Source organism: Monomorium pharaonis, chromosome 10 (genome assembly GCF_013373865.1).
Source record: "Monomorium pharaonis isolate MP-MQ-018 chromosome 10, ASM1337386v2, whole genome shotgun sequence".
Lineage (NCBI taxonomy): Eukaryota > Metazoa > Arthropoda > Insecta > Hymenoptera > Formicidae > Monomorium > Monomorium pharaonis.
This window is the reverse complement of record NC_050476.1, coordinates 15,911,606-16,185,712: the sequence shown is the minus strand read 5'-3', so window position 1 is coordinate 16,185,712 and position 274,107 is coordinate 15,911,606. Positions and strand designations below refer to the sequence as shown.

At 36.1% G+C, this 274,107-nt stretch overlaps 9 protein-coding genes and 1 long non-coding RNA gene across 16 annotated transcripts; 6 read left to right on the top strand and 4 right to left on the bottom strand.

Annotated features, from left to right (window-relative positions):
• Positions 1-840: 840 nt before the first annotated feature.
• Positions 841-21,422, bottom strand: LOC118647708 (alpha-methylacyl-CoA racemase-like). Of its 3 annotated transcripts, XM_036293101.1 has the most exons (8): positions 21,169-21,422; positions 7,128-7,287; positions 3,071-3,158; positions 2,750-2,863; positions 2,439-2,577; positions 2,123-2,266; positions 1,747-1,993; positions 841-1,671 (listed from the first exon to the last, which is right to left on the bottom strand). In XM_036293101.1, exons 4-8 carry the CDS (start codon positions 2,855-2,857, stop codon positions 1,134-1,136), a joined length of 1,176 nt encoding a protein of 391 aa, XP_036148994.1. In that variant the 5' UTR covers positions 2,858-2,863; positions 3,071-3,158; positions 7,128-7,287; positions 21,169-21,422; the 3' UTR covers positions 841-1,133. The 3 variants fall into 3 exon arrangements, with proteins under 3 accessions (XP_036148994.1, XP_036148993.1, XP_036148995.1); XM_036293100.1 differs by lacking the exon at positions 3,071-3,158 and having other exon boundaries at positions 842-1,671; XM_036293102.1 differs by lacking the exons at positions 3,071-3,158; positions 7,128-7,287; positions 21,169-21,422 and adding an exon at positions 4,895-5,032 and having other exon boundaries at positions 842-1,671.
• LOC105839324 lies at positions 20,092-24,348 on the top strand. Its single transcript, XR_004964744.1, has 5 exons — positions 20,092-20,314; positions 23,033-23,183; positions 23,711-23,807; positions 23,889-24,096; positions 24,175-24,348. It is a non-coding gene; the product is annotated as an uncharacterized LOC105839324 (long non-coding RNA).
• On the bottom strand, positions 24,122-28,807 carry LOC118647712 (cytochrome P450 6k1-like). The gene is made up of 6 exons (XM_036293111.1): positions 28,620-28,807; positions 27,880-28,411; positions 27,135-27,503; positions 26,770-26,954; positions 26,325-26,616; positions 24,122-25,812 (listed from the first exon to the last, which is right to left on the bottom strand). The coding sequence occupies exons 2-6, from the start codon at positions 28,397-28,399 to the stop codon at positions 25,634-25,636; spliced, it is 1,545 nt and encodes a 514-aa protein (XP_036149004.1). The 5' UTR covers positions 28,400-28,411; positions 28,620-28,807; the 3' UTR covers positions 24,122-25,633.
• Positions 28,808-30,058: 1,251 nt separating this feature from the next.
• Positions 30,059-34,741, top strand: LOC118647602 (cytochrome P450 6k1-like). Its single transcript, XM_036292798.1, has 6 exons — positions 30,059-30,245; positions 30,454-30,985; positions 31,362-31,730; positions 31,911-32,095; positions 32,249-32,540; positions 33,053-34,741. Exons 2-6 carry the CDS (start codon positions 30,466-30,468, stop codon positions 33,229-33,231), a joined length of 1,545 nt encoding a protein of 514 aa, XP_036148691.1. The 5' UTR covers positions 30,059-30,245; positions 30,454-30,465; the 3' UTR covers positions 33,232-34,741.
• Positions 34,742-39,475: 4,734 nt separating this feature from the next.
• On the top strand, positions 39,476-61,525 carry LOC105834407 (protein RRP5 homolog). Of its 2 annotated transcripts, XM_036292796.1 has the most exons (6): positions 39,481-39,722; positions 39,944-40,006; positions 40,368-40,929; positions 46,073-49,297; positions 52,493-52,658; positions 56,359-61,525. In XM_036292796.1, exons 2-6 carry the CDS (start codon positions 39,944-39,946, stop codon positions 56,513-56,515), a joined length of 4,173 nt encoding a protein of 1,390 aa, XP_036148689.1. In that variant the 5' UTR covers positions 39,481-39,722; the 3' UTR covers positions 56,516-61,525. The 2 variants fall into 2 exon arrangements, with proteins under 2 accessions (XP_036148690.1, XP_036148689.1); XM_036292797.1 differs by lacking the exons at positions 52,493-52,658; positions 56,359-61,525 and adding an exon at positions 50,377-50,589 and having other exon boundaries at positions 39,476-39,722.
• On the bottom strand, positions 61,088-61,524 carry LOC105833426. Its single transcript, XM_012675163.1, has 2 exons — positions 61,295-61,524; positions 61,088-61,250 (listed from the first exon to the last, which is right to left on the bottom strand). Exons 1-2 carry the CDS (start codon positions 61,522-61,524, stop codon positions 61,088-61,090), a joined length of 393 nt encoding a protein of 130 aa, XP_012530617.1.
• Positions 61,526-67,702: 6,177 nt separating the features above from the next.
• LOC105833428 (ribonuclease H2 subunit A) lies at positions 67,703-73,453 on the top strand. Its single transcript, XM_012675165.3, has 2 exons — positions 67,703-68,285; positions 72,333-73,453. The coding sequence occupies exons 1-2, from the start codon at positions 68,130-68,132 to the stop codon at positions 73,179-73,181; spliced, it is 1,005 nt and encodes a 334-aa protein (XP_012530619.1). The 5' UTR covers positions 67,703-68,129; the 3' UTR covers positions 73,182-73,453.
• Positions 73,454-77,012: 3,559 nt separating this feature from the next.
• LOC105833427 lies at positions 77,013-244,006 on the bottom strand. 2 transcript variants are annotated; one of them, XM_028193774.2, is made up of 6 exons: positions 243,328-244,006; positions 96,207-96,406; positions 86,775-86,910; positions 83,226-83,365; positions 78,557-78,818; positions 77,013-77,445 (listed from the first exon to the last, which is right to left on the bottom strand). In XM_028193774.2, the coding sequence occupies exons 1-6, from the start codon at positions 243,389-243,391 to the stop codon at positions 77,378-77,380; spliced, it is 870 nt and encodes a 289-aa protein (XP_028049575.1). In that variant the 5' UTR covers positions 243,392-244,006; the 3' UTR covers positions 77,013-77,377. The 2 variants fall into 2 exon arrangements, with proteins under 2 accessions (XP_028049575.1, XP_012530618.1); XM_012675164.3 differs by having other exon boundaries at positions 96,201-96,406; positions 243,328-244,001.
• On the top strand, positions 142,957-151,324 carry LOC118647786. The gene is made up of 2 exons (XM_036293297.1): positions 142,957-145,623; positions 145,988-151,324. The coding sequence occupies exon 1, from the start codon at positions 143,888-143,890 to the stop codon at positions 145,619-145,621; it is 1,734 nt and encodes a 577-aa protein (XP_036149190.1). The 5' UTR covers positions 142,957-143,887; the 3' UTR covers positions 145,622-145,623; positions 145,988-151,324.
• A 121-nt stretch (positions 244,007-244,127) lies between the features above and the next one.
• On the top strand, positions 244,128-256,108 carry LOC114255256. Of its 3 annotated transcripts, none has more exons than XR_004964924.1 (2): positions 244,128-244,448; positions 255,532-256,108. XR_004964924.1 is itself a non-coding variant. In XM_028193523.2 (2 exons), the coding sequence occupies exons 1-2, from the start codon at positions 244,231-244,233 to the stop codon at positions 248,957-248,959; spliced, it is 309 nt and encodes a 102-aa protein (XP_028049324.1). In that variant the 5' UTR covers positions 244,128-244,230; the 3' UTR covers positions 248,960-249,612. The 3 variants fall into 3 exon arrangements, 1 of the variants encoding a protein (XP_028049324.1); XR_004964923.1 differs by lacking the exon at positions 255,532-256,108 and adding an exon at positions 248,869-249,612 and having other exon boundaries at positions 244,128-247,036; XM_028193523.2 differs by lacking the exon at positions 255,532-256,108 and adding an exon at positions 248,869-249,612.
• Positions 256,109-274,107: the final 17,999 nt, after the last annotated feature.

Below are 274,107 nucleotides of genomic sequence, written 5' to 3'. Positions count from 1 at the left end.
ATAATATGTATTTATATATAATAATATATATAAATTTCTTAATAATCAATTTATATTACTTAACCTTACACGGGAAAATTAATGAAATATGCCTAAACCTTTTTTTTAAATATATTGTGTTTTAATATTCATTTTGTTCACGATTATTAAATATCAATAACTACAAATAAAAAAATATATATATTGTATTCTTGCATTTACAATCAAAATAAACCGCCATCGAAAACGTCATATCCGATATCCGGTTTTACCCCAAGACGGTACATCTACGAATCTCTGTTATAGTATCTCTAGCCGCTATAAAATGTGTTCACTAGGCAGAAAATAATTTATATACTTTTATATAATTCTGATATAATTCTACAAATTTATATATATTATACTTTTATATGAAACATTTTTTATTGAGAAAGAATTATTCATATGTAATTATATATATTGAGAAAGAATTATTCATATGTAATTATATATAATTAAATATAATTATGTATAATTATATGTAATTATATATAATTGTAAATAAGCAATTTTTTTCCCGGCAAAAATTTTTTTATACAAGAGTTATATGTATAACTCTATAAAATTATATCAAAATTATATAAAATTACATAAAAATATGTAAAATTAAATAAAAATATACAATGTAAAATTTTGCATGGACATTTTTGATACATAATTCTACAGATTTTTACATACTTTTACATGAAAAATTTTTGATCGGGTAATTTCCCACTCAACAATGTAATTGTAATATAACACGTGTGTTATATTATATTACAATTATATTATTGAGTGAGAAATTACAACTAATAAGCACGTTACATGTAACATTGTGTTTGTTGGGTATATTATTAAAACAAACCTGTTATATCTAAATTAGCCCAGATAGCCACAAATGTATGTATGAGCACAAATTGTTCTCATGTTGTTAATAATTTAAAGATGTTAACATCTTGCTACGCATTTACGTCGTCCCTTGTGCTGTTATTTGCTAGCATTCGACACTGATCTTAAGTAATGCTAGCATAATGTTTGAAACGTGTAAAGAATTTTATTTCTGACATCGAATGCTAACAAACAACAGCACAAGGGACGACATAAATGCGTAGCAAGATGCTAATATTATATCTTTATTATATCATACTGGTTATGTGGGTAGTATGTTTAAAAAGTTTAGAGTTGTGTTGCACTTGATAAACAATTTCGTTTGACAATAGATCGTTAATTTCATTAGACTGAAATTTCAATTCAGTTAAGATTTGTACGGTGTTTTCACCCGCTCGTAGGTTTTTATCAGTTTCATGAGAAATGCCAGGTGTACGAGATAAACGAGGAGCAGGATTTGGAATTATGTCGTCTCCTGTAATCGTAAATGTCTGCCTCTGCTTGTTGTGAAGATGCAACGTGGCGTCTTTCAAACTTAACATCGGTGTCACGCATGCATCAGTACCATCAAATATAGTGCACCATTCCGCTTGAGTCTTTGTTTTGAAGATTTCCGTAATTTTGCGGCGATTTTCTTCAAAATTGTCGAATTGCGGTACATCGTTGCTTGAAAGACCAAGTTTCTCTAGGAAAATTTTGTAGAACTGTGGTTCTATCGCTCCAACACACATGTAATATTTATCCTTCGTTTCATATGTTTCATAAAAATGTGTTCCTGTATCCAACCTGTGGAAAGAGTAATTAAAAAATTTTCTACAGAAGAAAAATCAAAAGCTCGTGTTTTTGAAAAAATGCACTTACATATTTCTGCCACGTGGATTTTCCCATATACCCATTTTCTGGGATCTGAATAACCAGGATCCTAAGTATGCTGATCCTTCTACCATTGATGCATCTACTATCTGTCCTACATTACTTTTAGTTCGTTCATACAACGCTAAAATTATTCCAAGAGCGCACATTAAACTACCACCACCAAAACCTGCAGCAAGATTATTGATGGGTGGTGTAGGTTTCTCATTATATCGGCCAAGTAAAGACAGTAAACCTATATTAACAATTTATACATATGTTATGTATGTGTACACACACACACACATACACACACACACACGCACGCACGCACGCACGCACGCACGCACGCACGCACGCACGCACGCACGCACGCACACATTACCTGATAAACCTAAATAATTGATGTCATGACCAGCCATATCTGCGTAAGAGCCATTTTGACCATATCCAGTCAATCTAGCATATATCAGTCTTTTATTTGTAGCCATAAGTTCTTTTGGACCAATTTTTAATTTTTCCATGACTCCTATTAATTATAGATTTGTACAAATTAAAAAATTTTATTTTTTATTAATTATATTCTTTATTAATACTGATTTTTTAAATATTATACATTAAAGTTTAAGATTAGAAATCTTTCTCATTAAATTAACAACTGTTATTTAAATTCAACACTAATATATATCTTATATACATACCTCTCCTATATGTATCAATAATAACATCACTTTCATCACTTAATTTTTTGAAAATATTAATACCCTTTTCAGATTTTAAATTTAATGCTATTGACCTCTTTCCATTGCCCAAACAATCTTTGAACATCTGTCCTTTAATCTGTAATAATGAAAGATCATTAAAATAAAATTGTTAATAAAACTTTAATTTAAAATTATACTTTTATATCATATGGTAAATATTAATTAGTAAATATTAATAATAAAATAAATAATTTCTGCTATTATTTACATAAATTTTAGTACAATATTCTAATTCATTTCTTAATTACCTTATCTACTCTGATAACAGATGCCCCAAAATCTGCCAAAATCATTCCACAGAAAGATCCAGGAGCTAGCCCAGCTAGTTCTAAAACTTTGATTCCTTTTAGAGCCATCTGCTTCTATATGATAACAAAATGTCAATTTTATTTAGAAAATATGAATTTTATATTTATAATATCAAATAATTCTTCTTTTAACTTCTCCTATAAAAATAATATTATAATAATAAAAATATGAATTTTACCTGAATACAAATCTAATTGAATTTTATAATATAACATTGCAATATTCAATTAAATTTATACTCAATAAAATTTATATTTTACCTCTTAGGGAGAATGCACATTTTGGCAGAAAAGCAGAAAGCAGAAAAGCAGAAGACCAATCAGAACTCGCGTTGGTAGTCGACAGTTTCTGAAACAGAAAAGCAGAGTGCATTGTTTGCTACCATTATAAATTCTGATTGGCTTCTGCTTTTCTGTTTTCTGCCTTTCTGCCAAGGTGTGAATTCTCCCTTAGTTTGCTCTCGTAATCTTTGCACAGTAATCAGACCGGTGTGAAGCCAGCTGTCGGCTTAACACTTTCAATAAGTTGGAAAACGCTATTCGATTGCTAGTCGTTTGCTAATTTTTGCATGTTTTTTTATTTTGTTTGCTAATAATTATTTTTTGTAAAAAATTTAAATTAAAATTTGGACAAGTCCCCAGATAGCCACAAATGTATGTATGAGCACAAATTGTTCTCATGTTGCTAATATAAAGATGTTGCATCTTGCTACGCATTTACGTCGTCCCTTGTGCTGTTATTTGCTAGCATTCGACACTGATCTTAAGTAATGCTAACATATATGCTAGCAAAATGACGCAAACTTTGCGCGAAGTTTGCCGCAAACTCGAGCAAACCTTTGCAGCAAAATTACGACAAGGTGTGTCCGCATTAAGCTTAGCTTTTGCTGGCAAGACTTGTTGTAAATAGTATGACGCATATTTTATGCAAATAACAAGATAAAATTTGCTAGTAAAGCATAACAACAAATTTGCAGCAAGAACAAGGCAAACCTTGCTGTACGCAATATGATAGCAAATTTGTGGCAAGAATAGAGCAAACCTTGCTGTACATAGCATGATAGCAAATTTGTGGCAAAAACAAGGCAAACCTTGCCATGCACAATATGATAGCAAATTTGTGGCAAAAACAGGACAAATTTTGTCGAAATTAAGGTCAACAAAAATGAAATATTGGACTGATTAGTCCAATATCATATGTGAACGATGTAATCATACTTGGTTCTCTGTTCTCGACGAGCCCCTTTTATTAATCCAGTAGGTAAATCTTTTTCACGAGAAATGCGTCATCTCGAGATAGATATTAGTATATAAAGTCACCCAGAAATAAAGTTTAAAACCCGATAATCTAACCCTGTTATTTGCATAAAATATGCGTCATACTATTTGCGACAAGCCTTGCCAGCAAAAACTAAGCTGTTTACGGACACACCTAGCTTGTCGCAATTTTGTTGCGAAAGTATGCTCGGCAAGTTTTATTTTGTTCTTGCTACTAATTTGCCGTTCTTCTATGCTTAACAAGATTTCCTGTTTTTGCCATAAATTGTCATGTCGTGTAGCAAGGTTTGCTCTGTTATTTGCTTAAATTTTGCATTTTATCGTGTCGGAGCAAATCTTGTAATTTTGCTACGTAATTTATGTACAAGTCTTTCTTTGTTATTTGCAGCATCGTGTGATGAAAACTTTTGCCGTAAATTTGCTTGGAACTTTTAGAAGACAAAGCAACAGAGAATTACTTGTCATAAAATTGTTGTGAAAATTGAAACAATCCTTGCTGTAAAGCTTTCACGATATGTGATTTTAACAGGCCTGGCTAGCTGGGGTTAGACCGACAGCTGGCTTTCTACAGGTCTTGTTTGTGCTATGATTTTTCCAAATTGCATCTGTAGTAATCTGTAGGTGGCACACCTGTACGAGTGTTTACAAACAGAAAGAAAAGGTTATTTTATGTCGCATATGGCTCGTTTCAAAATATGCTGTAATTTACAATATATTATACGTAATGTATCACTATAGATTGGAGCGTATTAGAGGGAGTAAGTTTATTCCGGAGTAGAACCGAATTAGTGATACATTAGCTTTTACCTTTTTACGAACATTGACCCATGTGCGTTGGGACACTCTATCTGTATATATAATCCCAGATAGCACAAAATATTATTAAGGCACTATAAAAGTGAGTATTCTCACGTCCGCCATTTTTCTTCAAACTAGTCAAGTAACTAGCATGATGTTTTATATACATATATATAGAACTGAGTAATATGTATGAAACTAAGAATGTAAAAAGATGAAGTCAATATGTAAAATTAAAGATGTAAAAAAATGAATTTAATAATACGTTTGCACAGTTACAGTTAAAGAGTGAAACTAAAATGTCATGGGCATGTGAAGGGTAAATACGATACTATATGGATTTATTGATACTATTATTCAGGGTTGGGAAGTAACGCGTTACTTGTAACGCCGTTACCGTTTTCGTTACATTTTTTTGGTAACGCTCGTTACTTTTTTATGTCTGTAACGGTAACGGTAACGTCGTTACATTTTTACAGTAACGGTAACGAATTCAGCCGTTACTTTTATCGTTACTTTAGTTCCCTATATCTTTTATATCTGTTCAATAGATCGCGTACTGGTCGCGCGCATTATTCTTAATGGATAATTAATTCTTAATTGGATAAAAATATTCCGATATAGGGCGCTGGAAGTCAATGCCACATGAGAATGCCCTGTTGAAATATCTTGTTAATGCGATGCGTAAACCTTTTATTTTGAGATTTAAAAGACTGTAGATAGTCGTCTTCAATACGCAAATACATACAATATGTATAACCTATCTGCTAGATTATAGGTTACGTGCAATAAATGCAATTATAAAATATTTATTTCCATATTTTATAATATATATTTTAAATATATGTTTGAAAAATATTCTCTACCTTATATAGGCTGCATTCCGATAGTCACTGCTAGTATTAAAAGTCTAAAAGTCTATAGTATATGTATATGAAACTGAACTATAGATTTTCAATACTGGTAATGAATATTAGAATGCTTATATAACATTAATTTTTAAAAACAAAGTTTATTAATAATTTTTGACAAAATGACATTTGTGAATTACAATATAAATTCTTATAAAGATAAGTATATTAAAAAAATAAAGATATTAATATAAAAAATTAGAATAATTATTAATTGAGTTTAATATAAAAAAGCTTGCTATATATTAGAAACTAGTTTAAAGTTTTAAGTTTTGATTATATTGATTATTAAATAATGTAATTTTATAATTTAACATTTTACTTTAGCATTTCAAAAAAGTAACGAAAAAAGTAACGAATCGTTACTTTCTAAGTAACGGTAACGCGTTACTTTTTAAAATAAGTAACGAGTAACGGTAACGAGTTACTTTTTACAAAAAGTAACGGTAACGGTAACGCGTTACTTTTTTAAGGTAACGTTCCTAACCCTGCTATTATTGTATATTGAATTTAAATTTTCTGTATTCTTTTGTAAATTCTTTTGTAAGCTATATGTAATACTATGCATATTTTTGGACACTTTTATATAAGAAAAGATATTTCTGCGAACTGCAGTTATTCATGAATATATGTAGTTAAGTTATAAAATATTAAATTAATTTAATAATTAAAAGCAAAGTGTGTTTTATTAGTCATTTCATCAGTGTGTTTCTTCTGATAATTTTTAATTTTTTGCATTGATTCTATGTGCAGATGCAGTTAAATTACGATTTTCCGATAGTTTAGTAATGGCATTTTATAATTAATATTTATACGTGCAATTTCTCTTTTGTAATATCTATTGTGATATGAAATAAAGAATGATGTAATGTGATGCGATAAAGAATACACGAAACTATTGTACAATTGATATAGTACAAATAAAAGTATAACTGACACTAAAATATAGAATTATAATATATTTTTGTATTTATTTTGTTCCTGCTTATATTTAATATAACTTAATTTTAATTTTAAATTTATTTTTGTGTAGAGTTTAGTCAAAGTGATGTCAAAATGCCGTCAAATTGATAAAAAGACATGATGTTAAAATGACATCAAAATGACGTCTGTTTGACGATTCCGATATCAAAATCTACTTAAAGTATGGGACGTTTTGCAGTCAAAAAGCCATCATATTGATATCATTTTGACATTACTTTGACATCGTGCTTTTTATCAATTTGATAGCATTTTGACATCACTTTGACTAACACTAAGTCCGATACAAAAGGAGATTTCAGGCGAAAAGGCGAACTCAACTGAAATCACTTTATAATGGCTCTGAATACCTGTGGTCGAGACTATTTATGGAAATCGGCAAGAATTAGCTGCTGGGGCCGTTGTATCTGTGCTGTATGAGATCTGCCGAACGATTGATGTGTGTCCAGAACCGACGCCTCCATGGCCCTTAGCAATTGCGTCTTGTTTCCCCACTCGAGTCCTCGCTACCTAAGGAGAAATAAAAGATCGGATAAACGTCTATTAGACGTCGGAGCCATCTACATCTAAAAGAAAGTCTAGAAATATCTGATTTAGATGTAACGTGATTTGGTGTTATTGTGTTCGTTCAAAACCTTACAATAACAGTCTTTATACAATAACAATAAATTATTAATAAAAAATTATTTTAAGCTGCAAGTCATTTCTCGACGTCTAATAAACATCTAATAGACGTCTGTGAATGATAATAATTTTGAAGGGACGTCGCATTACTTTTTAAATAATTAATGCGATTTTGTTACCAGACAACACACAATATTTATAAAATATTTACAAAATATTTATGATTCTATCAAAAAACCTTAAAAATGTAAAAAAGATACGCCAAGTACATAAACGCGTGCTTTCCAAAATAAATTTGAGATCAATACAGTTAGCCAAGTATATTTAAAAAAAGACTTAAAGAAGTTTAATAAACATCTATTTAAAAATTGCTTAAACGGGCTTGATGATTAAATGATTAAATGATTAAAATCAACCAACGGGATTATAATGAAGCAAAAACTTGACGTGCCCGGCTCGTATTTTTTCTGAATTTCCGAGGCTCTATGTGGTCTATGTTATTAATATTAATAAATGTATATACAAGAATGTAATTAATGTGACTTGGATATTGTTTTACTATTTGTCAGTTTTTGCTTTATTATTATTGATAATCCCATTTTTTAAATAATTTTTGAATAGAACCATTTTTTAATGCATTTATATATTTGACATATCTTTTTTAACTTTGTGAAGTTTTTCATAGATTATTTTTTATTATTTGATTCGTACAAATAATTTTTATATCGTATAACATTAATGAGTCATTGCATTTTAACGAGCCAGGCACGCCAAGTTTTTGCTAATCCCGTTGGTTGATTTTAATCATTTAATTATTTAATCATCAAGCCCGTTTAAGCAATTTTTAAATGGATGTTTATTAAACTTCTTTAAGTCTTTTTTTAAATATACTTGGCTAACTGTATTGATCTCAAATTTATTTTGGAAAGCACGCGTTTATGTACTTGGCGTATCTTTTTTACCTTTTTAAGGTTTTTTGATGGGATTTCACTCCTTTTTGTATAAATTAAAGAATTACTTCTTTTTTTAATTACATTAAGTTTCATTATACATACTATTAAATGTGTTAATTTAATATGTATGCCTTTATCTTTATACCTATAACTTCGTTTTTATTACATTATTTTTCCATGTCTCTGTTCTCATCTTCCGAGTAACTTATAATATGAATTTCTAATTTATAACTGCCATCCGTGATGGAGTCACATCTTTAAATATTAAAAGTATTATGTTCTTTCTTTAAAATATTAAAAGATTTATAATTTGAAATTAAGTTTTTTTTTTACAAAAATAATTTATTTTAGAAAAATTAAAAAATCTAGAATTTTCAAATATGTTTTCATGTATTTAGTACACCACTTAATCTTTTTGTATTTGGTGTTTCACATTCTCAAGATTAAAGTTTGACATTATTGGTGGTCTAATTTGTTTTCCGTTTTAATTTAGAATCTGCAAATATTGTAATGTAAACATTTATATTTTTTTGTCACTTTTAAGACGTTATTTTCCATGGCTAAACTTTTTCTGAAGCTTCGTTTTGGAATTATGTTTGTAAATAATTAGTCCATTAATGCCTGATATAATGGGCAGGTACGGCTTTTTTTGTACTATACTGACGTTTGTTATTTTTATCATATTCTTTGCTTTCTATTAAATATCTAACTATTCTAATTATATAACTCTAATTATTGAATTTTATGTAAACTTTTTTTAAAGGTAATGCGTCTTAAAATTTATTTTTGACTATAATATTTCCTGAACATCACTGATTTAAGTGATGTTCAGGAAATATTATATCCAAAAAACGTTTTCTTTTCCAATTATTAAACTTTATTTAATATTTTTTAAAAGGATATGCGTCTTCAAATTCATTTAAGATTATAATATTTCATGAACATCGCTGGTTTTCAAAAAAACGTCTTCTTTTTGATTATACATTATCTATTGATTATACATTTGATATACATTAAAATTTAAAGAACTACATATATTTAATATTATTCTTTTTCTTAACTTTGTAATAACAACATTTTATAACAAGCAAAAATAGTAATATGTATATAAAGTTGCAAAAAAAGATAATCTTAAATTATATGGAAAAAAACATGTAATGTAAAAGTATTTAATAATTATTTTTTCCTCGTGTTTATTTTAATTTATATATAAATATATATTATTAAATATGTGTGGATATTAATAGTCGCCACTTATACATATATTTTATATGTATATTATACATCACATATTTGCATTAACAAGTATCTTTACCGTAGGTATAGTTTGAACATTCAGAGGCTTGTAATTGTATTATTTTTATATTAATAATATAATATTTTTTACATTTAATATATATATTACGTATATTATTTGTCTATGTTATTATTATTTTATTTTTTAATTTTTAAAATTTTTTCGCATACCAATATTTATCATTTACATTACATATATTTATATATATATATATATATATATATATATATAATACATATATGATTGTAATTATATTATTGTGCTAATTTTATACATATTTGCATTAACAAATATCTTTAGCTTGCATATTCAGAAGCTTGTAATTTTATTAATTTTTAATATTACAATATTTTTGACATTTACATGTATATCATGTATTTGTTTATGTTATATATTTATTTCATTTTTATTAACTTATTAGATTTTTTCACGTTTATTATTTTCACAATATTTACCATTTACATTACAAAATAGTTTTTTTAATATTTTGGTTTTATAAAATTGTAGGCATATTGTGAAGCCCCTTGAAGGACAAACCGGCTTTGCATGTATGTGTGCATGTATTGTAAATCTGTGGAAAATAAGTGATGAACTTTTTCGTACAAGAGATCTCGAGATTTCAGAATTATCAAGTTTATTATATTTTTTTCGCGTATCATATTCGCGTACAATATTCACCACTTACATTACAAAATAATTTTATGTTAGTTTTATAAAATTGTATGTGGGCACATTGTGAAGCCCCTTTGTGGACAAACTGACTTTGCGTGTGTGTGTACATACATGTGAATCTGGAAAATAAATCAAGTGAGCTTTTTCGCGCAAGAGATTACGAGATCTCAGAAATGAGTGTACCAATTTTAATCGAAGTGGTCGCAATCAAAAGTTCACATCAATATAGTCGTCGAACGCCTTATATAATACGTATACAAAATCTAAAATAAAATAAGATAATTTTTCTTTGGCTACTATACATTCTTTTTTTAACTTACATTATTAACATATAAATTTGGTTTTATGAACAAAGATTGCCTTAGATATCAACCAAAAATTTTGTTTCACACAATTTATAATTTGATAATAAATGAAACGTTGTATGATACCTAACTAATAAATCTGGCCAGTAAGATCGATTAATCAATATATTTGTTGTATTCATTTACTGGCGAAGAAAACGATCGTTAACATTTATTTATAATTTGGTTTACTAAATCTAATTTTTATGTTAATGTTATAAAAAATACCAACTAAATGTTTTTTTGCGTCAACTGATGCATTTGTTTGCCCATATACAAACAAGAGATTTAGTCGATTCAATCAAATTTTGTTTTTTTTAAACCAAATAAATTTCTCAGTGTAATGCGTCGTATATCTATTGAACCACGTGCCGCGCGCGTGAAGCAAGAAGAATAGTGAAAGTTACTAGACTTAAAAGTCATTGAACTTCTAAAAATACGTATCTCTCATATCAAGGACGTGAAATATTTTTCTTTCTTATTAGAATTGCGTGTATATTCAAAATAAGTACAAACCATGTTTTTCATTAAAATGGGTGTGTAGTAAGAAAACCAATATTAGCATCGTAGAAAACCGATGACTTCGACTAGATTACCCTACCACGCAAATTATTTTGAAATGTTTTTAAGAGCAGATAATGTAATATTTTTAAACATTATAATTATAGTAAAACATATATAATTTTTAACATTTTACTAAAATATCTTTTATAATATTATAAAAAATAAAGAAATACATTTTTTAATGTAAAATGTTATAAAGTCTCATCATAATAATGTTGTATTGTATATATAATAACTTGCTTATCGGACAATTTTTTTTTCGGATTTCTTTCTAAAAAGTTAAAGTAGCCTTTCCTTAAAAAAAATTATCTTGGCTTCTAAGCAACCTAGGACAATGTTCTTTTTTTTTAATTTAAAGAAGAATCGCATCTTTCAAATGCATTTTACCCCATTTTGTTAGCGTTAATATTGTAAAAGTTATTTAATTGTTAATTAGGCTTACTTTTTACACGTTTATTTGAGGCACTTAATTATATTGCACACATTTCGTAATACCGATATATCGATTCTGCAACTTTTTAAGAAGAAAAAAAAACTTTGATTTGTGCATGATCTCAAAAATGAAGAAATTAAATTTCAGTGGAGTGCGTTTTGGATAAACAATTAACATTACTCAAAAAGTTATTAATATTTTTTGATAAAATTTGGTACACTTTTATATCGTAATAAAAGCTGTTAGTAATATTTGTAATAAAATAAGTAATAAAAGCTTAGTCTTAAGTATTTGAATAAACGTTTTCTGTCATTGTTCGCTCTCTCTCTCTCTGTAGTAAGTTTAGAGTCTAGTGAATCTGTTTATCTTTCCGCTGTCCGCCTGAATTCCTATCAATCTAAGTATTACGGTAAAAGTTCCGGTCGTCTACTACGCAGTTTCCTATAGTGCGCGGTATCGGTCTTTAATCGTTCTCGTGGTGTTTGACGTGGTGTAATCATAGAACTTATACTAATGGAAGGGGAATAGCATATATTATCTGTATGCCGAAACTGTATCCAACATTTGTGCGACAAGAATAGATAGAACATGATTTGACATGAAATGAGACAGAACTAGTTTTCTACTTCTTGGACGAGTTCTTTTCCCCCTTCCATTAGTATAAGTTCTATGGGCGTAACACGCTCATTCCCAACGCTTTTCCTGACAATATCATAAATCTACAATAAAAGGGAATTAAACCCCCTCATCCCCATCTTTTAAATTTCCCCTTGCAAATTGCAATAAATAATAATTAATGTAGTATTATTGTGCAGTTTAATACCGAAATCACTTTTTGGGATATATATATACATATAAAAGTGTTCGCACATTATCCGTAAGATTCCCATTCCGAATTAGTGTTATACCTTCTATTCATTTGACACATTTCTTAATTTGTTAAATAACGTTAGTACTTTGTACTTTTTGTTGATGCTTTTGTTGAGATTTTGAATCGCAGTCTAGATGAATATTAAAAAAAAATTTTGCAAAAATTCCAACGTACATGTACTATTTGCAGGATATTCCATATTGAAAATGTAATAAACGGAAATAGTTAATACTAAAAGAGATTTAACGCGGAGCTCCGATGGCGAGCGGATGTGCGGGGGAAACTTGTCGGCGCGCGGGGGCATGACGTCACGCGGATCGGGGGGTCTCGCGGAGCGGGGATTGCTGACGCAAAATTTTCGGGTCCGTGACCTGTGAGCCTTAGAGGGGGAATCGGGTCCGCACCCGCCGCCGCCGCCGCCGCCGCCCGCCAAGCAGTATTTTTCGGTTAATTTTCCGACTATGATAGATAATGAATATTTATTAAAATGTTGTCAAGATCTTTATTTACATTTGGAAGGAGATTTAAACGGAATTGAAATTTTTGAAGAGATTATATAAGATGTTCCGATCAATAACACAAGCCAATTATTCGGCTCTAGATGCGATAAAATACATTATAAAAAACAATCTTTCGGAAGCATACCCAAATTTATTAATTGCGTTACAAATAATGTTAACGCCAGTAACCGTGGCTTCAGCTGAACATAGTTTCTCGCGGTTGAAACTAATAAAAAATTATCTTCGATCATCAACAAGCCAGGACCAATTTACATCTCTGGCTATTCTTTCAATAGATAGCGAAGTAGCAAACTTAATCAATTTTGATGACGTAATCAGAGATTTTGCAACGAAAAAAGCGAGACAAATTATGTAATATTTATCTTACAAAAAATATATGTAACATCCTTTGTACTTACAATAAATAATTCCTTACTGTAAAATTTAAGTATAGAATTTGAATGTGTATTCTGGCCCCGCAAAATTTTTGAACCAGACCCCGCAAAAGGTCACGCCGGCCCTGTTGACGATATATTCTTTCTTTTTCTTAAATATCTTATTTACAGTATCATACAATTCTAACTTTGTTTCTTATTGAATTGTATCGTACTGTTAAATCCTTGATGAAAACATTGATAAAAATTCGTAAATTTATTCGTAAAATCATTATCGTAAATTCACGATTGATTCTCAAATTGATAGTTTTTTTTTATTCGTCTATTATAATATTTGCCACATCGAGTTCTTTCATCGTTATCTTTTTTCTCTTACACGATATATTCATAAATATTTCTTCATATTTAATCAAAATGATGCAACAATGGAACAAACTTTTCTAACAGAAAATGCAAAAACGATAGAAAATGATATTATTTCTTTAAATTTGTTCTTTTTGATTTAGATAAGTGATGGTTTATAAAATACAAATCAATTAGATTCTCGGGTTTCTATTTTAAATAAATCACTGAAAATCTATCGTAACTAATAATGCAATTAACGATAGAAGAAACTCTAAGTTTTCTATCGTCATGAAAGAAAACTCTTCGTTGTATTGACAATACGTGATGTTGAACGTTAATCTCTAAGCATAATTATCGTAGAAGACGCATCGCGCATAATCTACCCAGACAGCACCAGATATCGTACGAATATTATACTCTCATACGTAATGTACTGTGATCATACCGAATATACGTAAAACATTCATATAACGTCTCAGTAGAATGTCATTTTGATATATCCTCAAGATAAACTTAGAATATAGCGACTGAACTTCGCAACTCCTACTGAATATACTGAGATTATATCTAATATACTCAAAACATCCGTAAAATATCCTATGATATATCTCATGTATATCTATCACATATTTCCAAAATATCTGCGTAATATCGAAAGTGAATCATGTCAACGCTATATCTATGATCTGTAACGTTACGCATTTTCGTCTGCCGTGTGATGCAGACACGTGGTGAAGTGTAGGATGTGAACGTGCGAACACGAACTCACGGACAACGTGGTTTTCTCAGGAATTACGCCCAGATAATTCTGGTATGCACATAAGATATAATATAGTAACGTAAACTATAATAATATATATATATATATATATACATATATTATTTAGGTTATAACCTACAATTATCTGAGCATAATTTCCCAAAGCACTCCAGCGTATTCAACAGATATTACGCTTCATTTCTCGCGATAGCTTCCTGATGTGCGAAATGATTAATTCCTCTTCTTATTTCTTCTTGCTAATTCTGTATGTTTAATTCCTTGTTCCTTATTCCTCTCACTATGCATGAGCCCATATAATGTGAACATACTGTAGACATATAATTGTGAATATACTGAAGATATACTTTAGACATACGTATAACATTCTTAAGATATATTCGGTATATTCTCATAAACTGCCAGCGAAATTCTATGGGATAAGGCAACGCGGACATAGTACGTTATGAGTATATACTCGCCATATCACAGACGTATCTCTAATATTATACGAATATTGCAATATACTTTCGCAATATCCTATTATCGTTCTCATAATCTACATGTGCTGTCTGGGTATTGTTGCGCGCGTACTGCACGCGTCGCCCAGCCGCGCGAGTCAGTTGGTTGTTATAAGTGATGCGCACAATAATAAACGGACACAGTAATAAACGGACACAGTAACAGACGGACACAGTAACAAACGGACACAATAACAAACCGACACAGTAATAAACGGACGCAGTAATAAACGGACACAGTAACAAACGGACACAGTAATAAACGGACACAGACCAAATGCACACACTGCACATGCGCACGGACCAAATGCACACACGGAAAGTCGCAAACCCATGTGATGCAATGAATGCTTTGCACGCCCATACACACACACACACACACACACGGGGGAGGTGCAAGGGGGGCCTTTGGCCCCTCTCCCGCACCTACCCCATCCAAGTCGCTAACCTATGTGGACTTTACTCTGCTTGCAATGTACACAGATTGCATTTGGCCCGTGCGCATGTGCAGTGTGCGCATTTGGTCTGTGTCCGTTTATTACTGTGTCCGTTTGTTACTGGGTCCGTTTATTACTGTGTCCGTTTTGCACTGTGTCCGTTTGTTACTGTGTCCGTTTGTTACTGTGTCCGTTTATTACTGTGTCCGTTTGTTACTGTGTCCGTTTGTTACTGTGTCCGTTTGTTACTGTGTCCGTTTCACTCAGCCTGCTGTATCCGTTTATTACTGTGCGCATCTGGGACGCTCCCGCAACGACTGCCTCGGGTGTCACTCTGCTCTCCGTTTTATAGTCGCAAATTCGGAAAAACAGGATACCGACAAAGAATAATGCGCAGTTCGGAACTTTCTTTGTAGCGGCCCACTAAGAGACCGCGGTCGCCAACGCGCTGCTAAGATCCTGGGGCTCCATTCTTGAATTCATTTGCAAGAGAAACGTATTCGCAAATTCTGTTCTTACAGAAAAGTTGAAAATTTATTGGCTATCGTATGGCTTTTAACCAATAAACTTGCAACTTTTCTGTTAGAGCGGGTATTTGCGCATACGTTTTCTTGCGAATGAATTCAAGAATCGAGCCCCTGCCGCCAAATGCGTTTGCCGTCGCGACGCATTACTATGATCCTACCGCTAAACGGATCGCCGTCGCGACATACTCTTATGATCCTACCGCCAATGGATTACCGCCGCGATATGGACACATCAAACGAAAACGCACGGCCAATTGTCTTAAAACTAATTTTCCTACAATAATACGTCATATCGTGTTAAATTTTTGCTATATTTTTGCGATTACTTGTGACGACAGCTTAGTGCTCGATTTCTGCTATGTTTTTGCCATCAACAACCGATAAAGCAGATCGCGTTCTATATCTGCTGCGTTTTCGCCGGCATGCATGACAGCAGGCTGTGCTCGATTTCTGCTGCATTTTTGCTGTCAGTACTTCATGTGACACATCGTGCTGTATCTTTGCCGCGTTTCTGGTGTCGCAGCGTGATAGTATTTCATGCTTTGTTTTTGCTGTCTTTCTGCGTTTAGAGTTTAATTTGTCAGATTGTGTTTGATATTTACTACGAATTTGCTGTCATGTTATGGTAGCAGATAATATTCGATTTTTGCTGCATTTCTATCAATATTTTATGTTGATAATCTGTGCTGTTAGAAACTAAGCTTAATGAGGAAGCAGCAGATTGAAATCTGCTGCGATATAATGCTCGAGTTTGCTGGCATATTGCCGGCAAGCTGCTAGCATTTTGCTTGCTGGGCTTTTCTTAAAAAAACATTTATCACATAGGAAACGTTTACCATATAAAATGAAGTCTTCTATTTTTCATACTATAAATAGAAATATGAACAATGAAGAATGATCAAGTGCTGTTGAGAAATTAATGCGTAATAATTACGCCGTAATCGATTAGATGTTGGCTATACAATTGATGATTATTGAAATTCATAGTGCAAACATGAACACACTATTTTTAAGTTGTTAAATAAGTTAAAAGTTAAAATTATCCACGCTGTTTGTCCTATTTGACATTTCATAACGTCATATTTATAATTGCAAATCAAATGAGAAGATGAGATTATTGGAGACTTTACCTTTGGTAATGAAGGAATTGTATCAAATGTTTAAAATACTGCATATATGTTTGATTGTATTGTAAAAGCTCTTCAATTCGTGGAATTGCTTTGAGAATCTATCGCGGTGTCCGGTCAACATATCCGGGAGCACGCCATGAAGCTTAAGGGGATCCGGGAGTGACAGAGTTACCGACATTTTTTTGGGAACTTGGATTTTCGAATTGGAGTAACAGAATGCAAAATCCTTTTACAGGATTAAAGTACGCACAAAAATGAAGGGGGCGACGTACGATTTGTTCCGATAAATAAAAAAAAATTGTTATTTATTAGTCACCTAACGACAATGGCTTAGTTTACATCGTCAAAACCTTAGTACACGTATTAAGTTTGGTGCGCACCAAAGCCTTAGTACGGGCGCGTTTACATCGAATGTACTAAGCATGTACTGTGAAAAATATAATACAAATTTAATTCATGTTGATGTCTCCTACTAAGGCATTTTCACACCGGTTTTTAGATTTTAGCACTGAGGTTATGCTCAATTGCTAAATTCTCTCTAAAATGCGTTTTATGCGTTTACATCGACATTTGTATCACTTGGTACGCGTATCAGTTTAGTACGATACTCCTACTTGATACGCTCGTACCAAATTGATCCGGCAGCGTTTACATCGTGCGTACTAAATATTTAGTACGAATTTGATACGAATATGGTACCTGATACGCGTATCAAATGCACGATGTAAACTAAGCCAATATTTGCTTCATACAAAAAATCTATAGTTTATATGTATAAAATAATCACGTCGCCCCCTAGAAAAAACTCTCAGGAATAATATCGTGCAATTAGAAATAAGATTAGAATCCTAGAAAAAAAGATTCGCATTCCGCAAATTGGAAAATGAAAAAACGAAAATTTGGGTTATGTACACGTAAAAAGTCGATAAGTAGAGCAATATGAAAAAAATTTTTTTCGTTTTCAATATAAAATCCAATTTATAGATTAATATTAATATGTGTACTTTAATTTTGGAAAAGGATTTCTAAATCTATACAAGAAATACATATAAAATCTCATTAATGATGTGCACGAATGACTCTACCTTATCGACCTCGATCAAATTTCAAAGGCACTCCTGGATCCCCTTAAACAGGATTTTCACGCCACAATTGTACAGGGGCTCGATTCTTGAATTCATTCGCAAGAAAACGTATGCGCAAATACCTGCTCTAACAGAAAAGTTGCAAGTTTATTGGTTAAAAGCCATACGATAGCCAATCAATTTTCAACTTTTTTGTAAGAACAGAATTTGCGAATACGTTTCTCTTGCAAATGAATTCAAGAATCGAGCCCCAGGTGCGAAGAGCTCAACGAAGTTAGCCCCCCCCACTTTGACTTTTCTTAATTTTCTTTTTACCAATCGATTGGTCGTCGCTTGGTGATGTTTGGTACCGTATTCAAAACGTTTGGTGGTTCCTCGTTTTTTCAGGAAATCAAAAATACATTTTACGCGACTGACCAATCAGGAAGCTCGTTTAAAGGCAAACATTGGGTCTGTTCACATTGCTTCCAACGCCCGGATATATATTTATCTCGTTTCAAGTGTACAAACATTTTTGAGGATTTCAAGCAACGCGAACAAACCTATTAATTACTATCATAACATTAATTACTATCTCAACATTGCGTTAAATAACATCAACACCCGATTCGAGCGCGTTGTCCTAAAGGCCATTACACATAAAATTCCGGACAACACAATACTTGATTGGGATTGGTCCATTTTCTTACAATGTAACTACACCTTAGTTGCACATCGGCGTAATAAGGCGATTTTTGGTGATCGTTTGGTACATGTAACATGTCACATCGACGAAATGTAGCGACACGAACACTCTCCGCGGCCATGTGCGCATGCTCTACGGTCATACGTACATGCTTTGCGGCCATATACGCATTCTCGGTGGTCATGTGTGCATGAAATAAAGGCGCGAATTCAAAATGTATGTGTATCTGTAATGATTCCTTTGTATTTTAATGGTATATTAAATGCCCAAATTCAAGCAGTTTTTACATATGGTTTCTAGTAACTATATAATATATTATGATACAAATGCATACAAAAATGCGTGAAAGTATAAAGATCTTGTTAATTTTTTGCATGGAAAGTCGCAAACCCATGTGGTGCAGAGAATGCTTTGCACACACACACACACACACACACACACACACACACACACACACACACACACACACACACACACACACACACACACACACACACACACACACACGGGGGGGGGGGGTGCAAGGGGGGCCTTCGGCCTCCCCTCCCGCACCCACCCCGTCCAAGTCGCTAACCCATGTGGACTTTACTTTGCTTGCAATATACATAGGTTGCCAATGTACATTGCAAGCAAAGTAAAGTCCACATGGGTTAGCGACTTGGACGGGGTGGATGCGGGAGGGGGGGCCGAAGGCCCCCCATGCACCCCCCCCGTGTGTGTGTGTGTGTGCAAAGCATTCTCTGCACTACATGGGTTTGCGACTTTCCATGCAAAAGATTAACAAAATCTTCATACTTCCATGCACTTTCATATGCATTTGTATCATAATATATTATATTGTTACTAGAAACCATATGTAGAAACTGCTTGAATTTGGGTACTTAATATACCATTAAAATACAAGGGAATCATTAATTAATAGGTTTGTTCGCTTTGCTTAAAATCCTCAAAAATGTTTGTACTTGAAACGAGATAAATATGTATCCGGGCGTTGGAAGCAATGTGAACAGACCCAATGTTTGCTTTTAAACGAGCTTCCTGATTGGTCAGTCGCGTAAAATGTATTTTTGATTTCCTGAAAAAACGAAGAACCACCAAACGTTTTGAATACGGTACCAAACATCACCAAGCGACGACCAATCAATTGAAAAAAAAAAAATTAAGAAAAGTCAAAATGGGGGGGCTAACAGAAAAATTAAAATTTGTTTTTGATTTCCTGCAAAAACGAGGAACCACCAAACGTTTGGAATACGGTACCAAACACTACCAAACGACCACCAAACGATTGGTAAAAAAAAAAAAAATTAAGAAAAGTCAAAGTGGGGGGCTAACAGAAGAACCAAAATTTGTTTTTGATTTCCTGAAAAAACGAGAAACCACCAAATGTTTGGAATACGGTACCAAACACTACCAAACAACCACCAAACGATTGGTAAAAAGAAAATTAAGAAAAGTCAAAGTGGGGGGGCTAACTTCGTTGAGCTGGTGCGAAGCGTCCTGGATACATGGAAACAAAAGCGCGAGTCGGCATTGACCACACAATTGGTCTTTCTTTTTCGCTGCACTGCTGCACTGGTGCAACAAGTTAGAATGAGAAAAAATATATTTGTCTCACTTTAACTTATTGCATCAGTGCAGCTAAAAAGAACAGGGGCTCGATTCTTGAATTCATTCGCAAGAGAAACGTATTCGCAAATTCTGTTCTTACAGAAAAGTTGGAAATTTATTGGCTATCGTATGACTTTTAACCAATAAACTTGCAACTTTTCTGTTAGAGCGGGTATTTGCGCATACGTTTTCTTGCGAATGAATTCAAGAATCGAGCCCCAGGGGCTCTATTCTTGAATTCATTCGCAAGAGAAACTTCTGATCTTACAGAAAAGTTGGAAATTTATTGGCTATCGTATGGCTATTAACCAATAAACTTGCAACTTTTCTGTTAGAGCGAGTACTTGCGTATACGTTTCTCTTGCGAATGGATTCAAGAATCGAGCCCCAGGTCAAATGTCATCGAGCAGGCAACTGGCACCCAGCACCTAACCAAACAAATTTTATCTTTTAAATTGACGGGAAATTTAATAGTATTGATCTTAGAAGCATCTTATTCTAAGTTTACTTCTTCCCGTAAATAATTTATATCAACAATAATAATACTCAATGTATGTGTACGTGCAGTGCATGTGCGTGTAGGATGCATTATATAGGTATATATAGGATATACATAAACGAAAATATGAATAAATTTACTTACGGAAAGAGGTCGAATCTTGCTGCAAACTTAATAAACAGTATCCCACGTGTATTTTTCCACGAATATTTTAGGAATATCTAAACAAGGTTAGCTGGGAAGTTATTTCCAGTACAGCCCGTCCACACACGTAATATGTGCGAGAATTAAAAAATTGTGTTGGATTAATAGTCCAGCGAAATTAGACTTTTTTGGGGAAAAAATTGGTAACTCAGGTTTGACTGTGCGTAAAGCACAATTAGCCCGGATCTACAATAGGTGTAGTAAGCCTTATGCCATAAGAAATTATAATCGAGTATGAGAAGAATAAACAAATATAATTGGTTAACTCCTTAGGGCTTTAGGCTTACTATATTGTAGATCTGGGGCTCGATTCTTGAATTCATTCGCAAGAAAACGTATGCGCAAATACCCGCTCTAACAGAAAAGTTGCAAGTTTATTGGTTGAAAGTCATACGATAGCCAATAAATTTTCAACTTTTCTGTAAGAACAGAATTTGCGAATACGTTTTTCTTGCGAATAAATTCAAGAATCGTGGCCCTGGCCTTATGCCCAGTCTACAATGAGTCGTTGGTCGTTGGTCGTAAGAAATTTAACCAATTATGTTCGGTTATTCTTCTCTAAGATCAACGGTGATTGGTTAAATTTCTTACGACCAACGACCAACGACTCATTGTAGACTGGGCAGTAATGTGCGTACATTAAGACAGATACGTTTGCCACTCGCAAAAAGCTGGGGATTATTGCAAAATTACGGGTTAAAGTGAACAAGAAGCAGTTTTTTGCTTGCGTCTTGTAAATTAAAAACGGAATCGAAAAAAGTTTTGAATAAAAGTTGTAGGTATTAAGTAGATCTACAATAATAAATTTGGTTCATTAAGATCGGTCAATTAGTTTGGTTGTAAAATAGAAAAAATCATGAAAAATGGCCATTTTTTTAATTGTTAATAACTTTCTTAAAAATTAACTCAAGCATTTAAAATTGTAAGAAAATATAGCTTTTATAACAATAAAAAAGTGTACCAAATTTTATCAAAAAATATTAACAACTTTTTGAGTAATATCAATTGTTTATTCAAAACGTGCTTCACTAAAATTTAATTTCTACATTTTTGAGAATATGCACAAACCTGAACCAAAGTTTTTTCTCTTCTTAAAAAGTTGCAATATGATATATCGGTATTGCTAAATGTGTGCAATTCAATTAAGTGCCTCAAATAAACGTGTAAAAAATAAGCCTAATTAACAATTAAATCACTTTTAAAATATTAACGCTATCAAAATGGAATAAAATGTATTTAAAAGGTGCGATTTTTCTTTAAATTTTCAAAAAAAAAACATTGTTTTAGCTTGCTTAAAAGCTGAGATAATTTTTTTCTTTTTTTAAATCACTGTTGCTACAGTTATAAATATTAAGAGCTGAAATTTTGACAGCGTCTTATTAAATAGTTAAAGTAACCTTTCCCAAAAGTTCGAAGCGATTCATGAAGATAGACCACTGCAAACGTGTTAACAATAGCAGTATTACTTGAGGGCGGCGGCCGACGGTGCCGCGCGCACGCGAGCGCCGTCAGTTGACGCGCGGCCAGGCGCGCGCGTACAAAATAGATCTGGTGCGTTCAAATTACTTCAATCGATATCTCGGAAACTAAGCGGTCTAGAAAGACGATTTTTTTTTAAACTGGGCTATCTCGACGAGACAAGATTAATGAGTATAACTATTTTTTTATATCTTCTCAAATAAACGTAATAAATAATTTTTTATATAATGACTAATCTACAAGATAATTATGTTATATTTCTCGTATATTATTTTAAAAGCCACCTAACTTTTTAATACAAACCGAGTTAATGTTACACCGATAGTGGTACTTCCGCCGAAGGCATCTATTGATTCCGAGACTGCCATTGATAATCTTATCGATACATCTAATACAGGATCGTCATTAACAGGCGATCAGTTGGATTTTGTGAATACACGAAATGACTCTACATCACCTGATACTCTTGCACAAAGGTATAAGATTTAACTATTTTATATGTTTTATGTTACCTTCTGTTTTATTCTTCTTAATTGAGAAATAACGAAAATAATTTCTGTATATTTTTTACAAATACATGTTCTTTCAGAGACAGCTTTATTGATCGCTCATTTGTATCAAGAAAATGTTCTTCAAAGACAAGAAGTAAATAATTTGTTAATGGACCATCAACAAATAAATTGCAGATTTTAGAAATTGTGTTCTAGAATTGGAATCGACTTTTTCTATTAAAGTCAGCATTTATTATATAAATTTTTTTAATTTGATTTTGTTGCGTGAATGTAAATTATGCGAATATTCTAGAGTAACAAAATTGTAACGGAAAAACAAACGTTTTAGAAGTTAATGAAGGAAAACATAATTATATTAGCGAAAATTGAAGAAATTGAAAGTTTGTGAGATTTTAATTTACAATTTTTTTATATAATTACATTGCGTTTATATTAAAAATGCATACTTTTAAATTATTAGTGATGATTTTGCTTTTGCTAATTTTTTTAAGGAAAAAAGTGAAGTCTTGGGGAAAAATTCAAAAAATTGAAGGATGGTTACTTGAAGCTGAGAGAAGGGCATATCAGAATCTGCATATAATCCGAAAAGTACGTATTTGAGATATCGGCAATAAAAAAGATTGTCTACCGCGACTATCATTTTATTTACGACATTATTATGTACGAAAGAAAGCTGAACTAGAAAAAGAATTGGGACGAATAAAGATATTACGAGAGCAATCTGAACGTCGGAAATTGAAGGCGAAAAAGCGATTACAGGACTTGCTTCAAGGACAATAAGTTGTCGTCGGAACAATAAGTACAGAGAGTAGCGCAAGCGCGCGAGGATTTGGAGAATGTTGGAAAGAAACTCGATACTGTTCAAACTGAAAATTTGGTGAGTAAAGATTTTTAATCAATGGTTTAATTTCCTGAATTATTTTATTACACTGACAAAAAATGCATTACATTCTAGGCGTTGATTGCAAAAATGGATTTTATTACATCTGAGAAAACAGTTTTGGAAGGATTCGAGATCTCCATATTTACTGATACAAAGGCAGGAACTGGATTTACGAATAGCAAATTTGGAAGCTGATGTTTGTTTGATTTACTATGTGAGTAATAATGTAATTGAATAAATATGTTTACTCAAATTAGTTCAGACGGAATTATATAGATCATTTGTTTCAGTGAATGCTATATCGGAGGCGGATTCTATCTTGCAACACGTGAGATGCATACGACCGATAATCCAGCACTAACTTGCATACCCAATTATCTAGGAAGTTTATTGGCGCCGACAGACAAATCGTTAGATGATTTAGAGGAATCATACAACATAAATCATAGACACTCATAAATGTTCATTTTAGTTTCTCTTTCTTTACGCACAAGTTTGTCCTTTGTTCTGATAAGCCAATTTTCTATTACATTGTGTGTTGAATATTTAAGGTTTGCTGGGCTTTAACGTTTCTGACAATAATTTCACAATAAACCAGATGATAGACCATAATATAGTGTTGTGCTTAAGTTTTGCTTCTGCTGCTGTTACTGGTAATCCGGTAGACCGCTCAGGTTATTATATTTATTATATATGGCGATGCAGACGGCGTGAAGCGCCAGAGAACATTATGACGTCTTAAAGACGTCTAAAAAACGTCTTATATTTTTATAAAACGTCTTATAAAACTATCAGAAAGACGTCTTTTAGACGTCTTTAAGACGTTTTATGACCCGATTTACCTATATAGTATATATTTACCTGATATACGAAGAGCTAAAGGAAGAAGAACAAAAATACAGTTAATGCTCGTGGGCGAATTACTAATATAATATTATAACGTTATTTTGTAAATGAGAATAAGTGAATGAAAATGGATATACATATATAGCTGTATATGTACATACATATATCATCGCATCAGCATATGACCGGCTGCTCTCGTGCCTGCCTCCTATATATATATTTACAATGTCGAGATGAATAAAGAAAAAACTATCATTCTGCCGATGACCAAAAAATATTTGACAAAAATTCCCCTTTATATATTTTTTGTAACTATAGCAAAATATATTTTAAATTTTATGTTGGTAAGTAGTCGTAAGTTATATGTATTATCCTAAAGTCGAGTTTAAGAGTTGAATTGATATTTTGTTACTCCTGCAACAATCTAGATACATGTTGGAATAAGAATTGAAGTCTTTCGTGTTGAAATAGCGCATTTCGCTATACCTGTGCATCGAAAATGGTCCTTTTCTCACTTGTCAATTCACAAGAATCACTTCGACGCACATGTGACAAAAAATATATTTCTTATTATGTTATTATGTTATTAATACAGATTAGTCCGCTAATGTTAATATATTAAACATTTTATATCTTTTTTTAGTATATATAAAAAATATTAAAAAGTTAATATATTTTTCTTATTTTAATCAACAGTATTAACTTTTCGCAAGGTGAGATACATTACGCCATTTAATGGGGTTGTCGTGGATATTAACGGTTCAATTTTTATTGGTATCAGAGTTTTTTCGCACGGTGTCACTTCACACTCATTTAAGAGTTTAGTGAGTATTAGTTTTATCAGTAAATGTCCGAAGCGATTTCCTGAAAAATATACATAATATAATATAAATATAATAATATAATATAATATATTTATTAATCTAAAAAAACAAATTTGAAAAAAAAATACTGATTTTATTTTGCAACTTTATAATTAAAGCCATCAATGCTATAACTAAAAAGTCTATCATCAGACTGAAAAAGTTTTGAATAAAAGTTTAGAATGATACTATGGCAATACAACATTAATTTAATTGCATCAATATTAATTAATTCCTTACATTGCAATTTATTTTTAATGATTATTCATTTCATTATTCATTTCATAATTTATGCATGAAACAACATTCTTGATACTCTATGTTACTTATATTAATTTGTGTTTTTAAAGTCAATTTTATAAAGTTAAATATTAATGACATGACTTTATAACGTACTTAGATGTAAAAATCTAAATTTGTACAAATTGGAAATATGGTTTCAAATTTTCGTTCTAATTTCGTATGCAATATCAATCTTTAGCTGATATGACAATTAAAATCGATTTTCTTCACCTATACACGCGTGTGGACCTCCTCCAAATGGAAAGTAAACACATGACGGTATATTGCGTTTGTTCTCCTCACTAAATCGTTCCGGATCGAATTTTTCAGGATCGGGGAAATATTGCGGATCATAATGTAGGCCAAGCATCGGGATGTAAACCGGTGTACCCTTCTCAAGTACGAGATTAGAATTCGGTATTTTGTAAGTTTGCATTGCTTTGCGATTTAAAAATCCCAACGGTGGATACTTTCTTAAAGCTTCTGCTATCACCATATCCATATATGGTAATGACGATATGAGCTAGTAAAATATAGTTTTTTAATACATTAATTTGTCAAATTTTAAAATTTATTCAGGAATAAAATCAGAAGTATTCGGCAAAAATATCAATCAATAATCTTTATGAAGCGCTTGTCATAGAAATCATTTGACAAAAGTGGCTAATTTGTTTACCATATCGTATGTGACATTTCCATCGGAATTGTTAAGCGCCTCGTGTATTTCTTCTCTCAGTTTACTTTGAATGTCGGGTTGCAACGCGAGTTCATACAACGCGAAAGCAGCCGGCACTGCGGAACTATCGAAACCAGCTGTAAAGAAACTAGCTGCTTGTGCCATGAGATCATCCCCATCGAATTCTAAAATTTAACTCATCTATAAAATCTCATCTGTTGGTGGTTTTTGTATTTGCTGACTAAAGTCGGTTAGCGTAATTATTTCTCAGATATTTTGTTAGTTACCCTAATTTTGTTATCGCAAGCCATTATATAACACATTTTTATTTAATCTCATATATAAAGTATAATTATTTCGCTTACTGAAGCCCTCAATTTCTTCATCACTATTGTTCTTCTTGAGCTCGATCAAAATATCGATAAGATCGTATCTCCTCTCGCCAGAATTCATACGTCTAGTGATTGTCTCCCAGAAAAGTTTACGCAAATACATGGTAGTATCCTTACCGAACATTGTTAGTTTAAACAGACGAACTAGATTTGGAAGAAAGAAAAATCCGAGTATCGCCCAGCCACGTATATAATTAGTTTGAAGTATCATCTTGCCATATTTGCGGAAATCAGTGTTCGGATCTTTGAACGCGTTCACATCAAGCCCGAAAGCAGTGCTACTGATTATATCCATAGTTAATTTAGAGCTTATATCCTTCACGTCTATTATTAATCCTTTACCTGTTGACAATATCATTAATTAAAATTAAATCTGTTTAGCTGTAGACTGATTCTCGCGTCCACACTGCTCTAAGTAAACATCTACAATACGACATTATAAATTTAACAAAATTGTAATATATTTTAAAATTTTACACAGTTAAATTCATAATGTATCCAATGTACTAATTTGAGACTTTTAAATTATTTTTATGTCGCTATTGTGCTCATGTTTTGTTATGCTATCCAATATGCCGTTAATTTAACTAAAACAATAAGTTAAATAATTGAACTAGAGAAATGTGTACTTTTAACTCAAATTTAGTTATTTTCTTTATTATATTCTTCATTAAAAGAAATTTTTTTATTTCATGAATTATTGAAATCTTCAACTTACCATCCAATTTCAGCGAATTGAGATATTCATCTAAGTGTTTCCCACATTCTAACATTAGGCCAAACATTTTTTTCATTCTACCCGATGTAAAGAATGGCGTCAATTTCGTTCTCACAATTTTCCAAGCTGGATTTTTGATACGGAAGAGATTGGCATAACCCATACGATCATTCGGATCAGACGAGGCGTATCGATCGAAGAAGGTATTAAAGTCTTTTATCATAACGCTCTTAATAATTTCAGGATCGCGAAGGAGTAAGAAAGGCTTATCGAAAATATAGAAACCTAGATAAGCTTCACTCTTCGCTTGGTCGTAGAGCTCTTTTAGATAATATGATGGGGCTTTCTTTAGAAGTAGACATTCCATAAAATTGCCCACGAAAGGTGTTGGTTTTATTTGGAAAACACCTCGTTTTTCCCAGTATTTAAAATTACGGGTCATGTAAAGGTAGACGATTATAAACAGAATTGTTAGAATTATTATTCCATCTAGGCTCCAGTAGTTCGTTATGAGCGCCATTTTGCAGATTTTCTTGTATTTGGAAATGGAAAAAAATTATATTAACAAAATAATTACACCATCACTATAACACGTTGTAGACTCGTATTGATCGCGAAAAGTTTTGTACTTAAAGTTTAATTTTTATATGCGACTAATTTCAGATTTAATTTATTTCTATGTGAAAATACGCGTTGAAATCAAATTAATTAATTCGAATATAGTTATAATTAACAACTACCTTTATTACAATTACTGTAAGTTTATTGATGTTGTTTATAAAGAAAAAAGTAACATGTGCATCCTAAAGATGAGTTCACAGCAAATATTGTTTTTGCACTACTATATTCACAATTCATGCGAAATGTGATTTACTCGAAGTCTAAAGTTACACTGCGCAGTTCTCATGTAACAAGCATACAATAATTTTGGGTGTTCGTTTCCCACTCTCTTAAATGTGAGTTAGCAATTGCTTGCCCCACTTTATAAGAAGATAAATAGTTTTTAAAAGACATGAGTCATTCATCTAGTCTCAGATAGCCAAATCTGCCGAGAGCACGAACTAAAAAATTTTGACACATATTATGCTGGCAAAAGTTGACAGCAAGCAATTACAGTTTGCCGTTTCAACTAACATTAACAGAAACACGACAAAAATCGAGTAGACTTTGCGTCACAATGTGCCCCCAAAAATGCAGCAAAAGTACAACAAATTTAACGATATTAACGAAACAAAAATCAGACATTGTGTGTTGACACAATATATCACTAAAAATTAAGTAAAAAAACAGATATGTTATGATGTCACATTAAATTAATAAAATGTAGCTAGAAATTTGACATATTTGCTATCACGCTCCGATACCAGAAACGCGGCAAAGATACAGCACGACGTATCACACGAAGTATTGATGACATAATATATCACTAAAAATTAAGTAAAAAAACAGATATGTCATAATGTCATATTAAATTAATAAAATGTAACTAGAAATTTGACATATTTGCTATCACGCTGCGATACCAGAAACGCGGCGAAGATACAGCACGACGTATCACATGAAGTATCTTCGCCGCGTTTCTGGTATCGCAGCGTGATAGCAAATATGTCAAATTTCTAGTTACATTTTATTAATTTAATATGACATTATGACATATCTGTTTTTTTACTTAATTTTTAGTGATATATTATGTCATCAATACTTCGTGTGATACGTCGTGCTGTATCTTTGCCGCGTTTCTGGTATCGGAGCGTGATAGCAAATATGTCAAATTTCTAGCTACATTTTATTAATTTAATGTGACATCATAACATATCTGTTTTTTTACTTAATTTTTAGTGATATATTGTGTCAACACACAATGTCTGATTTTTGTTTCGTTAATATCGTTAAATTTGTTGTACTTTTGCTGCATTTTTGGGGGCACATTGTGACGCAAAGTCTACTCGATTTTTGTCGTGTTTCTGTTAATGTTAGTTGAAACGGCAAACTGTAATTGCTTGCTGTCAACTTTTGCCAGCATAATATGTGTCAAAATTTTTTAGTTCGTGCTCTCGGCAGATTTGGCTATCTGAGACTAGATGAATGACTCATGTCTTTTAAAAACTATTTATCTTCTTATAAAGTGGGGCAAGCAATTGCTAACTCACATTTAAGAGAGTGGGAAACGAACACCCAAAATTATTGTATGCTTGTTACATGAGAACTGCGCAGTGTAACTTTAGACTTCGAGTAAATCACATTTCGCATGAATTGTGAATATAGTAGTGCAAAAACAATATTTGCTGTGAACTCATCTTTAGGATGCACATGTTACTTTTTTCTTTATAAACAACATCAATAAACTTACAGTAATTGTAATAAAGGTAGTTGTTAATTATAACTATATTCGAATTAATTAATTTGATTTCAACGCGTATTTTCACATAGAAATAAATTAAATCTGAAATTAGTCGCATATAAAAATTAAACTTTAAGTACAAAACTTTTCGCGATCAATACGAGTCTACAACGTGTTATAGTGATGGTGTAATTATTTTGTTAATATAATTTTTTTCCATTTCCAAATACAAGAAAATCTGCAAAATGGCGCTCATAACGAACTACTGGAGCCTAGATGGAATAATAATTCTAACAATTCTGTTTATAATCGTCTACCTTTACATGACCCGTAATTTTAAATACTGGGAAAAACGAGGTGTTTTCCAAATAAAACCAACACCTTTCGTGGGCAATTTTATGGAATGTCTACTTCTAAAGAAAGCCCCATCATATTATCTAAAAGAGCTCTACGACCAAGCGAAGAGTGAAGCTTATCTAGGTTTCTATATTTTCGATAAGCCTTTCTTACTCCTTCGCGATCCTGAAATTATTAAGAGCGTTATGATAAAAGACTTTAATACCTTCTTCGATCGATACGCCTCGTCTGATCCGAATGATCGTATGGGTTATGCCAATCTCTTCCGTATCAAAAATCCAGCTTGGAAAATTGTGAGAACGAAATTGACGCCATTCTTTACATCGGGTAGAATGAAAAAAATGTTTGGCCTAATGTTAGAATGTGGGAAACACTTAGATGAATATCTCAATTCGCTGAAATTGGATGGTAAGTTGAAGATTTCAATAATTCATGAAATAAAAAAATTTCTTTTAATGAAGAATATAATAAAGAAAATAACTAAATTTGAGTTAAAAGTACACATTTCTCTAGTTCAATTATTTAACTTATTGTTTTAGTTAAATTAACGGCATATTGGATAGCATAACAAAACATGAGCACAATAGCGACATAAAAATAATTTAAAAGTCTCAAATTAGTACATTGGATACATTATGAATTTAACTGTGTAAAATTTTAAAATATATTACAATTTTGTTAAATTTATAATGTCGTATTGTAGATGTTTACTTAGAGCAGTGTGGACGCGAGAATCAGTCTACAGCTAAACAGATTTAATTTTAATTAATGATATTGTCAACAGGTAAAGGATTAATAATAGACGTGAAGGATATAAGCTCTAAATTAACTATGGATATAATCAGTAGCACTGCTTTCGGGCTTGATGTGAACGCGTTCAAAGATCCGAACACTGATTTCCGCAAATATGGCAAGATGATACTTCAAACTAATTATATACGTGGCTGGGCGATACTCGGATTTTTCTTTCTTCCAAATCTAGTTCGTCTGTTTAAACTAACAATGTTCGGTAAGGATACTACCATGTATTTGCGTAAACTTTTCTGGGAGACAATCACTAGACGTATGAATTCTGGCGAGAGGAGATACGATCTTATCGATATTTTGATCGAGCTCAAGAAGAACAATAGTGATGAAGAAATTGAGGGCTTCAGTAAGCGAAATAATTATACTTTATATATGAGATTAAATAAAAATGTGTTATATAATGGCTTGCGATAACAAAATTAGGGTAACTAACAAAATATCTGAGAAATAATTACGCTAACCGACTTTAGTCAGCAAATACAAAAACCACCAACAGATGAGATTTTATAGATGAGTTAAATTTTAGAATTCGATGGGGATGATCTCATGGCACAAGCAGCTAGTTTCTTTACAGCTGGTTTCGATAGTTCCGCAGTGCCGGCTGCTTTCGCGTTGTATGAACTCGCGTTGCAACCCGACATTCAAAGTAAACTGAGAGAAGAAATACACGAGGCGCTTAACAATTCCGATGGAAATGTCACATACGATATGGTAAACAAATTAGCCACTTTTGTCAAATGATTTCTATGACAAGCGCTTCATAAAGATTATTGATTGATATTTTTGCCGAATACTTCTGATTTTATTCCTGAATAAATTTTAAAATTTGACAAATTAATGTATTAAAAAACTATATTTTACTAGCTCATATCGTCATTACCATATATGGATATGGTGATAGCAGAAGCTTTAAGAAAGTATCCACCGTTGGGATTTTTAAATCGCAAAGCAATGCAAACTTACAAAATACCGAATTCTAATCTCGTACTTGAGAAGGGTACACCGGTTTACATCCCGATGCTTGGCCTACATTATGATCCGCAATATTTCCCCGATCCTGAAAAATTCGATCCGGAACGATTTAGTGAGGAGAACAAACGCAATATACCGTCATGTGTTTACTTTCCATTTGGAGGAGGTCCACACGCGTGTATAGGTGAAGAAAATCGATTTTAATTGTCATATCAGCTAAAGATTGATATTGCATACGAAATTAGAACGAAAATTTGAAACCATATTTCCAATTTGTACAAATTTAGATTTTTACATCTAAGTACGTTATAAAGTCATGTCATTAATATTTAACTTTATAAAATTGACTTTAAAAACACAAATTAATATAAGTAACATAGAGTATCAAGAATGTTGTTTCATGCATAAATTATGAAATGAATAATGAAATGAATAATCATTAAAAATAAATTGCAATGTAAGGAATTAATTAATATTGATGCAATTAAATTAATGTTGTATTGCCATAGTATCATTCTAAACTTTTATTCAAAACTTTTTCAGTCTGATGATAGACTTTTTAGTTATAGCATTGATGGCTTTAATTATAAAGTTGCAAAATAAAATCAGTATTTTTTTTTCAAATTTGTTTTTTTAGATTAATAAATATATTATATTATATTATTATATTTATATTATATTATGTATATTTTTCAGGAAATCGCTTCGGACATTTACTGATAAAACTAATACTCACTAAACTCTTAAATGAGTGTGAAGTGACACCGTGCGAAAAAACTCTGATACCAATAAAAATTGAACCGTTAATATCCACGACAACCCCATTAAATGGCGTAATGTATCTCACCTTGCGAAAAGTTAATACTGTTGATTAAAATAAGAAAAATATATTAACTTTTTAATATTTTTTATATATACTAAAAAAAGATATAAAATGTTTAATATATTAACATTAGCGGACTAATCTGTATTAATAACATAATAACATAATAAGAAATATATTTTTTGTCACATGTGCGTCGAAGTGATTCTTGTGAATTGACAAGTGAGAAAAGGACCATTTTCGATGCACAGGTATAGCGAAATGCGCTATTTCAACACGAAAGACTTCAATTCTTATTCCAACATGTATCTAGATTGTTGCAGGAGTAACAAAATATCAATTCAACTCTTAAACTCGACTTTAGGATAATACATATAACTTACGACTACTTACCAACATAAAATTTAAAATATATTTTGCTATAGTTACAAAAAATATATAAAGGGGAATTTTTGTCAAATATTTTTTGGTCATCGGCAGAATGATAGTTTTTTCTTTATTCATCTCGACATTGTAAATATATATATATAGGAGGCAGCCACGAGAGCAGCCGGTCATATGCTGATGCGATGATATATGTATGTACATATACAGCTATATATGTATATCCATTTTCATTCACTTATTCTCATTTACAAAATAACGTTATAATATCATATTAGTAACTCGCCGACGAGCTTTAACTGTATTTTTGTTCTTCTTCCTTTAGCTCTTCGTATATCAGGTGAATATATACTAGGTAAATCGGATCATAAGACGTCTTAAAGACATCTAAAAGACGTCTTTCTGATAGTTTTATAAGACGTTTTATAAAAATATAAGACGTTTTTTAGACGTCTTTAAGACGTCATAATGTTCTCTGGCGCTTCACGCCGACTGCATCGCCATATATAATAAATATAATAATCTGAGCGGTCTACCGGATTACCAGTAACAGCAGCAGAAGCAAAACTTAAGCACAACACTATATTATGGTCTATCGTCTGGTTTATTGTGAAATTATTGTCAGAAACGTTAAAGCCCAGCAAACCTTAAATATTCAACACACAATGTAATAGAAAATTGGCTTATCAGAACAAAGGACAAACTTGTGCGTAAAGAAAGAGAAACTAAAATGAACATTTATGAGTGTCTATGATTTATGTTGTATGATTCCTCTAAATCATCTAACGATTTGTCTGTCGGCGCCAATAAACTTCCTAGATAATTGGGTATGCAAGTTAGTGTTGGATTATCGGTCGTATGCATCTCACGTGTTGCAAGATAGAATCCGCCTCCGATATAGCATTCACTGAAACACATGATCTATATAATTCCGTCTGAACTAATTTGAGTAAACATATTTATTCAATTACATTATTACTCACATAGTAAATCAAACAAACGTCGGCTTCCAAATTTGCTATTCGTAAATGCAGTTCCTGCCTTTGTATCAGTAATTATGGAGATCTCGAATCCTTCCAAAACTGTTTTCTCAGATGTAATAAAATCCATTTTTGCAATCAACGCCTAGAATGTAATGCATTTTTTGTCAGTGTAATAAAATAATTCAGGAAATTAAACCATTGATTAAAAATCTTTACTCACCAAATTTTCAGTTTGAACAGTATCGAGTTTCTTTCCAACATTCTCCAAATCCTCGCGCGCTTGCGCTACTCTCTGTACTTATTGTTCCGACGACAACTTATTGTCCTTGAAGCAAGTCCTGTAATCGCTTTTTCGCCTTCAATTTCCGACGTTCAGATTGCTCTCGTAATATCTTTATTCGTCCCAATTCTTTTTCTAGTTCAGCTTTCTTTCGTACATAATAATGTCGTAAATAAAATGATAGTCGCGGTAGACAATCTTTTTTATTGCCGATATCTCAAATACGTACTTTTCGGATTATATGCAGATTCTGATATGCCCTTCTCTCAGCTTCAAGTAACCATCCTTCAATTTTTTGAATTTTTCCCCAAGACTTCACTTTTTTCCTTAAAAAAATTAGCAAAAGCAAAATCATCACTAATAATTTAAAAGTATGCATTTTTAATATAAACGCAATGTAATTATATAAAAAAATTGTAAATTAAAATCTCACAAACTTTCAATTTCTTCAACTTTCGCTAATATAATTATGTTTTCCTTCATTAACTTCTAAAACGTTTGTTTTTCCGTTACAATTTTGTTACTCTAGAATATTCGCATAATTTACATTCACGCAACAAAATCAAATTAAAAAAATTTATATAATAAATGCTGACTTTAATAGAAAAAGTCGATTCCAATTCTAGAACACAATTTCTAAAATCTGCAATTTATTTGTTGATGGTCCATTAACAAATTATTTACTTCTTGTCTTTGAAGAACATTTTCTTGATACAAATGAGCGATCAATAAAGCTGTCTCTGAAAGAACATGTATTTATAAAAAAATATACAGAAATTATTTTAGTTATTTCTCAATTAAGAAAAATAAAACAGAAGGTAACATGAAACATATAAAATAGTTAAATCTTATACCTTTGTGCAAGAGTATCAGGTGATATAGAGTCATTTCGTGTATTCACAAAATCCAATTGATCGCCTACTGTTAATGACGATCCTGTATTAGATGTATCGATAAGATTATCTATGGCAGTCTCGGAATCAATAGATGCCTTCGGCGGAAGTACCACTATCGGTGTAACATTAACTCGGTTTGTATTAAAAAGTTAGGTGGCTTCTAAAATAATATGCGAGAAATATAACATAATTATTTTGTAGATTAGTCATTATATAAAAAATTATTTATTACGTTTATTTGAGAAGATATGAAAAAATAGTTATACTCATTAATCTTGTCTCGTCGAGATAGCCCAGTTTAAAAAAAAATCGTCTTTCTAGACCGCTTAGTTTCCGAGATATCGACGATTGAAGTAATTTGAACGCACCAGGGGCTCGATTCTTGAATTTATTCGCAAGAGAAACGTATTCGGAAATTCTGTTCTTACAGAAAAGTTAGAAATTTATTGGCTATCGTATGGCTATTAACCAATAAACTTACAACTTTCTGTTAGAGCGAGTATTTGCATATACGTTTCTCTTGCGAATGATTTCAAGAATCGGGCTCCAGATCTATTTTGTACGCGCGCGCCTGGCTGCGCGTCAACTGACGGCGCTCGCGCGCGCGCGGCACCATCGGCCGCCGCTCTCAAGTAATACTGCTTTTGTTAACACGTTTGCAGTGGTCTATCTTAATGAATCGCTTCGAACTTTTGGGAAAGGTTACTTTAACTATTTAATAAGACGCTGTCAAAATTTCAGCTCTTAATATTTATAACTGTAGCAACAGTGATTTAAAAAAAGAAAAAAATTATCTCAGCTTCTAAGCAAGCTAAAACAATGTTTTTTTTTGAAAATTTAAAGAAAAATTGCACCTTTTAAATGCATTTTATTCCATTTTGATAGCGTTAATATTTTAAAAGTGATTTAATTGTTAATTAGGCTTATTTTTTACACGTTTATTTGAGGCACTTAATTGCATTGCACACATTTAGCAATACCGATATATCATATTGCAACTTTTTAAGAAGAGAAAAAACTTTGGTTCAGGTTTGTGCATGCTCTCAAAAATGTAGAAATTAAATTTTAGTGGAGCACGTTTTGAATAAACAATTGATATTACTCAAAAAGTTGTTAATATTTTTTGATAAAATTTGGTACACTTTTTTATTGTTATAAAAGCTATATTTTCTTACAATTTTAAATGCTTTAGTTAATTTTTAAGAAAGTTATTAACAATTTAAAAAATGGCCATTTTTCATGATTTTTTCTATTTTACAACCAAACTAATTGACCGATCTTAATGAACCAAATTTATTATTGTAGATCTACTTAATACCTATAACTTTTATTCAAAACTTTTTTTGATTCCGTTTTTAATTTACGAGACGCAAGCAAAAAGCTGCTTTTTGCTCACTTCAACTCGTAATTTTGCAATAATCCCCAACTTTTTGCGAGTGGCAAACGTATCTGTCCTAATGTACGCACATTAAAGCCAGATCTACAATAGGTGTAGTAAGCCTTAAGCCCTAAGGAGTTAACCAATTATATTTGTTTATTCTTCTCATACTCGATTATAATTGGTCAATTTCTTATGGCATAAGGCTTACTACACCTATTGTAGCCCTTACGGAAAAAACACTCTAATTTTGAGAGTTTACACTCAAAATTGAGTGTTAATACTCGATTTTGGAAGTTTACTCCCAAATTTAGGTGTATACGCTCAAACCTTGAGTATTTACACTAAAGATTGAGTGTTAATTTATACTCGAACATTGAGTGTGTATGTACACCCAATGATTGAGTGTTCATATTAAAGTTTGGATTTAAATATTGAATATTTGAAAGTATACTCTCAACATTCGGATATGACACTCAATAAATGAGTATACTTCCAATATAAAGTGTGAACACTGAAACGTACACTCAACATCTATCGGTTGAAGGTATACACTTAATATTGAGTGTGCACTTTCAAACATTGGATTAGAAAATGTTAAATAACAACAAAAGCAAGAAAAGCAAGTTCAACCGAGATTTAAATTAATCTGCATTGGTAGAAATGGACATAAAACGAATATCTAAAATAAACATTCAACTATAAAGTGTTTAGCAGGCTTTGAATATTAATTTGAGTATTACTTTCAACTTGGATGTTTGCCATCTAATTAAGTGTTAATTTCAGTGTTATTCTTAAATTTAGGATTAACATTGAAATTAACACTCAATTAGATGGCGAACATTCAAGTTGAGAGTAACAACACTCTAATTAAAAATAAATTAAAGAGCGAACACTCAAATTGAGTGTTTACACTGAATTGAGTGTTTACCCTTTGTCCCAAATTATACTCAACTTGAGTATTTTTTTAAGTGTTATTTTCAGTGTTTTTTTTGTAAGGGATGCAATGTACATATGTTTATTAATATTATTATTACATTTAATTTACATTATATAATTTTATAAATTTGATGATATTTAATTTACATATATATTACGAATTATATATTTCATATTTATATACTTAAATTTAAATGTGGCGTTTTCAACTGACTACAGAGAGTTAGGCTGAAATCACATGGTGCGGAATAGAGTTGCAGAATAGAACGTGCGTCAGAAGCAGCCAATCAGAGCTTTGCCACATAAGAATGCGTTGATGCGGCAAAGCTCTGATTGGTTGCTTCTATGACGCACGTTCTATTCCGCAGCTCTATTCCGCACCAGGTGATTTCGGCCTTAGGCCGGATCTACAATAGATGTAGTAAGCCTTAAGCCATAAGGAATTAACCAATTATATTCGAGTATTATTTTCATATTCAATTATAATTGGTTAATTCTTAGGCCGGAATTCATAGTCGAATCTTATTCAAGTTCCAGCTTAAGCACGATCTTGAGACGTCAATGCTGTTATTTCATTGGTTAAGTAAGTCTCAAGTCGGCTCAAAGCTAGACTTAAGACAATGCTTGAGCTTAAGATCGATCTATGAATCCCTAAAGACCTATAATCAAAGATTCGCCAATGGCGAACCCAATTTTGATTGGTCACTTGAGTCACATGGTTTATCCGCCATTGCGTACCCACGCTGGGCGAGGAAGAGGGGAGAGTGCTCTGTGTTGAGCAGTATAGGTTAAAGGAATATGTGTCAGAAATTATAAGGTAATTCAATCTCTGCACTCTCGAGGGTCACTATATTTTGACGATACACTCAGGAAGAACAAGAAAAATTAAATTTGCATCTGTTATATGGCTGCGTACAACTTGGAGCAAGCTCGCATTGTTTACTATCTCCACTACTCCAGACCCAGCCCCCATCCAGTCTCCGTATGGGTACAAGATGGTGGATAGCAGTCATGGTGGGAGGCCATTGGCGCATCTTTGATTATAGGTCTTTATGAATCCCATCCTTAGGGCCACCGCACAAACTCTTCCATAACGCGTTACGTTACGTTAAGTACTCCATACGAACCTAAGTTGTACTTAAAATTTAACTTAAATCAACGCACAAAGAAATCCTTAACGTAAGAACTTAGGAACTTACGTTAAAAGTTTCTTTGTGCGTTGATGTAAGTTTAATTTTAAGTACGAACTTAGATTTATGGAGCACTTAACGTAACGTAACGTGTTACGAAAAAGCTTGTGCGGTGGCCCTTAATGGCATAAGCCCGGATCTACAATAGTGTAGTAAGCCTTATGCCATAAAGAATTAACCAGTTATATTTGATTATTCTTCTCATATTCGATTATAATTGGTCAATTTCTTATAACATAAGGCTTACTACACCTATTGTAGATCCGGCCTAAGGCTTACTACACCTATTGTAGATCCGGCCTTATAGTATCTCTAGTCATATCTAACTATTTTATTATTCGAAGATGATCATGTACGCGCTTGCAGTGGCTTGCACATGGTCTTTGATGGTCTCACATGGCCTGCACATGCCTTGATGCCTGTTGATGCCTACACATTCTTGTACACTTGTGGTGTTAAGTTCTCGTATCGATATTAATTATTTTGAATTAAGGTAACATGATTTATGTGAATTAAGACGTAGAATATGTAATTTGGCAATAAAACATTCGTAAAAATGTTCGAAATCTATAATTAATAAATTAGCAACTCAAGATTAGATTACAACTGAAGTAGTTGTTAATATTCTTATAATGTTATATTTAGAAATCGGTTACAATTTAATTTTAATAATTTTTTTGTAATAAATGTGTAAGTGTTTTTAAACATTTTCAGATGACGCTGGAAAGTTTTCCTCGAGGAGGAAAGAAACCTGAAATTAAGAGATCTGCAGATGTAGTAAGTATATACGATTTCATTTTTTATTTCTTCTGAAAGAGAACTAAATCTATCTTAGCTAGAGTATACATTTTAAAAGAAAATTGAGGAAAGTATAACATTTTATGTAAAAAATATTTTGCATTATTTTTTAATGTATACTACAAATTTTTTAATGCTATTTTATGTTTTGTTTGATGTTATAAATGGTTCAAAGCAAAGATTTTTTGTCGTAATTGGTAAGTCAAAGTGCTTTGAAGTATTTGTAGCATTTAAAATTTTTGTTTGTGTATTCAATATATTATTGATATCCAATTTTATATACAAGAATTTATCTAGATTATTATATAGATATAACTAATAATAATATTTTTTATCTCAGCCATTTGAGGAGAAACTTAAACCTAAAAGGCGTAAAATCCAGATGAAGAAAAAAATTGATTGTGTGATTGTACAAGAAACAAATCTTATTACTACTACTGCAGACCGATTGTCAAAAATGATGTTATGTGAAGGACTAGTACTCCATGGTCGAGTTTCTGAAGTGTCGGAATATGAATTGTTGGTATCATTGCCAGGTGGATTTTTAGGACGTGTACAAGCCACAGATCTTAGCCAGGCATACACAAATCTGTTACAAGATATAATTGACACAAGAGCCGTCCAGTCAAATGAATACAAGCCCTTGCCAGATTTGTTTAAATCTGGTGATTATGTAACATGCTATGTAAAGGGTATAAATGTTAAAGATAAATGGTTTTGTACCTTATCTATGGAGCCACAATTGATAAATCAGAATGTTCACAGTAATTACCTTGCAAAAGATACAAAGGTAACTTGCACTGTTAAAAGTATAGAGGATTATGGTTATGTAGTTGACACAGGCATAGCTAATGTTAGAGCATTTATATCTACTGAGGATGTTGATAAAGGAAACCAATACTGTAAGTATAGCTAATTTTGCTTATGTAATAAGTAGTAGTTTCACACAAACGTTGAAACAACATTTTGAAAAAGGGAAATGACATTGTTGCAAATCAATATTTTAAAATGTAAATTTAACATTACGAAAACATGGTAAACATGTTCAATGTTCAATGTTTATTGAATATCTCCCAGCCATTAGAATTCAACATTCAGGAACATTAAATATTGATTCAATATTTATTTAATGTATATATAATGTAGATTTTATATATAATATTAAATTTTATATTTAAAAGAACATTGAATTGAAACAAGTGTGTAAAATTAGTTTTTAAATTGGAAAAAATCTTTTTTAACAATTAATATTTTATCTAAATTTTATTTATTTGATTCTCTTATCTTTCTAAAATTTACTCTCTGTGTGTGTGTGTGTGTAATTAAAGTTTAGAACATTACAAAAACCAATTTTAAATAATAAAAATTAATATTTTTTAAATTTAGGTTTTTTCCACAATTTAGAAACATGATTTATCTACATCGTTATTTAATATTTTATAGTGTAAAAGTTATTTCAATATTAAATTTTATGAAAGAAATAATCTTTTACTTTTGTATAATTAGAGTTAATTTTATTAACAAGTTTAGTTATGTATAACATTTTTTATTCAATCTTTTTATTATAACACATTTCATATAGGTAATATGTATAAATTTAAATTGACTAACTATTGACATCAAAATAATTTTTGACAACTTGCTGAAAAAATATAAATTAATATTTTTTAGAATTCCATATGCTAAAAAATGTATACTAAATGTATACTAAAAAATGTATATGTAATAATACTTTTTATTTAATAAAAAATATTTTTTATTTTTTAAAAGTTAATTTATTTAATGCTGTTTCAACGTTCTCGTAACATTAAGAATCAATATAAAGAAAAATTGGTAATTATTTACAATAGGTACTTTTCCGAATTTTGATATTTTTTATAACTTTCTTGGTAAACAGCTTTGTTGTGACTCCGACAACGATATAATCAATCGGGAGAGCCGAAAAATATGTAACCTAATTTTTTGAGCTATATTTTCGAAATAATTTGGTAATTATTTACATTGGCGATTCCTCACCGATTGTGGTGACCTTCAAATATGTTGTCAAGGTCATCATTCTGAACAACTTCTCCTTTACCTGTTACCGCCGCTCGGCCTTAGTTTTTTAGTTATACACAAAAAATTATTAACACAAAAGTTTAATAAATACCATACTTTTTTTAACTTGCACTAGAATGTTTTAGTAATACTTAAAGAGAGCTCATTCCTCACCGCACAAAACGAACGAATCTGGCAGAAAAAAGCGTTGCTCTACCCCGCAAAGGGAGATATTAACAGTTAAAATTGACGAAAAAGTTTAATAATTATTATTATTCTTAAAATTTAAAGCAAAGGGTTATGTAAAGAACGCGTGGGCCGGGGTGGGGCTCCGCTCTTTTCCTGCACCCCTTCTCCGTAATTTTTCCTAACCTAACCCAAACATTTTGAAGTCACTATTTGGTTAATGCAAAAACATTGGAAACGAATAGCGTGGAAAGTCATAAATCTATGTGATACTGTACAAGTGTGGACGTTGTTTACTTTACGTTTCATAAATACGATACAGTACCTTACGTAAAGTAAACGACATCCACGCTTGTACTATATATACCACATAGATTTGCGACTTTCCACGCTGTACGTTTCCATGATGTTTTTCCATTAACCAAATAGCTTTAAAATGTTTGGGTTAGGTTAGGTTAGGTTAGGTTAGGTTAGAAAAAATTACGGGGAGGGAGTGCAGGGCTCCGCCCCCCCCTACCTACGCATTCTCTGCTGTACCAGACGGGTAGAAGTCGTGTGTGTCGTTATACGAATACGTCGAACATACGAAAAAGTATTTAAAAAAAATGGCCAAAAAATTAGTAGGTTATATATTTTTTGGGCTCCCCCAATTGATTATCGTTGTCGGAGTCACAACAAAGCTGTTTACCAAGAAAGTTATGAAAAAATATCAAAATTCGGAAAAGTATTGTAAATAATTACTGAAAAATCAATATAGATTCTATATTAAAAATATTCTCACTATACACTATATTGTATTACATCTATTTTCAAAATAATGAAAAAGTTAGATTATTTTATAATTTTTTGCATTGTAATCCCTTGTTGCAAAATGTGTTATATTCTTTTTTACATACATAAACAGTTTTTATATAATTTATGTAACATGTTTGGTATCATTATGTTTTTGAGACTTGTGTATGTATGTAAATAACATAATCCTCTGCCTACACCCTGAGTTATGTAGCCCAAGCTGATTTTGAAATACTTGCTACTTAAAAGTATTTAGCAAGGGCATGGGGGCATTGGGCCTGGGGAAGGGGGCGAGGGGAGTTAGAGATTCTACTTATCGACTTAGACTGACTTAGAGCATGGACTGCGCCATCCCTATATTATTTATATGCGAAACTAGGTTCAGAAAAAAAAAAGTGAGAGCAATGGCCGCCAATTAGCTCTGTCTTCGTTTTTTTATGACTAGAAAAAGACAGAATTGATCGACAATTTGTACTGTCCTTCCACAGTTGAACTCACTTTTGATTCGTTTTACGCAGTTTATACTTTATGTTGATGATTCTACCAGCTCTAACTCCCCCTTCCCCCAGTCTCAACGCCCCTTTGCTAAATACTTTTAAGTAGCGAGCATTTTTAAATGTGTGCAGGAATTAGAAGAAAAACATTGTGTAGGCAGAGGGTTAAGGTGATGCTAAAGCTGTCCTGTTTTATAGATTATTTTGATTATTTTTAATTTATTAATCTTTTAATTGTACTTATAGAATTAAAAATCCTTTTTCACAATTAAAGTACAAACGGTAACATAATGCGCACGTAAGAATTTTATATAAAAAAACAAAAATTTTAATTAGTATATATTAAACTTTTTTTCGTTTTTTGTATAAAATTCTTACGTGCGCATTATGTTACTGCCTGTACTTTAATTGTGGAAAAGAAATTTTAATTCTGTAAATACAATTAAAAGATTAGTGAATTGAAAATAATCAAAATAATCGGTAAAACAGGGGACAGCTTTAGGATCCCCTTAAATATACAATTATTATACATATATCTATTTGTCTTATTAATATATATGTAAAATTTTATTATTAAAATCAGAATTAAATTTTACAAGATTAAAAAAAATTGTTCAGATTTAGTTCAATTATTATATATTTTTTGCAATAGATTTTGTACTTCAAATTCCAGATGCAAAAAGCCATGTTATGTCATTAATTACGTGTTAATTTCGTTGATACAGAATTAGTAACTTTAGAGCTGATTTTTGAGGCGGTACCTATTATCATCTTTACTATTGAAATCAAAAACTTAAAAAATTTTTACATATTAAAATTGAGACAGTTTCAATAAACTTACACCTGCCGCGGCCGGGGTCTCTCGGCTGACAGGGCTCTAGATCTTTACTTAAAATAATTTGATTAAATTTAATGTTTATTTAATATTATTTCAAATAAAATTTTGGGCGCCAATCAGTTTTACAGAACTGATAATCACGAGATAATTACGAGGAAAATTAAGGACGAGACTCACAAGGCGGGTTCCGTTGGCGGACCCGGGAGATAATTGATTTGCAAGATTACATGAAATTAGACAGAGATATGAGTTTATTTAACTTACAAAGTTACGGCTCTGAATTGCAATTTTGAATTGCATTGGTTCGCTCCCATCGACATCACTTCAAGATATCAAATTACAACTAGTTTTATATTCGCTCGTATTTTACAATAGCTCCTCACGTACCGACGACTCGCCGCTTCGACAGACGGAAGGGAAGTGTTCCCTTCCCCTGTGCCGGCTTACAGCATGGCTCGGCTTCTTTCGGGGCTCCACAATCGATGAGAGTCGATACAGATCGATACAACCTGTCGATGTTTTTGGCGCGTCGCGTAACGTTTAGATTTACAATTACAATTTACATTTAGGGCCATCGACACCAGGGCAAAACAATTAGAGCATAGAGTTCTCAGCAACCCCCGAGGAGCAAAATCGAGCATTGACGTCGAGGGAAATTTTCTCTTCTTTTTTTTGTCACAAAATATACATAAATAAACTATAGTTAATTTTTTTAATTTGATGATTATATTAAATCTGCGTTTTAATTTTCTCTAATTTTTACTTTAGGTTTGTGCTTAAAAGCCATAACTCAACAATACTCAAAAAGCCATATACTAAAATTTAGTCAAATATGTTTAGCAGAAAAGTTTATGCAACAAAGGGTAAAAATAATGCAAAAAATTGATGACAATTTTTATCTGGATCAAAAATTAATTTTAATAAGAAATGTGCTTTAGTGGAAATTAAAAAATATGATTTTTTAATGTAAATATTTTCAGTATTTAACATGAGAACTATTCTTTTTATTTGAACTTTTTAAACAGTTGAGAATAGTTTATTTTTCTTCTTTAATAGGGAAGAAAAAGGAAGAAAGATAAACCATGTATTTAGAAGTTTAACTAAAAAGAACAGGTCTATAATTTGAACAATTAATTTAAAAAATTTAAAAAATAATTTTTTTACAGAACAACTAAGCTTAGAATTGTAATAAAAATTATGTATAAATTGTCCTCAATATTTAAACAAAAATACTTGAGTACTTACACAAAAAATTTGATATTTTTATCAATTTTTAACAGCTTAAGTGCCACATAGCGTAGTCATGCTGTTCGACGCACGTCCTCTAACTTCAGTATAAAATTTTCATTAAAATGAAACAAGCAATCACTGTTTAGTATTTTTTGAGATCATATTAAACAAGTCCTATCATACTGAATGACATTTAATAAGATTTTTGCAATAACCTGGCACTCAAACAGTTAAATTTTAATATTATAACAATAAAAAATAACAGTAAATAAAGTATGTTTAATAAAAATAGAATGTTACAAAGAATTTTTAAAGAATGTGTGTAATTTATTCAAAATATAAATATAAACATTTTGTACAAATGGGTGTAATGTAATTTTAACATTCAATTACTATGTCTCAACAAAATCTATATGAGATTGTTATATATATTTATCATGTAGTCTGTTAATATTATGAATTATGTAGTTCCAGGCCATCAACTTTTATGCGCTATAAAAGAAATAAAAACGGTAGATAATATGTCGGTTATCAAATTGTCAACTATAAGGAAGAAGATCGACAATGCTATTGGACATGACATAACATCTTTAGATGTTTTAACACCAGGGACAAAATTGCTACTTTGTATAACAAAGGTGCTTTCCAATGGTGTACAAGTTACATTTGGAAAAAATAATGTCGGATATATAAATCGAATTTATTTGGACAACTCTTTATCCACATATGTAGAAAATATGGAAATAACTGGCACGCTATTATATATATTGCCGACTGTGAAATTAGCATACTTTAGTTCATTAACCGATGCATCTGAAAAGGAGAAGTTGCGCGTAGGTGATATTATAAACAAGGCTAAGGTTCTATATAGGGAGTCCAGTGGAATAATTCTTAAGTTATCTAAATCTGGACTACGTGGGTATATGTCTTTGCGAAGAATTAATGTTCCATTTACTAAAGTTTCGACCGAGTTTAAGGAAGGTTCTATACACAAATGTAGAATACTTGCATATAGCTGGATGGATCACTTTTATATCTGCACGATGGAAGAAGATATTTTGAAAGAAAAATATTTTTCACCTTTTGATCTTAATATTGGTGATATTCTCACTGTGACGATTATGCATATCGAAACTACTCGTGGCTTTATGCATGTGCAAGTGGGAAAGATCTGGGGATATGTCCCAACAGAACATGTATCTGATAGTGGCTTGAGCGCTTTGCATAAACTGAAAATCGGAGATAACGTCCAGGCGAGGGTCTTAGATATTGATAATAAGAACCAAATAAAATTTACGCTGAAGCAATCATTGGTAAAGAGTGAGCTGCCAGTTTTACATGATTTTGATAAAGTCGAATGCGGATTAAAATATCACGGCACGATTGCCATGATAAACAGGAATGGCTTATTGGTGAGATTTTATGGAAAGTTAAAGGGATGGGTTCCACGCACTACGTTAGACAAAGAAACGTATAATATGAATTGGAACTTTTCCATCGGCCAGACGGTTATAGTGTGCGTTGAATCGATAGAAAAAGACAAATATAAAATGAAATTAAGAGTTATTACTGAAAATGAGAAACAGCAAGCTGTTAGCTTTTTAATTGGCGAAACGATTGAAGGGACAGTGACGGAATCGTCTGTCAAAGGAGTATACTTGAAGATACAGAAAAAAGACAACGAAAACATTGTGACAGGTTTCTTGCCGGCAGGTCACATGGCGCCGTGCATCGAGATTGGCAGCTTGCTGGCATCAAGGTGTACTCCCGGAGACATAATTTCGGCTTTTGTGTTTGCTACAAAACCAACTATGATACTGTCGCGCACTTTTGTGACGCCGAAGAAATACAGAAGCTTCGACTCGTTAAAAATTGGCGATTGTATTCCATGCACGATCCGAGACAAATTGCAGACTGGTGTGACGGTCGTTCTGCCAATTGAAGATTACTCTAAATTCGGATTTGTATCGTATAAGAATGTTAGCAGTTTTGAACAGCTATACACAAATCAGATACTGTTTGTTAAAATTACAGCTATCAACGCACGAGAGAAGCAATTGTCTCTAACGATGTCATTGAAGGACGTGTGGGAGAGTCCGTCTGAGTACGAGATGAAGATGATGGCGGCAGTGGACGTCCTGAGTTTGTATCTCAGTAAATTGTTGGAACTAATGAAGAACACGTTTTATGAGAACAGGCCGATTTCGTCGGTAATTTTGGGTCAAAAGGTTACTGGTATTGTCAAAAAAATAACTGATCACGGTTTAGTGCTTCAGTTAGATAATCAATTGATGGGGACGGTACGCAAAGATCATTGTTTCGGCGATCCTCAGTTAGGGGATAAAGTGTTTGGTACCATCCTGTGGAAAAATTACGTCCACGAGCTCGTTGACGTGTCGTTGTTACCAAAAATAATAAATGGCATTAGTTCGAAACAGAAAACGCTACCAGAACTGCCTACTGGAGTTGCGTTAAGAGCGGAGATCTTGATGATTACCAAGTGGTTGATACTTGTTCTTGTGAAACGGAACGGCACAGGATATCTGGCAGCATTGCCTGTCCGCCGACACGTGAACGACAGTTCTCCTGATCTGACGCCTTACAAGGTCCACGCTAAGATTCGATTGTACGTTATAACGAGAAGAGATGAGACTATCGTCCCGATTTGTATGCTAAAGTCTGCATTTGAAACTCCAAAGGACAAAATTGTACAGAAATTGCTTCCTACCAAAAATAAACAATCAAAGGACAAAATTGTAAAGGAACTGTCTCCTACCAAGAATAAACAATTAAAGAGAAATAAGTCTGAGCCGCACAATGTTGATCTTGTAGACCTATCTACAAAGAAAGCAAAAGAAGTGTCAAAGAAAGTCTTGAATGAAAGAGCAAATGAGAAGAATAAAAATAAAGTCAAAGAGAAGAATAGAATAAAAGATATAGATGAAAATTCGGAATTGGACGAAGATACCGTCGATGAGAGTGAAACGGAGGCGAATGAATCAGTGGCACGATTACGCATACCAGAATGTGGGTTTTCTTGGGATAAAGAAAAATTGCCCGTTTCTGCTAATGCTGTCACATCTAGTGACGACGAGGAGCCTGAAGAAGAATCCAAAGGAAAGAAGAAAAAGCTGAGTGCAGCCGAGCGGCGAGAGCAAGAGCGACAGAAGGAACGCGAAATCCGTCAACGGGAGGAAGCTTTAGCTAGTAATCAAGCACCCAATTCAGTTGATCAGTTCGACAGATTAGTCTTATCGAGTCCTGATAGCTCATTAGTATGGCTGCAGTACATAGCATATCATTTGCAGGCTACAGAGATTGACAAAGCGCGAGCGGTTGCGAGACGAGCTATTAAAACGATTAATTTTAGAGAGGAGAACGAACGATTAAACATATGGAACGCGTGGCTTAATTTGGAATCCAGATACGGCACTATCGAGTCCCTGAATGATGTCTTTCAGGAAGCTGTAAGGACGAACGATGCGTATAAAGTGTATATGCACATGCTGACTGTACAGGCAGACGCTGGTAGAAAAATAGAACTTGAGAAATTGATCAATACCGTGATAGGCAAGTTCAAACAGGATTCCCAAACGTGGATAGACTGCGGTGCTGCGTTGCTGAAAATTGGCATGAAAGAAAAATCACGGCAAATTATGCAACGAGCATTGCAATCCTTGCCCGCGTCTCAACGTAAGTACACATATCGCTTTTTTCAGAGTTGTTAGATCAGAAAAAGTGGGGAAAAAGTTAGGGAAATAAAAAATGGTCAGTGAAAACTGACACAATTGGGAGAATTAAGTAATTTATTTATCTAAGATAAGATTAAATTTATAATACGTCAATTTTACATTTTTAAACTTTTTAAAAAATTATTACAGATATATTACAGATATTTTTAAAATACAAAATTAAAAAAAAATTATTTATATTACATTTAAAAGTAATACAAAAAATTTGGTGGCAATTTTCTACCTGAATCACAAATTATTTCAATAAGGAATATTATATAAATGTACCTTAATGAAAATGTAATTATATAATAATATAAATCTGATTTTTTACATAAATTTTTGTATTGATATTAACTTTTATTGTGATGTATTAATCAAAATGTAGAGAATTGCCTCTTATGTGATTTAAAATAATCAGAATGAAATAAACGAGCAAAGATATTAAACTTAAATTTATTATTACACCTCTGTCGAGTTGGCCACCCCACCATGCAAAAATAAAAAAATGAATAACACAAAATTATAAGCTATTTATAAGCTCTTGCATGCCACAAGTTAAAATTTTTGAGCTTATTCTGAGTAGGAATTTAACATTTTTTGTGAAGAAAATTAAGATATTGAATCATTGCGAGAGAATTATGAGCTTTTAAGCTGATATAGTTGCAATTATTAAGCTCATCTCTCCCCCAAACAACGCTCTGCAACTCGAAAAAATGTCAGAAAAAATGAAACCTATTAAGAATTATGTTAAGAATGTAGTATACAAAATTTCAAAGATTAACTCTTACAATGCATACAATTCCGATCTTTGAGTTTATTATAACCCTTTTATAATAAGATCATCTCAAAATCTCCCAAGCACAAGAGAGGATTGTACTTAAAATCACGCAGACTATTCATTTCACAACTAAATATCGTTTGTCCATTTACGAGCTCGTAGAATACGTACGTTTCAATTTTTGAGCTGCAATGTAGTTTTATGTCTTAAACGTATCACTTAAGAGAAGTCATTAATCTAAGATCGTCTGTAACCCGCAGTTCTGATCCAAAAACAATAGGACACTTTATTGTTATTTGCCATAGAAGAGATAATTCCTGGATACAATACGATGATTTAAAGAAGTTACTGTATCATCAAATTTCAATGGAAATTTACAATTATTATTATATACCATTTAATGTATAGTATACCAAAGAATTACATTATATAAAAGTTTATTACATTTATTATATAAAAGTTTATGTTATACAATACTGTTTAAATAAAATATGGTCTTAATAATTGTGTTTAAAATAAAGTAATTTTCTATTGAAAAAGAACATTTTATTTTAAATAAAAATTAAAATTACATGCAATAAATTGTATAGATAAATGAATTTATGCACTGAGTAAAAAATATTGTTAGTTTCACAAAATTTTCTAACTAAATTAAAATTTTGTCAGTTCAAGAATTTATGTATTTAACTTAAATGCACAAATTTCAGTTCAAGTATTTAAATAGTTAATTGAAATATACATACAAGGTGCCGTTACGACTCGCTTATGCGTCCCTATGTTGAGAATCGCTCACGTGCTTCAGTATGAAACTACAAAGACAAAAAAAGAAGCTAAAAAGTTTCTGTTTTTAACGTTACCAACAGAATCACGACGAGGCAGGAATTCGGTTCCGTTTTTTTATTTTTATAAGTTTTTGCAATTTTGTATATTTTTATATTTTTTAATAATTCTTATATTTTGAAAATTTTATATATAATTTTATTTTTTTGTTTTAACATTAACATAAGATGGTAATATATTTTATATTATATTTTTAAGTAATACATACAGTTTGTAAAAAATGAAAATTAAAAGAAAATATATGAAAAAATAATAGAAATAATAGAAATAATAGAAATTTTAAAAAACAAGAAAAACAATTAAAAAATTGATTTCTGGCCTTAACGTTTGCGAATATTTCTGTAACATCTTTTTAATCAAAATTGTTAGCTATTTCACTTTCGATTAATAAAAGTGCTAAATCATATAGTCGCTTTTGTGTCATTGTACCTCTAAAATAATTTTTTATTAAGTTTAATTTTGAAAAAATTAATTTTAATTTTAAAAAAGTTGCCTCGCCAGTTGCCGATAGTCATCCTCCAAATTTTGCATCCCTTTAAATCCTATGCTGGAATATATAATGCGTACTGCCTCGTAACGCCCCCGCATATATATCTAGTGTGACTTCTATGACCCCTTAATATTGCTTATTTTTGAAATTAACAAGTTTATAATACAAATTATTTGAAATTGTGTGTGAAATTTGTTAGGAATATTCTAAATTATTAAAAAGGAGAAGAGTTAAAATATGGATAGACGAAAAACGTGAGAAAAAAAATAGTTTGATAACATAAAAAACTTAGAAATCAAAGAATCCCAGATAGCCAAATAAAGGCAATGTGTTGTTATTTTGCTGTCACTTATTCCCTATTAATTTTATCAAACTAAAGCCAAGGTGTTTCTTCAAACTGTCTGTTGTTCTGACATCATGTAAAATTCTACATTAGAATTCAACAAACTGACGGCAAGTTGTCAATATGCATGCACAATTGCTGTCAATGTGACAAATTTATTATTTCTCAATGCATGCACTTATAATTATATAAACTCATGAAGGTCATTTGCTCTCCTAATGTTAACTTTGTTCCACGTTAAATTACAACGACAGCAAATTGTGGGCAAGTTCACAACATACATGCAGTACATTAATTTGCCCGATATGCTTAATCTCGCTTGGCTATCTGGGATGTAGTTATATCACAAATTTATGACAAAATTCAAGAAATTGCAGAAGTAGATGAAAAGATAAATGCACTTTGTAAAAACAAGATTAAAGTTTTTTTTATTAATTAATAATATTTTAAAAATACTTTAAAAGTTAGCTTTTATTTTTTATTATTAAAAAATTTTATATTTTTTGTTTAAAATTAATATGTATACATTTAAAATTTATATTTTTTTTCTTTGTTTTTATTTAATGCTTTTTTCAAGCTTCAGTTAGGGAATTTTTCTAAAAAATAATTAACAAAAGTCAAATTTTCTTTCTATTTATTAATAATTTTACTTTTTGAAATTTTATTATTATAATTTTTTATATTTAAAATTATGTATTTACAGATGTAAACGTATTGGTAAGATTTGCGCATTTGGAGAACAAACATGGAGACACAGAACGCGCGCAAACATTATTTGAGAATATCCTAAGTTCTTATCCAAAACGTGTTGATGTGTGGTCGTGTTATGTGGACTGCTTGATAAAGTCTGAAAACATTGATTTAGCCAGGTATATATATTTATAATTTTATTACAAATGAATCGGTTATTTGACAAATTAAAGAAAAAATTACAATTTTACAGAATTAAAAACCTATCTAGTTTTTATTCATCACTCAATTACAGTGGTATAAATAATTAAAAACATATAAGAGAAATATTTTACAATTAGTAAGAAAATTAATTTTGAAAATGTTGACTTTATATTATTATTTTTATTTATACATATAAAACATTATACATATAAAACGGAATTTTTAACTATTTTTTATTTTTAAAAATATCCGTGAATTCTGAATTTGATTGGCTAACGGATAGCCGCGGGATTCAGGGTTTGTGCGGTAGACTGGTTGAGTGATGAGACAGTGATTTCTATAACTAATGACAATGATTTCTATAACTAATGACAATGATTTATTAATAATAGCAGAGAGAAACCTGAGAGCGGCCACCGCGGCCTTTTTCGTGCGACCGATATTTGACTAGCATCAGCGCCAAACGTGGATGTAAAGTCTGTTTTACATTAATCGCAAGCAGCTAGTTGCGACTTGCGACATCCAATAGGCGCTTAGTTTCTAGTTAAAGCTCGACATTTATTGGGTGTTGCAAATTACAACTGGCGACTGCAATTAATGTAGAACGGGCTTTACATCCACGTTTGGCGCTGATGCTAGTCAAATATTGGTCGCACGAAAAAAGCCACGGTGGCCGCTCTCAGGTTCCTCTCTGATAATAGTAAACGTACCTAATTAAGCCTTCGGCACACGATACGATTTTTCATGCTATATCGCATACGAGGCATCTTAATATGTGTTCTGATTGGCTCGGATGATTCACCAATCGTAAGCCAATGAGGATACGTAGTAAGACGCCTCGTATGCGATCTAGCATGAAAAATCGTATCGTGTGCCGAAGACTTTAGTTAGATCTAGCATGAAAAATTGTATTGTGTGCCGAAGGCTTAATACGAACAATGATTCCTATAATATTTACACGTATATCGCCTCGTCTTGCGAGGTACGCAAAGGTACGCAGTGTTCGTGGGTGTCGCGACGCGCGTGCGCGCGGAGCCGTCTGGGGCTGGGGGTCACGCGACGCTCGGGTTGATTACGGCAGTGCGCCGCCGCGCCGGTAGGTCGGTACGCGGATTGGCGGTAGCGGTCGATCGCAGTGGATGCGGCGCTCGGGTTAGCGGCGGCGGTACGCCGGTACGGTCGCGACTGCGTGGTGCGACGCGGCGTTTGAGTTGGCTGCGGTGGTTGGATGCGGCGCTCGGATTGGCGGACACGGTGCGTAGCTGCGCAATGCGGCGTGGGGCCTCGTGCTCGATCAGCTGTTTGTGTCATGGGCTGTCCCGGTGATCGCTTCCTCGAGGGTGGTCGTACGCGAAGCCGGTGGCCTTCACTACGGGGTCCCTGGTGACGGCGTCGAGATTTGGCCATTGAGTGCGCGAGTCAGGAGTCGGGGTGCGGAACGTGGCGGTGTGCTGCCGCTTAGTGCACGGCTGGGGAGGCACTTGCAATCAGTGCGTGTTAGGTTAGGTTAGGTTAGGTTAGGTTAGGATCGCGGGTGAGGTTCGGCGTTCAATACACGCGCTAAGAGGCCTGGCTCAGTCCACCAGGAGGAATGGTCTGTTCACTGCACAGACCGGGGAGAAATGCCTTTCCGTTGTCAATGGAGGGCTTATATATCCTCCACTTGGTGACGCGGGGGGCAAAAAAGAACGGAGGAGGGGTACCACACTAGGTAGGGTGTAACGGCCCGACACTTGCTTGTGCCTCCGGAGGCAGTGGTAGACGGCTCGTTATAAAAACTATGCTCTTTAATTGTGAAATTCTGTAAATGATGACATTTTTTTAAGGACGTTATACAAGAATAAGTTACGTTTTAAGGAGATGCTGGACTGTCTCTCAAACTTGATCGAGGCCGATAACGTAGAGTCATTCGTGCACATCATTAATGAGATTTTGTATATATTTCTTTCATAGATTTGGAAATTCTTTTCTAGAATTAAAGTACACATATTAATATCAATCTGTGAATTGGATTTTATATCGAGAACAAAAAATTTTTTTTTATATCACTCTATTTATCGACTTCTTCCGAATCCGCATTCACACACGTGAAATTTTCATAGAAATTTTTCTCTTATATCAAAAGCTTCGGCTGTTCTGAAAGCACATTATTATTCTTTCCTATAGTGACAAACCCTGCATAATAGTTATTTTGTACATAAAGAGTCTTTAAAACTTAGTGTTGTGGATGAAAGTTACGAGACGACTGCACAAAAGTATAATTTTTTAATTTTTTCTTGTTTTTTTAAGGAAAATTGTATCTAGCAGAGTTTGTTATTGTCTATACTTTAATTCTGGAGAAGAATTTACAATTCTATGAAATCAATTAAGAGCCAAGTGAAAAAGAAAATAATTAGTGTTCAATCGGTAAAACAGACGACTCCAGCATTCCCTTAAGACGATGCTGAACAGGTCTGTTTTACCGATTAAACCGCGATTATAGTTCTTGCGAAAATTCTCTTTGTTGATTACACAGAATTAAAAATCCTTCTCCAGAATTATAGTATAGACAATAACGGAGTGCGCTGCACACAAATTTATATGAAAAACGAACAAAAGTTAGGAAATTACATGTATGTGATCGACTTCTGTGTGGTCGACTTATGACAACATTTGCTGCACATAAAAGTTTAGACTTTGTACGTACAAAACAAGCGTGCCTCACACGTTGCATTACAAGAAAGAACAATTCTATGCTTTTGGAAATGAGCCTAAACGCTTCAGTATAATAGATTTGTCTCTATGAAAATCTTGTATGTATATGTGTGAGTACGGATTCGGAAGAAGTCGATAAGTAGAGTAATATGAAAAAAATTTTTTTCGTTCTCGATATAAAATCCAATTCACAGATTGATAAATAAGTGTACTTTAATTCTGGAAAAAAATTTTTTAATCTGTAAAGAAAATATATACGAAATCTCATTAATGATGTGCATGAATAACTCTACATTATCGACCTCGATCAAGTTCGAGCAGCAGTCCAGCATCCTCTTAAGAAAAATATTCAATTTTATTGTTGAAAAAAAATTCGCAATTTACAAAAAAAGTTTGTAACATTGAATTTCAATATATTAAAGTGATTTATTATTGAGTGTATTACAGAATATATTACAACATAATCATCGATTTAATTCTTATCTGAATAATAGTTTTGTAGACTTGGTATTCAGAAAAAGAGCCAACTAACATGGTTATTAAATGAAATATTTATCTTCCCTAATTTTAATTCTTTTAATATTTTAATTTTGGCAAAAGTGACTTATGTTGTTTTTAAATAATCTATTTGAGTATATTATGCAACATTCTGTATTATAGGTAAGAGAAAATTTAAGGAGTGACTTTATATAATAAAATAAGAAAATCAAGAATAATAATTGATTGAATAATAATAATACAATAATACAAAAATGTTTAAATATTAATAGCAAATGTTTAAGAATGTAAATAAATAAATATTAATAATTAAAAACGTTACTTTTTAATTTTAATTTTATTATTCTTGATTTTTTCTTGTTCTATAATTTAGAATTATTTCTTAAATTGTCTCTCTTTATCTATTGCCGAATATCCTGTAGTATGCTTATTTCACAGATTTGAGTTTGTTATATAATAAATTTTATATTTGCTTATTTGCAGGAAAGTTTTAGAACGGGCATGCGTTCAAACACTTCCACCAAGGAAAATGAAAACTCTTTTTACAAAATTTATAAATTTTGAGGAAAAATATGGTACATCCGAGGCTACAGAGCGCGTACGACAAATGGCTGCAGATTATGTGGAGAAACACGTATAAGTAATGCTTTTGTTTTTTTTAATAAATAAATATTATCAATTTGACATATGTAGAGTGTCTCGAATTTAAATGTCAAAATTTCGAGAACATGTGAAGAATTGTGATAAACAAAATTTTTTAAAAAATGTGTAGTAAAAGCTCCACATTGCCACAGTCTTATGGGTTTGCACCGTAATATTGACTGAAATTGTGGCACTGCGAAATAATCTCACTCTATCGACATAAAGAAAGGGGGAAGGGGAAGGGGCGAGCGAGCGGCGTACACGGCGTTAGCAAGCTGCGTGGGGATAATGTGCGGTAGCGCGGTAGCACGTATATTACGTACAAGTGGGAGGATAGATTTTCTTTTTAATGAGACAATGGAGAAGGCATTGAGGGGAAACGCAATAAATTGGAAAGTGGCAATACGAAGCTTTCATTGTACTTATTTTTACTTTGTTTTGAACAAAAATTTCAAAAGGGTTTTTAGTTCTTATTTATTTTTTAATCTATTTACACTAAGTATGTACATAATTTTTTGATTAATAATTTTTTCTTTTAAATGGAAATAAATGGAATATTTTATCTATTCACATTATTTTGGTAAAAATGAATTCTAGTAGGAATAAATAGCAAGTTCTATAATGGGAACTTGAGGGAGCGGGAGTTATGACGTTTCGCAGGTGAATGATTGGCGATTATTTTTTTAACGAAAAGCTACTTGTTAAAGCTTTTTATTCAGGCGCTGTATACATATTGAATCGGTGCTGTATACATAAATATTGGCGACTTTGGCATTACAATATGCAGAGAGTATAAAGGGTGACTCGCGTATTGTGGAAGGTATCTTTTTTCCTATTGCGGGTTTCCTCTCTCCCTTCCTCTTTTCCTTAGTCTTTTTGACGATCGTCAAAAAGCGCTGATATCTCAGCTGCTGTACAATGATTTTTTTTTATTATAATTAGTATCTACTGGGTTTTGAAGTCACTGTTTACATACCTGTCTAAATGATTTATCAAAATGAGTCTAAATCGGCTTCTTTAAACATGCTGATTATAAATCTATTGATTAAGTGATAAAATCTAAGATGGTGGATTTAAAATAGCCGATCCAAATTATTTATGTCTAAGTAAAATTAAATAATTCACTTACTTTATAGGAAAAAAGAATCAAAATGTTGAATTTTTTAAATTAGAAAAGCCTAAAATCCATCATTTAGAATTGTTCTTTGGCATATAAAATAATGCATTTATTTTATCGGTTGTATAAGGATTAAGTTAAACCAACGGCATACAATACTTGTTTTCGTGCTGGATTGCTTGCTGTATGGAAATACTCTGTTCTGATTGGTGCATTTCTGAAGATGGATGAAAATGCACTAATCAGAACAGTATTTCCATCCAGTAACCAATCTTGTGCGAAAACAAGTATTGTGTGCCACTAGCTTTATACGTAGTTTTTTTTTTTTTAGAAACAGTTTATTTGTGTATTAGTCACAGACATGTATGTATAAGTCAATGTACCGCATATATTATTGAGATGTCTTATAGTATTTCTTTGATTGAACCGGTAATACGCGCGGTAACGATGCCTGGGAGGATTCGACCTGTGAGTCATCACGTGTCTGTAGGATAATGGCGACGGTTCCGCTAGAAACTCGCGGGAGGGAGCGGAAGCCTCCGACACAGGAGTCCTGCACTATGATTGCAGGCGGACGTCTTTCTTGCGCGAGTAATTCTCTAAACTGCGCGAACTGTTGTTGCTGCAGTTGTTGCTGTAGTTGCATAAAGAGCTGCTGCTGACGCAACATTTCTTGTTGGCTCCGCGCCATTGAGGTCATTGATGAGAGCAAATCTCTGAGCACCTTCGTCATTATATGGCGGTTCTTCAGTGGAGTAACCTGCCCGGTTCTTTGTTCCAAATTGTCCTGCGATGCCTCGCTTCTCTCAGAGGGTTCGGCGGGAACTCTCTTAAAGCGGGCGAGCGCCTCTATAATGACGGTCCTTTTTTTCGCTATGATAAAGCCGTTTCAGCGCCTTTTTTTTCAACTGCTCTGTCGAGAGCTTTTCGAGCTTTGTTCGTTTCATTTCGATTCAGCACTACTCCGACTTTCCACTCAAGAGCTCCAATATGCGGGCACGTGGTCAACGATCTGTGATGCACTCGCATTTCGCGCACAGCTATTGCTCTATTTATGTACTAAATCTTCACGCGCGTTTCTAGTTTTGTCTTGCTCTCGTGATAGAGCTATTGCCCTATTTCGAGTGTCCGTTTTCGATCGTCGCTATGAAATGAATGCCGACAGTGATCGTCGAAATTTTCTTAGTGATGCGATCCGTACTCAAGCATTCTCAAATTTTTCATTAGCAGGCAGCGATGAAACGTTCCGTTTTTTGTTTTTAGGCAGTTTTTATTTTTTTTTTTTTTTTTTTTTTGTTGGACGGCTTGGGGTGTTGCTCTAACAAAAAGAAAAGCGAAAAGAAGTAACATCTCGGGCCGATACGTGACGATATCTAGAGACTGCAGTCTGGAGTCACTACATCTACGCATGTAGGTGTATGTATCAACGCTTGCATGAACGCGTTCACGCATGTTTGCGCGTGTTGTTCATGACTATATTAATAGTTAATTTGAATTTAGAATTGTAAGTTGTTTTGAAATATTTTGTGATATATCAAGTTTAATGTATGTAAACACATAATTTTATGTGTTGGATTACATGAGCAAACAAATATTATGCAATATTTTTATTAGTTTACTAATATCTAGATTAAGCTTTTGAGCTCCCAGCTTTGCCTCTTAGTTTTGTTACTTTTTCTTTGTAAATATCTCTTATATCTATATTTTTTGCCTTTTTAACAATTTCTGGCATTGTTGGAATTTTTGGTGTCACAATATTCCTGAATGTAGTAGGACTATATGTCTTTAAATATTCTACGGATGCAACAGCCACGTTGGGAAAATTAACCGCATTAAGAGTACCGTCAATTGGTTTTAGGATTCTGTGATATGACCAGAAAGTCCTATGTTCATCTTTTTTCTGCTTGATTATCTTTATGAATCTAGAAATCTCTACTAGAACTATAGGCTCAGAATGGGCTAGGGCTCTTGAGATGATGTTATAAAGCCTATCATGGCTTTTATAATGGCCATTGCAGAATGTGCAAGTAGAACACAAGCAGTTGAGAATTTAGGATATGTTTAATTAAAGCAAAAATAAACGACGGTTTTTTGAAGTTTGGGGACCAACTTAAAGATTTCTTTTATTGTCAAGAAGTCATCTTGGATTATTAGTCGTCCAATATTTATTGATTGTAGCTGATTTTTTGTTATTTATTCTTAGGCCTAGATATTTGAGGGAACTGGAGGCGGGAACAGGAATGTCCTCAACTAAAATATTAAAATTATAGATGTGACTTACATATTTATAAAACGCCATGATATTAAATTTATTGGCAGCGACTATTACATCTAAGCGCTTAATTTCCGCACAAATCAATCTGACTGCTAATTTATCTTATAAATAGTTGTGGCAAAGTTTTTCCAGAAAGGTTTGTTTTTGCAGTTTTAATTTGATGACCCCCGTTTCCACAATTAAAACATTGTCCTCTTTTGGGCAACGCTGTATAGCATTGCCCAAGGCAAAACATCTCGAACACTTTAGAGATTATTTGAGGAATTTAACACGGGCGATCGCCCATCCAATTTTAATTTTTTTTTTTTCAACCATTTTGATTGTACTAGTTAGAGGACGCTTTCCCTATATGGTAGATAATCCGTTTCTTATGATTCTAAGGGGCTTTATCTTGATGTTTATGGGGTGGCAGTTTCCCTCTGATACTATTTTCTCAATTATTTCGAAGGAGCTTATTTGTCGTATCCGTATATTCGGATTTCAGCACTTCTAATTTGTTTATTGATCGTGACCCTATCTTCCGCCAGCGTTCTTTTTAAGCATTTTGCAAGTTTGTACGCCTTTTCTTTATTGTCAGCGCCAGCAATATTATGACGATGCCGCCAGTAGCGGTTTTTTTAATTCTCGTGTCTCTTGTGCCTAGTTAATCGAGAGAGACTTTCTCTCTCGCTTTTTTGTAAATATTGTGTTATCCTTGCTGTTAAAGATAATGGTAGAAGATTTAAGTATTTTTTTCTTAGGAAGATTTGGCTTATTTACTGCAAGTAAACTTAACCTTTTTTTTGTTTGCGAGTTTTTTTATTTCCACCATATTCTCCAACTTACTCGTTTCCTTAATCTATACCTTATGAAACTTTAGTATGTGCTGAGCATTATCTTTGATGAAGTCATAATATGCATACACTGGAGTTCCAATTTGCCAATTCTTTTCAGAAATTTATTAAAACATTCGTGGTCAGTCACGATTTATGTCAATCTAAATGTTAATGTTTCTACGCATGTTTTTCGATACCATTCTTCTAGAACAGGCAAAAACGCCTCTCGAATCCTCCTGCCGGACGCACCCGGACCCAATTGCTTCAGGTGAAGTCTTTATGCTTCAAGAGCTGTCCGTTTCCTTTTGTCTTATAAATTGTTTAGTTTGCGGAGTTAAAATTTTATTATTTTTTCTAGCCATCTTAAATCTTAGATATGTAGCTTAATGCTTTTTTGAGCAAATCCATCGGCAACATTTTTGCTATAAACATGGAGACCTCATTGGATAAAGTCCTGTAGGACATAAGGACTCTATGGGCTATACGCCTTTGCATTCTCCTGAACTTTGTTTTAACGTTTTTATTCCTGTATATTTGGTGTACCCATATTGGTGATCCGTACATTATAACCGAGTGAGCGACTTTAGCGTATAAGCGCCTATATCGTCTATCCAGTCTCCCCCCCTCCCAAGATTCGGTATGATTCTCGATAACGAGAGTGCCATTCTCTCGACCCTGGGTATGACCATCTGCAAGCGTTCTCCAAAATCCCATTTGCTATCGATGATCACGCTCAGGTACTTAATGGATTTTCTGACTTGTATAAATCTGCCTTCCATTTGAACGTGGAGTTCCGGCATGTTGTTTATATTCTTCTCAAACAGAATTATATTCGTTTTGTCGAATTTATTTGGCTCTGGGAATGAGGTGATTCAGATCGTCCCTCGTGTTATTAGTAACAAAGCGCCATCGGCAAATCCTATTATATTAGTTCCGTCCGGCAGGAACATCCACAGCACCCTGTCGTACGCCATATTTCACAAGATTAGACCTAAAACGGAGCCCTGGGGAATCTCACGAACGACATTCCTGTATACTATTTTGTTGTTATAATTTATATACTGTCACATCCTGGAAGACAGACCTGCCTATTCCCATACCTCGGTCGCGTGAGATAGGGGCGCTCTTTGTTCTTTTGAGGCTACCTGCTGGTCCGGCAATACTTCGGGATGCTGAGAGCAAGGATCGAAATTGGAGGATTAGTATCTTTATACGAATAAAGATTTGTCGGTTACGAAATTATAAACTTTATTTAATTATTTCTTTGATTATAATATGTAACGATAATGATTTTATCTTTTTGTTTAAGGAGATGAGCTAGGGAGGGGGAGAGCTAATGAATGAATATACTGCTCGAACTCCGATTGGTTGAGTTCGAACAGTACATTCATTCGGGCAAGTTCTCAACTGGAATATTATCCATAAGATCAAAATCTAAGGGTGGTAATAATCCGGATTAATCGCGGCGTTTCTTAAATCTGAGACAGTTGCTCTCGTTATCGACCTCGCCCTTTTGAGAAAACATAATCCACAAGATGCTGAGTTAAAATACAAAATATCAGAGGCGATTAGTTTAGGCTTCTCATTTAAATTCACGTGGTGCCCCGCACATAAAGGCATAGGTGATAAAGAAAAAGTAGATAGGGCGGCAAAAGATGCTGCGTTAATGGGGAGTTCCGTAGAGAATCGGGTTACCTTCAAGGAAATTATATCGTTTCTGAGACCAAACTATCTCCTTAGATGAACAACACATAGAGAAAATCAACATAGGTACCGGATCATATTACATGAATAACTTTACTATAAATATTTTTATTACTACTGCAAAACTTAAACACTTCAAAAACTTAAATTGTCGTCAACATACAACAATTCTCAATTAGTAGTGAGCTACGCATACACAAATGAGACTAAAACAAAATTTAGTTTACGTGAGTTACCTGAATGTGAATGCGGCTTTCCAATAAAAAATGTCAATCACTTGTTCCGGACTTGCCCAAATTTAATATTGAAATGCAATATCTTAAGGGACAACTTATTAAGACTCAAATGTGCTGCCCTCTTTTTAATTGAAAATATATCAATTTTAGATAAAAATATAGCCAAAACAATTATCAAGTTTATAAAGAATTGCAACCTTAATTTATAAAAAAAGAGCAATAATAAAAAAAAAATAAAAAAAAGAAATTATAAGACCTGACCAATTAAATTAAATGAATCAACTCACCCAAAAACAGAAGTGGAGTGGCCTTGGATCAGGTAGGTTGACCTGTCTGGAAAAGACTTAAACGACCTCGATTATTCTATCAAATAATTTATCTCATAAATTTCATAAATCTTAAATGGAAGCCCATCACTGGAATTATTATTTAAAAAGTAATATGAACGAACTAAGTGTACACATATTAGTTTATATATAAGAAAAAAAAGAAGTGAGAAAACTAATAAAAGTTTTGTTGAGATTGTCAAATGAATCGTCCCGTAGGTAATAAGAGTGCCCAAAGATCGTCTTCACATCGCAACCAAAAGTATCCCAAGAAAGAAAAAAGAGGATGTAGTAGCCCAACAGCTGCAGATTCACAATTTTAAAAGTGTGGTATTTTGTCTCTGGAGGGACGGCAATCCAAAGGGTAAAGAAGAAGACCTCGTCCCTCAGAGCGGCACTCAGGTACTCGAGTCTGAAGCACCTAAGCGTCGCCCAATCCAGCGAGCGCTGGATCGGTTGAGCGTTATCCGATAGACCCAAGACGAGCGGTGCGCTCTTATCAATATCGTTAACGAGGGCGAGAATCCTCTCCCTGATTTTCAGATATCGAGTGAACCGCAGACGGTTGCGCCGTCCAGAGCCTGACGATTCTGCTGGTTCAGCTACATGAGGAGGAAGGGAGGTGTTTACTTATGATAGGTTAAATGAGTATGATTTTATGAGGGTCTTATCCTGTTTTTGCGACCAATTGATGAGATGAATAAAATAAAAGGAATGGGTGTTAAGAGGCACCTGAAGGGACAAAGAAAAGTAAAGCGTTAGCCGATGCTATTAAATGATACCAGGGATAATGGATGCCGTTAGTTCTAATTTAATAGAATGGTTTAGCCTCTTGTTAAATCCGTCCCATTTTCTTTCAGGTTTTAATTTAATTGTTCCTCGTGACCATTATCTAGGAAAAGGAAAGATGAGCTAGAGGTCTGGATAACTTATTTATGCTAGTTTTTACGCATTTTGCTTTTAGATTTTCAGCTTGTAGCGGATGCGTCTTTACTAGTGTTCTTCAGTTATTAATTGCGAAATTGAGGACTGAGATTTTGAGCGTACACGTGGCAAGTCTTGCATTCGGAAGTCACCTCATTGTACTGGTTAGACCGATGAGAATGGTTACTCTATCTTTATTTTGTCAATTCAATGAAAGGCAGTCTAGAAAAATTGCCTCAAAATAGTGAAGAGATCTATACTAGGCTAGGCTTACTGCCATCGGTTTTTTCAGCGTTAGGCGGATACGTCTTGCTAGTTCTTCGCAGTTATTCGCAGAACTGTGAATCGTTCTTATCAAAGAGGAAAAATAGTAAGCTAAGGTACGCTCCTTATGTTTGATTTCTTCAGTGTATAGGCGGGAGCGTCTTATTATTTTTAATAGTTTTCACTTGAAACGGAACTGCGAACAGCGTCTAATAAGGGTACAACAGGTAGCAAGTCTCGTTTTTAGACGTTACCTGGTACTGCGATTATCTTGCACAGGACCAAGCAGTCGTATGCTTGATGAATCACATTTAGAATTAAGTAGAAGAAGAGGAGAGGGGAGGAGTAGCTTGACGAAATAAGATTATCCTTTTGATTCTTTGATCTATTACTCGCGGGTATTTATCTCAATTTATATATATACATATTGTCACGAGTTTTTCCTTTGCGCGGGGAAAAGTTGCGAGCAAAAACAAAGAGAGACCGACCCGACGATAAAACACCGCAGACCGGAACGGCCCATGTGCCTGATTTCTTGCGCGCAAATTTCGGCTGCGCATGAACGACCGGATTGGGCGCCAAACGTGCTCGGCGGCACGTCAATTTACAAAAATTCGCCGCAGGCAGCCTCAACTTGCACGCGAAAAACGACTAGCTCATCTAACGGCAGAGGGGCAGGATCTAGGAAAGGGGCATACGCCACAGGAAAGCGCGGAACGCGATAGAAAATCAAATGTCGACAAGGCAAAGAATAATAACAAAAATAACATTTATTATTTAATAAGAAAGGAAAGTGAGCAAAGAATTAACAGGACGCGAAAGACCGTCACACGCGCCGAACGACACTTGCGCACGTGAACGGCTCGACGATTTCGATAATCCCGCAGCGCGCGAGCACGATCTTTCTCACGCGCAACACACCTTGCTTTAGTTAGTATTATTGATTTACGACGTAGAAAATTTCCTTGCGCTGTGAATAATTTTTATTTTTACAGATAATTAAAGTTATCAATATAAAAAAACGGCGTCAGCAATAGTACCTTTTAAGTAATGTGGAGAACTATTGACAAAATTGCAATTTTTACATTATATTATTGCTAAATGTATATATATACATGTATACATACAAAGATATTTATAAATGTAAACATAATATCAATAACTTTAATTATCAGTAAAGATAAAAATTATTTACAGCGCAAAGAAATTTTTAATCACGCGGATGGGTCCGGGTATATCTGTCAAAGGACGCTCCTGAGACACAGCGTCAGGCGCGCGATCGGCGGCTCGGCCGTCGAGCCTAAAACGGTACAGCAGGCGGTGCTTCGGGAATTTGCTCGAAATGTGCAACTAATTCCGAGCACTGAAGTAAATAATTACCCAATTTTCGATATACGCGTGTAGTTTCTTACGCATTGACGTAAAATTTACATTATATTATTGACGTAAAATTTACGCCAATGCGTAAAAAAGTACATGCGTATATCGAAAATTGGGTAATTATTTACTAAGTAAATGGTGGCTCTGTATAAGTAAATTTTACTTATACGGAGCCACCCCCTATTTCAATGTCCTTCACATATGTTATCAGGGACATGACTCTGAGTAACTTTTCCTTATAACTTAATCGTCGATTGTTGTTTGTTAAAGAGTTATTAACAAAAAAGTTTGAAAAATATCCATGTAAAATAGAACACATGCATACGCGCGCGCGCGCGCGCGCGCACACACACACACACACACACACACACACACACACACACACACACACACACACACACACACACACACACACACACACACACACACACGAGTGTAAGTGGGGGAGCCTTTGACCTCTTATTTCTGCACCCACACGTTGATAAGGGTGCTTTGTACAAATACGCAAAAGTACAGTACTTTGTTGAGAAATAACTGTCACACAAAATTTCCACACAAAATTTGGTGTGGACAGAGAATGTATTCTCAGAAAACGTGGCTTCGCTCCTCCCCCTGCACCCCCTTCTCGTAATTTTTCCTAACTCTAACCCACCAATTTTACGTCTCTATTTGGTTAATGTGAAAACATTGGAAACGAACAGCGTGGAAAGTCGCAAATCCATGTGGTAGAAGCGTGGACGTCGTTTACTTTACATTCAAGTTTATTAATATTATAGTAAAAGTGCCGAATGGATTTGCTTCGTGTAGAAAGTCAATGAAAGGGCAAAAATCAAGAAAAATGGTGCGTTCGAATATTCAATTTTTAAATTGTATTTGATTAAACGACGTCTACGCTTGTACTGTACCATATGGATTTGCGACTTTCCACGCTGTTCGTTTTCAATGTTTTCACATTAACCAAATAACGACGTAAAATTGGTGGGTTTGAGTTAGGAAAAATTACGGAAAAGAGGTGCACGGGGGCGGAGCCCCTTCCCCGCTCACGCGTTTTCTGAGAATATATTCTTTCCGCACAAAATTTTGTGTGGAAATTTTGTGTGACATAGTTATTTCTCAATAAAATACCGTACTTTTGCGCATTTTTGTATAGGGCACCCTTACCAACGGAGTGTATATCACCCTTAGGGCTGCTTATAGGCCTACAGCTCTATGCATATGCAGGTTATGCCAGGTTTTGTGTGTGATGGCCTTTAAGGCCCCCGCACAGACTTCTGCATAACACGAAATGCATAAGAGACCAACCAAAATCTTTATTTCTTGTCTGGAAAGGGAAATAAACGACGCTGATTGATTGATACTCTTATGCATCATACACTATGCGTTATGCATAAGAGAATTAACCAATCAGAGGTCTTTATTTTTATCCTGGGGAGGGAAATAGACGACTCTGATTGATTCTCATATGCATTATGCATTTCATGTTATGCAGAAATCTGTGCGGGAGCCCTTAGGGCTATCACACACAAAATGACATAAGCTGCATAAGCATAACATAAGACCGTTAAACCAATTAATTCCTAACATAAAGTTGCCATATTGATATACATAAGATGTTTATTGGCCTAGAGCTCTTATGCTATGCATATGAAAGTTATGGCATTGTGTGTGTGATGGCCCCATAGACCTTGAGACCTCGACCGAGCAATCTCCATCTAAACGTATTTCAAAAATGGTTGGGAAAAAAAAGAGCAAGCGTGAAGACGGCCATATTTCTTTCTCTTTTTGGTTAGTATTAAGGATATCACACAAGGTGCGTTCTTAAATTCGCAACGGATGCAGCCAGATACACCAGAATGTCATTCCATCTTTGTTACTTACGGAAAGTTGAATAAAGATAGAATGACACTCCAGTGCATCCGTTGCAAATTTAAAAACGCACCCACAATGCCAGGCAACAGGCAATTGGAATAGGAAATAAAGAAAGAAAGAAAGAAAGATCCTTTCTCTCTTTCTCTCATTATTTCTGTTCCTATTGCCTGTTGCCTGGCATTGTGTTTAGGCCCTTACGGCGTTAAAAGTACGGGGTTAGAAAGAGTAATGCTAAAACTCCATGTCTGCGGTGAGCTCCGGTAAACGCATGCGGTGACCAATCAGCAACTAGGCGCAGGTCGGGTTCCAGCAAGTCACAGCAAGCACTTGAATTCTGATTGGTCACCGCACGCGTTTGCCGGAGCTCACCGCATACATGGAGTCTTAGCATTAGAAAGTGCCCGTCTTCGCGTCCTCTCCTCTCTCTTCTTTCGATCACTTTTATCGTGATCATTTTCACCATAGATGGCTCGATTCAAGTCTCAAGGTCTATGGATGGCCCTTAAAGTCAGTGGTTTATAGGGAAGTTAGCACTTTAATGTTTACTGGTTCCAATTACTGGTTGGGGTATTTTGTACTTTTGCAACAACATTGGCGAGCGCCAAAGCTACCGGCCGTTGGCGGGCGCCAAAGGGAATGTATTTTAGCTTAGGTTAGGATGACTTGTTTTGATTAAAGTTCTTACACTATAAAATTGTAAAAATGAATGAGAAAAATGAAAACGCTATGAAAAATGGCAGTCGAGAGGAGAAGAAAGATTTATGCAACGAAGCAGTTAATGGGATTGTCTGTCGAGAGGATTTACATTTATTTTTTGGACATAGCGATCATAGTGTCAATAAGGTTCACTTTTCGGCGGTAAATACGTTTATATTTTCATATGAATAAAATGAAATGAGAGACTATTGATGAAATACGTACTTCTATTTATATCTGACAACCGCGGATATTCCTACTGAAAAAAAATTACGTTACGAAATCACATAACGAAATTAAGTAACAAATCACGTATTTAATGACGATCAAACACGTAACAAAATGTTTCAAATTGTTATCTGATTTTAATAATTATGTGATTTGAAAAATTACACGATTTAAAAAAAAAGTATGTAATTTTGAAGAAGTATATTGAAAAATGTCATTTCGAAGAGTCACATAATGTTTTGGAAATTATGATTTTGTCCATAAAAAATGGTAAGTAAATTAAATTCTTTACTATTTTTTTGTGGACAAAATCATAATTCTCAAAACATTATGTGACTTTTCGAAATGACATTTTTTAAAATCATATAATTGTTTAAATTACGTGCTTTTTAAAAATCAAGTAACAATTTGAAACATTTTGTTACGTGTTTGGTCGTCATTAATTACGCTACTTATTACGTAATTTTGTTATGTAATTTTGTGACATGATTTTTTTCAGTAATGTATCTTTGAATATAAACATGAATATATTTTGCTCATTTGTACAATTACAATAATTAACCCTCTATTTGCAATCTGTATTTTTTTGGAGAAAGAAAAACTTAAATTTTATTTTTTATAAGAAAAATGTTAATATTTCATTTAAAGAATTAAGCCTTCAGCATACGATACGATTTTTCATGCTAGATCGCATAGGAGGCGTCTTACTACATATCCTCATTGGCTTACGATTGGTGACATAATCATCTGAGTTAATCAGGACACGTATTAAGATGCCTCGTATGCGATCTAGCATGAAAAATCGTATCGTGTGCCGAAAGCTTTAATTGATGATATAATTTAAGGATGTTTAAAATCTTAAATTTTTTTGTATGTTTTGAAATCTTAAAATAGTAAAACTGGGCTGCATAAAAATGACTCAGAGTACAGACAAAAGAAAAATATGTAGATGGAGAGTTAATTATATTTGTATTTTTACAATTTATTTTTTTATGTATAATTTTGTTTTATATATAGAATATATACATGTTAATATTTTGTTTTATAAATATTTTGCAATATTTTTTTAAATATTGAAACACCAGATATCATATTTTAAAGCTATATGTCATATTTCAAAGTATTACCAAGAATATTAAAAGAATAATTTTGGAAATCGTTGATTTTTGGCCCCATGTGCAAACGGATGAAATCTGTTCTACGATTCTTAGAACCACATACAAAATGCGAAAATACAGCTTAGAAGGTGCAAAACCCTGTGGAAAATTTTTGCCAATCAAATTTCTATGTCAAAAATGACTTCGCAGGGTGTTGATTTCGTGAGTCTAATGATCATTGAGACATGTCCAGTTTATTTATTCAATTATTTACTTGTTTTATGATCAAGAAAGTTTATTTATAGTTTACAGATCAGTTTTTGTATTCCTATATTATTGGTAACTCATCCAAGTACTGACCATGATTAATTGTTAATATAAACACCAGCGCAAGTACAATGTGATTGTCATCAGCATCTGAGCTTTTCTTCTGTAAATTTTCTTTTGTAAATTTTTTATTTTAATTTTTCTTCAATATAAATTTAAAATAATGTAGATTCTAGAATAAACAAAATGTAACTAAACATAGATTAAATGCCTAATTACACATAACAATCAAATAACAAGTGTACAATTAAATTTATTGATGTAAGATAAATCTTACATCAATGGATGAACCATATCGATGAAACTATTTGAAAAATTGTAATCCTCCATAAATAAATGATTTAATTCTTTCTATTATTGATGTTTAATATATGGCTCCAACGTACTTATATTAGATAGTTTTAATCACAAGCATATAATACAAGGAAGAGACATTGTTGGCTTCATATTGTTTTCAATCTATATTGAAAAATACTTAAAATAGAAAGTCCATAAAAAAAATAATATATTTGCCTGGTTATTGGTTCTTTTATGTTTCCACCATTACACCATTTTCAATTGATCCAATATGGTAATTAAGCAAGTATTCAAAAATTTACCTATAAAAAATGTAATAAAATCTATAGATTCCATTCAACAAAAGTGATTTGACAAAAGTTAATAATTATTATATCTCATTTTTATTAAATTTTCTAAACATTTTGCTTTAACCCCTCGGTCTCTATTAGAGTTTAAAATGTGTTTTAGACTGATGAAATTAATTATATACATGATTTTAGAAAATACTTAAACAAGAAATAAGCAAAGAAAAGCTCAGACGGTGACAGTCATATTGTACTTGTGTTAATTATATTAATTAAGCATGGTCAGTGGATGGGTTATCAATGGCATAGAAATACAAAAATTGATCTATGAACTATGTAAATAAACTTACGTCATAAAACAAGTAAATAAATAAATAAATGAATGAACTGGGTATGTTCTCAATGGATGTTAGACTCATGAAATCAGCAACTTGCAAAGTTATTTTTGACATACAATTTTGTTTTGCAGAAATTTTTCTCAAAGTTTCTTGTCTTTTGAGATATATTTTCCCCTATTGAGATGTATTGTATATTGCTCTAAGAATCATATGGAACAGTTTTATTCGTTTGCACGTGGGACCGAAAATCGACAATTTCTAACATGATCCCTTCATTGATTGTTCTATTTGAGTACTGTGTAAAATTTGAGCATAGTTTTTTTATTTGTTTAAAAGTTTCTTCATTTTTTATTTACTCTTGATTCTTATGTAAAATGTAGTTTTATAGTATTTATTTGTAATTTGAGTGAAAAAGTAGCATTATACAAAATTCAAATAAAACTTTTTTTACATATTTTAATAAAGTTATTAAATGTCTATGTAAAAATATATTAGTATATGGATCCATTTACTTGTTTAAAAGTTATTTACCTAAAACTGCACCAAAATTGGCTCATTTTTGCTACACGAGTCAAATTATTCATTGTTTTGTTCGCTGCAGCTGGTTTTAATATTTTAAAATTCAAGTATTCACGATCAAAATATTTTATTAGGAAAAAGTAATAAATCTAAAAAGCCTGCAATTTTTTAATTTTTAATAACTTTTTTTGGTATTGTATAATATAGTCAAAACATTTTTAGCACCTAATGCATATCTATGTTTTTCAAATCTTATACTTGATGAGTTGTTTATAATATAAGTTGTTAATTTTGATTATTTTTACAAATCTATATAAATGAAATAAAGGTATATAAAAATATCAAGTAACTTACATATTCTTTTACATCTTCAGAAAGTATTTGTATGATTGTGTGTATTAACAAAAATTGTATATAAATGTTATAAGTAATTATAGCAAAGATATTTTGAAAAGAAGAAATGTGCAAGACACAAGTGTGACACAAGGTGTGCATCAAATGTTAAAAAAAAAAGAAGATACTTAAGGGGATCATAAAGTCGTCTGTTTTATCGACAGAATTGTGTAATTTGTTCCAATGTCCAACTTTTTATTGCATTTACAGAATTAAAAATCCTCCACAATTAAAGTATAGACGATAACAGTGTGCGGACGTAACGATTTTATACGAAAAATCAAAAAAAATTTTTTAATTGTCGGCGTCTGGCGTGGACTCGTAACAAAATGTGCTTGATGTAAAAGTTGTGCACCTTGTACGTATAAATCAAGTCAGATCCGCATACGAGTGAACATTAAGGAACAATACTATGCTTTCAGATTGAGCGTAGGCGTCTTAATAAAAAAAAAGATACACATTGGTAAACATTTCGTGTCTCAAAAGAACAATCTGAAAAAATTTTTTTTAATTCTTGGTATGAAATTCAATTCATAAGCTGATATTAATACATAAACTTTAATTTTGAAAAAGGATTTCTAAATCTATAAAAGAAATACATACAAAATTTTGTTAATGACGTGCACAAATGACTCTACATTATCGACTTTGATAAAGTTTGACGAGCTGTTTAGCATCCCCTTAAGGGTGTAATCACATTGTTGATTTATCGATGCGAAATAGGTTCCTCAGATCTGCAAGGACGAACCATGTCAGCTCGGAGTCGACGAGGCGGGTCGCGGTCCAGTTTTGGGTCCGATGGTCTATGGGATCTCGTATGCTCCATTGTCTCAGAAACAACTGCTTGTTGATCTGGGCTGCGCCGATTCCAAGAGCCTGACAGAGAAGAAACGTGACGAAATATTTGATAGTATCTGCGAGCATAAGGACAGCATCGGGTGGGCGATCGAGGCGATATCGCCGAACGTCATCGCCAATAACATGTACCGTCGCACCAAGGTCTCGTTGAACGAGATCTCTATGATGTCAGCTATAAACCTAATCCAGGGAGCGATCGAGGTGGGCGTGAACGTTGTCGAGATTTACGTGGACACCGTCGGCAAACCCGAGTCTTACCAGGCGCGACTAAAAGGCGTGTTTCCTGGCATCAAGATAGTCGTGGCGAAGAAGGCTGACGCGACTTATCCGATCGTTAGCGCGGCCAGTATATGCGCCAAAGTTACGCGGGATCACGCGATACGCGCGTGGCAATTTCGCGAAGGCGAAAATATTGAGACGAAGTACGGCAGTGGCTATCCCACTGATCCGGTGACAAAAAATTGGCTGTCCGCGAACGTGGACCGGGTGTTTGGTTTCCCACAGCTTGTCCGGTTTAGCTGGTCCACCGCTGAGCAGATTCTCGAGTCAAAGGCATTGACAGTGGAATGGGAAGAAACAGAGGAGATGGAAACTGCTAATGAGCAGAAGATCTTGAAGTTTTTCGCCAAATCCCCAGCTAAATCATCCAATATTCATGCGAAAAAGCATCTGTTCTTCACGGAACGCTGTCTGTCCAACGCAACCACCTTATGATATTTGCTTTTATGCTAATTTTTTCCTTCTCATTGTAATCATATAATGGAAATTTAAAGATCCTAAATGTAAGACAAATTTATAGAAATTATTGTTATACATATTTTTAACTTATAATGTTCATTATTTTTATTCTTATAATTAAATTTTTGATGACATTTTTATTACGCACATTTAGAATGAAGGATTATTTCGAATTAAATCAACGTTTCTTTTCTTCCGAATGTCTCATATCGAAGATATATAATAAATATTTAACATTGCTCTCTCGATGTCTTATCATAGTTTTATTAGATCGATGTACAATACATTTCGGGAAAGATTTACGCGATTTACTGAAGAAAATATTTTTACAGATTAGAGTGTAACGATATTCTCTGTAACGTGATATTACAGTTTTTTTTTACTTTGGAACGTTTATTAACGTAAATTAAAGATAAGTATATATCGTCCAGCTTACAATTATATATATATTTTATATATGTATGTAATATATGTATATATATACATATGTACAAGAGGATGTGTCTTTATAGCTACTATAGATAAAGAATGTGGCAAGTTTAATTACGAAACTTCTACACACCATGCCACCGTGATTAGTTAACAATTAGGAATGTTTAGCGTGAAAAGTTCGAAAATCTTTGGTAAACGCACGCTACACAATCACACACGTCGTACAATTATTCCTAGGATATTATCTCATTAGCGTACGATTAATAGCGACTAGATCGTTAAGGACTACGGTATGGTAGCGAACAGAAACGACGATTTGTCTTGTTTGCACTGCGTTCGCTGCCTCTGCTTGGTTGTTATGTACTAGATTCTCGAATCGTGTTTATTTTATTGATTTACAGGAGCACACACGCGGCGTGTAAGTACAGCATCGTGCGCATCGTCCTCGTTTTCTTAACTAAATACCTGCTGTTTGAGAATTGAATGTGTGATATACCGATATAAATTAATTTTACTAATTACACACACACACACATATATATATATATATATATATATACATATATATATATATATTATAACGATATTTCAAGATTATAAGGTTTTCCAGTCTTTTCACATAATATAAAAATGTGATTAAAAGTTGAGTATAAGTTTATAATATTGTATATACACTCATTCTTGAATTTTTTGATATTTTTCTTTAAATATTTTTTAAAAATAGCATTGAGAGAGAGAGAGAGAGAGAGAGAGAGAGAGAGAGAGAGAGAGGGGAGGGGGAGGGTCACTGGGAAAAATGTTTAAATAGTAGTTTTCTATTTTTTATAAATTATAAGAATTTTGAAAAAAATACGATATTCATAAGACTAAAGAACATTTTAAAATTAAAAAAATTTTACTATATTATTTTCATATAAGAATATAAAATAAATTTGTACAATTTTCTTTATATATGCCATATTAGTAAACATTTGACAACATTATTTGTGATTACATTCAATCATTATCATAAATAACTTTTACATTAGTATTTTTACATTAGTATTTATTAATATTATAAAGATGTTTTTTAATAATAAATTATCGTTTTTATTGCATAAATTTTGTTTATTCATCATTGTAAAAATGACCATACTAATTGTTAATATCTGTATTTTAAAAGGTATATGAATGAAAAATCATATAATTCCTTTTCATCTTTTTTATGCTGGAAAACCTTAAGCATCAAAATGTTTTGAAGAAATAAATACTTGAAGATGAATCGAAATGTTTTAATAATCGTAAATTGCACGTCGATGTTCAGTTCGAAAAGTGAAGAATTTTCTCATGTACGGCTAAATCGTTAATATTATATCGTCTTGAAGTTCTGTAAAGCGTACTTGCACTTTATCATTCCAGACGTGGCACGGTTAATGAAAATTCAATAAAACGCGGAGACCCGCGTCATGGTACGTGCTAGCCGTTATACATAGCGAATGTTCAGACGAAATGCACGCACGTGTGTGTACTCGAAGAAATCGATTTATGCACTTTACGCATGAGTCGCTGCAAGCAGTGTAAAAAGTCGCAACACCGAATTTTCGCGATAAACGAAAGGTCAGTATGACAGCGCATATAATTCTTCGATAAATATACGAAGCGTGCCAAAACAAAATATTGCAAGTGCCATTTTTAAAATTTTTTAGAAACAAAGGTAAATTATTTTCTTTAAAATTATTGCTTTAAAAATTCTACAAAGTGTCATCGTGATATAACCGGTCGTGGAATATTATTAAAAGATAAACAAATGCCAATGGAATAGTAATGTAGCCAGGACTTATTGTATCTTTAGTTGATCTTCAATAAAAATCAAACTTGAGAAATATATTCTGAGATTAATTTAAAGCTAATATGAGAGCATATTTTGTAATAGCAATACGATAGTGATTGGCATCAAGCTTTGAATATATCTGTTTAGTAAAACGCCTACAGATTCTGTAGGGGGGAAAGATATATTACTCTTTTTAACTCTTTAATTTTTCTTCTTATTTTTTCTCTATCTTTCTCTCACTCAAGAGTTGCCAAGAAATGTCGAATTCAAAAGTAGCAATCTTTAATTACAGTATCTCTAGATGTTCTCTTGTAAAATGAATATTACGCTCATTATAATTAATGCACGCGTAAGATTCAACAATTTTCAAAGTTGATGCCTTTGCAGTTAACTCTGACTAGAATTAATGGTTTCTTATTTTGATTTCGGAATTTTTATACTCTAATCAATATTTGTTAATAGTTGATTAAATTCTTTGTTAATATAACAAAAAAATTTAATTAGAAAACTTGGCAATATTGATACAATATTGACACAAATTTGGTTTAGTGATTAAAATTTAAATAATATTAATCAAATTTAGTTTTATATAGCTTCATATAATAAACAATTTAACTCACTGAACCAAATTTTTATGTTAATATTACCAAATTTTTTCAACTAAATTGTTATATCAATCAAAGCGTCTGTTTATATCCAAACAAGAGATTTAATTGATTCATTTAAATTTGATATCATTCAAATGGAATTTTCTCAAGTGTAATTTTAATAAAAAATTTTTAATTAAGTTCTAATTTTTAAAAATCGTGTTAAAATTGTTAAAATTTTGAAAACAAAATGCAAATATATTATTTCGAGTTGCACGATTAACTGGTTTCCATTTGTAGTAACATTTTCCTTGATTATAATATGTAATTGAAAATAAAGTACTTACAATCTTTTCGTACAGTATAACATAATTTATATGATTTTGGCACTTACAATGTTTTGCAATGACATGTCATACGACCACGAAACAACACTAGGAAAATATTTTGTTGTAACAAATAATTTGGTTAAAATGAATAAAGGCTACTTATTTAATATAAATAAGTACTGAGAAAAAAATTATTAGATACAAATAAATATTTCTTTGAATAGTGCTAATAACATATTTTATAGAAAATCAATAATATTTATTTCAAACAAGTAATATTTTCTAAATTATAGAAAATTAGTACTTGTTTTAAATAAATATTGATTTTTTATAAAATATGTTATTAGCACTATTCAAAGAAATATTTATTTGAATCTAGAATTCTTTTTTCTCAGTGTAGTCATTATAAAAAAATATTTTTTATTTACATGTATATTTTGCAGAAACAACTAAACTTTTTGTTATATAAAACAAAATGCTTGAAAGCTGTTAAAAAATGTCTTAACTAAACAGCTTTTGCTGAAGGCACTAATATTGTTTAAGGTATGTAAATAAAATATATTTTGTTTATACTAAACTAAATATTTATTTAAATTAACTAAATAATTTTGTTTAGTGCATTTTAACTAAATTATTTGTTTTTACAACGTTTTTTTTTTTTATGATAAAAGAATTTGTCGTGTTTTTCACGTACTGTACGCGAGATATAATTCGAAAATCAAACCAAGTCATCGCAAATTTTCTGAAATATTTTTATCGCCCCTAGAAAAAAAAAAAGAATCCATATCTTTACAACGAAAACTTTTTCCGAACGTTCGAGTAAAGTTCTAACATAGTTTGATAGTGTGTCGTCTGGCTATTATTGATTATTATGTGATCTCTAACTCCACTAATTGCAATTATAAAAAATATAAACAACATGGGTAATTTTATATGACGTAATCATATCGCGAGAGTGGCTTTCGCAGGCTTGGGAAGGATGAGCACGAAGGTGGCGAGTTGTGTCCTCAATCCTTACCGCAACATCAGTAATCCCATGATTACCAGCACAACGCATGGTCCTAATGCTATACTTCCACTTGCTGAAAAAGAAAAAGAGAGGACATGAGTCGCGTCTCCTGAAAGAAAGACATTTTCATAAATATTTAAGAAAAATTCAAAGTTTAAACTTCGAAATTAAAGCTTGGCTAAGTGAGTTTAGTTAAAGCATTTGCGCGCTTAAGTGGCTGTAAAAAATGGCCGAATTAAAAGAGTGACACAGATTTCTCCGCACAGTGTTCGCAAAATTGGACTCTTAATCTTTTATTCTTTTTGCGAATCTCTGTGCGATTCGGTATTTTACAAAATTTCCTCCCTTTATTTCCCCGTTGGAGCTATCCCTAAAGCGGGTTTTACGTGAAATGAGTTACATGTTTACGTTTTGGCTTGCGCAATAGAACTAAAACAGCGTATCGGGGTGAAACGACGTTGAGTTGCTAAACTATCCGCGCGTCAGAACGAGCTTCGAGTTGGAGATGTTAACATCGAAAGGGTTGGGATCCATTATTTCAGTCGCTAAGCCCTTCTCACGCGGCCACAAAACCTATACTTTTTGCGGACTTGTAATCAATATTAACGACGTGAACTGTGAAAAACGTCAGTTTTTTCACTGGTTTGAAAAGCGATTTTTATCCCCCTTTATAACCCAGGTCAGGTAATGGTTCTTCAAGACAGATTCTTGTTCCTATCCTTTTGATATTAAGGTAAATAAAATGTCATTCAAAAAGTTAATTATTCTGATGTTTGATAATATTGTTTTAAAAACATTGCTTTAAACAAATGAATATTTAATTAAAACCTGCATATACTATAGTAAGCAAAATTCGCGCCGTTTAATTTTGTTTATCAGCTTTGACTCACAATTTTATCTCTTTATTTTCCTATCGTGTTAAGGTATTATTAACATATTAGTTAACATATTATATCATAAAAGAGAATTACGTACAAATTAATTTTATATCCTAAACAATAGAGCTCCAATTTAAAGGGAGAAAAATTTTCCTTTTTAAATTTTGATTCATCTACAGTGAAAGTTAACAGGGGTAGCCGAATCAAAAGACAAAGAAATCCGTGCTCGTATGGTGGAGCATTTCGCCCTTGTCGCCACGTCATCTACCCTCAGTCAAGGGCTGGCTGGGAGATTTCTTTTTTTACCTAGGATATGCTCGGCGTGCGTGTGCCCTTGCGCCCTTGTCTCTCTGCTCTCCATTACCGGTATCTTCAGAGGCCTCTCACCCTCTATGCTGAGCTCATTCGATTTCCAATATACGGTATATATCCTCGCCAGGCATTTGATCTTCAAGTCTCCCTTCTTGAAGTGCTTCGGGCGCAGACGGAACTCTAGACCGAGTGTGGAGGTCTCCAGATCGTTCCGGTCCCTGACGAGGGGATGGGGTCTCAAGAACTGCTGCTCGACCTAATCGAAGTGAAGAAGCGGGACTGTATATTCTCTCTCAACCTGAACGACGATGACGATGACAATGACACGATCGTTTCTCTTGCCATAGAAAATGTTTGCTAGCGCGTTATATTAGTCATTGTCTATGTCGTTAAAATCTAGCAAATATACTCGCGATAAATTGCCGACGATCTCTAAAATTTTGATGTCTACACTCTAAAAAAATAAAGATGTAAGTTAAGCAGTAATAGGTAGCACATGGATTTAATAGAGGAGAGAAGCGATTGTGGACTAGATGTGGATTAGGGGTTATAGAATTCACGATATTTCGTATATATTTTGTGTCGAATTTTAAGGATAACCATCTAAAAACTTTACATACTGTTTAGATATTATAACATGGCCACTGGTCATGAATGATTACTGTGTTATCATAAAAGCTGCGTTTCAATGTTGCAGGTAACCGAAAATTTTATAGTGTATTCTTTACGTTAACAATTTTCTAATAGAATAGCATGATGAGCTTCTCCGTTTATTAAAGAGATTCTTTTTCTGATTCTAAAGAGAAACTTTACCCAATCAAATGAAAGATCAAAATTAAAACTGGTAGTGGAGCAGTAAAATATAAAGCCTAGATTACTATTCTTGAGTTTGTTCTACGTCTTGATAATTATAATTGTAATTACTTAAGTAACGTAACCGTGTAAGAAATTGACCAATTATAATCGAATATGAGAAGAATAATCGAATATAATTGGTTAATTTCTTATGGCATAAGGCTTACTACACCTATTGTAGATCCGGGTTAAGACTCGATACTTATTCCTTCTTATTAGAACATACTACTAGGATTTTTATACTAGAAAATTGTTGCAATATTGAGAATTATTATTGATTTTTGACGTACCATTATTGCTGTAGTATTATTACTGTATAAGTATTAAGCATTAGTATCAATATTTGTTACTGTTATGATATAAAGAATCGGCATCTATTATTACAATATTATTAGTATTAAACTCTGTGCGTGCATATATATATATATGTATGTACGCGCGCGCGCGCGCGCGCGCGCGCGCGTGTGTGTGTGTGTGTGTGTGTGTGTGTGTGTGTGTGTTATATACAGTATTAATAGTATAACAATATTAATCAGTGTTGATACTTTTACGGCTGTAATATAACAAACTATTGTTGGTTTATTGTTATGATATTATAATTTCACATCATAACAGTGCTATATTTTAAGCTTTAGCTCTCTTATCCCGATATCTTATCCCAGCATTATTGCATCTAATACCGCTTCGATACTTAATATTAAAAATTGATATTGAGCCAGTATCTCACCGGCATTTAATTCCTACTTGAAAATGTTCGCAAAGAGTTAAGCAAAGAACAAATTTCTTCTTAGATGCATGAGAAAGAAGAGATTCATCTTAAATGTCATTTTAATATGTTCTTAAGCATATAGTTTTTTTCCTTTTTTTTTAAAATAAAATGTAATAACGTCAGTGCTTATGCTCGTCACAAATTAAATACACTGCATTATCTGTCTAATCTACTTCGTTCCAGTAAAATTGACTCTTGACCCGCGAGCTCTCCCTAAGAGCACTATATAAACTTTTAATATCGTTCAGCAAAAGATTGTTATCTCTCTCATTAAATTTTGTTGCACTTCTGTGATAAAAATTAAGAAGTATCCTAACATACGACGCTAATTCTAATCATGATAATGAAATTATTTAATGTCTCATTTCTTCGCGCGGGTTTTCTACGTTAGACGCAAATTTTATACTTTTTTAAATTTCAACGCCTTAATGCCGCAATTTACAAGAGGTCTTCTTCGAATATCGCAAAAGTTCATCTTATAATCCAAGATTATCGGTTGCGAATAATTATTAAATGTAATCTCAATTTTAATAAGCCACGAAGTGAACGCGGACGTTGAAAGGCTAATCAGGCAATTTTGAGTGCGCGCGAGCGCCCGCTCGCAACACCTGAAGATTAATTACCCAAGAACCAATTATTTGTTCGCGCGTATGAAAAATGAAAAAGCTCTCCGCGTACGCCATAGAATGCACTTTGCAAAATTAATCCTCGAGCTTTGTTAGCGCGTAATCGCGGGTCAACGAGACATTAACGGTTACGTGGGTGGTCGGTGTAGAGGTGCGTTATTTTCACGGAAGAACGAAATTTGCCGCGATGGAAAACTTTTGACAACGCTCAAAAGAAAGAAAGAGAGAGAGAGAGAGAGAGGGGGGGGGCTGTTATGACTTTTCCTTGTCGTATAGTAATATCAAAATGCGCACTACGGATGTATTTCGTAGTCTGTATATCATGATGGCGGTAAAACATGATCTATTACGAGGAAAAAGTCTTTATTAAGACAGTCGTGGAGGTTTAATTTTGACACTTGTGGGAATATTTAATGAATATTTCAATGTCAGAATTTTCGTGAGTACTAAAGTTTACTTTGATATTTCGCCTCAATTAAAAACATTAAGTTAATATTAATTTAGAACCTAATTACATACTTATAAATAAATAAATAAATGAATAAATGTGTGTGTGTGTGTGTGTGTGTGTGTGTGTGGTGTGTGTGTGTGTGTGTGCAGAAAGAAAAGTTTCTTTGGATTTAATAAATTTTCTTTAAGTCAAACAAATTTGATCATTGGAATACGCCAATGAAACTGATGTTTGAACTAACAAATACAATTATTTGGACTTTTAAATAAAATAATTGTTTCTTTTAAATAAAATATTTTTTGAAAAAATTTAATTTTCTTTGATTTAAATTATAATGTTATTCAACGATAAAACACTATTTGAGCACATATTTTTCTTCCAAGGAGACAGAAGCTCGTGACCGAATACGTGATTATCACGCAGAAAAAATATTCGTTACCGAAATTAAAAATTTATCCACGACAACTAAGATGGTTCTTTAAGATGTAATAAAAAATACGTAGGTTTCGAGAGCTCATCACGATATCGTAGGTTGATACGTTTTTTGTCACCGTGGGTGATCTGCTTATGTAACCTTTAGAGTGTAAATTACGAGAAAGGTGCTACGTGCGTCGTCGCCTAGTGGTGGTCCACGAACTACATCGCGGCTGCTGCGACCATACAAGATTGAATCTTATTTGAATCAAATAATGTTTTTATTTAAATCAAATATTGTTTCAAATAATAGTGATTATTCCATCAAACAATATGATTTAATGTAATGAAACAATCAAATTTTTATTCAATAAAACAATATTTTGTAAGAAATAAATTTTGTCCAGCGAAACAAATATAATTCAAACAAATACATATATTAAATTCAAAGAAACATTTCTCTCTCTCTGTGTGTGTGTGTGTGTGTGTGTGTGTGTGTGTGTGTATATACACACATTATGTATATGTATACATATATAAAAGCTAAGAATAAAAAATGGAATCTTTGCTTTTACAATTAATTTGAATAACAAATTGAAACAACAGTCGAATTCTTTATCCTATAGAGGATACATTATTATAAAATTAAAACTAATGTATTCCATTTAAATATGCACTATTATTTTAAAGTATTACCAAAGATTAAAAAATCTTTTAAATTGTTTTACCATTACATTTGAATATATCTATGTAAAATTATAGCATAATTCTCTTATTGATTTCAAAAGTTAAGTATTTAATTTTTTGTTTATTTTTGATTTTTACATAAAATTTATTTATTTACAAAAATGAAAAATAATGAATTAAATAAAATTTTTTATAATAATATATTAGTAATGAAATGCTAATAAATATTTGCGCAAAATTTATTTGGATCCATTTACCCATTAAAAAATTATTTACTTAAAACTGTAGCGAGATAGGAATATCATTTCGTCGCATAAGCCACTTTAAACTAAATTCTTCATTGTTTTTTCTTTTTAGATATTTTTTAAAATTTGAATATTCACAATTAAACTTTTTTCTTCAATTTTAGCAAAATATTTATGTCAATATTATAATAATTATTTAAAAAGCATAATATATTATTGTTCCAATAGTATTATTAAAATATTTTAATTAATTTGCTAATTTGAAGAGTGCTATTTTTTTAAATATTTTTTTTTCAACTTATTAAAAATTATTATTGAATAAGTGCAATGTCTTTCGTGTGATTATTAATATAATTAATTAGAGAATTCGTAGATAAGACCTGTTATTGAACTGCATCATGCGTAAGCATGCACGAATAGACTACTCTAGTCTAGGATTTGCTCGAATCGTGGCTTATCTCGGACGTCGCTGACATCGCCGCGAAACTTTTACGCTTCCGACAGCCTGAGAAGACATTCACGGTTGCGGTACGTAAGCAGAGAGAGAGAGAGAGAGAGAGAGAGAGAGAGAGAGAGAGAGAGAAAGAGAGAGATGCTTCGTGTCTCAAGCACTCACGGGTTCGCCGTTGATGAACCAGCTGAGCGTGGCATGTGGCTTCGACTTCGCCGAAGTGCAATTGAACCGCACGATGTCGCCGACTTGATAACGATGTTTCCCAGGTCGCCCCGTGATAACGGGCTCGTCGTCCGGTAGTGCTGGAAATATGTAGATGCACGTTTAAAATAATCTGCCGTGATAAAAAGAACGTGATGTTCTTCGATTAGACCCGTCGAGCGATACAGAGCTTTAACTTGCACGCCCGCTCGAATATTTTAACGCAATACCGCTCGAACTGATAATTTTGTTATGGCGGGCTTAACTTGTTTACGCTTACCAGCGCGGAAATTTTAATGGAGTAACACTTCGCGTAATCATTGCACTCGATATAATGCATTTAACTTTATATAGACCCTGTGTGTGTGCATGTAAAATATATAATTAAATATATAAATGTGAGAGAGGGTAACTGACTAGCTGGCGAAAAAATCGGAGTGATTGAGTTCTTATCCCTCAGCAAAAAGAATAAATAATTGCGCAAATCCGTCCTGGATTAAAAAGATTGAATCGAAAACCAGCGATGGCCGATTTTATTTAGACTTAAACGACTTAGAGGCTCCATGTGCAGTTGCTGTGGAAATCCTTTCAATCGATACCTCTTGTGCGATATTACTAATCAAGAGTTCAATTTGTGAAGAATGTTGCACTAACAAAGAGAAAAGGTATATATTGATATTTGTGATACGTATAATTGAATGTTAAAGTAACTACGATTTAAAACTTTATTTGTACAGAAGTTATTTTTATTACTACTGTAATGTTAGTAATTATAACAATGTTGTATTATGCGATAAAATGTTATGACAAAAAATTATTACAATTGCCATAATTGTAATATTTAAATACAGTTGATACTAAAAATGATTATAAGTTAGTCAATTTTGATGCCAGCTTATTACATATTTAAGAATGTATTACCTTATACTTATTTTCAAAACAATGAAAAAATTAAATCATTCTGTATTGTATTTGCAAATAATACAGAAAATTTATCGGTGATTTTTTACTAAGGTCAAAAATATCAGTATATTCCAATAAAAATATTAAGAAATAATAACATAATGTGAATTTTTAAAAAATATAAATACTTGAAATATTTGAGATTTATGTTTAGTTTTGTTGCGATGCAGTGATTAGTTGTAAATATTGTTTATTTACACGAATAATGTATTGATATTGCAATAAAAAAGTAATGTGCAAAAAATTTGTTGTGAGAGATATAATTCTTTAATGATTAAAGTTAAATATAATATTTGTTTTGGCTCAAATTTTCACCATTATTAATAGAACAATATATTAAGTTTATTAAAATTATTTTATCAAGTATCCTACGGAAGTCTATCTGATACAATTTCAATAACATAAGATTTCAACGCAGTTTTAAGGTTGGATGAATTAGAAGACTATATATCTTTAATTAAAATTTAATGTTAGTAACAAAAAAAAAATCGAAACAAACTGTAAGAAAATGTAAGTGTAAGAATAACTTATTATTGAAGCGTCAAAAATATTTTGCAACACAATAATTACTTATAGCCAGAAAAATATGTGATCCAATATTAAAATATAACAGCGTCATATTCAAGTTAAAAATTTAAAAAGGAATAAAGAATTGCATGAAAGAATATATAATTAAAATTATCATCATTAGTGAAATCACAGTCATTAAACGCGTAAATTAAAAATATAAAGCCACTAATAAATATTAAATTTTTTAGATTTCGGTCACAATATAAAGTGAAAAGCCATGATTGTCATTACAGATATTAGAGAGTACTTGTGTCCTATGAGATTATGTATTATACATATATTAACCTATCTCTTATTTATGTTATTATATCTTGTCATTGAGTAACGAGATAAAACCATGATTTAAATGATCCGTAGAGCCTATTGTTTAAGCATTGATGTGTATCATTTCAGAAATTAGGGGTTTGTATTGAAATTACTCTCAACATCTAGAATTTCAATATCATTTTAATCAAATTCATGACCACGAATTTTTGTTATTATCATAAAATTTTAATTAAGGATACATACAGTTTTCTTATCCATTTAGCTCTTGGAACTGTGGATATCCATTTTCATTGAGATTGCGTTTGTGTGAGATGGATTTCTATAAGACGCTTGATGAAGTAATCCGACAGATAAACTTCATATATTATTGTTATTAGGGACAAAGCATTGTTATTAGGGATGAAGATGAAAATTTTAGAGCCAAAATGATATTGTATAATATTTAATTATGGATTAAAGGATTATATTTGTTACAAAAATTTTTTTATGCATTTATTGCTGCATCGACTTCCAGTTACTCATTTAAATTTCTCAATTGTTTGAACGTTAAGGGAATCCATTTATAGATTATTATTATTAAACATATTTTTTTAATAAAAATGTTATAAATACAATTTTTATGTGGACATAATTTATTCAAAATATAAATATTAGCACATTTGTAAAAAAATGGCTGTAACATATCTTTTAATTATGGTAATTACGCAATTACTTCTTAAATCATTTATTATCACTAACACATTATAACAGTAAATTAATAACTAAAAAAAATAAAACTCCTAACCGCACTTGTTTTAATGTATAACATTCGTAGTTGCAAATACGAAATACTTTTCTCTCAATGCGCAAAAAGTGCTTGATAATACTCGAGAAATGATTGAAAATGAAAGAGTGCGTGCAGCGGATTTTACGTTAGCGAATTTAATGCTCATGGAAAAATTGCGATAAATAATTGAGCGAATATCAGTTTCGAGTTTATCAATGTCCGTAGCTGAAGGAGAACGCTTCACTTTTGGTGTGCGCGACGATAATAAGGCAAGAAAAATGCTTCAAACGTGAAAGTTATAGTCCAGGGTCATATAGACGTATTAAACTGTCGCAGGATGAATCGTCAGTGATTCGTCAGTGGTCGAAGGTCGATATTTTTAAGGGGCTGATAATGTTCCCTCTCTCACACACAGGTCAAAGCCAATAGCGACGTAATTAACTCGTTTGGAGATATTGGAACTGCTATTCGTTTTAATTTCTGCGTTAAGTGGCTTATGAAATCTTTCAAAGCTGTTAAAATTCCTAATCCGACGGCGGAAAATCTCTTTTCTTCTTCTTCTTTTATTCTTGAACGCGAAATCGAAAAATCCTTTTATTAAATGTACACGTATAAATCTTTATCTCGAAATTAAAACGTTCCAAGCCATATCTCATATTGGGCCACATTTAATAGACCTTTTTCTTGCGCATTTGATTTTAATTTGAACGTAAATAAAATGATTAGTCGGCGCAATATTTTTTTTCATTTCCTTAGTCGGCCATAACAACATTTGTTCGAATAATGAGAATCGATGAAGAATAGCAATCTTGCAGGGATAAATCAATGACGCAATTAAATCCTCTTCAAGTTTGTCAAGCTCTGGATTGCCGTTATTGCGTGCGATTTCTTTGAAAGATGAAATTCGTAATTAATATGAATCTGTTCCTGCCGTCGATCCTTACCGATTACCGTCATATCCGAATGGTCGGAAACAGTCTGGAAAGACGGCGCCTCCGCCGAAACTTCGCATCTGTAGCGTCCTGTGCTCATGAGGTTCACGGAACGAAGGACGACCGTTCGTTGGGTAGATTCGTGAATCTGAAAGACACATAAGAAAGGTAAGGCAAATGCTTCAGTAACTGAACGCGTTCTTATACTTGGACACTTATTATTAATTATATATATATGTATATTTTTAATTATAATATTATTTAATTCAATAATCTTAACTCCGTATTGTTTTATTGTTCGGTTATTGGGATATTTAAAATAAATACCGAACATAGAATAATTTACAGCAAAGATTATTGAATTTTTGTAAGAATTTACAATATAAAATAATCTAATTATATAATTAATTGAAATATTATATAAAATATTATTAACTTAAAGAAATACAATTTTTGAGTTATTTTGAAAATAAAGACTTTTAAAACATTTAAATAAACCAACATTCGAACAGTTGAAAATGCTAGTTTTTAATGTCCTAAATGCCATAAATTGTCCTAAATACTTGTTGTTAATTTATTATTTATAAAACAAATATAAAAAATATTATTTAACAATTATACAATTAAATTTTTATTTATAAAATAGAAAAATATACAATCAATAATATAGTAATAAATGTCGGTATAAGTGTTTGGATTAGGGACATAATCAGTCATTGAGACATCTATCTTATTTTAACGTTGCGACATAATGCTAATTTGTCACGTTGAAAAATTGCAAATTAACTCGACAACATAGAGCTAAAATTAATGTTATGGGCAATTCTGTATTTTGTAAACTTAACTTTAATGAAACTTGACTTATTAAGTAATTTGATAATACTTCATTTAAAGTTAAAGTCAGAAATAAAAAATTCAAAATGGTGAATCCAATGGCAGTAAGATCCGATCAAATATTCGATTTCGGTCCAAAACACAAGTTTCGGCTAAATTTTGATTTCGGTAAAAAAATGGCCAAACTTTCAGTTATTACTGAAATTAAAATTATATTCGGCACATCTCAGCTTGCTAGATTTTATACAGTTTGACTATGTTTACAACCGTAAACAAAGAGAAATTGTAACATTTTTTAAAAATAAATATTTTACATACATATTTAAATAAATATTTTTTAGAATAAATAAAGAAATAAATAGATATTTATTTTGATATAATATGAATTTTGAAAAATATATGTTATTGACAGCTTGCAAAGAGAAATTTCTACTAAGCAAAATATCATTAAAACAATGTTATTACAGTGATATTTTATAATATGTAATATTTTCAAATATGTAGTTCTCAATGTCATATACAATATTTCGATATTATTCAAAATATTTGAGTAAAACATTAAAAACAATATTTCTACACTGTAGACAATTATAATGTTTAAAAATATTACGTTATGAAGTATAACACAATTCAAAAATATTTATAAAATAATATTATATCACAAAGCTTATAAAATCATATAAATCCACATAAAATCAATATTTTAAAGGATTGATTTAATGTTTCTGGCTTATTGAGTATTATTAAACATTTTCCAAAGCTGCTTTACATTTCTAAATAGTAATTTAAACTCTAAGTATATTTGGATTTTGGACACAAAATTGTTTTTGACTATAAATTTTATTAAACTTAACTAAATAAAGTTTTAGTTTCAATTGACTTGTGTGCGTGAAAACCAAAATTTGTTTCGGGTTTCAGTTTCAAAATTAAGTTTCGGTTGGTCACTAAGTGACGGATAGAATTTTCAAAAATTTGATTATTATAAAACTTGATTTTAGAGAACTTTTAACATTGCTAATAGATAACCTTTACTAAGTGACACGCCGATTGTCTTCATCTTTAGGAAACTATGATTTAGGAAACCAAAAACAAAATAATTTATGTTAAAAAAATAGTTTAATATTGTTTAGACTAGACGTTTGTTATACAAGACGTTTAATTTAAAATAATATATATACATATATATAACATCTCATAAACAAGCCATTTTCGATTTACTGTCCTTTGAAACTAAATAATTTTTGTTTCAAAAACTTATTTTCGAAAATATCTTGTTTACGAGATATTTTATCGTACCTTTCTTATATTATTTAAAATTGAATGTCTTGCATAAGTTGTTGAAACAATATTGAGCTATTTCTTTTAGTATAAATTGTGTTCTTTTGGTTTTCTGAGTCAAATTCCTAAAGATGAAAGTAATTGATGTGTGTCACTTGGTAAAAGTTACTTGTAAGTAGTATTAAATTTTTAGTTTTGTTTTACTTGAAACAGATGTTTTATTTGAATCAAACGTCTATAAATGTACTTCTGATTCAATTATAAGTACTATGACACAAGTTTCTTCTTCATTAGAGATTAATATATTTATTAATTTTGGCATTTTTATATTTTATTTAAATTAAGTGATTCCTTGTATCGAGTTTTATAACAATTAAATTACTTCTCTGGAACTTCATTCATTTATATTGAATTTCAAATTCTAAAATTCTAAGGCCAGAATCAAATTCAGTGATCTCAAAGTTAGAAAATAAACAGCCAGAAATTGAAATAAACTTATTGCCGCCAGTTATTAAAACTTAGAATAAATAATTTTTTAGTCGACAAACTGGCAATTCTTTATTAAAATTTTAGCTCACAACGTGAGCTTTTGACCATAGGATTTAGTCTTTTTCAAGTGTAAATTCCAAATATAATTATTAATTGCGAGACAACAACCATTGACGAGTTTGTGACAGCGAATTCATAAATACGTTTTAAAACAATGCGTATATAGGATGAATATAATATACAATGAATTCGTATGGACTTACGTGTTTCATTGTCAGTCAAATACACGAATAAATAATATCTTAGTCAGATTCGCTGTCACAAACTCGTCAATGGTTGTTGTCTCGCGATTAATAATTATATTTGGAATTTACACTCGAAAAGGACCAAATCCTATGATCGAAACGTTGTAAGCTAAAACTTTAGTAAAGAATTGCCAGTTTGTCGACTAAAAAATTGTTTATTTCTGGTTAGAAAATAACGTCTACCATAAATTACGTCGTTAGAAAGCTCTCGCGTCAAAGGGTTGAAATCTTTTCTAATGTAATTTGTTCATTCCATTAACCAAAAGAAGTAGAATAGATAGAAGCAGAATCACACTTAAAATTTCCATTACTTCGTATTAATAATAAGCCTATATTTTGACCATGTCTTCCCATTAATTCTTAACATGGCGTACGGTAAATTCCGCGCTCGTAACATTATTTTTGGAGAGCAGTTAGATTAAGTGCCTAGTTTTCATTTCGCCTCTCTAAATCTCGACGAATGAACGAATAAAATCGAGAAATATATTCGTATATTCGTTCCTTGCACGAAATGAACCTTCCTCCGACAATTTCCGCGTCGAAAATTCCCCGCTGTTAGTCCGGTGAATCACCTATCATCTCCGGGCACATACAGGAGGCTCGCTCCAGCCAGCGAGTGGTTCTCTCGTGCCGCGGAAAGGACCGGAATTTTTTCGTATCATTCAATGGCGTGGAAAACCGAGCGAATGATATAGCTGGGCGAGGAATTGAAATTATTGGAAATATCATTAACCCAAAGGAAGGCGGACGCGACTAGGGAGGAGGGGGGGGGGGGGGAGAGGATAGGGGAAGCGAGGAAGAGCGGCTCCCTCTCGGGATCAATTTGTAATGCGTTATCTTTTGCGCTGGCGACGACGACGATGTCGACGACAACGACGACGGAAGGCAATTTTAGACGTGCCCACGACGACGACGCGCTTAACGAACAACGTCTCCGCATTAAATTAGTTTCGCGAAGAACGCGCGGGGGAGAGAGGGAAAGGGAAGAGGATAGGATGGCGAAGTCGGGTCATCGTCGTCGGCATCCTCGCAATTTTCATCTTCGCGCGCGGGGAGCGCATTTCACGATTCATTATACTAATCGATGTAATTATAAACAGCGATAACGACCGGGTAGACCGATAATTTCTAAGGGCGCACCCGAGCGCCAATCTCGCGCGATGATTAATGTTAATATTAAGGCTCATTATGACTAAGATCGCGTGCCGGTGGTCGCCTCGTCTTTGTTTATTCGTCGCTTGGCGCGCGTAATGTAGCATTAATCCGACGTCTTGACGTGAATGGAAAGCCATTTTGGCCGCGTCTACGCGCTCGGGAGAAAGAGAGAGAGAGAGAGAGAGAGAGAGAGAGAGAGAGAGAGAGAGAGAGAGAGAGAGAGAGAGAGAGAGAGAGAGAGAGAGAGAGAGAATTTCGGGAAAATTGCTCCCGCATACGATACCCATTTATGCATGGAAGCAAGTTCTTTTCGCAAATTGCAGTACATAAATGATTTCAATGAAGGATCTTTAAACCTTGAATTTCAAGAAAATGTGACATTTATTGCCAAATCTGGATTAAATAAGATAAACGGATCGGGAAGATTTATGTTAGACGTTTATGTTACCTAATAGACATACGTTGACATTAACATGTGCCAGATCAAATTTATGTTGTTTGTTCATCGATGACTCACGTAGTATAATTCTTATACTTGGGAAATAAAAATTACAACAATTAAAACATTACAAAAGCATATTACACAGAAAAAGGCCTAATGTACAAAGTGCAGAATAAAGCAAAACTACTCTCATTAGTTAATAAAAATATTTCTCTTTATAGTCAAAACATTGCTTATCCTGAATGGAAAATCTAAGGTGAGTTACTCACTCATAGAATATGTTAATAAGCATTTCATAATTTATCACTTTTCAACCAGTCAAAAATTTCACTTTTATTAAATGTATAAGTAGTCTTCTTTGCAAATATAAATAATTTTACAAAAATTATTTATATTTGCCACTATATTTATATCTCATTCAAGGATAAGTAAAAATATATTTATTACATTGTTTGCACGTAGTATGTAACACTGCTGATAGATGAATGCAGCAGCGTACTAATTTTCGTAATTAACAAATTATATATGGAATAAAAGACGTAGCACATTATAAACATCCATGTTTTAATAAAATAATTCTTTTGAAGGTAAGTTTTCAAAATAGAACCTTATGATACAAATATTAGACGTATTTTGTACAATTTCCTTTAGTTTTATATGTAAAGTAGTTTAATGTCAAACAAAATTACAATTTTTGATATATTATTGTTTGAACTAATATTTATTTTAAAAAAAGTTAAAAGGTGGGTACCAACTATTTTTGTGAAAAAATTAAATTACAAGTAATTCTCTATCGCAAACAAAAATCGTGAAATAAATTCAATTTTCTTATATAACTAGTATTTATTTTTTTTATAATTGAAAATCAGTTGCCGACAATTTTTGTAAAAAAAAATATATTAAATATAAATTGTTAAACATTGATGCATATAAGATGCAGATTCTCATAAATCTTTAAGTATTTCTTTAACTTATATACTTGAGATTTCTTGTAAAGACTTAATTTAAAAAAGATATAAGAAAATAAAATTTAGTTTAATTTAAAAAATTAATATAAATTAGCTGTGGATTCACTCCTACAACACTATAATTCGATTAGGATGTAATAGTGCAGGATATGTTGTACACTAATTTTTCTGATGGTTGACGCCAATCGATGTTGCCACGTTTTTGACAGTTTTTTTTTGTAAAAAAATAAACAAAAATTTTAAATGAAAAATGGATTAGATGCATTCACGAAATCTAATCCTACATGAAAAAAACCACTTCCCGAATAAAATGAGATTACACGTAGACATCTTGCATTGAAAAAGGAATTTTATTGTCAAAATAAAAAGGTACATTAGATAATAATTTGGTTGAAACGTGATTAACTAATGTGTTAAAAAGTAAATGTAATCAGAAATTGCTTCTGTCAACGTCAACGAGTTTGTATGTTTTGCTTTCTTAAGAATACATCATTTACTGAGCACAAATAAAAACATCGTAATGCCGACTAAATCATGTACAAATATTTTATTTAGTTTTGAGTAAAAAAAATTTAGTACATAAACGTCTAAACAAATGACAAGTAGTCGTCTAATTCGAGTGACACGAAAGCGTTTAATCGATCGAATTTTCTATGTCAAAGATATTTTAGATGTTTATTCAACGTCCATCTGACTTGTCATTTTTCACTGGGCATTTGTTTTTATTATCGTTTCTGCGTAGTGCACGTATATATTCGTATAGTGAACGTACTCGCGTTGTTGATCGCACGGTCGTATTCTCCCAAATTAGTTTTGTCCTCCTATTTGTTTTCCGATTGGGAAAAAAATATTCGAGATCGAAAACGGAACGTGCGATTTATTTTTAAATGACACAAATATGAGGAGAGACGCGGGATGGATCCCGCTCGCTCGAATACAGAATTTGGATTTTGACTCTTCGTGATTGACGCGCGTTTAAGAATCAAAGTTCGTATGCGATATCGAAAGTGGGTCAATCATGACGCCACTCTCGGCGAACGCCTCCGCTGGGAACGGGACGCGGAATCAAAACATGGTGTATACTCCGGGTGCTTTCTTTTCCAGGGCTTCAATCGTCCGCTCGCGTTTAAAGCGATTCACGACCCTTCCTTCGAGGCACGCACGTATACATATCGGACGCGAAGCGCGAGAATTGGATAAGGATTCAGTGGGAGAATAAGCAAAAAGTCGTATTCCACTTCGAAAGCGAGCGTGAAATCGTAGCCAAAGAATGATCCGATCTTATAAGTTATGGACTTATGCCTCGCTTATCTTTTCAATTTTATACCGCACAAAAAATGTGAATGTATAAACAGGTACGAGGAAAATCTTGGTTTACAAACTCCATTTTAGTACAATAGAGAGATTAAGGATTGTATATGTTACATTTCAAAATTATTAGAAATTAAAAAATTTTATAGATTGTTATATTATTATATTTAAATATCTGTGCACAGAAAAAGATAAATTATTACTGCAAGTAAATTTTTATTCTTGAATGCTATATGTTTTGATATAAGCATGAAATGCTATCATTAACTAGAAATATTCATTTATATGAATAATAAATAGGTTTATGTAAAGTGTATATTTTATTCTTAAGATAGTATTCTTTTTCTAAAATCGTATATGATTACAAACTTAGGTACATAATTCGAAAGCTAGTTCTTGGATTAAGAATAACATGCATAAATATTAAGTTAGTAACTAAGCTTGTGTAGAGTATATTTTATTCTTAAGATGATATTCTTTTTGCTACCCACCGCTACGTGACGTGTTATCTCGTGAACAAAATGTACTTTTTTTATAAATAAAAAGGGTCCGCCAAGAGCGCGGAAGGAAGTACGATTTCGCTGTCGACATATAACATTGGCTAATTAAAGTCAGTCTATAAAAAAGATGAAGAAAAATGAGAAGAGCAGAATTATGAAAACTTTTATTTCAAAAAATATGTTTAAATTAAATTTTGGATAAAGTTTACAAAAGGACTCATTGAGAGAAAAATTGCAATTAATAAGAGCACGTTTAGTATTAAACTAATGCAATTTTATTCTTTAATTAAAGCAAAATTTTCAATAAAAAATTTTTTTAATTTTGAATTTAAAAATAATTTATTCTTAATTAAAGAATATTTATTTTTGGCGATATTTTAAGTATAAAATATTTTTGAATCAAGGAATTTTTGCATTTTTTAAAGAATACGTTTTTTGTGTGTAAATTTTGAGCATAATTACTCTTATTGTTTTAAAAGTTATTTAACTTTTTGTTCGCTCATAATTTTTATATTGATTCATATATACACATATTATAGCACTTAATTGCAAAGTTAATAAAAAAGTATAATATATACTATAAATTAAATATTTTACATATATTAATAAAACTTCAATATTCATGCTAACGTTTATTTGGATCCATTTACTTATTTAAAAATTATTTATATAAAATTGCAGCAAAGTATTGCAAAAGAGAGTTATTTTTGCTGCACAAGCTATTATAAGCTAAATACTTTATTATTTTCTTCTTTGCAATTGATTTTTTTTTTGCAAGGATTACATTTCGAAAGTTAAAATTTTTTGTCGTTGATTGAGGAAAAAATAAATCCAAGAAACTTGTAGTCTTAAAATTTCGATATAATTTTTAACTGATATTGTAAACCAGATTTATAAACCAGATTTGTTTCTTCTCGCGGCTTTTGATCATTAAGAGGATGCTTGAGATGTTTGTTTTATCGATAAAAATAATGTTTTTGTATTGCAAAATTTTTTATTTCTTTTATAGATTTGAAAATTTTTCTTCAAAATGGAAGCATTACTATCAGCCTCTGTTACGGAATTTATATCAAAAATGAAAAAAAGTCGTATTTTTAGTCGAGTGTGGTGTCTGAAGCTGTCACATCGTAATAACATTTGCTTAATATAAAAGATCTACACATTGTACTTACGAAATTCGAATTCAGTCAAGTTTCGAAAATTAAATTTTAATGCCTAATTGAGACGAAATGCAGTACGAAAATTTAGATTACATACGTGTAAAAAGTCGGTAAGTAAAGCAATATAAAAAAAATTTATTTCGTTCTCGGTATAAAATCTAATTCACAGACTGATATTAATACGTGTATTTTAATTCTGGAAAAAAATTTACAAATCTATAAAGAAATACAGTGAAACCTCGCGTTAGCGGACTGTTCGGAGCTTTGAGTCCGCTAACGCGGAGTGACCTCCTTTCACTCCCACTCTGTGAAATTCAGGGACGTAGCGGTATTGCCATCTAGCCAGTTTATGTTTACTTAATGCTTCAAGACTAAATGTATTCGATCATAAAATTGCAAGCAGAGCGACGTCTCAGGTCAAGTCAGTCGTAGCTACAGCCGTGGATCCAAAGAACTCACATCTCGTACCTCTGTAATAAATTATATTCCCTACATTTCTAATCTGTTATTATTTTCCAACATATAATTTATAAATAAAATATTATCAGACCAGAAATCCAACTTTGATCGCAATCTCTTCAATATCTTTTAAAATAGAAATTTTATTTTTATAAATTAAGCATATTTGTTTTTACTTTTCTAAAATATTAGCTATTTCTTAAATGAATTAATTATAGATCAAAATCTCGCACACGTCTTTAGGAACACGTAATTGATATACTACGCAACTGCATTGCTATCCCCCACTCACGCTACTCACGTGGGCCGAGTGTATATGGAGGGGATAGTTTCCGCTAACGCGGAGTTTACTAACGCGGGGTTCCACTGTACATACATACAAAATCTTGTTAATGCTGTGCACGAATGACTTCACATTATTGATCTCAATCAAGTTTGTAGGGCACTCCAGCATATCCCCTTAAAGTTTAGAATCGAAAAAAGAAAAGAAAAGAAAGAGAGAGAAAGAAAGGGAGGAAAAGAGATATGTATCCTTACATGTACCGTGACACCGGGATGGTTGAACACCATAACAGGTGGCTTCTCCTGGGGTAGGAATCGGTAGAACTCGTTGCCGTCCTTGTACCACTTGACCGAGTACAGCTTCTCGCCGTCCAGATTAAAGTTGCACTCGAGGCTTACATTTTGCCCGACTACCGCGTGCTGTGGCACTATCAGTTCCAGCATCCTCAGACCGTTTGTTTCTGCAACACACACAGGGGGCAGATGCGAGATCAGAAAAAAGACGCATGAGAACGTTACTTTTGTGTTGAATGTTACGCGAATGCGAGACAACGGGCTTTTCAGCAACAAGATCTTAAGGAAATTAAACTAGACACGGATAATTGAAGTAACAGTTTTCGCAGTTGTTTTCGTGGAACATTTAATTCTATTGTTGAAAACAAATATCACCTGGAGGAGCAACTACTGCTATTACTAACAGCAGTTCGTAATTAAAACATCAAAAGGGAGGATAAGATATATTATTGCAGGATTTTATTATTGTATTGTGCAGCATTTTAATTTATCTTTTTGTAAATAAAAAAAAATATTGGTATAATAAAAGCTTCTTTTGTTTTTAAGATTAAATTTCCTTAAATGTTTACTATTATTATTATTGTTAATTTAATTCTCTTTTTCATCCTTTTATGTCGAAAATTTTAATTAACTTACTGTAAATTTATAAAATTACTTATAAAAAGTTATATAAACTGTTAAGTTATATAAACCGCTGTTGCGTATTAGATTATTTAGTTTTCTTGTTACGAGTCAATATAATTTTTGCTAAATTAATATAATTAAACTATAAAATATTTGCTATTTTACCAACTAAAGAAAATTTTACTATACTCGGAGAAAATTTTAAAGCAGAAATTGTTATGATGAGCAATAAGCGCGGAAGTTATATCAATTTTTACTAATATGTTTTTAATCAAATTGCAATAGTATTTACATTGTTTATGGCAATTTTTTGAAATTTCTTTTTATAGCTACAATTGTACAAAAGAATTTTTCCCGTGTACGCAGAAAGAAAAAAATTAAATTCTATGATTATAATATTCTATATATTCTATGATTTATAACTTATATTTTGCTATTTTTGGAGTTTCCTTCAGTCTTTCGACTCTGTAGTGTTACCTTCAAGCCAGAAATATGTGATAATAATTAGGTAGTTTGCCGTTTAAAAGTATATAATGTATTATGGAACTCTCTTCCGACGAATAAAGAACAAAACTCGAGCGCGTGATCCAGGAAGATCGCGATCCCCTTTTGCAAGATATGCAATGCTCGGATGATGTCACTTGAAGAGGGAGAAGAGATCAAAGGACCCGCGAGACGCTGCAGCAATGAGGACGAGCAAGAAGATGTATATCTTGCGTGACATGCGTCTGTCTTTTTTGGAGGATGCTCCAACGATTCGAATCACGCGAGAATAGTATGTAATCCACTGAAACCTACCGATGCTTATAGGAATGAGAAAGAGAGGGAAGGGGAGAGAAAAAGAGAAGGAGAGACAATCTGCGACGAACGCGTCGACGGCTCACAAGAGTATGAGGTGACGATAACGTCAGGTAAACAGGTGGTTGCTGCTAACGACACATCTACGACGTTTATAAACAAGGTATTAATTTCTTGACACGCTCTTCCTTGCGACCTTTTGTTATGGTGAATTAAATGTTTATTTCGAATAACAATTCGTTATCGTATCACTCGCGTCTACAGTTTATCGATGATATATCGAGTATTATTAGATGAAAAGTAGGACATATTACTCAGATACAAGATATTTTAAAACGGTTCTGTGAAATATTAATTAATAAAGATAATTGTAGAACAAAGCTAAAAATTTTATAATACTTTTTAATACTATTTTTAAAAGAAGAAAAATAAAAGTAACAGTAATAGATTATTGAGCGAATGTCTTTCTGTAAAAATAAATTTCGACAGAATTTATATAATTTATTATAATTTATTGTTTTTCTAAAGTGGTATTTTTGATAGATGAGATTAGGTTAATCAATTCAACATTTATAATTCTGGGTTTTATATATAGAATTGAAGAAATTGAGAAGGCATTCTCGCTTTTGAGTTTTTGGGACCTTTTAAATCATTGAAACCTTATGTACGTGAGAAAAAAAAGACTTGCAGAAGTCATTACTAATGCATAAATACTTCAATAACATATAAGCTCACAAAATTTTTAATGCATTTTTCTTCAAAACAACATCTTTTAGATTTGTTACCAGAATAACTTGTTTAGTTTTAATTGATTAAATATAAATTTTAAGAAACATTTTTCTTTTTCAACCGATTTAATCAAATAAAAATTCCAATTTTCTATTTTTCCATCGAGAAAAAATCTCGAAAGAAAAGCGAGGAGGGTCAAAATTTTTTAAACCTTTCCCATTTTTTAAACTAAAAACTAAAACTGTAAAGAATGATATCGCGCTGAAACGAGAATATCCTCTTAAATAATAAGTTTTCTCTTTTTAAATTAATAATATTTGGCAATGCACGGACTTTTGCGTCGCTGTATAAATTTTAAGAGAGACGTCAATAATACGAGCGCGCTACACTTCAAAGTACCGACTTGGAATTTCCAGTGCAACGGGTTAAGTGAAAATGTACTTTTGATTGCCGCCTTTACGGTGGACAGAGGATAAGTACAAGGGATAAGCACAAAGGATAAGCGCGGAGAATAAGTGTAAGCATGGGCGCCGCCGGAATTTTTTCTCCCGACTCTTCCTTGCCTCTTCCCTCATGATTATTTCAATTATCTTGCTAATAGCGTACAGCAAAATTTCCTGCCTCCACAACAAGAGTTCCATGAAAATTATAATGAAGCGGTATTTCTCGGCCGGACCTTCTTTTTCGCGGCAACCGTGGAAAACCGGGAAGACCATGTCTCGGCGCCCATGACCGCGTCCTGCAATTTCTGGAACGACAAGGGATAAGAAATAATTCCTGCGCTTCGTTACGTCCGTGCATTGCGAAGACGAGGAAACTGGCTTATAGCTTCCGGCAGGGTAACCATATTTTCCTGCAAGTAGGACAATAGCGCGGTAAAACCGAGAGACCATTCTCAGAATTGAAAAACTCTATTAAATTTAATTATGAAGATTGAAGTTAATTTAACTAATAAATTAACGGAGACCTTTCTCCTTCAAGTGAATCAATCATTTGAGAAACTTCATGAGTCAATTTTTGTTCAACATTAATCAACATTTTAAAAAATTAACTTCTTTTACGGCAATAAATTTTAGAGTAATACGTTCTACTCACTTAATGTATATTAAATAATAAAGCATTTTAATATATTTTTAATTAGTTTTAGTACTACGATTGTAAAAGCTAAAGAATTTAAGTCTGCGTGTTGCGAAGATGGGCAACTGTAGTACTAAAGTAAGAATTTAAATAATACTTATTAAAAATGTGTTTGTGTTTGTGTGTGTGTGTGTGTATATGTAAGTAATAATTATTTTTTAAAATTAAATTTTATTTGTCTGAATAAATATATACGAAGAAGTATTTTAATTTTGTACAATGATTATATATAGCATGTCCCACGTAAAGCGGCTATCCCATTTAATCTTTTCAAGTATAAGAGATAGACCACGACAAATGTATATTATATTGAGTATGTGGTTCAAACTAAGCTTTGTAAACATATAGTAGTCATTTACAAAAGTTATTTGTATTACAGGACGAAGAGGTATGCATAATTTTTTTATAATAATGATATATTTTAATATGTTAAAAAATGTAGAGCTATCTGAAACAAATATACGACGATGTATAATTCAATGCATATATTTTACATATTATGCAAAATTTATGAGTTTGAATTATTACTTTTTACTTTCGGCTCGATCTGTGATATAGTCAATTTCTGACTGAATGTTATGATCGAATGATAATATAATATATGTCAATGTCTAATACACGAGTCAGGAGTAGATATGTATTATATATCCTATAAAAGTAAGTATATTATAAAATGCCAAGTAAACAGATATACGTCATCTGCAATAATTCACATCGATAAAACTTGCATAATTTTTAAAATATCTGCATTAAATCATACATTGCTATGTTTCAGGTAACTTTACAATTTTTATTATATTAAAATATACACATTATTATAAAAAATTATACATATCTCTTCTTTAACACAAGTAATTTTTGTGAGCAATCACTATGTTCACAATAAAATTTAGTTTGAACTATTTAATTTTTTATATATATTGTAGTTTATCTCTTTTATTATAAAAGATAAAAAAGAGTGTTTACGTTGGACACCCTATATATTATATGATTATTAGATGCGTTCAGTAAAAAGGAATAATTTTTTAATTGTTATTTTCAAGATTTTTGTTCTTAACCTATCAACCAAACAAATCATAGAACCAAGATATAATTATCGTTTAAACCTTTGTATAAATTTTGTATAAACAATTTTTTTTTATTAAATTTATAAGAAATCAATACTACATACAAATTTGAAAAAGAATATAAATGTTATTTCCCTAATATCTAAATTGAATTTTTCCCTAGAAAAAGAAATATGTTTCTACATTTGACTTAAATATAAATGTGTTAATATTTACTGTTTTTAAACATAATAACCCTGATTCAAATGTAGACAACACATTTAGATCGGAGAATTAATTTCCAGTCCATTTACGCACATTTCTTTTCGAATTCCTTTTGGTGTCTCTAGACTCTAAAAGAGAAAGCGGACGTTACTAACGAAATATACATTCGCATTATGGCGATGTGATGATGCATGATACGGATAATCGTGGGAGCCATTGGATCAAGTTGCGCGTCAAAACAAACGGTCAAATTCTCACGCGCGCGTTCATGCGTATTTACACCGTACAAAGGAAGTGCATGCAACATCGAGAACCGAGCTATATCGATACCATATCGTCCTTTTTTTCCGTCGGTCTCCATCGTCACGTTCCATTTGAAACGAAATTTTCGTGCTAAATTCGTCCGCAAAAGTCGCGGTATATTGTGGTAAATCGAGGTGAAAATAAAATTTTACAATGAAAGAAATTCAGATATTACAAATGTAAGAAATATCATTTATATTGCAAATTTAAACTTGCAATATAACTACTTGCTGTTTAACGTATTCGGAAGATTTACCTAAAAGTGTTAATAAATGAAATGGTATAAATAAAATTACTGCGTCCATACGAATAGAATTCTTTGCGATTTTTCGGTGGTTTTTTTTTTCTTCGCGCCGGGAATAGTTGACCAATAGTTGAACCGCTAATTTGCGGCGTTAGAATTAATGTAATTGTCTCGAATGATATTTCCGCGTTAAATGGGAATCGAATACGGCTCGCGCTAACGGCATTATCGGTTTTCGACAGAAATCTATTCCAATCGTAAACATAATTGATTGCATTATGCTCTCTATATTCCAGAATTATCCGCGTTCTCGTAGAACTTGATTTTTCGCTTTTTAAGGTATGTTTATCACATTTTCACGGTATCACATTCTCCATATAATTCTTGCTGATGGTTGATTGAATCAAGAGAAATTCCTGTACCATTTATTCTGCTACTGAAATAGAAATCAAAATCGATATTTAAATAGATTTATAGTCGATGCCAACGCCAGCGAAAATTCATCGAGCTTGCTTATTCGCGTCATGGCTTTTCCGCGCGAACGCCTCGCAGCGTCGCGACGCCGAGCAACTTCCTTAATAAATGTCCCCTGCGCCTGTTATTTTATTATAAAACTGCCGGGGCCGTGATGAAGCTCCCCCCCCCCCTCCCCCAACCTTTAATATCCGGAGTACGGGGGATACGATTCGTCATTTTTTTCCGGCATTCTCGCCTCCGCGCGTCGTCACTTGATTTAATATAAAATAATACTAATGCCTCCCCCTCCTTACTCTCTCCCTTTCTGCTCGTATGAATTATTCTAGCGCTCGGTCCTACGCTCTGTATTCGTATAATTTTGCAGTTGCGGAACGTAACTCACCCGAAAATTGAACGATAAATGGGATGCCCGGCTATTTCCGTTTATATTATATTAAGAAATATATTATTGTCACTCATCATTCTAAATGTCCTGGCTAATGAATTTCTAAAGATCGGTCAATCATCCATTCGCTTAATACCGTCGTTAAAGTTGCTATAATTAATGCAGCCGTCAAATTAAATCGCGAGTGTCACTCTCGAGCTGCCTCGGCTCTATTAAAACAACACCTCGCTCTTGCTGTTACGCGAGAGAACGGAGGTACAAGAAATCTCGCGTAGGAAATTATTCTTAAGTATGCCAAATATGCGCACGAGCGCGCGGCGCGATATAGACATTTGCCTTTGCATCGCCGTAACTCGACGCGACGTTGAACGCTCGAGTTTCTCTTCCTCTTTTTTTTTTTTGGAGCGAAAGAGAGGGGAGGGGGAGGTAAAAGAAAGCCTCGCGTGTTGTACTACGGCAAGCATTATGAAAGGACCGGCTTTAACAAATTGCCTTTTAACGACCCGATACCGAGCGATTTCGTTCTCCTCCTCCTCCTCCCACCCCTCCTCCTACCCCTGGACGCATTCCGCAATGAGTTCGTGTAGCGGACGGACGGTTAATTTAACGTAAACTTTAGCCTCCCGCTGCATAAAATATGCGAACATAATGAATTTGATCGCGCACCCACCGCCGTCCCCACCGTCGTTGCCACTTTTCTCCTCTTTTTTCATTTCTCTGGGGGATGAATCGTACACAGAAGGGTCAGCGTCCATAAATTTCCGCCGATTTAACCCTATTATCGAGGATCGCGGCTGTGCTGACCGTATCCAAACTCCGATACCGGCCCGCGCTCTCACTTCCTCTCGCTCGCTCCGCTCTACTAAGAATCTAAAAAATTCGTAAAATGCGAGAGATTCGACGTACCTTCGTAACCGCGCACAGCCGACTCCAACATTGTTCGAGAATAAATTTCCTGTCTTATTTTTATTCGGATAAAATGGTGGCCGGCTATAATAGATATAGAGAGAAAGCAAAAGAGGCGAACTCTATTATTCTGTATGGGGAGAGTCGAATACATACCGGTCGCTTAAATCGTATCGCATCAATATTTTGTATTTTTATTTAATACATATAAACAACGTTTTATTACAAAATTATGAAGAAAAATCAGTAATATAGACAAACTTTACAACTACAAAATTTAATCTTGTCATGCTAATAATTCTTAAAAAAAATTAATCCTTATTAGATATAATAATACTTTTTTAAATCAATTTTCTGGTAATAACGTAATATAAAATTTTGTATTAAATCTTTTAGCATATTGCAAAAAGACTATATAATAAATTAATTTGTTATTAGTTCAATATTGTAATAAAATAATTAAGATACCTGAAGTATCAAGTTATAATTTTCAACGTTTATTTGCGTACAAATCAATATCAAATTAAAAATAGTAATAATAAAAAAATAACTTAAGTGACACGTATTTGGCAACTTTTTTTCTATTTTGCTCCACATACATTTTGTATTGCATTTCTGGATTGCTGGTACACGAAGTTTCATCCATTATTTGTTATTTATGAAATTTTGCCAAGAAGCGCGCAGCTATATAAACTTTGATCCGTTTTTAAACCCATTCTTTCTATTGTTTATATGACACACACACACACACACACACACACACACACACACACACACACACACACACAGTCAATATTCTGTGGAGAGAATAACTGCCGAATCGAATAAAATAATACTTGCAAAGACGCGCGGCGATGTTCGGATCCGCCGACGTAATGCAGTCTGTAACAATAGGAACCGTTACGTCTTATAGTTTATCGTAATATGAAAAGTTACGCTAATTAAAAATTCCAAGAAAGAAACGTTTACGTCTCGAGTATCCTTGTAATGTTTATTATTCTCTTAATAAGCGCAATTATTACGGAGAGAAAAGTATATTTATTATTTGCGATTCTAAATGACATATAGTCATTTTGGTGCCAAATATGTTTAAATTATAATAATTACACCTACTTTTTGTCGGCATAATATAATGGTGGGTTGTTATTATTATCAAGCGACGCGGTAACGGCGCGACGCCAATTAAGTACATAAAGAATCCTGCTGCATGATGCAAACGACGCAAACTTCACTGTGCAAATGTCACGCCACTACTAAGCTTTATCTGGAATTTAGCTGACAATTTCACTTTCAGTTAAAATATCTCAGAAACTAAAATCATAATAAAAAATCTAATGGCAATTTTGTTATATAATATTAATGTGAGCTTTCGATTGCGACCACTCCGAGTAAAATTGATACACTCATTTCTGAGATCTCGTAATCTCTTGCGCGAAAAAGCTCACTTGGATTATTTTTCTCATTCACATGTACACACACACGCAAAGCCAGTTTGTCGTTCAAGAGGCTTCACAATGTGCCTACATACAATTTTATAAAACTAAAATATATAAAAAATTATTTTATAATATAAATGGTAAATTTGGTATGCGAGAAAAGTATAATAAGTTAACAAAAATAAAATAAATATATAACAAACAAATACATGATATATATGTAAATGTTAAAAAAATTAATATAAAAATTAATAATAAAATTACAACAAACGCTTGAATATTCAAGCTATAATTACAATTATATATGTATAATACATATTTGTGTGTGTGTGTGTGTGTGTGTGTGTGTATGTGTGTGAGTAATGTAAGTCATAATTTAGTACACAAAAAAATTTAATAAAATTAATAAAAATAAAATAAATAAATAATAATAACATAAACAAATAATATACATGATTATATATGTAATAAATATCAAAAATATTAATAAAAAATTAAAAAAAAATTTTTAGAATTACAAATTTCTAAAGGAGTAATTAAAAAAAGAAGTAATTCTTTAATTTTTACAAAAAGGAATGAAATCCCATAAAAAACCTTAAAAAGGTAAAAAAGATACGCCAAGTACATAAACGCGTGCTTTTCAAAATAAATTTGAGATCAATACAGTTAGCCAAGTATATTTTAAAAGACTTAAAGAAATTTATTAAATATTTATTTAAAAATTGCTTAAACGGGCTTGATGATTAAATGATTAAAATCAACCAACGGGATTATAGTGAAGCAAAAACTTGGCGTGCCCGGCTTAAAACGCCCGACTTAAAATGACCCATCAATGTTATACAATATAAAAATTATTTGTACGAGTAAAATAATAAAAAAATAATAACCTATGAAAAACTTCACAATGTTAAAAAAGATATGTCAAGTATATAAACGCATTCAAAAATGATTTTATTAAAAAATTATTGGAAAAATGGGAATATAAGTAATAACATATAATAAAGCAGAAACTGACAGATAGTAAAGTAATATCCGAGTCACATTAATTGCATTCTTGCAAAAAAATAACTTATAAAAAACTTCACAAAGTTAAAAAAGCTATGTCAAGTATATAAACGCATTAAAAAATGGTTCTATTCAAAAATTATTTGAAAAATGGGAATATAAGTGATAACATATAATAAAGCAGAAACTGACAGATAGTAAAGCAATATCCGAGTCACATTAATTGCATTCTTGTATATATATTTATCAATATCAATAACATAGAGCCTTGGAAATTCAGAAAAAATACGAGTCGAGCACGCCAAGTTTTTGCTCCACTATAATCCTGTTGGTTGATTTTAATCATTTAATCATTTAATCATCAAGCCCGTTTAAGCAATTTTTAAATAGATATTTAATAAATTTCTTTAAATCTTTTAAAATATACTTGGCTAACTGTATTGATCTCAAATTTATTTTGAAAAGCACGCGTTTATGTACTTGGCGTATCTTTTTTACCTTTTTAAGGTTTTTTATGGGATTAGATAATAATTGTAAAAACTGGAGCTTTTAACCATAATTATTTTAACTTTTAGTCAAAGGGTTTTTTATAAAAATCAAACAAATCCATTTTTATAAAATACAGATTATTATGCAAAAAATAATTCTTCATCAGTAGCGCTACATCGTGAATAATTTTATTTCAAGCATAAAAAGATCACAAGGTAAAAATAAAAAATGGAAAATATGAATAAATAGTAAATGTAAAATTTGGCAAGGATTAAATAAATCTAAAGGTTTCACATTTCTTTTTTTAATGAATTCTCACAAAATATTAATCAAGGCTTAAAACTTTGTTCTTATTATCTTTTATACAACCTATCTTGCTGAAGAAAAATTACCACATTTATAGAAAAAGAAACAAAAAATTGTCTTTGTTAAGAACAATTTATATTACATTTTTACTTTGAATTAAGTATTTAATATTTTATACAATATTTTGTCACTTTTATTATTATTAAAGTTAGAAAAATAGATAACAATATAAATAGATAATAATAATGATATGAAGATTTTTTTACTTTTATTATAAAATCTTTAAAAAATATAAATTGAAACCTACTTATTATTAGAGAATTTAGAGAAAATTTACCATGATTTATACAATTTGACAGATTTTTAAAGACTAAGTCAGAAGTGCCAAATACTTTTTTCTCAATGTAACAGGACTGCAGATCTACAATCTCTAATATTTTTTTAACACAAAGAGACAGAAATAAATTTTACAAGGCGATAACGGGAAAAAAAAAGAGAAGATGAGAGTCGTCGGTGTCTCGTTTCTTGGATTTGTCCCGAGATTCTTATTGCGAGGAATTTGTGGTAATAGTATTATAAGGAATTTGTGGGCTTTAACGACCGCGACGTAACGTGATATCGAGTGACACGACGCGCGACAAATTAAGCGGGGCGTTTTAACGGTAAACGTCTGTGACGCAACTGCGGGGTTTCGAAAATTGAGTCCTCCGAGTATACAACAATTACAGGCGAGCGTAACTAAATTACGACTGCTCGCGTGGAGAGATGCACTCGAAGACAGGAATACTTCAAGGCGAGAGACTGATGGTGGTACTTGACATCGCTTGGAATTGCCCTCCCCCGAGTGTTCGCATCAACTCTCTTCCACTCCCTAAGAGGCCCCTCCCCCTCGCCCTCCAGTCCCTTTTCCGGAATTCCAAATACATGGTTGCGCGCCGTTTCGCGACGCTTTATTTACGACCGTTGTGTGCTCGTCGCATCGCCGAATCGCCCGTCGCGAAAATTAACGTGGTCGGGAGCGCGGTTAAAAAATGACTGCGGGATACCGCGGGCGTCTTAACGAGGGGAAACGGTAACGAGAAAAATTTCGATCCCCGCGCGTGACACTTTGAAATCCCACGGGGGGGCGCGGCGGACGAGTTCCTGTCCGCGCGAGCGCTCGTAAGAAAAAGCTAGGTACAAGTGAAGCAATAATTCCCCGAGACTCCAGTTTGCTCTCCTCCGCTAAGAAATAGTTACGTTGCGCGATACGACGTCTACCGCCATGCGTTTCACTGCGGCGGTGGAATGTCGGTCGAATGTTTCGAAAAACTTTCGCAATCTGCTTCCCCTTCAATGCTCTTCGATTCGCAAACTTTGCGAAATTTCATGGCGGTTCGAGTGCGCTGATAAAAATTAACTGTAATTTTCTACGTGACGATGAAGTGGCTGCGCTTTCAGCTTGCAAAAAGGAAGAAAGATTTTCTGCACTTTTCGCTCTATAAAGGAAAACAGGGGGGAAAGAAAAAAAATAAACCTGCGAGTGAAAGCGTGTTTTTATAAAAAATACAGACGAGATTATTCTTTCAATTGCCCTTTAAGTATAAATGCGCGTTCATCGCTGAAAAAGTAAGTCCATTTGGAGATCGAGCGAAATCACTTTACGTAACGAGCAGGAAGGATGAGGAGAGTAGAGCTCGTTTAAAAATGATGAAAACAGATTATAAATTGAGGCGGCCACAAGTCTTCCAATAAAAACGAGAATAATTTTTAGCCAGTAGGAAGAATAATGATGGCCTGGACAACATGACACGAGCGCAGGCAGGTTGCATCACGACAATTAAGAAAAGGAGATAAATAAAGTGGACGGGAAAATATATTAAAGAAGAGTCTCTAGTTTCTTTCCCATGATATAAAAACTTGATCAAATTTTGAAAATAAATTTACAATTTATGTATACAGAGAGAATGATTTCTTTAGATTTAATAAACAGTTTTATTCGACCATTCTAAAGCATATATTTCTTTAATTTTACTAAATTTTATACAGATTTCTTTAGATTTAATAAAACTTATTAAAAACAAAAAAATATATGCTTTGGAATAGTCGAACAAAACGGTTTATTGAATTTAAAGGAATCATTCTCTCTGTGTATAGGCAAGTATTCCTGAATTTTTTCAAATTTCTCAGCGGTACAGTTTCTTTAAGTAATTTTCTAAAATAGCATTGAATCTTATAAAAAGAAAGTTTTAAGTAACTTTAATCGTAAACAAAATGTAAGAATGTTGAAAAACTATATTTATAAGAAAGATTAGATTTTAAATTTTTTTAAAATTTTTATAAATTATGTAGTTCTCTTTAAATATAATGTCACATTAGTGAAAATGTGACAACTTATTACTACATTTAAATTATGATTACAAATTATAATTTTCAAATAACAAATTATTGTTTTAGTGTTAAATTGTGTTTATTATTTATTTTTTAAAAATGACAATACTAAAAGCTTTTGTATTATACAAATGAAAAATCACGTGACCCTCTTCCATTTTTTAAAACTGGAGAACCTTTTTAATCTCTTAGTAATCACGGTTACAAAAAATTCAATAATAAATAACAACTTTAAACGTTTATTGCACATACAAAAGTATATATCCTATCAACAACTAAAAATTTCTAGCGTTTTCATAATTTAAATAATCATTTTTATGTTTGAAGTATTAGGAACAATTTTTGCAAAAATAGAAAGACATTTTAAACTAAAAAATTCATAAGTCTTTCAATTTTTATTTTTAGCTTTTTTTTTAGTTTAGTGCTCGTAATATTGATGTGAAAATTTGTTGGAGTCAAATAGACCTATTGATTTGGCATTAATTTTAGACTTACAATTAGTTTTTTGCTTAGCTTCATGAATTTTTTCCACTGTTTTAAATTTTAAATTACCCTAAAATAACTTTTGGACATTATTTTTGGAAGTTTGAAGAATGTTAACAATTTTTTTTGAGCTAAAATATTTAATAATATACAAGTAATAACCATTTAAAGAGGTTGCGATGTATTACACCCCTTGTGTAAAATATCGAATTACTTCATAATGTGTAGGATTAGGGTTAATAATCTCGGTGACGATTCGCGAAATATTTATCGGTGTTACAAACGTGCGCTTCGGTGAAAATCGTCCATCGCGATAATTAAGAAAAAAGGAAGTCACCCCCTGTGGGTAGTTAAATATATATATATATATATATATATATATATATATATATATATATATATATATAGCGACGATTGGCAAAGTTGGAGTAATCTCTTCTCCCGTACCGACATTACAATCGTCCTTAAATTAATGCGACTTTCCGCGTCGTCTGTCTGCAGCGCGCACGGAAGCCCGAAGGCCCGCGATATTTCATCAAATTACCTTTTCGCTGTCCGCGGGGGTCTCTTCGTCGCGTTATGCTCGATTTTTCCACGTCTTACGCAGCGCGCAGAATTAATGTGGCCGCTCGTGGTTAAATCAATCGGAATTCGCCCGCGCGCGCTTCTGCTCGCGAAGGATCGCATTTTACGTGGCTCGCCCCGCAATTGACCCGCGTTCCGCCGTCGTCACCCGTCACCATTTCACCGTGTGCCTCCTCTGCTCTCTCTCTCCCCCCCCCCCTCTCTCTCTCTCTCTATCCTTTTTGTTTTAATCGTCTTACGTAACCGCGAAGAATTACGGGGGTATTAAATCCGCGCCGCATCACCAGACGTTCTCTTACACTGTGCCGCCGAAAGGGCGCGCTCCTCTAAGAACAGTTTGACCTTTCCGCGCGTCTTCGTGGCTTCTTTTTCTCTTTCTACTCCTCCCTCCCCCTCCTTCCATTTCTCTCGTCTCTCCCTCGTCGTCTATCTCCTCTTTTTTCTTTAATGCTCCTTACGCCGACGTCCTGCCGGGTATTAGGAATTAATGTACCGGCATGACCGTCTCAATCTTGCAGTCCCTTTTCGCCTCCCCGCGACAGCGGATTCCATAGCTTCTTCAACTTTAAAGAGCGCGACGGAGAGACGTTTTTCATTTTCAATTTATTAAACTTTAAATTATACCGTGAAGTTTATGAAATTTATTTCCACACACACACACACACACACACACACAAATGCCATCCTTTGTAAAATATAACTCTGGAAAGAATTATGTTCTTCCCGTCACGTCATTATCGTCATCACAAAGCGGCTTTTCTTTACAGTGTACTCGTGATCGATCGGTGATTCGAGCTACCCTATGATTCTACGGATTCATGACTTCCGACTCAAGTTTTGTTTCGCAGTCAGTTCTCCTATGCGCGCCCGGGCCCTTTATCATTTTTCCGAAATAAATGTAACGTTTCATTGTCAACGTTTCAATTGCCGCGATGCACCTTACAATATCTCTCTACCCGTTTTCACCGTGCTCCCTCCCTCTCCATTTCACAATGTTACAAGGGCTCGAGTGCCGTTGCAACGACGGTGTCCAATGCGCTTTGCCGGCCAGAGGTCGGCGGGCTATTCCCGCGGAAGGAAACGGGACATCTTTTATTCCCGTACTCTGACATGAAAAGGCACTTTTATTTTTGCAGACCGCCCCGAACCGCTCGCGCCGCCGCTATTTCCAACGTCTTCAAAACTCTCTCGCGGGAATATCAATGCCACGTTCGTGAGCTGCACGGCCGGTTCACCGGCCCGGAGTTCGAAGCTACTTACAATACGGATATCGCTCATATACCTTCCAAAGAATCCATTCCTTCCCTCTCTACCGTGCGTTCCGCAATCCGTCGTCCCACTAATTTTCCGTATTCCTTTTTAATTCATCGTTCTGCGCACGAATCAGCATGTTACAATCAACCGGCACCGAAACTCCCGTTTTTGATTACCGATCTACTTTTGTTGTGTGAGTTAATTCTCGCACTGTGATTCTAAATTTACCTATCAACTTCTTGTTTCTGTTATTTTACATCCGACGCGGTGACGCAGCGACACGTGTCAAGAGGTCGACATTTATTAAACATTAACGCTTTTATTACTTTAAAATTATCGACCGATGGATTTAATTATTTACATGCAACTGCTCCACGAATAATTCATTGCATTTCGAAACTCGACACGGAAAAAACTGTTGAAATTTTTTAGTAATTGACTGTATATAAAATGTCGGATTTTGCTAATTGAAAATATTTTTATCACTGTTTTGATCGTATTAGATTTAAAGCATAATCTTATATACAACCTAATTGCTTATTATTATAATTACATTGTGCTCGCAAAGTTTTTTTATAGGCGTAATTTGATTTGTTTTGTTTAGCGTTCAAGGTAATCCGTAAAATTTGTATAATTTTCTTGTAAATTCTATTAAAATTCGTAGAATTTTCTTATAAATACAAAATATAACAGTTTTACTGCACCTACTCGCAATATTAACAGAGCTTTTGAAGGAAACACTATTAATAAGGAAACGGTGTAGCACTGGTTTCTCCAACTCTATGTAAGAAAATAAATACATTTAAGTAAAATTCTTATTTATTTTGAACTCTTTAAACAAAAGAATTAAAATGTGGTTTTAAACTAGGTTTTCGAGCATAATTTAATAGTATAATAGTATGATTAAATAGTATAATAAGAATATAACGTATAAGATTATAGCTATAAAATTAATAAGAACGCAACAATGATACAAATGTTTTTAATTAACGAAATCTGATATTTCTTATTCACCAACTTAATAACAAACAACACAATGCCAAGTAATATTAATTAATATTACACTCTCACGAAAAAGTGATACAAGTCGAAATTTTGTAAATTTTGTATTGTGTTCTAAATATATCGGCTTTCGATTAGGAAAAATAATACAAGTTGAATTAAAAAAAAATAAAAGCAGAAAAATTGACATGTTAAAAAGGTATTCTTATAGAATTTTTAGAGAGAGAGAGAGAGAGAGAGAGAGAGAGAGAGAGAGAGAGAGAGAGAGAGAGAGAGAGAGAGAGAGAGAAAGTCTAACATAATACTATAATAAAATTAATATCTACATATTGTAATATCTACACTACCATAAATAACACTGAATAACAAAAAAATTTTTTCTATATTTTTGGCGTTAAATGCGAATCTGATTGTGAGAAATTTTCTGTCATCAGGAAATTTTTTTGTCTTCTATAATTGTATAACAGTAGTTTAGATCTTTTATTTCAATTCTCGTTGAAGTTTGCAGCACATCCTAATTATTATTATTAAAGGCTACCAAAAATTGAAATTTTTAATAAGTTTTATAGCTTTTTTTAAAACCTTAATGATAAAATCTCTACTACACTCAGATTCGCGTTTAGCAGCCAAAAATACATAAGAGAAACGACTTATAGTCCCACGACTATAAATCCCAAGGAAAATTTTGTCGTTTAGTGTAATTAATTTTAAAATATGTAAAACACAATTTTTTTCTTTTAGAAAAACTCTAAACCAGAACTACTTTTGCCAGTTTTCTTGCAGGAGTATATAGGATATTGAAATAATTTTCAGTGTACAAGAATATTTTTTGATACATCTTAAAGTTACAAGTAAAAATATTATAAAGAACAAATGTAGATTAGACTATTTTCTATTTCCAGTCATTACAGTAGTAATATGAAACATAAGCGAGCCATTTTCGTGGCGGAATCCTCTCGAGTAACGTCGAGTATCATAAAACGCTGAATCCAATCGCAATCTCGTCCCCGGCCCTTTTGCGGCGGAAGAACGAGTGAACGAGCGCGAGGCTCTTTTCTCTAATTCCGGTTCGTTTTCCTGACTTTCCTTTATTAATCAACGTAAATAACCACGAGGAATTACGCGGCATTAGAACGGCAGTTGAACGTCCGCACGCACTTGACTCTCGTAAACTTTTCTCGACGACTCCTCTCTCTCTCTCTCTCTCTCTCTTTCTCTCTCTCTCCGTCTTCTTAAAAAATATACCGCGTTCTCGCATTCGCCACCTCTCTTTTCTCTTTTACTTTTTCTAATTTCCCCCTTCTCTTTTCATATCGTCATTCTTTTATACGACGTCTCTTACTTCCAAGCACAGAAATCTACGTAGGATTAAACGCGCAACTTCTTCTCGCATAAAGGAGCACTTTTCCTTGTATTTTTTTTCTCTCGCTTATCCTCCTTGTCCTTCCTTTCTTCCTCCTTCTCGTACGACCGCCACTTGATCTTTATGGTTCCGCTTCGGCTTTTTTATTTTTCCCCTTACGCTAACGTCGCGCCACAGCGAGCCGCCAATTAATATGGGATCACGGTTGGATTCATTATAGTAACGAGTCGGGTGAAAAAGTATCGCGAGAAGCTCAGCCTCTCGCTTCTCTCGTGTAGTCGTCCTTTGTCGTCGTCGTCGTCGTCGTCGACTTAATTAAAGACGTCGCAGGGATAAAGACTTTTATTGAGGAGCTTACGACCGTCGAGGCGACGTTTATTAACTGCAAAATGGACATTCTATATGCCGTGAAAGACAGCTTCGCGATTGACATATTAAAAACATTGTAGAAAACTGTTATAATCTTATATTAATATTTGTGTATGTTTATTTATTAAGCTTTATTAAAAATCAATTGTGTTATACAGTATGCACATGTATATGTACATATGTGACTATGATAGACCAGTTCTTTAACCCTAAAAGATAAAACTAAATTTTCTACCTTTAAACAAAACTAAGGTGAAATTTTACCCCGAACTTCTCGAATGCCTTAATTCTTTCTATCAACAGTTTATTTATAACTAAGTAGTGCACTTTCTTCGTTTTTTTATGAATAAAACAGTGATGTATATAAGCTGATGATGGTTTTTATCGGAGAAGTATTGAATAATCCACTTAAAACAAAAAAAAAACAAAAAACAAGAAAAATGTGTAAAAATGTATTTTTTTTAACTGACTATAGTTCCATTCGATTCTCGAATGACTCTCGGATTTCCGATCTGGAGCACTACGATAGACTTGTGCTTAAATACTAATTGTATGCCTCAAATTACTTACATATTAATAAATGTGTTATATTTAAGCACAAGTTTATCGTAATTAGTTACATAATCAAAGAATTTTTTAAACTAAAATATATAATACAATTCAAGTTTGTGCGTAATTCGGTAAATAAGTTTTAACGTTAATATGATTCTAAGGTACTTAAAAAATTATGGCATTATACATATAAATCACAAATAATTTGGGACACGTTTATGCAGAACATTTAAATAACATTGCTGAGTCACAGTAATATTGTTTGTTAAAATGTGAGTATTTTTTCAATATTAACTATATACTGATTTTCTTTAAAATTAATTATTAACGTTGTTGCAACTTTGCATTATATGTAAACGAATTATTATTTTATAAAAAAATACAAAAAATAACATACATGTAAGTTAATAAATGTCAAATATTCCAAGAACATATTTTAATCGACTAAACGTTAAAAAATTGAAACATGTTGATATTATGACCTTAGAAATGTGTATGCGTGTGCATGTATATGTGTGTATGTGTGTGTACGGATAAACAAAATAAATTTTTAAAAGAATCGATTTTTTAAAGTTACGTGTAGATTCCATTAAAAAAAAAAAGAATTGTATGAATTTTTACATAATATGATTTGTCTAGTTATTTTACATATAAAAATACTAAAATAAATTTATCAAAAAAACGATAACTCACGAGATATTTTATATTTTAATATATCTCGACATAAAGTCAATTGCTTCGTTGTAACAAAATATTGTATATACCATATTCCACTCATAATAAAATTCCTATTAAAAAAAAAAATGTTTTAAGATCTCTGTTTATATAAATTTTCTGTAATGTTTGACTATGGAAATATGTCTATAGAATGATTGATACATTTATTTACAGCCTGTGCAACGTTTTATTAATATTTCTTTAAATAAAAAATAAATTTTTAAACATGCAAAATTAAAAAACATATATTAATAAATTTGTTAATTTTCTAGCAGATAATATAAGCTGTCGTGATTTTCAATGTCACAGCAACATTGTAGCAACATTTTGCAACGTTTCGCAATATAAAAGTCTGGTAATAAAATATTTCTGCAATCTTTCTGTGTTGTATGGACAGCGATCTGCGTATTGTATATTTTCTCTATAAACTCACTCTATTATAATCAAAGTTTTAGAAAAAACAACACGTATCGAAAATCAAATTTCATTGTTTATTTAGAAGAAAATAAAAACAGTAGAGCCTGTATTTCGAAAAATTCGTTTTTATTTGATGTCGCACGTTATATCTATTCGAAGTAAGCGATTTATTTATTTTTCACGGAAATGCACCTTCGTTACGGAGGTCGGCGTATCGCGTATCGTCAATTGTCAATCAGTTGATCTCGTTGAATGAACTTTTCTAATTTTAAACGTGAAACGGGTCAGATGATCTCCGCCAGAACGAAGATATTATCGACCTGGTAGTGTCGAATGCGTTTCGTGAAATTGCGAAAAAAAGCAATTTCCTTCGCGAAACAATCGTCTCGTTGAGCCGTGTAGGTTTAACCCGCGTTTTGAAAAATTCCCGCCCTCTATTTCTCTCGCTTCCTCACACTTCTCTCCCCCGTGCCCCACGTGCGCTCTCTCGTCGAACTCCCTCGGAGCCTCGATGAAATATCGTACACGTTATTTTTTAACGGATAAACCGTAAGCTTCTCCAACGTGACTGAGTACGCGACGTGAATACACGGCAAAATATTAACTGATTTTTTGCCCGCGCGCCTGAGAAAAAAAAGGTCGGTCAACTCCAAGTTTCGCGCGCGGGAAAGTTTCCCCGAAATTTTCAGAGGCGCGTCCCCCGCGCGACGGGACCGGGAATAAACCCTGCCTCGGGCAAAAAAAGACGTACACCATGGTTATTTATGTATGCCGGCTGCATTGTTCGGAAAAGAATCCTCCCTATATATTTCGTTATTATCGAGAAACCCGAAGTTACTCGCGAATCTCATTGCGAAAACCGAGCACGGCCGAAAATATTATCATTCGCGGCTCCCGGCGGAAGTTCGCGCAGGTGAAATTTCAACGGCCAGGCGAAAGAAACGAGATCAAAAAATACCGTGCGCGATATTTATTCGCGCTGACCCCGTTCTTTTTTCCCCCTTTTTTTTTTTTTGGAGAAGAGAACCAAACGCGCGAAGCTTTTCACATTGAAAATCTTGAAACATCGCAAAAACTATCGATTCTTATGACTTTTATGAAAATATTTTCATAGAGGTTACCAAAATATATTCGATATTGCAAAGGCTATACTTTATTTGAACAAAAATTTAAGCATTCTACAATGCATAACATCATAATTATTCATTGTTATATTAAAAAACTTGCTGTATGTCGAACGATAAAAGATTGAAGAGAGTTTTCTACTGCGTATAGTCATTGAAATTATTTCTTTTATTAGTAAATATAATGAAAATGAGTAACATTTTAAATTGATTACTTTTCGGAAGACGATGGCAAACCCCTAAAGTATCTTTGCCAAGACAATTATCGTGGAGCATGTATAAGCATGCATCAAAAGGAGATCACAATATTCAGTCGTGATGAGTCAACTTGAGTGAGACTAAATATAAACGATATATAATTATATAACAAAATATGAAATAAATAAGCAATGAGATATACAGGGTGTAAATTAATAAGTGTTAAATATTCTAGGATTCTAGACACGTATTCTTGTGGCACAAACGTTAAAAAAAGTTCATGAATTTAGAACATGAATTTAGAAACGCTTAGTTTTTGGCGGAAGGAGAAAAGATTTTATTGTGAAATAGTGAAATATATTGAAAACAAAGCAATTGACAAAAAATGTTTCAGATAAAAATTGCGTGATGTGTGTGTGTGTAAAAAAGAGGATAAGCAAAAGTAAAATCAATTTTCGAAAAAATCGAATTTTCAAAGGCTATATAAAGGTACAAATTTTTTAAATGGACACAAAATAATATTACTAGAATATAATAATATGAATAAAAACTTGCATGTTTTATTTATTTACAATAGACAATCAAGTTTAAATTATAAAAATACAAAAAGAGGATAAAACGTAAATAGGTAATTGAGGAAGCCACTGTTTATTCTTTTATACTTTTATATTTTTATAGTTTTGACAGCATATCTCTCTCTCTCTCTCTCTCTCTCTCTCTCTCTCTCTCTCTCTCTCTCCCTCGCACTCCCTTCCCCCGTACACACACAAATTAAAAAATGTTTAGAATTATATAAAACATTTAAAATTTTAATTTATAAAACCAATTTAATTATGTCAACGCGAAAAATAGATTTTACCATTATTTGTTCCTATTCAAACTATACAACTCTCTCTCTCTCTCTCTCTCTTTTGTCTAGAACATTTTTCTCAATAATTTTTCAAGAAATTTAATTATTCTAAAATTTAATCATACTAAATAAATGAATTCAATTAAATTGTTAAATAAGGGACTCATTATTAGTAATAAAAGAAATAAATTGTACAATCAACACAATCTAATTTATTACATTAGACATGTAAAATCATCAATTTTATATTATTACATTTTCTCAAAGAGATTTGCATTATATTTTTGCCCTATTATGTAATCGCACTTCTCGTGAATATTTTAAATTTAATTCGTCACATAAGTTTTGAAATCTACTTACAATAACAATACATAGCTAATCTAGAAGAGTGAAAAAGATCGGGTGAGAGATTAAAGAGATCTAATTGTATCATTTTGTTTTGTTATCCGTTGTCCACATATTTTCTGTAAATTATGTGTCTTTACATAAAACTAATGATATCTTTACTTAATAATTAAATCATTTTCACTTAAAATAATTTAAAAATTAAACTAAAGGCAATCAGTTTTAAGTTGGCAAGTCATAAATTTAATCGGTCGATTAAGTTAATCAGAGTTGGCGAGACCGTCTCTTATATAGTCGTGAATCACGCTCCAGTGCTGTATCTGCGTGAGATTGCCTTTATTAGAGTAGATCCTTTTTTTACTGATGCCTGCACCCAAAGACCAATTCTTGAGGATTCCTTTGTCTTTATTAACGGCTCAGGATTTTATCCACTCCGTTTTTGGGGAATTTCTCTAGTGCGTCGTCTAATTTTCTCAGCTTATCATTGATTTCTCTTTGGTTCGAGCTTTAACTGGCTTGTCTTCCGTTTCGCTCGTTCTTCAGTTTCTCCCACCTCTATCGTCTTAATCCCCCTCTTGTTTCATCTCCCTCACAACGCCTGTTATGTACCTTACAAAATGTAATCTAAAGCAGCCATGTAACTGCCATGGAACATGGGTCAAAACTGTACAACAGTTACCTGATTTTAAACTAAGAATCGAACACAGAGCTATTACGTGTATAAAATATTGTAAAAATTTGTAAGAATACAAAAACATGAAACATGAAATTTACGTTCTGTATTCTTACAAATCTTTGCCAATCTTTGGTATTAATTTTTCTTTATAATAATCATAGTTTTCCAACAGTCACAGCGTACATACTTATGCACAATTAGAATAGTTAACCTCTAATTTATAAAGAAACTATATCAAAGTGGCTTTTCTTCTATAAAGCATCTTTCTCTGACTTATTTTATACAAAATAGCTTACTGCATAAAAAGTTTAAAGCTTTTAATTTTAATATTAATTATTAAATAATATAATTTTGAAATCTAAAACATTACAAAAAGGTAATAAAAATTTTTTTTCTACATACGTAATAATAACAGTAACGTTACCTTATAAAATTAATAATGAATAATGATAATTCTATAAAATGATGCATCTTAGTACATAGTACAAACATTTAGAAAACTAAGTAAATAAATTAATGTAAGTTTTCACAAATTTGAAGAGAAAGAGAGATAAAGAGAGCAGAGAACATTTTGCATTAATTTTTTAATGTACATGCTACAATTTTAGTTTTGGAAAACGTTTTATAAATTGTAGAGTTGTAAATGATGTAGAGTTGTAAGATGATAATGCGGTATGAAACATAAAGTTATTGTAAAACGTAAATCGATGCATTTCTTTATTATTGAAAACATATCATAGATGCACGATATTTTTCATAACATAATTTCTTCCTAAATAAGTTGTCTCTTAAATAAATTGTTAATTTTTATTTCTTTGTTCTTATAAATTGCTTTTATTTTTAAAATAATCAATTCCAATCTTTTTATTTCATAAATTATACATATATATAAACAATGCATATTGGTTTATAGCGTCACTGTCCGATCTCTAAAATCCATCTTCTTCTATCGTTGTCCTCGTTGGAAATTCATTGCTTCATTGGTTCTCTTATTTCTGTGTCTCAAGATGTTTTGAGTCTTTTTCTTTTTTTCCTTTCTTGAGATTGCCATTCCATTGTTACTTTTAGTAGTCTTTCATTGTTCATGCGATTTATATGTCCATATCATATAAGTTGTTTCTGCTCAATGTCTTGTACTTTTGTCCTTTTTATTCCAGTTCCCTGCTTAATATCTTCACTCTTTACTCTATTTCTTTTATTCTAAGCGATTTTCACATAGCATTTCTCTTTTCGGCATCTAACTTTTTCTATGTCTTTCTGTAAGGCTGTATGTTTTAGCATCACATACAGTATAAATTTTAAAATAAATTAAATTAATAACCAAGATTTCTTATAAATCTAATTAGTTTTAAAAGGAATGTACAGGTCAATTAGAAGTCAGTGTTGTAAACGCTGAGCAATAATTTTTTATATCTAAACATCGTATTTAAACAGAAAGTTAAATTACAAATAATATATATAAAGCGTTTCAGCTAAAAAAATTGGCCATCTTTAGTCCCTCTTATTATTAAACGCGATAATTTAAGATTATAAAAATGATTTAAAAAGTTACAAAAAAATTTAATCTGTTCCATGGGAAACATCAACAAATTTTTTCAAGAGAAAACGCAATTCACAAACTGATAGTATTCTCATGTGTCTCTTTAATATAAATATGTTATATAAATTGGCAGTTTTTTTTCAATTTTTTACCATACATGTATTTTACTGATAATTTACCATGGGGTTCCGCATAAGTTTTCATAAACTTTGTTATATAATTAATTATTAATAATATATTACAATAAATTAATATATATGTGATGAGCTAAATATATGTTTGATAACGTGTGAACATGTGAAGCATGAGTTCTCAAATCGTATTATTAGTCACATTATTATTATGTGTTGGAATTTTTGATTTGTTATTAATATGTATAAATCTTTTCAACCATTTTTTTTCACATTTTTATTCGCACTATTTTTAAAGGGGATACATTTGAAAATCGGCAGATTTAAGAGATCGGATAAATCATATTTTTGTGCTACATTGCCATAAAATTTTTTATAAAAGATTTATAACAAATTAATTTACACTCTACAAAAAATTAAACATATAATAATAAGTATCTGAAATATCGAACTACACTTTCTAATATTAACTTGCGTGTAAATTAATACAAAATGAAAAATATAATACGAAATATTTTAAGCAAAGTATAATTTTCGTAACTTTCTTCTATCTACTTATAATAAATAAATAAGTAAGTAAATACATGTAAACTGTATTTGCATATAAATAAATAATTGTTATAATATTATCTTATTCCTTTACATCTAATACAATAACATTTAATAAGTTTAAAAGAATATTTTTAAGAAAAAAAGTATTTTTTATACTATATTCGCGGTTTCTGCATAAAGTCTCAAAATGCAAGTCGCGTGGAGAGGAAGAAAACGATTTCTTATGCGGATGGCGACGGCAACGGCAACGAAGAGGATTCGCTCAAAATTCGAAGCGGAAGACGGCGGCACGACGAAGTTACCTGCGGAAAATTCGGGCGCGTTTATTCACACGGCGAATTCGTTCCTCCGTGTATTCTATGCATCAGCAGCGGCGGCAGCTTCCGTAGCAGCGGTACCGGGAACCAGGAAATTACCGAAAAGGTCGAGGGAGGAAACATGTGCATGAATGAGGAAGACAGAGAAAGAAGAAGAGAAAGAGAGAGAATGAGAGAGAGAGAATGAGAGAGAGAGAGAGAGAGAGAGAGAGAGAGAAGGAGAAAGAGAGAGACAGAGAGATGAGAACGCGCAACCAAATATTATCATTTAACGGGGAAGGGTTCCTGGGTCGAAATTTCGCGAGGAACTAAGTCGAAATTGGTTTTTGTTCGTTACTCGCTCACTCGCTCATCTGCATCATCATCATCGTTGCCGTTGTCGTCGACGTCGCCGTCGTCGTCGTCGTCGTCGTCGTCAAGCTCGACCTAATTAACGGCACCGCCGAGTCGGAAGCGCACACTGATTCTCTCTCTTTGGGGGCCAAAACGCTTCCCCCGTTGATAAAAGGGGAAACTCATTCCCCCGAGTTCGCGCTGTTATTCATCGAGGGATACGAGCAGTCACCGTCATCGTCACCCTGCGCCACAGCAACCACCGCTAATCACCGTACTGCCGTAACGTTATCATTGTTGTTCTCACGTTGCTTGCCAATCCGGTTGGCAATAAGTCGTCATCGTCGACTCGCGCCACGACGCGTGTACCCGTATCGCCGACTAAATCACAGAGCACAATCCAACCCTCCCCCGCCACCACCTCGTTCAATATGCATGAGTTATCATTCGTAACGCGCTGCCGAATGAATCATATATCCGGGGTACGGCTGGTGCTGCGGCACTCGTTATTTCCCCTTTCTCCCCTTCACGCTCCTATCCCCCTGCCTTTTCGAAACCCCACACACACTATCACCTCGTCACCCTCGTCATCCTCAAACTGACTTTCCTCTTTTTGGCCACGTGTGTTACCCTTTACTCACTTTTCACTCTCCCGTCCGAACTACGTGTCGTCCCTATTTGTATTCCAGTTACGATCGAATATCATATATTTCTATATCTTTCATACAATTTGATCTAATTTCAGGTGAATCGATAAATAATAGTACATTCGGCGTTCTACTTATGGTATTTCCTATGCGCAATTAATGAACAGAAAATTTCACAGACGAACTGAAATGAATCATCGCTCGCGCGTGAAGAAATTATTGATACGGATATTTTACAGGTATTATAGGTTTTACATTTATTTTTCACCAAGTTCTATTCTCGTGATTTCGAAAGTGACCAAAAACGTGAAAAAATTATGAAGCTTTCCTTAAAAATAAAATTTGTTTGAATCGGAATCGAAGTTCGTACGTTTAATAATTATTTTCCCGCAGATCCTTTTTCTCCTCACTTGCCAGCAAATCGAGAATTATTGACACCTCGAGAAATTTTGTCGTAGGAAAGTACCTCTCTCTTTCCTTTATTTTAGGTTAATCGAGGAAAATAAAAATCGTAAATAAGGCAAACCGCGCGACCTCTTGTGCCAGTTTTCATACGCGCTTTTGTTATTCTCGTTAGTTTTATATGTGCTCCGTTTGGCTGTACCCCAGTAGTCCTGACGAGGCTCGCGCGCTGCAGAATAATAAATAGATTTTCTCTCTTCTCCTCGCGCCCTCGCTCTTCACACCGAGGCATTCTGCCCGCTCGTTTACCACGCGGTTATTTCGCGTTGTCCCTCGGAGAGAGAGAGAGAGAGAGAGAGAGAGAGAGAGAGAGAGAGAGAGAGAGAGAGAGAGAGAGAGAGAGAGAGAGAGAGCGCGCGCCTCTCTTTCCTCGCTCGTCTCTTTTTCTAGTCCTCAATTATTTTCTCGCTCCTCCTCTCCCGGCCATCCTCTCTTCCCGCCCTCTCTCGACGCTTTCCGACGCACGGTTTCCTGGCTTTGAGCTCGGACTCTCCTTCCTCATTGTTCCCCGATCGCTTCCGACGTTGCCCTCGCTAACTCGTTCCTTTCCCCGGGCTTTTCCAATTTGTCTCTCTTTTCCGCTCGTTTCGCCCTTTTCCCTTTTGCCCTACCCTTTCTCCTCCGTCGATTTGTCTTCCGCGTGCGATTTTACGGGCCACGGTTAAGCTCGGGCTATACACGCAAGCACGGTATCGCTCGCGACATGATTCATTTTGTTTGCCACATTTTTTAATACGCCCCCATATTCGCTTCGTCGTTTAATCTGCCGTCGACGTTTGATCGACTGTTCGGCTAACAGAAAATTTTCCTTTTCCATTAGAGTCAGCGAGCTTTGTGGTATTCAACAAATAAGTAAAAATAAATGTCAAAGTAGATTCCATCCACCTAATTGATGCTTATTAAGAATCCATTAATATTTATTTTGTAGTCGTTATAGTATCGTTAATATATATTATGCAGGAACGAGTGAATAATGACGAGGGAGGTTCGGGGTTTGTCCATTAGAAGAAAAGAAAGATTTTCCTTTGATAGCCCGAAATGGCAAAATAAAGTTCGAACATAAAAATTACAGAGCAAATGTCCTAATATAAACTCCTTGAACTAACTTATTAATAGACCCACTTAATTCAAATGGCCCTATTTGTTAAGAATCAAGATAAGATTTTATTCCTTCTTTCCGCTATCTCTTTTCTGTTTCTCTCTCTCTCTCTCTCTCTCTCTCTCTCTCTCTCTCTCTCTTTCTTCTCCCCTTTATCCTTTCGCTTTGTATACGTCGAAATAATAAGCGTTTCAACAAGCAGACGGAGAATTATGGTTCTCCCTTCCGAGGGAAGCAACGCGAGATCTGGCGCTGTCAATCCGCATATTTCGCTGTTGTTTACGCCGTCAGTGTTAACAATACCGAGATAGTCTGCGATTTATCAAAGCTAATTCGCAGAGAGAGATAAAGGGAGAATGAGAGAGAGAGAGAGAGAGAGAGAGAGAGAGAGAGAGAGAGAGAGAGAGAGAGAGAGAGAGAGAGAGAGAGAGAGAGAGAGAGAGGGAGGAAAAGGAAAGGAGAGAGGCGTTCCATTCGCGTTTAACAGCTACAAATGTGGGTTTTATTGTGGTGCACGGAAATTATATACGCGCACGCCTCATTTAATCATCGTTATTGAAGACTTTTGTTATTATGATTACCTGTTGACGGTACTGCTGGCCAAAGCATCCTCCCCGCTCCTCCGTCCCGCACCTGACTGGCTTATCGTCAGGATTGTACGCGTATTGGTATATTGGAGGCCATTGTTCGATGTGACGTTTCGCGTTTTGTAACTGGAATACAACGCAATGGAACGCAACGCAACGCACGAAAATCTAACCGCCGCGGGTTATAATTAATTCGTTTATACATTTGGCCGCGTATTCTTTTGTGTTATATTCCTCGTCCTCTCCGTCACCGTTTTCCTGTTGTTCGTCCTTCGTCTCTCGGCTTTTTCTCTTCGCGTTTTTCCAGCAGCTCCACCACCTCTCCAGAGCACGTGCGCGCGCTCGCGCGCGCGCGCTTTTTTTCTCGCTTTTCCTCCTCTCTCGCTCAACCGAACCTTTCTCAATTTCTTTCTCTCTGTCTGGCTGCCTGCTTGCCTGGTTGCCGCGCTCTCCGATGTCGCCCTTTTGTTACTCTTTCTGTTCTGCTCGACTACGTGTTTTTCTCGCGCGCCTCCTTCCTCTTCCTGATCCTTTTATCCTTCTCCCCGGTCTTCCTCTTTCTCCCTCGGCGTTTCGCCATTTTTCTCTGTTTTTGTATCTTTTCCCGAGCGATTCTCCACCTCCAACACCCTCCTCACACTCTTTCTGCCTCTCTTTCACTCTTGCTCTTTGTTTTTCAGCTGGATTGGCCTGTTCTTTCCCTTTCCTGTCGCCGCTTTCCCCCCGTTTTCTAGCGCCTCTCTCTTCTTTACTCTCTCGACGTGGTTTTTTCGATTCTCTGTATTCATTCTTACGTTTAATGATAACGGGTATTACGCTGCTCACCGCGTTTCCCTTTGGGAGAATCGCGCCTCAGCGATTGAAGTTTAATTAATCCCTTAGCGTGAGATGGAATTAACAGTGATCTCTTAATTTTTATGCTACCGTGGTAATTACGATAAGTAATATTTAGTATCCTACTTAATCCATTTAATATTTCATGCCTTTGCAATATTTACGTACATTTAACTTTTCGTAAATTATATATCTTTGAAATATACTAGGTATACACAAAATAATTTATAAACTTGCTAAATATGCAGTTTATTTTGATAGTAATTTCGTGACTGACTTGCTTTTATTTGTAGAGAAAAATTATGTTTAATTGGACAAAACGATTCGCGAATAGATCGCTGAAAAATAGAAGATAGGGATGTTTATTATGCGAAATCGGGGTTTCATGTCGGACTTGACATCCCTAACTACCGTTATATCGCAGCGACATCAATGGGAATCAGGGACGGCGGTTATAGCCCGTCGCGTTCGCGGACGCTTTAGCGTCACGAGATTACTTTCACGCTCGGTGCGCTTTTATTTCGTCCTTTCTCACAGCTTCCACCGACACATCCCTAGTTTTGTCCCCCGTCTTATTCCCCCTTGATCCGTTCTTCCTACTGGCTCTCGGACTAAGTCGTCGTGCGTACTTTGGTCCCTCGGTGTTCCCTCCCTATCAGCCTTTTTCTTCTTGCTCTTCCTCTCTCTCTCTCTCTCTCTCTCTCTGTCTCTCTGTCGCATCTATTCTCTTTCTTTCTTGTCCATTTCTCGCGTTACTATTCTTCGACCTTACTTTCTGCCTTCATGCCTTCCTTTCGTCTCTTTCTGTCATTCGCCTCGATGCTTTCGCACCCTCGGCCTATTCATCTTACTCTTCTTTACTCTCTCTTGTGCGCCACCCTCGCCGACCATCTCTGGTTCGTTCTCTCGATTAGTCGCTTTCTCTTCTAGGTTGAACTGTTCCCACTTTTGCTGCTCCCCTTCTAGCGTGTTATCAGCGGTAAAGGCGGCGGAAGCTGTCCCTGTCGATTTAACTGAGGAAAGAAGAGGAGGGGAAGGGAGAGAGAGAGAGAGAGAGAGAGAGAGAGAGAGAGAGAGAGAGAGAGAGAGAGAGAGAGAGAGAGAGAGATGCAACAAACTCGGCTCGTACGTAAACAGCGATCTGGTTCGTTGAACTCAAACCTACGATTTGCCACGAGTTCTGGAGTAAACCGTTCGACAAATCACGTTTGCGCGCGCGGTATGGAAAAGACCGAGCGAACAGGCGTACACGATACACGGTATTTCGCCATCATCGCCAACCAACATCGACCGGCGGATAGGGTCGATGTGGTGTCGCCGGGCCGCAGATTTGAGGCGATAAAAGCGGTTGCTTGCTCACGCGGCAGCCCGCGATTCGGGGCGTAACGGATAATTGGATCGGTTTCTATAGGAGTGAATCGGCACGGCCCGCCAATCGAAACAGCTCGTCGTCGTAGGAGATCCCCGAGTACCGTTGCTTATTTCGAGGCTCCTGCTACCGCATCCGAGGAATTGCCTCCGGCTTTCGTTGGCAATTCCAGCCAATCTGCCATTCTCGTACGAGGGAGATTAACATAATGCACTAGCACATGCCGCTGATTGTAGCAGGCCGGTGAAAATACTCGGAAACAACCAATAGACGAAAAATTGTATAGAGGAAATTGTAGAAGAGGTTATGAAACTACTCCCAACTTTTTTTCTCCCAACTTGTTTTAGTTTTTTGTTAATTGTGTTCTGTTTTGTTTATCTGAAGACTTATTGTTTTATCTGTATCAATCTATTGTTAATAAATTTCTATTATAAGTAGTTATGCCATATAAATATCTACTCACCAGGAAATCTCATAAACTCGAAGATTCTGATTTTAATGAAACTTGGCATAAATGTAGAGGGGGTAAATATATAAATTTAGAAATTTTTTGTTTGGGTTTATAAACGGTTTAAAAGGTTGAAGTCACCCTTCAAAGGTAAAGACATTTTTGCTTTTTCTCGATATACTCGTAAATCAAACAAGATATTAAAAAATATTTTATACAAAAGTTTTACAGTATAAATACCTCTAATTATGCCATTTATTTATTGAAAAACAAATTTTTTTTCAAAAAATGAATAGCATAGTTAAATAGAGATATTTATGCTGTAAAACTTTTGTATAAAACATATTTTGATATTTTGTTTAATTTACGAGATACATCGAGAAAAGGCAAAAACCCTCAACTTTCAAAGGGTGGTTTTTACTCTTTAACCGTTTATAAGATCAAACGAAAAATTTCTAAATTTATGTATTTACCTCCTCTACATTTATGCCAAGTTTCATTAAAGTCAGAATTTTCGGGTTTGCGAGGTTTCCTTGTCAGTCATTTTTAAGAAACAAAATATTTCTTCAACAAGAACATATTTGTAAACCGAATATAAATTATACAAAATTGAAAGGTATTCTAATAAAGAGGGAAAATTATATCCACGGTTAAAAGTAAAAAATAAAATGTAGTAAGTAAAATAAATATCTGATAAATTTTCAAGAGATGAAATAAATATGGCTCTTTTAACATCGAACGCAATTTGAAGTCAATCGTGACGATTGATGTTGTAAATCACATGTCGCAACGTATGGGTGTACCGAATTTGAGTACCTCTAGCGAGTCACTGAATGCTGCACGAGGAGAGCGGAAAAGGGAAAGGAATGGAGACTTTTCCCGAAGAAATACTCTCTTTGAGTTACCGCACTCAAGAGCGTCCTAGATTAGATGCCACCCGCTTATACTGTGCGGTCGCGAATAATAATATAAATAAAGTCACGGCCTGTTTCCACATAATTTGCAGATTGATGTCTTGAGATAGTGTCGCATCCCGGCCGGAGCTAGCTGCGCTAGGCGCGCAATCGTGCCATGTATCGCACTATCGTACGCTAATAATAAACGCGGTTAAGATCACGATAATGGGAGCCAACATTTCCTTCGATAACGGGACGTAATTAGTTTTAATGGCGCGATCGTTGATTCCACGCGGTACCGACTTGCTCGAATAATCCTTTGCCATTGTCATCCTAAAGCGACTCGAATTACTCCGTTCATTTCCTTACTTACAATTAAACCTCGCGCTTTTTGGATTTCAATCTTTCGGCAAAGTTTCCGCAATGATTTCCCACTTATTAATCAGCAATGTGTGTGTGTGTATATACGAAAAAGTGTTCGATATACGCAGGACGAAAATTTTGAATTCTACGCGACGCTGGTAAAACCGCGGTAGAAGCTACCCGACATACTTTGGACACTCATTATCGCGTTACCCTATAACTGCGGTCCGCAAACTCGGCCACGCGAGTTTGGCGAGACAGCCCGGAAAATCGGCAAATCCACCACCGGGGGCTGTTCATTTTTCCAGCTATTCATCGTCGAAAAAACGTCGTTGGCGCTCAATGTCGCATTAACCGGACGAGGGTACTTACTTCCTGCATCATCTCCAGGCGGAGAGAATCTTTATCGTGGAGAACGTTAGGGGAAAAGTTTCTTCTTCTACCTCTTTTTTTTTTACGAGAGTACCGCGGGCACGGCGAGGAAGTCGCGCTATATAATTTTATACGGGCGTTTCGCGTTAGAAACTCACTTTCCGTCTACCCTTTATCATCGTGCGCTACTCTACCATAATCTTCCCTTATTAATTTCTCTTCTTTAATCCCAGTTATCCCACGGGGAAGGGGGAGGGGAGAAGGGATCGTATAACCCTTGTCCACGCGTAAAGCCACTCTCCAATGGGAGGTCAGTTTATGGCAATAATCACGGTTGCTACATAGAGAATTTTTGAAGAGTCCTTTAACTTCCCCAATCTTTCCAGTTAATAAATTTCTTTTTCTGTACGCGAGATAAAGCTCTAATTACGACCATGTTTTCCAACCAAGGGCAGTTATTGAATTTAATCTCCGTATTTTTATAGATCCTTAAAAACTGATAATAACTCACTTGATATCACAAGTAGAAAATAGATCTGGTAAGATACTTGTCTAGGTCTTGTTTTATTTCTATCATAAAGGAGCTTACAGCGACTTTTTCTGTCGGTAATTTCACAGTAATTTTGCTTGAAGCTTTATGTCGCTGGCATTTAAATAATAAATAACCGCAGGACAAATATGTCACTAAAATGCCCTACGGTTGTATGCGGACTTCATTTATTCGGCACTTTGTGACGTTTGTCATCGAAAACCATTCGTCGATATCATTAATTCAACCCAGTGATGAGCACTTAAGCGAGCCTTCTCGTCGGGTATCTTCAGCGAAGGGTCTTCAATTCACTTGGTGCTCATATGAAAGGGCGCAAGCGAAATCGTGAGGTCGTCATGGCGACTCCTCTCTCTTTTTGTAAGTTTCGTCGCACGCCTTTTAAATCCGTCTCAATTCGCGTTACTTCGGGTTTTCCGTGGAGATCTCGCCACGTCGTCGAGAAGCCTTTCGTAAATTATCTATCCTTGTCATGATACAAGCCTCAGTACGTGGTTTATTCAAGCGAGGAGACCGGAAAGTGTTAATTATTGCCACCACCGTTGTCCTTTGTCACTCGAGAAAATCGAACAAGAATCTCGTGATCCTAACTTACTAATTAAGTAAGCTATGCTATTTTACGTATTCTGTATGCACAAGCAGTGTGCTTGTAAGAAGCGAAAGAAGCGAAGGGGGGAGAGAGAAAGAGAGAGAGAGAGAGAGAGAGAGAGAACTAGCAACCGGGTGTTGTTGCTTAACGAGATTGTTGAATCGATTTTTCTTACGGCGGGAATCTTCCATCGGTTGCAACTTTCGCAGAGTTCGTTATTGAATATCTTGTTAATTAAGTTTCGCGCGAATTAAGTTTTTCTTAAATAAAGCTCCACCAGATATTGTTGTCGAAAAATGTTACTTTGGTACTCGTTCTTAACGCTTGAATTCGAATACTGATTCTTTAAATTCTCGGTGTTGAATCGACATTTTCTTTAAATGAGAGCAATATTAATTTTATGGTTTTAAAATCTCAGTTATTGCTATATCCATAAAATATCAATTATTTCTCGGATAAAAGATGATAAAAAATCTTTGCGCAAAAATTTCTGAGAGAAAACAAATAACATTTTTTTAGTATATATAAGATATTACGGAATCATATTAATAACTATAATTTATTTTAAATATAATTTATTAAACTGAAGTAAATACAAACTATAATTTTTTTATAATAATTTGATTGCATTCAAGTAACCTTAAAAAATTATAAATAATAATATTTTTTATTTAAAAATTATGAACAGCAGACAGTTGAAGAATAGTATATCGTGTAATAGTAATAAGTGTGGAAAGTCGACTATTGTCCACGAGTGGGGGACGCATGAGTCAAAGGCGAGGTGAAATAATGAATTACTTATGTGAGAAAACTGTTTCCGGAAATCGACAATTTTCTGAATGAAAAAGGGATGCGTAAAGAGTGATTTTTTGCACACATGTAACAAAAAGTCCAAACAATAATGGTTTCGGAGACAAACCAAAATTAAACAAGTTGGAGTGATTATTGACGTTAGATTATATGGTTAATCATTAAAGTGAATTATTAAAGCATTTAAGATGCACATTAAAAGATTATTTCCAAAAAGATGTTTTAAGTCTTCTAATTGTAAGATAAATAAGTATGACTATAATCGAAACCCAAAAGCTTTGAAATAACCCGATTAAAAGCAATTCCACTTATTTTCACGTAACATTGTCCACGTAAAGGTGAAAACAGAGTAACGCAACTTCAGTCAGACCGAGGAACAAGGAGTCCGCAATCGTCGGCAGAAGTGGCTGCAGTATTTTCTGAAAAAAGATCCGAATGTCTCTCGTATAAGTTATCCCGGGGAGGACCAGCTTTCCGCGCCATCGGTTCGCCGACACTGATTGCCCGCGATCCTTTCACCGGGGATTTTTCAGGCGAGGGAATCCTCGTGACTTAAATCAGAAGATAAAAAGGAGGTGGAGAAAAAGGAGAGACTGGTCAATCCCACCCTGGGCTACTTTACTCGGAATTTCTCCCATCCCGTCCCGACAATATTTGGACAGTCCCTCGATTTCGCCGCGTTATTGGGAGACGTCGCATACGTCTTCACCTGTACGTGCGACGTGCATTACTATATCGGCGGCAAAGTCGCGATCGCAGCTGTCTGCCGGCGGAGTTTTATGGCCGGGCGTTTTACATTTGCGGTGCCGCGTCGCACGGAAAACCACGTACACATCCCGTGCGGCATAAACAACTCGAGTGTATCGATCAGGGTCGGATTCGGTCCCGGTGCGGTGCGATGCGGTGGTCTCGCGCGGTGGTTATCGCGCGGGAGAGAAACCGCGCTCGAGAAAGAAAATCCCCACAATGGCCTTTGTGCCGTCGAGAAGTGCATTCTCTCTACAAAATAAAATTAAGTTTCTGTCTTCCTGATTGTTTTGCAGCCCTATTCTATCTATTGTCAGGGGGTGAATCAGGACAATGCTCACTTCTCGTCAACCATCTCTTCGGGTGTTAACAATAAACGTAGCATATCAACAATATAACCGTTATATAACAATAAGTAATAGAGTTATGAATTTTAGGTAATGTCTCGTTTATATTCATGAAAAAAAAAAAGGTAACGAAAAGTAATACGTATAGTCGACTAGATCAATTTCTAATCGATAGCGATTAGCTAATGGCAAATTTGCCGGTGCGAGACAAAACACCTTGCGAGCTTCGTCGTAGATAAATCTTCGTTACCGATAACAGAGGGGGTTCCTCGGAATACCGCGATTGCCCCGGGATTCTGGGAACAACGATAAATCCGACCCTGGCTGTGCTACGCCAATTTCGCGGCCGATCGAGAGGTCCGATTACCCTATAGCCGGGTATTTTTCGTTAGGCAAATAAGAGCGTGGAAACTGGGCAAAAAATGGCGCTAATAAAGGCGCGCGCGGGCGCGCACACGAGTCTGATAGGGCGTTACTTTTCTGTCCACGATATCCCGTTCGCCCGCAATCCGGGCGGACATTTGGCGAAAGAGGCGGAAAGTAGGAAAAAAGAGGGAGGACAGAGAGAGAGCTGGAGAGATAGGGGAGCGTGTCGAGGGGCAGTCGATGTAGTTAACTCGACGATTTACTGTCCCCCGACACGGAATTTTCAATCGCGGCTTCCGAAGTGAACGCGCACCCCATGCCCGTGGAAATAACCGTTCGTTTCACGGATAACCTTTTAATTTCCTAGCTCCGCCGATGATGGAGATCGTACTCGCGCACGAATTCCTTTCGACGGGTGCAGTCAGCCAGACAGCCAGCTAGCCAACCAACCCGCCAACCAACCAGTCGGCGAGCCGGCCAGTCGGGCAGCCTGCTCTACGCTATCGTTATTCCATTATTGTCGAGACACCAAGACTCGGCGACGTTCGTTTCGCTTATCGGTCGTCGTGCGATATACAAGCGGGGATTTCGGAGCGCGGTATCGCCCATTTTTCTCGCGATAGTGACAGATAGCGCGGAGATACCGCGATTCGATAATCCGAATCGCGATCCCTTCCCCTATATTCCGTTCGCGAAGATGCATTGTTCTCGGAACTATAACGACGTCCGTCATTCGGGAATTGTTCGAATAATTCGGAATCTCAAATAATTCACCAAGAATGTTTCATTTCCCGCGGATTTCGTCTCGATCAGGCTGAAGATCATTTTACGATAGTAATGTAAACTTTAATTGCGAGATATTTATTATTGATAAAATTACAAATAACGCGTTAAGAAAGATAACGTTTTGACAAGTTCTCTTCGAAATTGATCGCAAGTTGTAACAATTAAGCGATGCACAATTGGAAAAAAAAAAACAAAAAAAAACAATAGTCTTTGAGATATTTCACATCCTGGTCGATTCATCAAATATAAAAAGAGCATAAGACGTTCAGGGTATTTTTCCTCAGATATGCGTTTCAAACGCGATTTAATTGTACTACAGTCAACTTTTTCCTTGACTTACAAGTATCCATATCCACTTGAAATTCTCTTTAAGCTTTGGTCTACCTATATTTATCAGCGAGAAACAATGAAACTACGTCAAGATGCACAAACGTAATGAAAAAATAAATGTAAATGCGAAAAGTTTGCCGACTGCTCCGCTTGCGATTGATTAAAAGTTCATCATTCTTTTGCAATAAGCTTCCAATATCCATATCTGTAACTACGCGCTTAAGAACAATGCAAAAAAAGGGCGGGGAGTAGTATAAGAGGAGGAGAGGCGGCAGGAAAAGTATTGAAGATTTATTCGATAATATGAAAGAGAGGAAGGGAAAATCTTTGCTTGTTGCTCTATCGCCTCGTTCCCTCCATTTTATTCCGAATCGCTGAAAGTCAATTCCGAGTCTTTACAATGGTGAGTTTAAAGTAACACAGCTTTTTCAACGGCACTGCCTTTGTCGCGCATGGTAACGTGAACACGGAAGAATTAAAAACGGTAGATTGTGCAGAAAAATTATCTCTTCACACGCCGAACAAGAATCTCGTTTATTTGGAAATATTTTTTTACGTAAACTTTGTCGTCATGTTTGAAAACGATACAGCATAACAAGAATTCCATTATAAAAAAAGCTTATAATATTATTTGTTATAAATATTTTAAATCTGGTAATACATTTGTTAAGATAGAAAGAGCCTCGTTCATGTAGTCTATGACTGCAATTTCGATCGTTATTTAATCCTTCGAATTCCATCGAATCACCCGAATAATCTCAATTATGAAATTATGTTGAACATCGCGCGCCGAATCAGGATTCTTCTCGAGTCATTCGATACTGAAAATGTTATCACGATCCTATATACAGCACAAAAGTTTGCAGAAACATTGCAACGTTACATATTACAATGTTGCAGAAATATGTCAAATATCTTTTTCGCTTTAGCCGTGTTGCAGTAATATGTTTGAAAATACAAATGTTTCATTTACGCGTCATTGCCTCCCCCCTTCCCATGAAATAAACATAGCAAAGTCCTAGTTTTTCTAATTAAGAAATTACACAACAGAATAAAAGAAACATTATAAAATGTTTCACCCACATTCTAATGAAATGTTTCCTTACCGTATATAATTTTTGTTGTTTTTTGCTGAATGCAACGATAGTACTTTTATTCATCTAAATCTAAACTAGCAAGAAATGTCCAAATTCGCGTTAAAGAGATAATTTTTAATTACAACTCGTTTAGTGACAATTTGTTTATTACAATTATTTAATTACTTGTAATTATAGTATACAATTTTATAACTTGAAAGAAAAAAAAAAGAAAAAGGCAAGAAAGCGAGTCGCAGGTGTCGTTTCTTGGTCGCTTAATTTCGCCCTCCGAGGTATTGTTTTACAGAAATCGCACACCGGTTCACCGTAGGGAAGCTATCCCCTGAAGCCGGTTATCTGCCGATCGTGTCGATTAACCGGTTGCATCGCGCGATGCGTTGCAACGCGTTGCGTCGCGTTGCGGCGGGGGCAAACGGTGTCGTGTGTCGGGTTAGAGGGTCGCAGCCCGATGGCGAAAGGGTATTGTTGGTAACTGAGTGCAGAGAGAGAGAGAGAGAGAGAGAGAGAGAGAGAGAGGCACTACCCCCGGGGATGGGTGCAGCGAGTACGAGGAAGTGGGGAAGGAAAACGCGGACGTGTGCTCAGCGTAGCGTACGCGCGGGGGGAGATAGTAGAGGTGAGATAGTATACGGGGTGGCTTCGACTGAACGCGCAGCACCCGCACTTCCTTCTCCCGCGACGAATACTTCTTCCCTCTCCGGTGACTCCCCTTGTAACTTGTAGGGCGGAGTGTGCTCTCGCGAGGGTATTGAGGGGATTCGACTGGAGTTATTCTAGACGGAAAGAGATTAAACCTCGACGTGTCCAATCGATAGAATAACGTTTGACGTGTTCGTCTAATAAATATGTATATATAGATTACAAAATGAAAAAAAGATTTCTCTCTCTCTCTCTCTCTTTGTTTATATGTATCGTTGTTTTTGAAATTTATATTAAAAAATTTATATTTGAAAACTCTTCGGAGCACGCCAGAATGATTTTTCCTTCCCAGTATCGTCTGCTCCTCGGTATAGCGAGGGGGACCGGGATACCTTATCAGCGGTTAATCTCGCCTGTGCTTCTCGGAGGAATTATTGGACCCTCGACATTTCCTCGAACGACGCCGCGCGCGCACACGCCTCATCCACTCGTTCGCTATCTGTCGTTAACGGAAATGCGGTCGGTTGGAGACATCCCAGTGTCGTGCACTGGGAGTCCGATGGTGGCGAATCGATGGTTTGGTGCGGAGGTGCCGAGGGGATGGAAAACCACTATAAGTCTCTCGACGAGAGTGAGAGAGGAGAACTCTCTTCTTCTCTCTCCCTCCTAGCTCTCCCCTCTTTCGACCTGCTGCCATTCAGCTCACGCACTCGCATGGTCACGCGGGACTGAGCTTGCCACAGGGAAACGTGGAAGGAGAACACGTTTTAATATAATAGTAATAAACGACGCTGTAGATCGCACGAGCGTGTGTCTCTGTTCGCTAGCCGCTAGTGGGATCGATATCATCGCAAGAGGGAGGGGGGGAAGAGAAAGACATTAAGTCCGGGTCGCCCACGTGGATGGCGAGTCACGGGGTGGTGCCCTTACCCCCGGAGGGCACGGCGGGACTCGGGTGGAACAGGGTTTTGGGTCTCGTCGGGTAACCGCGCGCGAGATAGCGAGCTTCTCGCCTGCGCGACGATGTTTTATGGTACCGAGAGTTATTGTTGCAGTAATTTCCGTGTTACGACGCCGGGAGCTTCTTATCGAGGTGGCGTGGGTGGTGCGGGGGAGGAGAGGGATGCCCCCGAAGACGCCTAGGCGATCTTCCTCGAAGGGGATCGCGCATGCAAGAAAAGCCGATCTCTCTCTCTCTCTCTCCCCTGACGGCGCCTCGTACACGAGAGACGTGCCTGCCTCACGTTGTTAGACTTCCTCTCCGCGGGCAAGCGTTGTTGCGGAGATTTTAATTTGTAATGCGCTTTTTGTTAATCGCGCCCGTGCGCAACCGAGGGCGCTCTGCGCGTGAATTTGTAATATTGATGGCGTGCTTGGCGAGCGAGCCCTTATTAAACGCGCGAGCGCGGTAAAAGAAAGCCGGAGGAATTGCGGCAGAACCGGGAAATTGTGCTTTCCTAAGAGAATAGGAAATTAAATGTAATTTCCCGTTTCATCACACTTTCTTAAACTGAACCAGCGAAAATGTCACTGATAAAAACGGCGAAAGGATTTCATCGAGAATCAATGGTTATTTCATTCGCCATTCTTCTGCGGTATGAACACTCACACTTTGCACACCTTCACTGTTTATATCTCGCTCGGATATTACCAATTCTCTCAGTGAAATCTTACTAATTTATGATTGGTAGTGCTATATTTGTAACTGATTATCGGGGATTCCCTCAATGATAATACGCTCTCTCTAAATTTCTTAGAGTGAAAATACTGCCACTCCAATTTTTTTTCACTCTTAAAAAGTGAAAAATCATTCAAAATTGAGTGAAAAATCACTCGAAAAATTGAAGTGGCAGTATTTTCACTCTAAGAAATTTAGAGAACCGATTTCCATTTTAGAGAGCGGGCGGTAACGCAACGATGAAATAGGACAAATCGCCTCGCTTGTAATTGCCTCTTTTAATGACATACACGCGAATAGATGTCTAGCACTGCTGCTGCAAAAAACTTCTGGAATTGTATATCAGAGACAACCAGTCCGTAATTTATACATTTCACGTTGCACACGACTGCGGACTGCGGCTATATTTTTACACGTATCGTATGTAAGCGGGAACTACGGTAGAAACGCCGCTAAGTTACCGTCCCCAAAGTTGGCGCGCGCGATAAAGAAAATTACACGTTGAATTTTACGCGAAGGAGGGAGGGGGGGGGGTCATTTTCGAGGATCGCGCCGTCGCGACGCGCCTACGAGAGAAAGAGAGGGGTCTAACAAAGGCGGCGAAAATAGATGATTCGAAATCAACAGGTCCGTATTAGCGTTTTACGCCACGCGCGGCTCATGGTTTACAGAGGCAACGGCACGCTGGAATCGCTGTAATGACGGGGAATTTGCTTAATACACCGCACGGAATGTATCAGACGCCGAACTTCGTGAATCAGAGAACTCTCGCGCTCTCTCTCTCTCTCTCCCTCCCTCCTTCTCCGGCGCTTTCGCTCTCGGCGTCGTGGCGTCGGCGAGAGTTAGACAAATGAATCGAATTAAGATCTAATCACGACGATAATCTATCTCGGCCCGGCATCTCTCGGAGTCATGTAGCATCCGACGACTCGAGAGCGAGAGCGAGCAAGCGAGCATCGCGAAACTTCGCGAGTAGTGCAACCGCCGCGTACGTAAACCGCCGACGTAAACACCGGTTAACCCTTTCGCGTGGCGTTTCAATCTTCGAGTCTTGGCCCGCCGAACGCGCTTTCAGCGGAAAAGTTTCGATCTGTAAGTCGAATTCAATTCGGAGGGATTAAAATGGCAGAACGAAATAAAAATTAGGAAATAAAGTTTGTAACGATTGAATATAGAAATAAACCCACGTATGACGGAAACTTAGTGAGTGTATGTATAATAATTTTAATATTTAGAAAGTGACTTAAACGTAGAAATGAAATGAATCTAAAATAAAATTTAAATCTCAGGTGAAAAGGTACTTTTCAACTTTTATATCGCTTGTACGATGTGATTTTCGAAGAAATTAAATAAAAATCTTTGTAAACTAACTAAGATGAAAGGAAAGGATTTTGCACCCCAAAGATTGGACAATATGTGTCACTTAAAGCATTTGAAATGCTTTGTAGTGTGTACTGGAGCAATCTAATGCCAATCGCCGGGAATTCGTGCGAATTTTTATAAATGACACGGCAAATCTATAACGACTGTCGGGAATCTCGATTGTAAGGTTGAATAATTCTCGCGTACGTGAAAATCCGGTGGCATCAAAAATCACGCTCGTGAAATTCCGTCGACATCCGTGAGTAATAGAACTCGCTTGTTCTTTCTTTCTTTCTCTTTCTCTCCCTCTCTCTCTCTCTCTTTTCTTCTTTTTCTTTTCCTCCAGAAATATTAACCGCAATTGGCGCAGCTTCACGTGCGATTTGATATTTATTGATTTCACGGGGGGGGACTGACGTCACCTCACTTATTATCGACGCTCGAGGGGATGCAGCAGCTTTTCTAAGTCGCGAGATTGGTCTGGCCAAGTAAACGCCGCGTACGATAGCGTTGTGGGATTTTAGCGGCGTGTATTCCCCGGGGAATTGATCAACGAGCGTGCAGGATTTCGCGGTCAATGGTAGCGAGGGTTTGTCGATCGCCGACCGGCGAACAAAGGGGAAAAAAGATAACAAAAAGAAAAACGCGGTCGATTGACTTTTTAGTTTTCTAATGCGCAATACTTTTATTCTATCTAAACATTATATATAATATGAAAATAAAAATATCGCAAAAATATCGCAAGAAAAGTCGTTATATGTCGGTTACTTAAATTGTATCTCATCCGTATTTCATCTACGTGTTTACTTAAATAATATTTTATATTTTATTGTAAGTAACACTTAATGACAGAAATATAAAATAAATAAAAAATTAATACTATAATATTATAGACATAAATTTAACAGATTACATCTTCTTTTGCAGGCATACTGTACAAAGAACCCTTTTAAAAGATCAAGTACAACTGATATTAAATTTTGATCAATTTATGTGATAATAATATGTTAATGCAATTTTATATTTTCATAAAAGAGGTTTATTGTAGATAGAATATTTTATACTCTATAGACATATTTGCAAATATAAAAATTAAGTCAATATCTGTATAAAATCTATTGTTTTTTAAACTGTATTACTACACATTTTATATTACAACAGATATTAATATAAAATTTAAGTAGTAAAAACAACTAATACCTAAGTGATATAAATAAAAACATGTCAATTGCAAAAACAAATTCTAGCCAGTTTTATTTCAATGTCCTTGCTTCTTCCTTCTATTTGATCTTTCTTTGCTAAAGTATTAATAAAATAATTAGTTAATAACTCTTTATACTTTAATTTATCAATTTTCCAAAAACGATAAGTTTTAAACAACAAATTGCTTTGCCGTAAAAAAATTAATAATGAATTAATTTTTTACTATATAGTGAAAGATTAAACATTATAGGAATAGATACCTGAAACATCAAACTGCAACGTTAACGTGTTTATTTGCTTACAAATCAATACCAATATAAATAAATAAAGTAAATATGAATAAAAAATAACTTGAGCGGTTACACTTAATTAGGTGACTCTTTCCTATCCAAACAAATCTGAATAATCCGATTCATTTTAAACGAAAAAAAATCAAAGTTTGCGAGAAAGCGTAAAAGAGAGGAGATAAAAAAATTTGCTAGCAAGACGGTGTACCGTTTTAAAAATTATTCTATGTAAGACGCAAAACGCGACGGCCAACGAAAGCATTAATAGTGCCATTGACGCTATAGTAGACTGTCGCATCTGCATTTGCACACCTCACGCATTATGCATTTTACGTAGAAAGACTTTAAAGTAGTATTATCTTCAGAGTGAGCGGCGGATTTCGTAATTTCGCCGCGATTTACTGTAATCGTGACAGACGTTTTCCCTCTGCCCACAAAGAGTCGCGGAGTGACGCCCGTCGCACGTTATCGTGTGTGCGGACACGCGCACGGACAAAAGCTCCGGTTTCCGCGATAGTAATAAACGATAGGACGCGCGGAAAGAAGAAAGCTATAGCACAGAAGGAGAAGGGGGAGAGAGAAAGAGAGAGAGAGAGAGAGAGGGAGAGGGAGAGCTTTCTTTTTTCGTGGAGATCAATAACGCGGCGACATTACTTTTTACCGGGACGAAGATATAAATGGTGCTCCACCATTAGAGAGAGAACGATCGATATTCTATCTACGAACTCTCGGACGCGTTACGTGAGAGCGCCAAAAAGTGCAGCTTCCTCCCAGCGTGCAGCGACGGTAAGCGAGAAAGAGGGAGGGAGGGCTCTCTTTCGAGTTTCCAACGCCGAAGAGAAATTTCCCAGGGCGCGCAAACGACGCGAGAAACTTCTTCTCCCGCGTCGCATAAGAAGACGCGCGTATTCGTATTCGTACGTGGCAGGCGCGAGGGAGAGTCGCCGACCTAATCCGCGAATGATGACGCGTCGCTTTGTAAAATATATCGCGAGAGACGCGGGCGGGCGGGCGCTGCATTTACACAGGACGGACAATTTCAGCGTTCCGTATCCCCCGAATGTAAAAGAAGCGGAACGCGGTGAGTCTCAACAAAAATTAAAAGGGAAGGGAAAAAAGAGGATCCGAGGGAAAAAGAGTTTGAGGACTGGAGGGTCCACAATGGTTGCGGGCTTTGTCTGTAAAATGTGAAGTCGTCGAGGACATCCCTAAAACGGACCTAATAAATTACGAACTTACCCCACGAGTAATTTCACCCGATGTTTATAACCACAGAGCTGGGCTGAAAAATTAAAATTGTGCTACGACCCGTATAAGAGATGCTCTTACGTGCCGCTCGCTCGTAGGTATCCCTCCGTTTAACTAATGAATAGATTTCCGAGGCTGAAACGGCGTTAACTTTATACGACGATTCTTCCGTCTATTCGCGACCACGCTATATATTCCCTCGTCGACTATAATCGACTAAGGTCGAGGTGACTTCTTAATAAGAAGAGGTCTTAAGGAAGCCGTAAGCGTAATAGTAAAAATAATAATAATAGGGATATTAATAATAGGGATATTAATAACGGCGAGGGAAGGAAAATCGAAGAAAAAGCCGTCTCGTCAATCTTTGCCGTTAGCGACGGTTAATTTTCCTCCCTTCGATTTTAATGATTCGCCTTATCAATTTCTTCCGTTTAGTCGATCGGGAAAATCGGCGAGCGACGTAATACCGGCGACTCGGCGTAACTCGATAATGGAATACCTTCTTCTTCTGCAAATAACTGACTTCCCTTTCCTCTCTCTTTCTCTATTCTTTCTCTTTATTTTTAAACTAATTCTAACAACTCTGTAATTTCATTTGCGTCACTGTCTCGTATACTGAAAGTTTTATTTACATTCATCTGTACAAGCGAGCGAGCGAGCGAGCGAAGCGACATTAATATTAAATTATAAGGCGTGACCAAATGCAAATTTCGCGGTTCACTTCTAAATTTTTCAAAACGTGCTTTATTGTTTAATTCATTTTGGGCAAATACAACCGACCCTCCGAATAAATCCAAGCGTCCCTCGACATAATGCCACGATTTTTGGGGAGGGGAAATCTGTTTTATTTATTAAAATAATATGAATTTGTCACGAATCATTTTCGCATGCGATAACGGTGATCTGCAAAACTGTGCGTTTAAGTGCCACAAAGGGAAAATAAATAGATACGTGTATTTTAACGGCTGTACAAGCTGAGCTGCGAAAGGCTCAATTAAACAATTTTCTCCTCCGCGAAAAAAACCGGTGTTAGCGTAAGCACGTTCAACGCGCGCTGCACAAAACGCGCTTACAAGAGTGCACATAGGTGTATAAATCGCGCACCGTGCGTCCAATCTGCGTGTTGGGAGAGAAAGGGAGGGCAAAAAATAAATAAAAGCAGAAGGGAATAAAAGTCGCGTGCGAAAAAACCGGTAGCGATTGACCGACCGAATATGGGCCAGCGGGTTTAGCCGACTTAAGTCTATTTTCCATATTTATTCATATTCATACAGCCGTGACATCTACCTCGTCCTTCCTAGCGCGATCCGCCAATATAAATTCTCGATATCTACGTGGCCCGCACACGTCCCGTCTTTCTGGCCCTCTACTTTTTACACACACACACACACACACACACTCTCTCTCTCTCTCTCTCTCTCTTTTCGCATTTTTTTCGTATAGGGTTGTTTTATCCGTGGCGCACTATTCAACGGCTCGATGTAACGTTCGTCGATGCTGAATTATTAGACGAAAATATACATGGCGGATTAGTTGTGTTTTCCTTTTCGCGGCCGTGTATCAAGCACGATTTAATCGTGACAAATGTGACGATTGCAAATCCGATTCCGTTAAGGACTTATAAAATTTGCATTAAGCTCCGCGATCGATTCTTATTGAAGACGATTCTCTTTGGATGAAATTAATAGAATAATATTCACGTCGATGAGTTTCACGATGGAATTATGTGTCCAATTTCTTTACCTCTAGATGAGTGTTCGATAACTTTATCCAAAAAATATCTCAAATTATGACCTCACTTCGCTAATGGAATATGATGATGTATAATAAAATTCTAATACTTTTTGTGTTGAAAGTTAATAGTATGAAAAATTGCTTTTCATTAGATATGTAATCAAAAGTTTTGGCTAAGAGAATGAATTTTAATTATCTAATATCTTTATCTAGAATCTAGAAGATAGTTATCGAGAGGAGTGAAGAAATCGAATATTAGACGATTCGATGATGCACGAGAGAACTGAAATAAATTTGCAAAAATTAAAAATATTGTATTGAGACTAAATAAGCGATTAACTTGCGCGTTTTTATTCTTTGTTAATATCAAGAGTTACATCTATTAACATCTTTCCTTTTTTTAAGAAGGTCTTCTAATTAAAAAAAAAAATAAAAGCAATCATATTACTTTTCATTCACATACGTTTTCTAATTAAGAAGTTTTAACAATATAACAAATAAAACAATGAAAACAATAATTTATTATTCAAGCAAGTATATTTTAATTATAATATTATTAAATATTAATGTGGAAAAATGGAAAAGAAACTGTTTATAATGTAATAATTTAAATGTAAGGTGAGTTTTTTAATCCATTAATTTATTATGCAATAAATTAAAAAACTTGCCTGTAGTAATAATTCGCCATTTTCACCAATACACCGTCATCATTTAAGAAAAATTGTATAATTTATGAATTTATAATTTGACATAAAAATAATAAGAGAAATTTTTTAATTCCAACACTATAAAGTTTATGAAATTATTTCTTTATAAATATAATTTTTCAAAATGTTTATATTTTGTTTGCGATTAAATTACTCACTCTTCAAATGACAATCGATATATTATCACCGATTTGCAGTGGTATACTCATAACCATGATAATTAGTGAGTATTTATTGTCTTTTAGCGATTTTGATATCAAAATTCGTGTATTATCGTTGAAAGATCAGTATGTTTATTTCACTGATGGATATGTATATCATTAAAAGTCTGTGATGTATATTCATTGATTTCACTTAGAGAGCAAAACTCTTCATCCCATAAAACACTTTTCTTAAAATTTAATTAAGTTTTTAAATTATATGGAAAAACTGGAAAATCTAAAAATAATTTGCTCTATTTTTTAAGGGGTTAGACCCCTTTACAATTTTCAAAAAATCGAAAATTTTTTTTTTGCTTTAAAAAATAGTTTGAAGCCTCTAAAATAACATGCAAAAGGTCCGAAGTTAAAGTTCGAATTATTTCACGAGATATAGAGTCTACAACGGACTCCTGTACCTGCGCGTCAGCGCGTAACAATAGACCGAGCGCGCCAGCAATAGAATGAGATCGGCAGATGAAAACAGGCTCAGTGCCCTTGAGGTCCCTATGTGCCTAGAGTCCCCTCCACTACTTTCTAACGTATTTTTCGACAGTTTAAATCTCTACAGTCGTTAGTCATACATCGACGACGAAGCACGTGTACGAAATGGATCAGCAAAAAAGAATTAATCGAAAAGGTTCAAGATCTATATTAGGACGTGCTAGCAGACCTAAAAAACGACCAACTCCGCCAAATCGTCATTCCTTTGGTGAAACGAGTTCTTCCGCGAAAAAACTAAAACATTCTGACGAGGAAGTACCGATAAGTGCGACGCATGGATATCGAATAATTAGTTTTGTGGCGATATTTTCGAGTTTGAGCGAAATGTTGAAATGTAAAACATGTAATGGCAATATAAATTTCTCTGAATCGAATATTTGCGGACTTGGATTTAAATTGGTTGTAAATTGTGACAATTGTGAACCGCGGTATATAAATTCGTGCCCGCTTATTAAAAACGCGTATGAAATTAATAGACGGATTGTATTTGTTATGAGACTTCTCGGAATTGGTTATGATGGAGTAAAAAAGTTTTGCGGTCTAATGGACATTTCAAAAATGTTTACCAAAAATGTATATTATGACATTTTAGAAAATATACATATCGCGTCGAAAGCTGTCACCTCTATATTATTTTCTGAAGCTGCTTGTGAAGAAAAACTGTTAACAGCACAAGCAGAAAATACATCTGAACTGGCAGGATTATATGTTTCTGGTGACGGAACATGGAGAAAGCGAGGTTTTTCGTCCTTACAAGGTGTCGTGTCGCTAATTGGTATACATTCTGGCAAAGTTTTAGACATTATCGTAAAATCATTATATTGCAAGGGTTGCGAATATGGAAAAAAAATTGAGAATACACAGGAATTCGAAACGTGGGAGGAATCACATAAGGATACGTGCTCAATTACTCACGAAGGAAACGCGGGAAAAATGGAAGTAGACGGAGCGGTAGAAATGTTCGCAAGATCTGAGGAATTACATGGCGTGAAATATACATCATACATCGGCGACGGTGACTGTAAGACATATAAAGGAATTGTTGAATCTCGACCTTACGGAGATGATGTCTTGATCAATAAAAAAGAATGTGTCGGTCACGTTCAAAAACGAATGGGTGCACGGCTCCGTAAAGTAAAGAAAGACACGAAAGGATTAGGAGGAAAAGGGAAATTAACAGCTAAATTGATAGACGAATTGAGCGTGTATTATGGATTGGCTATCAGGAGACATAAGGATTCAAAAGAAGAAATGAAAACAGCAATATGGGCTACGCTTAAACACAAATGTTCTACCGACAATAATCCGCAGCACGACAACTGTCCTCCTGGGCCAAATAGTTGGTGCACCTGGCAAGTGGCCAAGGCGAACAATAAACTAACAGAATATGTTCATAAACCAGCTCTACATCAAGATGTCATAAAAGCAATCACCCCTATCTATGAAGAACTGAGCAGGGATGATTTGCTAGAGCGTTGTGTGGGTGGTTACACTCAAAATAATAACGAAAGCCTTAACGGATTAATTTGGTCCTTTGCTCCCAAAAAATTATTCAGTGGCTTAAAAACCGTGGAAATAGCTACAAATATTGCCGCCAGCATATTCAATAAAGGCTATGCAAGCATTATTTTAATGATGAACATAATGCACATTACTATCGGTCCGATTACAAATAGCATTTGTGAAACTCTGGACGAGAGACGGATTTCGATCGCCGAGGCGCGAATGTTGCAAATGTCTAAAGAAAGCCGAACTGCGCGCAGACAAGAAAGAATGTCCATTCAGGATTCCCTGTGCGAGAAGAAGAATTTATATTACGAAGCAGGAATGGCAGATTAGCGGTAAGAATAAAAAATTTTACGATATAATTGAAAAAATGTGTTGTAAAACTTTAAACGCGTTTTTCTCGAAACCATGTTTTTCAAAACGGTGTGCAAGGTTTCTCAGAGTGTAATTATCGGATTGACTTGAAATTTGAAACACATTATCTTTATAACAATATCTAAGCATTGACCGACGATTTTTGTAATATCATTGTTAGTTTAAAAAATATTGACAAAATAATTAACAATTTTTTGGCTAAAATTTGTTCCAAATATTCAAGAATTTTTTGCGAGGTTAATTTTCAACATATTTAGAAAAAGTTCGGTCAATGCTTCAGAAATACACTATATTATAAGAAAATATTTTTGTTTTTTGTTTCAGACAAGCCAAAATGGCGGAATTAGGTACACCAGTTGACCGCGCAAAAAAAAACACGTTTTAGTAATAAATTTATAACTCCTATAATTATTAATATTTTTAATTGTAATTTTATATCTTATATGTTTATTGTATACTTAGATCATATGCCAAATAGCAACTTCGTAGTTTTTATAGTTCTCCGTTAATCAACGTTCAAAAAACACCTATTTTTTAAGCCCGTCAAGGGGGTCTAACCCCTTAAAAGAAAGTTATTGAGAAACCATTTTGAATGTTTTAACGATTTCATGAACTCTTGTGTATATTATATCATTTTTTTAAATGTATTTTGTAAAATTGGAAATTTATTTACTTCTTTGTCGAGTTTAGGACGAAAAGACACTTCGTCTGGAGATTATGGGATGACATATGTATACTGGTTGGCTTAGTCATACGAGCTCTCTTCCATGTCGACCACGTGGTGAGTCATTTGGCCCTGATAGAAATCGTGAATTCGAATGTTTTACGGCGGGCAGGCTCTAATATCGCAATTGAGATTAATGCTATGCTAATGATAGCGCGGGAGGTAATGATGTAATATATAATCTTGACGTTCAGTCTTTAATCATTTTGGCACTGACGCATTTGCGCCCTTTTATCAAGCTGAATAATGAAGAATTCCACGTAATATATAATTACGATGTAAATGTAATCATTTATATTCGCATTGAAATATTTGTTCGCTTATTCATTAAATATGTTTATGTATTAAATTGTCGCCGCGCCAGCAATTACAGTAATTTCGTCGTGACGTAATTTAAATGAAAAACGGTTTCCCGTACATTAAATTGCTACTTTATCGTCTCAGGTGATAATTGTAATGCAGCTACTTAGATTAAAGAATAAACTCTCGCAATTACCGTTCTAGATTCCAAAGTGGTCGGCGGCGAGATCGGGTTGGTCGTAAGTAATCAACCGCGAGATAAGTACGATACAATCGCGTGCGTGTGTTAGTCGCGTATGTTAATTACGCTATGGCGACTGCGGCGAGAACGCGCGGCGTAACACTCGCGCGGCGGGGGAGGGGGGGGAGGAAGAAAGTCTTATAAACGATCGTCGGTACGAACTTAGCGGCGCGTATCGCGGAGCAGTGAGACGTTGGTCATTGTGAGGGTGAATGGAATCGTTCTTAACTCGTCGAGATAACAATCGACAGCCTCTTCGCGGGACTTTCCCTTGTCCTCCGGAGTCGTGTTGAAACTGAATAAGACAGTAAGATAAATAAAAAGGGCGGCAGCTTCAAAGAGTCAAAACCGGCAGCGATATCCTGCTCGGCAACGCGACTTTGTGTTTCCATCGCCTAAGAAAAATAAACCCGATTATCGTCTACGCGCTGCATGTACATACGTTTGAGGCCTTAGGGCATTCCCTCCTTTTCCTCCGTCTACCTTCTCTCCCGCCGAGTTAACTTCCTTTCCCTCTTGCTTACATGCGCATTGTACTGCGTTACTTAAATAGAACGTTGCACAGGGCATTCAACGTTCCCCGCTCTTTCTTTGCGTAAATGGATATTTTTTTGCTGCCTTATCGTTTTCCTTATCCAAGACTGGATGTTATTTTGATAACAATAACAAAAACTTTTTTTCAATGCAGTGATTACAAAATTAGATATTAATTTTACATAAAATAATAACAACAATGACTATAAATTAAGTAAGAAGTGTCAAAGTGTACGTAATATGTGAGGCTGCGGCTAAGCGGCTGATGTGACGCCTTAACCCAATTATTAATGCATACATAGACAAAACAATGTGAGCACCTAGAAAATATTCTACATATTTTATTAATGAGAGGTTGGCCCATTATTTGTCTTTAATACAAAGTTTATCCTTTTTTAGAATGTCGTACAAAATTTAAATAACCAGTACAATGTTATTGTTATTGTTATTGTTATTGTTCTTAAAGATATTAGAAGGCTTTAAAAACAGCTAGCAATTTTGAAAAGTAGCGTATAAAACATGTTTTATTAAAAGAATAGTGTAATATTCCATTGGTGATTATTCAAACGTTGTATGATTCCAATAAGAATAGAATCTGACAATTATTATAAACAAATAGTAGATTAAGTTCTCAATAAAAAATGATGTATATTCTCTCTCTAAATCTTCACATTATTTCATCTACCCCTTGAAAGTATAAAACTGTAAATGTAAAGATATAATTTTCAAAAGTGATTATAATGTTAACAAATTATAACATGGCAAAACAATGTACTCATTAAATACATATACATATATGTATAATATAATTAATACACAGTGTACTTGTAGATAGAAGAAATATACAAGATAAGATAATCAAACATAATAGATATGAGTTTTTATTTTCTTCGTAATTTTTTCATTGCTCCTTTCATTGATCGCTTTTTTAATCACAATAATCGAAAATTTGCAGTTTGACATTAACACAATATCAATCAATGCTACATCGTCGTGATCAAACAGGTAATTTTTTAACAAGTTTATATAATCACGTTACTTGTCCTGTGATACGTAATATCATTGTTTTACAAAATACGTGAAAATGATTCGATGTATCGCAGCACTTGATACTCGTTACTTTTCTATTATTCTCGCTTTCGTGCTCATGATGTCGTATTCGTGATTTTTAAACAATTTCCTTTGTATTCGGATGCAAACGCAGCATCGATCGCTACAGGGGGCTAATTAAGGCCGAGAAACTTGCGCGGATGCAAAGTCAATCTATTTTAATCTGGCTTTAACGGGTCGAACTTGGATTTCGAGAAAGGGGGAAGTAAAGAGCGAGAGAAAGAGATTCGATGGTCCGCCGTGCCGTCGAGAACCGTCACTGATTATGCACGATGGAGAAGCGACTTCCTGATCCTGCAATTTCGTTACGTTTTGCTCCGTACGCGCCGAGACTACGTTATCTGGTATACATATAAAAACAGTGCGGCGCGTCCGCAAGGAGAATCAAAGAAGTATACCGTGATAAATAAACTTCACCATTATTAATATTACAACAATTACAATAACATCATAACATTATCGCAGATACTGCGCGCGTAGCAAAATTAAGCGCGCTGTTATTACTTGCGCTGTTATTATAATAATATTATTATTACGTCTAATGTAGACAAGTTATAAAGTTCCAACATTCAGAACTTCTAACTACTTCGCTCTGCTAAGCTGCCCCATTTCGTCCCCATTGCGCCCGTCGAGTGTGTCGAGCGCGAGGGAGGGACGCCGTGCGAAACGGTCGCGCGATCGCAACTCGTATAGATCACTTGCCGACACGCACGGCTTGGCATTGTTCGGCCAATCAAACTTCTCTCGGGGAATATGCCGCAGCGATTTCGGGATTACGGGATTCCAGCGAAGAAGCCCCCGACGAGAGAAAGAGATAGAGAGATAGAGAGAGAGGGAGTTAAGCGCGCGTTTCTCGTTTCCAGGACGTGTGCTTCACTCGCGCGCGGTGAATTTCTCGCGCCATTCCGGCCCTTTCAATCTGTTACGCTTATCTCGGACGATTTTCCCTACTTAAGCCTAAGTCGACTTAAGCTCCGCTTTCCTCCTTGCGACGGGTCAATTGTCGACGTTCGAATCCGCGCGACCGCCCTATGGGATTGGTTGGCTGGTTAACTTGCCCTAAGAGAGTTCGTCCAACAACACCCTTAATAAGGACCGCGTTGCGCTCCAGATGTGACGTCGCACGTCCTAGGTCAGAATAGTTCGAAGCTTCGTGAGCTGCTGAACCAGTATTAGTAACAAGTAGCAACAGTACCGTTATATGGAAATAGCGCGGTTAGATTTCTTGGCATTTTTACTGTTTTTAGATATAATACATATAATATCTGCAGAAGAGAATTATCTCTTGAAATTTAGAGGAAATTGCCAATATTGCTACCCTCTGATTTCTCGGATGTTAAATATTGCATTATATTAACAGTAATTGTAATCAGCTTAGATAATTAAAAGAAATAAAAATTCATACTTTACACATTAATAGTTTTTGTTCATATAAAATATATTAAAAATCAATTTAATCTAGTCTAATCTTTACATATAACATGTTTTATCTTGCGGAACAGCATATTTGTATAATCGACAAAAAAAACATCTGATAAAAGTTACTTTCTAATTTATATCTATATTTTCAAGGTTTTATTTTTAGCTTTTGTTTAAGAAATACTACGAAAACAAATGCATGCTAGTATGGGTAACTTTTTAGTGTCATAAGACAGTGTATTGTTTCAACGAATTTTGTAATATTAATTTTAGTAACATTAATCAAAGTAGTTTATAGTATTTAATATATATTTATTTTATATAATAAAAGAATTTAGTTAAATTATTAAAATTATAATAATATTCTTCGAAACACACTGTAATTGTCCCACACCCATGGCTATCGAGGTTTTGAGAGTAAATTCTCAGCAAAAAATTCTCTCTATAGTAGACTTGTAAAACTGATAATAAATATTAAATATCGACGAAATAACATAAATAAAAAGAAAGCAATATCACTGGAGGAAGGCTTTGAGTTATTATCGCAATTTGCGTTTCTCACGCTATTAATATTACAAGATATTCATCGTAGAGTTTAATTCCTCTTCAGGCAACACGCGCGCCAAGGTGCAGTCCAGCTTCCGCTTTAAAGACTAGAAGGGCCGGTCCTGTTCTCCGCTCACGTAACCCATCCTCGTGTGCTCGCGCAAGAGAGGTTTCTCCAAACACACGACCGAAAGAGACGTCGTCGTCGTCGTCGTCGTTCTCTCGTCCTTGTCCTGCCCGGGTGGGCGAGAAAAAGGAAACACGAGGACTGCTAGGAGGGTACGTGACGCCTCGAGTGGCGCTAATCGGCATTCCTGGCAGCAAGTCGCGTGCTCGCGAGGACAGAGCGAAGGGGGGCGGAGGAAAGGAAGGAAAGAGGGTGGCAGGGGGGAACGAGAGGAACTTCCCGTGCAGTAATTTTTTCTCCGATGGACCTCCTCTGCGAGTGCACGGCGTCGCTTTAAACGTACGACAGTGTTTCCCAAACTAATTTCGCCACGGAACTTCGGGCCTGCTCCAAGGGTCTCGTACATTCGCCCGCATTAACGGCGCAACCGAGCACGCGCTATACGGTCTGTCCTCCACTACCGTATGTCACCTTAACTATGGGCTCCTCTGCCGTCGCGTCGTAGCCGATTTTTATGGGAGGCTACGTCTTCCGTCGCCTTTAATTTCTATTAAACGTTTCAATTCTCGGATCTCTAATGAAATTGCTGTTACGGAATATTAATTGGAAAGTCCAGGGATCTTCAAATTCAGAGTCAGGACTAGACATTTCGGGGCAAGGTAAAAGAAGAAAAAAAAATTCTCTTTATTAATTAGTAATATTTAATATATTAGAGAAAGGATATTAGTATTGGTAAAGGCCTCCTAGAATAGCACCTTCTCATTTCTCAGAACACTATATAAAAACATGATTTGTTTAAGTAATTGAAGGAACCGTTCATACATTTATTTTTTAAAATAAAATCTGCTAAAAACAAATTTTTCAAAAGCGAGAACAAAATTTTAAAAAATGCATAATTTTAATAATATTACAGTGTATTATTGGTAGTATTAGATTATATTATTTTACATATTTGCACATATTATTACATGTACATATATGTTATAAAAATGAACCAAATGTTAATAAAAATTACAGTAAAATCAGAGAGAGAGAGAGAGAGAGAGAGGGGGAGAAACAGTATACATTTTATATTTATATAAATAATATTAATTCTTGTATCTAAAAATTCACAGAAAATGTATTTTTTTATTTAAAATAATATTTTTCGTGCTCTGATAATCACGAAAGTGTCGATTATTTTATTAAATTTTATCCTCGTATATTTCATCTTCAGTTAAAAGAATTCCCATATTTGATAACTTTTCCATAACTTAGTGATGATCCTAAATAACATTTTATTAATATCTATTTACCAAAATCTTTTTCATACATGAAATGATTTAAAAATATTTTGGATGCTATCTTCAAGAATATGATTTGGTTGAAGAGTAATTTATAATTAAGTTAGTTTTAAGATGTTTGAAATAGCTAACTTCTTATTAGAAGGTCTCGACACTGCATACTGTTTAAAATTCAAAATTTTAGAAGAAATTTCTATTTTGCTGAGATCATCCACATATTTTAAATTTATATTACCATTTTTGCGCTCCTACAAATTTTTAATTTAACGTTCTTATAACGAATTAATTGGAATGCTATTTGTTATTTGGCGAATCGATTTACTTAGTCGTCCGTTCCGTGACTCTTGCTGCAGTATTTTGTTTCTATAAAATGACAGAATTCGTCGAAATACCATATCTGAATGAGGAAACCGAATTATCTGGCGGCGATACACGTGGCATATTTCCGCGAAATAGCGACGTCAAGGCGACGGTACGCGGAATATCTTGCGACTCGATATTCGAGAAGACACTAATGAGCGACGTTGTAACGGAGCGGCACAATGAAACTTTTTCAATGACAAGTTTAGAAACTGCCGGGAGAGGAGCATCGTTACTCGGAGCATCGCCAAGTTCCGCTCGTGTGCCGAAGGCGTCGCGCGTCGTCGCGACGGATGAAAATCCGGGAAAAATTTTGCGGGCGAATTCAATGTATTGGACAGATTTATTGCTCGCGTGGCTGTCGTCGATAGTGTGGAAGTTGGTTCCGCGTTCGTTCGAGCCACTCGCCCGGTACAAGTCTGAAAAGATTAAAACTTTCCGTGTCCATTCTCGGGAGTTCTTACAGTCATCTTTGCCGATACTTTAAGTCCTCGAAGAAGATGGATATCGCGATATGAATTTTCGCTTTAACGTCCCGCTCGTTCGCCGCCCGTGAATTCGCGCATATACGTTATGCCCCGCGGATTCGCGCGCTTGAAAAATGCATATCGCGCGAGTTGTTCGGGAATTTTCCTTTCATCGTATTATTGACTGCCGCAATATTGGCGCGGGAATAAAAACGGGGAGAACATTAAAGTATACTAAACTGCGCGCTACCTTACGGCGCAATTTGTCAATTACGGACGTATAAATCCCAAAATTACTACTCCGCGTGCCTCTAAAGTTTCTCCATTCTCACAGTTTTCCATGTTTTTACAGCATACATAAATCTTATAGCGGCCCTTATATCTCTTCTTCTCTCGAGTGTGACCGTATTGTTTCGTGATCACGACGAAACGGCACAAATATGCCGTATCTCGTGTGTATAGCGCGCGATGCTAATGCACTAGCAGTAGGGAATAATATGCATCGCGGAATCACCGAAACATTGTCAGAAATCTTGCGTAATCTGGAATCCTGGAGCGGAGCTTGATATATCGTACATTCCTCCCGGTGAAATTAACTTCCGACGTATCTAAACGTAGCTTTACGGTACGGTAATGCGGATAAAGGGGTGGGGGGAAGGAAAAGGGGTCGCGGTATGGGGTAATTAATTAACTAACATATATACAATTACGAGCCATTAATGCCACGTTAACGTACCGCGCCACTAACGCGTGTATGTACAGGTTTGCAACCTTGTCGTTGAACCATTAAACCTCGATGAGCCTCGATGTTACAAAGATTTTGTTGTTTTTATTACATATGTATACGCACACATAGACGCAATCACGCATTATTTTGCCGAAAGACCGCAAGTTTCGCCCGGTATTGCACGTACATACACTATCGCCCGAAAGTACTCATTTTAATTTTTGTACTAATTTTTTTATTTTTTTTATTTTCAATTTAATTCTACTGTATTTTTATTATACGTAAAAAGTGTAACATTTTAACATCCTGATTATTATTATTTCTCAACTACATTTATGGGTGTTTTGGATTCGAGAGAAAAATTTTAATCGGTTAATACTTTTGTACAATTGGCCCTACGGAATCGTCAATTGTAAGGAAAATTATTTTAACCATTCTTTCCAATTTAATTGTATGATAGTCATTTAATTGTATTGTATACTTAAACGGGACATTGCAATTGTCATTTAATTTGAGTCATTAGGACTTGAACGATTTTTTCACTAATATTAAAAATTGAATATATTCTAATGAAAAAATGGTTTCATTTGTAAGAAACGCACTTTTATTGCGAAAGTAAAGCGACCGTTTTCTTCACTTACTTTGAATGATAAAATTTTAAATAACGAATAAAATGTTTTCTTGCAAAATATTTAACCAATATTTTTTATAATTATTATTATATTATATAATAATTATTATATTACATTGAAATGTTAAAGTATTTTAATTTAATTTTTATAAAAGAATGGAAACAAAAGAACGCTTATTTATTTTCATATTAAGGGGATGCTAAAGCTGTCCAGTTTTACCAATTATTTTGATTATTTTCAATTCATTAATCTTTTAATTGTATTTACAGAATTAAAAATCCTTTTCTACAATTAAAGTACAGACAATAACATAATACGCACGTGAGAATTTTATATAAAAAACAAAAAAAAATTTTAACATAATTTATAAATTAAAATTTTTTTTCCTTTTTTATATAAAATTCTTACGTACGTATTATGTTACTGTCTGTACTTTAATTGTGGGAAAAAATTTTTAATTCTGTAAATACAATTAAAAGATTAGTGAATTAAAATTTAGCAAATAAGCAAAATAATCGATAAAACAGGACAGCTTTAGCATCCCCTTAATTAGAATAATTGTAATAATAATAATTAATCATAATTCATATCTTTTGCAACAATATTTATGTCAATAAACATTATTTGTGCAATAATATTATATTTACAGTATTATTTTCTTCGTGCTTTTAAGATATAGCTCTGATGTCATATTTTTCAAACATGCTTACTAAAATATCTTAATTCTTCACACTTATTGAAATAATTACATTTTTTTTAATCAAACAATATAACATATTATTAAGTATTCTGACATGTATCTTCTTCGTATTTTTTCTTTTTAAAATAACATTTTATTTTGTTTTCTGTTTTTTTTTCGTAAAAATATGATTTTAGAAAAAAAAATCTTTTTCACACATTATTATAAAATTCTTGTCAACGTTTTGAGATAACTTTGTAACATTATTATTACAATTTTTTTGCTTACACAAATTTAGATTTTATACAGTTTAGCGTATTGTTAAAAAAAATTAATTAAATTCTATTGAAATTTTTGGAAGATACAATGAAAAGCATTAGATCCAAAATATAGCCACAGGTGTAGATTAAGATGACTTTTCATGGGCGTAGTTAAGGCTTATTAAGTATCTAGATGATTGTGAAGAAAGATTAAAATTATTTTTCCAAAATTCTCATTTATTTAAATCAAGAAACACAAAGTGAGCATATACTTTTGTGCGACAATATACGTCTGAATATAATGTGACGAAAGAAAAGAATTAATATCATCCAACCTGCTAACAGAATACATGCGCTGCAAAACATATTTGCAAGAAATGCAACGTATAATCGCACACACGCTCAATATTCCACGAAACATGAGATAGTTTCTCGGCAGATCGCGTATCCTTCGCATTTATATTTTATCACGAGATATACGCACAGAAGACGTTTTGGAAATTCATTTAATCGTCTAATCAAATAGTTACTAGTTGCTAGTCTTGACGAAGTTCGAGATATTGGGATGAATTAATCACAGATGTTAAATTAGTCATACGCTATAACTTTGCCATATTCGCGATCTTAAACGTTTATGTGTGCGAGTGAATTAATGCTCAATTAGGTCAGGCTAGCTGTCCTAATCAAAATTTATTATATAATGTCATTACAATAATGAGGGAAATAATGGGAGCAATATGGTTAGTAGCATGAATAAATAAATATACTTAAGGACGATCGATAATCATTAAATATACATAAAAAATCTATCGCAAATGCATTTTTAATCGCAAATCTTAATATCAAATTGAACACATTTCTAATTGCAAGATTTCTAAAATTGCAAACTTTATTAATCATGCAAAATGTTAGAAAGCGTGAAAATATCCAGGCAAAAGAACGATATTTACGTAAAACGAAGTAGAAATAAATATGACACAAAACAAGCTTTCTAAAACTTATTTAACGAAATAATTTAATTATACGATGTATAAAAAAAGTGCCGTGTGTGAAAAATGCAGAATATAAACCATACCATTATATGTCCATACTATTATAATGTCGTGATATTACAAATGACATATTGCATAAAATAATATTGTATGGAAACTAATCTTAAAAGAATTTAACAATTCTCTAGAATTTATCTATAATTAATATTGTTTCAGTAGTCGTCATAATTTACATTATTTAACCCGGGAATAGGTCACCTAGTTTTTTTTGCGCAAACGATTACCTTGGGTGATTTTTACACCCCAATTGAGAATCGCTATTATTAATTACGTACTGTACATTATCGATTGTTTTACAATTTATTAATATTTGAGATCATTATGTATGTACTCTTATGAGATTATTATGTATATTTACTTTATTTTCATTACATTATTTTCTAAGAATAAGTAAATTAAGCTATATCTTCTCACTACTAACATATAAAAATCATTTCAAGTAACTATTTCCCAGGTGAGTTGATTAAATTCGCCTGTATACGCTTCTACTTGCACATAATCAGTTTAAATCAATTTTTTCGGATCTCTTTCAACGAAATGAGGATTTTCGGTGTTACATACTTCCGCGCTTCACCCGGGCGAGGGGGAGAGAAGAGGAGGGGGGGGGGAGAAAGAGGGGCGCAGAGACGGGTCGAAATATCTAACTTTTCTCGTGGCAGGACGGGAAGCCAGTTTGGGAAACACTGACAACCACGACAACGCGCGATTCCTCATCCATCTCACGTCCGAGAGTTTCTCGCGGGTGTCCCGCGCGCGTATGCAATAACGAGAGAGAACGCCATAGCACGCGTTCTGAAGTATTTAAACGTCATTGCGGGATGAATGGTCGGGACGTCGTTCCGCCAATATCCGCACGCCGCCGCCGCCGTCGCCGACGACGGGTCGAAAACAACGCACGTCGCATGACGACGGGAAACGTCGAACGACATCCAGCGGGGGCAACAACGCTCTCTCTGTGTCCCGGAACTCGACGTGTGCTGCAACGGGCGAGCATCGCATGGCGATATGCAATATCGGCGTCGTCGCTTTGCGAAGTGACACGTGTGCAGGCTGGCCGGCCGGAGGGACCGGTCAGGGTCGAATATCAGAGCCTCGTGAAAAGTGAACTTTCTATTTTCAGGGAGCTTCAGCAATTCACACGGTTTTTCTCTCTTTCGGGTTTTTTTTTTTTAAACAACATATCTCATATTAAAATGCATCGGCGTCCTGCAGTAAGTAAATAAAAAAATCTTTGCGCACGAATATCGTTTTGCCGCTCGAGCAATGAGAATTAATCATGGATTATCAGATCGTGACGCAATTTCGACGTATATAATATTAACGTGGCAGAACGTCAAATTGAAAATTTGTGAGTGTAAAACTTTCATACTTTTCATCCGTAAAGCCGGCGAGTATTTCGTCCTCGGTTTAAAAAAATATGCAGTTGCACGTTAATGGACAAACCAGTCCTGAGCACGCGGTGAATAGAGGTGAAGCGATAGACTATCGCTTCGGGACTGATGATAGGGGTAACGGGCACCGTGAAGTCGTAAAGGCAAGAAAGGACCGCGGTGAATGCATGTACATACGTACGTGCATGCAGGTGTCTCGAATTGTTTGTAATAAAGGCGACATGCAGGATATTCGCAGGCTGATACACGTAATTGGAGCCAGACGGCGAAGTTGCCGCGGAGTTTCTTAGTTTCGCGCGCTACCGTCCAATTTTGCAAGTAACTCATATATTAATTTATATACACGGATAGCGTATATTTGTTCACACGAACGATTCATGCAAATTTGACCAGCTTTTTCCGCTCCACTTATCGGGGATCGAATTTAAATTTGTCGAAACGAGATGAATGCGACTCAATTTGAGAGACAACATAAATACAACAAAATCTCACTTTTGGAGAAACTGCAGAAAAACTATCTGGTAAATAATAATCGTAGTACCGAAAGTAATTAAAAATATGAAAAAAAAACGCCTTGTTACTTTCATATATTAAAAAAGTGAGTACATCACATTTAAAACTTATTTCTAAAAGAAGAAAAAGAAAAACTAATTTTGAAAATGTATTATTTACGCTGTTTCTTTTCTGTGAGCATTTTCGTACATATAAAATAAAGTTCCTTAAATTAGAAAGTTCTGTAAATGTATTGACGGCTTTTGTAAAATTAAATTAACAGATTGCATTCTAAGAAAGGTACTTAATTTAATTTTATTCTTGAAAAACGCACAATTCATAGAAAAAAAACCATATCATAATATTAAATTCCAGTAATGAATTAGTATACTGGAATTTTAGTAATTCATTATTGTGTGAGTGTTTTTACGGAGTAAAATAAAAAACACCAACTTGTGATGTAATTCATGTCAATGAGAATTTTGTAGAGTTGAAATTTGTTTTTTTATTCGTGAACTGGCGTTCAAGAGTTGTATATTGAAGCATTCTTTATTCCAGAACTCGTATCAGAGACGCTGTTCTTTATTGCAGTGCACGGAACTCATTGCAAGCACTAAATTGGCTGTACTAGGTCTGAAGCTAGTGCAAACAGTGCAAAAGCTGTCGAAACGATCAAATTAAAAAATAGTTCATTTTTAAACAAAAGTTCAAGGGTAATAACAATTTTTATAAATATATATATATTGTAAAAAATAAGAGCTTTTTTAATCAAAAAGATTGTAATGTAAATATATATTTATTTTAGTAAATAATATTTATAGTTCAGATATGCAAGTTAAAATCATCGCCAGCTACTGTTTGGTGACCCGCGATGTACTTTCCATTGACGCTATTTGATGTTCTGGCTATAAAAAAATATAACCATAAAATTTCTAAAATCAAACGTGAATATACATAGAATCATAATGTATATTGCAATATCAATACTGTAGGTCACCGCGGTGATTTACGCAGCCCTGAAATGAATTTTCGATATTGAAATATTAAATATCATCATTATAATCTTTAATTTCTTGATTCTTATAAAAATTATCAATGGATATAAGAATGTTAACAAGCAAGCATTATTATAGTTACTATAGCTATAAAAAGTATGATTAAAAAGTAATAACTTTGTAAGGTCCAAATCATATCTATGCTCACTCTGTATTAATACAAAACATTATTTATATATTACTTTAATCATAAAATTGTTGTTTATATTCAATTAAATAATTACTAATAGTTATTTCCGTACAATTTCACAAATATAGCACGCGCTATGTTACTTTTGCACTAAGCGTTCTTTGTTGTCTGGTTGTACTCTTACACTGGTACTCTGTTCTCGCTGCTGTACTAGTTAAATTCTCGTGTTAAGAAATAGAAAAATAATCTCTGGTATCTAAGAAAGGAGTGTGACGTCCGGAGGAAATTGTATTTCCTCTGATTCTGAATCCACTATATCTTAATTTCAATTTCAATTAGAAAAATTGACTTATGTTGTTTCTCAAATAACAGAGTCAACCATGTTAAAACTGTTCGCCGATCGCTCGTAATTTGGCACAGCCAAAGGAACGTCATCCCCGTTTTCTGGTTTTTCGCGCGGTAAATGCCTCGCGGCGCGACGGATACGCCAATAATCGAGCACACCGTCCCGTACAACGACGGGGCTGTTTAACGAGTCGAGATAACAAAAGGTACCCTCGCGTGTCCCCGGCGCTCCGCCGAACTCTCCGTCACAAATTATATTGGGACGGATATTTCCATAGGCGTAATTGAGACACCGAACGACGATCGATACGCGCGCCGGCTGTTATTTCCACCTACCGTAAAACTATCTCCGGGCCGGGCCGAGAGGTTGGAATTAGAAAACGCGAACGAGAAAATGATACGTTACGCCGCGGGGGTTACCTACCCCTACAGATTCAACGAGGCTTCCTACGGATTACACGACCGACACGACGTGGGGACTGTAAGGCGACCTCCTGCCCCTCCTGGTCCTAAGCCCAGGCGAGGGCGGCACACAGCACGGATCGCTCGTTACTAACGGCCGCTAATTTTTTAAGGAGGCCTCTCGCTGGCGTTTAGGCAGACTTTCTGCAGTTCTGCCGCTCCTCTCCCTCCCTCCCCCTCCCGACACGGTGCCGGCGACCCGGCTTGCCTCGTGAACTAACTCGGGGAAGGCGTGAGAACTTGGAAACGTGTGACGGGGCAACTTATCGCCGCGCGACATGCGACCTCCGCCCTCCGCCCGCGGGCCGTCATACTCAGCGTCGTTGCATGACGAGGGGCACTCGAGAGAACTTCGGTACAACGCGCGCTCGCGCTCGAGCAGTCCACGTTGTTGTCCTTTATTACTATTATTATTGTTGTTGTTGTTATTATCATTATAACGGTGGAGAAATGTTCGTCATGCGAGAAAAAAAGATACAGAGAGAGAGAGAGAGAGAGAGAGGGAGGGGAAGGGGGCTGGAAACGGAGAGGGAGAATGGATAATCCTCGGAAGCTATGCGGGGTGACGATTAACGGCGAAAAATTTTCAACTCGATAGAGAAAGTTCCGAATCTGGCTGTTAACTTTTCCGTTGTAGCATGTTGAATAACTGCTGAAAGAACTGCGTCGGGGAGTCAGCACGGCGGGACAGATTCACCCGTGAATAATGAATGGCTGCCTATATTTTGTGGTCGTACCAATTAAAGGGAATATGAAAGAACAAAATGATGTATGATATAATGTAATTTAATTATATTTTTTTTATATATTTTTATTATATATTTTTTAAAAATATAGTTTATATTGTAGCACAGTTCATATTACATCATATAAAAGCACACTTTATTAGAAATATGTAATTAAATGTAGAGTCTCGTTTACACACTGAGAGAATAGTGTTTGGTATCCGGATTATATTTGCGCGGGAAAATAATTATGATTAGAAGCTCCATTTTTATAATTATTACTGCTATAATGTAATAATAATCTTATGTTTATAGTTATAAAATTTATATCAATTAAAATATAACTAAATATAAAACAAATATACAATTTGCACGAAAAGTGTAAATTGTATTATAGTTCAATTATGGTAATTGCAATCTTTTTTTTTTCTCTTAATGCAGATGTACGTTTTCCTTATTGACAGAAATTCAAAAGTAAATTCGAACGGCAATATCTTCATAGTTTGTATGATAAAGGAGACAAGGCGTATTATAGGGTTATGGAATTCACGATATTTCGTATACTTTGTGTTGAATTTGAAGATAAAATTATTTCTTGACATACTATTTAGATATTGTAACATGGCTACTGGTCATGAATGTTTATTGTATTGTCATAAAAACTGCATTTTAGCAGATAGCTGAAAGTTTTATAGGTGTATATTCTTCTTTATATCATTTTAAGAAATACGCCGAGTATTAATCTTTTAAGTTTAATGTAACTTGAAAGGTTTAAATATGACTTTAAATGACGTAATTAAATGTAATGTTTGACGTAATGCGTATATGCATTTAACGTGTAAAATCATATTGCCTACGTTCAGGACTATGGACCACTTGCGAGTGTCGCGAGTCTGAGTCTCATAACCCTTTCGAATGTAATTTGGTTATATTTTATTTTATTTATTAACTAATATATTGTTTATTATTATAATACTTTTATAATATTCTTCTACAATGTGCAAAGTCGCAAGAGCCAAAGAGTGTATATACTTTTTAAACTTTTCTGTAATTTTTGTACGAGATACTGATACACTAAATCCATTAAAGAGCGTTTTTTAATCTTTTAAAAATAAAAATGATTTAAAAATATATATATGTATATATTTGTTGATAGTGTTTCGTGTCTCGCTACAGGTTTAATAACTAAATTTTTTCCTTTTTCAGTAAATTGTTAATCATGTTTGTTACATATATTCAAAGAACTTCTGCTTATAATATGATTATTCGGACTTCATATACCTTATGAAGGAACGACTTTCCACCGACACGAATTATGTCACATAAATATTACTAGGTTATTTAAATAAAACAAAATGGTGGTTTATAATCTCCTTCTCTTCTCTAATGTGTCGCATAATATATCATAGTAAATATTTGTATAAAACTGTAGATCGTGCACAAGTTACATAAAACGTGAAAATCCAAATCAAATAATACACATACAAGTTATAATATATTTAATGTGCGTGCGTGCGTGCGTGCGTGCGTGCGTGTGTGTGTGTGTGTGTGTGTGTGTGTGTGTGTGTGTGTGTGTGTATGTGTGTGCGTATGGAAGATGTAAAAATTACAAAACATACACTAATAAACATACAATTAATATATCGTGTTTCAAGAATTTTAAAATGTAAATTTTACATTGTTTAGTTTGTTTGAAACTAATATGAGAAGTACATTTCATACTGTGTAATATAAAGTTAGTTGCCATAGAATATTAAAAAATTATATTAAAATAAATCGTAAGAAAAAAAAACGAGCAGACGTAAAAGAGAATTTGTAGTAAAATGGCATAATAAAGACAAATTGTGTAATGATGTAAAATACGTAACTAAATAGATGTAAATCTACTGCCCATTATATTACAAAAAAACAGAGTTAATGATTATACATAACCAGCATTGCAATTGATCGTTGACTGAAAGAAAGGACAAGGAAAAAAGTATTCCTTTATTTTGGACCCAAAATTAATCTATTTATCCATAAACCATTTATCAATGGTTAGTAATAATTGAAAAAATGTTCTACAGAGAATTGTTTTACAGTATAAAACTAACAATTTTAATATCCGGAAAGAAACGGTCTATCGACAAAAAGGATAAAACGCTTTATTAAAAATTTGCAAAGCAGTAATACGGATAATTCCTCGTAACTTTGACGGATTTTTCTGGGAACACGGTATTATTTTCTGATGAAACCAAATATATATTTTTTGTCAACGGATGTAAAACTGTATGGGAAAATAGAATACAGAATTAAAAGCGAAGAATTTGCAAGCGACTGTTATATATTGGATTAAATAGTATGAGCGTTAATGGGATAGTGAAGTGCAACTTGATGATGGCTCGCGGACGTGACACCTCTTTTACTTCCTCTTTTCCTCTACCTCTGTGTAGTAGCGTTGGTAATTTATGTTGGAGACCCGATTAAACAACTAGCGGAAAAACTTGGAAACGGAAAGAGTAGGAGTTAGTCTTGGTTGGAGGTTGACGATAAGCCAATACACTATCTCATGAAACTTTACTACACAGGAGAAAGGCAGACAAAAGAAGGAGTCTCGGATGAGACAAACCAACTGAAACCGGAAATAACGAACCAGAACTACGAACTAGGGCTAATAAGATAAAATTTGCGACATGGGACGTCAGGAGTCTATGCAGATTAGTGACGTTCTAGGAAATCATAGATAAGATATAAAATAGATCTATGTGCGTTGTAGAAAATAAGGTAATCTGATAAAGGAATTTTGCATACGAAAGTGTCATTATTTTTTATAGCAGCACGGACAAAAGAAACCCGGATGTATTCGTGAGTAGTGATTAATGAACGACAGAGTCCTGTTGATTTCCAAGCAATTTACAGAAGTCTGTAAAACTAAATATGGAGCCGAATAACATCACAATGAGTTTTCTATGTTTTCGCTGTTGTTCTCGATCAAGCAATTTTCTCTGTTTTTGACTCGACTGTAGAATGATATAAATTTGTATCACAATGATATAAATTAATGCTACAACAGAAGAAAAGGAAAAAGAAGAAAATTGAATTCTACATAAATCTCGAAGATGCCTATGATAGTATATCTCCTTTCGACATGAAAATTACCCTGCTAAATTTCAACAGCAAGATTGACAAAGAAAGAATTTACTACTCGACAATTGGCACAAATAGTCTGCATAACTTTACAAGTGACAATAATTTATAGCTGATCTATTTTACATTGGCAAAGGCCATATCTAGTTTTCACACAAGAGAATATATAAAGACACCTCCGGATGGACGCAGTAAATCAGATCAATCATATCTTAGTGGATAAAAAATATGCAACTCATATAACCGATGTAAAAAAAGTTCTCTGTGAACTCTGATCACTTTTTAGTAATAGCTAAAAGTAAAATCATTCATAAGACAGATAAAGTAGAACAAAGATTAAAATATAGAACAATGAAAAATTAAGGAACGAGAAAACTGCAGATTTAGAAGTGAATTGGATATTGGAAAAAAGTAACATCTACTAACTGACAACAGAAAGAGAATACAAATTGCTTGTAGACTGAGAGACGGTATGCTTCAGTCAGCCGAAAAAGTATTGAGAAATGTGGAGTACGCGAGATCATTGGTTTGACGAAGAGTGTGCCGAAATTGTTAGGTATATAAAAATGAGGCTAGTGGTTTCTCAACAGTGAAACAAGAAGCAGAGCAGAAGATTGCGAGGAAACAAGAAAATATGTTAAAAAACTGTTAAGAAGGAAAGAAAAAATTTATATTTCAGAAAAACTAACATGCCTAGAGTATGAAAGCTTATGTGGAAAAGATGAAAAATTTTTCAAAGAAATTAAAAGAGTAAAGAGTCTCTTTGCGTCGACCACACCCGACTGGCCAGTTTATTCGACAATTAATAAAAAAAAATTAATATACGACGTTTCGATCCTTGGTTCAGGTCCTTATCAAGTGAAATCTACAACAATTACATTAGTGTCAGGGAAGTGGGGGAAAGGCAATAGTCGTGGGCGTATAAAATAATATAAGAACATAAATGAGTACCTTAGTCTACATAGGAGTTGTGAGAATAATTTTAGTTATATTTTAAATTAAAAGAGACTGAATCAAAATATATCTTGCAGTGCAAATTTATAAAAAGTAGACAATGTCCTGGCAACAAGCCAAGAGGCAATCATGCAGAGATGGGTAGACTATTCTACCAATGTTTTCTCAATACTAGAAAACAACACGGATAGTATACAACTACTTAGAGGCAAGGAATATCTCCTCTCTCATTAATAGATATATGAAAAGCAGGGAAGTCATTAAACAACAACAAAGCACCGGAAGAAGATGCAATAATCAGAGTAATGCTGAAGTGTGCAAAAATTACAACACGCCGGATATAAGTATATATTATACCAGATAATTTGACAACCAAATAAATTTATCTGATAGGAAAATCCGAAGGACGCACCATCGGAAAAATGAGCAATAAGCTTGATCAATCCCATTTCTAAAAAGGGAGATCTAACAAAATCAATATGGAAATTCAAAGCCAACACTCTTCTGAGTACCACACACAAAGTGACCATCTTATGTAAGAAACTTGAAGATATATATGAGAATTCGCTGGGCGACTATCAGTGCGGTTTCAAAAGAGGGAAGACAGCTATAGATCGACTATTTACCATGAGATGAACATAAAAAGAACTGTGGAGTACAATATTTCATTGTATCACCTATTTGTCAATTTTAGAATAGTATTACAAGAGGTATGGTCCTATTAGCTTTGGCCAGTCTTCTCTTGACTTCTCCAATTTTGCTCAGACTAAATTCATTGGCCACTTAAAAATTTTTGTCCAAACATACAGCCAAAACTATTGGAAAGAATCGATATTATATGATGCTCCTTTGAATTTTGTCCCGATCTGAATTTCATAGAATATTTATGAGATAAAATGAAAAGAATAAATCATTATTATACATGTAAGAATCAGTAAAACAAAATTATATAAATTATGTCAAATTATATACAACAAGATTAAATAAAATTATATTAATTTGGCAGACTGTTGATATAAATGTCACCGATAATTTGACACTCTATGGAAAATTGTAATTAGAATTATAATTGCAGTTAAGAGATCAATTCCGTATTAATGTTATTTCGTTTAACGTTAAATCCATTATGAATAATATAGTGTGAAATGTAAGTGCATCTTTCACTTTAATACAAGATTTTTAATTTATTATTATTTATTATTATTTATATATTTGAATAGATTTATTTAAACAGTGTTATTTAATATTGATTCAAATTTACATATCCCATTTAAACATATATTCCGGATATAACGTATACCGTGTTTTATACATTACGCAAAGTATTTGCATATTACGCAACGCGTAATTATTTAGATTCAGAACACACTGCCACGTCGAACACTTTCCCACATTATTATATTCATTACCGTTTGTTGTAATCCCTCATAGAGGCGAGTACTCAAACTTTACGAGCGCAATAAAATACGCTTTCATATATTTGTACGTACATATTTTCCGGAAGAGGCACTCGGCTTTATTCGCACGGTTGTAAACGAGAGAGATTAATTTCTACAGTTTTCCGGAATGCGTGTTTAAGCCAGCGAGTCGGGTAAACGTCCAAGACACACGTGCACGGCGAATTTCGCGAAGGGTGTAACAGAATAATCGCGGGTGCGGTGCTGCAGCGTGCTGCGGCATAAACACGCCGAGCGGTTAAATGCGTCGTTAGCGTTACCGCTCCGCCGAGAGAAACGCTGCGATTTCCCCGGCGTTTCATATTTACCCGTACATATAATCACGCTAAATCGTCGCCCGGCCTTTTCGCGGGCGAAAAACGTTTGCGGGACGCTGCGCCACGCCGCCACGTATCGGAACCGTGTGCACGCATTCGTTTCTCGGAAGAAACACAGCGTCCCCCGTGCAATAAGGAGTGCATAAATAATTCAAAGCGAGCAACGTACTCGAAGTCCCGTACATACATACACACACGCGCGCGCACATATGCGGCGCGTATAATTTTTCTACGAAAACAAACACTCCGAGAAGTTCCTTATGTAAGGCGTCCTCGTCGTATCACGATTATTACGAGACCGGAACCACTTGGGAAGTCTTCCGTATATATTTGGAGTCGCTGCGACGATCGTGTATGATTTCACGACGTAGAAATGTAATATTATATTAATAACAATAACAACAACAACAACAATAATAATGACTTTATTGGTATAATAACTATAAAGAAATTTTTTATAGTAGTAGAATTATACAATAACTTGCAAAATTTCTTTAAAGCTGCACAATCAAAAGAAGCATCAGCAGTAATGATATTTTAATAATATTGCAGCAAGATTGCAATATTTCAGCAACATTGTAAAAATGTTAAAAATATTTTGTTGCAACAGTTGAATACTCTGTGCTGTATGGGAATGCTGCTGAAGAACTTAAATCTAAATCTAAAAAATATAGTTAAAATTGCAATAAAAACAGGATAAATAAATAATAATAATAAGAGTGATTAAGAAAGTACAAAAAAATATTAGTATCAAATTAAAACTAATATATTCTAAATCACTAGACAAGCTTTAACAAAAAGAAATTATGTTCTTGCTTGTATATGAAACAATGATCATTTTGCTTATGTATAATTTAATCTTTTTTAAAAAAATTATAATTTTTAATTTGAAAAAATGTTATATCTTTATTTCAATATTATAATAGTAACTTAAAAAGTACCATATAACAGTTTTAATAATAATAACTAAAATATTTAAATTTTTTGTTTGATGATATTGCTATTTTTCCATTATCTTTTTTCTCAACTCAATAAAAGTTATTATTGAATAATGAGAATATATTTTTTTTATAATATATTTTAAATAAAATTCGTGCAAATAAATAATATTTATTTAACGAGTTATATATATGTATAAAATCTCATTTCCATATTTAATATTTTGAAAATAAGTCGAGCGAAATAATTTTTTAAAAACAAATTTTCTGTAAAAATAAAGTTGATATAAATAATATACATTAATGGAGTTGGAAAAAATTATAAGTTATACACTAAAAGGGATACGTAAATTTAATTACAAATAAAATACAAATAATGCGGAAATTGACTAAATAAAAAGTATATGACGTTGAAAATTAAAAAGTATACGATTAAAAGATATAGAGATTAGATTAGTAATAAAGTGACATAAAAAATATTCAATAATATACCTGAAAGTTATAATGTATAAAAAATGTACAAATAATGCAAATATAGTGCAAATTAACAAAATAACAAATAAAATTGATATACCAGCGTAATGTAAAAATGCATCGAGTGCATGCTGCAGAGAAAAAGATTAGTCATCCCGTAATACAGCGCACTTGATCCTTTAAATTAGATTTGCATCGTGGCAAAAACATCTCGATATTGCAGATTAATTTGGCTAAAATCCCGTACACGTGAAACTTGTTTCTCCAACGATTATTCTATTAGATTCGTTCAATTCACTCCAAATAGTTGTAAAATTATTACTGTTGTAAACTAGGGAATTATAATTAGCATCATGTTATCAAAATAATTTACTATTGTTACTATTATTGTTATTACTCTCAGTGTGTTTGTTAAATCCACATCCATTATTAATACCATTTCGGTCAAATGTTACACCGTAATTACATTCATGATGAAAGACATCTATCAATCAATTAAGATACTGACTGTACAACGTAATTACTCTCTCCCTAAATTCACGCTCTTCGGATTTGGCTTTTCGGAAAGCAGTACAGTACATACACCGTAGCGAGATGCATCGGCGTCGCGTCGCCTGGTCGTAAATAAAGCGAACTGAGCGAGCGTACGGCGACGAGAGCGTATTTGTCCGCGATTGATTTCTCGCTGGTAATCGACGTCGGACCAACCATTCTCTCTCTCTCCTTCTCTCTCTCTCTCTCTCTCTCTCTCTCTGCCGTACGAGAGAGGTAGGTAGATAGGTAGATAGAGGGAAAGAAAGAGAGAGAGAAAGAGAGAGAGAGAGAGAGGGAAAAGTCCTTTCCTTCTTCGTGGCAGAACGGATGTTACGGTCCATCGCAAATGGATACCTATTGCCGCATACACGTACGTAGAGGGTACACCGTACTTTTAAATACCCTCAGACAAGAGGCGGTCCGGCTGCAGACAGAAAGAGAGAGAGAGAGAGAGAGAGAGAGAGAGAGAGAGAGAGAGAGAGAGAGAGAGAGAGAGGGGGAGAGAAGAGGCCCCGGAGAGAATCGATGCCCAACACACCAGAAGCGCCCTGGGATCAAACAGACGGGGTAATGGAATACCCACCCTCCCTCTCCCATTTCCTTTCCCGCCGACACCGTTTTTCCTCGTCGCCTTACCAACCCTCGTAATAGAAGCCCGAGAGGGCCACGCGACGATGCGATCAGTCGCCCGGTAAATAACCGTTGCGTCGCCATCGCAGGGGCTGCGTTATTCCCGCCAGTACGGTAGCCAGTGAAACCTCGCGGTCCGGCGCAAGAGAGCACATTCGCATCCTGTGGCTCGTGTGAGAGAAAAAGAGGTTTAATTGAAAGCTTCGACGCGCGCGCGCGCGCGCGCGCACGAGAGAGAGAGAGAGAGAGAGAGAGAACAAGATGGAGAAAGAGTCGAACACGCTTCCGTACTCACTAACTTTTCGGGAGAGGAAACGAGAAACCAGCTCAAGGAACTCGGATAAAAAACAATGGGAACGATCCGGATCCTTCGAGACTTATTGACTGCACTAATCGCGTGCCGTACGTCATTGGTATAAAGGGAACAAAATGTCTCAATTGGCTGTTCATAATTATCAAGTTCCCCAATGTGCTGATATCATATATCTTTATAATAGATAACCCCTCTCATTTCTTTTTCTTTCCCTCATTTATTTCTTCTCTAGTACATTTGTAGTTTTTAGAGTAGAGTAATAATTTCATTTGTGCATATATATTTACTTACATAATTTGTAGATATGAGTATTGTTATTAGTAGTAACAAAACTTACTGTCACCAGTGATAATTAAACAATTAAAAATAATTTTAAGGATTTATGGTCAATCAAACTGGCAATGATTTATTCAAAATCTACAATGTTTCGGCCCTCTATTTGGACCCTATCAACTAAAAAAATCTATGCTTTTGTATTAAAACGTTAAATCGTGTCAAAAGTACAGAAATTTTAAGATCGTATAAAGTAAAATTATATCGCAGTCAAAAATATAACAGTCATTGTTGGTGAGAAGTCGGAGCGACATATTATTATATCTACAAATTACCGATAGACTTTTCTCTTTGTGGAGAGAATAGTTTTTAAAAATATTTAAAAATTCATAGGTTCAGATCTGAAAATAATTTTGTTAAACCATCAAAATAATTATGTAGAATTTCCCAAGTTAATAGAGTGCTAAAATTTTTGGCAGTATTGGCTCATTACGTTTGAATGTCTCTCATAATTATTTTCAGTTTAACAAAAATTATTTTCATATATCACATAATCACAAATTAAATTGATGAGTACTTAGTACTGGTAATTATGAGCATTTTAAAACACTGTAAAGAATTTAATGTAAAAAAATACCCCCGTCAGGGATATAAAGAAATTCAGGTTCAAATTCGAGTGGAGTTATTTTTCGCAATACACAAACTTTTTACAATGTTTCAAGATGCTCATGAGCATCAATATTGTTAAATTATTAATTCAATTTAATTTATGATATTATGTATTCCAGCTTCAGTAAAAAACTGTATTTCAAGACCGACTTAAATATATGAATGTGCGACGCATAGTTTACGAGAGATAATAAACAAAAATTATTATTAAGAAAAATCCGTCACAAATTAGATTAATATTGACTTTTTTCATATTTATATTTGATATTTTTAGATCTGTATCCAACTAAATTTTTAGACACTTTAGCAAAACTGTTTTTTCCAGGTATCGTTTATGAATACCATTCGTATGCAATTAAATTTATTTGCGCAATGTAAACGTACGCGCACAGCTGCGCTTGAGGATATTTTGTGCTGTTAATAAAAGGCGCTTAATAGTATTAATAATAATAACGTATTCAAGTTTATAGTCGAATTTTAGTTTTAACCAAATTTTATCGTGCTCATCTCTATGCGTTGCGGTAGCTGCGATTAAAGTTTTCGTTATAATAACAGTCACTTTGTAACGCGATCCGCTGGAATGAACAAGGCAGCGATATCGTATGCGTCGTATCACACGCGGTTTATTAACGCGAGTGATAAGAGAGTTTCGGATTCGCGCGCGCACGCGGAGGAGAAGATGGAGGAAGAGGAAAAGTCTGAGAAGAATCCTAGAGTTCGCGGGAGGAAAGAGAGAGGAGTGAAAATTTCCGGTTCTCGCGGAATCTAAGCAGAAACGCGGCGGCGAAAGGGGGAATTTGCGTAAATTTTACATTCCGGTGTACCGGGAAGCCAGAGAGGCTTCATCCGGCGCGCGATAGCAAGGTCTGATTACCATTCATGGTAAATAGGTACGGTGCTCTGATCCGACAGCAAGAGCGCCGCGTTATCAATCCGCGCTATCGTCTCTAGATATTCTTCCGACTTCCGCAAGATTGCAAGTCCATTTCTCGACGTGACTCTCGTACAGACGGGAAATGGAACGAATTTTTACAACGACCGAGTCCTGAATAATCGAATAATTCTTGTATTAATCGACCATTCGGAGGATTTCCATAATCTCCCCGTAATTAGATCATAATCAGCATAAAATTGCTATACATTAGTAATAAACAATGATTTCGTAAACAACAATTAATATATTATAATAAATTGTACTATTATACTAATTAACAATAATCGTCCTGTATAATTACGAATTAACGGATTAATTAACTTATAGATAATGCTTTCTAATTCATCTATTGGCGACTATTACTTCCGTTCCGCTTCCTTTATCACAATTACATTAGTAATGAAGGTATAAAGCTTAATTTATTACCCACTTCCTGCACAGATAAAAATTAGTATTAAATCATTAAAATCATTGTCTTATGTATAAGTAAGAATATAAAATCTTAAAATGGTTTAATCTTAAATTTCATTAATATATTATACTTTTATTTCAATATTATATACATGTAATAATTCTCTTTTTATGAAGAACACAATATGATTCTTAATGATTTCTTAATAATACATTAAAAATTCGAATTCTTAGTTTAAAGATTTCGCATATTTTTTTTTCACTTATAATCCGTGAAAATTATTATTAAATAAAAATGAATATCTATATATTTTTTATTTCTAACTCTACATATAAATTACGATCAAAATTTCTTCATGTAAGCAAGTTACTATATTAAGGGAATCACAATATTCTTTAAAGATTTTATAAAGATCTTTCTTGGGTATATGAGCATTTCAAAACCATCCTGTATGAAATAATTTTTTGTTGCTTTGATACTTATTTTCTTTCCGCTTCTATTTGAGTCTGTACAGAAAAAATTAATATTCTTATTCTGAGAACATCTTAATTTTCAAAATGTTAAATATTGAACGAGATTATGTAACATTAAACGCAACTTGCTGACACGAAAAATTTTGTACAATAAGCTCTTTAGCGAGCTATTATGATGTTGAAGTAAAAATATAATTTGCTGAAATTCAAGAAAACATAAATTTTTTAAAGAAAACTAAATTACACAAAACCGAAATTATTATTGTTTCATATATAAACAAAAAAATATATATAAAACATTAAATTGTTAAATATATTAATTTTAACTTGATACTAATGTTTAAAATACTACATTTCTCTGTGTCAATTTTACCGCATGTAAAAAAGCGTGCCTGAAGCCGAGTGGTGCGCAGTGTAAACGTATTTTTGGGGCGTATAAATTACAGCGTGTAAATAAATTAGTATAAATCCGGCCGCCCGTGATATTTGTCAGCTGCCACGCAAGTCCGATTGCATAACAATTTAAGCACGTTTAAATATCACATGGTGTAAACGGTGAGGACGCGTATATAGGAGCGGAAGGCTCATAAACGCGAGTGGCCGGCTGACTAATACCTGTCGTCGGTGGCGCACCACGTCTTTTACGATCCGCGCGCCTCCGTATCAGCCATCAAACGCTAGTCGACGACAAACAAACGCAACGCGGGGTAGTGATGCGGCCAATATCATCAATAAAGAGCCCCATCGCGATAAAACCGACGTGAGCGTGGCGCCTTTAATAATATAGATTATGTTTACGCGGTACAGTGGATAATATATAGCACGATTTACAATGCTGACGTAACTATAACGGTCAGATAAAACGGCGCGATAGTTACGACGGCGTCGGCATTATATATCTCGTTTATCGATATGTCTTCGTAATTTCCATATCGCACTTTCCGACGATCGAATTAAAATTTACCTCTTGCCACTTCATTTGCGCCGTTATCATCCCTAATCGTCGCGGCGGGCAATAAATTAAAGAAGGGAAGCCGATATTTTCGTCTAGGAGAAGCCTTGTGTACGCCGGATACGCGAGGGATAAGCGCGACACACGGGTTGCGAAGGGACTTGACCGGTGATTTCTGAACCTCTCCACGACGCGGCGCACTCGCAGAAACGAACGTTCGGAAAGCGCGACGCGTACCGTTGAGCGTAACTTCAAAAAGGTGGTACCTTTTGAAGTCGTCCATCGAGAGTGACGTGGTATCTTCACTCCGCGAGTGGGACTTCAAAGAGGTGGGTTCCAGGACGAAATTCGATTGGCCGGCTGAAAAACGTCGAATGCGAAATCCTCCCCCAAAAAAGAGAAATGGAAGAGAGAAGAGAGAGAGAGAGAGAGAGAGCGAAAAAAGCGCGGTAGACAGTTGGAAGGAGGATCCACCTGGCGATGACACGAAGCCGCGCGCGCGAGCATCCGTGCGAGTGTGCTCTCTCGCTCGCTCGTTCGCTTGCGTTCTACCTGCGTGCGTCCATTGACGCTGCGCTTGCCGCGGGCAACAATGCCAAATCACCGGATACGTCGCATCCGCAAAACTGATCGCTCGGCGGCCGGAATTTCCGCCCGGCCTCCACCCCCAATCCCGTCTCCCCTTTCCTACATACGTTGACGTGTGTGCGCGCGCGTGTACGTGCGTGCATGGCCGCTCTAGGGTGAACGCCGAAGCGAATTAGAATCATCGACCGGCACGGTGCGGCGCGGAACGTCGAGCGAGCGGGCGGGCGGGCGGGCGGACACGGGGTGGTGTGTGGTGTGTGGTGTATCATGAGATCCGGCCAGGCGCGGATTTCACGCCTCGTGCCGACGATAAAGGCTGCCGAGCGGCGAGAGCCGATTTTAGGCGCGTCGATTTACGGCGCGTCCGCGTTTAGGCGCGTCACCGATTTTAGGCGCGCCAATTTCGGGACCCCATCGCCGATTATTGCCGCGGCGCGGCGCCGCGCTCCATTTTACGCACACGCGGCTTTTCGAGTCCCACGCGTGCACTCGAGTAGTTCGTTACATTAATGAATACAATAAAAAAAAAGGCTTCGTAAATTTCACAGCTAACGTTATTAAATTTCAAAGTTCGCGCGAGCGCGAGTTTTATAGAAATACACGCATACGTTCTGCTCGCGCGAGCGCCCGCGCATCTGATATCCTATTTCGCTAACTGTTTCATATTGCTTTGAAAGTTTCATTTTATAGATTTTTAATTCAAAATATTTTCGAGACTTAATTTAAATAATTTCTCTCTCTGCGATATAAAAAACGCACGATTGGTTGCAAAAATATGGATTTTCGCAAAAATGAAAAGATATAAAATGCAGGGTTAATAGTGTTGCATGGCGTTTTAATAGTCCAGTAAATCAGAAGTATGAATCAGTGAGAGGTGGATAAAAGCGCGAGCGGGTGATGATTTTTTAAGCGCCGCGTAATCGGCTCGGACGTGCGTCATTGGAAGCTCTTGGATAATAATAATGTTTTATATTATAATAATGTTTCATATTTAATTAACTTTAAACATGTTTTACTTACACAATTAGATCACTTTATAATGTAAAATCTTACAAAAATAATTTCGACTCTGCATCGTTGCATGTCCTGTTATTGTGTTAATCATATTAACACACAAGAGGGAGAGAGAGTGAGAGAGAGAGAAAGAGTATGAAAAAAATGTTTAACTATTCCGTAAACAATTCTATAATAACTTGTAAAGCATCTAAATGAAGCAGAGCAATCTAAAACACTTGTCTTTAATGTACTGTTTATAAAATATGTATGTTTATGATACAAAAAATATTATTTTAACAACATTATTATAAAAATTTTAGAAAATTTAAAATATAAACTCTAAGTTAACTGATTAACAAATTTACTACTTTACATTAATTTTTATAATATTTAAATAATTTGTCTTATAAATATCTTTAAGTATTTAAAAAAATTAGAGTTAAGTTTTATTATATTTAAGGTATATATTTAAGATATACAAAATATATTTAAAATTATTAATAATAATTTTCTGTGTAAGTGTCCAGATATAAGGACATGTTTGCTCACTGGGGCATTTATTTTTCAGAAAGTAAATTTCATAGCGCTACAGATTATCACGGATATCAGAAAAATTTATTTATGTCCCATACGAAACACGGAAATCAGACTTGTATTTCTGGTCGTTAATACATTAACATAAAATTATTTGCTTTTGTAATTAAAATTAATTCCGCAATGAAAATCGAGTTATCTAAATTCGGCATAATATAACCGATGTTCAAAACGGAGGCTAAAATTGCATTTCCTCGATATAATGATAAATTGGTAACAAAATAATACATATAATACGTATAATATGATAGAAATTAATCAATTAAAATTGAGTGGTAGAATGATTAGAATTCTGCATTCTGTCATTCCAGCATGTGAATGTCCATCTTACAATTAGAATAATTTTGAATATCAAAGACTTTGCTTTTTTAAAATCCTTTTTGATGTGCACAGATTCCACGCGATTCATGTTGCGGGTACAGTTGAATATAATTATTATTGCAGCGGAAAAGCGTCGGTAGATGGGCCGATTTTTCATCGCGGACACAAGAACTAAGGTCGGACGAAAGTGCAAAGGTTTACGCTCGATGTGCGCCTGATTGCCAAATAAAACCACCGTGCGTACGCGCGACGAGATTCCTATCTGTACGGACGCAATCATGTTCGCTCGCGAGTAAGTATCGGAAATATATGACCGCGTTGTACGTGGAGTGCTCAACAACGGCATTACATCGTAACTTTGCGATCTGACTCCGGACGAAAAATGTCGGACCATCGACGCGTCGTACAAAGTGGAAGTCTCAGAAAAACCTGATCCAAAAATTAATTTCAAATATAATATGTATATTGACTGACACTTTAATTGTTCAATTTAAAAAAGTATTAAATACGATACTTCAAATAATAATTAACGTAACTTAGTTGCTAAATAAATAAAATGTAAAACATTAATATTTTTTACAATATATATTTTATTAATATAGTTTATTTTGTTTGAGTATTGTTATAAATTACATTGTTTTTTATATAAATATAACACGGAATATTGAAAAAGAGAGTAAACAGAAACTTTATTACAATATTTGTTATAAATTGAGTTTATAATAGATCGCTTTTTCTATAGTTACCTATTATTAATTTTTACATCCTCTTCAGATATTTCACGGAATTCTTTTAACTTGTGTGTACAAATTTTTTAATGTAATGCAACTTGCAATTTAGAAAAGTTGCGAAAATTTTAATATGGATTTTATGTGAAAATTGACAAAATTTAATCAAAATCTTTTTATTATATTGTCCCACATTCGTACTATTTTATAATTTATGATAATATTTTTGCTAATAATTCTACATTATTCTTTGTTGTTGTTGACATATGTTGTTATATTACAGATTTTTTAAATTAACTCAATAATTAAGCTATTATATTATAGATAAATTATTATGTAAAATAGCATAAATAAGTATATTAATATTTACACAGTAACTACCCTCTAAATTGCAATCAGTGTATTATCGCTCATTTGTAGTGATATGTTTATAGCTGCTAAATGAGTATTTACTGTCTTAGTAATTTTCTTTAGTAATTTTTACTTCAGAATTCGTGTGTAGTCACTGAAAGATCAGTACATTTATTTCACCGATTAACAAGTTACCACTAACAAAAATCAATGTATTTTTACTGATTTCACTGATTTTTCATTGATTATAATTTAGAGAGTATATATTTAAGTACTATAAATTTTAATTTTAAATACAAATCAGAATATTAATCAGAAATATCCTAATTTTCAGCAGACTAACCTGTTTTTCACTTTTTATATTTAATCAAACCGACTGGGTTAATAATAAATTGTACTTTCTGAAGAGTTTTTGGATCCTAAGAAATCTAAAAAAAATTATAGTTACGTTTCATTTAAAAATACGATTGTAAAATTATATAATTTGAAACTTTTTTACAATTTTTGTTTGAATTTAAGGTGAAATAGGGGAAATGTGGAAATTGACTGGGTCTCAAACGGTTGGTCTGCAGAGAGTAAAAATTGTACGTCATGCTGGTCCGATCCCGGTCGTACATTTGTATCTCTGTCAGAATTTAAATCTAGAAGAAAAGCGATCCGAAGACAATAAGAATCGTCATTATTTACAGATTCGGCCAAAACTAATTGGAAAAAATAGGGCATCTAGGATAAATAAGATTTACTTATTTTATTTTTTTCACATTTTATTCAGAGAGAGAGAAAGAGAGAGAGAGAGAGAGAGAGAGAGGGGGGGGAGAGAAGGCAAAAATAAAAAGTAGATAGAATTTTCAAAGCTTTGTTTAATAGAGTTATAAACAAAATAAAACAAGTACTATTCAGCCAATGTAGAAATCTGATATAAAAACATAATAATACTTAACAGAATCTATTTTTTGGCGTGTAATTGATAAAACATTAATTTCTTTTAATCAGTTTTAACTGAATATGCGAGAGTTATTAGTAAATGTAATGCTAACCGCCGAGAAAAGAGCCTCGACGGCACCATTCGTGTATCGCACCGATGCACCCCCGTGAGAGCCCGCAGGTCGCACTCTGAAAAATTGTAACGACCGGCGTAGCCAATTAAGCGAAAATCATCCCGCCGCATCGCTCGCGGGTATACGCGCCGCCGCCATCCGTCTTTCGCCCCTCCTACATCTCCGTTTCTACTCCACCTCTTTTTACAGAGCATAAAAGATTTTTACGGTGCATATCCTGGTGAAGCTGCTGCGGAATTAAATTAAATATTATCGTCGAACTAGGAAAGGAATATGACGCCCGAGTTCCGGCGCGGCGCGTCAGATATCCGAGAGGAATATATATATATATATATATATACGCGTCGCGGATAAAAGCTTCAACTCGGATGAGAGCACGAAGCTTTGAGAGTTTCAGTTATATCTCGCGAGTCGGATTGCCAAGTGAAATCGCGTGCGGCCAATCGAGTCCGCGATTAAATATTTCAGGCACAGGTAATGTGTGCGCAGATACGTGTGTATGTATATTGTATGTACATATGTATGTATGCACGCATGTATATACACACACACACACACACACATGCATATGCACAGATATGTATACATATACATACAGAGAGATGCAAGATTATGTAGCCTATGTCTCAAGCAAGGATAGATACTTCGAAAATTATTCAGGAAACTGTCACAAGTTGAGAACTCGTGTAATACATATATTATAAGGCCCTTTGTTTCGCGAATCCAATCTCGCAGTGCTACTTGGTTGCACAAGGAGGTTTGAGTAGGTCGGCACTAGTATATACACGCGCATCCATTTTCCCGGAAGGAATCCAAAAAGATTTTTGTATTTGCCAAAGGCTGCACACGCGAGTCGGATATACGTTAACTGGTTGGATTAAATCTGGATTGATCGTGGGAGCGCTTGTGCGACTCCGCAGGCGAAATAGACGATTTGATGACTGCGTACTGAAACTGCGCTGTTTGTTGATCCGTGCGGCTTGTCGAATTCGTAAAATTGAGCTGTTGTCATGCGTCGATTCCAATAGTCGAGAAAACTATCGAATATTGGAATGTAACATATTGTTTCATATTGTAGGGGGATAATGTATTTAAATATCGTACACGGATATTATATTAAAAAAAGCAGTATTGAACATTATCAAATTAAAACATTATTAAATATATTTATCAAATTAACAGTATCAAACAGTGTCAAATTAAAACAAATATATTCTATTTAACAACCATTGTTTCATATGCATATAAGCAAAAGTTGTATTGATTGTGTATGAAACAATTTTACTTGTATAACTAAATCTTTAAAAAAATTGATATTCTTAAATTTCAGCAAAATATTATATTTTTATTTTAATCTTATAATAGTTATTAAAAAAGTACAATACATACTATTTTGATAATAATAATAATATCAAAAAATAATGTTTGATAAGATATTAGTTCTTATCCGATATGTTTTCTTCTTAATTCATGAAAATTATTGTTAAATATATCGAGAGAAAAAAATTGCAAAAACCCTAATATCATCTGCATAATTTACAGTTACTTTAGATTCAATCATATTTTTATAGTTGTTTAACAATATAAATTATTATTTATTTAAACTATATTAAAGTTCTCGGGTCTGATTGCCATAACCAAATTAGAGATTTTAATATAGTAAGTTATATCAATAATCATTATAAGCACTCAATATGAGCATATGACTATTATTACTATTATATTGTAGTAATAATTATTATATACTACTAATAATTAAAATAATAAAAATGATATTTTCGACTATAATTATTTTACTACAATTATAGTTGCAAATATCACACCTTTTTTTTCAATGTAATGAGTACATATTTTTTTATAAAGCGTATAATAATGTAAAATTTCTTCAAATAAGTTAATTATACCTATTTAATGATATGTAATTTTATTTCAATATTTAAAAAATTTATCAATTTTGATATATTACTTTGTTTTTAAATAGTACTTCTTAAATAAAAAAGTAAAGTAAAACTTTGAAAACGTAAACTACAGAAAGGGTCTTCAAAGGATGATAGTTTTTATTCTACTGTTTCATATTTTTTAACAATTAATATTTTCGTATCACAATTAAAAAAAAACATTTGAAAAATTGGGTCTTAAAACTGGCCTAAGTCTCGGTTTAATTTATTTGTTATCTCATTCTAGTTTCAAAAATTAGAAAGAGATAAAGAGTAAGTTAATCCAAGATTAAAGTTAATCTACGTTGGTAGAAGTAGGCCATAGTGGATTACGTTTTTCTTTAACATGAGTCATTTATACGAAATGTACTATGCGTTGATGCATATGAGAATTTCCAAAAGTTTTTCATTTCGATGTAAAATATTTTTTTTGTCGTTTATATAAATATCTTACGTTGTTCCGCTAGTTGCAACATGTAGCATGTTTATGTATAAAGATTCGATTATATCCTTTTTTAAATTTTATATTTACAAAAAGAGCTATGAATATATGAACTTTGAGTTTTTATTTCTTTAATTATCTAATGCAGAACATGTTTCTATCAATATTAATACAGTGCAATACAATATTTAATTTCTGAAAAAATAGAGATCTAGCATTGGTAAATCTTTCTCTAACATTTCGAAAATAAGTTTCAAAATTCTGCCCATTTAAATTCTCGCTTTTAGTTGATCAGAATTGTTACAATCTTGCACACCAAAACAAAGTGAATAATTTTTATATCTTTCGTGATAAAAAAATATAAAAATTGGTAAAAGCTGGAAAAATAACACCCTTTCCTTTTAGTATAGTGTGTGGGAGGTCATCCTGATGCTCTCTTGCTTCATACACATCAGTATCTATAGATATATATTTGACATTTTCCGAAATAAAAGCAGGAACTCCGGAGAGCGCAGGATTAAATAAAATGTATGGATGTATTGTGTCACATTTTAATCACCGAACATGACAGCTGACGAATTTCGTTCTGAAAACTACAGCAGCCCGAGAACTTGATTCTATCAGGCAATACAAATATAATTCACTCAACTACTTTACTTCTCTCTCTCTCTCTCTCTCTCTCTCTCTCTCTCTCTCTCTCTCTCTCTCTCTCTCTTCCCACAAATTTAATAATAACGCGAATCTGTTACCCAGTTACTCTTACTTATTTTCAATAATTCATTTGTAAAATAAATTTCAGTTTTGTTTTTCACGTTATGGATTTATTTTATCAATTTTTGGTTGTTTATAAAAAAAAATTTTTTTTATTAAGATTTTACAAAATGCAGTACACTTACAAATAGAACACCAGTGGATTTTGTTAAATGAAAAACCGAGGAATTAAAAGAATTGAATGTGGAAAGAATGCAGAGAGAAGAATTCGAACACGAATGGGCAAAAGCCGGACAAAAACTGTTTTATTTTATCAATTTTTTGGTCACACGCAATTCGCGGTTGGTATCTTTTCCTTGTGAAACCGCGCGTTTCACCCAGTACCGTCCTTTGACTGACAAGTGGGCAAACTTCCATTTGTATTGTCGCTCGCGCCTGGTGCTTCCCGACGTTTTATTTTATGGACTATTTAAATTTATAACGCTTCGTCGACGCCTCGCGTTCAAGTTAATTCTCGCTTCTCTAATATTAGTTCGTGATATCAATCGAGACCTTCGGCGTTTCAACACATCGACGAGATACAGTGATCCACTCTCATTTAATGTGGCAGGTTTCAGTTCAGTGACCGGCTTTGTCGGGCTCAATGCAAATTCACCTGCGTCAGTTGCTCGGCGAAAAATTCGCTTCTATGCAACGCAACAGGTAACCAAGTATAATTAACGAATTAACGTCGGTCAACAACGAGATATGATTAGATGCGCCATCCGGTCGTGTTTCCCGCGTTTTTGTTATGAACGAAGGTTAAAGTCACATAAAAGAGCGAGGGCTTCACGCGTCTCTGCCTGCTCTCGCACCCGTGAGGATAAAAGCGCGAGTGGCGTGACCTCGCGTTTGCACCGACAATCGGCGTTACGATTAGGCGCTTATTGAACGTAGACATTGCATACACTTCTCGACGATTGTCAGAGACATGCTTATACTTTTTTTTTTGCAATGTTCTTTAATCTTTTTCACGATCAACTTTTTATTTACAAAAGAATGACTGCAATTAATCTGCAAACTTTTGCAGATAAATAGCTAGAGAGACATGTGAATGTTTTGTATGTTATTTCAATGTAATAATGCGCGGATATTTCAAGAAATTATTGGAAAAATGTATAAACATACATTTTTAAAAACACATTTTGTAAACCAAAATGAAGCAAAAAGATATTAATAAAAAATGATTGACATAATTCCTGTTGTTTTTTCAGTAAATTATTATAAAAAGTAAATAAAAATATTACAAACTGTATCACTGCGAAAGAGAAAAATAGAGAGAATTAATTTTTTTTCGTTACGAATTGACTGAATTATATCGCGGAATGCATTCGCCATTTAAAATTATCCTTTTTTGAGCACGCTGCACTTACACAACTCCACAATTTTTATTGGGTGCCAGTGATAATATGCTAAAATTAGTCGGCATTTTATCCAAAATTTTCTCAACCGACCTACATTTGTTACTTACTATAGCGCTTGCCATTTGCGTCTCGAAATATCATCTGCTATTTTTATGTAACGTAAAATGCCCCTCGCTCAAAACGAGCTGCTCAAAACGCTAATTCAGTAAATTGTTAAATAAAGGCCTCGTTTTCGAAAGGTTTTTGGTTAGAAGACACAATATAAATTCATTCGTTACATTAAAATCTGGAAATATAACTTATAAGTTTATGTCACCCAGATTTAAAATAAAACTTTCGAGATTATATATCACATCTTAGCGTTTGAATTTTTATCACAATTATAATATTTCCTAAACACACTTTTTTAAATCGCAGAAAAACAGAAAGAAATAAAAATGATTGGTTTTCGGTGTTGATGACGGTATTCTTACATTTTCAAGGTATCGCGGGTACGATAGGTACCCAGTCAATTACAATGCATTCTTCATGCAATCACGAGATGGAAATACATGAAAACGTAGATTGCACATTCGTAGTGCAGGTCCTTAAGGGGCTAATAAGAAAAATAATCCGCCGACTCCTCGCCGCTTTTAATTAAGCCGCAGCTGACTCTCGCCGTAGTTGTGCAGTAGTGCTCGCATTTTTGTTTACGGAAAGAGCAAGAGAAGAGAAGAGAGAGAGAGAGAGAGAGAGAGAGAGGAAAAAGGAGCCCTACGCTCACGAGCACTCGGCGTTTAGTTCCACCGCGACGACGCGCAGCCACAAAGCGTATCGGAGCAACGAAACAAGCTTATTACTTCCGGTGATTCGTTCGCCATGATTTTCGAAGGGATTGAATCTCTTATTCGCGAGCGCTTTAACGTCGGTAACGTCGGCCCGTTTTCCTCTTTGTCAGCCGGAAATCATCGTCATAATAAATTAGTTCGTAACTAAAGGTTGTGCGCGCGCCGTAAGTGAATTTTAGAATTATCCAACTGCCGCGTTCTATAGTTCGGAATTAATTAACAAATTAATTAACGCGGAACGGCGCGAGCGAGCAAGCCCGGTCTTCTACGACAAATCGCGATCTTACCTCCGAAAGCATAACTCGCGTAAGCTCGGCTCTAACGACTCTGAGTTCTGCAATTTAATAGATGATAGTTTACCGTTTTGTCTGTGCCCTCCTCTCTGCTCGGTTGATGCAACGGTATTAAACGCCGTGAATTTGGAGACTATTACGTTATATTTACCCGTTACATCTCAGTAAGTCATAGTACACACTACACAAGACTTCAAATATATTATACAAGTGAATAAATAATTGTCTCCCGCGTTGAGGTAAAATTGCTTATGCACGCTAAAAAAAGTTCAATTCTATTGTTAAGAAAAGCGATTGCTCAATTTACTTTTCTTCTTTTAAGTAACGGTTATCTTTAACAAAGAATATTTTCTCTCGGGATAATAGCCTTAAAATATACTCGTCACAAATCAAAAACAGAAATCACTTTCGTGTATTGAAAAAGTGTATATTCTTTTGCAGATGATTATTTAAAGTGTATTATAAAAAGAAAAGTCGGAATAATAAACAAATTAAATTTTTATTTTAATTTAATATTCTTGATTAAAAAAATATTAAACTTACTAAAACACAAGTTTCATTTGTGTCTGTAACATTTTTTATTCATCACATTATACTATATTATGGTGAAAATTCACTTATTTCGCATCCTGATCTATCATTTTTATATAATTAGTTTTTTGACGGTTGTGACAAATTTATGGATATGTGCTCTCTAAATTAGTGAAAAGTCACTGAAATCAGTGAAAATATACTGATTACAATGGTATACTTATAACTTGTGAATCATTGAAACAAATACACTAATTCTGCAGTAAAAATCACTAAAAGTCAGTGGATAATCACCAATCATCACAGCTATAAGCATACCACTGCAAATCAGTGGAAATACACTAATTGCAATTTAGAGAGTGAACTCATTTTGACACAAGCAATATTAAATTTATTCAAGTAATTTACAGAGTACGTATTTTTCTGTATGCAATTAATATTCAACGCTGAGGATTATAAACTTCCTATGAAAATTTTTATTTATAATTACCCGACCGATTTCAAATTTACACATTCGTCGGTTTTATTTTATTTAATAAAAATAAAATATCCGATATCCTTTTTTTTACATTTATATCGGAGTGGTAGAAGCTGACTCGTATATATATTTTATTTAAATGTACGATTTTAATGTACCCTCGCACACCGAATTTCCGACTGACACATAGCGAGGAATGGAAATAATTCGGAAATGATTTTTATCGCGAGAGTGGATATCGCGTTGCTCTCGAGGAACGGTGGTGCGGTACTATACGGCGAAAGAACCTAGCGCGGTGCAGGAAAACGTGTTGCGAGCGCTTTAGTCGACGATCCAGGCAAGAAATTGCAATATCGCGGCTTGATAGCGAAAGGATACATGCCATTATTACCGTGAAAAGCGGATTTGTTCCTTTCGTCCCTTTGCATGGCGCACGCTGCACGCGCGAGAGGATACACGCTAGTTATTAAAATTGAACACAAAACTCGTTTCAAAATCGACCCCCCTCCCCTCCGTCGCATTGACATTTTTCGCAAGAACGAGTCGAAATATAAAATTTAATAGTAGTAAATAAAATAATACATATTTAAATCCCCCATCGAGTGACAATTTATTTCTGATACGCTTAATATTGAACAAGCTCGGGGGGTTATTAAGTGCCGTATAAATCTCTGTCGGGACAAAATCCAGCCGCGATTAATCGATCCCGCGGTTTATTATTAATTTGTAAAAACCCTCGGGACTTTAATTGTTTGCAAAACTTGAAAACTATCGACACACGGAGGAGGAGGATCCCACCGACAATCTCTTTACGTGCGCGAAGATCCCGCATAATAAAACGGGAATAACTTATCGAGGGAGCTGTCGGCCCTCGAAAATGTGAAATTTCCTAGTGCCTCACCGCCCCACATCGATCGCGATGTTCTCTCCTTCTCTGGTGTCGAAGGGAAGGTCGCGATCGCGCAGACCGCGGGCGCGATTATTAACAGTGTTGCGCGGCGTTAATAGTCCGGTAAACCAGAAGTATAAATCAGAGGAGCGAGCAGGAGGGTAAGAGCCGTCGGGGGGAACCGTACGCTCTTCGCAGAACAATGAGTAATTCGCGGCGGCGAAATCCATTATAAATTGCAGTTAATGTAACTATATTTTTCGCGTGATATACGCTATCTACCTATCCTCTTGCTCTCACCCTCCACCCTCGCGCGCCGCGGCGCGAGGATTTGCGAATAAAGCACGGATATTATGCGCTCTGGCGCCGGCTCTCCCGCGGCACGCGGGGGTAGTGGCTGATTTCCTGCGCACTTTATCTGTACAGCCATTCTACGTTTCCTTTATAGACCTCGTATTATTCTTACCTTCTTCTCCCCCGCTTCGACTCGCCCCCGCGATTCACCACCGCCGCCCGCGCCACCTCCAGGCCGCCACCCCGTGTCAGGATGTAAAAGCGGTGGTTAAACGGCGCGCCTCCGCCATTAATCACTCCCGATCGCGATATTACGCGAGGAATCCGCGTGCTCGCGTTGGTTGGTATATATGGTACGTCGCGAGACGGCGCGCGGCCGGTGTGTTTACACGATCTTTTTATCTGCAATCGCGAATCCGTGGATCCGCGATTCCGAACGGAGAACTCCTCGCGCGAGAGAGAAGCGAACCGACCTATTAAGGCAAAATGTCTCCGTGACCGAACATGCCCTTCCTCCCCTCCCTCATCCCTTTGCCTGGATACTCGCAGAGAGACTCGTTTGATTCAAATCTTTAAATGTATTTGAAGACATTTCTTTAAGGATGTGTCGGACTGAAGTTCAAAATGGTACAAAGTTGCTAAAAATTTGTGAAATTGTTCTTTTAGTTTCCCTAACGTACCGCAAAAAATTGCAAACGCATCCACTAAACGGTTGCTGAGTTATAACTATTTTAATTTTCACTGATTTTACATGGTATCCTTTTCTATTTTATGAAAAAAGACAAGCTTAACGAATGAAACAGCTAAAAAAATATAGAAGAAATAGTACCAGTGTTTTGAATTTTTTTTGTACATCTAGTATATGAATAGATGAAAATATTTGCCAAGTTTCAATTGTCTTCACTACACCGTTTTAAAAGTCACTGTTTAAAGTTTAAACTCAGTGAAAAAAAATTGCAAATACGTGAAAAATACCTTTGTAAGAGTAAAAATAAGATTCCAACTATCGTTCAAGTTTCTTACATCTAGATTTACTATGCGTTAGGCGTAGATATTTAAGTATTTTAAATTTTATGCACTTTTGTCTAAGATTGTATGTCCGATACATGCTTAAGATAAATCATTTTAAATGTTACTTCATATTTTGACGGTATTTAAAAAAATTTTTTTACAAACATAAATTGGTTCAGATAACATTAATTTTATTTTTAAAGTTATTTGATTAAATAATACTGTATTAAGAACAAACGTCGTCGGATATTGATTTATTTAGGTGTTTTACAAGTTTTTCTTTATTATTTCAGAATAACTTAAGAATTCTTTTTATATTTTTCCAGTTAATCATATAATTACTATATATCGTGAATGCAACAATCTTAGTTCTGCATCGTTAAACGTCCGGTTACTGGGGCATTTGCGGTGACTGATTGTGGCGTGTACGAGCCTCGTGAATTGCGCTCGTTCGATCGTACCTTCATCTAGAGACACGTCTGTGCCCTTTTCGCACATGATAGTTTGCGAATTATCGATACACATCGGTACACTGCTGAACGGCAACTGCCGAGTATGATAAATGGCGCGGGGCTATTAACGAGCGATTGTCAACGTATCTGAAGATCTATCGATTTTCGTCTATAAATCCTCCGACCAAACTCTCTCTCTCTCTCTCTCTCTTTCTTGAAAACATCGAATTACAAGCGATCTAAAATGCATGGCGTTGCCTCGGCAAAAGTTTCACCGTCGAGATAAAGAATCACTTGCCGATTTTCAAATTGCACGCGGATTACAGCACTCGAAGTTCCATATCGACGTTCGCTCTAGTCGAAGAATGGCCCGCACGAATATGCGCATTTTTTTGCGTCCGATATTCGAAAAGTACAATGCCCGGATTACAAGAGCGAATCTTACTCGGAAGATGACCAGATTTACCGCTCCGCGCCGCCGCTCGGAATATGCTTTTACCCGTTGCCTCTATATTTTATACGTGTATACACTTTTTGAGAAGATGAAACCCGTTTCGCTTGCGGCGCATTTATTCCTCGACGATATCCGCCGTACGGAAGCAAAAGAATGCCGAATAACGCGGTCAATACACAATCTGTCGATTTGCATCAAATAATAATTTGAATAAAGGCGCTCTCTTAGTTTTTCCCCGCGAGTTTTTCACTCTCGAGACGTAGACGCGCCGATAAAAGGATTAAGGGGCGAGGGGGGGGGGAGAGGTGACACGGAAAAAGGGAGATATAATGCGAACAACAATGTAAAACGTCGGCATATTAAGCCTAATTACGCGGACCGGATTGCAAAACAACTACCGTCAGGCCGGCCAACCGATGAGCATCGATAATCGATCGTGGGAATCGCCGTTGCTTTTTACCGCCGCCGTGCCGTTTGACACGGGGTGATACGCTTAACGAGCGTCCGTCCTCGCGAATGCGGGAGATATATAAATCCTCGACGTCCCGGACGTGCGCGAAATTATCCGGGTCGTCCTAAATGGGCGCGACGGCAACGCTCGCTTCTTCTCTCTCTCTCTCTTTTTTTTTGTTTCACCCGTCGACGGAAAAAAGACGGCGGCGGCGGCGGCAACGGACGACGTTGACGGCCGGCGTTACAATACGTCGACCTTTCTCTCTCTCTCTCTCTCTCTCTCTCCTCGTCACCTTTTCACTCACTCGATCGCAGCTACTGTGTAACAACATCAGCGTTACCTGACGAAGAGTTTCGCGAAAATTCTTGAAATGCACGCAAGAGGACATGAGAGAGAGAGAGAGAGAGAGAGAGAGAGTTAGGGAAAGAGAGTATTAAACTAGGGATATATACCATTCGCATCACGTAGAAGTCGACTCTTTGTCACGTCATATTATCGAACGCATACAGCGATATATTGCGTCTTTCGCGAGCGATATAAAAAGGCAAATAGGATCGAGTGGAACGTACACGCACGTAACTTGTATTTGTAATTCAGATTATACGATGGAGATTTAAATCGCGTCTCTTGTTTTATCCGGCGGTTCACACGGTGCGAACGGATCTCGCGTCACGTGTCACGCATGTCGCCGGGCGATGCTTTGTGCGATATATTCCGACGAGGAAAAAAAGTACCGATGAATAATGCAGAGAGTTATTTTAATGTAGAAAGGAGATAATTTCGTGTATTTGTTTCATTATATTATATAATAGTTATAATTTAATATGACGGAGCGGAGATGTCCGCGCGATGACAACAAGCCCCTGCCAAATCTCTCGGCGAAAAGTACGCGCGCGCGCGCGCGCGCGTGTGTTTCGAAAAAAATACAAACGCCCCGAAATTAACGAGAAGAGGCAGAGGAATAAAACGGAGGGTGCGCGGCGCCCGCGTGAGGATTACCGAAACGCGAGCGTTCTCATGCGCGAGCGCGCGCGCGAATATTGCATTCGCATTTTAATCGTGCCTCTGATATATAATTACGTTGCCGTCACCTGCATGAAACGCACCTTTTCACGCCAAAGTCTAAGCCACGAGCTATTAAAAAAAAAAGAAAGAAAAAAAGGAAAAAAAACGCGGAGGTCAACGGTTCTCCCTTACGTCAACGCGTTATCCTGCCGAAGCAGGTGCGTTTAAAGGGGGGTAGGAGAGTAAAAGATTACGCTCGCACGCCCATGGGATTATGCTAATTTCGCGCGCGCACGTAGAAAACTCGCGTATAATAATTGGCACCTTTCGTTCGATCAACCGGCTCCTTCATATCGGGACGGAAGCTTTCGAGTGGAAACGGTGACGTAAGATTAATAAGGAGACGCGGTTTTATCGTTGATCTCTGAATTTTAATGCAAAACCCCGTTATTTTGATACTATCCCCCACCCCCTCAAAACGCGCGCACAAACGCGCGGGTCTTGAGTTTCGAGATCCCGAACGTTTCTCGAATATCCATGCAAATTGTTCCCGTAGCAGACGCGTAAGTCAAAATCGCTGAGATCCGGACTTTCTAATCCCCGTCGTCCCATTAATCCTAATTGTCGTATTAAGGCGGCGGGTTACAGCCCGAATCCCGACTTACACGGGATCGGACTCGCGTAAGGCGGCTCCGTTCGAGCCAGTACGTAACTCCACGCGTTCGCGTAAACTTTACCGAAAAATTGCAATATAAATCCGATTTCACCGGGATAAGTCTTACGGTGAATTCCGCCGTTCGGAAGAATCGACGCTTGCACAAAAGCGCCGCTGTCCGCTCCGGAGCCCTTTACCCAAGTCGCCGAGCGATCTCCCGTCGGAACACAATAGACGATTTTTACGACGCCCGAGGGGCGGAGAAGTCGCGCAAAATGGATTAACGTTCGACGGGGTAATCTCATAAAATGAAAGATCCTGAGTAACGAGCGAGTGATAGCGAGAGACTAGCGCGTGCAGGCCCGCAGGATCGTCTATTGCCAAGACGGCAACTCGCCTCCTTTCTTCGCGAGGGCGAAGATTGAAATCGGGACTTTCCGGATTCAATATAACGATGACAGAGCGAGCTTCTGGAAACGATCGTTTTTTTCGAACGGATATTTTCTCTTCGTCAGAAATTTCGAAATCTTCATCTCTACACGCTGGAAAAAATTCTCATTGTATTTTAATTGGAAATCTGGTAGGTTCGATCTACTTATATCTGTTGGAGGATAAATCTGAATTTTTGTACGAATTACCAGATAAGTATAGTTAAATCTTTTTTATTAAATATATCGGAGTTTCTTGATAATAATAAGAATTCTATATTTATTTAGAATTTTGAACGTGCCAATAATTAGCACATAATTTCATTGTAGGAAATAAGTTCTGGTGTATCTGAGAACATTTACTAATATATTATACATTTTGGATATATAATTTCTAAGAATTATCAGGTTCCCGACATAATTCTTGTACAAAGCTTGTAGAAATTGTATTCATTTTCGTGCTTGAATCTTATAACGCTGTGTTTTTATTTTATCTTCATATCGTTGTTTTTATTAACGAGAAATAAAACTCCGCCACGTCCATCGGTCGGTGGTGCCACGTACTATTATATAGCTAGGAGAAATTTAAATCCAACCGGAAAATGCTTATGGTTATCAAATATTTAGATATAAATATTGAGCTCAATCAACTAGAAGTTCTGTTTGGTCTCACTCCAAAATGCATTCCGTACACGTGGTGTTGACATAATCCAGAGCATTTTTTTCCAGTTTATTAAATATCTCTCAGTGAGCTTCGAATTGAAATGATCCCGCAGCAAAATGAGGACACACCTATTATTATTCGTTTATCCGTTGCAAGTTGTACTTTCGATTTTCAGGTATCAATTCTGTAATTGAACTTCGATTCCAATTTCGCGAAAAGAGGGAGAAGGGAAGTCCCTCGTCCTTCACAACAGTCCACGAGAAATATCGTCTTACAGTTATTATACAGGTTTCCCCGGAACATTCGTTTCGGGTGAATCTATTGTCCCTTGGACGTGTGTGGAGATGTCGAACGGCCGATGGTTTTCTTCTCGCGGCGGACGTGGCTACGGTATGCCGGCCGTTCCAATTTTCAAGTTAAGCGTTTATAGATTGATGGCCAAACTCCGTTGAGATCGACGGTCGTTTGCACGATAAATACGAGGAGGTCGCTTTCGAGGGGATTCGACGGCAGCCCAGGGAAACTGATGCCAACCGCCCGTACAAATATTGGCTCCTGTGTCATGGCGGGGGTCCGTGCAGCCCCGCACACGCACGCAGGCGCATCCTACACGCACACAAAGTTATCCGCGTACAGACACAACAGACGTGCGCGTGCTTATATACGCGTGCATAAGCGGCATATATATATATATATATATATATATATATATATATATATATATATGTATACAATATATACATGTGCTCACGCAACCGCACATACACATCCGATGCTCGCCACAGTTGCGAGACCGTGTACCGGGTGTCATACCGGAAATCCGTATCGTAATTTCTTGGTCGTCGATAAGGTCGCCGGGTTCACCTGGCACGCCACGTCAGAGACCTTAACCGAACCGGACTAGGCATCGACGTTGAAAAATCGTCCGACCGTTTTCCATTTCGCGCGTAACAAAGGTTATCCTCCTTGCCCGTCGCTTCTGGCACCGGTATTGTGGCGAAATAATGACGAGCGGGGAGAGAGAGAGAGAGAAAGAGAGAGAGGGGGGGGAGAGGGAAAGGGGGTGGAAGGAAAGAGAGATGGAGAGATCTCCGTTATCGGAACAACGACGTGTATAGGAACGGAGCGCAGCGCAGCGGAGTAACGATCGCCCCAGTGCGATCGCTGACGTAACGTTCTCTTAAGTGGCGTTAAGTGAAGGGTGGTCCATGGGGCGGTCGGGAAAATTGGGGATACCCGTCGTACCGTCGGACGGGAAGAATGGAGTGCGTGGAAATTGAGCGTGGCGCGTCCGACGAGAGAGAAATTTCGAGGCAAAGAGGGCGGATTTCTCTCTCTCTCTCTCTCTCTCTCTCCCTGCGAAAACGCCGATTCTCCTCTCTCACCTCTTCTTTCGAGAAAACGGCAGCGCAATTAATCACCGTCCGTCCATCACGTCGCGGCAAAATCTCCGATACCCGTAATATGATATAGCGATAGTAATAATAATATACACGGTGTCTCCGCTTTACCAGCGCGTCCTGAACATTAATTAGAGTCGAAAATTCTGACACGAAAATGTAGGGGTCGCAATAGTTTTGCGAGTTATATAAGCGACCGAAGTTGGCCAATAGGATCGCGTAAAGTTCGCGTGCACGTAATATCATACGTAACTGCGCTTACGCACGTATACCTATTTGTTATAGAAAAAATTTTACACCGTATGAAATATTTATTAGACTTCCTGCCACTTTGTTATATTTCAAATAATACGAAGTCACGTTGCCGACCAACATAAATGCAGACAGGCTACAAAATATTACAATAAAAAATTGATACGTCACATAACAATAAATGCAATTATCAATACATTAATCACTGACGCGCTTTTTATTAAACCAATTATCTGGAATAATATTCGATTGTATGTGCAATATGTGTTTCCTGTTATTTTATTTTTTACATTTACTTTGTTCTACGTATATTGAAAAAAATCTCTAAATCTATTACTTCTCTCGTGTGACAACTTATATATGTATAATATTTACTCCTGGAAAAATATAGAGACTGAAACAAACCACCCAAATTTTATTTAAAAATATGTGTTTAAAAAGGGAAAAGAAAAAAAAATAAAATTACGCACTTATATGTCAATATTTTTTTCCTACAACATGTTATATAAACATTAATTTATATTCATTTTATGTAAATACAATATATAATACGCAATTATTCTTTCCGACATTCGTCGTCCATGAAATGTGAACATCGTGAACAAATTCTGTTGAAAGTTTTATGTTTTTAAAGTGCCAATATTTTTATTAATTAACGTACGTACAAATTAACGTAACGTTTCTTCTTCCTTTCCTTAATTTTTACTATTAGTTTAAACTAGAAAGTTTGATTATTTACAATCCTAACATACATAAAAAATTTTCTTAGTGATATTAGAGTACCGTTTTCATTCTATTTTTTGCATTTTTTTTCAAAACTCTTAGGTATATTTGGAATGCGTTAATACACTGAAAAAAGTCTTGTTGAAAATCTTAATTGAAAATCTAGTTGAACCTAGATTGGTAATTAATTTAACGAAACTTTTTTCAGTGTAAGATATTAAATTGCACTAACAATTATGTATCAGCAAATATTCTACTTTACAAGCTTTGACATTACATTCTCACTCGGATGATAAATTAAGACAAAGAAAGAAAGAGAGAGAGAGAGACAGAGAGAGAGAGAGAGAGAGATGTTTCAGTATTAAATAATAAAAATAAATTTATTTTAAAAGTAATTTACTTTAAAATAATGAAGATGCTATATTTATATCAGCGATATTTTCATGTTCTTAACTGAAAATGTACATTTCAATACAATTTAAATACATCTAATATAATTTTCACCAAGCTATTAATTCGAGTAAGAATATAATTTATCACTCATCAATACAATATAACAGAAGAGTTCAACTGTGTTAATTACATTGAACTGTAAAATATGAAGATCCAAATTAAAGCAATTGATATGTTAAACAATTGATACTTTTAAAGATATACCGTGAATTATACCGTGTATAAAATAATTATAAATGATTAATTTCAAAAAATACCTAATAAAATGATAAATAAATTAGTTACTCCGTGATTGCTTAGCCGTTATAGCGCGGTAATAGCTCTCAAGTTTCCTTCTTCTCTCTCTTTTGGTTGTTGTTTCCTTATGATACTAACACACCCACTCGCGAAAATATAGTTAATTATGATCGCGCCTTAATTAATGTTTCATCGTAATACTGTACGATCGATGCGATTATTAAAATTGAGGTGATAGTTAATCAAGACGCGATGGAGCGTCTGAAAGTACATAGTCGGACGATTTTTGTTATTTTGCTTTTTAATCTGAATGCAAATTACATGAAAAAAAAAGAATATTCTTGTTTGAGAGATATTTTTGAAGTAATAAATATTGAAGTAAGATAATTCCGATATGTATGCTACACACACACACATGTATATGCATACACTTATCTTTTATATATATATATATATATATATATTCTTCTTATAGCGCAATGATTGACCATAGGCGATCCCTCAGCGTATTTTGTGACGTGCGCTTTCTACAATTTGTACAGATGTACGAGACCTACAATTTAACTTACAATTTTAAGTCCTATGTCTCGATTTCGAACATTGTACTGTCTGTATATTGTGTCAAGTAATAATAATACAATATTGAAGAGGTTAATATAGCAGTAGAATGCAAATACGTGACACTTTTTGCTCCGCGCGGGAACAAGTGCTGCATCTCATTACAGAACATTTATACCGCGATATAAATCCCATGCGTTAAAATAAAATATATCCCAAACACATTATACATATAGATGTACTACAAGAAGATATCAAACTAAAAAAATGTCAAAGTTAAGCAATTGTATTTTTTATTTTTTATTATTTCACTACTATGTATCATGAAATAATCATTAAACATCAGAAATATATATTTAATATCGCTAAAAAATAACACAAATTGAAATATTGGAAACCCATACGGAATGTTGGAAGATTTAGGTTTGAATCCTGGCTGAGGTGTTACTTTTTGCAATATTTTCATTACCATTTTTTTGGAAGATTTAAGGGAAGGAGAAATCTCATAGATATTTGTTAGGATCAAAAATATAAAATTGCTAATCAACCTGTTTGTAAAATTATCTATTCTGGCTGAAGGATTGTGTTTCAAGACTTGACACATTTGTGTGCGCGCAGTTCGCATGTATTGGTGATTGTAATTTTAAATAATATTCTTAAATAATTTTAAATAATTTTGAAGAAATATAACACCAAATCTATCTAATATTGGCTCGTAGTGATAATATTAAATATATATTTCTGATGATTTATTTCTGATATTTTAAATGATTCAGGGTCAGTTGTTCCAACTTCTTGGTAAACTTATCTATCAGGTAAATATATGTTTGTCTTTATTTATTTAAGAAAAGAAATGAAGATAGACACATGCTTACCTGGTAGATAAGTTTACCAAGAAGTTGGAACAATCGGCCCTCAAGCAGATAACAAAAAGACAAAGTATTAAGTCTTTCACTCTCTCTACATTAGCCATCATTTTATGTCGTAGTATAAGATCGTGCTTATTGCTATGAGAAATCAATTTAAATCACAGTGACTTTGTTAATATTAACAGTAAACAATTAATGTTACAATACAATACTAATCTAATAATAAGACACGTAATCATCACAGAATACGAACAAATCATTTTCATTCTAATTTTTTAAGCTTCTGTGGAGTTAATCCTTGCGTATCACGGCGTAAATATGGAAGTTACCCTAAAGTAAAAAATGTTTCGCGTTGTACAATTGTACAAACGTATTTCTAAATGTTGAAAAGGTACCAGAATGTTTTCAGTTTCTTTTTAAGTATAAAAACACTTTGAAAAATACATGGTGCCCTCCAATGACCTCTTTCTGAATAAGCGGTGAAAAAGCTCCGCAGAGAATACCTCCGCATAATAATATAATGAATAACATAATTAAATATTTTAAGAAAGATTCAATTATTTATTAACAAAATTATCATTGCTTCATACACACTGTCTAAATTTGAACGTAAAATCTTATTGATTTGTGGCGTTATACTTATAACTATCATCATCGTTCACTATTTATTGTCTTTTAGTGATTTTGATCAAGAAGAGGGAAGAGGATGTTTTTACTGATCGGAATCAGTATACTATTATTATTGAAAAAAAAAAGACGGTGCATATATTATACAGTTATATCATTAAAATTAGATTATTCACTGTTATTTAATAAATGATTAAATGATAAAAAAATATTCTAGGAACGTATTTGCATTCAATCAAACATTAAAAAAGTTTGTATTATAATATACATGAGTCTACATAAGCGTATTTTAATTTAAATTATAAAATGGTTTTATTGTGAAACGGTGGAATATTTAAAAAATGAAACATTTCATTTTATATTAAAACATGTCAGAATAAAGCATAAAACATCTTGTAAATTATTGATTTTTTGATAACTCTATTTTTATATATAGGTCTACTAAACATACCATTATGTAACAAAAATTATGTAATTAAAAAAATGTTCTCACGTGTCTTCAAAGAATAAAAAGTAATTATTAACTATAGTCATTTTTGGCACCAAATATATTTAAATTATTATAATTGATATTTTTGTCATAAAATATTATATTATATTACTATCATTAATATTATAATAGTATTAACTATAAAAATAAACCGTAATTGTATTAATATTTAACCCTCAATCCCTGTTTTCGTCCTGCTTAAGGGGATGCTGAAGTCGTCTGTTTTACCGATTGAACGTTATTATTTTTAATTAGGCCTATTTTTTTACTGATTTCATAGAATTAAAAATCCTTCTCCAGAATTAAAGTATAGACAATAACAAATAGTGCCTACCTATAATATTATGTAAAAAACAAAAAAAGTTAGAAAATTATATTTTTGTGCAGTCGCCTCGTATCTTTCATTTGTAACACATGAGTTTTAAAGACTCTGTACGTACAAATAACTAGTACGCACTAATCTTATTACATGAAAGAATAATAAAATGCTTGCAGAAATGAGCTAGAAGCTTTGGTGTAAGAAAAAAGCCTCAGAGAAAATTTCGTATATATGTGTGAGTGAAGAATTGGTCCGAGGCGGTCCGAGGATAGAAACAGAGCACTAGTTTAATTCACAGATTAATATTAATATATGTACCTTAATTCTGGAAAAGAATTTCTAAATCTATAAAAGAAATATATACGAAATCTCATTAATGATGTACACGAATGACTCTACATTATCGACCAAGATTGAGAGGCAGTCCAGCATCCACTTAAAACGACTATTGTTAATTTCTCGTACAACCGCGATGCTAGCGCCATCAAAGTTATACTAAAAAAAACTTTGGGGGGGAAGGGTCTTCAGTGCAAAAGGCCATCCCGGTCCGTTTGTTCTACTCCAAACGCCAGCCAGATAAAATTCAAATAGGACGTTTTCGACTCATAGGGAGAGATTTTACGTAGGTAAAAATGACTTTTTCGAGAAAAAATTTTTTTTGTAAATTAAGTATTTTCGGACACGTACATGCATTTTAGAACATAATTATGTATATATTTTAAGTTGAACATCTACAATGGAAATTAGAAATCCAGAATACTTTGAGCAGACCAATAAAATTCAGCATTCGGCAAATATTAGGAAGATTGGACATTAACTAATAAATAAAAAAAAAAGAAAAAGATGTTTTTATTGTTTATACAAAAATGATAAAAAGACCAATCAATGTTGTGCTCGATACAACAAACTCGTGTTTGCGATGATCATCGTTTAAATTGCTGTCGCGACTGTTTTTAAACTGTTCTTTTTCTATTTTTATAACAAAATTTTGTATTTTTACTATGTATTAAATAATAATTTGTTAAAACTTTAAGCAGAAAAAATAATTATAGATTTATTGATGTTTCCCTATTTTACAACACTATTCATCATCCTCAAAAAATACCATTTTTTATACGCTGAAATTGGATCTGCTTTCATTCTACGTTGATCAGACATTTTTTTTCGTAAAGAGGAACTTTTTTCCTTCCAGAAACCAATTAAAAAAAATTTTTTTTCGAAATTTTTACCATCGCTATATATATTTTTTTAAATTAACTTTTTTATTGATTTTTCTTATTGTTTATTAAAAAATACATGTTAAATTTGGGAGAGGGGAATAATATAATAGTAGTTTCTTAAAGAGAAATGTTTAAAGAATATACATGATTTTTTTCTGATTTTTTAAACCATTATTTATATGGTTATAAGGGCGAGGACGAAAACGACACATAGGGAGGGATAGAAGGTGCCGAAAAACACGGAAGGGATTGAGGGTTATAGTGACAAATGCACTTTATTCTGAATATGATAGTTCAGAAATTGTTAAACGCGGAAATTAATTAAACATATGACTACTTATTAGCAATATTATAGCAATCATATGACATCGCGTATCGTTCGGCATCTTTTGATACTTGTCGCGATCGCGTTTCAAGAGACATAATGGCATGATATACGCGTCACTAATTGTCCGCTCGAGACTCGCCCTTGCGAGTCATGACAACAATGCTGCCTGTCGGCTCGAGAATCGCCACATACATGTTAACGGGACTAACCTTCCGTAAACAAGTACGTTATATAGTGAAATCAAAACATGCGTGTCAGCCGCTCGAGAAGAAACACTCGACGCATTATGAATGCAAAATGAATACTAAACATATACTATATTCTGCTCTCTTTACATTTCACATCGATTTCCACGTACAAACTGCTATAATATATTAAATTTAATGAATTTTATATTAGTTTATTTGAAAAATAAAATTTACCTTTGAAACTTTGAAACAAAATGTTGGTTAATTTTACTTGGTTATAATCTCAAACGCCATTATAACATTTTCATATTAATATTTTCGGTTCTAATTAATCTCTACGCTATTAAAACGTTGTACGATAATCTCATACATCTACGATTGCACGTACGAGACATATGATATTAATAATGTAATATATGTATAATTATAATTAACGGTATATACTAATAAATCGTTTTTTAAAAGAATTATCGACTAGCTAGCGCCAGCCGTATGATTTAATTATAATCTGTTGAGAGCAACGGAAGCATGTTCCGAGCATCGTAATCGGGCGATAAAAGTACGTGTTGGGGGGGAAGAGGAGAGGACGGGGAGGACGTAGAACGAACGAAGGGCGAAGGATTTACGAAGCGTGGCCGTAAACGAAGTTTACGTTCGTTCCTTTCTGTCTCGCGATTAATTTTCATCGAGTGCCCGCGCACCGTTGTCCGTGATCGCCGATATTACGCTATCGTTTACCGTGCGAGCGATTAAACTCGCATCGAGTCCTGAATTAATGTCGCCTTCTCCACCCCCCCCCCCCCCCCCGCGGCCCCACGGTGCGTATGTACCGCATTATCTCGAGACGCGCGATTGGCACGGAATATGTAATGAAAGAGCAAAGCGTCGTTGTTGGTGCGCGACGGATATCGCGCAGCAAAGGGAAAAGGGAAAAGGGAAAAGTCGAGCGCGCGTTCTCTCCCCGGCGCGGCGGCCTTATCGCGCTCCATTTTTCTTCCGAGCCTTCAATCTGAAATTTTGGCCGCCGGCTCACGCCACTACGCGGGCCCCGTGGCGACAAATTACTGGCCGCCACGCAGAAAGAAGTTTATCGCGACGTAAAGGCGCGTAACTTATTTGCTTCGTATGGAACGTCCCCGAAGGGATGGATCCCTCCATTCGCGTGAATCTCCGCACGGTGAGCGTTTTCCACGTTTCAGATAGAAAAATTAACCGCGCACGGAGCTAGATTTTATTTTTGCGTAATTTTAACTCGCTCTGGAACTAACTGGAACCTGTCACGACCGTCCGGAATTAATTCGGTCCTCCCAATTTGAGATTCAAGGGGTGAAACAATCCCTCCCCCCCCCCAAAATAATATTCGGTTTCAATTATCATTGAAAGGGAACGTAGAAAAACTTGGACAATTTTTTAATGAAATTTAAAACTTTTTTCGAGAATATAAAAATTAAAGAAAATTTCGCGAGGTCGCACACATAAACTTATAATAGTATAAATGTAATAAAACGAGATATAATCTTGTTGCAATATTCAAGATTTCGAAAATAGAGACATTCTCAAAACAAAAATGTTCTTCCTTGCTACGCGTGTCTCTTAGATTTTTGTGTTTAACAAAACGTATTTCAAGGAGAATCGAATCGCTTCCGAACAGTTGTGATTCGTCCGTCGCAAGATATGATCAATACCGAAATAGAGAAAGTTTTGGTAAACGATGGTCAAAGAATTTATTTCTGAAATACCCGTGGCTCTAGAGGATCCTGCGGCGCCCTCGTCCTTTCGTCGGGACAGAAACGCATGCGATTCGCAATAATAATAACGAAAAAAGAGGGTGCATAAAAGGAATGGAACACAACCCGGCGTAATCCGCCGGAGTAACATCGGAAAAATTCCGCTGGCGGAAAAATAGAAGAGAATATTTTCCCGCGCTGATGCAAGAGATTACAAAGTTGTACATTACATAACGAAATGAAAAGAATATTACGGGAGAGGAGGGTGGGGAGAAGCGCATCCCTTTCCGCCCCTTTATTTGTAATATCGCAAGAACAAAAAATTAAAACGACGCGAACAACGCATTTTAGAATTAGCGCCGATAATAAGACCCCCCTCCCCCCCCCCCCGCCTCGTGCAATTAGCCTCGCCCTTCTCTCCCTTCTCCCGCCCGCTCTCCTTTATCCTTTGATTGCGCGAATTTCTCGTTCTTTAATCTTGTCTTCCATCCGTAGCCTTGTTTTACGCGCCGCGCGTTTCACTTTTATTTCCATTTACCCTCTAGAACGTCGACGTTAAAACGCGAATCCTCTTCCCGAGAGAAACGAGAACAGCCGACACGGACCGAAACGCACGTGTGTGTGTGTGTGTTTGCAACTTCTCCTTATCTACGTAATTGATTTTCAGCGAGAGAAAAAGAGAGGGAAAAAAAAGGATTCACGCCGCGTAATTTCTTCCCGTTCGCTACTTTGTCTCGCGCGCGTACGAGAACCATTGGCGTGTATTTTTCTTAGCTTCCTAAACTCTTAGTTGTCGCGCATTTTCACCGTTTTCTCGCCGCGTCTCGCCGCAGAAATCGTACACGTATATACGCGGGGACCTTTCGCGTGCACGCCGCGGGATTTCCTTTATTTCCATACGACACGGCGCGGCACGTCGCGTCCCGCACCCCCCTCGGCTTACGGTACGGTACGATATCGCATACACTACATTATGCGGTATATAGACACGGTGCCGGCGGGTGTACATAGCCACGGAGCGGCGCTTATTGTACGAGGATAATCGATAACAAGAATAACAATAATAACGCGATAAATTCGCCCCGGCGCCCCGAGAGCTCCGACCTCCCCCGTCCGCCGCCGCGGGTGCACGAAAGCCCCCCATTTTCGCCGTCGGGCTGCGAGGCAGCCGCTTTTCCCGCCCTCCCAACTCCACCCCTCCTTTCTCCACAAAAGTGCCTGGCGTATCGCATTATTTTGCATACCGAGAAAGAGTAGCGCGCGGGCTTTATTACCAACCCAAACCGGCCGCGGTGTTGCCCGCGCGCGCCAACTCGAGATTACATCGTATCGGCCCCCCCCCCCCGAAATTATGTGTGTACGGTCCACGATAAAATATTTGCCCGCTATAACGCCGTTATCCGGCGACGTATCGCGATGGACGTTATATCTACGGCGAGCGCGCGACGACGCTCGAAGGCACGGGATTATCCCGTGTAAACGGTAGGAGAAGCCCGGGGATCTTGACTTTGGAATTCTCATGGCTTCTGCATTCGCGCCGTTCTTTCGAGAGACAGATAGATAGATAGATAGATAGATAGAGCTTTTATTAACAATATAAGGTAAACCCTCTAAGATTGTGTATCGTATCAGATAGAGTACAGTGTACAGAACGCAGGAAACAAGAGTAAGAAAAATTACATAACACAAAAATATATCAGCAAAAACCAGAGAAGATACATGGGAATTCGAAAGTCCGCAAACACGGTATGCACGCACAGAGTACAAGGATTTAGCGCAGTTTAACGGTAAGTGGAGGACAGCTGACGAGACGCAGAGGATGATAACGTAAACAGTACGCAATACATAAATACATAGATGAGTACGCAAAGATAGGATACATTAGCATGCGAGAAGAGAGAGAGAGAGAGAGAGAGGGAGGGAGGGAATTGAGCGCTTGATTCGATTCGGTTTTGTGCCAGCACTCTGGGACAAGCATTTTTGTGAAGACTCATTATTATATGGAGGGCCGTCCTCGAGAATAGAACTCTCGACTGGCTGCAACGGTGGACGGTAACTGCAAGCGAATGGCTGATGAACGAAAATTGAAAGTGGTCACGCGAGCGATCACCGGAGATTTTTACAACTTTATCGGGAGCCGATCTCGGGGAATAAAATTCTCTCTGAAAATGTGTCCGTACGCGAGGCGCGACCGAGAGTCTACCTCGTGGTTATATTCAAGTTGAAATGACGTTTAATATCCCCCGACTCGGAGAAAATGCGTCGCGTGTGGTAGATTCGCTTTTCTAACTTCCGCTGCGGTATTAACGCGAGAATCTTATTTTTCGTCTCCCCCCCCCTCCCCCTCCCCCTCCGCTGCCCTTTTTGAAAATCTTTATACGCGAACAAAGAAGTTTGCATCTGCTGCTGGATTCGTCTTCGCGTAGATCGAAGTTCACTCTCAATTCCCGTTACTGGCGACCAGTTTTACGCCGGCCATTCGCGGGAGTTAAAGCCCACCGGACGTATACTACCGATCGGTTAATCACACGTTTCGCGGTTTATTAGATTTTCATTTCTCTTTATACACTGGAGCTATGGTCGTGATCCAGAAAGAACAGACAGTAATCAAGATGAATAAACTACGATGACTGTGGATACAATTTGTCGTCCGACGTGAATTATGCTTTTACGCTTAATAATAGATGTGAGAAAATGTGAGAAGCGAAATACGAGTGCAGGACACTTGCCAAGTGTAATAAAACATTCTGAACAAATTGAAATGGTACAAATAATCAAAGGTTATAGATTTCCTACAAAAATCAAACAAATATTTTTAAAAAATCTAGTTTATCTGAAACGCAAAATTATTTTACTAGTAACGTCACATCGTGAACAATTCGTTCTGGTCAAAATATCAAACATAAAATGAAAAATATAAATATAAATAGATAGTAAATATAAAATTTCTGCGGATACCAAACTAGTTCAGAGGTGGATTTTTATTCTTATATAGGTCCTCAAAATATAAAAATAATTAATCAAAATATTAAAAAAATGTTATATTTTTATACTTTTATATATTCGGATAAAAAATGACCATATTTATAAAAAAAGTAATAAAAGGATGTTTTTGTTAAGAGCAATTTGCGATAAAATTTTGTTAGTAAAAAATGCAAAAATGTTATTTCAGATTTTAAATAATATATAAAAGTATTTCCCTCTTTACCCTCTCTTATCATTATTAATGTTACAAAAAAGTGAAATGTTATAAAATAAAACTAAACCAGTCTAAGGGACATTTTTTATTTTCTTTTTTTTTTAAATTTGAAAATATTCATACAACTCTTTTTGTTCTCTGTATATCCATTATAGATCCACAAAAAAAAAATACCACACTTGTACAAACGATTTGAAAAAGAAAAGCTTTTTCCGTTTCCTGAAATTTCCACTTTTTGCGTTTGTTTGGCTTTTGCTGAAAACCGTTCAATTATACAAACGTGTGTGAGTGTAAGATAAATAAACTTATTACGTACATTGACAGTTTGCTAGACGTATCACCGAGCGCTGACGCGACATATTGTATTTTATTCCTTATTCCTCTCACGTATATTATTCTTTCATCATGTCACGACCCCGGTGCATCCCGGCGGAATTCATCGTCAGAGGTGGACGCGACGCGGCCTCGCGGATTCCCTCGTGGCGCTCACCGCCCAGCGAATTAACGCGCGCTAAACTAACGTAAAAATATATTCGCGGCCTCGCGCGGCGGGTGCCGACGATATGTCTGAATTACGTCGACGCGAACGTCGTTCCACGAGTGACGTATATACAAAAACTCTACGGTAACGCGCGATACGTTTGTGCATTTGTCTTCTTCTTCGGTAGGAAGAGGCCGAAGAGGGAAAGAGACGGCCCACGTTAGGGGCCTCTTTGCTTAACGCATAATTAATAAGTAAGTATTAAAAATGCTACGCTTAAAAGAATTTCAATTATCTGGTAAGGTAAGGATAATTTAAATTAGTCTAGATAACATATAAAATTATAAATTATTTTTTCTAGGCAATTTCAAGATAATATCGCTGTTAAACGAACACAAAGAAATGTAAGAAAAATATATTAAAACGAAATATATATATTTTTTAATTTATTTTTATAAATCTTTCTTTGTTTCTTAAAAACAAGAGTGCTTATCGGACAAAATATAATAAGTTGAATTAGGCCAATATGTGAACAGTACAAAATGGTTCGTCTGAGAATTTCTTTTAATTTTTCTGATAAAAAACGTTTCTCTTTTGATTTGGATCAATACGCAAATAAAAATCAAAATTGAAAAACATAAAAAGAATATGTAACTCGTATCGTAATGACTGACAAAGTTCTTCATAAAAGTTTTTGAATCACTTATGTTACTTATATGTCACTTGTAGTTTCGGAGCAATTTTTACATTGCGCTACTGTTTTCTGATCTGTACAATCTGTTGACAATCACTTTAAAACATTTTCCTGTTTTAAGATAAATAATAATTTGGCGATTGAAGCTAAGGACAATACTTTATATCCATTGTTCACGTTAACTTTGAGATAATTTGAAAAAGATAACATTTCCTTTTGTCTAAGATAAAGATAAAGATGGAGATAATGCAGTTCTAATTTTAGAATAAAGACAAGCTAAAGCACCCTTTTCCGTTTAGATAACTTTATATAGATAATAGCAAGCATACTATGCATATATATATATATATATAAACGCAAAACGTATTCTGCGGGAAGAAGTGAAGAAATGAACTATTATATCGATCGATTTCCCTATGCGTTACGTGTTACGCAAAAGTTTGCTCTCGCCCTAAGGGAAAGACCGAAGGTCTCGCGAGGATGCGATTTTGTCGTGTCACTTTCGTATAGCGACGAAAATTGTGGGAGAAGGACCGAAGCCGGCGCGACGCGGCGCGCGACGACCGTGGCGTATCGAGCTCGACTCGGCTCGACTCGGCTCGCCAAGAACGGTGAAATTAATTATCGCTGGAAATACAGTGCGCCCGCGCGCTCGTTCGCTCGGAAGCTCGTCTGTTTAGCGTACGGAGCGCGGACACGTACGTGCGTGCATAACGTTCGTACAATGGAGCGCGTTAATGGGCGCCGCTGCAGTTATCATCCCTTCCTTGCCCGGTGCGGCGCGGCGCGGCGTAGCCCCCGGCGCACTTATTACCCGTCCCTTCACTACCCTCTGGAGCGTGCCTATTCTGTCATGTACATGCGAAACTGCGCCGGGGTATGTCGAAAGTCCTGGAACTTCTTGATGACCGAATCCCGTTTTCACGTTGAAAATCCTGGCGACCCGAGAATTTTCGCGTTATCGTCGAAAGAGAGAGAGGAGGGGGGGGGGGAAGAGTGAGAGAACCGCGAGTTTCAAATTTTATCAATTAGGGAAGTACATAGGGAAGTATGCATACAGTATGCATACACAGAGATAATCTTCTTTTATTGTTAGAATTTATATTTAGAAATTATCAGTAATCGTGAGACATTGAAGAATTTTACCACAATTTGAATAAAATTTACTGTAATTTCATAATTTAATTACAATAAATTAATCACACCAATTTTATAATTTTTACTAAAATTAGAGAAAGATCGTTACTACTGATTAATAGGTCTTCCAAAGCGGCACCTTCTCATTTTTCGAAAACTAAACATTGCATTATGTTAATAATGATAAAAACATAAAAAAAACTGCTTATATAATTAAATAGTAATAAAAATCTACAGCGTATACATTCATGGCTTTTGTCTAATAAAAAAATTAGTAAAAACAAATATAATCTAATCCAATCCTTATGTATAGTTGCGCTTCATGTTTTACATTGAAGTGAAAGGATTTTAGGAATACTTTCCAATTTCTCATAATTTTATTTTTATTTATGCTACGAAAACATTAATTATATAAAATTTGAAATAGTACTATATGAAAATTGCTATATCATTTCACAGAAGGGATTTTGTAGTTTACATTTATTTTTTCAAAAACTTATACTTTTAATTTTTATTTAAGATATACTATCCAAGAACAAAGTTGTATGCTAGCACTAGTAATCCTTCTCTAACACAATATTACTTTAATTAAATTTACTATAGTTTTATTATTCAAATTTGAGTAAAATTATAGCAAAATTCTTCGACGAGCTACCATTATACGGTGTCTTTCGATTAGCGTGACTGTAAGGGTGAATTCTAACAGAAAATTCTCTCCGTGCATATCGATGTTCGAAGCTACGGACTCAATAACCCGACGCTGAAATATTCTTTTTCGCGTTCTTTTTATATCCGATATAGGTAGATTTCTACAAATGCAAGGCGAACATGTCGACCGCTCGTCGAGGGAACGGCCATGCCGTCCGCGAACGTGGGAGAGCAGGCGGGTTTCGCGCCGATGCTATTAACGTACCGTGCTGTACGACACGCGATGTTTTACGCCCCGCGAATAAAAGGCTCACGCGTACGCGTACGCGAACATCGTCCGACGCGAGAGCATAACTCGACGCTCGACGAGGATTTCGCGGTAATGAAATCGTCATAACACTCCTTCGGCAATAACGCCGCTTGTAATGCGCTTTTTAATCGCCCGCGACTACAATACGGCCGATTGTTATCGTTATCGCGTCCGCGTGCACAGTAAAGCGTCCGTGCGATAACTATCGGCGATAATACGGCTATTAGCGAGCGAACAATCGACCACTGTTTCATCGACTGCGCGCGAGTGGACGCGGGGAAAGAGAAAGAGGGAGGAAAGGGGTTAAGGGGAAAATTCGAAACAGCGGATCGTTGAGACAATCAATTTGAAGATTCATCCCATTTCATGCACATTTCGTGTAATTAATATGTCAAATATTATAATAATTATTATTACAATAATATAATATTAACTCTTCAGAGAGTTGACGTTGAAATCTGTACGCTACAGTCACGCTGGAGATTTATTTAATTTATGTTGGCTAAAAGGCCAACCAATTAATTTCAAGAAATCAAAATGACATAACCCGTATAAAAGAGTGAATGCGTATTAAATTTATTTTAATAACGATGATCCAAGATTTATAATCGACGGTCTGAGACTTAATGAATCTATCGTCATCTACTTTATTGTATACTATAATGTAATAAAGATATTTTTAGTAAACTTTTTATGTCCTTGTGTACATACGTACCAACTCTGTCTCTCTCTTTTTTTTTTCTTCATTTTTATTCTCACATATATTTTTTCATATGCATTGTTGTGTGCCGAAGGTAAAGGGTCTCGAAGTACCTCAAGCCAGCACTGACCGCGCAATTCAAGGTACTGCAGAAAACGCAAGACGCTATACGGGAGCGGAGTGTTTTAACCGCCCTCCCCCCTCCCAAATATACTCCACGACGCAAACCTACACCTTCGCACACCCTGCAAGTCGCCGCGGCCGTGTTTGATCTTATAACAACGCTAATTTCATTCTATGCCAGTGCATACATCGCAGTGCAAATAGTTGAAATCGAGCCTCACGTGACATCTGCGACGTGTAATTTCGCACAATGACCCACTTGCCACGTACAGATTTTATCATTAACGGCACATCAGGCCTCTCTTTTATTCCCGATAAATATCGTAAAACTCCGCGTGCAGAAATACACGAAATGCAGCTTCCGAAAATTTGTTTCGATTCTCGCGAATGCGGGTCAACTAATTTAAATAATTAAAAACGCGAGGGACCAATCTCGCTTCCACGCAGCTCGTGCAATTTCGATTTTTCTTTAAAAATTATCAAAGTCCGAGCCGCGCAATAGTTAACGGATTAAAATCGAAGATGATCGTGATTCAATATTCCTTTTATCACGTTACCGTACGGGGAGTAAACGCCCCCCCGGGGAAAATAGACATCTCGGAAGTCGTTTCGCGTTATTCTCATTTTTCACAATATTTCGCTGCCGCGCCTTGATTTTTTCCGATAAAGGAGCGATAAGTCAGATGGAAGAGAACACCGGCGTTTCCCGCCGGAGGCATCAATGATGGAAAAAATAGCCGTCCGCTCGCTATAAGCGTCACTCGACACGTAGTATGGTACGAGGCGCGCGAGGCATCGGCTTTAACGCAACTTTGCTCTCGTCGGTCGCATTACGACGCACACGGCCGCGGTAAATAATAAACAAAGGCGCGGCCGCAAAAATATGTGTCACGATTTTCACGGGGAGGGAGGGGGGGAGAGAGAAAAGAGAGAGGAGCCGCGCAATCGTTCGGAGGAATTTAATCGAGCGCATAGCTGATACGAATTTCGTGCCGCTCGTGACCCCGCAATGTAATTACGGCTGTCCGCGCGTATATGTATATCGGCGGCCAATACGTTAAAGATGCATGACGTTATCGTAGATCGTAATGTCGTGCGTGTGTATTAACGTCGAAAAGCTCGTTGCGCCCGGCCGGACGTGTATCGTATCAATGGCAATTATAATTTTACATATCCGGCAACATTGTCGCCCGAAATCCGTCGACCCGTGTGCCGTCGACGCTATCGGCATAATCGATTGTAAAAAGGTTACGGTTAAAGTTCCTCGTTACCGGCCGGAGAAATAACGGCGTGCTCTACGTATACACACGCGAAACGCGATACGGCAAGCATCAAAATGATGGGACCCGCATAGAATTATGAGAGAGAGAGAGAGAGAGAGAGAAAGAGTGTGTGTGTGTGCGTGCGTAAAAAAAAAAACTGCACGCAATACACGTGCGCGTCGACAGTCGAGGGAAATTGCAATTAGCGATATTACGGTGTATTATGGTAATACAGTGCCACGGCAACGTGGCAACGTCAAACGAGCGACGTCATAATTTGTCATCGATTCTCATTAACGTATCGTCGCCGCACTCGGCCATTGATCTTCGTCAATAATTGATGCATATACGCGATCGGACTAGATTCCACCCTTAATTACGTCCTTCCATCGTCCTCTCGAGAGGGAGATCTCCGGCGCCGTGCGCCGGAAGTTGCCCTCTTCTCTCGGCGTGAAAAGTACGCCGCGAGCGCCACACGACGCGCATTTCGACGCTCTCGACGTAAACGATTTTGCAAAATATCGTCTCTCTCTCTCTCTCTCACTCGGCAGATAGGAAATGTTACGACCGTACATCACGTGGCCGACGTGGTTCACGGGAGCGAGAGATACTTCCGCTCTGCGAATTATCATTAATGAATCGTAATTACTGTGCAATATGTAGCGTAATCATCACGCGCTCGCGTTCGCGCTCGCGTCCGTTTCATTCGCCGATAGGTTTTCATAGAAATACGGGTAATTTACGCGATTTATACGTGAACGCTGAGCCCGGGAAAACGAGCTGATGAGGCTGCTGATTTACACCAGAGCCGCGTTTAAACAAGCCATCGTCTCCTAATGGGATTTTAAAATAACATTCCGCGCGCATCGATTTCGTTTGATATCGAGTTTGTGCAAATGTCGACGCGACGCTGACATCGAGTAGTAACCGTGCTAATTATTACCTTTGAGCTTCTCGCCGTGAAGGCCGTGAAAAAGTGCATTAAAGCGATAAAGGATAAAACAAAAAAAAAAAGGGGGGGAAAAAAGAAAAAAGAAAAACAAGAGCACGACGCAACGCTCACGCTTATACGACAGGGTATAATTGAATTTAATTTTTTAACGCAATTTTTCCGCGTCAAGTACCGCGACGAGCGTTATTCTTCGTAGCTATGCCACTCTCGATGTACGTACACACTTTAAAGGCAGAGCTCCGAGAACTCGAGTGTCGAATCAACGGGAAGCGACAGCGCGAGTACAGAAAATACCGTCTCTCCCTCTGCCGTCAGAGAGAATTTTTTTCTTCTCCTACTTTGCGCGCGATCGATGTCTCGTTAGAACGCGTTCGAAATAAATATCGTACTTTGTAATATGGAGAGAAGACAGCTCTCCGGCGTAGTTTGCAAAACAAGTAACGCGATACACACAATAAACTACAACGCTGCATGTCGATCGCGAGAATGAAAAAGAGAGCGAGGGAGAGGGGAAAAGGAGGAGAACGCATCGCATCGCATCGCAGCCGATATTCGCGGTTGTCCGTTCGTATCGGCGATCGCAGTAAAATAATTATGTCGGCCGCCGCTCCGACGCGACGCGACGCCGAGGGAATTGTTATCGAAATGTAATATAAATTTAATATCGATTAAATATTCACGACGTTACGCTTTCGCCGGGTACAATTTACCGAGCAATTATCAGTTTGTACGGTACATATCGGGGCCGTGTCCGTGTACAGTGTACACCATCGATAACATTCGCCTGGCCAGTGGCGATTTTACCTCTCTCGCTCGCGCCTCGGAAAATATTCCGCGCGCCCGCGGCTATGATATTTATTGACGTTGTGCATTGTAAAGTGCATTGTTTAAAAGGACGCTTTCTCTTCTCGGGGGATAGCCCCTCGTCGCGCGACGAGGAACGTAAAACCGGATCCACATTGTCCGAGCTACCCGCTCGGATCAAATCTCTCCTCTCTCCACAAGGAACGTTGAAAAAAATTTATTTATTTATTATATTCCTTGTTATATCCGCAGTATATTATTATACGATAGTATAATAACATCCTTGCAGCGTGTACTTTCACGTATAATATTTTAATATTATACATATGTGCTCGTTATTTTTTGACATTGAATCTTCTATCTGACTCTGCCCCTCTCGTTGCATCGATTCTCACTTTTTTTTTAGCCATCAGAATTGTATACACATATACATGTATGTATTATTAGCTTTAGAATCTGTAATGATCGTAGCGTGTGGAACGTTTACTCTCTCTGTGCTAAACACTCGGGTCGGTTCAAATTTCGGGCCGGAAACATCGAATTTATGTTTGATCGCCACATCTTGGAAGGCAAACCAAAACTATTTTTGTCGTAAGAACCTAACGGGCATTTGAAGCCGATATTAAATCGCGCTCACGCACTTTTTTTACAATGACATATATGTACATATATGTTGGCTTCACGCACGCACGCACATATATCTTACATACATACATCTACTATAAATAAATTTAAGTAATTACAGACTTCTACATGAAGATGTTTTCTTAGAATTTACCCTCAAAACCGTATGGCAGGAATAACTTTTGATCTTGGAATAATTTTATTATAACTTTAGTCAAATTTACTGTAATTTCACCAAATTTCGCAAAAGTTTTATTAAATAAAAAATCTATTAGTAAAATTTATTAGTAAAATTTATTCATTAAATTACTAATTAATATAATTTTAGAAAACTTTACTAAATTCTATTTCAATTTATAATTTAATTAATTCACATAATTTTCGAAAATTTTATTAAACCTAAAAACATAATAAAATTCTTTAAAGTCTATGTTGTTTCGCGATTACTTAATTTTTTGCGAATAATTCATTCAAAAGACATTTTTCTCCGTATATATATAATTATTTAGAGTCTATCTACGTTCTACTTGAGCTTATTTCACGTTTTATGATACCGATTTGTTTAGCTTTATGTTTTATTTGTCGTGTTTTGTTTTACGCTCTATCCACATTTTGCGCTCTGATTGTCGTGTTTTTATTACAGATAAGCGTCACGACAACAATCCTGTCTCATTTATCGCGTATACACTTTTTTCATTTATTTCTCTCGGTAATTATCCGATTTACTATAAATCAATCTTGTTTGTAATAATAAGTTATAAAATTAAATTGATGTAATACAGTAATTATCGTATAATAATAATTATTACCTTTATTGAAAAAAAAAAAAAATATATATATATATATATATATTACCTCGTAATTATTATAATGGAAAAATTATAACACAGTAAACCGCCAGCAGTTACTACGTGCGTATTGGAGAATAAATGGGTTTCCCCGTAATATATGCGAACGGTGATCGAGAGGGAAACGAGCGCTGGTCCCTAACAAGGTGGTAAACCAGCGAGTCATCAAATCATTCGTGTTCCGTGCGATCGGCATTTTGAAACCGCGGATTCGGGGGTACTCCCCTAGCATTTTCACTCGCATATAATATTAAAGCGTTATCTGTGACCATTTCGGTGGCTCAAGTTTCGTAAAACGATATTTCGGTAATTAATCGTATAACAATGAAACGCGTTAGCAAGCCCGGGAAATAACGTAACCGTAATTCCCCCACCTTGTTAATTCGACGAACAGCGGCGGCGACAATTGGTGGAAACAGCAGGAAATCACGCGTCACTGGTGTGGCTCTTATTGTTCGGCGGCGCGCGATATACGAATGTACCTTAACGATGCGGGCTCGTCATAACGTAAAACACGCGATACTCTGTTGACGTATGCGTTACACAAAAGAGCGGCCCGATACGAGGCCGGCAATCCCGTTTTACGCCCCGTACGCCCGTGACGCTCGGCGCAGTTTATTAGCAACGTTTTATTAGTGCCTTTCATTAGGAACGACGGTAAACATAAAAGATATATATATATATACGAATTATTATCTAAAATGAAAATTTCCGCGCTCGAACGGCCGCTTTGTCGCGCGCGAATGTAAAGCGGCTGTGCGAGGGAGATTATCTCATTTAATTTACTTATTTTCTTCTCTGAGCGCTACCGCGAAAGAACGATGTGTGTGCATTGACACAGGTGACGCGTAATCTATTCAAAATTGTCTGTGTTAAGGATACGTGTTTCCTCTAGTCTTTACACAATTTTAGAACTTGTTTAAATTTCAAATATACCTATAACAATGTGCGTTCTTGAGTTTTTTCTAACTTTTAATTATAATTTGCATCAAGCTTAAAATGTAACTTTTTAAAATAATGTTGTGTGAGTTTCGTGGAAAAAAAGAGCCTTAAGTAATTTAATCGCAAATAAAATATCAAAATTTTGAAAAACCACGTTCATGTAAAAGAACGAACTGTTTTTTACGAATTATATTCTGTTATAAGACAGAATTAAAAAAAATTATTTATTGGAATTGAAAAAATTAGGAGTTTCGTTTTTTTTAATATTATTTTTGTTTGACAATGTAAAATATGTTTGTGAAAATGTGTGTAATTATTTCTGACGTGCATAGTTAAAATGTGGTGACATCGTCGCCTGTTATTGCATTTAAATTATTATAAACGTTTTTTTCCATGTCCATTGTCAATATTTCAATATTATCGAAAACATTTTAAAATAATAAATTATTATTTCCACAGTTAAAATTCGTTCGTCATTTATTATTTGGAAGATGGCAATGCCAAAAGCTCCAGTGTTAAACGGAGCGTATGTATATAAATGAAAAGTTACACGACCCCCCTTTTTTTAAGCTGGGGAACCACCGCCTTAAAGCAGCTAGCGTTAAAAGCTACATGAGGGAATAATTATGGTACAATGGGAAATGGATGTAATCCCGACAAGTGCGATTGCACTAGCGAAAGTAGCGAAAGAGTTAGATGATATTACGGCGTAGATTATATTATGGCGTAAGGTAAATACCGCGAATTTTCCGTAATCACTTAATGCAGCCTGCCATGAATTATTATCCCCCGGTGACTGCCCGCAATTCCGAAAATGTGCTTGTAACGCCGTAACATCGATCGTGGATCGACTCGCGCGCGTCGTCCCGGGACGATTTCCGCCGTCGGGCAAGACTTAGGAATTTATCGACGATCCCCGCGGCGACTTCGCCGTGGAATTTTATTAACGGATTCGACGTTTGTTATACACACAACTGGACGATCGGGCTGGCGCGGCGTATCGGCGCGCTCGCAAATTATTTAGAGGGCACGTAGAAACTCGCGACCCGGGCTTGTCCAAATTGATTGCTTCCGATACACGATCCTGTTTCGCGTATCCGAGAAAGTGGCCTCGCAACACGGCCATTTTCCCGTCCCCATTTATATAACGGGGTCGTCGAAAAAGTCCGAAAATGACGTTTTTATAGAAGCGTACAATATGTTCGGTGCAGCGGGAGACGAACGCGGACAGAGAAAGATGGAAAGAGAGAGACGCGAGAGACGTGAGAGCTTTTAAGGGCGTGCGGGAAGCACTTAAAGCCTCTCCGCGTGATGTTGATACAACGCGTCCGTCGCACGTTAAGCTGCGTCGCGACGTTTTACATAATAATATCAGCGCACGCGCGCGCGCGCGCGCGGCAATACGCGGACGATCCGCTCGTCGTAAAACGTCGCGGCGTAAGCACAATGGAATTGTCATAATACGTTATGAATAATAATAGGCTGCGGCCATAATCCGGCTATTAATGCGAACGGACGCTGCGCCGCGCCGCGCCGCGCCGCGCGCCGACGACGATCTCGGCGAACGGGTCTGCCTGCCCCGCGGAAGGGTGTCGTATCGATGTACGGGGATTTTTTTTTTGCGGCGATAGGAGAGGGTATCTGGGTTATCCGCGTTTGCAGTTCCAATTTTTACGACAGATGCAATTGCGCCAATCGAGTTTTCAAAGCGTCAAAATGTCAAGAGTGCACGCGATAAGAGGTGTCTTGTCGCGCTGGCTCTGTTTATATAAATGATTACGGATTACGTAACGCGGAAGACAAGTGACGCCTTTGATAATTGATATTTACACACTGGTAATTTACTAATTAGTGCTCGCATATTAATAATTTAATAATTAATATTTGCGCATTACCGCGATGATAGGTAGTCGATACCGCTCCGCCTACAATTTCGAGCTTTCATTTGCAATACTCGATTATTGCAATATCGGAATACGTGATAATAAGCGAGCGCCTCTAATAAAGCTTTCGACCGATTCGCCATTTTTTTCCTACACAGAGAGAATTTTTTGTTAACATTTACACTTAAAAGTAATAAATGTCAAACGACATGAACTTTAAAAAATTTTATTACATTTTTAGTGAAGTTTAGAAAAATTTGAAAAATCCAGTGAAATTTTATTAAATTTTAATAAAATGTTAGTGAAAGGTTGCCAATAACTGTTATGTGACATTGTTTTTGGACTATATTTCTTAAACGCAGAATAAAAATAAAACTTTGAAAACGTACCTTTAAATTAAAAAGTATTTCCTATCGGATGAAATAGTAGTTTTTTATAATACTGTCTTCATATTTTATAATAATTTATATCTTTGTAAAATAACCATAAATGAATGTCTGAGAAATTTGTTTCCAAAACTGGCATAGAAAGTATTTCGGGACTGTTTGGAACGGTTTTCGATCGAAATTATTCTGTTTCCTCTAGAAAACGTAGAGAAAATCTAGAAAATAATTAAGTAATTTCGATCAAAATCTATTCCGAAAAGTTGCATAATACTCAGTAATGAAAAAATTTGCGATTGTGAACGCTTTAGTGGAAGTTAATTATAAAGCGTATCGATATAAATTAAGTAATAAAATTTACACCTATGTATTAAACAACAATTTTTAAAAAATTAAAAGATTAACCTGAACATTTTATATAAAAGCAATTTAAGACTGAAAAATAAAAATAAACAGTATTAATAAACAGTGTTTTATTTAAAAAGTAGACTGCAGAATATATCAGAAATGAAATGCATAAGTCATTTGTGATGTAAATATGCACCAAGATATTTATATTATGATCAGTAACCGAGAACTAAGAATATTTTACAGCAATTTTGTATTTATTAAATTTTTTGCGACAAGAAAAAAATAAGAAAGAGAATACATGTATAAATAAAACAATTTTATGAAGCTGCAAATAAGTGAAATAATCCGAAGTTATTTATAATATATTCACTATTGTTAAACTACGCATTTGCATAGTTTGACAGAAAAAAAATCATCAAAATTTAATTCTTGTATTCGATGAAATTGTGTGTTTAGCTGATTTTATATAAACATAAAAACATAAAAACAAGTCATGAATGTGTGAATTGTTATCGTATGAATTTTTACTTCTTTAATTATCTACGCTATTCACGTTTTTGTCAGCATTAATATAATGTAATACGATGTAATATGATATAACGCTTATATATTAAAATTCTTCGAAATTCGTTCATATTGTTTCACGACTACCTTAAATTTTTATGTAACAATAACAAAAATTCCCTTTATACATTTTGATTGATTTTACGAAGGATTACAATCCAGGGGTATGCATTGTAAAACATATCTCGTTAAATTCCAGTCGCCGTCGCGATTATTGTTTTGACGGATCGTCTAAGTCCACGCTGTCAATTTCGGCACATTCCGTTAATGAGGCTGTCGTAATTTAGCTCGAGTCCGCGTTGACTAACTCTGCTTAACGATTCCCTCTGTCCCTCACTAGATTTCTCACTGTCTCCCTTTCACTGTCGCAATTCAGCATCTATAATATGAAGAGAGAAAGAGAGAGGAGAGAGAGAGGAGGAAAATTCAGTTAACTCGACGGATGATCGCTCCGGGTGTAATTTACATCCTAACGGGGCCCAGAAATACGGGGATTCCCGTCGATTTACTGGAAAACTATCGTCGCCGTCGGAATTATCGATGAATTTCGCGCTCTTTAATCGAGGGGGCTCGGAAAAATTCAATTACCAATCCGAATACAATGAAACACACCTCGCTGACGCGCTGACGCTGAAAGAAATAACTCGACATATTTCAACCCGGGTCTTCCTTCGCGCGGCTTTATTTTCGCGCAACACGCGAAACGCGGGCGCGCAATCGCGATTTACGGTTATTAATCGACAAACAGGAGTACGTTTTCCGGGGCGTGTAGCCGGGCGGATTAAACGGCGTTAAATGAGAAAATATAAATTAAACGCGAATCAATCGGTGCAAATTTACCGCGGCCCTTTACCAAGGAAACAATGCATTCGTTGTCGTCAATATTCCTCCTTTGTCACTCCGGGGAACCGGGGAAGCTTACAAAAGCGCAGTTATATCGGCGACGGGCGTGTCAATAAATGCGACAGCAATCGATCGACTGTTACTCTACGGTCCTCTCCTTCGCAAATATTTTGCAACAACAAGCGCGTCGCCGTGCTGTTACACAATACGCGCGCCGTAATCGGACGCGCGCACGCAAAATTACCCCGTCTGCGATTCCGTCCCGGATGATTCCCCGCTAATAATATAATTAATGTAATGCCCGGCGCGATCTGGTTATTTAGTCTGTGCAAATTTAATCGGCGTTGTATTTACGCGGCACGCACCGCATACGTATCACTGCATGGCTCGATCGCGTGGCCTCGGCCTCGTCGCTGTCCGTTACAACGTGCATCGCCGTGTCGCGCCGCTCTGTTATTTTATAACACGCCGAATAAAAGCGCTATCTCGTTAAAACAAAAAATTACTTTCGCCGCGCGTATACGTGCGATGATCGCCGCTACGCTTCAAAGGCCCCGCCGTCCAAACGCAGTTTCACCGCCCTTTCAGATAGAGTCCAGCTGGCCGGAAAAACGAGACATTTCTGACGTCGTTATTAATAATTACTACGTCGAGTAATAATTGTCTCATCTCGTCGCGAATGGTCCCGCCGTGTCAAAGCGCCGAAGCAAACGTTTCCATTAATATCGGGGCGTTATCGAACTTTGTGCTATCCGATATATCTGTAGTTATAAATTGAGCAAGTACGGTCAGATACGTTGTTGGGCAGCGCGGATGCAAATAAATCTCGCTTCGTCGATAACGGCGCCGTTTTTACAGCGAACGTAATTTTTATTCGGCGGATCGAAAAAAAAAAGGCAATTTCTGCAGCCTTAATCGCGCGCGCGCTCGCGCGCGATCAGGCTTAGGTGGAATTCTGAGAGAACTGAACTTTGTATAATATACCTGAATGGTGCGTAACGCGTTTTAATTCCCCGCGCAATTTCACGCTTCCCAGCGTGCGGACGCACGTCGCGCTCGGAAGAGCGAAAGGCATCAGAGGTCAAAGTACTGATTTATTTTCGGTTATTTATACAGAGTGATCGAATCAACGAGGTTAACGAGGTATAACGAATGGCACCTGCAATTGGGGAAAAATAGATTCGGAGACACTCGAGTAAATTCTTTATCATCAAAATTGGCATTAGCATTAAAAAATTGTCCACAAATAGCCGATGCGGCAAACGGCTAATCAAAATTACATTTTGATTAGCCGTCGCGTTACCGCGCCGTATCGTGTGACAGAGAACTCGACGTTTCTGTGATAATTTTTCCAAACACCACCATATCCTATAGCGAATCACCCGTATGTATCTCCCTCTCAAATTTTAATACCATTTGATCGATTGAAAAATACGCTCGGCCACATTCGTTTTTCGTATTTGCTCTCCGTAACGTTTCGACTGACGAAAATCGTAGGGAGACGAACCACTCCGGACTGTTTGTTTCCTCTGTTATTACCGTATCGCGTAGCACAGTCCAATTCACGGTAATCACACGTCAGGGCTGCCTTCTGTCGACCGTAGTGGCTCCGTCAATAACACTTGCGCAGGTCCGGGCCATTGTTGCGGAAAACACAGCCGGCACACCGTCCGCGAGGAAAACATTTAGAAATGTGCCACAGCGTCCCTCTTTCTCTTCCTGGTTGCAACCCGGTGTGTTTCCTCGCGTGTAAAAGCAGACTGGAGCGAGGGAAAGAGAAAGAGAGAGAGAGAGAGAGAGGGGGGGGAGGGAAGAAGCGAGAAGGCACCCTCGTTCCATCCGCCACGCTCCTCTCGTTTATTTTATAAACACGGAAGTAATTCGTGGGCTTTCTCGTACACGCGGGGCAGGCATGCGGGGCTTCGCTGAGGGATCCGCGCGGCGATAGCGGAGAAAACGCAGACCACCATGTCGCGACATACGGACGCGCGCCCGACTGAAACGCAGAGGGGTGACGGTGGCAGCGGTCACGCGCTCGCCGGGCACGGGGAATATTCCCGGCTCGAATTTGTCGAACAATCTTTGTTGAACGAGCCTCGAAGAAATCTCCAGAGAGGAGCCGTGAAGGGACCTTTGAAACAAATGACGAGAAGGGTCGCAGAAACATTACGGAAATATATCTCCGGCATTGCAAAAATGCTACTGTAATGTTGTAACCATTGTATAGCAGCGGCAAAATGACCGCTTTTAAAAATACCGCAATACAACGTTGCAGCAGTGTATTACGATGTAATATACAGGACGCGGAAGAAGTATGGAATTAAGTATCTCAAAACCAAGACATTTGAGAAATAACAAGTTCCAAACAAAGGTTATACGGTCCAAAGGAATCTTATTAATTAATTTTACTAAAGAAAACGCATTGCTGTTTTTCACAAAAATATGTGCGATGGCACACGTACTGCAAATTGCATAAATTTTTTTTTTAAATAATAATAATAATAATAAATCTCCTCTACACCAATTGATTCATCTAATTATTCCACTTTCAGATTTGAATCGAGCCGACCTCACAAATGCCTGATTCGCACACCTCCGGCATCGGGGAGGGAAAAAAATATCGAAGAAGGATATTTATTCATCGCGCGCCGACAGCTGCGCGTTCTATCAGCCCCGAAAGTGGTATATTACTTTGTCGACAAACGTTTCGGCTATTCGACTTTACGAATGAGTGTGCGTGCGAGCGTTTTTATATCCGCCCTTGCCAACGCTCGTGCTCGCTTCATGCGTGAGAGGAAAAAAAAAAAAAAAAGCGGAAGATAGACAAAGGCCGACACGTACGCACCCACGCGAGACCAAAGTGATCATGGCCGGCGGAACCTTTATCCTTTAACATTCGATACTACATTTCGAGAGAGTATTTGTTATTTTTCCTCGCCTTCTGCGCGCATCTTTTTACGACGTGTGCCGTTACTCGCGATCACCTTTTTTTACAATGCCCTAAAAGTAATCCCGTCGTAAGAATGCCATTCATAAAACAACAAATCCTCCAAGAGAGTTGGACCCCGTAGATCTGCTCGCGAACTGTAACTCAAATTCTCGATCTTTCCCCGTAAGTTTTCATCAACAACGTTTCCCCGATCAGGCGCGACTCCTCCCCCACCCCCGGGTTCCTACGGGAATCCCCCTAGGGCCGGTACTCGCTCGCGCACCGCGCTCAGCTTTTTCCGACGTCATGACGCGAGCTCGAAATGGGAACGTACGGCAGATGGTACTCGTCATCGTTTAGGGAGGGAGGAGGCGTGGCGTGGCACGTTTTAATCGCTTAAAATCGTCGTTAATTGAAAACGAGTCAATTTACGGGTAACACGAGAGCCTCCGGTGGCGGGTGACGCGCAAACACGCGCGCTTATAATATTGTCCTTGAAAGTGGTCGTGCAATGTCGGTGAACGAAGGGTTTAACGGGCAGCACCCCGTGCTGAAAAAAGTCCATCTAGAAGTATAATGAGGCGTGCGTGACGCATGACGTGGGTGAAGACGGACGTTCCTTTTTTTTGCCGCTGCTGCTACTGCTGCTGCTGACGCATCGTTCGCCTTTTTCTGACTGGTAAATTTTTGCCCGGACTAGGGGGGGGGAGGGATCGCGATAGGATTATTATCTAAACAAGACATATCCTCTGAGTCAGGCTTTTTCGGGAATTAAGGGGCAAGGAAAAGCATGGTTAAATAGATTCGTTATCGTTAAGAGAACTGTAATTAATTCTGGAGAGAAATAATTCACCATGCGATAACGTATTATAATTGTACGGGATGACCTCAATTTCCTCGGCGACAGATTCGAAATCAAGACAACAGAGAAGTAACGAAAGAAAATAGATCGATATGTAAAAACAGAATTAATTACACAAGCCAGACTAATTTGATTGTAGCTGGATCTTCGTGCTGATATTTCCCGTGCTATATCTTTTTATACTTTTTTAAGTTCATCAAACTAATAAAAGATTCGTTTGAATTAGGGAGAATTTCGCACAAACGATTTAGACGCTGTCGTATGACATCGGTCGTTTTAGCTTCGAGAGAGATTTATCGTCGGCAATTTGCGCTCCGACACGAATTAGACGTATTATCGTATTGTTTCCGTAAATTTTCTACGTACCTCGGGTCGACGCTGTCGAGCTAGAGCGGAATTTCTGTCATTAGACGTGATTATGTGACTACGGTTCGCGTAGTTCGCGTTACGTCGTTTACTATGATATGCAAATTTACATAAATTTGCACGACATTTATGTAATCTCTAATTAAATCCTACCCCATCTGTTAAATATATTTTTCATGGAACAGGTACTCTCTATACTCTCCATAATATATACAGCACAATTCAAAGATTTTGAATTTGTAATTAATAATTAAAATAGTATATATCTAATTATTATTGTTAGAAGAAAGAAATGTTATTGTATTTTTGGAAAATTTGTACTTAGATGAATCAATAATTACATACGGAATGTATTTATAAAATTGACCGTTAAGATGGGAGAGAAGAAGAGAGAAAGAAAAAGAGAGAGAGGTTTCTATTTACATCTTTCAATTTTCACATTAGTTTCCTTGCTTTTTAACATTTAAATCGGTAAAAAATGTCACTTTTAAAAAACTAATCTTTTTTTAAACAATAAACGAGATAAACTTATCGTCGTCAGTAATAAGAAACCAGAAATTTATTTACATATTTATATTATTAGTTTACATATTTATATGTAAATTAATAAACAATCTGCCAAATTTTTTGATTATTAAGTAAACAACATTTATTAAACAGTTATGTTCAGTGCGTGAAATTCGTAGCAAAACAAAACTTAAAAAGGACCTAAATAAATGGTAAAAACGTTGCTTATTTAATAAATAAAAAATTTTTTAGATTGTTGATTAACTAACTTACTTATTTCTGGTTTTTTTTAATTTTTACAATTGGTGAACTAAAAATAATAAAATGTATATAAAAAATACATTATTATTTCATACATAATAGAAAATAAAAAATATCACTTTTATATAAAACTTACATATAATTTTTTTTCATAAAAAGTTTAATTTGAAAATATTTATAAATGCTCTGTTTTCAAGAAAATGAGCATTTTTGTACATATTAAAAAGGAGTTTTAATTACAGAATTCTGTGTGTATGTGTGTGTGTGTTGCTGTTATCTATATAAAATTATGTAGACAATTATTTAAAAATAAAGAATTAGCTTTATTTTATTTTTATTTTGATTATTGAATTATATATTATCTTTAAGTATTAAGCTTAGATAAAAAGTGTTATCTTTTTTAATTATGTAAGCTAATGTGAGCAATAATAAATGAATAACACATTATAACTTCTATTTCTTTAAGATATCTCTTAAGACATCTTCAAATCAACCAATCAAGTAATAGAACCATTCGTTTGGTCCATTCAAAGAAAGCTGTTCTAAATCGTTCATTTACTACTGAATGAAATATGAAAATGTTGCCTACACGGTAACCGCGTGGACGAAAATATTTTATTCAACTGATATAATGAAGCATGTACGTGTCGATGTACGCGTATTGAAAAACAAATTGAAATGTATATTGAAAAGCAAAAAGATTGTTAAAATATCATTCCAATTATAATCGCTAAATCTTATACAGTAAATATTGAACTTGTGCGATTGTTCAAGTAACTTACCACTCAATAAGAGTTAAACTTCGTTTTCCTATAGGAATTGAGTATAAAAATCAATTTTTATTCTTATTACAGTGGCAAATCACTCGAACTTTGTAGAAATTCAATCTTCACTCTTTTAAAGTGACGTTTTATTCCTCTAGATTTAAAGAACGTTAATATATATTAAAATATTTTCCGAATAATCACATAATTTTATATTGTACACAGTAAAAAAACATTTTGCTTTTATGCCAAATCCGATTCTTGTCAAAATTGTCACGTTAAATTTTTAATATATCCAAGTTATAATTAAACATAATGTGATTGTTATTTAAATATTTTGTATTAACAAAATTTATGTGTGAATGAACAGATAACATAAAAATACTGTAATTTTGAAATGTAAAAATTCTACAATAAAACGTGTCAACATATTATAAATGTTAACTTTCCGAATGTCCTATTTTTCACTGTTTAGTCGGATTATCTGAGTAAACTGTAACGTAGTTCTAAGTATCTAAGTAAATATCTAAGTAAAATATTTGAAAGAAACATTTAGGATTTTCTTTCTGGCATATGACTGTATAATTCTATGACCCGAAATATTTTCACTTTTTGTACACATCCGAATTTAAGGCAGAATCGGCAAAATGGGAAAAAATCATCAGAATCAATAAAATCCTGTTAGTCCGTGAAAGATTAATTTTACTAAAAAAATATGCTCCCACAAATTGTTTCCAAATTGTGTCAAACTGTTGCGTTTTTCGTGTTAATTTTTTTTATAGAAAAAGGTTACTAATATTGACACACCACTTCGTTTTTGAACAATATTTCTTAAAAGTAAGAATTAAAGATAAAATATTAGAAATAGAAATAAAAAATTAAAAAACATAGTAATTTTTATAATATTGTTTCATATTTTGTAATAATTGCTGTCGCAATTAAAAATAAACGTCTGAAAAAATTGAGCCCGAAAATTGGCATAATAAGCCATTTCCCTTTTCTTTTCCTTTAACATCAGTCCTCTGTATAAAATATTAGCAAGTTAATGTATATAAGATTCCTGGAAGCCTTTCACTTTATTGTAAAACATTACAGTACGACTACATATAAAAATTAGATTTTAATAGATTTCATATAAAAAGAAAGTCATGAAGGTATAAACTATGAGTTCTCACTTCTTTATTTGTCAAAAAGTAAAACGTGTATTTATCGATATTACTATCTTGGGTTTAATGTGAAGTGGCGTTGAACCAATTCGCGAATGACTCTCGGCGAGGAACGGGATCTACGTAGCGTTTGCAGACAGGGCAAAAAGCAGTGTATTAGTCGGCAATGTTCCGTGACGAACGTCGCCGTATTGTTTCGGCGGCAAATTTTCCGAGCGCGCGGCGACGAAATTTACGCCGCGCGGGACGTAATTACGCAATTACGATTGTATCCGCATTATCGCAGCGCAGGGGTTACACCGGTAACCGGCCGGAAATTTACAGGCGGCTACGTGGCCCGTAATTGAATTCTAAGGCTCGTAATTAAGCGTATTCTTCCGTCGCTAGTGCGGTGGCGGCCCGGCGCGGGTCGATCCCATTTGTTTTAATAGCATATTTGCGTCGAATCCCGATGAAGCGATCGGGATTCCGCGCACGCCGTCGCTTAATTTCGGCGTGCTTGTATTGTGTACATGTATATACATACATGTATATATATATATATATATATATATATATATATATATATATATAATATACATAATGTATATAAAACGGGTTGGTGGAGACGATCGGAGATCAAAGATTAGCGTTTCCACGCTGACAGGGAAATGCATAAGATGTCCGCGGGATTTAATCGACAACGGCAGCGAGACCGGGGCCAGCAAATTTACGAGCGAGGTTGTTCCAAGTGACGCAGCGTGTCTGGAATTCTCTTGTTTCTCTTGTTTCTCTTAATTCGCTGGCAGAGTTCCTGCCCCTGCACCGGATATCAGCCGGCGCCAGGTGATAAAAATGCGTGTCGCGCTCCCTCGCCGCCGTTATTAACAGTCACCGCGTTATTATCCCCCGGATACGCGTGTGCGTCGTAAAATAAGCCATAAAAAATTTCACAACGTTTGTTATTATAATAAAGTGCGATTGGACGAAACGTGCAACGCTACAAAGGCGCCGTTACGTCCGCGCTTATTTCCGAAGAAGAGAGGGAGAGAGGGAGAGAGAGAGAGAGAGAGTCAACGGCACGAGCGGATAATCAAGTTCCGTTTAGACCTGAAGACTTATTGTTAGTTCAATATTGCAGCCGCGGACCTGAATCACCTTGCTCGGCCGCGGCGTTGGAAACGCAGCGTGCGATGGTGCGAACACCATCGCGCGGCGGTTTAATCTATTCGACGGTTTCCAGATCGGTAACCCAGTTTCGCGAGATCGTTATGCCCGAGTAAACTGCATCTTTCATTAAGCTGCAACAGCAACTACGTCCTAATTGAACGACTCTCATTCGATCGGCCCGACCCACCGATTAATTTAGCGGCTTCTCCTCGCGCCGCCGCCGCCGCCGCGCGATGCATACGAGCTCGACGCCACCAAATTGACCCACCACCGAGTTTTATGATCGCCGTCGAAAAACATGCCGGAAAAACATAAACATCGCCTGCCATTAGTCACGCAATTATCGACTCGGGGAAACAGGGAGACAAACCGCAAACAACCGCTCGTGAAACGCACGCGCGTGTACTTCTGTCTGCAGATAGATCTCCGTCATTTCCGTTTTTCCCTATATATTGTAATTGTTTTTCTTTCTTCATATGGATCTCTCTTTTGACGTTCAAAAAAAAATCGGAATCGTAACTTCGCAATGATTCCCGGCGCCGCGCCGCCTTTGTGGAAATCGTTGCAGCGAAACAATTTCCCGCGGCAATGGAACGGAATTGCGTTCCACGACAAAATTGCACGCAATGTAAATCACTAATTTTATTTCGAAACATTAAACGGAAGCTTGGCGCGATTCGCCGGAGAAATGTCGCTACATTACGTCACGTGTAACGCACACGATGCAGAAACGCATCCGGGATTATTTCGCCGGCGCGGCGGGTCGAACGAGCTCCGCCGGCGATTATTTTGATTACCGGTTGCCGATTGTCGGATACCAGCCGCGCCGGACATTCTGGACAAAAATGGATGGCGAGGCTGTCGGAATCCAAATAGGCTCGTTTAAATTCGAAATTTCTAGCGCCGCCCTGGTCCCCGCGGTGCCGCCGCCGTTGCCTTTGCAATTTCGTAAAACGATGCATATGTATAAGCCGCGAAACGGCGGATTTAAATGCTGGAAATATTTTTCCGCCGGTGTTGTAAAGCGCCGCCGCGCGTAAAACTAAATCATCGTGACAAGGTTCCGCGTCTTTAACCCGGCGCTCGTTATTATCGCGTGCCCGTCGACGCGACGCGACGCCGACGCCGACACCGACGTCGACGCCGACGCGACAACGCAAACGCGCGCGCCTCGGCTGTCGATTTAAAGTGAATGAGGTAAGACGTGAAGACCGTGATTACGTGAAGAATAATATCTATTTCTCGGCAACAGTGCCGTCCAGGATTTGTAGTTTTGCTGAAATTGAAACGTGTTCATGCCACTGTCGTTCTTCCTCTCGTGTTTTATAGCTTTTCCCGCTAGTAACCCGTGACACTTTCCTTGTCCCCAAGAACGAGACTAGTCTGCGTTAAATATTTTTCAAGTGTACCATACACTCTGCTTAAAAGATTTTTATTAATATTATTATTAATATTATTTATAATATTGTAAGATATACTATTATTCCTAATACATATAATAATAATTTAAAATAATAACACTTTGAAATTTTTCCGAGATATTCCGAGACGGGTTTATTTGGATACGTAAGATTACGTACACATATATGCTTGCAAGCATTATTATTTTAATCAAATATAAAAAATACTAATGGTCATAAGTGAGATTGGGGCTAACGAAATGGTGAAATATAAATACGAGAAAAGCCAATCTCGATCTTGCAACAGTCTGCGGTGGATTCTGACAGCTAATAATAATTTAAGGGAATTTAAAAAATCTCCAATTCATATAAACTGCGCATATTCATTGATGTTGGAAAAACAACTTAATCTCAATTATTATCGTCTACAATTCATCTAAAAAAGAAAACATTTCTCTAACGTATATTTGTTATTATCGAGAATATTACCACATGTCTCGATACTCGAATTGACGAGACGCCCGCACGGAGTCTGAGGTGTAATTTTTCGCAAAAAGTTCTTTACAATTTTTGGGGGGAGAGATGATTCTATAGATACTTGTTAGCTTAATGTCTTATTAAATTACTCGTCTGTTTTATTTGTGATATTCTGGCTTTATGTAAAGACTGCTATTGAAATAGGAACCATTGTTTTATTCACTGACTACGTTTATAACTGTGATAATCAGTGAATGTCTATTGTCTTTTTAATAATGTCGTTTGAGAATGAATTAAAAAAGGATTATTTTCACTGCTCAGAATCAGTATATTATCATTAAAAGACAGAGCATTTATTTCATTGATTAACATAGTTATAAATATAGCACTGAAATCATTCCGATTTAGAGACCATTTCAAGATACCCTACTCTCTAAATTACAATCAGTGAAAGATCAGTGAAATCAGTGAAAATACATTGATTTTCAGTAGTATATTTGTAACTTGTCATTCAATGATAATACATTGATTCCAATTTAGAGAGTATATATAGAGTATATATAACTGTATATAAAGTTATTATAATTTATTATTAACAGAAAATATGTATGATTAATTATAATATTATTAATTATACACAATTTATTATGGTATAATTAATTACAGTATTATCTAATCTGCCAACAGTTTTCATTATCACAAATGACAGAGATTATGAATTACACACTCGAAAAATTTTCAACAATTTCAGATTAGTCTCGTTCTTGAGAGAGCGTCGCGTGCTATAAGAAAACAGATATAAAGTGAAAAGTAGGGATGGCAATAAGACCGATACATTTCAAGTTTAAATTACAAATCCTAGACAACACTGATCTAAAGCATTTGCGACGGTTCAGAAATTCTTTGGAAAAATAGCACAACTATATTTAGGTCACTTTTTCCTTCTCGCATGTTGCAGGCGTAATAAGCGTGATAATAATACACTCACAGAAAAGATTTCTAGACCTAATCATATTACTCTTTGAACTACCATAAAAATAGGATCAATATAATATTTGTTATCAAAGAAGGAATATTTTATTCTTAAACGGAATATTCTTAAATCTAGAATAAAGTAATTTTTTATGCCATCTTATTAATTTTCTTAAAATAATTTAGTAAATTTGTGATAATCTTATGATATTCTAGATTTAAAATAAACCAATCTGAAGATTTTAATCTGAAAATTCGATTTTAATATTTCTGGAAGGGTCAACTTCATTACACCAATACTAACACCAACGTATGTACTTTATCACCATTTTTCTTGATATCTTTTATAGACTGACATATTTCAATATAGTAGTTAGATGTTAACCTTACTTCCTTTTATTTCTGAAATTTCTGATTTAATCTTAATCTTATTTTATTTTTATACCACATGAGGTTGTAATACGTTTAAATATGTCAAAAATATTTTTTTGTCTTGGTATCAGAAATCTTTTCTGAGGGTACTTTTGTAAAATTGTTCTTTAAAACTATAGAGACAAACGGTAACTTTCTTTAAACACACAGTCAGTACAAATTCGAGCCGTTCTTACGGCGAATTGGCCAATTGTCGCGTACGATTTATTGGGCCAATGACGACGGCGCGCGGCGCGGCGACTTGAAAATAGTTGATGGCCACCTTAAGCGATTCACGGAAGACAAGAAGCGGGCAATTACGAGAATCAAGTGCGCGTGTCGTAGTGATACCGAACTCGTTCTCGTTAATTTTCGAGTTTGCGTGTCATAGCTGTAGACGAACTGTCTGAAATTGTTTTAATTAAAGCAATGCCGTATCCGTCGTAAATTAATACAATGTACTAATTGCCCCCACTGATGCGATCCCGTAGATACAATTGGGTACAACTCACGAAACAATTCCTTTCATCTAGATATTTCTCCCTAATTGTCCCGTCAACTTGGGGTCTACAAACTCTAATGCTATTCGAGGTTGTCGTTGCAAAAATAAAGCCAAATTTGTGTCGCTAAATTTGACTGCGAATAGTGAATTGAGGTTTTTACACTTCAGTAAGGAGAAAATAGAGCGTAATCGTAGGTTTCTTTACTGATCGAGAAATCATACATCATATTTATTCTGTTTTTAATTCCCTTTATTTTTTTTGAAAATATTAATAGTGTTTATTATTTAAAAAAATTTTAATTTTCCATAAATTTTATTCAAAACTAACGCCCCCGTCGCCGCTTCGCCTATGATATTTGTGTATAGAATTAAAATTTTACGGATACTTCTTATTGTTGAACTAACACTTAACTTTATTAACACGGACTGTGTTTCGCGCGAAACGCAGGCCACCTTCCGCGCGACGACTTGTATGAAATGTATCTTTGAGAAAATTCTTTGATCGGGCATCATGTAAAAACTATAAAAGCAATTGAGATAAAGTTTTCACTATAATATTCTTTAGTTGTTTCATCTCGATACGACATCAGGAAGCTGAGATATGAAAAAAATGTCAATTTATATAAATGAAATTGTTATGTGAGTTTATTGAAACACGTATGAACCCTGAAGTAAAGCCAGGATTGAATATTTTAGCGCTCAAGGCAAAAAAAGAAAATGTTTTCCTTTAGTAACAAAAATATTTTTTTTACTGCATGTAAAATAACAAAAAATAATAATATTGCGGTATTTAATATTAATTTAATAGAAGCATAAGCACGTGTAGCAAATAAATTATAATTTATATTATCATTTTCATGCTATAAACTATGAAAAAAATATAGATTATAATAGTATAGATAACAAACTTGAAGAAACAAAAATAATAAAAAAATGATAAAGTAATACGATGATTTAATCTCTTTATTATAATAGTATAGATATAGATATAGATAGCATATAGATAGATACCCAGACAACAAATTTACATCCATAGTACGTCCTTGAGACATCGCGCTAGTTATCCCGCGATTATAACGAGATTGTCTCATGGGATGCCCATAGGATAAAAAATGTCTACTGTCTTTACCGCAGTAGGACGATCTTGCTGACGTCCTAAAGACGTCCCTACGATAGCCCAAGATCTCCATAAGACATCAAGAGGATATTGAAATTTACATCCATAGTACATCCTTGGGACATCACGCTAGTTATCCCGCGATTGTAACGAGATCGTCTCATGGGATGCCCATACGATAAAAAATGTCCACTGCCTTTACCGCAGTAGGACGATCTTGCTGACGTTTTTAGGACGTCAACAAGATCGGCCTACTGCGATAAAAAAAAGCGGACATTTATGATCCTATAGGCATCCCATGAGACGATCTCGTGACAATCGCGGGATAACTAGCATGATGTCCCAAGGATGTACTATAGATGTAAATTTCAATGTCCTCTCGATGTCTTATGGAGATCTTGCTTAATTCTGCATCCGGAAAAAACGGTCACCCATCCAAGTGCGAACCATCGCCGACGTTGCTTGACTTTGAAGATCGTACGCATCTAACGCTTCGTGATGATCCATGAATACTTCATGTTTATCATTACATATTATTTTTTATAAATCATTTTAATAGATGTTGTAAGAAGGATGAAACATGTATAGTTAACTTACAATTTTTTTTTTATAAATAAATATAAAGTTTTACAGTTTTTTATTAATTTTACGTATGCGAAATAAGATGTGAAATATGATGAAAACTTATAAAAAGATCTGTGTTTGCTCTGTTTGGGTAAAATAAAATAAAAAAAATAAGAACTAGATGTCATTTTTTATAATTTTTAATATTGTTAATATATTGTTTCAATAAGTGTAATATTGTCGTAATTGTCACATTTTTATGTTCCTGAGAGCTCCTATGGACGTCCTCTGGAGAGTACGCTTTGCTCGTCTATTTGCTGTTACAACGGGATATTTTTAAACCGTCCCGCATTGAGCTTGAGTAGGACGAGATCTTACTGAGAACTCCTACGGATGTCCTCTGGAGAGTACGCTTTGCTCTATTCCCTGTTACAATGGGATATCTTTTAATCGTCCCGCATTGAGCTTGAGTAGGACGAGATTTTACTGAGAGCTCCTACGGATGTCCTCTGGAGAGTACGCTTTGCTCGTCTATTCCCTGTTACAACGGGATATCTTTAAACCATCCCGCATTGAGTAGGACGAGATCTTATTAAGAGCTCCTATGGATGTGCTCTGGAGAGTACGCTTTGCTCATCTTTCGCTGTTACAACGGGATATCTTTAAACCGTCCCGCATTGATTTTGCGTAGGACGAGATTTTACTGAGAGCTCTTATGGATGTCCTCTGGAGAGTACGCTTTGCTCGTCTATTCGCTGTTACAACGGGATATCTTTAAACCGTCCCGCATTGATCTTGCGTAGGACGAGATTTTACTGAGAGCTCTTATGGATGTCCTCTGGAGAGTACGCTTTGCTCGTTTATTCGTTGTTACAACGGGATATCTTTAAACCATTCCGCATTGATCTTGAGCAGAACGAGATCTTATTGAGAGCTCTTATGGATGTCCTCTGGAGAGTACGCTTTGCTCGTCTATTCGTTGTTACAACGGGATATCTTTAAACCATTCCGCATTGATCTTGAATAGGACGAGATTTTACTGAGAGCTCTTATGGATGTCCTCTGGAGAGTACGCTTTGCTCGTCTATTCGTTGTTACAACGGGATATCTTTAAACCGTCCCGCATTGATCTTGAGCAGAACGAGATCTTATTGAGAGCTCTTATGGATGTCCTCTGGAGAGTACGCTTTGCTCGTCTATTTGCTGTTACAACGGGATATCTTTAAACCGTCCCGCATTGATCTTGAATAGGACGAGATCTCATTGAGAGCTCTTATGGATATCCTCTGGAGAGTACGCTTTGCTCGTCTATTCGTTGTTACAACGGGATATCTTTAAACCGTCCCGCATTGATCTTGAGCAGAACGAGATCTTATTGAGAGCTCTTATGGATGTCCTCTGGAGAGTACGCTTTGCTCGTCTATTTGCTGTTACAACGGGATATCTTTAAACCGTCCCGCATTGATCTTGAGCAGGACGAGAGCTCTTACTGAGAGCTCCTATGGACAACCATAAGACGTTTTATCTTGCCAGGACAAAAATGGGATAAAATCGAGATGATCCCGGGATCAATTTTGCTGTGTGGGATAATAGTATAGATTGTATAGATTTATGGCGCCCATCATCACTATGTGGCGAAACGCTACATTTTCACCGTCGTTTAAAAAAATTTTTTTTTTTAATATTTCTAATTATAATATAAATACTTTTCCGCGATAACACACAGCCTGTGACATTCACGGTCATGCTAAGAAACATCAGCCAAAATTTGATTGCGATTAGTCAAGTAGTAGTTTTTAAGCCTATTCGTTACATACATTTAAAAAACATTTAACAAACTGTCTCTTTATTATAATAGTTAGTATAGATTTTAGATAAGAATAGAGAATTTTTTAATACAGCTTTAAAATAAATTTATTTTATCATACGCTTTTTAATGTTTTTTAATTATATAATTATAAAGGAAAGCCACTTAGGTTTTGAAATTGTATTAAATTTCTAAAAATACTGCAAAGAAATAATATAAACTATAAATAGTGTATAATCATCCGTCCGCAGTATGGATCTAGCTCACCGGAAATACATAATTCACGAAGTGATAAAACACACAATGCCAATTTAGAACGATAAAAAGCATAGTTACAATAATAACTTTCGCAATAACGAAACACACACACACACACACATTAAAAAAGAGAACATTCTTGATTTGAAAATATTTTTATTTGTCGAAATGTTAAATATTAAATAAGGTTATGACATTATTAAAGGTATAATTTTCTTACATGAAGAATTTTGAATAATGTCATGCATATAATTTTATATTTTTGTAAGAAAAATGTTCTCATAATACAATAATAATTGTTCAGAGAACGAAATCGAATGGAAAATAATAATATCTCCAAAGCAAGAGTTACAATTCTTTTATTATCGTGATCAAACCATTCACATTGTGCATTTTAGATGACTATTATTAAAAGTATAATATTTTACTGAAATTGAAGATTATGTATAATTCTTTAAAGAAGATTGAATTTCTTATATATAAGCAAAATTATATACGAAACAATAATTGTTAAATAGAATATGTTAATTTGATTTAATACTGACTGTGTTTAAGTTTAATATTGTTTTTTCTATGTAACTTGGATGAAATTCATGTGCAAATTGCGTTGATGTGTATATTACGGAACTATGCATTAAGGGGTTAATATGAAATTAATATTAACGGCAAACTGGATGAGTGTTCTCGGGTTAATTATCGTAGACGTAGATAATTTTATCAATAAATCAGTACGAATAGTATCGTTTAGTTATAGAAAATACGTAGCAGCGTACAAATTATTTTTAAGATAAACCCTCACATTATTCGAGAGAGAGAGAGAGATTAAATTTTGCTCCGACATTTTTATGTATCTCGTTTCTGTCTTATTGCACGTCGCTAATGCTGTATCTCATATCGCGTTCTCGATATCCCATACCTGTATACTTCACAACGGCCGGCTTTCGTCATCGTATCGCTCGTAAACGCTCGTATAACGGCCGCGCGTTTCGCCGTCCTATCCGTCGCCGCGGTAACAGCGGCGCGGCATCGTATCGTTATCATAACCGATCCGCGGATACCACCCGTTCCCGGCGGTAATATTCCTCTTTTTGGTCGGGAAGAGAGGAGTCGGCGATAGGGGAGGGGGGAGGGGGGTGTGTGGGAGACGTAACTCGGTAATGGCCGCATCGTTCGAACGTTTCCCTTAATCAAGCGGCGGTCGCGCACCCGCGATTTAACGCGCGCAAATCTACATACGTATGTACGTATGTATGGTATATAGGCGCGAGAGCGTGAGACATATACCCCTATGTTTTACCGCGACGTTTACCACTTTTACGTTTATATCCGACTATCGCGGCAGGGCAGAATCGGAAGGGCGGAAGAGCGAGCGTGGCAGAACAGGAAGCGCGGGCAGCGCGGGGGTTGCCCCGGATAAATCCGTGTTGCCGTCGCGCGCGCGCCCGACTCGTGGGGGCCTTTACACGCGTGGACGAGCGGAGCGGAGCGGAGCGCACGCTACAGCGTCACCCGGCTCTCAGCTTAGTGCGTGTAGCGCGACCATAAACAACTGTGCAACTTTCACGAGGACTTTACCGTGGCCATTACAGCGACCCATTTCCCGACCTGGTTCATGAGCGACCGCGTCTCTCTTTCCCTGCGTCGTCGTCGTCGCCTCTCTCTCTCTCTCTCTGTCACAAACTCTAAGCTTCGTAAGATAATTGTTCATCAGGGGTTGAGTGTCAGCCGCGAGCTCGCGTTAATGCCGGCCGCACGCGAAATGGCGCGTCGTTATATCTGCGAGAGTACGAGAGAGAGAGATCGGGCGCGCGATGCACTTTGGCGTTGTGTAATCTCGTTTCGGGGGGAGAAACGGAGAGAGAGAGGAGAGAGAGAGGAGAGAGAGACGATAGCGCACCCACCCGCTTCTCGGATTCGCCGCTGTTCACACGCATTCCTCTAAAGATCGGCCCGCTCGTAGAGACATCGACGCGAGATACCAGACGCGAGATATCACCTATCTCACCGACGCGCGACGTTCGCACCCCCGTTGTCAGTCAGAGGCGAGATGCCTCGAGGAGAGATATTTCGACACTTTCGACCGCCCGTCTTTGGTAGTTTCGATAGAACGCCTTCCCCGATAACACAGCTACGCTGGCTACACTGGCTCTTCCCCCTCCCTCCCGCTCCCCGCACGCGGAGGTATCGATATAGGTCCGTCTAACGCCCGCGGGGGTTGCGCGCGAGAATCGCCTTTCATGAATCACCACGTATCGGCTGCGCCAGTCGATCTCGTATACATCAATTATGCACTTAAGAGGGATCTCCCGCAGCGCGCGGCCAACAGATGTGCGGCGATCTCGAAACATCTCGTGCGAGTGTCGGGCATTTATGCGCCGCGTGATCCCCTTGTCCTCGCGCCCCCTAATTTCCGATCCGGGGGGGCCGGGGCGAAAAGAATGCGCCCCCATGCCTTTCTCCGTTCGTGTTATTAAGGCCTTCAAATTTTTGTGAGCGTGAAATTCCGAGAAACGGCAATAAAACTGTACTCCACGACGACGACGACAAGAGAGAGAGAGAGAGAGAGAGAGAGGAGCGACAGGTACGTTCGTCGTTTCTATCGCGTGCGCCCGGTAACGAGCTTCGCGGCCGAGAGGCTCAACATAAAATCAACTTTTATAGATTGTTAAAACGCATTACGCGCCGCGCAGGCCGTCGCGTCGGCGTTTTAATCGCTTAATTGAACGTAACTATACGCTTGTAAAATAATGCCTGCGCGTTATGATGTTCATAGCGATGGTGGAGGGACATGTACGCTGTCGCAATTTTCCGTCTCGTTGCGACATCTCGGGGAAACAAACTTGTCTCTTAGTTTTTATCAGCCAGCCTAGTTTTTAGCAGCCGAGGCGAGCGAGAAAATAGAAATTTTCCCCGATTAAACTTGAAAAGCGTGCAAATATATTGTATAACGCCAACTTGTCCAACGCTTTTAATTTCGAGAGCAAATTTAACTTTAAATGGAACTTTAATTCGAGGCTTACAAAGATATTTAATGTCGAGTATCAAAAAGTTTCGGGCACGCAGATGGTGTTGAATCCGAATTTTCCTGCGTCGCGTCGGCGTCGGCCAAAGTTGGCCAAGGAATCCGCGCGGATGAGAGAACGTGCGGACAAACTTGGGAGGCGCCTTATACGCGAAAAGACGACAATCCAGATAGTCGGGTCTAGAGATACTTAGAGTAACGGCGGGGTTACCGCCGGTGCCGAGGGGTTATGAACGAGCGCGTCGCGTGAACCACGGGCGAAAATAATGCCCGCGCGGTCGAGAATACGCGGACGGAATAATATAATATAATGTAGTTCGCGGAATAATATACCTCCTCATGAACGTAAAAGTTGCCTCGTTAACTTGATTGCGGCACTTGGACTACTCGAACTACCTTTACGGCCGGCAATTAAAACCAAACGACGGGTGAACCGTGGACGACCGACGACGATCGCGATGACCGCGGACCTCGGTTCTCCGGTATCACCGAGATTATCACCTGTCCATCTATTTAGCGATACATGTGACTGTTATTACTACTGTTACATACGCTAACGGCGTAAGAAATAACCAGGCGTTTCACGCGCTAATTCGCGCGCCTTAATATTATTCGTCGTATATAAAAATTAACAATATAATTCATGTAAAGAGCTAAAAGATCAAATTAATGAAGATGGTATAGCGTTTATTTGTCTTGCATTAATTAGAAATTAGATATAATGGAAAACAACAAATAGTCTCGCGGGACGTGCTTCGACTTTATCTAGCGATCTTCCTCAGCTGCAAAACAAATTAATCTAACATATTGTAGATCAAACACAAGTGTAAGCATTAATTAATTAAAATGACAACGTAATAAAAAGAAATGCGAATAGCACAAATGAAATCAGATGGGAATCAGAAACGGACAGAGAAATTCGCGGAAACATCGATGATAGTAATTTAGCGATTTTTAGTAACTCTCAAGAAGTATGTTCTTTTCCCTAAGGAAGATTTCAATCATGAAGTCAAACAGAAATCAACAAATGGTAGATGAAAGAAAAATCATAAAGTCGTCCAAATGTAACCTGGCAAGTATAATTAAAGGTAGTCGCGAATGATAAACTTGAAACCTGTAATACAATTATAAATCTTGAAACTTTGAATACGGTTTCTTTTTTCTGCGAACAAGAGGAAAATATCGGTGACAGAAGACGATGCGATACGACCTAGTGTGTCATAATTCGTGGATAACTCTCGGATAGTCGTAAAAATCGGCAAACGGATACGGGGGCGCGGCATGTACGTACGTCTTCCACGTGAGCGCGAGATTAAATGTCGCTCCAAGATTTCGAGATACATCTGCCGGGTGTCTCTCGCATTCTCGTCGGCGGCACGCGCAATTTCCGCTCGCGATACAAGTTGGCGTAATGCCGCGTCTCGCGCACGATTCGCGGTATCTGTGCGACACATTGCGATCTTTCGACCTGTCGGTGCCGACGCGACGGTACGCTCGCTCGGGGGCTAAGCGGAACAGGCGCGTTACGTCTCGAAACTATCGCGCGGGGATCGGCAGTTCGCCATAGCCAACTCACCCGCTGGGTATCGTAATTTTCTCGATAGTAACAACGGTAACAACGGGCGCCGCGCTACCGCTGTTAACCCCCTGGCGTTCGCCTTTCTCGCTCTTTCGCCGACCACCCGCGCCGTGCCGGTTTATACGCCATCGTCGCTGCTTTCAACCTTACCGGTTCAACAGTCGAGCAAACAGAACACACCGAAACGTTCCGATAACGCGCCGTTCGTGCATTTACGTAACCCGTGTAAAAACGGTATTCATAGGCAGCAAATTAATTAGTAAGTGGACTCTGCGAGTGATTCAGGAGTATTTACGGAGAATTCGTATTGAGAATGCGGATTGATTGAATTTTATAGACGGATCACGAGTGTCGACGTTATTACTTCTGCAAGGCGGAACATAAACAAATATATCGTCTATCTAGAAATAAAAACCCAAGTTTACACATTTATGACTTTTTTCCTAGACATAAAATTTCCTGAAGAACGAATCTCACATAATTCTTACATATAGTCGCACTATATGTTGCATCTTGAATGACTCTTACATGTTACAGGAGAAGAAAAGGAAAATGTAACCCACCATGTCAGTTTGGGATCAAATTTCTCAGACGTTCATTTTAGGTAATGCTGTAAAACAATTAATTATTACGAAATCAATATCATACACTTAAAAAAATGATCTTGCAACTTCAACAAAAATTACATATGTGTAAAATTTAGCTGAGATAGATAAATAATTAACAAACACTGTGATATGTATATGTATCAGCTTAATCAATCAAGCTGATAGAACTGGAATTTTCAAATTCTATACGTGACAGCTAAAATTCTAACAGATACAAAAATTAGCGATACATTTTGATTGTGATATCAAGAAATCTGTCTCTGTCAGCAAAAAATTTTTGGGTGTAAAACTGGTGTATTATCTAGATTATCTAGAAGATACTTTCTGTAATTTATATTTTTGTTTTAAAAATTTTATTTCCGGCTTTTGTTTAAGAAATATTATCCAAAAGTGTAATGGTATGCCATATTGATGACGTATTCCTCTCCTTTAAACTTGTTGTTTAAAAATAATAAATAAAAGACCGGCCCTTTTGTTTTTATATCAATTACATATCACAGTCCGTAATATTCAATTTATTATAAATCGTAAAAATAATAAATCACTATTAAAATACGCATATATTTTAAAATACAATAAAATAAATTAAGCAATAAAATTATATAGAAACATATAAAATTTTAGATTTAATTGTTTTAAATTTTATTGCAACCCATAAAGATATAATTAAAATTAACTTGCTCATAAGACTCATTGTCTAAGAGCATAATAAACAAAAAACACAAAAAGTTGAAGCATAAAAATTGTAACTATTCTGAAAAAAATTACATAACTGATCGGCCGGCACGTAAAGCAATCGCGACCACTTAAGGGGCTACATACACCCAGAAATTTTGAAAAAATGGATTTTTCGTTTTTTGCATATTCGTAAAGTATAAGATCTTGAGAATATCCCTTGCAAGTTTCAAAGTGATTCCTTAAAAATTGTCGGAGATATAGCGAGAAAGGTCCAAGCGCGTTTGACAATGCTGCGGCGCGATGAGCGCCTTCTGATCCTTTGCAGCAGATAGCTTACGCGAGAATATTACGCCGGCAAGCTAGAATCGAAGCCTTTCATGCCATTACATCTGGGGAGGGTTCACTGTATGGCCCTGGAGTGGATGACTCTATGTAAGTTGGAAAAAAAATTATCTACGTTTTAACCGAATGTCAAACTTTAAACGCGTTTTTCTCGAAATCATGTTTTCAAAACGCGTGCCAAAAATATCTCGAAAACGGCTGGACCGATTTACTTGAAATTTGGAGGGCTTAATCTACACAAAAAAAGGCAGTCTTTATCGTAGCGGTTTTTTTTTAGAGCCCTTACTTTTTTTTAAAGTTAAAAAAACGACCGATTTTTATCCTAAAAAATCGCTTTTTTTCTTTAAACGGCTGCCATTTTGCCAAAAATCGATATTTTAAAAATCGGCTACAATAAAGACTAGATAATATCATTCAGTTTAAGAAAATTCTAGGCTGGTCTGTTTCAGATAAGTTCTGTACGAACTGCAATTGGCACCGCAAAGCACCTTTTTTCAACAAGGTCTTGCGACGAGGACAATATCTCCGCCATTTTTAAATATTTTCAGTTCAAATTTATTCTGAAACATGTTCTAAGAATGTATTTTAAAATAAACTAGGATTAATTACATACATTACGTTTCGAAAAAAAAAATCGAGAAAAAGGCCTATTTTTTACGTCTCTGGGTGTATGTAGCCCCTTAAGGGTAAAGTTACATATAGGAAAGTTAAGACATCAATTCAGCCAGAACCCACCATTATCCATAATGCATAGCGAAACAATATGGACTCAAGTTAGTTCTATTGCATTATGGATAATGATGGGAGGATGTCTCAACCTTCCTATACGCGCGCAACTTTACTGAAGAGTTAATATCCATTATAGAAATACGCCCTGTACGATTGTACATACGTACGGACGATTTATTACGTGATGGACGAGTTTGGGCGCGGATACGGATTTATTTGGAATCTCGTGTTGCGGACATCGGGCAATATGCGACCGTATCTGATCGTCGGAGAAATACGGCGGTGAAAAATTGCGACGGCACAGTGGCCTCGGCTAAAAGTCCAGGGGGCGGTCAAACACGTAGCGTTACGCGTCCTTTGCACGCGCTCTCTTCTCTTCTCTTCTAACCGCGACGCGACTTCATATTTTCCGCGCCGCAAACGTATGGAAATAGAAGTAGAAATGAACGCGACCGTGACAACCGTTCCTTGGATACCGCGACGTCGTTTGCATTTCTCATAAGCGCGCGGCCGTGTCTTTTTTTTTTTTCGCGACCGTACATACGCATTTTTTATATTCGTCCTACGTGAGCCGCTGGTCCGTGAAAAAGAAAATAGAGACGGAAAGGAGAAAGAGAGAGAGGAAAACACGAGAGAAAGACAAGAAGACGAAAAGAGATATTTACTATTCGTTCTGTAAGCGTCCTAAGTTCCTAAAAGCGCTAGAGAAACGCAAAGTCATAAAATTAGAAGGCAAAAGTGACGTATGAAAACAAATTATAAGAGAGTACATTAAGTAATGACACGAATAATCCTCCATTATTATTATCATTGCGTAGAGTAGTAATGAAAGAGAAAGAAAGAAAGAGAAGAAAAATGCAATTTATTAATAGTCCGAGATCATTCGAGCCCTTAAGAGCACACACGAATAATTATCTCGGGCAACATTGGACGAAATTAGAAAAACAATTATCTCGTTATTAACGCATAAAGATAAATATCAAATGCACTCATTGCAACTGCCGAAGAATGTGTGTGATAAATAATATCAGAAAGAGAGAGAGAGAGAGAGAAACGAAGCATAAACTCCGTTTAATAAAACAAGCGAAAAGATACACGATTAAATGCAGATTAATTGCCTCCTGAAACGAGTCTCTCAACGATCGTAACAAAAATTACATGGGACAGTGTATGAGATAAAGAGCTATATAGAGTGCTATAGTCGTAAAAGACTAGTAACAAACAGTCAAGATAAATAACAGAAAAGATTAAGACGAAAACTGAGCGAGAGAGTCGGGGAGAAACGGAGAGACGGAGGAACTCTTTGATATTTGCATACTGCACCCCGTGAGCGAGGAATTTTGGTCATGAGGAAAGGGGGAGGGGGGAAGAGGAAGGAAAGCTGAGAGGACCGACAGTTCAATGCGACAGCGCGACCTCCTTCTCTCGCGGAGTGTTAAATTAAATTATTATTATCCCCATTATCATTAAGCACGCCGAGTACTAGTGCCCCTCTCCCCACTCCTCAGACGCGATATACATCTCGAGGACTCCCGAGTGTGTGCACATACACACATACACATACGACATACACGCGCGCGCGCGCGCGCGTGAACGCGTACATGTACACGTATTTGTAGGCAGATCGAGGTACGAGATGTCGACGCGCATATAATTCTCACGGGACGCCATTAAATTGTATTAATCCACTTCCATCACGAAATTGAAGTTCATATACACGATAAATATACGTACGTACTTGCTGCGATACGCCTGCTGTACGCCAAGTGTGTAACCCCCGCGGAGAGCAACCCCAGTTTCCTCTAGTGCGCCCTACCCCCCTCCCTTCTCTGCCTTTCGCGTTCTTATCGATCTCGCGACAAATTTTTTTTTCACTCGTCGATATCTCGCGCGAGGATCGCGCAACCCTCGTTGTACCCCGTTTTGTACTTATTAACCCGGGGAGAGAGCGGCGCGACGAACAGAGTTCAGTCAACTGTAAGGGAATCGTTTAAGTATCGTTACTTTGCTACCGGGCATTTTAATCGTCGACACTTCGTCCCTTACGTTAGTTAAGGATCGATTATGTCGAAGAGAAAGTTCCCTCGATAATCCTGCCAGATATTCCACACCTTGCACGTAAAATAATATCGCTTCCTCTTTCGACGCGCGCTCGTCCATTAGTTCATTTCCTCTCAATTTAGTGGAACGATGACGGACAATTATATGTTTGTGTGCCTACGAGCAGATATCGCGTCGATAATCAGCGGTATCAAAATCGCCGTTAAATTAAGCGTGCCTGATGTCGCAATCGCGACACACCGTAATGGTAATTGATTCGGAGGTACGTCCGTTCGAGGTTCATTCGTGTTTTTCGACAATACCGTTGTTTACCCCATCGCGAAATGAGTTTCGGAATGAGTGGCGTGGGAGCGCGCGTACCGGCGAGGGTGCAACGAGAGGGAGGGGATTGAGAGCGAGTTCTCGGAAATGCATATCTCGTATCCCGCAATCGTTTCGCGAATTGAAGAGCGTTGGAAAAACGCCGGAGGCTGCGAGGCTGGGCTGCAAAAGGGACCGGGGGAACGGAGGGAAGAAGGCAAAAAACAACAACATACTTTTTACCCATCGCTGTTGTTTATTTTTTCACGCATTTTACATTCGTGTAAACCAAATATCCTCCCGACGTTATCCCTCATAACCTCGCGTATTTTATGTGTGCGCGCGTGCATTACGAGATGAAACGAGATGTCGATTCGATATCTTGAGGCTTACGGAATTTTTAACGGATTTCAACGACTCGACTTTTGTCTCCGCCAAGTAGAATATCCGTTTCGAACGATTTTAAGCGTTCGTTTAAAATTCAATATGCGAGGACCGTCTCGCGAAACTTGTCTTCAATTTTATATCATAGCTCTCGTGTGATTTGTTTTCTTAAACAAAGGTCAGATCAATACGATAGTGCCTTTGGATATTGTCGTGAATCCAAAAGTACTTTATCGCTTCTTAAACCATTTCCAATACTTAAGTATTCAAGAGTTACACTTTGCAGACTCAAATGCATAAGTCACACGGGGACTGCTTAAAAATTCAGAAAGTCAGCACTTTTTAGTTATTACCAATAGAATGTCATTCTCGTCTCTCGTGGCGGAATAAATGTATGACTACTTTCGAACGGCTAGTGCGGCAAGAATCAGTAATATCCCCGAAGCGGGGCGAAGCCCGGTCCCTCTCTTCAAACTATATCTCTCCTATTTCATAACTTTCCCAATTTCAAGAACAGAGAAGCGAGAAAATAGCATAGGCCCCGAAAAACTCGGTGCGCCAGTATCCGGAGGGAGGCAGGGAGAGAGGGAGGGTGGAAGGAAGGAAGGAAGGCGAGAATTTAAGTGGGAATATATATATATATATATATATATATATGTATAGACGCGATTCTAGTTGAAGTCAAAAATTACGAAAGTTAAGCAGGCAAAATCGGCAAAGTTTAGGGATAATGGGCGAAACGCGTCACTGACACGCGCGGGGTGTAAAGTGCCATCGGGAAATTTACGGCGTGGGAGACAGTTGTATCGCGAGCAACGGCCGGGATGATAAGTGTTGGCCCCTGTTGCGGAACAATTTGCGATTACTACCCTCAGATACGCGCGGCTCACAGCGTGCGCGTTATCGTCAGCCGTTGCGCCCGTTCATAATAGCGGCCCGCAAATAGGCCATCGACGTCGCAACGCGCGCGTTGCGAACAAAAGCAAAACAGCGTCGCGCGACGACGACCAGGCCCCGGCGGATGTCCGAAACGCCGCGCATTCCCGACGCGGATCGTCGGCGATTAATCGAATCGATCGAGCAGCACGGCGCGGCGGCGGCGGCGGTGGAACCTCTGGCCTTTGACAAAGGCCCCGATTCATGCGTCAGCGCACGAGGTCGGGTCCGAACGAATGTAAAAACCTAGTGGCGCACACGCGTGCAGGAAAGAAAAACACCACTGCACTTACCCCCGATCAGTCCGAGGCAGAACAATAACAAGCTGGTCAGACCGATCCCCCGAGTCCAATCCATGTTGATCCGGAGCCGATTTCTTGCCACCTCCGAGCTAGATCTTTATTTGCCCGCACTCGCTCAATTCCGAGGATCGAGATTTAGAGTGGCGTGGCACTCCAACTGCACGCGCGTGATCGTTGCGTGGTCGATCGACAATTCAAACACCGCTCACGATGCACTGTACTCCGGTTTCTCTTATCGCACAATCCACCGCTACGCGAGCGCGTGGCTCACATTGAAAATCCACTTGGGAACAATCGCGTCGTTGAATGAATGTAACCGCCGAAAGAGAGGGCGGGAGGGAAAGAGAAAGAGAGAGAGAGAGAGAGAGAGAGAGAAAGAGAGAGAGAGAGAGAGAGAGAGGGGGGGTAGAAAGACAGTCAGTCTACAATATTATCCCTCGTTTTTTTTTTCGTTTCCAACGTATCACTAGCACTGGGGCACCGAACACTCATCAACCCTCTCACGGCGAGACACGACGACACTCACGGGGCACTCGCGTCCCGATCGTGCGGCGAGCACGCGTCGCGCGGAAATAGCGGGTGGCAGCGGTGGCGAGGAGGCATTTGGGGAGAGATAGAGAGCGAGCGGAGCGAGAGAGAGAAAGAGGGAAAGCCCCACGTCCGTGCCCCACGGTGATCGCGTGTGCGGAGTAGTGGCGGTGGCGCGGCCTACGGGCTTTAGAGCGCGGGGCGCCGTCTCCCACCCTCGCGCGCGCGACCGGCGGTGGCGGCGGCGGCGGCGGCGGCGGCGGCGGCGGCGGCACCGCGTAGTAACCCCCTCTCGCTCGCTTGGACTCCTCGTTCTCTGTCTCGCTCTCTCTTTCGGCCGTTCGCACGCGCGTCCGAGAATACCCGATGTTGGAGCAGCACGAGGCCGAGAGGTACCTCGGCGTACGAACCAGTCCGAACGAGTACATGAGAGTGCGCGAGTGGAGCGAGCGAGAGAGGGTGGTGGGGGAGGAAAGGAAAGAGCAAGAGAGATTTCTGCGAGCGTTTGCTTTCCTGTCCGGAAGTCGCACTCTACGCACTATCGCAAGACGAACTCTGTTAATGCAGGATGCGGATAGAAATTGGTATCGAAGTACCGGATATTTTATCTTCGATATCGTCTATTTTTAGTAGCGACGTCTTATTCTTGCACGCTAGACAGAGACTATTAGAAGACTGAAATAGAAAGTACTTTGACACGAACTGAATAATATTAGCTAGAAACGATATGTAATAAATGCCAAATTTAAACAACTTTTTTTTCGTACATTTTAATGACAAAAATATATATGTTTGTTATATATAAAGTATTATAGCTATATAATTATACATTAATATTATGTATAATATTTACAAGTATTATATATAATATTTGTCGTTAAAATATATTAACATATTATTCAATTATCTATTGATTATCATCTCTGGTTAACATTATTTGGCTCTTTATTTTCATATATGTATGGCGTATTTATTTTAATATATATATGTGTGTGTGTGTGTGTGTGTGTGTGTGTGTGTGTGTGTGTTATATTAATAGATTATATATTTTTAAAATGTATAACATAGTAATTACTTACCTGTTTCTCTCTCTCTCTATCTGAAACCGATTCTTGTTAGACACAAAAATCTAAGAAACGCGCACATTCCTGTTTAATATTTTTATAAAAAATTTTTATAAAAATATCTTTATTTTTCAAATATGACAGATTTAAATGAGATTATATAAAAAAAGTTTTGCTGATGTAAGTTTGATTAAGTAAGGTTAAGTTTCAGTACGTATAATTAAGTTTCAAATTTGTCAAAGTCACACATTTAGCACTAATTCTTGTCAACTAAAATATTTCCTGTCACATAAAAAATTTGCTAATTCCACTTCTGTCAGTTATGAATTGTTTAAATACAAAACATATGCATATTACAGTATTTGCCAATCATACATCTATCTCAGTTAATTTTTGTATCCAATTTTTACTGTGTAATTGCAAAAACATTTTTTAGTGATAGTGTTCGCATCCAGGAATAAATTTTAGTTTTATCAAGAAAAATGTATTCTTATTATTCAATAATAATTTTTATAAGTTAGGAAAAAAAACAAAAAAGTAATAATTTTTACAAAGTAAAAAGTAAAAATTTTTAACACTGTTTTTATCAAAACAACTATATTGTATATGATTGTTTATATAACTATTGTAATCGTGAAAAGTATATTTTGCAGAATTTAAGACGATTAAATTCTTAAAAAAATAAATTATAAAGAAGATTGTTGTTTTTTATACATAAAAAAGATTTTTTGTTTTAACGTATACGAAACAATGATTGTCAAATAGAATATACTTGTTTTTAATTTAATACTAACGTTTTTAATTTAATACTTGTTTTTCGTGCATAAAATCCCTTATAATTTATGCTTATATTTGATTCTAAGCAATTATCAACGCAACAGTGAGATATAAATAGAGAAATGTGTTTTGGATAAAACTGTTATGTTTTTTTTATGTAGCTTCTAACTCTGTGTGTGTTCAGATTTAACAAAAAAAAAAACTTTTTTTTAATATCCCATGCCTCATATCTTTAAAGAATTATTTATTTAAATTTCAAGTTGGGCGAATATAAAAAAATATTCGTCTCTTAGATTTTTGTATTCGTCGACATATTTCATGGAGAATCGAATGCAATCTGGACAATTCTAACAAGGTCTCTCTTATTAAAATTCATTTATTTACGATACTATTCTCTTTGATTGTCATCACAAACTGTTGATCTTTCCGTACAGCATAGTCTTCGATACCTTGTAATGCGATATTGAAAACTTGATGGAAAGTATCTGTGTTCTATTAAGCCTAAGCCTCTCTACGCCGAGTGAGTAAAAGCACATCCGCACTTAAACTTAAGCATTCCTTTAGCCGTGGGAAACGGATAGGATATCGACCCGGCTCTCTCTCTCGCTCGAACGATAGGCTCCTTGTATCGTTCCGACTTTAATGGCGCGCGGATGGGACCTGAAAAGTTAACCCTCACCTTCCCCTATCCCCGGCTCCTACCTCTTAAACTTCGTTTAAAGTCTTTCTATGGTGACGTAATGCGGTCTACATTCGGGCGAATTCGATATAAGTGCGCCGAGTTATGTGGAACGTTTTTCTTCGGAACTTTAAGTTATGCAGTATGAAGTCAAATACGCGAGAGGAGAGAGATACCCACACATGTGCACACAGAAGCATATACATACATATGTACATAGATACTAAGTCCTGCTGCGAGCATTGAGATTGCCTCGCGCGCCACGGAGTGCATTATACAGTGATGTATCATCAAAGACGACACACGTTATAGACAGATCGAGAGAGCGTCGTGTCTCGCGTGGCGCGCGACTGCAGTGCGATTTTCTACCTTCTTTTTTCTTCCATAGCAAGAAGTAAAAGGATCAGGCCTTTGAGAAATAAGAGCTGGAAATGTTTCAGTTACCTCCTCCTCATGTTAAATGATTCCGTGTTCAAGCGACGCTTATATCGAATTCCATCTAGCATGTACGGCGTCAGGTTGCACCTGAAGGCGTAGTAAACCAAATGAGAGCGGCGGGGATGTAATCGTAGAGGAAGGCCGGGATACCTCCGTGTGTGCGTGCGCGCGCGCGCGCACGCGCGCGGGGTTGCCGCCAAGTAAAATACGGCGGGTACGTAATGAGAATTTCTAATATCAAAAATCAAAGACGAGCCGGTGCCGGCGGAAAAACGCTTTCGCTCGATCAATAGCGCATTTCTCGCTTCCGGGGCCGCGTTTACGCGAGAAATGCAGAAAACCAGATATATACGTATATATATCTATATATATATGTATGTATAGGGGAGGCATGGAAAGCAATGTTGTGTTTGCGGGCGTCAGGTACAACTGGGAACTATCCTGTGACGGATTTATAGTGCACGGGGCCCGCGGCGCGCCGCCATTTTTCCCGAGACTCCATTATTGATCTGTCAAAATATTGATCCACCTGAGAGTATTCTTAAACGTTAAAACGACGCCGCGGCAATGCGAAATGCAATTAATTAGAACGGCCACCGGTCGCAGCGGTAAAACTTTGCGATATAAATTATCGTAATAATAATAATTGCTAGTCCGTTTTTAATTATCACTCCTATTATTATTATTATAATATCTGCAAATTTAATTGCGTTTTTGATTGTAATTCAACGGAAATCAAATTTATTCCCGTATTTTCCCATATCTCTTTCATTTCCAGTGTCGATTAATTTGAGGCGGTGCAACGATCCGTCACATCTTGATGGGCACGCCGAGGAAGAGAAGGAGGAAAAAGGAATAATTATGCATTGACACGTCTCTCTCTCTCTCTCTCTCTCTCTCTCTCTCTCTCTCTCTCTCTCTTCTTTCTTCTTTTCGGTCTTATTTTGGAAGCATGGAGCCCTTGAGCCCTAGCATCGCGCGTAAATCCGCCGGCGACGGAACCCTCCGAAGTAATCAGAACCGCGCGCGTCTATTCGCGCGCTATCCTTCCTCATCCCCGTGTCGTTGTCCCAGATACAACCCCTCCTGTCCTCCCCGTTTTCTTCCGCAGCCCGATCGGGCTTCCCGTCTCTCCCGCGTCGGACACGTCCGAGCGTGCGCCCGAATCGCGGCTCGCCGTCACGCAAAAGTTACATGCTGCCGATTCCGAATTTTCGTCTACACGGAAGTCGGACTCGCGTTTATAAACCAACGAGACTGAAACCGCGCACGGCGGTCAGTCGTGAACGAAGTCGACCGGCCAATGCGGATTATACGCGAGGCGCGCGAATGCCGAGGCCGAGGACCGAGGGCGAGTTTGTTTCTTCCCCCGCCGCCCCAGTCATCGACTGCAGGGCACGCGAGTCACATTAAGGACAATCGCGCGCGTGCACGCCGAGAGACCAACAACGGGACGGGACGGTAGCGATGCGACGGGAGATAGACGCCCGCCGTTGTCCCGATACCATTGTCGCGGTCTATCTATCGCGTCACCGTGACTGGCCGCATCGCTAGTCAACGCCGACGACGACGGGGAGTCACGGCGCAGGGTCCGCGCCGATTAATCCGCGCGGGAGGTGTCGACGTCGCGCGCGCGCGCGCCGGTAATGAAATTACGCGATACTCGCCGCCACCACACAAACGGACGGAGCATTAACCATCGCGCTTAGTTACCGGTCGTCATTGATAATAGACACGGACACGGCCCTCCGGATCCTAATTTCGTGGCTTCGATTACGCGCTAAGAGCCGCAGGGACGGTTGGAGCGACGCGGCTCACGACAGGTTTTATCGTCGTTGCAATAAACGCGGATGGAGCTGCAATTTTCTTCTCGCGATATCGCGGCGAGCGACCTCTAGCATTTAAATGCAAAAAAAAACCCGGCACGCCGCTAATTACAGGCGCCGGGGATAGACGAAGTCCCGTCGGACTGTGATTCCGGTGGCGTGACGTCATCAGGGTGTCGATATCGCAAATACAACAAAGTTATTTGTTACTTGTTGGTAGGTACGAGAGGAAAGACATTAAGGGAACCATCGACAATTACGGCTACGGTGCTGCTCAATGGTATACAAGGATGCAGCCTTGCAGAACGTAATTTCGGGACGTCGCGCGAACATGATGTAATTTCGTGATAGTTAGTCCGAACCAAATTGACGGGGTACACAACTACTTGTTATTGACTAATATAGCATAAGAGTACACCCCTTTGGATTATCGGCTTTGCTAATAAGATTTGAGGAAGTCCTCCACCTTGGAAAAGTGAAAGAGAATCAATTGGATGTGACTCTTCTGTCGTATAACTGTAAAGTAATTAAAACATAAACAAAACTTATTTAAACAATAAAAACGACTATTTGTTATTTAGAACAATGTCGCAATTGTGTCATAAAAGTTGTGCGTCTGCTTTTTCTATGCTAAAGAGATTCGGGTTTCAAATTCACCCGAAATAATATAAAATCTTGAAATTGATTATCGACTCTCGAAAGTAAACCATCGAGATATCTTTGGCAAGACAGTCATGGCATTCGATGAAGAGTTAGTGGATAAAGATGAAGCAAAAAGTGCTCAAATGACATTCAGAATTAAACCTCGAAACTCAACTGACCAAGAAGCATCTTAATTTTGGAAAACAGTAAGAAACATAATAACTGATAACAAGCAATATTGTTACGTTTTTACTAGTATGATGTCACATTTACATATAAAGAGAAGTGTATATAATTAATAAACATTTCATACTTCTATACAAAAATAATACGAAAAAACTTTATTTTTCTAATTTTAAAACGTCCTTTACAATAATATTTTCTTTATGTAAATAATTTTTCAAAATTCGTATATCTTGTTTGCGATTCGATTATTTAATTTAAACTCCTCTTTTCACAAAAGCTCTTAGCGTTTCAGAAAGTTATTAAAAAAATATTATGCGATGAAAAAATTTAAAGAAATTCAATAATGTCTACATATTAATCGCGAGCTTAAAATCTGATCAAATTCTTATATTACATAAAAAGACTGGGAAACTTTAAGAGGTCGACACGCCGAGAATAATTTTATTGGAGAGTTTGCAAGGAAAATCCAAGCGTTCAATTTCGCGATCAGATTTCCGCGTCAGATTTCACGGAATAAATAAATAAAGTGGGAGTTTAGAGGTAATTGGCGATGATAGCACGCGAGTAGCTGGCTCTTTTAAAGAGTAATTCCAGTGATTTGCGCGACACATCGGATAACTCGATTGCGCTCGCTGGCCGCGTGCGCGAAACGAAACTGTCCGTCGAAACCTGGACTGGAGGTCGAGTTGAGAGACAAACAGATGAAGCGCTAAAAATCCCGGCTGTCGGGCTTCGCGACTACGAATATGGAAATTTCAGGGTTTCGACTCTCTCGGAGGCCACTAACGAGCGTACCGTGCACGCTGGCAGGAGTGCAGACACGGTGTATACACGTTATATACAGGTATACGTAGTACACGTGTATACGCGGCCCTGTGGCGATGGCGATGGCGATGGCGATGGCGATGGCGACGTCGGCGTCGGCGACGGTGGTGGCGGCGGCGGAGGCGGAAGGGTTAATCCTATCTAGCGTAATAGTAGCGGGTCAACGACATCTTTGCGAGGAGCAAACTTACCTGGCCCAACAAGCCATACATCAAATTGCACCTCTTGACGAGCTCGGCTTTCACGGGACGAGACCGGGAACGACGCCGCGCGCGCGTTCCCTGGCGATAAAAACATTGGCCGGAAGTCGACGCCGCGCGACGTGAAAGAAGAACAAAGCGACGGGAAATGTCGCGCGAGAGAGGGAGCGCCAGTTGTCGCGCGGAACGAACATTCGTCCTTGAACGTGCCAAGTTTTTCCGCCCGAAACGCGCGCGCGCGTGCGTCTCTCCGCCGCGCCCTCCGGAATTACATCTGGGATATATGAGCCGTTTATCTTGAAGATGGCGGCGAAGAGACGGAACCCGAAGCAAGTCGCGACGTACAACTTTGAATACGAAATTCAAGCCGCGTCGCGCCTCCGTATATCTAGGCGTTTAGAGCTGAATGCGGCCGTGCGCGTTGTCAGCTCGTCGGCGATATACAATAAACGCGTTCTTCGCGTCAAACGGGCGAAACTCGACGTTGTACGCCGGCAGCTTGGCGCTAATTGTACGGATGCGCGCCATTACGCGCGTCGCCCGGTTCGATTCTCGTTTTCGAAAAACACGTATTACGTTTGTCAGACATACTAATGCTAGTGCTTAGAACGCGTCCACGCCTCTTCGTTGCATAACGTTTTACACTTTAAACGCATATCTAATGTGTAAAATATACCAAGCCATAAGAAAGAGAGAGAGGGAGATATGTGTAATAGAGAAAAAAAGACAAATACAGAGAGAAAGAGAGAGAGAGAGAGAGAGAGAGAGAGAGCGTGGGTTTTCAAAACGTTCGCGAATGTGCGCACACATTTCCACAGGCTTTTATATTCGTCTCCTATGCATATGTTTTGCGCGCTGTTGTTAATTAGGACGCGAGAGGCAAAATCGCGAATCCGCATTGAATTCGCGTTCGTAGCCGCCGGCAAAAATAGTAATTCCGGAGCGGAGTGCAAAATCTGTGCGTGAAATTATATTTTAGGCATTTACCGGGGACGACCTAAATTCTCGTTCGATAAAACGAGACGTTGCAACGTTTTAGCTCCTCCACCTCCTTTTCCCCCTTTTCCTCCTCCTCCTCCTTCTCTTCTTCTTCTTTCCCCTTCTCCCGCTTCTCCTCGAAAACTCCAACGGCTGACGCTGGATGTGACATATTTGCGTGCATTTACGAAGCATCGAGATGTAGAGGGATAGATAATGCACGGGCGGTCGGTTTACGCTCTCGATACCTTCGTTCCACGTTCGCTCGCGCGCAACACTCGAACGCCCGACCGGAAGTCTCGCGCGATGCTACAAAGACGCGTTCGGCGCGTTCACGACCTCCTAAACTTGGCACGTCCTTTATAAAAGTTCAAGGCACGGTCATAACCCTTCATCACGAAAAAAGCAGCGCTATTGTTACACGCCACGGCTTCGCTCCCGGTGTCGTAAAGCACGCACCGAACTTGCTAAGTACTTGGGCGAGGGCGAGCGCGAATACATAAAATTCGTTTTAACGCAAATAATAAGTCGGGAAAACGCGTCTCTCAACCTCATGAAAAACTCGCCATAGTTTCTCTCTCTCTCTCTCTCTCTTTCTTTCTCTTTAGCTCTTTCTCTCCCTTTTCCCTTTATCGAGGAGCACGGGAGCCACTTTGTTTCCGCAGGAAATTAAGATCTCGACCTAATGTAACTTCAAAGCGATGTGTCATACGTTTGTTCGTTTCTTACAGCATCGAGAACTCTACTGGAAATTTGTGCGACTCGCTCCAGCAAGGGTGGGAGGTAAGCGAGGTAATTCGCTATTCGCGTAATCCGCCGTCGTCATTTATCTGAATTATTATAATTATTGTGGGGAAATATCGTCTCTCGTTTTCCGTCGCGTAATCCAGTCGCGACAACCGGGGTTATCTCTCCACGGGGAGGAGGGAAAATAATAATTCCATACATAAGCAGACGGATACGATACACGTTTTTCACGTCGTGTCATCGGGAACCGTACGAGTGTATCCCCCTCCCTCCCTCCCTCCACGCCAACCTCCCTTATAAACATCCTTAAAGCGTTACGCGATCGATCACGAATAAGTGATTGATCTGACCCGGGATCGGTCGGGCGGATAAAATCCAGGCTAAGTAATACTTTTTAAAGCGCCTGGCGAGGGATCGGGGACGGCGAATGGGAGGGAGGGAGGGAGGGAGGGGGACGGCGCGAAATGAAAAATATCTACCCGACGATTGCAGACGTGACGTCGGTCGGTTCACGCCGCGATATCGCGCGGGGTGAAAGGGAAAAATAGCCAGAGGAGGGGAGAGGAGGAAAACGTGAAAGCGCGGAGGCTTAAGTCGCGCGCTCCCGTGCGCGTGAAAAGCACGTCAAATAAGTACGATGTAATCCGCGTCGATCGAGCAGGGACGATAAGCGTACACCCATTTCGTCTTATCGGTACGTATATTCTTATCATTACGCGTGTAATTATAACCGTGCGCGACGGCCACTTTTCGTGTACCGCCATTCGACTGCGCGCTATCGCGGGGCTCGTTCAGGAGCGGTACACGCGAAGATGGAGTTAACGGCTGCTATACTACCGTATTGCACACGAAACACAGAGAAAGAGAGGGCGAGGGAGGGAAGGGAGGGCACACGTGCGCAGGACGTTGGTACGGCGCGGCGCCGCGAGGTGTAACGAGCGCGCCGAGTCAAGATCGCGCGAGTAGAGGCTCTTGCATTTATGTATTTAACATTACGCCGCACGATTCTTTCCCTTTAACGGCGTCCCTATTATTGCCCCTTTTGATCTCGATTGAATAATTGAAAGATAATAAATGTAATAGCGGAATGGCGCTCGGGAAGTACCGCACGTTGTTATTTAAATGAAGATTATCGCGTAATGGTATGGATCTGGTGCACGCGGCGCGGCGGGAAGAGCGTTTAGTCGTTTCGTGATATATTACAGCGTAATTGCGGTTAGGGGGAGGGGTAAAAAAAAGTTACGTGTTTTAATTTCAAACGCCGTTTTAATTTCAGCGCGACGTGAAATTGAAAAATCTGCGCGATCGAGCGGGTAAACATCTTGAATGTATATAACGAACGCGATTCCGTACGCGCGATACTTATCATAAACGTTCGATAAATTGCATTCGCGATGGACGCGGAAAGGAGGACGAAAGATAATTCTTGGTTTCGGATCGCGAGAGCAGCAGCAGCAGCAGCAGCAGCAGCAGCAGCAGCAGCGCGGCGAGCGGCACTTGCGAAACGTACGTCCCACCCCTAACGTGCAAACAGGAATTTCGAATATATTGCAAATATTTTTCTGTCGTATTTATCACGAGACGCGGCGTATGGTAAAAATTCGATTTGGCAGCGGCATTCGGGCAACGCGCTCTCACCCGGTGCCAAGAGAGCTCGATCGGGGTCCAGCAGAGCTCGTCGTTTCTCCTTCCCACTCGCTCTCTGTCCCTCCCTCCCTCCCTCCCTCCCTCTCCCTCTTGGCAAAAGAGCCGATATGACGAATCTCGAACGGGTATCCCCGGAGGAAACGACGACGCCCGACGAACGCGAGCAATATCCGGGTCAATGAATCGCGTGCACGCGCGCGGGCGCATGCCCGCGAATTTGTACATTTCGAGTATTGCATAGTCGACACAGCTAGAGTACACGAGGAGTCGCATCCAATTAGCTTTGACAAACCTTACGCCGAGTTTATCGTTACAAAGTGACGGAATGCCCGCTTTGTGCGCGCCCAAGTTCGGCAGGCGGGCAAGCAGGCAAGCAGGTAGGGGGATGGACCCTCCCCGGGGGTAGCGAGCTCTCGCGCGTAAAGACGCGTCCGCTTGCGTGTAAGCTCGTGCTCGTGTGCATCGGTAGGAAGTGTAGCGCGCGATCAAGCCCGCCAGCTATTACGAGAACGCTGCGATGCGGGAGTCTGATGTGTTATCATCAGCAAGAGATTTGCCGACGTTAACCCTTCTCTCTCCCCCCTCCCTCCAGAGATTTCGATTGGAATCTATCCGTCTGTGTTACGTCCCGTGTGATTTAACAGCCTTCTCGTTCCTTTTAATAATGCTCTTTTTTCGAAAGAGAGAGAGAGAGAGAGAGAACATTTTGCAGAATACGTATTTATGAATTACGACAGAGCCGTCATATCGTCAACAGCATTTTATTGTAAATACTGTTACGTGAACATATGCGACAAATATGCGTGCGCATATGACGGATCCAAGGGAAATACATTACATTAAGCTGTATTTAATTATCTAAAAATCAGCGCGCATTAATAACTCTAATAAATATATAATTGGAGCTGTTATCGCAATTTCCATCCATTGGCATGTAAATTACAACCTTCCTCAAATTATTTGCGTTCCTTTTTCACGAGACTCGTTAGGTGATCAAAGAGATCTCTCCGATTGACTTGAATACCTAGTTATTTCGATGCTAAAACGCGCGTGCTATTTTTCGCTTCGATACCTACACTCTCTTTCTCTCTCTCTCTCTGCTCTGCGTGACGCATGAATATTATATTTATTATTATGGTCGGCCGCGCGCGTTTGTGTCAAACTTTGGTCCGGCAGCGACGGTGGCAGCGACGACGGCCACGTCCGGGTTTCAGAAAGGGTGCAAAACTGCACTCCGGCAAAGTTGAGAGGCGGGAAGAAGTTGCGCTTTTCGTTCTCTCTGTCGACAAAGTGCGCGGCGCGCGGGAAGCCATTATAAAGTATAATTGTAATAAGTAAACATCTATTCATGGCGACTATAACACAAGCGTACGCGCGCTCGTCCGCGTCGACTGAAAGATTTAATAACTGGAATTAAGATCATGGGATCCTTTTTACCGGAGAAAACGAAAGAGGGGGCGAGAGAGAGAGAGAGAGAGAGGGGGGGGGGGAGGAAAGGAGGGAAAAGTAGAGAGATGGATCGCGCGAGTTAAATTGCAGAGCTCTCGCAGCGCGCGAATCGATCCGCGAGCGCGCGAGCGCCGGCTTTAACTTTCAAAGATAATTCCCCCTCCTTGTAACGTGTTCTTATTTCGCTTTCTTTCTTCGTTGGCGTTTAGAGTCCGCGACGACGACGACGACGACGACGCCGTATCCGCTCAAAGGCGCATTAAGGCGTTTCGCCTTCGACGACCGTATCGAGACGAAGGTAACTACAAATATTTCTTAGCTTAGCTTCCCGATTGTTCTCCTCCATTCCTTCCGTCCGTTTTTTCCCCCTTTGACCTTTTACGTTCGTGCCGTGGCATTCGAACGCCCGAATAAATCTCTATTTTAAACAGCAAGATTACCGTCCGCGCTCTCGGCGTTCGCTTGCTCACTCGTTCGTCGATCCTAATCAGCATTCAATATTACACGCTAAATTTCACTCGGACTTCTCTCTGGAGTTCTCTCCCGGCTGAGTCATAAAGTCGGATAAGAACGTCTCACTTTCGCTCCATAAAGCCGCGATGAGCGTTACTCATGTAAATCTCGCCCGACTCTTACTGGCAAAGGTGGTGGTCGAAATGTCGCAGGACGACGACGACGACGACGACGACGACGACGACGACGACGACGACGACAAGGACGACGTTATGGCGCAAACGTAAGAACGATCCCCTTGCGCGTGGCAACGAATAATGCGATAAAGATGTTTTCATCCAGCTTTTAAAAATTCAGACGTAAAAAGAGTAAAAGAGTGGAAAATATATATTTTTGAAAGCGAAGCTCTCTCGTGCCAACGTTACATCTCGACTCCGTATATTCACCGAAACCTCAAAGCCTTTGAACTCTGATTCACGAATATCTCTCGAGTCCCGACTTTAAATCGCTCCAATCCCTATACTAGATTCGAAATCCTTAATCCTCAACTTTTAATTTTGACCATTAAAGAGCACAATAAATTCCCCGCCGTGTACTTATCGCGCTTTGCTTTGCTGTGTATCCTACGTACACCACCGCGCGGTGTAGCGCGCACAGAGCCCCTGCGCACACAGTGTCGGGCACGGACGCCCTCCTCATCCCCCCGCGACGCGCGACGGGGTAAGGGGGGGGGGAGAGGGATCTCTCGCCCGCACTATCGCGTCGTCTCCTCGCCGTCGTCCACCGCCTTCCTTCCACCGAGCGGCGACCGAGGCCATTGTGCGCCGCAGTGAAAAGTTGGCCGGGGGACAAAAAAGAAGCCCGCGTGCGCAACGGCTAAGTTAATGAGAAATAATTGAGTTAAGGCAAGTTATTTTAAGCGGAAAAGTAACCGCGGAAAAGTTGCGCGGGGACAGGGCCCGGGCGCTCCTTCGCGCGCGCTCGCGATGAGTTAAGTTGGCAAACCGAGGCGCGGATTAACTTTAAAGTTACCGCATGGCTGTCGTCGCGCGAATGTGTATACGCCGCCGAGGACGACTAGACTCGAGGAGATGACACTGTTGGATGTTAATTAATCGGCGCTTTGACGTTGCGCTTCTCCTCTAGCACTCCCTCTTTCTCTCCTTCCGGTTTTCTCCCCCTTTTTTTTTCCTTTCGAACCACTTTTACAATTAACGCATCGCGTCACGCTGGCCATTAACGAGTGAGCGGCTAATTGCGGTCGATCGATTGATTTATCATTGGCACATAATTTTTAATCAGCTGGCGAGACGTGCCGCGCGCCGGCCAGACGGCGTCGATTCGTGACGAAACATTAATCTTAAACTCGGTGATGCATGCTGTACAAAAACGTAGCGGCAGTAAACGAGCTCTTTGACCAGTTGAGAACGGACTGGTTCAATTGTGGATCGGGCTCTTTATTTTGGAAATTGTTAGTCCGATTTTGATGAAATTTGGTTCAGAAAAAGTTTTCATAGGGTACTACTTAAATTTGAATTGAAATTATTAAAAGCCAAAACGGAGCCAGTATAGCGGACCAAAGTTTTAAAAAATAAAACAATTTCTACAAAATTTATTATATGTATATTGATTTTTAAAATCACTAAGTTCAGTTCTAACTTAAAAATTGCACATTTTTAAATAACAGCTCCAATATGATGGACAAGAATTTAAAATATTATATCTCGTTAGGCTCGAATTTTCGGTTTCACCTTTTTTGAAGCTTACTAATAAACTTACGCTTGTATTTTACTACGTAAACTTATGTCAGTAGCACCGAAGCAAAACATATATATACTTATGATATTTACAAAGCATTTACAGAAATATTTATGCAAAATGTACAAATGATAGAATAGTAGTTTTTATTTATATACAAAGTTTAGAAGCAATTTTGTTTGATGTACAAACCGACATTGCAGTAATAATAAATTATTGGGTAAATAATAATTAGGTAATTATACACGAAATATGTTAATACAATAATTACAATAAGTACAATAATTGTATTTGATATTACAATAGTTATAATATTATACATTAATACAATTTTAAATTTTATAATAGCTATTACAGTAATTATATTAGATTTCATTGACAAATTAGCATTAATTTTTGGTATCAAATATTTTGTATAGAAAAAACATTCTCGTTTTGAAAAAAATATATCATTATTGCTAAATAAGATTCTACAGCGTTGAAGACATAATTTGCTTTTCTGAAGAAATTTTACATAATTTTATTAAGACAAATATATTTTTGTCATTTAATAGTACACTGTGAAAATTTTGAGTATTTCCAATCAAATAGTTTAGAGGTATTTTCTAACAGCGACTAAATATCCTGTTTTATCTAACAAAACTTTTAGTTATTTCTATTAAATGTATTTTTCGCTTTTGTATTTTTTATATATTTTTTTTAAGCAATCTAATAAAAGTAGAACATTACAATAACAAAGTATAACATATTTGTTTACAGCAACGAAACAATTTTGTTAAGCATATTTTAACCTGATTATCTTGTTGTTTCGATAAGATTTTGGTTTGTGAATCAAAACATATTTCCTATTGTATACTTTTTTTGTTTAATAGGTTGAAAAGAAAATGTATCACGAATAGAAAATAATATTTTTAAACCAAGAATTATAGTATCTTCAATTATAAAAACGATTATACACTGCAGGTTTATTAGATGACTATTAAAATAAAAATCTAATATAATTACCGAAATTAAAAATTATCAAATCCTTTAAAGAAGATTTTATATATTCACTTATACATGAAACAATGATTGTTACTATATGTAAAATATATTAGATTTAATTTGACAAAAATTGTTTCTGTATGTTTTTCTTATTATTTATAAAAATGTAATTTGGTATGGATTAAAACGCGACAGCTTTTGTTTGTGCAAAAGTCATAATAAAACTGGTACAATATTTACATTGGTATTGGTGTTATATTAGATCCTCGTAATAAGCGGGTAAGAAGCTAAGTGAAAGCACAATAGCGGCAATGAGACGAATGACTAGCGGATAACGACGTACCCTGGGTTTCCCTCTTATGCATGATAATATATGATAATGAATTACAAACAGAAACAATAATCCTACCTTCCTTCCCGTCTTGCTTGCAAGACACACGACTAGACACGAGTGAGCCATTTAAATAATTGAAACGCAAATAGTCTTCTAGCTGTGAAACAATTGTAGACACGTTGCTTAAGAGCTGTCATGTCCATTATTGAATCGACTACGCATCTAAATTTTTATTTCAAATTGATCAAAAAATTTTGAAAAATTCGAGATAATATTGTATTAGATAATATTGCCTTCCTCTCTCTCGTTCAAAACGTTTTTCAATTTGAATAAAAATGTAGAAAAAAAGATTCGATATTCAATGGCAACGTTTTCGACAAATTTTTCAGTTAATTTCGAAATTCTAGTAATTTTTTTCTGGACGTGAAAGTTTGATTTTATATTATTCCAATGAATGTTTAATATGAAAAAGTTAAAAGAAAATTCTACGTGAAGGATTCTCCATTTCGCGCGTGATACGCCTTCTCGAAATTCAAATTCCCGATTTCTAAGCGTCGTATTCCAATCGAATTATACCGAGGACACGAGTTTCTTTCACGGCGATATAATCCGTGCCTTCCGCGCACAAATACGTCCAATTATCGTGATATGCCGTTCATTCGGCGTGCATTTATACCGGATATCGATCGTCTCCGCGGCCGTTTTGTCGTTTAACGCGTGTATCGACAACTGCCGCGCGCGTTATTCGGTATTAACCGGCCGCTAATTGGAGCGGACTAATTAATTCATCTCTACCCCTCTAGTTTTAAATTTGGCGCTGGGTCGCGTAGGGTAGGAGAGCGCGCCGCTAAATCGTAATTAAGTGGCTCTCTCTCTCTCTCTCTCTGCTTTTATTCGATAAAGTTTTATAATTTCATCATCTCGATGATTGTTTTCCCGTTGCAGATAGGCGAGGTCTACTTGCCTGCAATTAGCGGTCATTAATTAATTGTTATTATAACGTACATAAAATGCAAAGCTATACTTACTACTCTCTTTCAGTTTCGCGTCGCGGAATACCGGCAAATTTTTATTATTACGCCGAGTAGCCAATAATTTAATAATTATACGATATCGCATCGCGAAAACGAGGCGGCTTAATCTCAATGACGACCGATGCATCAAGATGGGCGGCGCGTGTCATTAATCGAGCTCCGGAGTTTCACGACGTCCGGGGCGGAGAGTGATTTAGTAAAAAATGCGCTCTCGGCACACAACGCCCGCCGCGGTATCATTGCCGGCGTATCGCTTTATTATACCATAGTTCGCAACGCGCAATTAAATCCACGTCATTATACCACGCAATAACTCAGCCGTCCGCGCGATAAATACGTACATTAATTAAACGGAACTCTTTTCCAAGAAGGAGGGAAACTTCGATTATATTTCCGCGTGGACATATCGCGAGCTGGAAACGGCCGTGCGAATCCGCGGCCGTTCGTAATTCTATCCGGCCAGAAGAGAGAGAGAGAGAGAGAGAGAGAGGGGGGGGAGAGGGAGCATGCACGTATCTCTCCACGCCGCACGCTGCCGTTTTAATAAACGGCTGATTGCGGAACCAGCGGCAGTCGGCGAGCCAGCCAACCCCCTCCGATATTATCGCTGTCGTTTGGCAAACGACTCTTGGAACTCGATTCTCCCGCGGCGCGGCAGCGGAGGCGCGCGCGCCCGCGCCCGCGCTCGGCCGCGTTTATAAACAGACCGCTCGCGGCGGAAGTCGTTGTTAATTAAATGGGCCGTGCTGTTTATTCGATAAACTTTTGTTGAATCAATCGATTTGCCGCTGCCGCGTGTCCGCCGGCCGTTACACACCTCCGCGTCGGTTAATTCGGCGCTAATTGTTGCGCGGATATCAATTAGCGTTTTATCGTCACGCGGACTTGGAAATTCCTGCACGCGCGGACGAGCGCGTCCGTCTAGCGTAACCGCGCGCTCCGTTTAGAACGGAGCGATGTAATGCACATTGATCGACATTAATAGCCGTTAAGTTCGGCCCGAATCAACGCGCCTCGCCTCGTTTCCACCGCGCGCACGTGACGCGACGCCTTGCTAATTGTCGAACCTCGGAATCGATGACTACGGGATCTCGTGAAGCTCGGCCTCGCTCGCGCGCGAATACCACGAGCAAATGTCACGTCGCGTAAATAAGTTCATTTGATGCCGTTATTCTTACGCGGCATTATAATTGCATGCAATCAGAGCGGGCTTCTTCGGATTTTAGTTTTCGTTTCTGAAGAGTATAATTTTGTGGTGTACTGAAGAAAAGTTTGATAAAGTTTGGACAGGATAATTTTGCTCGGTTAATACTAAATTAAAATAAACGCTAATTTTACTTTCCTCAATGTTTAGTAATGCTTATTTCAAACACTTAGTTACTATTATTATGTTTGATAATGTTTATTAAATATCGCGTTGATATATTAAACAAAATACACTTAGTCCTAATGATCCAACAAATCCCTATACGTGGATACTTATTATCATTAATCTTAAATGCGTTATTTTATTAGAATGTTAAAATTTAATTGTAATCTTTAAATATTTGCAGATATTTTTAAGGTAGGCCATTTTTAATACTATAACAATTAATATAAAAAAATTAATTTATTACGTAACTAGATTAGAATTTATCTTTGATAATGTTTTTAAAATTTGTTTAAAAGATATTGTCTTGAGATAACAAATATGTATACAAGTCTGTGTTTAGATATTAGTTTATTTAGATGTTTTAAAAATTTGTTTCATTTTTGGAATAATTTAAGAATGTTTTTACGTTTTGTAATTCTTTACAGTTTTTTTTTTTTTCAGAAAAATGGTAGAACTTAAAGTTGCTTCCGAGCATCAGTATCAGAGAGTGACTTGACTGATAGTGAGTTTCAAGATTGACAAAATTGTCAGCGCGTAGTTTATATAAGCTAAGAATATTCCAGTTAATAGAAAAATTATATTCAACACCAAAATTTGCTGTGCAGATCGAAATAGGCAATCTAAACTTTATGTTTAAAACACTTATTGGTCGAATAATTAACTCATTATTGTTAATAATAAACATTTTCCGTTTGAGTTAATTAGATCATGTTATATTGTTAATACTTACGAGAATTAAAAAATTCCGGCATTGTATGCTGGTCATTGGAATTTATCGTTTACTCGATTCTTTATTCATTGCACAAAAATGTTTTCCTACATTACGCGAATACACGCGTGTGTGTGTGTACTTTATGTGCGTCGCGACGCGATTCTCTATCAATCTGCGAATTATTCAACGCGGCTGTCCAAAGCTCGTATCACTCCAATATTTTTCCCGTGGATACGTTGTACGCTGACCGACCGGAATAATTCATCATCGGCGATCTTCCAGGAGGTCGAAAAAGAGCTCCCGGACTGCCCTTTCATATTCCCGAGCCCGAGCGCGTTTGCAACGCGGTGCAACGCTCGATGGTGGTGAAAAACGACGCCGGGGGCGTAACAAGAAATCACTTAAGGGTGGGCTATTTTTGTCCACGGTGGGGGTCGAGCCCGGCAACCGACCGATTCGTCGTCTGGCGATTGTCGATTCGATTAATCTTTTAGCTTTATCGGGGAGAAGAGGTGTGCGTGATCTTAACTAACGGGGCGTATGCATTCCGCGCACGCGGGTTTTCCGCGCGCGACGTGGCGCGAATGCAGGCGCGAATGCATCCGGCGAAAACGTAGCCGCATTAATTAATACTCTTATACCGGCGCGGCGCGCGGCGGGATGACTTACGCGTCGCGATAAGGAACGATAACGGTCCCCGCGGTTCTCTCACGGCAAGCAACGGCGAGCCTCTCTCTCTCTCGGTAACGCGTCGCTGCTCCGTTGGGGGGTGCATCGATAGCGTAACGATCGCTAGCGCGGCCATTAGCCCCCCTCTCCCCCTGCACGACGTCGGCCGTATGTTGCAAATTCCGCAGACTGGCGACTGCATGTTTACGTTCTACCCCGAGTGCACCCACATGCGCTTAAATACCACCCGCACATCCCCGTGCGCGAGTACGGTGCCGAGAATGTGTCGCGGGAGCAGATATGTCGATGAACGAGAGGGAAAAGAGAAATGAGAGAGAGAGAGAGAGAGAGAGAGCGAGCAAGGTAGCAGAAAACGAGGAAATGAGAAGGGGAAAGAGGAAAGAGAAAAAGAGAGACGCACATATGCCGGAGGATGCGCACATCACTACATGTGATTTCGAACTTTTGTCTACGTGCGCCGCTTACGTGACCGGCTTCGGCGATAAAGACCTCCGGCGTGTTCGAAATGCCGAGGGACTTTTTGTACGTCCGATACTGTTGGGGGAGTGGGTTGCTTCTTTTTTTCACTGCTGCCGAGCGCGGAAAACGTAAGGAAGGCGAGAAACTTGCATAAATCGTTAAAACGTAGCCGTTCGATTTTTCCGTTTCTTCCCGCATCGTGAGACGCGTAGCATTCTATCCCAGTCCTTTTTTCCTTCCTCTCCGTACACGTACAGGGTGTCTTGAAATCCGAGACTTTTTCCTAATCAATTTATATTTGCCATGTAAAAGGAAATAGAAAATGGCGAATAAGTTTATTGTACCATTTTAGCGTAGGAATGCAAAGTAATTTTAATCAAGTCTCATTCTTATGAGGAAATTGTAGATGTAAGGCACAATAAGGCTTGCTTAATTTATTGCATTTTTTCAAAACTATGTTTAATAGTGCTTCAATAATAGAGTTTTCAACATTTTTTTATTTTTTCAAATTCTCTCTCTCTCTCTCTCTCTCTCTCTCTCTCTATATATATATATATATATATATATATATATATATATATATATATATATGAGAGTTTGAAAAAACGATAAAAGTTTAATAGGTCTTATTAAAGTCCAAGTACCATAAATGTCTAAATGGAGTGATGGAGAGACCTTTAATAATTCAATTGATCCAAAAAATTAATTGTGGGTACTTTTTTCTAAAGTTAAAATAAACATTCCGCTGGATCTGGATGAAATGTGTACAATTTTTGATACACGCTGTATACGTATATCTCTCTCTTTCTCTTTTTTGCTCCATCTCTCTTTTTCGTTCCGCCTCAGAATCCCGACGACGGATACATTTGTCGTGGGAAAAAGGGTTTGCCGAATGTCTCTGTATTTACCAGGCTCTCTCCGGGTAAATAGACGCGGAAGGGAACGATTTAGCGGAGCCGTCTAAATATCTGCAACGAGGTGCATTCTGGCGCGGATGTATGCCGCGATATCGAGCGCTCCTTATTTAATCGGAGATACTTGCCTGGGTAAACCGTGCCTCGTTACAATTACAAGCGCCCGCTCGACTGGCTGGCGAGAAAACCCAGGCGCGCGATTTTATCCAACTTTTAATTCAACTTTAGAGTTTGAATGTACGTGCAGCGCTGACGATCGTAGTGGTATATACGCGTGTTACGTACGTGTTACCGAGTGCATTATAGCACGTACGTAGAGATAGAGATAGAGAGAGAGAGAGAGAGAGAGAGCGTGATAATTTTACAACGTCCAAAAATCAAATTGTTGTCCAACTGGAGGAGAGACGTCTGAAGAAGAAAGAGAAATAAGAGGCTAACGAGGCCGTTCCAAGTTCGCAATGGAGACGGTGTACAATGGGGAAGGATTGATAACGTAATCTGCAACGGGGCAACGACAACTCCTTCTCCGCGTTAAAAAATGGCGGGTTACATCGTCACTTGGGTGACGCGCCGAGCACAAAGGGTGATATTTCCGAGAGTTAAGCCCGATGGATTAGTCCGGGGAGCTGGTGTAGCGGGATGAGGTGCGTCGTCTAAATAGAGACGACGGCGTTTTCTGATTCTATACGAGCCACTTTAAGGATCCTTTTACTAGGCGCGCGGTGCGATATCTTATATACGTCTATTGCCCGTATATGGACGGGGCGCAGGTCGATTGAAAACGGGTCTCCGTCGTAACAGTTTTATTTCCTTCTCGTTTAGGCGTGTGCATCTCGTCGAGCCCGCATTTCGTACAATTACCCCCGGACCCCGGGTCCATTCGTTCCATTTGAAAGATTGAAATTTTTGAAAAACTCACCCGCAGTCGCTCCGCCTCGCCTCGTCTCGTCCCGCCTCACCTCGCCGTCGCGGCCGGTAGTTCTCCAGTTGTACGGGCGGAAGAGTGGATCAATAGCGAGCTATTACTGCCGTTGTAGTGAAAAATGTTTTTTAAAGAGCGTCCGTAATTTATCTGATCGAGACTTATGAGCGCCCGAGCGAGCTCGGCGAGAAAAAGCGCAACGCGCTCGCACTTTTCGCGCTCGACCGGATTGCTACGAAATCACCGAATCTCGTTGGACCGCATTTTTGCAAAATTAACCCTTTCAATAACAGGCTCGCCTATTGGCAAAAAAATTGCAGGCTGTCTATAGGGCTGCGAGCACTTCCATCCTCTCTGAATTTTTAGATGCATGAAGTATTGGATCGAGATAAAATTAGAGAGAGAGAGAGAGAGAGAGAGAGAGAGAGAGAGAGAGAGAGAGAGAGAGAGAGAGAGAGAGAGAGAGAGAGAGAGAGATGGTCGAGCGCTATTCATAAATTAGTGTCAGAAGGGCGGTTTAAAAAATCGACAGGGAAAATTTTTATTCCGGCAATAGCTATTTTACGTAGCCCAGCACGACGTAAAGCTCTCTCTCCGATAAGATAATAAAATTTGCACAGTGCGTCGAAAGATTAATAGAATAGCTTTAGAAACCGCTTCGTCTCGCGCGCACGTACGCGTGTTTGCCCCACCGCGGCCTCAGCAGTCGCAGTCAACGTTGTCCTAGATGCGGTATGCATTTCAGCAATGAACGTAGGAACGCCGCACGTATATTAGATCAGTATTGTAATGCATGGGGCTTGACATTCTTGAGTATTCCGCGACTGACTTTGATGCGACGGTTATGGTGCCGAATATCGATATCTATATTATACGCGCGCGCCGATAACTCACTCTGGGAACGTGTAAACTGCGCTGACCTTTGTTCCTCCGTTCGTCGTCGTATCGTTTCTGCCGTTATACGAACCAATAAATCGATACTCGATAGAAATGTCATGCGTAAGTCGATGCCGGCTTAAAGGCGAACGGGACTTTCGCACGCTCTCCTATATTTTCTACGATAAATTCACGATACCAGGTCGAGAGAGGACTCGAGGGACAAAGTAAAACACACACACACAGAGAGAGCGAGAGAGAGAGAGAGAGAGAGAGAGATGCTCAGGACATCCTGTGTAGAGCCGAAAGGAGAGAGGCCTGCATTAAGAATGATAATTTATCTTACGTGTCTTACGTGCGCCCTGATAAAATTTAAATTCTTCTCTGCGTTCTAAACGTTCGGGATGGTTAACTTTTATGCGCTCTGGCGGATGATAAATAGACGACCGCACCCGCTCTCTCCTCCTTCTTCTCCTTTTCCTCTACCTTTCGCGTCTACCCACCCTCTCCCCCCCCCCCTCTTCGTCCCTCAAATCTCTACGGGAAAAAATCTCGCAATCATTCTTCGCGATTCTTGCGTTCGCGAGATAAATCCTGCATCTGATTCGGCCCGACGCGCTCCGTACAATTTAGCTCTAATAATTCCACGGCTTTAATAACTCACGATTTGACTCATTTGCGTGTCAAGCGCGGCCGTCACTTTAAATTAATTTGTGCACTGGCTCGATGTCTCCGTGTCAGAGTGTTGCGCTAAAAAGAGATGAGCGCCGGAGAGTCTAATTTTAAACGCGCGACTTTAACGTCACGTAAATCTGCTCTGGGTATTAATTTTTCACGAGTCGCTAAAATAATGCATATTCGATCAGAATATAATAAGAAAAATGTATCAGATGTGACTTTTATGAATGTCCCGCGGTCTCACTTGAACGTTATTTTCACATTTATCTCCATCCCGGAACAATTGCAGCCGGAGGATCGAACGCGCGCGATAATATTGCCACCTCTCGATCGTACGAGGAGAGCGCATCTTTTTTTCCGCGCGTGTTAAAGAGGAGAGACAAAAGGAAAACGAAAGCAGTCATCGATCTCTCGGTCATCGCAGCGTGTAATCGAACGTACCCGTTCATTGTGGCGCGACGACAAAGCAACGAAGGCAACACACAACCGGACGGGTACATAGACAATGTGGGGGTGGATATAATCGAGTCGGAGTGGCATGCACGGAAACGGCGCTCGGACCCGCCAATTATCTCGAAGGGGCCCTCGGGTGGCACATCTGCCATCCCGAATTCGCCGTGTCCGTGACCCTCAAGCGAGCGAGGTGGACGCGACAGCTGCCCAATTTTGACGGCCACGGGAGTGTCGAGGACACGTCCTCGGCGTGGCGCGCGGCGCGACGCTCGATATACGGAAGCTCAATTGGTGCCGGGGCTCGACCTAGGAGCCGCCAATTACCCCGGGATTTCGTAGGTCGTTTTAACAAACCGCCTCGTGAGCGTAAAGTAAGGCAACCGTATGCTCGCCAAATCCAGACATTTATCCTTTAAAACGCTAAATAATATTACGTTCGGGCTAACACATTACCTAGATTATGTTATTTGATATCTTTTACAGCGAAAATATTTTAGAGAAGTATTATTACTTTTGGTATTGTTGTCAAATAATGCGTATTATCTCGCCACAATATCTCATTTGTGTCAACTAATTGTTTTTATTTGAACATATAATAAATTTCTTAAATATATATAGACCGTGGATAAGGTTTTAGACATAGTGAAAAGCAACGCAGGAGGAAGTTATGAAAAGAGAGAACTGAAGAAGTTGAAGAAGAAAAAGGAAAGATATAAAACAAGCATAAAATTGCAGGATAAGAAGTTTTTGAAATTGTAATAATGTGAGGAAAAATATTGACGCTGCAAATGCTTCTAGACTAGTTTAATTAATCAATTGAAACAAAGAATTTTACGAATCGATCAAGCGAAGAATGCTTTAAAGTTTGTATAGTTGTTCAAATCCTAGATCAAATTTTGTATAAAAATTATAATTTACAATTAGATGTATTAACAAAATTAGATGTCGAAAAAAAGAATGTTAATTTTTTATAAAATATTAACAAATGTTTATAAAAACTATTTGCTCAATTAATTTTGAAACAGTGTTTTGGCAAAACTATAATGAATTATCTTAGGTCCAGTTCCACAACTTAATACCAGAGTTTAACTAACCATGTTCAATAGATGATTTTGTTTTATATAAAGCAAATTTTCTTATTGAACATAGTTATTAAACTCTAGTTAAACTAAATTGTGGAATTGATTCTTAGTGATATTTGCAAAATTAAACGTGGAAAAAAGTTGTTCAATAATTAAGAAAAATATTTTATCTGTTTCATTTACAAAATGTTTAGAAATATAATTAAACCACATATTCATGCTTACAAAAATGCACAATTATTTTTAAATTATAATGTAGAAGTATTGTAACAAATTAATATATATTTAGGAAAGCATTATTTTAAGTAAAGAATCAAATGGGTTTTTAAATAATTAAAAAATATTTATATTTTAGATTTAGATTTTTCTAAGTTTCGATAAATATTAATTGGAAATGTTTCCGACAAATTTTCGAATAATACTGTGTTACATAGCGTATAACATTAACATAATTAAAAGTTTAAAGGAAATAAGTTCAATTCTGTTCTATTAATAATAAATTTCTTAAGAAAGTTAATGCGTTACAAAAGACGTATTTGTTTCCCTGTAACTCTTATTCTCGTCGAAAAATTTCTTGGGGTGGATACGCGAGGCGGGTAAAAAAATACGAGGAGAGAACGTACCTTTACCTTTGTCTGGGAAATTGGAAACTTCGCGTTTCGTGACAAAGGCGAGTCGCCCGTAACGAAAGTTAAACGCATATAAGACTTCTGCAGCATTGAAAATCGGCGGAATTAAATCGAAATACTCATCCCCGGCTGAAGTGACGTCAGGTTCTGTTCGAATGAACACGATACGGTGAACGCGAGAAAAAAAACTGGCGCCGCACGTGTTGCAACGGTGACATGCAAATATTGGCTGATCGAACAATTGCGCAAGCCATACTAAAATATTTATTGACGCTTACAATTCGATATTCGTGTACGAAAAAAACGAGAGCTCTTCTCGCTGCTATATTCCGATATCGATCGACTTGTCGATCTCCCCGCGCGCTGCAACAAACAAATTCATGCCCGATTTCACTAGCTTCGATTGACTGTAAGCAGAGTTGAATTCGCGCTTTCGGGATCGAGATTAAAAAAATTTTTTAAAGATCACGAAAAAACAATTTACTGATCTTTGCGGTATTTCGTAACATTTTTAGTTAATTAAAAAGGCAAAGTAACATTTTTAGTTAATTAAAAATTTGATTATTACACCAACTTCGAGATTAATTAAGAGAAAACGACATTTAACCGCTGCGCACAATGGAGAAATATTAGATATTAGAAATAGGAATTAAAATTCTAGAATCAGTGTCCTCGATACCATAGATAACAAGTAATGTGTTGTGTCTTGTTACGATACATTTATGTATCAGATCTCATTTGTATCCATTGTATGTTACGTTTAATGTTGCGTTTAATGTTTGTTAAGGAAACTAATTCTAAAATTCTAATGGGTAATTATTAATATTTCTTCGTTGCGCAGGATCTTATTCCGTGCTCATTGATACTCTGCGTCGGAAGCAAGGACGATTACATTTCGTTTCAACAAAACTGCAGACGCAATTTATCCTGTGGACAAATACGCCCGTATTTGACGCAATTTGGGTCGTGTTTCTTTTTGTCTGTCTCTTCTCTCTCTCTCTCTCTCTCTCTCTCTCTCTCTCTCTCTCTCCTTCTCTCTCTGTATATTTGTCCTCTTTCTCTCTTCTGATTTAAAAAAGGAACCGCGTTCCTGAGCACATTGAATGCATCGGACGCAATGTCGCGCGTGTAAAAAGGAATGCCCCTGAAAGCAATGTCCGTTTCGCGGATCGCTTCAGTTGTGTGCTCGCTCGCTCTCCTCCCGTGAAAAATGAAAATAAAACAGTCGTCCGTCTCGTGCGCATATTTTTTTCACAACGCGCACGATACTGCTTTCCTGAAAAAATATTGTTATCGGGGGCATAGTTTTCGAAAAACTTCCAGTCTATGTTACTCATGAAAAAAAAAAATCGTGCGCTATCTCCCTCTCGCTCTTCTTCCCTCCCCAGGACCGCGCTCTCGTAATTCGCGTTGAAAACGCGCGTCATATTTCCACATGACAGTATGTACATCGACTGTCGATACCTGTTTCTCGTCTGCAATTATTGTTTATAAAAAATCCTGTCGCGCAACGGTAGGACCGAGTTAACAAAACGAACGAGCATGCACTTTTCGCAGAAAATATCTTTCTTTGCGGCCACGTAAACTATCATGCGCGCGACGTATTTGACATGAATTTAAAAAATAATCGATTTTATATTCAACAAAGCAATTTATCACACAAAAATTAAAATGAAAAGGTTTGATAATATCGTGGATGCATTATGATCTGTTTAAGTCTGATTATCTTCTACACGGAAGAAAGAACATTTTCGTTTTAAAAATATTTTTATTTTTGTAATGTCAAATATTAAAATAAGATTATATAAACAGACAATTAGCATTAAATAGATAATTTAATGTAATGTAATGACGATAATGTATTATCATTTGTGGATTCAACTTTATTTTTAACGATTTCATTATCATTTGACTTTCTTTCGTTAGTCCCTTATGAATATCAAATGAAACTAATATTTTATTTATTATATATATTTAATGTATAATAAACAGAATATTAGTTTAATTTGATCTCAATGTTCGATAATGTTTTCTTTGGGTATTTATTTTACATTATTTCTTACAATTTTTTTCTTTCTCTTCCTTTTTCGAATTTTGTTAAACATTTCACGCAATATTTTGTAACGACATTATAAAAATGCACGTTTTCGATAGTTAATTTGAATAAACGAAAGGGCAGAACATTAGATAGCCTGAAAGCTCTTGGCGAGCGTTGTGAAAACAAACTCTCATCGCGCCGGCAAAGTTTCGAGCAAAGAGTGCGCGAGGATGAATTAATCGCGACGCGATGAAAGTTGCACTTCAGTTTTCCTTACGCATGGCGCAGTAGCACTCGCTCGAACTGTTCGTTACTCGTGAATTACGTTAGCCTCTCACATTGCGTCTCTTCTCTGCCTCTATCGCATGAAGCTACGTTAACTTTTCGCAAATATTCATTCACTTGGAGAAAAAGCAATCGCGAGACCATTTCGTCTCGCTACCGGTTACCGCCATTGTGAAACGTTAATGAATGTGCGATATAGTGAAAATGTATTGTGAAATAAATTAGAAAAGGGATTATATTTCTGCGCGATGTTTATGCATTTCTTATTATTTTTTCAACGAGTTTTCGTGTCATGCACTCGTGACTTTTATTATAATTATAATATGTAAATCATTTTTGTTTATTCTATCTAATTTGATTAAAATTTAAGAAGATTTGTACAAGTTTCATAAAAGCACCTGCAGATTCTCCCGAAAACACAGTAAGTTTTGTCTGTTCACACGTCGCGACACTCTTGCGAAATAATTTCCACTCTGCTCTTAAAATTCCGACTGACGCATCCGTGCTAAGTGAAAAGTAATACTCCAAAGTTTTCTAATTTCCGATTATGCCATAAGACACACAATGACGACCGTCGTGTCGAACAGTTGTTGACGAGCGGCGTCGGAAAAATGAGAACGAGCAATCTGATAGGTGCAGCGATTGATTGAAACGCAATCCCGTAATGTAGTCTTTCTGTAGAATTCTAAATACATTTCAAAAGCCACGTGGGTCATTGATGGGTCATGATAAAGCATACTAGACTTTCCGCTTAGGTCGTTTGATATATTAGCTGAAAGGAAATGTAATTGTAAAATAATCTGATATACGTGGATACACAATTATAATGTATAATGTAATATTGATACGTTAGATGTTTTCTTCTATCAAACTAACTTTACAAAGATTTTTAATATTAAAAAATTTTTTATTTAATTTTTAATTTTTGTAGGTGTTTTAAGTAAAATACATTTTTTAACAAATGTATAAACACAAACAAAGTGCATTGAATCATCGATAATTGTGCAATCACAATTCTGTAATCGGCGATTGCAAATGATTGGCAAAATCCAATTCTTATGATTATAACTAACCAATCGGAGAACAATATGTGTTTGTCATCATTTTTATCAAAATTTTTGTCAAAAATCTTTTTAGCTTTGTAAAGTGCAAACACGTACGGATGTGTTTCGCTCTTAGTTTTGAAAATTGTATTAACCCTTTGTTGCACAGTGTAACATATATGTTACACCTTTTTGTACATCGTTTTACGTCTCCTAAATTTTAGTTTTAAGGTTTCTTGAAATAAATCATTTCTGGGTCAATATATGTTACTTTGTAGATAAGTCAAGCTTTGTAACAATTATATTGCATTAATTATTTGTTATAAACAAATAAAGTGAAAAAAATACTGCTTTTTTCATAAAAAAATTGTTTTTGAAGAAATTTGATTATAAACATATGTGAAAAAATATGTATCTTTATGTTTTTTGGGTGGTCGCTGATTACGAATTCGCTATCAGTTTTTTGAAATTCAAAGTGGCGGATTCAATATGGCGGGCAATATACCTAAAATTTTACAATTTTAAAAAATTATAATGCTATCGTATTCTACCCTAAATTTTTAGTAAAAAATGTTTTTGTAATTTTTTGATTGGACACATACTTTTCAAGAAAAAAAAATTATAAATTTTGGAAAATTTTAGATACTAAAATATTCATGAATTTTTTTGAAATATAGAAGTTTTGAATGAAATGAAATATAAAAATTTTGACTTTTGGCTCGCAATATTTTAGTGCCATAGTGGATTAGCAATTTTGATTTTGAAAAACCTGATAGCAAAGTCGAAATTAGCGACTCCAAAAACATAAAAATTAAAGACTTTTGCGGAATTTTATTTGTTATTTTGTTTTTTAGTCCGCCATATTGGATCCGTCTTTTTAAATTTTAAAAAATTAATAGCTGATTCGTACTCAGTGACCCAAAAAATATATAGATATTGATTTTTAAAAAATTTTACAAGTTTTTGACTTTTTAGTCCGCCATATTAAATCCGCCATTTTAAATTTCGAAAAATTGATAGTGGATTCGTAATTAGCAACTTCGAAAACCTCTTATAGCCGTAATTTCATTACTAATGGTGTACAAAAATTCGTGCAACAAAGGGTTAATATTTTTATTTTTTATTTTGTATTTTAATATTTTTGTTATCGTATATGTATACTTTTGTATAATATTTTTTTTATAATAGTAATCTATTACGATTCATTGCGATGGATGTAAGCTTTCCACGACTTAGGACTTTCAACTTAAGACCCAATATTATGATTATGATTAACTCATTGCAAAACGCCTTTAACCTGCTAATCTATTAGACTTTTTAGAGTTTCTGAAAATATCATGTTGTTTAGAGAGATTAATACTCTTGTGAAGTTGTAAAAAATTAAAACTCAATAAGCAGGATTGTAAGATGACTCAACTGGCAGAATAATTTAATTTATTAAAAAATTATCAATACGACGTTTCGACTATTTGGATTGTGGATCATCTCAAGTATACACAGATCACTGAACATACAAAGCGTAAAAAAGAATTCAGTGTCAAACTTGTAAAAATATAAAAATGGAAGTCATTACTAGTTAAAACAATTGTCGGTGGAATACATGTCACAAAATTACGTTTGTACAGATCGATGTATGTTCAGCTATCTGTATACTTGAGAAGAACAATCCGGATGGTCGAAACGTCGTATTGATAATTTTTAAATAAATTAAATTATCCTGCCAGTTGGATCGTCTTACAATCCTGCTTATTGAGTTAATTATCTACTGGCGACTGTTTAACTTTCTTTCTGTAAAAAAATAAAAAATTTTCATAAAGAGAAGATCTCATTTATATTTACAAATAAAATCAAAATACTACAAAATAAATTTTTAAATTTTAAATAAAATATTAGTAAGAAAGTTAACTACGTGTATGTTCTGGTCTTCAAATAAGTCCGAATATAGAAGAGTGAGTTAAAATTGACGCGGCATGAAATGTGTTAAACATTATACGATGGCATAGATTTCATGTTGAAATCATTGTGACACTTGATGATTTACCGTAAGATATCCTGTAAAGGATATTCAA

Excerpts from the sequence above, each read along its gene's own strand:
- LOC118647708 (XM_036293101.1), bottom strand. The coding sequence starts at position 2,857 with ATGGCTCTAAAAGGAATCAAAGTTTTAGAACTAGCTGGGCTAGCTCCT. Across the intron at positions 2,578-2,749 it reads CTGTTATCAGAGTAGATAAG|ATTAAAGGACAGATGTTCAA; the intron begins GTAATTAAGAAA and ends TCATTATTACAG. Across the intron at positions 2,267-2,438 it reads TATTGATACATATAGGAGAG|GAGTCATGGAAAAATTAAAA; the intron begins GTATGTATATAA and ends TATAATTAATAG.
- LOC118647712 (XM_036293111.1), bottom strand. The coding sequence starts at position 28,399 with ATGGCGCTCATAACGAACTACTGGAGCCTAGATGGAATAATAATTCTA. Across the intron at positions 27,504-27,879 it reads CAATTCGCTGAAATTGGATG|GTAAAGGATTAATAATAGAC; the intron begins GTAAGTTGAAGA and ends TATTGTCAACAG. Across the intron at positions 26,617-26,769 it reads GAAATGTCACATACGATATG|CTCATATCGTCATTACCATA; the intron begins GTAAACAAATTA and ends ATATTTTACTAG.
- LOC118647602 (XM_036292798.1), top strand. The coding sequence starts at position 30,466 with ATGGCGCTCATAACGAACTACTGGAGCCTAGATGGAATAATAATTCTA. Across the intron at positions 30,986-31,361 it reads CAATTCGCTGAAATTGGATG|GTAAAGGATTAATAATAGAC; the intron begins GTAAGTTGAAGA and ends TATTGTCAACAG. Across the intron at positions 32,096-32,248 it reads GAAATGTCACATACGATATG|CTCATATCGTCATTACCATA; the intron begins GTAAACAAATTA and ends ATATTTTACTAG.
- LOC105834407 (XM_036292796.1), top strand. The coding sequence starts at position 39,944 with ATGACGCTGGAAAGTTTTCCTCGAGGAGGAAAGAAACCTGAAATTAAG. Across the intron at positions 49,298-52,492 it reads ATCCTTGCCCGCGTCTCAAC|ATGTAAACGTATTGGTAAGA; the intron begins GTAAGTACACAT and ends ATGTATTTACAG. Across the intron at positions 52,659-56,358 it reads GAAAACATTGATTTAGCCAG|GAAAGTTTTAGAACGGGCAT; the intron begins GTATATATATTT and ends GCTTATTTGCAG.
- LOC105833426 (XM_012675163.1), bottom strand. The coding sequence starts at position 61,524 with ATGCCGGAACTCCACGTTCAAATGGAAGGCAGATTTATACAAGTCAGA. Across the intron at positions 61,251-61,294 it reads ACGCTAAAGTCGCTCACTCG|GAATAAAAACGTTAAAACAA; the intron begins GTTATAATGTAC and ends CCAAATATACAG.
- LOC105833428 (XM_012675165.3), top strand. The coding sequence starts at position 68,130 with ATGAATGAGAAAAATGAAAACGCTATGAAAAATGGCAGTCGAGAGGAG. Across the intron at positions 68,286-72,332 it reads ATAAGGTTCACTTTTCGGCG|GTTCCTCAGATCTGCAAGGA; the intron begins GTAAATACGTTT and ends GATGCGAAATAG.
- LOC118647786 (XM_036293297.1), top strand. The coding sequence starts at position 143,888 with ATGGATCAGCAAAAAAGAATTAATCGAAAAGGTTCAAGATCTATATTA.
- LOC105833427 (XM_012675164.3), bottom strand. The coding sequence starts at position 243,391 with ATGGATTGGACTCGGGGGATCGGTCTGACCAGCTTGTTATTGTTCTGC. Across the intron at positions 86,911-96,200 it reads ATCCCGGTGTCACGGTACAT|ATTCACGAATCTACCCAACG; the intron begins GTAAGGATACAT and ends TGTGTCTTTCAG. Across the intron at positions 83,366-86,774 it reads TTCGGATATGACGGTAATCG|CACTACCGGACGACGAGCCC; the intron begins GTAAGGATCGAC and ends ACATATTTCCAG.
- LOC114255256 (XM_028193523.2), top strand. The coding sequence starts at position 244,231 with ATGTTGGAGCAGCACGAGGCCGAGAGGTACCTCGGCGTACGAACCAGT. Across the intron at positions 244,449-248,868 it reads CAGGATGCGGATAGAAATTG|GTACGAGAGGAAAGACATTA; the intron begins GTATCGAAGTAC and ends ACTTGTTGGTAG.